Consider the following 240,966-nt stretch of genomic DNA (forward strand, 5'->3'; position numbering starts at 1 on the left):
CAGATGGGGCATTACGAGCAAGCCGCCACCTGACTTCCTGCCCCGCTGACCGCGCATCACAGGACCGGAGGCAGCCCTGCCCGCTGCCAGCCTTCTCACTATGTGTGACATCAGGCAGCCAGACAGCAGGCCAGCCCTTGGGGCACTGCTGTCCTGGTGGCCCGGCCCCGAGTCCTCCCTGCCCTCGCCTGGGATGTCCAGTGCTGGAATGAACCTCCTGTCGGCACCCTCGTCACTCCTTAGGGAGCACACCTCATCTTTTTAAAAACAACCACGGAAATGACAGCTGACACCCAGCCTTTCCAAAGGCTCAGCCCAGGAAAAAACAGAGCCTATCTGACTTAATGCTCTAAGTCTGGAAATGTTCCAGGCTTAACATTTGTTGGCTGAGTCGAAGATGCTGGACTGTATAGAGCTATGTATCATATAAAGTAAATATGAAAACATACTTAATGGCTTTAGAAAGATGAGCAAGAAGCAGAACATTATCAATGGACACCTGAGAGCTGAGATTGTCAGGCAGCAGGCATTTCTTCCTCCAAGTGTTCCTTTTCTTGTTAACAAGTTTCTAAATTGAACAAGTAACACATGCCCATGCTCAAAACACCAACCAGTGGCAAAGTGTACAGATAAAGGGTAATCTGCCTCCACCTCATCCCCCTCGTCTCCAAGTCTTTGTGAACAGCAGAGAACCTGGGGATGACTGTTTCCAGTTTCTCCCCACCTTCCCAGAAGTCAACAGTGAACATTAGAAGACACAGGGCACTTGAGTGGTCGGTCAGCAGGTAGGTTGACAGCTAGATCAGTGGTTCTGTCTCTTCATGCTAATCAGTTCCGTGTAAGTCTGAATTTACGTTTAAATGTGAGTTTGGACAGTGGTATCTTCAAAATAATCCTTCTCAAAATTAAGAGTGATTTACCATATGGCGTTTGCCAAGAGCAGCCGACAGCTTCCATTACATCGATTAAAACTGAAGTTCCTAAGAGTATAAAATGAATGACCTCATAAATAAATTTACAGAAAACTGAACCAGAAAAACCCAATGATCAATCAAGATGTCACATTAACAAATTATTGTGTTATATAAAGTATGACCTCAAAATGTTTTGTTTTGTTTTTGTAATGTATAAGTTTATGTTGGTACTTGTGTATCTCTCTTATCCCCATTAGGTTTTATAGTAATAAAATATTTTTAAATAAAATAGCTTTAAAACAAACTCATAGACACAGTCAACAGTGATTACCAGGCAGAAGGGTGGGGGAGGTGGGAGAGAGTAAAGGGGGGATAAACGGTGATGGGAGGAGACTTGACCTGGGGTGGTGAACACACGGTACAATACACAGATGATGTGTTATAGAACTGTACACCAAAACCTATATAATTTTATTAACTGATGTCACCCCAATAAATTCAATTTAAAAAAATTAATAGAGACAAAAGAAAAAATAGCTTTACACTTTAGTGCCTTTAACAGCACTTTTTCCTGCTTTTTGAATGAAGGGCCCTGAATTTCCATTTTGCACTGGATCCTGCTTTTCCATTTTTTTACCTGCAAAGTATGTCACTGGCCCTGGTTGGAAACTTGGTTGGGCTGTAAAGAGTTGCAGGCTCTCCCCAACGTGCCTGGGCTGAGACAGCAGGGAAGTTCTCAGGAGTTTGCTGTGTCCCCTAGAATATGGGCAAGAAAGACGTGAACTTAGAGCCTGGTGCCTGCTTCTTAAGGGGCAGAGGCTGCAGGAGTCACCAGGTGAGGCTGGAGCCATCTTGAAGGAGCCACCGCCGCCTCCAGTGCTGCAGAAGACAGAGGCTGTGGGTGGGCACGGGCCGGGCGGGGGGTGGGCAGGGAGAGAAGCTGAAAAGGAGCCCCAAGAGGTCACTCACCTCAGACACTAGGCAGGGCGGAGGGGCCGTGAGAGGCCTCTGAGTAGCCACAAACGGGCCCCACGAGAGAGATGGACTTTTGGAGACACTTGGAGAGCTGCCCTAATGGGAAAGTGTGAGGCAGGAAGGAACTACAAGGCCGTCATGGGGAAGACGGCTCCTCTCTCCTGCTGATGCCATGTCCTGGCTCCAACTCAGGAGGGGACGGAGGGAGAAAGAGGAGGTGGGGAAAGAGGGGAAGAAGAACTCAGAGAGGCTGAATTAGCTTTGAGAGGGATGTTTTCCCCTCTCCTGAAGGACTTGAAAAGAGGGGACCTGCCCACACTGCAATTTCTGTAATTATGATTACAGAAAAATAAGCAGTCTCCTTTAGTCCCTCCATTGAGTTCACGTAAGAAATCAGTTACATGTGCACATCCATGCACACATTTTCTAATAGAAATGGACCTTATGCTACCTTATTTCCTCCTATAACAACGTATGTCACCGGCGGTTCTGTGCCAGTACCAGCGGGGCTGTCTTATTCTCTCAGTGACTGCACAGAATTGCATCTGCAGGTGTGTGGCGATTAACGTGACCTGTCTTCTATCCACGGCATTTTGTCCTTCTTCAACCTTTTGCTGTAGGTGTGCTACTTTTCAAATCACAAGAAGATGCATTGACTGTTTTTTACGTACACATCACTGAGAGAAAACAAAAAGGAACCATGTTTCTTGATTCCTTGATTTATTTGTGAAAGATAACAAGGTTAATTTGCATAGTGGGCTCTTCACTATTTCTAGTGCCTCCCCCTGCCCCTGCCCCCGCCCCGGCCTGGCCATGCTGTGGTCATCTACCAGCTGAGGGTAAAAGACACATGTCTTTGGGGCAACAGACACCTGAGCCTGGCAGTCACCACTCCATCAGTGATTAACCTGGTGACCCTGGATACACTGTTTAAGTTTTCTGAGCTTCCATTTCCTTGTCTATGGAATAAAGTTAATAATTCCTACCTGGAAGTGTTATAAAGAATAGAGATGGTCTTTGGAAAATATGGAGCATGTAGTACATACTCAGTAACTGCTTTTATTATTGATGGTTTTGTTTGTGTTCGGATGCATCTGAGTGCAGCAAATTGTTAATTTGGGGGTTGCTTCTCCACGGCTCATCACTCAGTATGCATCTTGGCTACCTTTGGCAATGACACAGTCATGAGGAATACAAATGTATTTTAATATTGAGCTAAGAAAGGATATCAAGGAGGAAGATACAATGTTTAAAGGCAATGTAGTTCAAAGGCAAGGAAAGTATTCTTCTCTATTAATATCAATCATTTGTTCTCAAATTGTGCTTCAAGGATGCCTGGGGCTACCCAAGAATCTCTTGGGGCATCTCTGAAGACAAAGCTATTTTCAAAATAATACCAAGATGTTATTTGCCTTTTTTCCTCCCACTCACAAAGGCACAGTGGGGATTCCTGAAGCCTGCACAGTGTGTGACAGCAACACAGACTGAATGCAAAACCAGCTATGAGAATCCAGCTGTTTTCTATTAAGCCAGACATCGAACAGATTTGAAAAAGTGTAAAACAAAGCCTCTCCTCAAGAGCCATTAATACTGCATAGTTCATGGACACTTGGTGATAATACTAATTAAACTTGGACAACATCATTTTTGAAGAGAGGCAAAAAGAATAATGCTTATGAAAAGCTAATGGAAAGATCATGTTGGTGCGATTTTTTAAGTGATGGTTTCTGTGAGTCAGTCAGTTGGCAAATATTTCATGAGCCCCTGTTACATGGCCAAGCATTGCACTGGACACTGGGAGAAGACACACCAAGACCTTGGACCTTGACCTTCTGGAGCTTGCCTGCTGGATGGAGGAAACAGACAGGGAACACACCATCAAGGAAATGAACAAGGCGGCTTCAGGTTGGGGGAGCGGCACTGATGGGACACACAGGCTCCTGAGACAGGAATGTGGCTCTGAGATCATCAGAAATTATCATGCCTAGCTCAGGAGGACCGAAGTATCTATACTATGTTCATGGATTCCAGTGAAAGGAGAATGGAAAATAACCACCTGCCACTCAAACAGTGAATGCATGAAAGGGTGCAAAACAGGCGATTCCTGTCCTTGGTGCTGGACAAGTCTCCTTCTAAAAAACAGCCCTCCCACCATGCCCTGCGAGTTGCTGAAGCAGGATTCTTTCAAGAGCTCACTGCGAAGAGATCCTATCAGAAATGCCAGCAGAAGTGTTGACGTGCTCTGGATGAAAGTCAGAGGCAGGCGGAACATTCCAGAGAGCGGGGTCAGGCACAGGTTATCTGCAGACAGAGACTGACGGGAAGGCCCACACGCGGGAACAGACCCCTGGGCAGAAAGCAGAGAGGGAAGACACGTCTCGGCCTCTTGGGATCTTTCCTAAAAGCTCCAAAAGAGCCTCTGGAACCAAATTCCCATTAAAAACGAGAAACCCTCCAAGGGGCATCTGCGACCTCAGAGAAATAATGAAACGTCTAAAGCATGCCCACTTCAGACACGCGGCAGTGAAACCTCTCAGCCGAGTTTTGGGAAAACACGTGAGCTCTTTATCCCTCTCACGGACTCCCGATGGATAGGGGAGGTAGGAGATCTCGGAGAGGAGGCACCCACCCAAACGGGCACCCTCAGTTTAGCGGATGAGCCTTGGTAGGTTAGCCTTTCGTCTGTAACAGAGCTTCTTACTCGGGAGCAAGGGGAGTTGCCGCCTTTCTGACAGTGTTCCCGAAACCAAAGGAACACTCCAAATGCCAAACGAGACGTTTTGTTCCAGTTCTTCAGCAACTGACGCATCCCCCGTGACCCCTCGCCACCTCTCGGGGCTTTGGCTACTGCCTCTGCGCAATGTCTTTCTCAATCCCACATCCACCTGCCCCCAGGACATAGATGTCTATCAAACCCCCCCCCCCACCGTTAGCACAGACAGAAGGAAACAAGAATGATCATTTCCACACAAGCAGGAGAGGCATGGGGACAAAAAAACTTTGGTGTTGTCACAGTGGGCCACAGCCCTGACAGTAGCGAGGCACCATTCTCAAGGGCCTTTATCGCAGGGACAAACAAGCACATGATCATACCCAATAAAGCAGGTCCCTACGTGTGTGAGACGATTCCAGGGACTTCAGCAATTACTGGGGACAGCTTTGATGGGAGACACAAGAACTAGTGAGATGTGAGTAACCAGTGGCACAACCGCACTTCATGCCAGAGAAAACCCAGCTTACCCTGGCTGCCAGTCTACATGCTGGCCCGTCCCTCCTGAGTCTCGTGTCTAATAGGCCACCGAGGCCCACAGCCTCCACCTCCACCCCCCAGCTGTCCCTGGAGTTCAAGTCTAGTTATCTCCATCCTGGGCTGATGCACCAGCCTGCCGCCTGGTCTCTACCTCTACTTCCCCGTCCTTCCTCTGCAGCCTCCACCTCTGCTACTGAGTGAGCTTTCAAAGACGCAAGTCTGGCTTTGGGGATCACCCTTGCTTACACGTTCACACAACTCGGGTGTGTTAAGGAAGTGCACACAGCTGAGCCTACAACCAGTTTGGTCTTTCCCTGGTCACCTGTGTACGGCCTGAGAGAGTCTGGGGGCGGGGTGGGGGGGCCAGGGCGGAAGGGAAGGGTGTAGAGCCCTGATCGACCTGAGAGGGCCCGCAGCACAAGTGTTCAGCCAGACATGTTAACATCAGTAGGCACTGGCCAGATGAGAGGCAACTTATAAAAATAACACACACTATTTTTAAAATATTTCACAATACAGTCCTCACCCCTTCCACTTATCGTGCACTGTTTTCCAATTGGTACACAAGACATTTTCAGCGGGGTGCAGTGTCTCCACTATAAACTGGCAGAATTTGTAGTAGGAAGTAGTCGTGAAATGCGGGGGGGCCAATCGCACCTGATGGTAAAGACCAGTAGGCTCACCCAGTCAGTGTTGGTTTTATTAACCTACTGCAGTGAAGGACTGTGTACAGCAGACCAGGGGGTGTTTCCGTAAGAGCCTGGGGGCCGGGGCTTTGTGTACGGTTCGGGCCCACGTCCAGTGAGTCTAAGGAGGGCTGGGGAAGAGAAACAGAAATCAGGTCAGGTCAGATCTGGCCTGGGAGCAGGCGTTTCCTGTCACAAATCTTCGTTTAGGAGGTGGGAGGAGTGGAGTGAGTCTGGGGAAGGTACTGATACGGGAGCATTAGTCACTCAGTGTTAGTCCTTTTGCAGCTGCGGTGCAGCCTTGAGAACAATGCTGCTTTCTGTGGGCCTCACCCTGGGCTTATTTATGCCCGTCCGTCCGGCAGCGGCATCACAGATCAGGCTGATTGCCACCTTCTCGGGTCCCACAGGAAGTTAGTGGGTGTTCGGGGAAGACGGAGCTCTAACTAAACCTGGGGAAGTCCTTGTTAAATGATGTTAGACGAAGGCCATGCTGGGCCCTCTGGCACTTTTAACTTGCTAAAGTGAATTGGGCATTTCCCAGGACACCTGCCATTTACTTTCAACACAGCTGCCCGAGGGAGCCTGTTCCAGTACAAGTCAAAATGTCGGGTGGCTTGGCAGCCCTCCCCTCCTCCCCTAGCATTATCATTCTGACCTCTTTGCCTCCTCCTCCAGCCACCCTGGAAGCGGTAAGAGAGGCCTCTGGGTTTCCCATGTATAGACAGTAAAGAAGAAGACAGTAAAGAAGTTTTGGAAGAACATGTGGGGAGCCTCGGAGGTTCTTCTTCCAAGGTTTGTCGTGTAATCAGCTGTATCTTCTCACTTCAAGGTCCGTCCACCGGCCTGGAACTGAACACTGTAGGTCACTAGATGGCGATGTTCACCAAGAATCGTGGGATTCTTAGCCCAGTCCTGCTCCCTGGAGGCCTTTTCATTCACCTCCTCCCCAGGGGTGAAGGATTCTGAGAAATAAATACACTCTTCATCATTTCTCTGGACTAGTAAGAAACCCAGAGTTGTACAGAACCACCTACCAACTAACCGAACCCTCTATGAGTGTAGGTTAACCCTTTGCTTGGGAACAAAAGATGTTTTGAAATACTAGTAATATCCCTGGCAAATGTAAGAAAAGCTTCAGTCGCCTTTGAAAGCCGCAGGACTCCATAGCCTCCCCTCGCACTTGGCCTGTGGCTGGCCTTCTTAGCACAAGGCTGTCTCCTGCTCTCCACCCCTGGCCTCTCTGTCCCAGTATAGGATGAAGTGCAAGATGCTGATTCTCTTTCTAGCCTTGAGCCACAGCAGTCTGAGAGGCAGCATGGAAGGGTGACGTGGGAGCCCAGTGAAGGGGACTGGGTACAAACTATATCTCCATCACAAACTGCCCTGGACCTTTAGCAACTCCCCAACATCTCTCAAACTAGATGTATGCAGCTCTGTGGCAGGAATAAAATATGCAGAACAGGGCAGATGTACTGAGCATTGAGAAGGTGCATGAGGCTTCAGGCCATGCTTTCTGATTTCCATTTTCAGATATCACCTACAGTTATACGCTGAAATTTAAGTCACAGTGATGGGCTGACCTGCTGAATCCTTTTCTGTAATCTCAGCTGGTCTTTCCATGTCCCATACTCCATGACTGAACCTCTCTCTGTTGTCTCAAATAATAAACAGACCCTTAGCTCAAGCTACGTCTGCAAATGCACACATCGAAAGCTACTGTCTTCACAAGTATTGGCTGATTGGCAAGTATTTATGGAGAACTTATGACCTGCATTGGGGGTTTGTGGAGGATACTGGCCAGCAGTATCCATCCCTGCTGCGGATGCTCGTCGAAACACGAGAAAAACACACACAGGGACAACTGAGTCCTGTGGGGAAATTGGGACGAAACGGCCACTCTCTCTAGTGGAGAACACTCCGAGCCCCTGCCTCAGTAGGTTTTTATTAAGAATACAGACACAGTTTGTGGATTCCAGTCTGGCAGGGAAGATCAAACAAGTAGGTAATTTTCAAAGGTGTTGACAGAACTCCTGCGGGGATTCTAGGCAGAGTTTGGGGTTTTATCACTACAGGACCTAAAAGGCTAGTCTCGTTTCCTGCCCATGCCTTCATATTCTAATTCAATAGCATCCTCCAGCAAGCAGATCTCACAGGATCTTGCATATTCTATGTCCCAGGCCTGATTACCCCGGGGGTCCGCCGACTCTGGTCTGGACTGTACAACCCCTATTATTTCCGCAGACCTGAGTCGGGCAGAGAAGACAAAGGCAGCCAGGAGACTTGGATTTCTCACAACTAAGAACAAGGACTCAGGCTTTGACAAAGCTGAGGGGGCAGGGGTTGATGTCAATCACTCCTTCATTTCCACAGCCCGAGTCTCTTCCCTGAGGCCTCCACATGACCATGCCTGTCTTAGGCAATTCCCCCTGTGGGAAATCTTACCCATCATTGGCTAACTGATCAAGCATTGGAGGCCAGGCACAGAACAGGCAGCGTTCATGCCAGGGAAATCAGTTTTGTCTCCTTAGTGGCTCCTGATTTGGAGGTCTCTCACCCAGCCTAAGTCACAGGGGGTTACAGCTTCCTGAGACCAAGCAGGGCAGGCCCCGACAGGGGTTTAGGAAGATTATTCTGGAAGCAAAAATAAGACAGATGTGGGAAGAAAATGAAGACAAAGACACCAGCTCACTCTTCAATGAAATGTCATTTTCTTGCCCTTGTAAGGAAAAGTACCAGACAAGGAATATTTGAATGGTTGTTGGTTTTGCTCTCTGCCCCTCACCCTCAAATCAATGAGACCAGAAATAGTGGTTCCATCCTTTGCTCATAAGACTCTTCTTTCCCTGAAGCCATGCTCTCCCACAAGGACTATGCTTGTGATTAGAAACGAAAAAGTTCAAAGGTGCCTGCTGCTGGGCCATACCTCTGGCCAGGGACTTCCTGTTTGCCAATCTGATGGGATTATGTATCACCCTACTGTCAACCTCCCCCTCCTACCCTGGAGCTGTCTGGCTGGCCCCTTGAGCTCCCTCACCTGTCCCCAAGCCCCAAGACGTGCCTGTTCTGCACTGCCCCCAGGCCCTCCCTCTCTGTGCTCTTCTCTCCAAGTCCCACCATACTCTTGTCCATTATGGTTTGCCTCTCTTTCAGAATGAGTTCTGAGTGTTGAAAGACATCAGAAAAGCAAAAGGAGATTATTTCCTGTGACCTGATTTTATAAAAATAGATTTCATAAAAAGAAGACGAGGCCAGGAGTGGTGTTTGCTCACCTAGTACTTACTCTAATTATAGACAGTTGGGTGTGATGGGCAGCCAGGGCCTGAGGGTTGCATCAGACAGGATGTCTCATTCCCTGCTTCCCCTGTGAAGGCCCTGCTCGTTCCCCAGTCAACATTTTTAAATCACAACCTGATTGTATGCAAATAGAAGCCTTCCCATTCGCTGAAGTGGGGCTTCTGCAATTTCTTAGGCCAAGGGTGTCTGAGTTGCAGAGCCCAGCTTTACTCTCCCAAGATTTTGCTGACTTGCTGTTTCCCTGGGAAAATGGACATTTTGTCTGGGAAAAGACAGACAGTTAGGAATCTTCTATTGGAAAAAAGAGAAAAAGTCTTGTTCCCATTGCAATAAAGTATTGTGTTCACCGCCCCCTCCTCCGATATCTTTTGCTTCTGTTATTTAGCAGTGAAATTTCTGTTCCAAGAATATGGAAGAATTAAGATGCCATAAATATGCCCAACATTCAAATTAGGAGTTTCCACTCCCGCAGAGGTACTAGAACAAAAACTAGGACTTAAAAAGTAAAACAAAACTCAGCCGGACATTAAGTGAATTCAGCACCTCTGAATTTATTTATAACCTTTTCCTTGGCTTTTTCTGTGAATGGACATCCGGGAACATTTTGTGAGGGTGGAGCCCCTCAAAGAGGCTTCTCCCCTTCAGCAGAGGCCATACCCTGGTGCTCCACGAACCACATCCAGCCAGCTGATGTGTCCAGTTTGGCCACGTGGTGGTGTTTTCCTTTTTTAAATAAGAATTAGTTGTCAACGTTTTAAATTTTTACATAAAACTATAGGTCTACATAAAATAAACATAGATGTATATAAATATATACATTAAATATAGATTTGTAGAAATAGAAATTTACATTAGAACATAGATTTCAGTACTGTCTTGGGAAGAAAAGCAAAGCAGATGAGGCAGCCGGAGACGTTATTTCCACTCGGGTGGTGGTGGATGGAGGACCAGGAGCCCAGCAGGAAACGCAGAGGGCGGATTATTCACAGGAAGGGTGGGGCGGGGAGATGACCTGTTTTCTTCCATATCTACATCTCTAGACCGGAACCTCAATTCCAATGAACATTCAGTTCTGTTCCCTGAACAAGTCTGAAACTAAATGCCTCTTCCTGAACACCTGCCCAAGCACCTGAAAGCAGCACAACAGGCTGCCCCTTTCCTAGCCATGGAATCTGCTTGAGCTCTCCCTTCACCTGCCTGCCACTCCCTCTTCCCCAACGCCACCCTGCCCTGGGGTCTATGCTCTCCAAACTCCACTGAGCACTGAGATAGCTATGGGCCACATGAGCACTTAAAATCCAGCTAGTGTGAGTTGAGATATCCTGCCATTGAAAAAGACACACTGGATTTTAAATACTTATGCAGTAATAATAATTTAAACTAACTGATTAATAATTTTATATTGATTACCTATTAAAATGATATTTTGACATAGTGGGTTAAATTTAAAAGCATTAAATAAATTGATTTAACCATTTCTTTTTACCCTTAAGAAAAGATTTTATTTATTTATTTTTAGAGAGCAAGGAAGAGACTGAGAAAGGGAGGGAGGGGAACATTGATTGGTTGCTCTCAGGGACCTGGTCAGCAACCTAGGTAAGTGCCCTAACCAGGAATGGAACCAGTGACCTTTCATTTGCAGGATGATGCCCAACCCACTAAGCCACACCAGTCAGGACCTTTTTAGCTTTTTTTTTTTAAGATTGTATGTATTTATTTTTACAGAGAGGGGAAGGGAGGGAGAAAGAGAGGGAGAGAAACATCAATGTATGGTTTCCCCTTGCGTGCCCCCTACTGGGGACGTGGCGTGCAATCCTGACTGGGATGTGCCCTGACTGGGAATCAAACTGGTGACCCTTTGTTTGGCAGACCGGCACTCAATCCACTGAGCCACACCAACCAGGGCCCTTTTTACACTTTTTAATGTGACTTCTAGAAAATGTAAAATTACATATGAAGTTCACATTAGTGATTGACATTATCTTGCTATTGGACAGCACTATCTCAAAATATCTCTTGGTGTAGTGGTGCTAATTCTCACTACATGGCAATCATATTACAATATATAAATGTATCAAAGCAACATGTTATATACCTTAAATTTATATGATGTTACATGTCAAATATATTTCAATTAGAAAAGAATCCCAAGTTTGTCCTAACCTATGTGACCCTGCTGCCATCCAATAGCATAGTAGTCTCTCACATTCTTTCACTCCTAGAATTTCATGTTCATCTAGGCTCCTCCTCCCTCCCACTCCCCCCACCCCCCACCCCCACACTTCTAATCTGTTTTGTACACCTTGGCTAAGTTTATCTGCATAAAACACTGCTTTTATCATGAAACACTCCTGTTCAAAAACTAACACCAGCTCCCAATTCTACCCCATAAAGCCCAAACTCCTGGTAATAACAACTTCCACTTTAAAAATCTACTGGGCACTTCCTGTAATTGTCCCAGCAACCTAGCACCTAACATGCCATACCCTTGGTATTCTAAATAGAATAGAAAGGACTGAAGCATTTGCCTGAGCTGGGAGGGAGGAGGAAAGCACCTTTGATCTGAGAGGTCACAAAGATGATGCAGTTAAGGAATCCAGACAGAGCTCTCTTCACTTAGGATGTTGTACAACACCTCACAATCAACTAAAGAGCAACCACACACATTGTGGACCTATGAGATGAACTATTTTTACATCATCTGAGAGAAGAAACTTATATTTGTATTTCAAACCAAAACCAAAAACCCAACCGGAAAGTCTTAGGTCAAAACAGTGCTCTTCTCTCATTCTATGTCCAAATTTATATACGTCACAAAATAGATAAGTTTGAATTATACCAATTTGAAGTGTTGTGATATAACAATAATTAAAACACCATTTTATCTTAAAAGTTGAAAAGCATGAATTAAAAATTTGTCAGGAATTAAATAAACCCAAAGCCAGCAGAGCTAATACAGCAATGATTCATAAACTTTGCCAGTAATTCTACATGGTAACATGTATTTAGCTTGCGAGTAGAGACCCTTTGTCATCTCAAATTACATGTTTTGAATTGTGTATTCTAGACATCATACCTTTTATAAAATACACCTATACACATAAAATCCTATACACATTTTCTTTCTTTTTTTTTCTTTTAGCTACAGAGCAAAAAGGTTTTGTCAAACCCTGTCTAGCAGAGTTGTTTGGCGCATGGATCTTGAAATCAGACAAAACCACATTCTTACTGTTTAGCAGTTCCAGGCTTCAGTTACCACTTCTTTAAATTGGGCATAAGTATCCTTTCCTCACAACGTTTTCTACGAATTCAACGAGTTAATACAGTGTTGGCATGTAGTCATTCTCAACGGTAGTGCAATGGGCAAGATAACTTATCTGCCTGACCTTGGCATCCTCATTTTAGAAACGTTTTTCAAAGCAGCTTGATGACTCTACAAAAGGGTGGGACTTTGGCGTCCAACGCTGTCTACTAAGCTCTGTACGTTTAATAGACGAAGAGTTACACACGACCGAGTATTGGGTGGGGTAGGATCCAGAGCATCTGCCTGTCCCCTTTGCGGGAGCCGCAACGCAGCTGCGACTGAACCCAGCAGGTCCCGCCCCAGCTGCACCCCGTCTCTGGTCTCCTCGCTCCCTTCTGGCCAGCTGCTCTGGCAATGAAAACACCACCACGTGGCCTGCCGCCTCTGCATCACTAGCCTTTGCCCAATGGAGAACCGCGTCTTGGAGTTGGGGGCGGGTTTCAAACGAGGCGGATCCGCCCACAGCCGTTGCCAATTGGTCAAGAGTGCGCCGCGGCAAGGGCTCGTGGCCAATAGCAGCCGGAACCGCGGCAACACCAGGAGGGGCGGGCCGAAGCAAGGAGGGGTGGAGCGAAGCGGAATCGGGGCGGGACTAGGGAGAAGAGGGGCAGGCCACCCGGCCCCTAGAGCCGGCGCCAGCGGGCTGCTGAGGTGGCTGTCGCCCGCTCGGAACTGCGGCTTGCCCGGGTCGAGCCCCCGATGGAGGCCGAGGCCGCGGACGGCCCCGCGGGCGGGGTCGAAGCAGCGCTCAGCTGCTTCTCTTTCAACCAGGACTGCACGTAAGCGGCGGAGTCTGCCTGGCCGGGAAGTGGGGGACAGAAAGTGGCGGCCAGAGGTGGTGTCCTGTCCGAAACTTGTAGCAACAGGCTCTGGCCTGTGCCCCAAGAGGCCGGCAGCGGGATGGCGGCGGCTGCCCCCGTCTGGTTTGGGTCTAGGCATCCATCTCCTCCGCCCTCCTCCTCCTCCCGCAGGGGATTTGGGTGCCCCCAACCCTTCCTTGCTCAGGCCGAGAGCCAGGAGGGGCTGGTCGAGGGTAAACGGGGAAAGTGAGCTAGCAAAGTAGGGCCGAAGGAAGCTAAGGAAGAGGGGCTGGGGGTGGTGACCGAAGTGGGGATCTGGGGAAGGAGGGGCAGAAGCCAAAACAAAGGAGATGGGAGGGGAGAGGCAGGTTGGAAGTTGACCCAAGGCGTGGTAGTTGGGGCCCAGGAAGCTGGGAGTCCAGGAAAACTTTCCCATTTGTCCTTGAGCATCTCAACGTGGCATCTGGGCAGGGCCTCCGACAGAGGCAGCCTATCCCTGCGGGCAGGCCAGCCTCTGTCCCAGCCCCAGCGCTGGCATCTGGTCTGCTTCCTCTGGATGTCAGAAACCTTTCCGTTCATCTCCCCGCGTTTCCACGCAGCCCACTCGGCTAGGCCGAACCCCCCTCTCCGAGCCCATGAGCCCAGTCTTGGCCCCAGGATGCTTTCCCCCAGGAGTATGAACTCCACTCTTGCTTTTTTAGTAGATTTTTAATGTTTCACCCTGATGGTCACGTTTGGACTTTGGCCAGAGAGCTGGGATTCCCTGGGCTGTGTTTCAGGCATCTGGAGGGTTCCGTCCTTTGGACGCAAACGTTTTCCTTCCCTCTTTTCGTGGAATTGTTAGACGCCAGCCCCAGGGACCCTCTGGAATAATCTCTTTGGAATGTACATCCAGTGCATCAGGCAGGGATGACCTCTTCCCGATCTCCCACTTCCTGCTGTACCAGTTTCTGTTGTGTTCCTTGTTTGGAGTCAGCTTCAGGCTTGTGCTTTTGGCCTGTGACTGGGTTATGCTAATATTGAACATGCAGTGGGGTAATTAAGGCCATCACTTACCGTAAGCAACTCTGGCTTCCATTCCCTTTGCGTTTCTGTTTAAATACACCCCGTACCAAACAGTATGCCTTTGTTAAAAAAAAAAAAAAACTATGCATAATCGGGTAATCTGGTTACTGGACATCTTGGTTAGTTAGATGCGTGACTGAAGCTCTCCTCAACCACAACCCACAATAAGAAATATATATTACAACATCACCCAATATCTGTGTACAAATAATATAGCTAAAAAGTGGTTCACAAAATGGTGTTTGCCCTTATGATGGGTGATACCCTCTGGTATCTTCTATTTCCTTTTTTTTAAGCTATTTGTGACTCACTGGCTTGTTTTTAGGATTCACTCACCGTTGAGACCCACAGTTTACAAAAATGACAGTCTAGATAAAATTCTGATGTTTTGTAAGAAACATTTTGCAAGAGGGGATGGCTGTTGAAATGTCTGGGTATTTTCCTTCCCAAATGAACACAGGTTAAGGAAGGGAGTTAGTTTGCTTGTTAGTGAATGTTCTAATGTCTGCTTTGTAGCCTTGTTTATTAGATTATTTTAATCTTTATTCTAGTTCAGCCCAGGCTTTCAGAGCAGTTGGATAAGAGTGTTATTTGCAAAACCGTAGGGTGCTGGGGAAGTTAATTTCCTTAGTCCCTACAGTTCATTCTATTTTCTTGGATGAAGGCTCTGCTGGGCAGCTCTGTCTCACCTATAAATAAAAGTTTTTGTCACAGTCAGTTGTTTTGAGCCACAGAGGGTATGACATTGATTTTTAAAATAAGTCAAGCCCCTTACCGAATACACTTAGGAGTATCAGTGTGACTTTTTTTTAAGCATAGTCTGTGTGTAAGATCTAGTATTTCTGGAGAAGGGGGGTGAGGACCACCCACCTTTACCAGTCTCTCTCACTCTCACATCATGCTCGCCACTGTGCTAGACACTTCGGGTACTTTTTTTTTTCATTTGATTGGTGATGCGTGTTTATCCCAAATACTGTGCCCACGAGAAGTGAGGAGAATTTTCCTACAAAAAAAAAAAAGCTTTGTGGATAAAATAAGGTTTTTGTCTGAATTCCTTGATTCGGAGACTTTTGTAGCCATTGATTAATCATTCAAAATATACACAGTGACCGCACCACCATTTTCTCCTATGTAAAATTCGTCTGTTCCAGGAGCAAGGCAGATGTTTGAAAATTATTTGAAACTTTCAGGTGTATTGGTTAATATTATAAGACTCTGGTTACAACATTCTTTTCATTACTTGCAAGTTTTAGAAACCTCTGTTTACAACTAAGCACGCCTGCATGTGGAAAAGTTTATGTGAAAAGAATTCAGAACAGTAACTACAGAGTACACTTGGAAGGTTTTAAGATGAGGCTGGCTTGTCTTTCCAGTTGCTGCTTGTCATCATTAAGGCTGTAGCTGCAGATGCCAAGGCGACCGCTTCTCCCAAGCCAAGGTCTAACACCAGTTTAGACAGTGGGCAGCCGGGAGGCCTGAGGAACCCGAGCCACTGCCTCCCTGATTACAAGTTGACTGTAGTCACTCATCCCCATGTCCCAAGGAAGAACAAATGATTGGGTAGGAAAATATTCCAGGGGAAATCACGTGACCTTCTCTTTTTTAGGCTAGTGAAACAAGACCCGTGGCATCGGGCTTGTCGCAGGAAGCTGCTTATTTTAGTACATGCTTCTCTGTGCAGAGCAGATCCCGCCTTTCATGTATTTGTTTTACATGAGGAAGGTGGACTCATTTGCAGGTCCACTGAGGACCATGTTAAGGTCCCTTTCGGCTTGGACATCCCATTTTCCCAGGATGGAAGTGCCCAGGGTCAGACTGTCATTCTCAGTGTCTTCTGTGTCAGATTCTGTCCCTCACTTGGGAAGAAGCTGAAGGGGATTCCCAGCTGCTGAACAAAACAGGCTCATGTGCTTTCATCCTGAGGCCAAAAAAGACAAAAACAAAAACAAAAACCTGGGTTCACACTCTGTCGTTATCTATGGATTGAGAAGTGAAAAATTTAAAAAACAAGTTTTTTTTAGCCCCCGTTGTCCCAGATAAGTGTTTAGTTTTTGTTTTGTTGGTTGGTATAAATCAGCATTCTCACCCCTGGCTGCATGTTAGAGCTCTTGAACTAAAACATAAATAAATTGATTAATTAAAAATGCAATGAATGAAAACAGGTCAGGTTTGAGGGAGAAGGGGCAGACAGTCATCAGTATTTTTGTGGTTGTTGTGAATTTCCCAAGTGAGTTTGGCGTCCACCCAGGGATGAGAGCTACTGGTATAAAGTGTCTGGGAATGTTTCATGGAAAAAAAAAAATTAAAGGAAGCATCTATTAAGTTTTGCCTATTAATGACCTATTATGTCAACTAAGAACTTGTATTTCCGTTTCAAGCCAAAAAAAAAAAGGTCATCAAAGGAATAAAAAATGATTTACCTCTTGGTAAAGTACCTCTCAAGCAGCTAGGAGCCCCCTAATTGTGTTGGGAGTGGGAGCAATGGCGGATATCCCTAAACATTCCATTTTTCCTATTTCTGCTCAGCTGGGAAAACATGGTCTCTCGTAGGTTTGACATTTCACTTGAAGACACAGCCCATGGACTGTCTCTCAGCTGTTGCACATTTTTCTCTGTAGTTGTCTTTGACCTTGTCCTTTTACCATGCCCACCCACCTGACAAGGTGTATCTTGCCGGTTAGAAAGTTATCCAATATCCAAGCACCTGAGGATGTATGTTTATCTGTCCCCTGTGAAGCGAGAGGGACAAGGGCTCTGTCTCTAGGCGGGTCTGAGTTGGAACACAATACCTGTTGTCATTCCCAGGCTGCCATTCTCTCCCGCAGATCCCTAGCAATTGGAACCAAAGCCGGGTATAAGCTGTTTTCTTTGAGTTCTGTGGAGCAACTGGACCAAGTCCACGGAAGCAGTAAGTGCATATGTGTGTGTGTGTGTGTGTGTGTGTGTGTGTGTGTGTGAGCGAGACCTCAGGGACATCAGATCTTCCCTCTGGACTTTAACCCCTGGTGCTCCTGAGCTTTCTGCATTTCCCTCCCTTAGCCATCAAACTGGAGTCAGGATCTTTCAGATTGAAATACAAATCATTGTCTCCTCTTGCTTTCAAAAAACCATGACGAAGCACTTAGATGTAGCAATAGCTTAGGTAACATTTTATATTAAGAAATCCTTTGTTTGAAACCATATTGCTGATAACTTTTCATGTACACATATTAACAGTCATCGGTTTTTATAATTGTCACACTAAGAGATCAGTTTGGATTTTTCCCATAATATTGGTGCTGTAGAATATTGGTAACATTCATTCAGTCGTGGAAGTGTGTTCTTTGCTCTAATAAAACAATACTATCCCGTTTACATATTCCTTTTGAAGGTGTTAAAGTACTTCTGGTGACTATTTTTAAAATTCCAGTTTAGGAATGTGACTCTGATTGTCCCAGGGTAAGCAATGGTTCACTCTGTCATAATAAGGAAGAATATACAGTCTTTGGACTTCCTGGAAAGAAAGTGATTTGGCAAATAGTATATTGGGCTCCTAATTTGTTTGTAGGATGTCATTTCTATTATGCCATTTTCATGAATATTTTGCTCTGTTTCTCTCCTGTGCCGCTCCCTACGGGACTTGCCCAAGAGCAAGAAAGGCATGAAAAGAACACTCTCCACTTAACAGGTGCTCAGGAGGCTTATGAATGTACTTTCTTCCAGCATGCAGAAGTACTTCCCCGGTCGTAAGACGAAGTCCAGATTGTTTACAACGGGAAAGGGATTCCAGACAGGGTCCTGGAGTGCAGCACGACGGGGAAGGAGTCCAGACTTTTTGTGTTACTGCCCCCCATGGCGGTCCCCATCTTAGCAGCAGAGACCAAAAGAATCCTGAAAGCAGAGGCTGTGACAGAGTAGTGATTTCTCTGAAACCTCTCAATGAGAAAAGGGTAGATGGAGATTGCCCAAACCCCTCAAATATGTTTCCTAGAGCAAACAGTGGCATCGGAGGGCCCTGGAGTAGGAGCTTGGGAAATCCTGACTTGTGTCTGGTCACTGGTATTTTCTCTAGATATTTGTTAGGGCGTTGGAACTGTTACATTTGGAAATGGTTAAAGCTTCACCATGAGGAAAAATCATTGCAAATGCGTGCTGATGGCGGGTGCCTGGTCGGCAGGACCCAGAGAACGCTGGGCGCCTGGCCTAGTCGGGGGGACACTGAAACCCAGGTACCTTCCACCGCCCTCCCTTCCAGATGAAATCCCGGACGTCTACATCGTGGAGCGCCTCTTCTCCAGCAGCCTGGTGGTGGTGGTCAGCCGCACGAAGCCGCGGCAAATGAACGTCTATCACTTCAAGAAAGGCACCGAGATCTGTAACTACAGCTATTCCAACAACATCTTGTCCATCAGGCTGAACCGGCAGGTAAGTGGGGGAGATCCATCCAGAGCGCAAGGCTTCTGCTCATTGGGACCGAAGAGAGAGATGGATATCTTTCAAGATGAATGTTTCTAGAACAAGCATTAAATTCTAAAGGGGATTTTCACACTCAGGTCTCACTTTAGGAGGCTACTGTAAAGAGAGTCGACTCCATGCGTGTGTTTCAATGGTGGGTCCTCCCTGGTCCTTCTGCCTCTTGTTCTCTCTCAGATGTGGGCCAGTGGCCGGGTGAACCCTCCCCCGGATGCAGGCTGGCTGGACCGCAGGCTCTGAAACTCTCGCCTGAGCTACTGCAGGGACACCTTCAACAGAGGGATGCCTGTGTGGTTCGGGCCCCTAGTGGTGGCACTCGCTGCAGGTTGGTGGCAGTGCCTCTCAGAACAAAGCTCCTGAGGATTAAGCGCAGTCCTCCTGGGTGGTTCTGGAGCCGGTCAGTGAAAGCGCCCAGTGGGCCAGGTCCTCGGTCTCAGGCTTCCACTTCCACCCAGCAAACACTTGAAGATTGTTCTTGTAGTGCTTTCTTTGTTGAAGGAAGGATTATTCTTATCTCAAATATGCCGCACCTCCTCTTGAAAAATATCAGGCCTTGTGAAGTAAGTGTTTGAGTTATTAGCAGACTTTCTGTTGAATTACTAGATCTTAAATCCTGTGAGGACAGCAGGGGTGTATCTGTTTTGTTCACTGTTGTAAGACCTGGTAGAAGAATGCTCCATGAATATCTGTTTCCTGACCGCCTGTTAAATAGACAAACAGATAGATTCTCTGTAGGAGCACGAGGTTCTGTCTGTTCCAGTAAATATTCCCAGAATGATGGAGGTCGTCGCATTCACTGAGGACAATGTTTTCTTCTTTGTACCTAAACTATTAAATGATGATTAATTTTTTTAAAAACAAATAAGACACAGTGCTTTCTTAAGGTATAGTAAGGAACAGATTGTTTCTTGGAGTTGAGCAAATATTTTGAGTGAATATCCAGTTAAGTCTGTATAAGGCAGAGAATAGCCTGAGAAATAGGATATGTGCCGGGGCGGTGGGGGGGGGGGGGGGGTAGTTAAGCAAAGAGAAGCTGGAGTGAAAAAGAATAAAATAAACCCAGGTTCTTAGAAAGGGGGGAAAAGGCAGTTTGAGAGTTTTCAATTTGAAGGATTCCAAGCACAATCCTTGGCTCCAGGGCTCCCTCTGACTTCCATGGGGAGCATGTCAAATCTCGTTGCAGAACTATGTCTTTATCCTTGCATGTAGCGGTAGCCAGTGTAGGAACAGTATCTGTCCCTTCTGGTAGCTGATTGTCTCTTTAAGGCTGATTGTTCAGGCAAATATCCTTTGGAGGTCAGAACCCTCAAGCAGTACCTATGGCATTTATTTGTGTAACTTCTGTCTTACTCGCACTCTGATATTTTCTTTAGCAAATGGGACAAGGCAGGATTATTCTAGTGTCCGAGCTTGTTAACCTTTAGCTGGCACTGTGGTGTAACATTCATTAACACTCACTGCAACACTCACTAGCTTTAAGGCCCCCCCCGCCATCTTCCAAAGGACATTGATGTACCCAGGGCTCCTTGGCTGTTCACGGCCAAGCTAATGGGAACCCACATTGAACAGGTCTCTCTTCCTTTGACATTTCTGCTCCTACGAAGATGATTTGGAACAGGCCTGGGAAATGTTTGGGGTTTGCTTTTGTCTTAAAACATTCAGGTTTGGGTCTCAACAGCTTCTGCTTTAGGAAAGTCCTGCAGCCCCTCCCTGCCACGTGGTGGGGGGCGGGCATCCCTCAAATATACAGAAAGGAAGACTCTTTGGTAATCGTGATATTTTGCATCTTTAGTTGATGTGATTCCCCTGGTGCTTAATTGGGGAAATGTGTTCAGTGGAATAAAGACAGTCAACCAGGGACTTTTCGATGCGCAGCTTTTGCAGGTCTCTGGTCCTCTGCTGTCACCCTCCGTGTGGATGACAGGGGCCCCGCGGAACAGGTGTGGCATCTACAGCCAGCCTCTGAAGCTAAGTCTCCATCTGTGGTGCTGGAGGGCAGACGCTGTAAATATTTTTTAATCGATAAAAGGAATTATTAAATGACAAAACTTAGGAAAGTCGACGAGAGCCAAAGGGATGGGGATGAGCTGCGTCGAAGGCCAGCAGCCCCTGGTTCTGCTGAGACTGAGGAGTTACTGTCAGACCAAGCCAGTGAGCAGGGCCCTGCCCATCCCGGAAGCGTGCTGTCACATGAACCGAAGACAAAGTACCTCCTCTTTCCCTCTGAATGCTCTGTGTTTTCCTGCTGCTTAATTCTTGACTGCAGCCAACATGGGGGCAGCCTGAAATTTGGCCAGAAGGGCCCTAGAGCTTTGGGGAAAAGACGCAGACGAGGTCAGACAAGCTAGCAGTAGGTGCTGATTCTGCAAGTGTTGGGCCCCAGTAGGCTGGGGATTGGGTGCGGGGCTGGAAGGGGCTAGGAGAGAAGATCAGAAACCTAAGAACATAACAAGCATAGAGTAATAAGAGTCCAATCATAGTAAGTGCTGACAAAGGGCAAAGGGATCGGGTCAACCAGAGAATGTGTGTTTTGTGGTGAAACACTAATTTGTCATCAGTTTTGAGACTCAGAATTTTGCTGCTCCTTAGCACCCAGCCACAGACCTGTGGCCACAGTGCCTTAAATAACATTAAGATATTTACATTTTATTTTTCTGCTTGGTTCAAGTGTCAATGTCTGTTGTTCTGAGCTTTGGGGAGTCTTGCTGGGAAACAATAGAGCAGGCTTTTCCTAGGAGGAAAGCCTGCTGCTCTTTTGCAGTGTTTTAGGTGCCTGCCTTTCCAAGTTTTGTTCCCTGGGATGAAAGGGTCTGGCCCGAGAACAGTGGTTCTTAAACACAGGTTGCATCAGAATCACCTGGAGCACTTGCTGAACCACCTCCCAAACCAGAATCTCTGGGGAGAGTCCAGCCCATGGCCCTTGGGTGCTCAGATTCGCATCCAAGTCTGAGAACCACCAGCCTCGAGGGCAGTCGAGTCAGGCATGTGCAGGGGCAGGAGGCAGCTCTTCAAAGTGAGGCCAGAGATCCTGGGCCCCAAATTCCTCCCCAGCAGCTCCCCCAGCACCCGACACCTGTGTACCCGCACTGAGGGGTGCACCCTGTTCCCTTACACGTGCAGCACGTTAGCCCCGTGGCCTGTTCCGCCTGGTGGAGCATACCACCATTGGGGAGAGCCTCCAAACCGGACAGATCTCATTGAAGAGGAAGAGAAGGGTCTCCCGGCCCTGAGGAGGGCGACCCCCAGGGAGAGGAACCGAGCACGCGAGGGGGGCGGCGTGTTCACTCGAGGGCTAAAGGGCTTCTCCATGCTTTCTGCCAGGGATGGGGAAGGTGCACAAAGGTAGATCTGGGGGAGAGTTTAGTGAGATTAAACTCTGACCATTCATTGAAGAGGGGTTAAACAGAAGGTTGGGAGATCCAGGGAGAGCAAAGAAACCCACCTGTGTACAACGGGGAGACTTGTTATGAACATTGAAAGGCAGCAGGAAAACACAGAGCATTTCACCACTCTCATGCAACATAGTACTGGAAGTCCTAGCCACAGCAATCAGACAAGAAGGAGTAAAAGGCATCCAAATTGGAAAGGAAGAAGAAAAGCTGTCATTATTTGCAGATGACATGATACTATATAGAGAGAACCCTAAAGATTCCACCAAAAAACTACTACAACTGATCAATGAGTTCAGTAAAGTAGTAGGATACAAAATAAATATCCAGAACCCAGTTATATTTTTGTACACCAATAGAACTATCAGAAAGGGAAACTAAGAAAACAATCCCATTTATAATTGAATCAAAAAATACCTAGGAATAAATTTAACCAAGGATAAAAGACCTGTACTTAGAAAATTATAAGACACTGAAGAAAGAAATTGAAGAAGATACAAATATGTGGGAGGATATACCATTCCATAGATAGGAAGAATGAACTTTAAAATGTCCATACATTGTATATGTTACCCAAAGCAATCTATAGATTCAGTGCAATTCCTATTAAAATACCAATAATATATTTCACAGACTAGAATGAATATTCCAAAAATGTATATGGAATCACAAAAGGCCCCAAATAGCCATAAACAATCTTGAGAAAGACTAACAAAGTTGGGGGAATAACACGACCTGATATCAAACTATATGTCAGCCCATAGTAATCAAATCAGCACAGCACTGGCATAAAAACAGACATATAGATCAATAGAACAAAACAGAGAACTCAGAAATAAATCCACACCTTTATGGTCAATTAATATTTGACAAAGGAGACAAAGACATACAATGGGGTAAAGATCGTCTATTTAATAAATGGTTTGGGGAAAATTGGGCAGATAGGTACAAAACTAGACCACCTTCTTACACTATACACAAGAGTAAACTCAAAATGAATTAAAGACTTAAATGTTAGACTCAAAACCATAAAAATCCTAGAGGAAAACATAGGTAGTAAAAGCTCGGACATTTCTCATAGCAATATTTTTTCTGATATGTCTCCTCAGGGAAGGGAAACAAGAGAAAAATAAACAAATGGGACATCAAACTAAAAAGATTTCTCAAACCAAAGGAAGCCATCAACAAAATGAAAAGACAGTCCACTGAATGGGAGAACATATTTGTCAATGATACATCTGATAAGGGGTTAATATCCAAAATTTATAAAGAATTTATAAAACACCAAAACAAACAAACACACAATCCAATTAAAAAATGAGCAGAGGACCTGAATAGACACTTCTCCAAAGAGGACATACAGATGGCCTATAGACACATGAAGAGATGCTCATTATCACTAGTCATCAGAGAGATGCAAATTAAAACCACAATGAGATATCACCTCACACCTGTCAGAATGGTGGTCATCCACAAACAGCAAGTGTTGGCGAGGATGTGGAGAAAGGGAACCCTCGTGCACTGTTGGTGGGACTGCAGACTAGTGCAGCAGCCACTGTGGAAAGCAGTATGGTGTTACCTCAAAAAATTAAAAACGGAACTCCCTTTTGACCCAGCAATTCCACTTCTAGGGTCATATCTGAAGAGACCCAAAACACTAATTTGAAAGAATGTACACACCCCTATGTTCATTGCAGCATTATTTACAATAGCCAAGATTTGAAACAACCAAAGTGTCCATCAGTAGATGAATGGATAAAAAAGCTGTGGTACATTTACACAATAGAATACTACTTGGGTGCAAAAAAAGAAGGAAATCTTACCTTTTGCTACAGTGTAGATGGACCTGAGAGCATTAAGCTAGGTGAAATAAGCCAGTCAGAGAAATACAAATACCATATGATTTCACTCATGTGGAATATAATGAACAAAATAACAAACAAAATAGAAAGAGACTCATAGATAGAGAACAGACAGCTGTCCGGGGGGCGGGGGGGGGGTGCAGGGCTGGGTGAAAAAGGTGAAGGGATTAAGCAAAAATTTAAAAAACCACCTCGTAGACACAGACAACAGTGTGGTGATTACCAGAAGGAAAGGAGGGCGGGGGGAGGTGGGAGAGGGTAAAGGGGGGATGAATGGTGATGGGAGGAGACCTGACTTGGGGTGCTGAACACACAACACAATATACAGATGATGTGTTACAGAATTGTACACCAAAACCTATATATTACTATTAACCAATGTCACCCCAATAAATTCAACTTTAAAAAGAGGAGCCTGTCTGATGGACATAGGAACCCAAAAACTTACCCCAAATTGTCCCGAACAGCAAAGGGACTCTCTGGTCAGGAAGTGTTCAGAAATCCCCATTCTAAGGAGAGGGGCAAGTACAAGGAAGGGCGGGAGGGAGGGAAAGAAATCTCAATTTCTACGTGAAATTTCTAAAGTTTTAGTATTTTAAGTTTCTGTTCAGGCGGCTAATGATATACGTGGGGTGTGCACGTATATATACATCATCCTCAAATCCATCATCCAACTTTTTCCTCTCAGGCTTAGTTTGGTTAGGATGTAGAGGAAAGATGAGTGACTTTGATTTGCTCGGTCCCTTTTGGCGGAACCGATCCAGTAGACTGACGAGGCTGTGTGGTTACAGAGGCTGCTGGTGTGCCTGGAGGAGTCCATTTACATTCACAACATTAAGGACATGAAGCTGTTGAAGACCATCCTGGATATCCCTGCAAACCCAACAGGTGAGCTTCCCGAACGAGGTCGGTGCCCCCCTCGCCTCACGACCAGGTGCTCCTTTCACAAGCTGCATGTCCAGCCGTCTTGCGAACCCGAAGCAGTGTTTCTGCTCTGTAAGTCTTCGTGGTGTTTACCTCGAGGCTGTGTTTTAACGGTGGCAGGTTCAAGAATGTTCAGGTCGCATGTCCTGCAAGAAGAGGCTGTGTGGCCACCATGGCTGCCAGACAGAAACTCCTTTCATCTGGGACCCGTTCTCAGCAAACGTGTCAAGGCATTTAAGGTAGATGCGTGGGAGATTTCATGCCTCTGATACTGAAAGGTGTTTACTCCTAATTATTTTCTGTGGTTGCTCAGGACAGTGTAGGTGTAACAATTAAAAGCAGGTTTTGACTTGGTGTGTCTACGTGACTAGGAGAAAGACAAGCCGAACTGTAAAGAATACATTCTATTACACCTGGCTGGTGTGGCTCAGTGGATTGAGTTCTGGCCTGTGAACCAAAGGGTCGCTGGTTCGATTCCCAGTCAGGGGCACATGCCTGGGTTGTGGGCCAGGTCCCCAGTAGTGGGTGCATGAGAGGCAACCACTCCTTGATGTTTCTCTCCCTCTCTTTCTCTCTCCCTTCCCCTCTCTCTAAAAATAAATAAATAAAATCTTTTTACAATTTTTTAAAAAGAATACATTCTATTACACTGCAAAGAAATCTCCACTTGGGTGACCTTCTAGACTCGTGGACTTCACAAACTTCTCAGGATGGAACACTGCTGAATAAGTCTCCCAGCTAGAATGGAAATAGTTTGGATTTGCTAGATTGAAACAACAGATGATAACATTTTAGGAAGTCACTGAGCGAGGAGTAAACGAGAGACAGGTCCTTTACCGGGTGGCAGGGCGGGGAGTCCGTGAGAACAATTTGTGTACCTAATGCTTCAGTTACTACGTGTAAACTGTATTCTCACTTAGGGTCATGAAGGGGATGCTTCCGTTTACTGTAGTGTCCCAACCCTTTGACACTGAATTTCAAGGGCTGCTTGGACCAACCCAAGATACGTAGACTCTGAGCCTCAGTTTCCTTCTCTGTAAAATGGGGTCCTGAGGCCCATCTCACAGGGTCAGCAGAGAATGAAGTGGGGTCACGTTTGTGAAAGCGGCCAGCCCGCACACAGCCTGCCGTGCGGTGCACACGTCTCCTTGCCTCCTCTCCTCCGCCTCATCTCCTCGCCACACGCGGCCCTGTACTGCTGACGTCAGTGCTGAAAAATCTTAGCCTTGACGAAATATTTTTAAAAGAACAAAGCTGTGGAGGCCATTCTAAAGTTCTGTGAAATGGCTTTAAAGCCTATTTCACGAACTGGAGACTGGTAAGTGCAGGAGCCATGGGGGTTAAGGGTGATGTTTTAGGAATGAGAGGCTGAACTCATCTGCAAGAATAATTACTGAAGACATACTGTGTGCCCGGGACCGCACTAGGTCCTGTCAGGTACCTACAGGCCGATCACACACCAGGAACCCCACGTCCAGCCACACTATTCCCAGAGCCCATCTGCTCCGTGTGACACCCAGGGGCAGGAAAGTAGGGGCAGGACCCAGGGCATGATGGGTGCGGGCAGCCGCAGGAAGATGGGCTGTCTGGTCTGGCAGGAGAGATGAGTGGAGTCTGAGCAGAGCTCCCAGAAGCCATGGGCCTGGACTGTGGCAGATTTCGGCAGGGGACAGTCAGGGGGACAGAAAGCTCCAAGGCGTGCGGGGCTCTCTGTATCTTTGAAGAAAGGGCCACCGGGCCCAGTTAGTGGCATCTCTAGTGCAGGGACCCATGGGCTGCCCAGCGGTCGGCTTCCCTCCCCCACCACGCCCTGCACTGTCACACTCGGGCTGCCCAGGCCAGGGGACCGTGCGGGCCTGCCCTCGGGCCGGGCCTGTTTTTCCTGCAAAAGCAAAGTTTTTAATTTTTAGCAAATATAGATGTTTTTCTTAGCTCAAAAACTCATTGGTTACCTTAGTTTTTTCAGTTTAAACAGAGGAAAAAGTTTTTGGAAGTGTGAGGCTATTTTGAAAGAATGTGTATTTGTAAACGAATAATTCTGTCTCAAGAAAAATTAGAAACAATGGTAGGCGTTTTCTCTGTTGCAGAGAAACATTATAAGTAGATTCAGGGACAGATTTAGCATTTCCTTCTGAAAGACCAGGGTTGGGTTGAGAGAACAAAGGTGTGTCTTACTACACCTGAGCCATCCTTCGGAGAGAATGTCCAGGAGTTTTTCAGATCCTGAAATTTATAATTATCATCTCCGCAACCACTGAGTTCCCTTTCTACTTCAGTAAAATGGAGATGACATTTTTCGCCCCCCAGAACCGTGGGGAGGACTAACTGAGGGCCTGGAGTGATGGCCAAGGCGTGTCTGCTCCGCACTCGCAGGCGGCCCGCCAGGCTCACGCGCTGGCCCAGCGCCAGCCAGCAGGCAGCCCGACAGCGGCCAGAGCTGCACTCCAGGGACGTGACCGGCTCCTCACTCAAGAGCCCCCAGCTGCCTCTGCACTGTCAAAACCATGACCATAAAACCCTGAGGCCAGGGGTCTCCTTTATTTGTTCCTGTTCTCTAATATATTTTCTGAACAACAGTAAGGATGGAAACTCTGGCTTTGATTTTGTAAGCCCTTAATGAGTACACAAGGGAGACAGAATCACTTGCCTCACTATCCCGAGCACACAAACTGTGTGTGTGCTTTGCCCGCGTGACCTACAGAGAAGTGATATATACGGAGTTCTCCCGCTGCCTTGTGCCCAGTATCCAACGTGGCTGTAAATTTCCTTCCTCTGTCTCTGTTTGTGCCATGCCTGTTCCTGTTGTGTCAAAGATAGCAGGCTGTTTCCTCTGAAGAGTTAGGCCAGACGGGACGCAAAGCTAATTTCCTGCTAGCGCAGCAGTCTGTGCGCTGAGCAGTGGAGGGCAGAAACTTCCGTGCGGGCTCTGCCAGCTGCGGGACCGGGCGTGCCACGGAGCCCACCGCCTTTCACAGGGGGCGGAGGGGGGGAGGGGCGTTCTGTGCCGCACGTGAGCGTGTGTCGCAGAACAAAGGAGCAGTTTATTGTCCGGTGAGAGCTCTTTGAGGACCGGCCGTGCAGGTGGGGAAACGGCTCTCACCTTTTGCAGAGGCATAGTGCAGTTGCAAGCATGGAGATTCCTTTCTATTTTTGAAAATTGGAGAGCATATTCTGAGCCGTGAATCAGCCCAGAGGGGACGGCATATAATAAATCACTGTTAACTTGCTTTAAGTTTGACATGTCATACTCTGAATACCAAGATGACAATGACTTAGAATCACAGGACTTCCTTCTCGTGCAGCTGCCAGGACCGTTGGTTCTTTGGTGGATAGCAGGGCCGCCTGTCCCAGCTGCAGGAGAGTTACAGCCAAACGACTTCAGTGAAATTGTTGTTGACAATGATTTATGAAAATATGTGTCAAATCTCCAACAAGTCCAAAAGCCACATCAAAACCAAGTTCCTACGGAAGGAAATGTGCTCAAATATTGAGAATAGTGGAAAGTCTCCAGGTTTTAGAATGATGGGTGATTTTTTTTTCTCTTTATGTTCTCTAGACTCTTGAAATTATTTACATTATCACTTTTCTGTTATAAAATAAAATCGAAGAACCCCAGCCAGTGTGGCTCAGTGGTTGGGGCATCGTCCTATAAACCAGGTCGCAGGTTCAGTTCCCAGTCAGGGCACGTGCCTGGGTTGCAGGTTTGGTCCCCAGTAGGGGTGCATACAACAGGCAACCAATTGATGTTTTTCTCTCACACAGATGTTCTCTCCCTCTCCCTCCCTTCCCCTCTCTCTAAAATAACATGTCCTCGGGTAAAAATAAGAAAGTAAATAAAAAATAAAATAATATCAAAGAAAAAGCTCATTTTCTCCCATAAAAGGCTTTGTGTGGCACCTGTGACAGAAACAGAAGGCTCTTCCTGCTTCCCTTGGGGGCTTCGCAAGAACTAAATGGCATTCTTAGAGCTGGTTGGATTTGTCTGAGAATCAGACTCTAGGGAATGGAAGGAACTCATGTTAAACGTTTCTTGGCACCTGTGTTAAGTCTGCGAGGGTCGGTGTGCAGGACCCCGCAGTGACATTCAGATGGCAGAGGTGCGAGCCCAGAGTCCAAGCTCTCCAGGAGGTGGCCGCATGTCAGCGTCCACCTGCCTTAGCCACTCCCCGTTGCCCCTTTCTCGTTAGACTCTAGGGTCATCTCTTCTCCACTAGGTGTTACAGAAAGTTCATGTTAGCTGGAGGAGTGGAAGCCTTCCTTTCTGAGATATTTACCTTTTAGCATGGAACTCTGAAGGGCACCTCAGACCTGCTGGGAGGGGCTTTACCAACAAGACAAGAAATAGCAAGTGGTGTTGAGGACGCTTGTGCCCTGTTGGTGAGAATGTACACTGGTGCAGCCACTAGGAAAAAGAGTCAGAGGTTCCTCAGAAAACTTAAAATAAAATGACCCCAGGATCCAGCTACTCCACATCTGGGACTAAATCCGAAGAAAACGAAATCACGCTCCCAGAGAGAGAGCCGCGCCCCCGTGTCCGTGGCGAGCATTACTCAGGATGGTCAGGATGTGGAAACAGCCCGAGCGTCCCGCGGTGGGGGGATGGGTAAAGAAAACGTGGGATGAGTGCACAGTGGGACACGTTCAGCCATAAGAGAAATGAAATAGTGCCCTGGCAACAACACAGGTGGACCTTGAAGGCATTCTGCTGCGTGAAATATGTCAGACAGAGGACACATATCGCAAATACTGTTATGATCTCTTAGATGTGGAATTTTTAAAAAATGAGATCACAGATACAAAGAACAGATCCATGGTTGCCAGAGGAGGGAAGTAGGGGCTGGGCAGGACGGGCAAAGGCGGTCAGAAGGTACAGACTGCCAGTTGTAAAGCAAGTATATCCTGAGAAGGTCATGGGCAGCATGGTGATTCTATGTCTTGTGTAACTGACAGTTGCTAAGAGATTAAGTCTTTAAAGTTCTGCTCACAAGAAAAAAAAATCTAACTAGGTATGGTGATAGATGTTTACTAGACTTATTTGTGATGAGTACTTCACAATCCATACAAATATTGAATCATTATGTGGTATGCATGAAACTAATGGGTCATGTGTCAGTCATACCTCAATTAAACAAACAAACCAACCTCTGCAAGGCAATTGGAACTATTTGTTCAAACGTTCTGCTCTAAGACCTCCCAGCATCCCCTGCCACAAAAATGGGGCCCTGCCAATATTTTCAGACAGAGGAAGTAAATAAAGACTTGGCATCTTGGAGTGTTAAAGCTGGAAAGAACTCTAGATTACTGAAGTCCCCTCATTTCACAAATAGAAAACAGGCCTGAAAGGGCCACCAGGAACTCAGCCAGTTACGCAGTAGGTGGCAGACCTGGGTCTTGAACTCATGTCCTCAGCCTGGCTCCGCCAGATAGATATTCTTAAAACACTGCCAATTTTTTTTAATAGCTTTGTTGAGATACAACTGACATGCCATTTAAAGTACACAATTCAGCAGCTTTCGTTATATTCAGAGAGTTGTGTGACCACCACCACAATCAATTTTAGAACATTTCATCACCCTCCCCCAAAATGCCATATATCTGAGCCACCCGCTGCCCCATAACTTCAGGCCTGAGCACCCTAATCTACTTTCTGTCTCTCTAGATTTATCTATTCGGGACATTTCCTAGTAGTGGAATCATACAACATGGGATCTTTTGTGACAGCCTTCTTTCACTAAACATATTTTCAATGTTCATCCATACTGTATTATATATCGGTACTTCATTCCTCTCTGGTATCTCATAATCCACCTAAGGATAGACCATGTTTTATCTACCCGTTCATCGGTTGGTGGATGTTTGGGTTCTTTCTACTTTTTGACTGTTATGAATAATGCTTCTGTGAACATTTACATACAGGTTTCCCTGTGGTTGTATGCTTTAATTTCCCTTGGGAGCACACCTAGGAGTGGGGTTCGGGGTGATATGGCGACTCTGTGTTGAGCCTTCGGAGGAACCGCCAGCTGCTTTCCAAGCCCTGCCCCACATTATGCTCCCAGCAGCAGTGATCAGGGTTCCAATTACCCACCTTCTTGATAATAGCTGTCCTAGGGGGTGTGAAGCAGAGTTAATCAAAACCACAATGAGGTTTTGATTAACTCTGCTGTTTTTAAACTCAGAAACCTTCAGTACTTACTGGCCGCATTTACAAGAACTTAATGCTTCGGTCTGGTTCTCAAGCCCTTCTCTGGTCACCACATTTGGTTGGTCTTAACCTCCTTTCTGCTAACCGCCCCTGTGGGGACCCACATGCCAGCCATCCTGATGTCCCGATTGCCCTCCCTCCCCAGTTGCACAAGACCAGTGTTCCTTCTGCTGGGCTAGCTGTTCTTGAAATCGCATTCTGGATCGCAAAGAACCCCGATGAGACGGGCAATTGTGGCTCCCAGGGCAAAACTGGGAAGGTAGGAGTGGTGTCTTGTAAAGCCGGGGCCAAGAGTGACCTTGTGCACAAGGAGGCCACAGGCAGCCAGAGCGTGCAGGTGAGGGAGCCAGGTGCCATCTCGGCCCTCCCACAGCTCCTGGCTGCGTCCTTGGCAAAGCCAGGGCAGGAGATAGGGCCTTGGTTCCAGTTCTCAGCATTTGATTCTTCCCCCCTCTGCTCTCCCCCGCAGCAGATTAGTAGGATGCATTTGAGCCTGATCTGAAGTTTTCCTTGTACTTGTATTATAAGAAACCCATTTAGCATACTAACTAGTAACAAAAATGTCAGTTACCTATTTTATTTAAAAAGATGTTTCTCTTGCCTGGTCTCAGAGTTCCTCTTCTGATCGCACTTTTGGTTCTGGAAATTCCTTGAATTCACATTTATCATCTACACATCTCTCAGTCTAAACCCTTGTTGTGAGAAGCCTGCACTGAAATGCTGTCAGAGTCAACCATAATTGAAAAATAAAAGATTATTTAAAGTAAAAAATGCTATTAGCATTCCCCCAACACACATACACCTCGAACCCCCTTGTAAACAGAAATGGCTTATGTTGGTTTGATGGTTCGACTGGCTGTTTACTCTTCCAGAATATTGTCGAAACATCGTCAGTACAAAATGCCCTTCCTTTCCCTTGTTTCAGCAGCAGACACACCACCTCCACCGCAGGTGCAGTCCTCAGATGAACCTCCACCTCTGGGGCGCCCAGTTCCCTTAGCAAGGCAGGACATTTGGTTCCAAAATGAGCCATTTCTAACTAGGTCCTGTCCCTCCCCATCCCCCATTCCCCTACTTGAAATGACTGGCCGACTGTATTTAATCACCTGCAGGAAAGCTAGCACATTCTGCCCTTTTGCAGTGGGAAGTCTTATTTCAGTTATGAGTAAATTCTCTTGTAGGCCTAGACGGTAATGGAATAGGAGAAGTCGAAGTGGTTTCAGAGCCCCAGCGTAAAATGTGAAGAAAAACATTTTAAGTAATCTAAATCCTGTAGCCAGGGAGAGGACATGCCAGCATCAAACTGGAGGTCTTCCACTGGGAATTTACTGTATTGGATGAGATTAGAATCATCATCAACTGAAAGTCAACACCTGCAGAGCCATTCCCTCCCTCACCAGGAGGGGGCGCTGTAGGCGCACTGTTTTCAGGTGCCCTTTCTGGGTTAGGTTCGCTGGCTTTTCATCAGCTGTTTATTCTCTGCCAGGTCTGTGTGCCCTCTCTATCAACCATTCCAATTCTTACGTGGCCTATCCTGGAAGCCTGACTACAGGCGAGATCGTGCTTTACGATGGACACTCCTTGGTAAGTTGACAGTGACCTGGGAGGGCCCAGCTCACCTGCTTGGCTCTGTGGCCAGTGGCAGGTGATGAGCAGGCACTGTCGCAGTGGAGTGAGGTGCAGGGGTGGAGGCAACACTGGGGGAGTTTGTTCTGGCCACAGTGCTGGGTGTGGAGGAGAAGGTACTGATATTTGCCCCCACGCCATCGGTCAACATAGCCAGGAGGCAGCGTGCCAGGCCAAGGCAGACATCTGCAGCGTCATGGAAACCATGTGCCAGCTGGAGGCCCGCCGCTGGCTTGAAGGTGTCACACCTGCAGTGTGGCACAATCTGTGACAGTGTGCGGCTCTTTCACGTGTCCTGCCCGCTGCGCCCCAAGCTTCACAGGGAGCAGCAGGCTCGCCGTGGGCAGCCCCCTGAAGGTGCACCCACGGAGGGCCTGCGGCTGCAATGTCACTCTGCAGCGAGCACCGTTGCCTGTCCGTCTTCTGGAAGGCAGGAAGAGAGATGGAAATGGAGTGGCCCCGGAAGCAGAGTCTGGACACACCGGGAAATGATCGACAGTTTATATGTAAACGTTCTGCTGGAAAGAGACAGGGAATTCAGCAAGTGAGGGAGAGCGTCTCAGAAGAAAAGAGGAAGGAGAGGGATGTGCACCTCATCTTCCCTCTTTCCCGGCATCAATATGCATTTTTCCTTTTCACTGACAGAAAACAGTCGGCACTGTTGCTGCCCACGAGGGGACGCTGGCTGCCATCGCCTTCAACGCCTCGGGCTCCAAACTGGCCAGCGCTTCTGAAAAGGTGAGTGCACTGGCGTCCTCGCGGGCCCCCCTGCTGGGGGTTTGCTGGACGGCGAGCTGATGAAACTCGCATGCTGACAGGAGGACTGACTGGTTCTGGGCCCGCTTGGAATTCATTTCCCAAGAAGAATCTCTGGCATGCTGTGGTATATCGATGCATCTATTAACTCAACAGACCAAAGGCCTGTGCTGTGCAAGACGCAAGATAAAAACTTGCTGTCTGTTGAGAAGTGTGTGTGCCCATCGTTGCAGACACACGTAGATGCGATGCTGCCTTTCGTCAACGTGGTGTAAACAAAGTGCTAGAATAATCTGGGAATGGGATCAAGGTGAATTTTCAAATGCCATGAAAACCAGGTCTATTTCAACAGGCAGAGATTGACTCTTCTAGAAAGCCAGAGCCACTTGAGCACACACACGCAGAGCCTTGGGCCGGGGTGGGAGGGAGAAGGGAGGCAGACGCCAACCGAGAGTTGCTTGCAGGGCGCAGACACAAAAAAGCCTCCATGCTCAACACGCGCTTCCTCTTCGGAGACGGATGTTCAGAGCCAACGAAACAAGTTCCTTTCTGAAGGGACCTGTCTGTGTGAAGCCATTAATGGTATGAAACGTCCCCCTGCTTTCTTTTCCAGGGCACGGTCATCCGGGTGTTCTCTGTACCTGAGGGGCAAAAGCTCTATGAGTTTCGGAGAGGAATGAAAAGGTGTGTGTTCACTGTAAAACCCAGTTTAAAGTACCCACAGAGGTTCTGCAGTGGACGGCTGGCAGCCATCTAGGGAGAGGCGGGAGGGCGGCTCTGCGCCCCCCTCACTGAGCCCCAGAGCGGGTAGAGCTATACTTTCTCAGGTAACTTTCTAGAGGCCCGCACACTGCTTGGTACACCTGAGAGTGGAGATGCCATTTTAACATAGTTCCGCCACAAGAGTCCTTTTTTTTTTTTTTTGACGTGGTTGGGTGGCCAGCAGAGGAGGAATGTGAGAGCAAGGGAGGCACAATGCAAAAGTAATTCCTGGTCCCCTCTGTGGAATGAGAGTGTGGTGGTCTGGGATGCTTTTGGCTGCAGCATTTGCAGCTAATCGGTGCACAGAGCAGCTGGAAAACTTCCAAGGTGACAGGAGGGAGCAATGCCTGGTTTCTTCTTGCCTGAGACCGTGACCCTTTATGAATCTTTTCAACATTAACTTCTAAGGAAGAACACGATGTTGAAGAGGTTCTAGGATTCCCAGACTCTTCAGGGTACATGTAGCTGTCTTGTAAAGCAGGTTTTGGAACTCTCAGGCCAGAGCCCTCGTTTGTTCCGACTCACTGGTGCACGTGTTGCTGTTTCCTAGGTACGTGACGATCAGCTCCCTGGCTTTCAGTATGGACTCACAGTTCCTCTGTGCCTCCAGCAACACTGAGACTGTGCACATCTTCAAGCTGGAACACCTCACCAATAGGTAAGTATGGCGCCAGATATAAAGTACCCATTCGACTACAGGAGTTGGGCCCCGATTACTCTGCTGTAGTAGCCACTGCTGGCACAGTGATTTCTTCTCCTGAACACCAGACCTTGGCTTTCCTGGTTGGGGCTTCACCAGTGCTGAGTGCACATTGCCCAAGCCTTGCTGGAGAAACGCATGGAGACCCTAAGTCTAGGGACACTCAGCTGGGGGCAGGTAACTTAATCTTTCTGGACTTCCATACAGACCAATCATAAACCTGTCTTCAGCTTGTTGTGAGGATTAAATGAGTTCCTTGACCACATGCGTTGAGTGTAGTACCTGCATATAGTAGGCACTCAGTATCAGCCAGTGTAGCTGTAAATGTAGAAATACAGTCATCACCACTACCCGACCACAGAGCGCTGGCAAACTCGCTCAGTGCCCATGAGCGTGGCTGTGGCAGGACACGGGCAGGCCGGCAGTACAAAGCTGTGTTCAGAGTGCAGGCGGGCCCGTGCATATTCGTTTCCTATTGTTGCTCTAACAAATTAGCACAGACTTAATGGCTTAAAACAGCAAACAAGCAAACATGCATTATCTCACAGTTCTGTAAGTCAGTGGGCCAGGACAGCTGGATGCTCCTCCGCTCAGGGTCTCACGCGGCAGAAACACTGGCGTTGGCCAGCTGCGTTCGCATCTGGAGCTTGAAGTCCTCTTCCAGCTCACGCACGCACGTTGATTCCCTCTTGTGCTTTGGATTTCTCCGACTTTCCCTTCTGCTGTCCTTCTCTGCCTGCAGTCAGGGAGAGCTCTCTGCTTTTAAGGGCTCAGTGATTATATCAGTCCCACCCGGATAATCTCCCCACCTACAGACAGCTGGGCCTTACGATGGCAGTCACTGCTGGCTGTTGTCTCCTCACCGTCGTGTTCCAGGGACCGGGGCGTGGAATCTTGGGGCGCTTCTGAGAAATTCTGCCTGCTGTGATGTGTGAGCATGAATTTACCGTGCTAAGTACGTGCTACACGAGTGCCTGTGTCTTCTCCTGAAGACATTTTACATTCAAAAGCTATAAAAGCGTGACGAAGTCCCCTCCCACCCAGCCATCCTCTGTGGGTGTGTCACCTTGCCCAGCCCTCCTCACGGGGTCAAGATCCCACCTCTAGTAGCATAGCAGATGGCTCACACCTTCCTCGGGGGCTTCAGACACCTCGTGTCTCCTGACACTCCTCTTTAGTGTCATTATAGGAAATTGAAACATGAAGTGTTGGTGATTAGCTCAGACCCACTCAGAAAGCAGGTGGTGGGGCCAGCGATAATGATGCTCGTGCTCGGAGAGCATCTCACAGTTTCCAGAGCATTCGCACACACTGCCTCCCTTGGTTCCCACAGTGTTCCTAGAAGGCAGGCAAGGGAGTAGTCTGAGAACCGAGGAAACGAGTTCGGAGAAGTTCAATGTCTTGCTCAAAGCCAGCCTGTCTCCAGATCCGGGGCCCACGTGTGAGCACCGCATCTCACACCCCCGCCAGGCTTCCAGTGCTCCTCCGGGGTGCAAACCCCACACGTCTCAGATAGATGTCCCACGTGCATCGTCCTGTGCTGGGTTTCACAATGGTCCTGAGAGAGGCCCATCTTCTGAGATTGAAATTTTCCTCACCATGTGGTAGAACTTTCACGAGAAATACACTGTCCCCATAATGAGTGTGACACCATCCCTGGCCTCTGTGGTTTGCATATTCGTGTGGGCCTTTGTTGCTCCAGCCAAGGGCGCCAGCAACCAAACCACTGTGCTGTGGGTTTTTCAGTCCTGGCTCCCACTTCCGTCTGCAGGCTGGTGTCGCCCCCTTCTCCGGAAACCGTGTCCCCCGCTGGTGTTTGGAACACCGGGGGCTGCTCCTTCTCACCTCTCAGACTGCCTGCGGCCTTGCAAATGTCCATCTGTTTATGTGTGTCCCAAAGCCCGCAGTTTGCCCTATAGTTTCTACTCTGCACATTTGTCACAAAACTTGCATCTATATTCTAGACTTCTGCCACTTTCTAACATTCAAGCCCCGTTCTCCTCTGGCAGTGTGTGATTCACTGCCCGTTGTAGCAGGCTGTAGTGCTGGGGTGCGTAGGAACAGTTAAGGTCCCCTTCAGTCCCAAGGCCTGCGAATGAGTGACCCAGCCGCTGCTTTGGTCTCGTCTTTATCTGAGGTTGTTATTGGTGCCTAAGATGGGAAGTTGCCATTGGAACTCGGCTCCCTCTCCAGGCTCTCCTGTTTCTGCCGGTGATCTCAGGTCACCAGGAACAAAGCCCTCCCGTGGTCCCCGACTCCCCCCTCAGCCGCCCATGGCGCGTTAACACACCCCGCATGCATGGCTCACACGCGTCCCCAGCCACTGCCCTCGTCTGCACCTTTAACCTTTCTTGTCTGGGCCAGTTCGTGACTCTTCTCTTTAGCCCTGCTCCTTCCAGGCTCCTCTGACCAGTCCCTCCCATCTCTCCTCAAAGGACTGATCTCAACGTGCTTGTGGGCACATGACGCTCCCCTCAGACACCTTCATTCCCCTTTGGCTTTGGGAATAGAGTCCCAGCTCCTCCAGCTGGTGCTCAAGGCTTTTCCTTGGTGCTCCTTACCTGCTGCCGCAGCCGGGCCAGCCTGACTGTGACTCCCAGGTGCATTGCTCTGCACCCACATCTGAGATGCCCTCCCCTGACCCCCACTCTGGGGCTCTGAGTCAGACCTGCCCAGCCTAGAGGCCCCCACTGCCAGAAACTCTTCAGTCACATCAGCCTCAAAGATGCCATCTTATAAAATAGCATTTGCCATGTGCCAGGTGCTGTGCAATGCAGGCCTGTGCATATGCTACCTGGTTAGTCGTCACGGCTAGGTGGCCGTGGCCATCCCTGTTCTGCAAATGAGGAAAGTGGGAACCGAGAGGTACAGGAGTAGCTACTACCTCTGTGGTCCTGGAGTAGCTACCACCTGTGCCTTTATGTGATGTTAATTGTTCGTGCTTTTTTCTTCTTTTTTTCCCTGCACCGTGAATGTAGGGCCTGGGTATTATTCCTCTTTGTGCACCCCCACCCTGAGCACAAAGCTCCAGGGAGAGCAGTACAGGGACGTTCTGTGATGTGTAAGAGCATCCTCGTAGAATGATAGCAGTATGCCTAGGAGGGCCCTTCCCTTTCGCATGAGAACGTGGAGGCCAGGAGGTCTGTCCAAAAACCATCCAGCCAGAGGCGACAGTGAGAAATAAACCACAGAGCTTCTGAGCCACGCTGCGTGCGCCCACCACACCTGGTGTGCAGACAAGCGACCTCTGAGCAGGTGTGGCCGCCCTGGTCCTTGGCGTGCTGCTCACCGTGCAGAGCAGAGGCAGGCATGCGTGTCCCCATGCCTGTCCCCATGCCTGTCCCCATCCACACGCACGGCTCTCACCAACCGAGCAGTCGCCCCTTTGGCGGAGGCCCCGGCGTGAATCTCATGACTGCAGGAGGGGCACCAGGTCCCTTCCAGTGGTCTCCACCATTAGCAGTTGCCGGGTGCCTGGGTGCTTCGGGGCTGGAATCAGACACCGCCCAAGCCTCCTGCCCGGAGGTTTGCTTCCCACTCAGTCTGGCTCAGAGGCCTTCACACCGAGATCTGGCTGTTCTTCCCTGAAAACCGGAAAGGCTTGAGCTTCCTTTATAGAGTCCAGAGAGCGATGCCATCTCATTCTCCACCCTCCTGACCCCCTTTTAGGAATCTAGAAACCAGACTGATCATCAGATACCGCTTGGTTAATGTAGGAAAGCAGTCACATCGGGAACTCCTTAAGAGCCTCACGATGGCTCCCCTGAAGTACACATAGGCCCTTGCTGCCTGCCCTTCTGGCACCGCCGGAACAGTGCGTCCCAAGCTGTGCTGGGTGGGCAGAACGTCACGCGGAGGCAGTTCCTTCCTCCCGCGCCGAGTGCCGCTCGGAGCCTCTGGGCGTGCGGATCGCGGGGTGGGTGCTGGTGCCCACGGCTCTGCCTCAGCCTCGCCTGTGCATTGCTCCCCCAGTCGACCCGAAGAGCCTTCGACCTGGAGTGGCTACATGGGGAAGATGTTCATGGCCGCTTCCAACTACCTCCCTGCCCAGGTGTCCGACATGATGAATCAGGACAGGGCGTTTGCCACCGGGCGTTTGAGTTTCTCTGGACAGAGGAACATCTGCACCCTCTCAACGTACGTACGGCGCCACCCACTCCCAACAGTGTTGTTACTAATTTATTTGCCCAAAGCACAAACTCCCCAAACGCATGCATAGAAAAAAGGAAAGAGAAGACGGCCAAGAGGGAGAGTGAGCAAAACCAAAACCCACAGACTCCCGTCGGCTGCTGTTCCTGTCTGGTGACGTCTCCTGGGCGGGAGGGGGCAGCTGGACGCTGGCGTGGGAATTTTCAGCTTCAGGTGATGATGATGGTGTCTTGAGAACAATTCTGGTTTTACATCCTTATGTAAAAAGGCACTCATTCCCATGCCTGTGTTCAGACACCTGTGGGGTTAGGAGATGTTTTAGCTAAGAAGTGAAAGAAGTAAAAACATTTTAAAAATGTGATAACGTTAGCCAGCAAAGGTGGCGAGCCAAACTTCCCATTTCTTCCTGTTCTGCCACCGTCGAAGGCAGAGGTGAGACAGACACAATGTCCCGTTCAGGTGAGCTAATGCTTTTGTCGGCAATAGCTTTTCAGAGAGTAATGGTGTGTACACACATCATTTTGCCTCTTCAAAGACGAGAATTAATCCTCAAGGTAGATCACTAGGTCCGAATGCAAAGAAAGAGCCAGAAGCCCAGAATCTGGGGTCAGTGGGCTGAGGGTCTGCTGGTGGCAGAAGCTGGTGACAGTCAGGGTGAGCGAGGCTTTGTCATTTGAAGCTGGTCTGTGACCCGTCCTTGTTGTAACCACAGCGCCTGTTTCCCTTGGCTCGTAGGATCCAGAAACTGCCGAGGCTGTTAGTTGCGTCATCCGATGGACACCTTTATATCTACAACCTGGACCCTCAGGACGGAGGGGAGTGTGTCTTAATGAAGACTCACAGGTGAAGTGACTGGTTTCAAAAAGACAGCCTTTCAAGAGCCGGGTGTGTAGAGCTGTCACCTGGCCGAGCACGATGACACGCTTCGGTGCTCTTGCTGTCCTTCTTGAGCCGCGACCCCGGTGGCGAGCCTCCAGCGGGCCCCTGCTCCGGGTCGGGCTCATTGTCAGGCGTCCTCACCATGCTGTGCGCTCCTGGGAGAGTGCCAGGATGAGCCACCACCAAACAAAAAGTCCTCCTCGGCCCTTCCTCCTCACAGCGGGTGCTCAGAAACATTTACCGAGTTAAATTGAAAAGTTCTCTTCACTGCTGTGACCAAGCACTGCATGACCTCTTCCTGCTGTGCACAGGACACTGAGCTGCTACTGTCCCCTCCCCCACGGAGCATCCCTTGCCTGCCTGTGCCAGGACAAGCAGAGGATTGGTCTCCCTTTATTAAATACATGGAAAATACATGGAAATACACCTGTGAAGGTGCATGGCGGACCCAGGCGATCTCAGGTCGCTGCAGTTCACAGGGCCCCAGCAGGGCACCGAGAGGTCTATCCTGCAAACCCAAGTGGCCAGGTGTGAGCTTCCTAGTGCCTTTCCCCCTGGAGGCATCCTGGATATGTGATGATCTTTTTTCTTTTCTCTCTTAAATGCTGCAATTAGGTTGCTTGGCTCAGGAACAACAGAAGAGAATAAAGAAAATGACCTCAGACCTCCATTACCTCAGTCTTACGCAGCAACTGTAGCCATACCAAGCACATCTTCCGCCTCCACGGTGCCAGGTGAGCAGACGTGGGGGCACGAGTCTAACGGTGACCTCTCCCCCACTTCACTGTTACCCGGGGATGCAGAGGTCACGGGAAGAGCCTGCAAACTCAGGTCCCTAAACCTGGCAGGCGTGGCGGCACATGCCCCTTTCCCTAACAAGGTGAGAATCTGCAAACAGGTGGGAAGCTTCAGGCGCCTGGGTGGAAGGAGGGTGTGCCCAGCCCGCCTGTCTCTCAGAGGCCGAGAGACCATCGATGGTGGGGACTCTGACTGTCCTGAAAGGCGAAAGTGGCCTCCATGGCTTCCCTGGACTCTCCCTTTTCTGAGGCCCTGCCCCGGCGTCTTGGCACAGGAAGAGACCTGTGGCTTCTCTCACGTCTCATTCTTGGTTTCCAGGTTACTCTGAGGACGGCGGGGCGCTCCGAGGAGAGGTTATTCCTGAACACGAGTTTGCGACGGGACCAGTGTGTCTTGACGATGAGAATGAGTTTCCCCCTGTGAGCATTAGGAATCCTTAAAAGAGCGGCTCAGTCTAGACGCTTCGAGGGAAACCTCCACCTCGTGCGCGGGGCGGAGGCACTCTCCCTGTTCGCTAATCTAGAACAACTAATCCTCCTCTGTACTGCTCAGAAAGCCATAGAGTGTGGGCTGTGCTGTGCGCTGCCGATTCTACAGACTAGCCATCAGGGTGCGCGCAACACGACAGCGTTGGAGTAACTGAATACTAATCCAGGGGGTCTCCGTGGCCTCGCTTGCTACCTTTTGGGGCCTCAAATCCTTGACTTTGCTTCTTAGCACTATCTCAGCTGCTCCTAAGGCAGGAACTTTTGCCTGTGTGCACTCTTATTTTTGTGAGGCTCCTAAGGGTGCTTTTGCAAACTGCTTCTGTCTTTGGACTAAAGATGATAGTCTAACAGTCCTGGGCCCATGCTCTGTGGGCACACTCCACCCTCCAGCTCTGGCTGGGCAGACCCCAGCCTCTGCAGCAGCTGCAGGCCCCCGTTCATTAACGGCTGCGCAGAGAGCGCCGCCCCTGGGAAACACCGGCTGGGTTTCCCAGCATCCTGCTTTGGCTGTGCTGGCAGCAAAGGCCCCAGGGTTGGCTGGGCACTGGGCTTGGCTTCTTCCGGCATCTCTGTCTGAACAGAGGATTCTCTCCCTGGGTGGCTGCCACGGCCTCCTTAGCTTCTGATTCTTCAAGCTTCCATGTAGGGCACCATGTGGATGCCCCTGGTGAGCATCAGTTAGAGAACACCCCAGAGGGTCAACCGGAAGTCATGCAGAGACAGAAGCAGTGTTCGGGCTGGGACTTGGAGAGCCACCTGAGTAACCCTCCCGGAGGCAGAGACGTAGCCATGTGGGCTTTGCTTCAGTGCCCAGTAGGTCTTGGTGTGCCCTCTTTTCTCCTGGTCCTTCCTTTGTATCCGTTGAGATTCCTTTTGCCAAAGGACGGAGTGAAGGTCTGGTCCCTTGTGCGTGAGTGGAGTCTCTTGTGGCTGTGTGGGTTCCCACGAGGAATCTCCGCTTGAGATTCACATTCTGGCCCTTAACAGGCATATTGCCAAATGCTTTGCCAACAAGTAAAGTTTATATTTTAGGGGTGGAAAGCAGTAGTTCTTAAAAGTACTGGTTATAAATTCAAAAACATCTGTTGGCTTGCTGGCTCTCAGAGTACCAAGCTTTTTTGCCTTTGGATTCTCAGGCCCCAACTAGCCGTAAAGGGATTTTTTCTGTCACCCACAAGTTGGTGCTTATTTACCTGAAGGTGCATCTTCCAGGGGCCAGAGTATGTCAGATGCAGTTGGGGATAAAAGAGACTATTAGGTTCCATTTCAGTAATTCTGGTAAAAGTCTGTGACTGCTATAAAAGGTTATTATATTCTTAACTAGAATCAGAGCAGGCCTTACAGCCTCTTATATTTATAGAATCTGGGTAGTTCAGATATCGGCGTTCAGGTGGTAGTCTCTTGCCAAAGAAAACCTGCATAAAATTATAGGTATGCTATGTAGAGCATTTGTCTGGAGTTTAAAAAAAAAATCGAAGATGCTTAAGACCTAGCCCCACGGCCTGCTCACCTGCGCACTGCCAGCAAGCTGTGTGCGAGCCAGCTGCCCTGTGTCCCTTGTGGACCAAAGGAGGGAAAGCTGGCTTAAATTCTGGCAGGGGTTGTGTTCACATACAAGGAAGGCTGCCTGCGGTGAGATCACCGAAAGCGGTCCCCTGGAACGACTGTCAGGCCCTGGCAAGTGTTGGGCAGCCTGTGTGCAGAGCCAGTGGTGTGTGTCGCAGAGGCCACCAGACCCCCAGCCTGAGCTCGAGCCTGCGGGTGACAGTGAGGAGAGGGCCAAGCCCCTGACACCGACACGGTAGCAGACAGGTTTCCCCATCTCGGCGTGCAAGGTTCAACTGGGACGTTCTCTCCGCGTGGACCGGCTCGGTCACGCCCTTCCTGGCTGTAAGACTCAACTGCAGATGCTAGGGCAGCTTTCTCTCTGCCTTTGTCCTCCTGTGCCTGGTGTAGAAGTGTCTGTCCAGAATTCATGTCTCTACCTACATTCCTCAGAAATGTCCAGGATTATGAAAGAATCTCGGAGCCTCAACTTGGCTAAAGTCACTTCTGCAGACACGAGTGTGGGTTGACCTGGGTAACCTCCTGAGGGGCTCCAGGGGGCTTTACCTTAAGGGCATGGGTCATCACTAGTGGTCTTTTAAAAAAATACTGACCCTTCCTTGGATATGGTCACTCTGACCTCCTTGGGATTTACTTTGCTCCGACAGCAATGAAAGAAAAGAGAACTGATTGTTTCTGGTACCTTAGGAAGATGCAGAGTTCAGGAGGGTGGGCGACCTTTGTTCCAGTGACAAGCCAACCATGACAAGTGGGCACACCTTCTGACACGAGCCTTACTTGAGTGAGCAAGAGTAGGGGGACCGGGACCGGGGCAGTTACTGACTTTTTAATAGTGATGTAGCGGTCTGTGTTTACAAGATGAGCCTTTTTTAAAGAAATCCACACATACATATGAATACACACACAAATATTTTATATATAGTCAGTGTCTCCTGAAACTGGGCCAAACTCGCCTACACCTAAATAGGACAGGTGAGTTTTCCGTGGTGGAGATGCGCGGCCTCCCCCGCCAGCCCCGCACGGGCACAGATCTGTTCGTGATGCAGCCTGCCTAACAGCCTCTTCCTGGAGAGAGTAAGGCCATTCTGTTTTGATTTCGGTAGATAATCTTGTGCCGTGGAAGTCAGAAGGGCAAAACGAAGCAGTCATGATGAGAAGCACACCTCAGAAATCAGGACACCCCCTATGAGGTGGTCTTGGAGAAAACAAGGAAGGTGGAAGAATGGAGTGCGATTGTGGGCGCAGAATGGGGGGCAGGAATCCCAGGCGCCGCCCACTTAAGCCACAGGACGAGGCTCACTGCTCAGCAAGCCCTCCTCAGCCCTGGCTGCCAGTGGGTACGGGAGACACGGTATACACATCCTGCTATTTAAAATATATTACAGCCATTATGTCAATACTAACTAACCATATTGGTCTATATGGGATTTTATATTAAAAAGGGGCATCCTTTTTAAATGTATGCTGTGTAAAAATGTACTTATAGGAAAGTGTCTTCAAACTGTATTTCTTGTATATTACATACACAGAGGGAGAAACTATTTTAGCCAAGCAAAGTATTGTTTGCAGTGATTGGGATAAATCACTTACTACCTTTGAGTCCCATTTAGGACACTAATAATAAAATCATGGCAATGCAGTTTTGAGGCTCTCAAAATGTATTTCTTTGTGGTTTTAGGAAGCAGGAAGAACTCCTAAGGCCTTTAAAATACAGCCATCTGACCTTTAAAAGGGGGTGGGGGCGGTGGGGAGAGCCATGGACTTATCTGCTTGGAGCCCTGGACACATCTGAGTTTGTCTAGGCAGCATCCAGGCTGCTCGAGGCCCCGCCCCCCACCCCAGGGGTGTCCTAGACAGGGAGGACCTCGGGCCCCAGCCCAGACCCGCCAAGTCAGAACATGTCCTGTCACAAGCTCCCCGGCGGTCTGTGTGCGCATGCAAGATGGAGAAGCGCTGCTCTAGGGGCCAGGTGGAACAAATCTCTGCTAAAATGACCAGTGAAACCAGATGCATTAGGGAAAAAAAGACTAAACCATATTGAGTGCCTGCCTCAAAGGTCAGGTAATAGGCCAGACATTTTCATGTGTCGCCTGGTGGAATCCTCGAAATCAGCTGGCAAGTTAGGTTAAGTAAGGGCCCGAGTCCAAAAGCTGGGGCTTGACCCTGGTCTGACTCGAGCCCGTGTGCTTCCCATCACAGCTCTTCCCAGTTGTCCTCTCAGGCCTTCAGCGCAGCAGGGACAGTGGGGCATGCAAAGTGGTGGCTTCCAAGCAAAATTCTGAGACTCATTTTTAAAGCGTAAATAACTGTAAAGAGGGTAAGACCAAAGTTAGGGTGTGAACTTGCCCATCTCACTCCTGACGTTTCTGCTCGCGGGAACGTCGGTCGGTCTGGGAGGCGGTTCCGCAGCGGCAGGCAATGTGGTGGGGATTACAGCAGGGAGTTGCCGAAGGGTCCTGCGTGTAGTCCGCTTTGGAGATGTGGTCATCGGCAACGTCGCGAAGGACGTCTGCAAGAACCTCTCTGACCCTGGGCAGCACGCTCTGGTATTCGGTGCTGCCCGTTTCCAGAGGCGCGGCCTCTGCACCGTCATCTTCCAGACTAAAAATAAGCGGAGGCTCGTGACGCTGCTCGGGCCCCACACTCCCATCACAGGCTTTGGCTCCACCTGGAGAAAGGGCAACAACGGACCCCTGGTCAAACCCAGCACCAGCCTCATACTGCGGGAGGGAGACCTGCGACGGACTGTGCGTGAGCTCACACACACCAGCACCTGACGGTCCCGATGACTGCGCTCCCTGTCTCAGAAACCACCCTGAGAATCTAAGTGCCCATCCCACGACACTCCTGTTGTCCAGAGTCACGCGGAACTTCCCCTTGGACTTGCCTTCAGAGCCAGCAGAACATTCATTCAAGTATCTTTCATCTCTGCCCTTGGGGAGTAAATGCGTTTGTTTGTTCTTTAAATTGATTTCTTGGGTAGCAAATATATTCGATTTAGTGTACTAAGGCAGGCAGACAAGGCAGCTAATTTCACTTTGGGCTGCAGTTGAGATGCTCGCATGAATTAGAGCCCGGCTGTGAAGGCAGACCCAAAGGGGAGTGGCAGAGGTTTGGAGGGGGGGCAGCATCCTCCGTTCTTAATGATTCGGGTGACTTTCCTTCGTGATGTGTTTGGCTTCTCCACGCAAAGGGGTAGTTAAGGCATCTGACAAAAATGAATATAATACGATTGAATCCACAAAGGACAGCCCTTGGAAACACAGGAGCTCCTAAAGACCTCCTTGGACTCTAGCTCCTCCACAGCCAAACATGAATAAGTTAGAAACTTAAATGCAGCTGCTCAGGGGAAACAGCATTTTCTGGCTCTGAGGTGGGACAGGACTTCTTCCACTGGCCCCACATGCGTTCTCATGAGAGCACAGCTGTGTGAATAGCATGGCCCAGCGACGACTCCTTCCCATGCACTTTAACAACAGGATGACGGCACAACATCAGACGCAGTTCATTAAAAGCACATCCACGGGGGCCAGGGCCGCGCTCCCGAGGACGCAGCTTTCCTTCTGGTCCAGTCTGCACTGGGGCAGAATTTGAAATGTTGCGTGACAACAATGGGGAGATCGCATGCCCTTTCAGACCAGTGCACCATGGTTTTCCCCCTGTGACTGAGATTCAGGTTGTTCAGCAGGGCAGGAAAGTTTATTGCCTGGTTGGGGGTCAAGTTTAGCTCTTCTTCACTGACAATAAAAAGCAGTCACGTGAGGTTTGGCAGTCAGTCAAGCGAACGTTGGGACTGACTCCTCATAAAAATCAAAGACTTCCAATTAAGGGAATAGTAGGGGTGGCTTGCACACAACTAACACCCCTATCAATAACAATTATGCATTCTGGGCAACATATTAAAAAAAATTGAAGGCACTATTTATTTTCTAAATAACCACCACAGGCAGAAACTGAAAGGGATTTGATCCTTGAAGGGAAGAAGCCATGCTGGGTTGGGACTGTGTTAAAGTGTTCTCCCCTGGCAAGGAGCCCCTGCCGCCCGCCCCTGTGCACCCCAGTCTGTGAGCGCACAGAGCAGCTACGCCCCAGGAGGAAGCTGTGGTCTTCGTGACTTGAAGTGTCAGGGCTGCCACAACAGATGAAAGCTGGTGAGCAAAATCCTGGCTAGGAGGGAGCCAGCGAGGGGAAGCGTCCCAATCTGCAAATACATGCCTTTAAAATCCCTGGCTGAGCCCTGAACTCGGCACGCACAGGGGAGCCGAGCTCGAGCAACAGCTGTGAGTCTGAAGAGCTCAGCAGGCATTTCTGTGCTGCCCGCTGCAGGGGAGATGGAGTTGGGAGTGTGAACTCCATGAAGTTAGAAAGGCTTCGTAAACATTTCATATTCTCCACGGATGTCCCCAAAGGTTCATACTAGGAGTAAAAACCATGTCCCAGGATGGAGGCATTCACCTAAAGTTAGGGACCAAAGCTGAAAGAGCCAGTTCTCACAAAGCATAAGGCCAAGCCTACACAAGTTCAAGGGGACCAACTACTAATTAACTTCCCGTAACAACAACAAAAAAATAACACTCCTTAAATTACAGAAGTCAGAATCTCTATGATGGGTCACCCACCATGTCCAGTGTTTTTTTTAAACTACTAAGTAGGAAACTTCCAGTTTCTAGCCCAGCATGTAAGGAACTTAGAAGTTGTGACTCCACCCTAACAACTGAAAATTACTGAACCAACTAAAAAAGCAACCGCTCTTCTTAGACCTGTCAGAGAAGTGAGGTCACAGGGCCACCTGGCACCCCCAAAACTGCAGACACGATGAATAAGCAGCACTACAACACAACAGAACAGACACCCCCCCTCCTGGGGACCAGTGTCCGGGGCGGGGAAACCTCAGCTGTAGCTGATGAATTGCTGGAGACTGAGCTTGCACAGTCTGGGAGTAGAACATGCCACAGGCCCGTTATTTCTGAGATGGAAATTCTAAGAAAGAATCAAAAAGAAATGCTAGTGATCAAAAACCCTGGGACAGAAATAAGAATAAGAGTGCCTTCGATGGCTCATCAGACTGAACCCAGTTGAGAAAAGAATCTCTGAGCTTGAGGATATCTCAAAAGAAGCTTCCAAAATAGAAAAGCAAAGACAAAAAAAAAATGACTGAAAAAAAAAACCAGAACAGAATATCCAAGAACTGTGGGACAACTACAAAAATTATAACAAATGCATAATGGAAATACCAGAAGGGGGAAAAGAGATAAAGGAGCAAAGGAAATTTATGAAATAAGAATTACTGAGATTTCCCCCAAATTAATGTCAGATGCCAAACCTTAAATCAAGGAAGTGCAGAGAACACCAAGCAGGTTAAATGCCCATAAAAGACAATGCCAGCAGAATGAGATGACAAGCCATAGACTGGAAGAAGATAGTTGTAAAAAAAAAAATCTGATAAAGGCCTGTTAAACAAAATATACAAAGAACTCTTAAAAGTCAACTATAGTGGGCTGGAATGGGAGTAAAAGGGAGCAAACTGTACTTGAACAATGATTAAAATAAAATTTTTTAAAAAGTCAACAATAAGAATATTAACAACCTGATTAAAAAGCCTGCAAAAGACCTGAATAGACATCTCTCCAAAGTTGCTATACGATTAGTTAATAAGCCTATGAAAGATCGTTCAACATCATGTCCTTACGTAATTGCCAATTTAAACAACAACGAGAGACCACCACATACCTATGAGAATGGCCAAAATTGAAAACAGTAACAACACCAAATGCTAGCGAATATGCAGAGCAATAAAACATTCACTCACTGCTAGCGGGAGTCTGAAATCGTACAGTCACTTTGGAAGATAGTTTGGTGGTTTCTTACAAAACCAAACAGATTCTTAACATATGATGTAGCAATTGTATTCCTTGGTATTTTCCCAAATGAGTTAAAAATGTATGTCCACGCGAAGATCTGCACATGGATGTTTATAGCATAATGGTCCAAACAATTCACAATGGTGAAAACTTGGAAGCAACCCCGATGTCCGTCGGTGGGTGGACGGATAAATAAGCTGCAGTGCATCCACACAATGGAATGTTATCTAGCACTAAAAACAAATGCTTCAAGCCATGAAAAGCCCTGAAGAAAGCACAAATGCTGCATTAATCAGCATAGGCTGCCATAACAAAACACCATAGAAAGCTACAAATCAATAGCCCTTATGGACATAGATGCTAGAAAATAAAAATTTAAAAAACCCCATCTCAACAAATACTAACACTGAATCCAGCAGAATATTAAAAAAAAAAATTAAACACCATGATCAAGTGGGATTTATTCCTAGCATGCAAGGTTGCCTTAACATACAAAGATCAATGTAATACAATGTATGTTGCCAGCACTGGTGTGGCTCAGTGGGTTAAGCACTGGCCTGTGAACCGAAGAAGGGTCATGGGTTCGATTCCCACTCAAGGCACATGCCTGGGTTGCAGGCCAGTTCCCCAGTCAGGGGCGCATAAGAGGCGACCGATTCATATCTCTCTCTCTCTCTCTCTCTCGCATATTGATGTTTTTTTCCCTCTCTTTTTCCCTTCCTTCCTTTCTCTCTAAAAAATAAAGTCTTTAAGAACCATTTAACAAAATCCAGCATCCTGTCACGATATAAACACTGGACAAACTAGGAATAGAAAGGAACTTCCTCAGTCTGATAAGAGATGTCTTTGGAAACCCCACAGCTAACATCGCACTAACTGGTGAAGAATGACAGCCCCCCACTGAGATCAGGAATAAGATAAAAATGTCCACTCTTAGCACATAAATTCAACATTGTGCTGGAGGTTGAAGCTAGAGAAATCAGACAAAAACAAAAAGTAAAAGGCATCCAGATTGGAAAGGAAAAAGTAAAACTATCTCTATTTGTATAAATGAATCATATAAAGAAAAGTAAATAGATAAAAGTCTCCAATTAAAAAGCAGAGGCTGTCAAACTGGATGAAACAAGAGTCTTCTCTATGCTTTCTACTACAGATTTGTTCTAAGTACAAAGCAGATTAGTTGAACGTACGAGGAAAATAGATATATCACAGAAAGAGTAAGCATAAGAAACAGAGTGGCTACGTTAGCGTCAGGCAAAATATACTCGAGACACATAGTACTAAGACAAACAGGGACATTTCATTTTTAAGGAAGACAAAACGAAAGGGAAATGTGGACAAATCCACATCCTAAATGGATATTATAACACCCCCTCTCTCAATAACTGACAGAACTAGGCAAAAAAATTAGAACACAGATGATTTGAACAACTATCCCCTCCATCTAACTGACACTTAGGAAGCATGATACACAGGAACTACATTATTTGCTTCACTTTCACATAGTATGTTTACCCATGTGGAGCACACACAAGGCCATGCAAGTCTCAGTAAATTTCAAAAGATTAAAACCTTTCAGGGTAATTTTCTAACCACAATAAAGCTAAATTAGAAAGCACAAAAATAAGATAGCTAGAACGGCCCCAAAATCTGGAAATTAGGCAATACATTTCCAAACATGGGTGAGGGAGGAAATTAGGAAACACTTTCACCTAAACGATGATGAAAGCGAGCCTATCAGTACTCGCGGGGTGCAGATGAGGCCGTGTTTAAGGGAAGGGTGAGCTATGCATGCTTCTGTTTGAATGCAAGGACATTTCAACATTAATCACCTATATGTCCACTCTAGGAAACTCAAATAAGGAGAGGAAATTAAACTCAAAATAAGTAAAGGGAGAAATAATAGAAATAAAAGCAGAAATCATGACACAGAAAACAATAAAGGAAATTAACAAAGCCAAAAGCTGGTTTGTTAAAAAGGGTTAGCTAAACAGAAAGTGAGGAAATAATATGCAAGTGTATGCTACTAAATTTGACAACTCAGATGAAACGAACAGATTATTTGAAAAACACAACTTACCCAAGCTGATACAAGAAATACAAAATCTGAATAGCCTTCTATCTTTAAAGAAATTAACTTTATAACCAAGAACTTTTCCTTCAAGAAACCTCCAGGTACAAATGGGTGCACAGGTAAATTTAATCAGACTTGAAAGAAATACCAGTCTTACACAGACTCTTCCAGAAAATAGAGGAAAAGGGAACACTTCCCAACTTACTTTATGAGGTCAGCAAAACCCTGATACCAAACCCTGACATAGACAGTATAAGAAAAAGTACAGATAAAATCTTACCAAATCAAACATATATATATATGGATAGATAGATATAAAACCACAACTAAGTGGGGTCTATGCAGGAATTCCAAGTTGACTTAACATTTAAAAAGTGGTATGATTCAAAGCATTAAGAGGGTACTTACACAAGTATACACATAATAAAAACTTAACAAATTGTACCATTGAGTCCTGAGCCTTTCACTGTGTGTAAAGTTGGCCTTGACTACTTTTTACAACAGAGAGGAACAGTGAGATACCGTAATTCCAGGCCACACAGGCTGGTTGCCTTTTTCAGGCCGCTCCTAGTTCATGACCATAAAATCACAACCCCGTCACAAAAGGACACACATCTTTCTCTAATCGAACGTCGTAGATGTCAGCCCATCCAGCTCAGCCCAAACCAACAGTCAGTGACCGAGGGGCAGGTTTCCAGGGGCTGCGGCCGGGAGGAGTCGGAGCCTGTCCCTGTTTCGTGCTGTTCAGCTTCATCCCATCTGCCAAGACTTCGGCCCCCCCACCCTGGCTCTCCTGGGAGTTCAATGCCTCCTCAGAACAGACGTCCCCTGGGTGTTATCATTCCTGTCTGACTGTGATCACTTCAAACAGTCCTGTGACTTCATAGTAACACTTGCGATTCCAACACTGTGGTGCCGAGGGCTTTCTGGCAGGGTTCTTCTGAAATTAACTCAGCCTGGAGGAACCATACCTCTTAGATAATGTCATGTAAGGACTGTGATCTAGAAACTTTCCATCTGAAAGCATAACAATTATCACACTGGTTTGCGTTTGAGGGTTTGGAGAATCAAAGACTGTTGTGGCATTTTCAATATCCTCCAAGTTATGAACTCATAGAACTTGTTCTGTTTTTCTGCCACATTTACTTTTGGGGTCACTTCTTTACACTCAGGGAAAATAATTTTTGTTCTGTATTATATAATCCTTTGGAAAGCTCCCACATGAAATAACTGAATCAAACTGGAATCCGCAGCAGGTCCCAGATTCTGATGGGGTTAGGGGTTTTGTTTGTTTTTCATTCATTAAAACAAAAAGTTGAAGTTCTTACTGGGTACAAGATACCCTGCCGTGCCCTTCGAGACAACAAAGATTAAACAGCTTACAGAGCTCCGAGTTTAGAGAGCTTACAACTAGGAGAGGAAATAAAACATGGACCTCAGTGACTGGCATGTATGTGAGAGAAGAGTGAAAGTACAGAATACATAGAATGGAGTCACTTTAAACAAGCTGCTCAGATTAACATTGTGAAGGCTGCGGCATGAAGAAACAAGCCTGTTCTTGCTGTCAGTAGCCTGGGAACTGACACTTCTGGAACTCTCCAGTCCTGCATCCACGCCTGGCTATGTATCTGGACACGCATCTCAGTGCTCCAGATAGCGATCACCCCCTGAAGCGCTCACATGCACATCCACCAGACATCTGGCTGACGACTCTCGCGGGTGAATCCTAAGAATGCGGGATGGATAGTTCTCAAGAATGTACTTTTTACTCTAAGAGCTCTTAATTTTTCTTTCTTCTTTGGAACACTTCTTGGTTTTTACCTGTGTTCCCCGGATGCAAACTCGAAGACCCCTAAACAAATCTTTATCACTTATTTCAAACAAAGCCTGCAGTCTCTTTGAGTTTGTTTGCCTTACGGCAGAATGTGATAAACATCGGATTTCTCCAGATCCTACGGAGCTGGGAAGACGAGAGAGAGTTGTATGATGGAGGCCAAGGAAGAGGGCCTTGCTCTCGGAGAAAGTGGAAAAGGAGAGGGACCCAGAGTGGAGGGAGCGTGACTTCAGTTGGTGCAAAGAAGCCACGGGAAGATTTTGAGAATCATTCTAATCCAGTTATCACGTTTCTAAAGCGTACAAGCACATTTAAGATGATCACCGAGTGAACCCACAAGCAGAGGCTTCTGCTGGTTTGCTAAACAGACCTCTCAACTCGCTTCTCTGAAACAGTCTACTGTCAAGTAAATTACACTTACAAATATCTCCAAGCTTCCATTTAATGTTCACCCAAGCTGGCACCTATAGCATAACAGTGAAATGTGTTAAGAAAGAAACAAACAAACAAACAACAAGCCAAAATGGAGTCACTTATGCTAAGCCAGATCACCAATCCAAAGCTCACTAACCTAACTGCAGTTTCAGCCTCTCTCTGGAGTGGAATTTTAAGCCAATCAATCTGGAATTCCCTGACCAATACTAGTGAGATTATCTGCAGGATTAAACTGCTGCCACTTCTTTCCCCCACAAGAAGAAGACTGCCCTAAAAATAATCCTTTCTTTTCATTTGCTCATGACTCCCCTGCCGCACCCTCTGCCTATTAAAAACATTCCATTCTGCACACCACCCCTGCGGAGCACCCTTCCAGTTGCTGCACGGGTTGCTGCCCAGTCCATGAATCACTTAATAAAGCCGATTAGAGCCCCGAATTTACTCAGTTCCATTGTGTTAACAAATGAAATGTTCTTCCAGTGAAAAGAGACTGCACAAATGTGCTAAACCAGCTCTGAGCTTGTCGGAAATTTAAGCACACAGTGGGAAGGCCTTGTTTGCCGCGTGTTGTGGGTGCACAGGGCCTGTGCCGGGCCTCGAGTGCTGGGACTTTCTGTGGGCCCAGGCTTTGGCGGGGAGCACTGTCAGAGGTACTGAGGGCTCTCCAAAGAAGGGCCGCCCACGCTCATTCCCGCACGTCTGAGGGAGAGTCCAGATGGGGCAGGGGCGCCTGCCCAAGTGTGCAGGCCCACGCCTCACCAACTCACCAGTAACGAAGAAGGCCTTGTGACGCTCCAGGCGGACCGTCTGCAGGGCTCCGTACTCTCCAGCCGCCCCACTGTTGGGGTGAAACAGCACCTGAGGAAGGGTGGCAGGGCTTACTAAGAAGAAAACCATGCTAGATGCCCCGGGGAAGCATCACTTCCTTTGTCATGATCCCCTTCTTCCCGCCACCCCCACTGTCCTGGCTCCCCCGCCCTGCCTCCCACAACTCCAGCCCTGCCCCAAACACGGACAGACACAGACCCAGAGTCCACCCCAGCCCATTCCTGGGAGCCTCCACGAAGTGGCTGGAGAAGGCTACTGCTCTGGTGAGACCCCTGGGCCCAGTAGCAGCCACGTGATTTGCAGGGTCCTGTGCAGAGTGAGAATGAGAGGAACGGGTCACGGGCCCAGGAGGCCCGCCCTGCCTGGGCTCCACCCTCCAGGTCAAGATGGGGCCCGGGAACCTGTGTGTTTCACACATTCCCAGGGAGTCTGACGCAGGGGATCCTCACATCTCCTTGCCAAATGGCTTCCTCGGCACCCGGGCGATTTTTTAACCCTCACTTGAGCAAGGATGGCATGAGGAGGAGGCACGAGGGGAGGACCTCTGAGTGTGACTTCTCCAGGAATGGGCGCCGCCTAACCTCTGAACTAAACGGGACGTCCTCGTCTCTGACTCAGTTCCACCCCACTCAGACGGAGGGGCCCCTTCCTCAGCAAGTCGCAGATGGAAGAACCCTACAGAATGGAAACACCTAATTCGGGGTTTCCAAGGGCTGGATTTGGCACAAAATAAGTGACCAGTGTCCTTGCTAGGTTGGTGGGTTTAGGCTGGGAGCGGGAGACCGCCCTGGTATGAATCATGACTGATATATACCGCTGGTAACGCGCTTATGTGATTCACAGTTTCCATGGGGCTAAAACAAAAAAATGAGAAACGTCTGTTGGAGCAGTGAACAGCTGTCCCCCGAGTTTCCCAGCTGCGAGAGGATGCCGAGGGTGGGGCTCCTCGCACACCTGCCTGTTCCGTGCTGTGCTCTCGTGACAGCCTCTGCAGTGCCCAGCCAGCATGATGACAGCGGGCTCCTTCCAAACAGGAAAAGAAGCTGTAACTCAAAACCCTCACTTCTTCCAACCCTGCTTCAGGAAGCCAAGCCACTCACCGCAGGAGGCTGTTTGGTTTCCTTCTGGAGAAGGCAGGAAGTGGGAGACTTGGAAAACCTATTGTCAACTGATCTATAATGCACTCCGACATCCAGAAGATGGGGGTCAAGGTCTGCTGGTGCAGACCATTGACATAGCGTCTCAGTAACAGAAATTCCATAGCGTGGGCTGGAATATTTATGCAACGTTACCAGAGGCAACTTCCACAGTCCAAGAGGAAGCTAATTTGGGGATGGCTCACTCTCAGAACAAGGACGGAGTTTGGAAAACTTGTATATGCCTTTTTCTTTCCTTTGCGCAGACTGATTACAGTGTTCTTGTTTGTAACAACATCAGAAGGAGGTTGGCAAATTCACCATGAATCACAGCTGCAGGTATTTCCTCTGCAGAGGACGCCAGGTCCAAATTTCAAAGACGAAACTGTCTTCTGAAAACACGCTGCCCCTTCTTGGTTGCCTTTCTCACCTGTTTGCCTTCTTGCCCGCTATTCCGTGTTCAAGCACTCGAGCATCGCCTTACCTTCGGTCCCGAAGGCTGGCACCTGTGTCACCTGCCCAGAAGGAGGCCCTCCTACCCCACAGGGTCAGGGTGCACAGCTCCTCTTCCAGGAGCGGGCAGCCCTTCGCCAGCCACGCGGGGCAGTGTCTTCCACCACTAGGGGCCTCCCTAAGAGAAGTGATCGGTGTTCAAGAACTAAAATCCAGCTCTGGTCCCTTCAACGTATGGCCTCCGGGGATACGCCAGGCATTTTGGGACCCACGGCAGCCCCCGACTGGTCTGGGCTGGGCAGCGGCAGGGCCATAAAGCAAGCCTTCCCTTTTTGGACTTGTGCGTAGCAACCTGGGGCTGAGATACGACTTGACCAGTGGGGACCTCATGACCACCCACTTCCATCTGGGAGATGGGTGAGTACAAAGTGGGAATTTGATGGCAGGCTGCAGCCCCCCTCTTGGCCCCCCTCTCTCTTCTGTGGTTGCCCTCTTCACCAAGACACAGCTCGGCCAAGATCAGAAACAGAAGGCTCAGTAAACGCAAGAATATGTAGCATGATGTCAGCTGCTTTTGGCTTTGAACATCACATCACGTGACATCCCTAGCTGCCCAGGAAGTGACTAGTGAGAAGATCATTCAGCAGGAAAGCCAGTAGCCCATTAATTTGCCTTTAAACCTCTTCACAAAGGACCTAAAAGGGTGCCAAAAAGTAAGTGCCTCCAGGTTACTTCATTTGCAAAATAGGGAAGAACCCAACTGCTGAAACATATTTGCATATTGTATCAAAATGACTATCTAGAAGGTACTCTGAGCTTTCCGAAACCAAAATGGTTTCCTTCTAAGCCAAGCCATATCAGAATCCTTTTAAGCCCAGGATATAACTAAGGGTGGCCACAATTAAATTGTGCTTATTTAAAAACGCATGTGTACACATGTATGTACATGTGTGTATACACATATAAATATGTGCGTATATCTATATGATCACTCAGTTTTACCTCTTGGCCTTCCTTAAGCAAATTACAGATGATTTAGTATAGTCTCTTTAGTAGTTGACCAGAAAAGTCCAAGGCCAAATTCAGACCGAGGCCAACAGCTACCTATGTTGTCTTCAATCTCCAAATAATCTTACAGCAAGCGTCTTCGCTCACACTGCCAGAACCCAGTGCTCCGGGAGGCTGGGAGTGGCCCACAGGTGCCTGCACCCACGTGCTTTTGCTCTTGAAGCTCTCGGCAGTAGCTTCTAGCGAGAAGTAACCGTGGGGATTTCCATCTGGGCTTTGGGGTGCGGCCAGTCCAACTCCAGCTGCATTACCACATATCATGCGTTCCCACATACCATGGGTTCCCACGAAAAGCCCAAACGGTGTTGCGGTTTGTGTCTGGTCTTTGTTCCTGATTCCTCAGCCCAACCCCTCTGGGCACTAGACCAGTAACCGCTGAGCCTTGCGGACGGGGCCTCCGCGTGTCTGCAGACTTGAGACAAAGCGAGCGGTCTCCCCTCTGAGAACGGAAGTCGGTGCAGAGGAGCTGGCTTCCACAGGCAACCGACAGCACGACCACAGTCCTTGAAGCACTTCCTGGTGACCCCAATTATTCTATCGGTAGCCGTGGTGACAAACACCCAGGAGCACCTTCACTGACGTCCTGGATACTGACGTCACAGCCTGCAAACTTCCAGCCTGAAGGAGGAAACCATCTTCCTGCTGCTGCTGCTCAGGAGGGGGGCCCGACCGGGGAGGGTCTGCAGCTCTAGAGCATCAGATATTCCGGAGAGAAGCGTCCTTCTCCGGGGGACCTGCCAGGCATCCTCTGGCAACACCTAGAAGCTAATGAGTGTTCAGAAGCACCGACAGCCCTCTCCGGCTTGTGGGGGTGGGCCGAGTGGCAAGGGCAGCTTCAGCCACTGCCCCAGTACATTTGAGCAGCATTTGAGTCATTTCCGTGTGACCTCCTTGATAAGACGTAAATATAAATAGACCCTTTGATGTGTGCGTCCCTAACTGAGGAGGCCTGTGCTCACGGAGCTTTAGAGAGGGGGTTCCAGTTCCTCTGTCCTCCTTCCCTCCTCCCACTTCCTCTTCCCCTTTTGGCGAAAGGAAAGCACGCAGAAATGACGAAGAAAGGTCATCGGGTCTCCCATTTCTTGGCTGTGCTTCAGAGCACCTGAGGAGAGGACACTGGGGTGCCGGGGAGCACAAGCCCCCAGCTAGTGTGGAGGCTGCAAGGCCTCATGCTGGGCTCTCCAGGAGCCGGGGACCTGTCCCTGGCACCCAGAGGTCTCCCACAGGGAATCAGCACCATCGTGCACCCGCCCTCCACCAAATCGTTAGACACAAATCTGGCCTGGCAAACCGGGCTGCTTATGGGGGAAGGAGAGAAAGAGGTTCAGCTCTGAGGAGTCACCCTCGGGGGCTCTGAAACTGGATGTGTGGTGACCACCTGCGTGCACCTCCTGAGGATGGCTCTGTCCACACAAAGGTGAACAGGCCTTGGGCAAGAGGTGGCAGGTCCACCCCCTGAAGGGCCCGAGATGGGTACATAAGTCCTCCACTTACCCTGTGTCCAGTCTTTGAGCGGCCAAAGAGCACCTCAGAGGCATCCAGACCATCGAAGTGTCGGCCCTGGGGCAGGCGGGCCCCAGCCAGGGCCAGCACGGTGGGGAATATGTCCAGCACGCTGCAGGAAGAGTAAGGCAGCCTTGGACCCAGACGGTCCCAGACTCTCTCCCCGGCCATACTGTGGTGAAGACCCGCCGGAACAGGCCCAAACCCAGCCTCCAGTATGCCCCGCCCCCTCCACCTCCCTGTCCTTCCTCCAGGTTCCACCTTGATTTCTGCTCCTACAAGGGGCAGAATGGGCTCCTACAAGGGGGATTCAGCACCAGGCTCCACAGTCAGGGTTGCCTGGGCTCAAATCCCAGTGCCGCCACCTGTCCAGCTCCTCAGGGCTTCAGTTTCCTGTTCTCTAAAATGGGCATAATCATCACAATAAAGGCACGGAGAAGAAGCTGGCACTCAGAAAGCACTCTCTGAACATCCATGTCCTGACTGCTCACAGGGGCACCCCCTGGACCCATCTCAGCGGTTCTGCCTGTCACCAACTAGGCCACAGCCACTCCCTGAGCGGGTACAGTGTGTGACAGGTGTCTGCAAGAGAATGTGGACTTCGTTTTCCTTCCCTGGGTCTCCATGTCACCAATCTCTAGTCTTTGTTCAGAAGCCCGTGATGCGTGACACATTCCTTCTCCTTTACCTTAGCTCTTTGTCCGCATTATAAAACGTAAGTTTATGAAGGAAAAGGAGCAACTCCGGACACGTGCAGGACGAAATAACGCACACACAGGCCACCCCCACGGGCAGCCATGGGTAACACTTGGCTGGATTTTGTTGGTATGACTTTCTTTAACTCGCACGGTACAATCCAACTCGACTCTAGCGCACATCTCTGCCCAGCCTGCTGGAAAGAACTGACCGGCTGCCCTTTCGGCAGAGCTGCTGATCTGGGGGCCAGGCCAGTGAAGAGTCGGAGGGACTTGATGGAGCCCGGAGGGCAGGGCCTCCGTGAGGCTGGACACCCCCAGGCAGGAGGCTGTGGTTGGGCCGGGGCTGGTGCAGCAGCAAACTTCAGACACTTCAGACACTTCATGGGGGGCCTGAAGGGTCTCACCTGCCCCTTTCCCCACTGGGCGTCTGGCAGAGGGAGCGCTTCCCCCCAAAAGGGGCTGCAGGTGGGACCTGCCCCACACCTCCTCCTCCCTCTGCCAGCCTCCTTCTCCTCCCCAGGGCTCTGCCTACAGCCCCAGGCGGAATCTCTCCTCTGACTACAGTACAGAGTGTCTCCAATTTGCCTTCCTTTTTCACAGTCCACGTAGCTGGCGACCTATCTCTCGAGATACGTGCTCCAGGAGCTGGCACCGCACACTGACACAGCGTCGAGGAGTGCAGGGTAAGCATTTGCCAAGTACGGCACAGTCCAGAAACCTGTCCAGAGTCCAAGGTTCCTGCCACAAACCGGGCAGCACGGAGGACTGCAGTGCGGCATGAAAAGGCCCCGGCGTGGTTGGGGCTGGTCGTCTGAGCTTTCTCTAACTCATGCCCCTCGGAGAGGTCTGTGTCCAGATGGGTCACATCAGTGAGCAAGAGGAACAGGGCCTGTGTTAGATTTTGGAAGGCATGGTGCACTTTCTTTTTCCGTCTTATTTTTTCCCCTGTGTCATGAGGCTTGGCCTCCTAATTATACCGCACTAAGTCTAATGTTCTCGGAATCCTGTGTCTCAGAGTTTACCGGGAAGCCTGTCCACCCAGCACACACAGGAGACCTCTGGCCCACAAGAAAAGCGTCAGTGCCTCCGGTGACTCGCCAGTCCCAGCACTGCTTGGCACGCTCGGCTGTCCCCAGCCCTTGTTCATGTGAGGGAAGGAGCCAAGCCCCGGAGGCTCCCCTGCAGGAGGGAGGTCCTCCCAGGAGCACACAGTCCCGGAGCCTCCCCAGGCCGGCCATGACCGTGGGGGAACGCCAGCTCTACAAAGGCTGCCCAACGACCCCAGCTGCTCCAGACTTCAACCCACACCTCAGAATTTGGTCCCCGGAGTCTTACAACCTTGAAAAAAGAGAGAGAAAAAAAATCCAAACCTGACAGTTTCAAAGGTCTGCAGTTCATGATGCTACTCGAGGTGGGGGCTCTGGGCAGGGCCACAGCTGACGGGTGCGGGACCAGCCACCACTGCCTTCTCGAGTCCTTCCCTCCACACAAAATACCAAAAGCACATTTCACAGCCGTGTGGATGTAAACACGCATATATGGAGTATGCACAGAGCCATTTTCTCCAACCTGAAAGTTTTTTTCTTTCTTTCTTCTGGTAAAACTTTCACGTGCTCCCAAAGCCTTATTGGCCCCTGGCACCGGGCCTCCTGAGCCCGACAGAGAAGTGTGCCCTCACATTAGAAGGAAGAAAGCCGCCTTTCCATGGTCCTTTGGTGGTGAGAAGGGCAGCCAGGGGCCTGCCCATGGAAGGAGGGGCTGAGGCTCCTCTGCTCGAGGACATGAAAGGCTGCCATCGGAGTGGGCAAGGGCGCCTTTGCAGGTTCTCTTGCCTGTGTGAAAATATATTCCTCTTTTCTTGCCATGGCTTCCATCAGCCCAAGGCACTGAAGGCTGTTCAGAGGAAGTGTGTGTGTTAGTGTTCTTATCCAAGGAGCTGCCAAGGAACCTGGGTGCAGAGACTGGGTGATAGACAGAAGGATGTGGGAGGGCCCCGCCCCAGCAGACAGGGTGGGGAGGGGCGCTGCAGGGCTGAAGTGGAAGCACCTGGACCTCAGGACCCAAGCTGATGGGAACTGAGGCGCTGCGCTGGGTAGCCCTGGGTTGGAGTGCATCCTAGGGCAAAGGAGCAGGTGGGAAGGGACAGGTTTCCTAGAAAGTGGGGTCATTACATCTGGGGAAAAGGTGGATGTGATCTGAAGGCGAGGGGGGGGGACGGTGAGGGGGCTGCTGGCTGGGGGTGCGTGGGACTGGACGCGGTGAGGGGGCCCGGGGAGGGCAGGACTTCCTCCAGACCATGGAAAAGCGGGAAGAGTCCCTAGGACGTGAGGGGCAGTGTTTTCAGTGTTTAGTTTTAAGGTTCTTCCTGCACTGTAATTCCCTCTCGTTTCCCCTAGGAAAAGCTAGGTACCCGCCCCTTCCTGGCGCAAGCGGCTGCAGAGGTTCGAGGGGCCGCGGCTTCCCCCAGAGCGTCAGCAGAGCCCGACAACGGCAAAGTGGGCACGTTCACCACAGAGCCCGTGCGGCTACCTCCACGTCCCCCCCCCCAACTGCTGCTCCCTGCCCTGTCGGGAAGTGGGGGCGAGGCAGCACTTTCTGGACACGTGGCTTGACCCTGCCCAGGGGTGACACTTCTCCTTGCAGCTCCTATTTCCAGGACACGTTTCTGTAGCTCAAGACTGTACGGAACCCGTCAAATCCTGCTCCACAAGACTGCCTTTCGGGTGTCAGAACAGAGCCGCAAGGCTCCCCAGGGGATTATCTGATCTCCTGGCCAAACAGCAGCTTTAGCTGTTTTTTGAATGGGATTGTTTCGAGTTCATACCAAGCTGGTCGCCCTGTACTTGCCCCAGTAATCTCTGACAGAGAGGTCCATGGCTCTGAGCAGACGGGGGGCTCCCAGCTCGGATGCAGAGCAGACCCTTCCCCTCTTTACACGTAAAGCTCTGGTTCTTGACCAGCCTGAGCCTGTCCCCCCGGGGGATGTGTGGAGCTGCGTGGAAACCTTTTGGTTGTCACAAGTGGGGAGGGGAGGGGTATGACTGGCATCTAGTGGGTAGAGGCCAAGGGTGCTGCTAAACATCCTGCAGTGCTCAGGGCAGCCCCCACGACAGAGAAGGAGCTGGTCCCAAACATCCACAGTGTGAGGTCGAGACGCCTGCCCTCACGTTTCAGGTCCAGACCACGGGCCGGCCTTTCCACATGCGCTGCCCCAGACCCGCCCTCCTGAAGGGAGGCCAGTGCCTCAGCGTCAGGAGCATCTGTCCCGAGAGCAACGCTTGACCTGCAGATGGACACAGCAATAAACATCTGTTGCATGAACAAATCCCCCCACTCTCTGCCTGTGTCACTGGACTTTGGGGTCAGGGCACGTGCAGACCTTCCGTGGATCTCACTCCATCGGACGGTGCACCCCGAGCGTGAGCACGGGTTATCTCTGAAAGGAAACCCACGGCTCCCTTCTCTCCTGCGTCCCCCTTCCAACACAGTCTTTACTTTTCTGTGTCCATGTGAATACTTTTGTCAGCTCATCTGCTCTCCGGTGTTCATAATTCCTCAGGGCCCACAGAGCACAGGCTAAGCGACTCTGGCAGTATCTGGGAAGGCCTACGTCCTCTGAGCTGTGCAGCACTGGAACTGTGACAAGCACTCGGGGTTGGGGGGTGCTGGGTCCCCAAGAGTAGGAAGTCTTGGCATAAGTTTCTCCTTGGCGCTGACCACTAGGACACGGTGGAAAAGGCAGCAGACGTGGGGTGGCCTGTCCTGGCAGTGAGGACGCTCCGCCCAAATATGCATGGATTCACATGGGAAAACAGCAAGAGGGTGGATTCTACAGGGACAAACTGTCCTGCTACAATCCAGGCTGATTTAACACCAGAAAATACCCTGCGAGGGGCAGATATAGTATACTGGCACAATCCCGGTAAAAATCCCAGGGGCCCTCCAGCAAATGTCACCCTGTACCAAGACTCACTTCCTCTGGGCCCCAAACTACCCCCTAAGTCACCTCTGAGTCTCTAGGTGACCAACGAGATGATGCAGCTTTATCATGCTGCCGCGGCTGGCTCTCAGTGTAAACACTGTTCTCAGATGAGAAGCGCGTGCTTGGTTTTCGGTGATGTAACGTGAGAGGCGGCCGGGCTGTTTGTGCGTGTACAGCCCAGCCTGTGAGCACTTGGCCTGCCTGCGTGCACCAAGTCAGCCCCACGAGAGGCAGCCCGCCTGGCCCTCTTCCCGGTCGGCCTGACATGACAAGACTCCAGCCCCTCCCGACTACACGGGGCTGACAGAGTCCCGGGGCCCGCAGGCTGCCAGGGTGGTGCCTTCCCACTCCCTGCTCTGGCCACCAGAGCTGTGCACCCTTCCTTTGCCCTGGGCTTCAGTTCCCCCCTCCCTCACACCAGGTCTGGGGGTGCTAAAAGGGGCCCCGTGAAGCTTGCTTTCTTCTACTGGCTGTGTTCTTTAGGCCAGTACCGATTTGGTAGATGACGGAGAACCTGTGGAAATAGTAGATTTGTCTTCAAGCAGACTGAAACCTCCAAGCACATGAGCAGACGCTGGCTTCTGCTGAGGGTCCGTGCCAGTGAACACAGGGCAGGACCAGGACTGAATGAACAGGAAGTCCCCAGTACAATTACACAGCTACATGGCACTACAGCACAGCTTTCGGAATGGCCCACCCGCAGCCAAGTTCTGTGCCAAGGAGAGGGCCTCCTGGATCTGCTTAATAAGGAGCTATGAGTGATGGGGAGATGTCACACTTCCAGGTGTCCTTCTGATGCAGGAAGCACCCAGCGACCTGCCGCACTGGAGAGGCCTCACTGCGAGAGGCAGGAAGATTGTCCTCGCCTCGGGATTCATTCCCACCTCACCAGCCTGGTGGCGTCACCTTCTCCCTCCCCTACAGGGCAAGTGCACATCACATTCCTTTCTTGGGGCCCTGTGGTTGCCCATGAAATGCTGGCTTCACACAGCCACCCCCAGGACACCCGCCGCCCCCCAAGGATGGAATCATGACAGCTCAAGTGGTCTGTCCCTCCCGTCAGCTTGGGGCAGGGCAGAAGGAGAGGCCGCTGCCCTCTCTGCCGCTGCCTTCTCTTCAGCAGACACACCGCCTCGACCCAGCGCTGACGGCCATAACACCTGCCCAGTCCGCTCTGCACCCAGACGTCAACCCAGGCGGCTGGGAAAGACTCCACCGTGTATCACTTAAACGAGCACACGGGATTGCTGACAGGCAGATCCGAGCCGCCACGATCTGAGCTCGGCACCGAGCACACTCGGGAAAGGCAGGTGCTGGGTGAGGTCTCTTCCCCAGATCTCTAACCACTCAAGCGTCCGTGATTTTTTTTTGTGGTCAATAAACCCCAGCAAGTCCAGGTGGCTTGGGTCTCTTACCTTAACAAGGCAGTGCTGGTGACATTGGTGGGGATTCTGCCAGGCCAGTAAGCCACAGCCGGGACCCGGTGCCCTCCTTCCCAGGTGGTCTGCTTGGCCGGACTGCCCCCTGCGGAAGGAGGGGAGACGGGTGGTTCTTCAACAGTGGCAACTCGGGCCTTCCCTTCATCTCAGAGCTACCTACCATGTGGGACAACAGCCCCGCTCTAAGAGGACTCTCCGAGAGCTTCCGATCCTTACAACAAAGGAGTGGCTTCTTTTAGTAACCCGCTGTGTTGATTCAACTGGTTAGTTATCTTTGAATGCGTACATTTATTTTACTGGACTCAACACATGTAAGTAGTTGCCTCAGTCACTCTTATACAATCCCATCACTGCACTTTCTTCATGACACTTCACACTTCAGATTGTCTGGCTCACGGACTTGCTTCTCGCATGTCTCCACACCATGAGACTTCATCAGTTTTGGGTACCAAGACGCAGGTACTTAACAAATACTTGTTAAATAAATGAATTTGTCTTCCTACTGATCATAATGTAATGTATCTGTTTAGGATGAAAAAACACAATTGTTTGAGAAGAGAGACAGACAAAAGTTCCCCGGCTATTTGATCTGCCCGAAGCCCAACAACTGAGCTGGCATGGGCTCTGTTGTTGTATTTTACTTTGCTTTGCTTCGTTTTTCCTTGAATTAAAGAGTTGTTCTGGTGTTGTGGAGACAGCCTTAGTAATAGCTCCGACCTCTTGCCTCTCAGGGGGAGGCAAGAACAATCTATGTGCAATCTATGAATTTCCACTTTGGTAACTAAAGGAATTCCTTTTGTAACCACTAAGTCTTTTTGTGGCCACCAGGATAATGATGACCAGCGGGCTGGAAGAGATGAGCTCATGTTTTATGGAAACATCCTGAATACACACTGCCTCGAATTAACCATGACCATCCCCACCACTCCCACACACACCCCACCCTCATCCCTGTTGAGCCAAGGATTCCACAAAGTTCGCGTGTAGAGAGCCCTGCCAAAGCAAACGTGTATGTGGCTCACACATACTGTGGTCATGCAACTCCCCAGCCTGGCTGGCGTGGATGTGAAAGCGATGGGGATGAGAAGGGCGGGCAACGAGTCTTCCGCAGCCCTGCACTCACGCTGAACCTTTGATGTCCCTGGCCCGGCACACCACAACGGAAATGCTCAGCATTCTTGCGAGTTTCTCATGACGGGCTCTGGAGTCCCCCCAGTGTTGAAGCGGGAAACGAAACACAGAACAACTCCCCCTCCCATGGACTGCTCATGTTTAGGGGCGAAGGGGCTCTTGAAACCAAGTGGAGCTGTGCAGGCTCAATGGGAAGCTCTTTGCCCGGGGCTCAGAGTTCTCAGATATAGTCTTCCCAGCGAGAGCCACATCTTCCACAAACACATGCAGTGCCCACTCCCAGGTACTGACACACACGGAAAGGAGAATCCAGGACCACAGAAAGCACGAAACGCGCTCCCACGCGGCTTCAGAGGGCTTAAATTATATCACGGCTTAAGGCCAAAGAGCAGGGAGACAGGAGGTGTTCACATTTGCACATGCTAGGGTTCTGCAGATAATTCCACCCCATGAGGGGCATTATGTGGAAGCCGGGGGTGGGGGTAGGGATAGGTGGGTGAAATACAGAACCTGTTTCTTTGCATGTTCATGATGCACAAAATTCAACAGGTGTGCTTGGCCCTGGAGGACAGGTGCTACAAGGTGAAGGCTTCAGTTCCAAGAAATAAGCCGTTAGTTCTGACAGTCAACCAGCAGGCAGGAGTGAGAGCCTGCGTGGCAGCAGGTGAGGGGCACCGGAGTCGGCACCGGATGCGGTCTGTGCCTCCGGGATGTTTCCAGAACAGTCCACTGGCCCCTAATTAATGCATCTGCTAATTGGTCTTTACCACTAGGGGATCTGCTGGTTTGCCACAAGCTTTTGTGTTGCTCCTTTCAGGCAATGGACTTCCCTAAGTTGTGTTTCAGAGAAAAACACTTCAATATGTTTGCCTTATTTCAGCAAAGGGTTGAAAGCTGGAGGGGTTAAAAGAAATTCAGCCAGTTATAAAACGTGCATATGTCAACCAAGTAAACCATCCACAGGGCAAAGATTCAGGACTAAGAGAAACAGAGAAAGAGGTTGGCTGAGTGAAGCCCCGCGGTGCGTCCACTTGAGGGCCCATCCCCCTCTGTGTCGTCAAGACCGGACAGAAAGTGCTGGCTGCACCTTGGGTTCTGGCTCTAACTAACAGACACAGTCGTACATCCCAGCCATGCCCAGAGACCTAGTACTCTAAAGCAACTTATCTGAAAGGTGTCCAGGATGTGGGTAAGCAATTATAAAAATATACATCCCTCGCAGCACGGATACTGTCTTACTCGGAACCCCGGTATCTCAGTGGCTCTGCTGGGGATGGACCAACGAAAAATCTGACCAGCATTCTCTGTGGGTTCCCAGCGTCATGGAGTCTGATTATCTGAATAACAAGGCTCCTTGTGGTTTATCTGCACTAGCAAAGGCTGGATCCCAGGATAGCTGCCTCTGGCCCCCCGGTACTCTTCATTGATTATGTATTCCTAGGAATGGAAACTCATTTCCAGTTAAACGCAATAATAACAGTAACAACATTATCTCTTATTGACTGAGCCCTAGTTAAGCACCAAATTAAGCATTCCTAAGCATAATGCTGAGAGCTTCCCTGAATTATCTCATTTAATCCTTATCATGACCTTTGAGCCAGGTACTTATAAATCCATCTTTCAAATGAAGAAACTGAAGCTCAGAGAGGTTAAGTAATTTGCTCTAGGTCACACAGCTAGCAAATGCTAAGAGCCAGAATTTGAATCCAGGTGTAACTACACAGCCAGCACTCTCACCCATTAAATGTTCTAGGCCGGTAGCACCCACCCACCCCTGAATGCGTATTAGAATCACTAGGAGATCAAAAGAAATAGCCACACCTAGGCCCCTTTCTGAGGACTCGTGATTTGATTGGCCTGGGATGTACTCCTGCTGACTGAAGGTGAAGAACACCCATTCCGGAAGTAGGAGGGCAGGGGCAAGATCAGAGAGTGGGCATGATGTTTTTCAAAACTATAGGTAGCCTAGTGCCCACACCTTTATACTTTTAAGACACAGGATCATAAATACAAACCTAGACGTTATAACAAGAATAATAGATAAGAGGTCCACAGATTAACTTCCTATGCGCTTTCTGATTCCAAGAGCGATTTTTTCAATTTAGATAAACCTTACTATTTCAATCAGCAGTACTGGCACATAAGAAGTGTTAGCTGGATATGGCTTTCTGTTGAGAACGCATTTCAAGGCACTTGTGGTTAGTTATGACTCTAATTAAGGCAGAACCTCTTACTTAAAGCAATAAATATTTAGCCTCAGCAACCAAAATATAAACAGAACCATGATTCATGAACTTGCTTCCTTGTTCTTCCCTGGCTACGGAAGTGAAGTGGCATTCCCTGATGCGCGGAGACAGCGCAAGCCAAGGAAGACTCACTTGGCCCATACTTGGGAATAGCAGTCTCTCCCAGAAAGGACACAAGTGCTGCGTGGCACTGACTCAGAGAGACAGCGCTCACGACCTCTCGGGGTAGCAGAACCACCAGCAGAACCCTGGAGATGCTGATTTAATAAGCCTAGGGTGGGCCTCTGAGTCTAGGTAATCCTGATCTCGGTGGTCTGAGGGCCAGAGTGTGAGAAGTGTACGCAGGTGCGCCTGCAGAGTGTGCAAGTACGCAGGAGGCACCCTTTGGAATCAGGCAGATGTCGGGTCTCGCCTCAGGGCCACCCCTCTTCAGTGCGTGGCCTTGGGCAGAACTCTTAAGCTCCATCAGACTTGGTCCCCTCAGTCATGCAGGGAAGACGTGATGGTGCTTCCTGCATGGGGCTGTGGGGAAAGTCACATTAGAGAATGCGTGTGGAGCTCAAAGCAGGTCCTTTGGCTGGTGCCTGCCGTGGAAGTGCCAAACAAACACCATCCAAACAAACAAACAAACAAAACGTTGCCTACAGATAGAACACAGCAGAAGCTGCAACCTGGCAGCTCACACACGTAGCTTAGCCCTCTGACACTTGGCTCAGCGTGGATGGTTTTGTTGTCATTGTTGTTTTTAATTAACTTTGAATGTCATTAGACTGGACCCCGCCTCTGGCTTCCTGCATCCCTGACACGGCCCACACTGATGAAAGAGGCGTGTTCATTTCTACCACCTGCCTGGCCCACAAAGGCATTTGTATCCGTGACCCGGGTAGAAGAACCGCCTGTTCCGAGGAGTGTGCATTTTATAACCTTCTAAAGCAGCAGGCTTAATTTCTAAATATAAAATGTGCCCTTGCCAAGGATGCCTGTAGCATGCTGGTTTTCTAGAAACAAAAGGCCATCGGGCCAATGACTCTGGCTGGCCTGGTGTGGCCTTAAGTGTGATGAAGGGGACATTTCAAGCCTGGTGGCCAAAGGCCCGGAAGGACACACAATTCAGCTTCCACTGGGTCCCCACCAGCTGGCCCTTTCCCCAACCAGGGGCCAAGAGCCAACATGCCTTGTCCCTTGCTCCCTCACCGCCCCCCACCTCTGACCTCCCTGCACCCCTCCCTGTACCCCACACTGGACAGAAGGCCCAGGATGCAGAGCCTGCTTCCCAGTGGGAAAGGTTATGCAACAACCTGATAGCATCAGATTACAAACAACCAAGGTCTCCTAGAAGCTGAGGATGCCAAATTCAACAGAATGTTTCCTCATCACCAAAGGGGAGGAAAAAACAGTTCTGCTCTTCAAATAAAACACACACACACACACACACACACACACAGTTTCCAGACAGAAGAGCAATCTGTCAGGGACAAACGAGGTGCTACTTCTGTCCTGGGCGGGAAGCAGATCCAGGGTGGGAAAGAGAGCGACGGCTGCTCTGAGCCCAGCCCAAGCGGGCCCGTGGGCTGGGGGTCAGCAGTCAGCGGGCACCTCGTGTCCTCTTTGTTTGGGAGAAGGCAGGGCCCCCTGGGTTGTCCCCCCCACCCCCCAGTTCGGTTTCTCCTCACCCCTGCAGGGTGCAGGCCAAGCCCAGGGGAGCACCCTCACTCCTGCACGGGGTGAGAAGATGACTCCAGGAGACGCTGCCTCATCCCATCAGCTGAGCACGGCAGCTTGGCCAGGAAAGGAAAGGGAAGACGAGGAGGGGGGCTGGGGGGCCTGAGAACAGGACAAGGCGGCATGGGGCCTGACGTGTGGGGCTGGCTGCAGGGTGGAAGAAGCAGGGCTCTGGGTACTGTTTGTCCTACTTCACTGCAAAAACACTCACTGTCTTCTCTCTTTCATCTGCTCCAAAAGCTGGCCCCTTACAGCAGGACGTGCAGGCATCCCACGGACGAGGAACTTGGGTGAGGAGGAGCAGGTGGTCAAGAAGGGCCCCCAGCTAAGCTGACCTGAGCCCTGGGCAAATGGCCTTCCACATGGGGCTCTGCCTGTCTTCCCAGGCAGAGAGGAGGAGGGAGCCTGTGGAATAGTTGACAGAAAGCTGGTCTAGAGAATGGAGACGATGAAGTATTCACTACTAGGCCAAGTTTGCCCCCTGAGAAGAGAAGAAAACAGACCCAGCCCCAGCCCCGCCATGAACTCAGGTGCCGTGCCTGCCGCTCAGATTCCGCACGAAGCCACAACACTTGGGAAAGCTCTTGCCCCAAAGAGTGTTCTCCTAAGATCACTGAAATCCGGCTTCTGGGCCCAGTTTCCCAAGACAGAGGCCCAGAACCCTTGGAAATGTATCCACATATTATTGACATTGCCTGGATGGCCTAGTAGGAAAATCTCCTTAGGGCACCCTTCCCTTTGTTGTCCCCCACTCTGTTTCAGCTGGGAGGGAAGAAATCGAGTCTTGGGGGAGTTGGTGAAGGCCCAGCACAGAGGCTGAGTGCCTCCCAGCCAACAGTCCGGTGGACCCTCCCGGTCACCCAGTGAGACGGGTCTGTCACCCTCATCGCAGAGGAGGAGACGGGCTGAAAGGGAGCAGTGCGCCGCAGGCACCGGCTCCTAAACTCAGGGGACAGTCAAGCCCAACCTGGGCCTCCACAGCCATTCCTTCTTTCCACCCCTGCGGTCTGCCTCCCAGGGGCTTAGGAAGACTCAGACGGTCACAGGGGCTCCACACATTGTCCTCGATTCCCACGGGGTCCAGGGAAGCAGGGCAGGTGTTCCAGACGGCTGAGTCGTCAGTCCCATAGAACAGGGCATGACTGTCCCCAGGACAATCTCGGGGGTGTGGACTGAGCCACTGGGGCCAATCAATGTGACCTCCTTGATCAACGGCCTTGGAAAAGCTCTCCACCTGCTCAGCCTCAGTTTCCTCACTTGGCCAACAGGGCTGCTGGAGTAAAGACCACTGAGGTCTCCTCCGACCCTGGTGTGCTTCGAATGCAGGGGTGTTCCTGGAGACTGTCTCTTGCTTCTCTCATTTATCGCCTTGGGCTCAGGGGAAGCAAGTCCGTCCTTGCTGCCCTCTCCCTCACTGGCATTAGAGGGGTCTTTAAAAACCAGAGCGAGGTGCCAGGAGGAGTGAGAAATGGGGAGGAGGTGTTGAAGGTGCATGGGGTTTTCTCTGGGGACGATGGAAATGTTAGGGTCTTGGCAGAGGTGACAGCGGGCGGCATGACACTGAGTGCGCCCAATGCCACCAAATGGTGCAGGTTAGAGTGGGTAATTCCATGTCACGTGAATCCCACCTCCATTTTCAAAATTGAATAATGTCACTCTCACTCTTAAAACCCTCGCATGATTCCTCGTTTCTTTAGAATAATGGCCGAAGTGTGTGCCTGAAAGAAAAGACTGTCGGACACCGGCCCCGGCCTTGTCTCTCTGCTCCCACGAGCTCTAGGCACAGATGGCTGGGCAGCCCCTACTGTCTGGTCTTCCCACCTCTGCCCAGGCAGCCCCGAGCCCCCTCTCTTGAATGTCCCTGGCCATCTCCTACTCATTCTGCAAACCTAACCACTCAGGGCAGCCTTCCTGTTCCCCATCCCAGTCAGTGAGAGGCGCCTGTGCTCCCTGCCACCATGGAGTTCATGCCCTGTAGCATGATGACCTGCTTATACGTTCCCTCCCAGTACTGTCCAGCAGAATTTTCTGCCACGATGCAAATGTTTCCTATTTGCACTGTCCGGTACGGTAGCCACCAGCTGCAGGTGGCTTCTGAGCTCTCAAAGTGTGGCTAAGGTGGCTAAGGAACACGTGGCCACTGCCCGGTGTGTGGGGCGGTGCAGCTCTAGACTGGCAGTTCTCAAACTTTAACCCACATCACAGTCATCTGAAGGACTTGTTAAGACACAGATTCCTGAGCCTACCCCAGAAAGTCTGGGGTGCAACCCTAGAATTTCTGTGGCTAACGGTTCTCAGGTGGCACTAATGCTGCTGGGCCAGGACCACCCTCGATAACTTCTGGTTCACATCCGAAAGGTCCAGACTTCGATGAGTCTAGAATCAACAGGGTCTAGAAGTGGATATTCTAGACTGGCTGTTCTCCAAGTGTGGTCCCTGGACTGGATGCATCAGTGTCACCTAGGAGCTTACTGGACAGGTAACATCTCCATCGCCATCCCAGAGCCACTGAGAGTCAGAGCAGCATCTTAGCAGGATCCCCGGGGGACTGTCTGCTCATGAGAGTCTGAGAAGCTCTGCTCTAGACTGTCATTCCTTAAAGCCAGGGGCTTCGTGGGTCTTTGTGTTCCCAGCACTCAGTTCCTGGCCCACAGTCCATGCTCAAGAAATGGAAGGAGGGAAGAGAAGGAGGTTGCCCAGGCCCAGCTAGTAAATGTGTTTCTCCTAGGGCTAGGTCCTTGCCTCAAAGAATGGACCCCAGCCACATCCTTAAGCTGGATTCAATATTTCAAAACTGCCTCATATGACAGGGAAGAGGCAAGATGAGGCAGGCCTTCAGGCAGGAGATCAGAGATCAACTTTGGGAGAACAGAGAGCTCCCCACAGAGGAGCCCCTTACTGACAGGCCCTGTCCCCCCATCCTGGCTTTCCAGGCCTTCCAGATTCTTACCCTCCAGAGTTCTGACCCCAGGCTCCCCAGGCTCTCCCACTGAGCTGAAGAGGGCAGCCTGGCCTGAGGGTGTCCCAGGCACTAGAGGAGGGACTGTCACCAGCTAATGCAAATAATCACTCTCAGCTTAACACTGTTTCTCCCTTTTGGCATCTCTGGGGCACACTGGAAGAAGAGTGGTCTTGAGCCACACATTAAATACACCACAACACATAATCACACAAAAAATAATCTTACAATGTTTTAAGCAAATTTATGATTTTGTGTTGGGCCACATTCACAGCCATCCTGGGATGCATGTGGCCCGAGGGCCACAGCTTAGGACACCCCTGCCTAGGCTGCTGTTGCAGGTATTGGACACGGTTCCACCCACCTCCGCTCCTGGGATCTTTCCTGGTCCAGCTCTCCAGCAGCCAGGACTAAATTACAGCATTCTGGAACTGGAGAGAACCACGGAGATCAACGGAGAGAGAAACAGCAGCAACACCAGCCCCAAAAGATAAAGTGTCTGCTCACTGCGCAGAGGACGGGAGGTGGTGCCCTGTTCCCTGGCTCCTCACTCAGCTCCCTGACACCACACAGGGCCACAGTCCTGGCAGCCGCTCGCTTGTAAAGTTCTCCAGGGATCTGAGCCAAGGAATACCAGCTTAAAGACAAATAAGAAGGAATGATCAGCACGTTCATCTTGCCCCCAGCCATGCGGAACACAAAGATTCCAGTCCTAGGAAACTACAAACATTCTGCCAGACTAATATGAAAGGGGCTTTGTGTCATTTGACCCGGACAGCGGGGACCGTAGCTCGGGACTGAGCTGAACAGCAGGAAAACCCAGGCCCAGCAGGTAATGTCACCAAGTCCACCTCCAAATCCCTTGGATACAAGCACCTTCTAAAGAACTTAATTTTTTCAGATATGTATTAACAATACCAGTTAATTGTGGGGGGGGGGACCACATTTAAACCCTCCCTCTGCTACCCATAAGTAATTACTGCTAATCTTTTGTTACCTTTCCTCACCTCTTTTAATTTCCTGAGAATAATTATGCTTATTTTCACATACTAAAATTATCTTTTACGTATTGTTTTGTAACCTGCTTTGTTCACTGAAAAGTATTTAATGTACCTGTTTCCAGATCAATGATATGCAGCATTTCAGGGGGTCCTTAGCATTTCTTCAAACAGATGTATCATAATTTCTTTATCACTCCTCTACTACTGGATGCTTGGGTTATGTCCACTTGTTATTTTAAAAATCTACTGCAATAGCATCATTTTACACACCCCATTGTGTGCTTGGCTATTTATTGCTTCAGGACAAATTCTTAGAGGAGAAACTGAGGCCTCAACAGGCATGTGCCTTTTTCGGGGTTTGGGCCACACCACCGAAACTGTCCCCCAAATGGCTGCTCTCTCAGAAGAGTCAGGGCCTGGTAGGGAAAATTTCCCAGAGCACATGGGTGCTGAGCCAAAGGGCGTTTCAATAGGGAAAGGAGGTGTGGTGTAGTGGGAAGATCACCAGCTTCAGCCTGATAGCAAGCCTGGCCCCCTCCTCACAAACGGTGTGACCACGGGCAGGTTGCTGGCCTCTCTGAGCTTCTCTCTTTCTTCACCTATAAACGGTGATGAACCTACCTACCACGATTGTGAGGTTTAGAGACAATGGATACAGAAACCTTCAGTAGCTGTGCACTAAATATTTACTGAATGAATGAAAGGAATTGATGGTTGGATGAATGGAGGGATGACTTTAAAAAAAAAAGACGGAAAGAAGGGACAGAGAATGAGGACACGCAGCAGGATGAAAGTGAGGGGAAAGCACAGCGGTGGGGAGGGCTGCGGGCGAGCTGGCAGGGGAGGGCTGGCCCCCTGAGGGAGCCCGGGAGAAAAGGAGGGAGGAGGATGCTCCAGGCTGAACAGAAGCCCTCTCCGTCCCAGTCGTTTCTTTTCTGGGACCTGGTGACTGCAGCGGACCTTGTCCCCATTTCACAATCACACCCTAAGGCCTGGCCCTTCCAGAGGCAGAATCCCGTGCCCCCGCCCCCCACAGTGGGACCCGCCACCCGCAGCTGACTCCCTACCTCGGCGAACCTGCCACGACCCAGCGAAGGGACCCACGCTGCCCGCCAGTTCACATTTCTGAGCCCACGGGCCGTTGTCCCCTAAAAAACAAAAGAAACAACAGGTAAAGGTCTGTAGGCTAGTGGACGCTTCTGCTGATTCTCTCTCTCGGGCCCTACGTCCCTGGGCACAGCAGAGACCTGGATAGAAAGAGGGGCTTGTTAAATCAAATACACCCTACCCTTGAAGGGCCGCCCTTCAGATGAAACTCTGTTGGGCTTTCAGAGAGGTGGGCTTTCCTTCCCCCAAGCTAGTCCCGTCTTGAGGCCCTTGCCTTGCAGACTTCTGCCTTCTATATACTTTGAGCAGTCTCATTGCCATCGTCATCAGCCTGGCAGCTACTTATTGAGCACCTGTGATGGGCCCCGTGCTTCACGTACATTATCTCCTGATCCTCCCACATGCTACGGACTGGATTCCGCTGGCAGCTTCATTTTGTAGATGAAGAAACGGAGGCTCAGAGAGATGAACCTTCTCAACAGTAGCACAGAGATTCAGATCCAGGTCTCTATGTGACCCAGAGGCAGTGTTTTAACCACTACCCTCATGCAGACAGGGACCTGAGACCCACAAGGCCTGGCTGGTCCCTCCAAATGGCTCAGTGGTTCAACTCCTCTCCGCCAAAAGATGTGTGACCTGGTGATCTGGTGACCAGTAGCAACCAGAGTCTCCGTGGACTATATAGGTTCACAATATAAAAGTTATTCATTAACAATTAAGAACAATATCCAGATGACCCCGATCAATTCTTAACGGGCCAGCAGGTTACCTGCTCCTTCTGTGCAAACCTCTCTAGGGGCTGAGCCGCGGAGGCCCCAGTGGACAGGTGCTTAGCACTCAAGCCAACAAACACTAGTGGGGGTGTGGGGGCAGAGTGAGCCGTCAGATCTCAGAGAGGTTGGCTGGGTTTTAGTACTTTACCTGTAAACCAGATGAACGTATTTTCTTTTGCTGTGCGGTCCACTGTGTCTTTAATCCGGCCCATCAGGCTGTCCATCTCCCGGAGGCCTGCAGCGTACGGCCCACGGCCCCACGGGTCTGCCGACAGCTGGGTCTCAGGTAAGGGAACATGCATGTGGGCCAGGCCCACGTAGAGCAGGAACGGTCTTCCGCTGGTGCTGGAAGGGAAAAGCCGAGACGTCGCTCTCCAGAAGGCTCTCTGTCTTGTCCACGCCTCTGCCTTGCCTCAGAGAAAACACCCAGAACACCTTCTGCCCTACGTGCATACGGAGTGCTTACTTGTCCAGAACCTTCTTAGAATGTGTGGAGATAAACAGGTTAGCCAATTAAAACCTGAACGTAATTGTAATAACAGTTACTGTCCTTTCAGATTCCCTGAGAGCTCATTAAGTGGGACTCACGTTGTCTAAATTCATTCTCATAATCACCCCCAAGTTCCCTTTTTCAGATGAAGTATCAGAGGCTTAGGGAGACTAAAGAACTTGTCCAAATTCATGCACTAGTAAGTGACAGAGTTTGGGTTCCAGCTTACACCCAGCCGAGAGGAAAGCCCCTGCTCCTAACCGCTGTACGCTGAAGTCCAGTACAAACATATTTTTAAATTTTATCTGCTTTTTGCAGCATCCAGGCCGTCACATCCATTCTCAGACTTGGCCCTGGCTAAAAAATGAATGGATAACTCATGTTGGCCACAAGGAATGCCAAACAAAGCACATCACCACCCAGAGCATCTAGACCGGGTTTTGTTACAGACCCAGGTTGCCCGGCCCTGAAGACTCCTATGGAAAGCATGTTGGGAGCCAGGGTGGGCGCTGTTCCCAAGCTAGGAGCAGGATCAGTGCAGCTGTGGGACCACAACCTGTCCCCTCCTGCTGCCACAAGAACCCTCACGCAGCTCTCTGCCACAGGCCGCACCTGTGGAGTAGTCTCTCAGAGGACACAGTGAGGGTGAGGGTGCAGCTCCGTCAACTTCCCACCAAATGCGGATAGAGGCTGGCTCTTTCTACCCCAGTGCACCTAGAGGTCTGACTTCCAAATTGGCCTCGGTGCTCTCAGCTTACCCTGATTTACATCATCGCCCCACACCAAGTTCTCCAAGTACCCCACCGGCAGCACCACCCCAATTTGAGCCCTGGAGAGTCCCCTGCTTCTGACTCCCAGAGTCTCCCAACTGGGACTGCGCCTGCACTCAGTTCTCTTTCACAGACTTAAAGCCCAGGACGCAAGTCCCAGTCATGGGCTTCTCCTTCCCCATTTTAATCAGCGATTTCTCTTCAACATCTCTAGAGTTGGGCTGTCCAAATGCAGTAGTCATGAGTCCTGTGTGGCTATTTAGATTTCAATTAATGAAAATTAAATGAAACAGAATTCTGTATCTCACTTGCTACAACACAGAAGACAACGCACCAATGGAAATAAGCCAGTCACCAGAGGACAAACGCTGCATGATCTCACTTACATGGTAATACAAAGAGTGGTCAACCTCACAGAGACGGGAAGTGGAGAGGTGGGGGGCCAGGGCCTGGAGGGGAGGGAAAGTGGGAGGCTGGTGTTTGATGGGCACAGAGTTTCGTCTGGGATGGTGGAAAATTTCTGGAGATGGATGGTGGTGATGGGTGTAGAACAATGTGAATGTTCTTACAGCCGCAGAACTGTACGCCTAAAAAGGTGAATTTGTATATGTATTTACCATTACGTCTGTACAAATTCAGCATCTCAGTGGCCCTACCCACATTTCAAATGGGCAGTAGCCACAGGTGGCTACCGGCTGCCATCATGGACAACACAGATAGAGACCTTTTTCACCCTCACGGAGTCCTGCTGGATAGTCCTGGTTTAGAGTGTCTGTTGCCTGCTCTCCCGCATGAGCACATCCTGCTGGGTAAGTGAATGGGAGCTGAATACCAGCCCACAATCCACCGGCCCAGGGGGCGCTCGGACACAGATCAGCGCCCACCCAGAGGGGCGCCTTTTTCTGATTTGCAGGTAGACGCCACACTGCAGGGGCGTGCTGGATACAGCTGGCTCACATTTCAGGAATTTTGCAAGCCAGTTTTAAACATGATTGACGTTTAAAATCAAATTAAATCAGCTTGCAATTAAATAAATTATATCATAAACAAAAATGATACATTCTCGTGGTTTATCATGTCCTGATTATTCTACTACATTTCACTATTGACTATGCTCTCAAGGTTATTTTTCATCTACTGTATCTGTGGGATGGAAATACTGTATAACGGTGTGCCAAACATCTCTTTTCAATGCCATATTCGGTGACAGCACATTGATAGCCTGAAATCAGCCAGGGTGAGAGTATTTGTAAGAGAGAAGTGGACAAATGCTACAAATTAGGGCTTTTTTCTCCAAGTGCCAGGTGTTAAACAAGTACCAGGGGGCTGGGAGGTGCCCATTGCCTACTCTTTATCTGAGCCCTCATCATTATCCCCCCAACTCCACCCATTATCGCCACCCTGATAGCACCCTGGGCCAGAGACTGCAAGGGGCGTGCAACCATCAGGAGGTGGTGTGGACTGATGAGAAGAACAGGCTTTGGAGACCTGTATCCAAATTTCAAGAATTTTTATTTCATGGCTGTCTGACCCTGGGTGATTACCTTAACCTCTGCAGTAACCTTTAGACCATACACTGTGATTTTAAATATCCTTAGCTGCTCCTCATACCTGTGCCCAATACCCTCATCCTTGTCACGACCTTACCCCCAATTAGCTTCAACGCCCAGTCCCAGACCCTGTAAGGAGCAGAGTCCACACCATCTGCTCTCTCCCTTTTTGTCAAGTCAGAGCTCTGCCTGCTGCTTTCAAAACCCAAGGCTCGGATTAGCTTTCAGCGTCAATGCGAGATGAAGGGCCTACATTCAAGGAAAGATCCAAGTAAAACTTTGAAAGGAGTCCTACGGCTGGCCCCGTGCTGAGGGGAGGAGGACCCCACGCCCTAGGGACCCTGGTAGCTTTGACGCACAGGTCCAGATGGAAAGCGATGCAGGGTGGGGAGGGGGACACAGAGGTGGAAGGAGCACAGGCCTGGGGGCCTTTTCTGCTGACTTTCTGAAAATCACGAAGGAACTGGCAGGCCAGTCCTCAAGAAATCAGCGTGCCTGAGGATTGTTTTCCGTTAAGTCAAAACCCAACAGGATTCAGGTGACTTTTCACCTAATAACTGATGAATAAATCAGCAAACTCTTCATCTTTTTCACATGATAAGTAGAGCATTTGTTGACTTGTTTGTCTTTTAACTGATGAATGAACTGGTGAATGAATGAACAGGATCACGCTCTCTTCGGAGCAAGTGCTAAACCATCCCTAGGCCCCTGGTGGCCACCCGTCCCTCTGCAAAGGCTGTGCGGCTTGAGGCTCCGTGAAAGGAGAGGCCGCTCCCCAATAGCCACAAAGCGTCCACCTGTCACGGCCTGAAACAACCTCAGAGCTCCAAGGAGCAGAGAAACACTCAGCCCTCCAGATGGAAGAAGGGTCTTTCCCCTTTTCCTGTCGACCATCTGCACAAAAGTCAGTGTTTCTCAGAAAGCCCTGAGAATCCGGTTTGAGGCAACCTCTGAACCCCCAATCTGGAGATTTAGGCCTGACATAGTTTTTATTATCAAGAAAACAAAAGCGGATCTACTACATTGCTGCCTCTACCCTCCCTGCTGCCCTTCTCTCGAGAAAAGTTCAATGTGGTTGAGCAAGGGGCTGGGTGGGGGTGGTTCTTGCACATTCAAGGAGCTGGAGTGGTCAGTTTCCCTCAGGTGAAGTCCACTTTTAATTCTAGCCTTCAGATCTGTAGGAGAATAAACTACGGTTATTTTAGCCATTAAGTTGGTGGTAAGTTTGTCACAAAAGCAACAAAAAAAAGGAACATACCCAAGAAAGGACTAACAAACTCATCAAATGCTTTGAGTGCCCAAAATACACTGGAGATACACTGCCCTGGAAGGAGAGGACAAGTGAAACGTGCCGACAGCAGAGCATGACCTCAGCAGGAACACAAGGAGGCCCAGGCACTTCACATCCAGGCGTGGGGGCTCCAGGAGGACTGCTTCCCAGGTCTGTTCACAGGAGACAGGTGTGCGTTCATCTCCGCCGGCCAAGGGGAGTGGGCCATCCACGGCTGTGCGAGAGCCGAGCCAGGCCAGGGCACTCGGTGGGCGGGGGCCGGGGGCAGGCACTTGGGCCACAGGACCCCTTACCGTGCGTGCTGGATGAACTGGGTAGCTTTCTCAGCGTACTTCTGCGCCAGGCGGCTCAGGTTCACGGGCTGCTCCACGATGCGCAAGTTTTCATACAGAGGAAGGGCCACGTGAGTGTAACAGTCCCCGTCGGGGCTCCTGTGTGGAAACCACAGACGGTAGAGTATTCATTTCCATGACCTAAGTAGTTATAAAGGAGAACAAAATGCGTTGATGCAGCAGTGGAGATAAATATAAAACACTTAATAGCCTGGCGCCAAATGATTTTTCCAGTCGGCCATTTCCTCCCAGTGTAAAACCAATACGATACCTTCTTCCCTTCTCTTGGAGTGGATGTGTGTGCTCCTCGGACAAGCCCGGGCACTCAATAAAGCTCACCCCCGTGAGCTAGAAACATTATTACTCCCATTTGGCCAGGAGAGAAACTGGGGTCTGAACAGACTACATCACTCCAGCAGAGCCCCACGGCCAATCAGCAGCCCCATCCTGGCTTTCTCCAACGTCCCTGCCAACCGATGACTTGTCCTCGGGATGCAACGCTGGTTGTTGACTTATTTTCCTAAGTCATTAACTTCATGTGGCACAACATCTAACAACAGAACAGATGGCCAGGGACAATTTTAAAATTTCAAGCCATGTTTAGAGAATTTGGAGAAACTTTAGCAACTGGAAAAAAATGGAGGGCAAACCAATACTTCTCTCCCAGAAAAAAACAAACCCAGCCCTCCATCATTCGGATCAAAATCAATCTGACACATGAATGCTCCAACACAGTGGCTGAGGAACGATCTGGCTATGACCTTAGGCAAGTTAGCTAAGCTCTCAGAGCCTGACTTGCCTTATGTGAAGCATGGGGTTGCCTGTGCCCTCTTCCAGAGACATTAGGAGGACTAAATGAGATAATGAATGGTTAGTGCTTTGCACACTGATCACCATTCCAGAAGCTCAGCAGAAACTCAGGCGCTCTGTCCTGGGTGCCACAGAGAACCAGGAGAGACGCTGACAACCATGGAGAAGACTGGGGGTGGAGGGCGACGTGCACAACGAGGGGGCGGTGATGGGAGGCCTCTCTGGTAGAGAAATGGTCCTCGCGGTGCGGTGGAGGACTTGAGAAAAAAACGACCACACCTGTATGCAAACGCACTCATGAGAGCTTAGGAGACAAGGTCAGACTGGGGTAGGTAATCTCCAAGGACCATAATTTTTTTAAAAGAAAAAAGAAGTTATCATCATACTGGGCATGACAATGCTAATCTCAACATTTGTGTTAAATTTTTCAGCTTTTTATGATTTCACTGCAACTCTACCATCATTTACACTCTCACCCCCAGCCGCACCCCAATTCAAGTCTCCTTCCATCACCACTGATCCCTGCTTTACTCTCTGCTCCCCCCACCCCCGTCACCCATCTGATTTAATGTGGACTTAAAGGGGACTGGTTGGCACCTGCCATACCTCAATTAGGCCGCCTGGTGCCCCAGGCAGGGAGGGAGGCGAGCTGTTCTACACCTCACGGCTCACACTGCAGTGAACACATGAATCCCCTGGCATCGTGTTAAAATGCAGGCCTCAGGGTGGGGTCTGAACTTCTGCACTTCTAACAGGTGCCCAGGTGACACCCATGCTGCTGGTCCGGCCACCACAGTTTGAGGAGTAAGGATCAAGAAGAAGACACGGGCTCAGCACTCAGAGACACCCGCACTGAGTCTCCACCCCTCCCTCTTATGGCTCCAGGGTGACCTGGGCAACAAGGTCCACTTCCTCACCTGCAGAACCCAGGCAAGTCCCTGCCCCACTCAGCGGACTACAAATAAGTATAAAGAGTGTCTAGAATGTAACACTTTCTCAATAAGCAGCCATCCCATTATTGTATTATATTAACTATTGTGTTATTAATGAGCCAGCTGAGACTGCTTTTCCCCAAGCAGCTGCAACACCTGCAGCCTTATAAATAACCCCAGTGCACAGAATACATGGTTTGCGTTGCTTCATTACCTGAGTGGCGTTTACTACCTTTTCCTGCTAATTAATGTATTACATGCTATTACTGACTTTTGGAAAACAGCATGAGAAAGAAGAAAAAAATGAAAGCCCCTCAATCCCACAACTGGAGTGAATGACCCGTTGTTACCACCTTGGCATATTTCCTGTGAGCGTCTCTCGACAGACGGGGCTATAAAGGCATAAATACAGCGACAGTTAAGATCACGCTGTTGATGATTTCTTTCCTGCCTTTTTCACTTACTATTATATCGTGAGCATTTCCCTGTGTCACTGAATATGTTTTGAAAACTTCTTGTTTCGTGCCTGCAGGGCATTCCAATGGCAGAATGGCAGAAGGTGTCTTAGCAGGGGTGGGGAGTGGGGTGAAGCGTGTGAGGAGCCCTGCACACTGTCTCTCTCTCTCTGTCCCTCCCAACGTCCAGTGTCTGGCCCAGGTCAGCGGGCCAGGAGCAAAGCCAGCAGGCAGAGAAGGAGGGGAGGAGCCCCACTTGTGAGATTGTAGCGGTACCTGGCTCTGCCCAGCAGAGCTCAACAGTCCAAGTGACCCGGCAAATTCCAATAAGGAAATGTCGTTGCCCTCACCTTTGCTAAAGAGTTTTCTTTCGCTCTTTTTGATGCCTTAACTGTGCCCTGTCAGCCTCTCTCACTTACTCCTCGTGGACCACACCCTCAGGGCTTCTCCTTGCTCTGCATCCCGGGGCGAATTACCTTGATGGTCTGTCACCCCGTGGGCATGCCGGACAAGGGGGGTGGTTGTAGCCTGGGGTATCCATGCAGCCCATGTCGTGGCTGTATGGGATCCCGAAGTAGTAGTCGAAGCCTGGAAGAGAAGCCACTGGTTAGCACCCCCACCTGGCATCTGTTCTAGAAGCCTGCATTCTTACGCCCAGCAGAAAAATTTAATTTTCCACGATTTAATACTGCAGTGCCATGGAGTATGTAATTAAAAGAGGATTTGATGAATATCCTTTTGTAGTATGCAAAGAAAACACTTTGCTGGGTTCCGGCTAGAAGGCCAGATTTGCAAACCATCTTGCGATTAGTTAGCCCAAAGTGGGAGGAAGTAAAGAGAATTATTAAACGCTGACCACCCCCAGTGCAATTACTGACACATTCAGAAAGTATTTGGTGAAAATCTACTACATGCATGACACTTTAAGGGATAAAAGAACAAATTCTGCCCTCAGAAGACTTCTCGTCTGAAGAGAAAATAAGATACACAGACGAAACTGTAGGAGACGGATAACCAGCAAGCCGACAAGAGCAATCAGAGGAAGAAGTTAACCCCAGTTGCTGGGAGGAGGAAGGGACCGGGACAGAAATCTCAGAGTGCTTCTAGAAAGAGATGGCATTCCAGCTAGGACTCAGAAGGCCAGCGGGATTGGGCTTGGGGCGCTGGGGTGAGGTGGGGGTCGGGGGGATGTGAGAGTTAAACTGAGACCTGAAGACGTGGTGTTGACTTTTTTCCTGAGATCCTCCCTCGTCCTGTCTCTTCTCCAACCTGAGCTTTAGTAAGAAGTTCCCGCAGCATTTTCCTCCTCCTTCCCCAGGGCCCACAGGGCCAGGGTCCCTGCTTCGGTGAACCCACTGGATGGGTTTTGCTTCTCACCACACTAGATGTGCCTGGACCTCACAGCAGCCAAAGGTTCCCTAAGGTGGAGGAGTTTCTAGGTCACGGAGAACACTGGGGCTCACGGTGGGGAAGCAAGAACAGGGGACAGGAAAGGTGCTGGGGGAGAGGGATGTGAGATCGAGGGGGGCCCAGGCACCCCAATGCGCCCAAGTGATGCTGCAAATGAAGATATTCTGACTTAAGAGAGATGCCCACGAGAGCAGGAAGGCTTAAACATTATCGAGGTCTTTTTATATGGAGGTCCCTATTTTCTGTTTCCCAAGTAACAAATCCCCCAGAGAATTCTTACCACGGAAGTTGGGGTGATAAGAGCTATGATGCCCAAGATGCCATTTGCCTGTAGGAAAACAAGAGAGAGAATTTCAGAGGAATCCCCATGGGGCTCCCAGCCCCTCTGGGGAGTTGATCACACACTCAGTTCTCCATCAGCGTTGCCCTTTACTGAGGACAAGAGAGGCTGTAAACACAGTGTCAAAGCCAAGCCTTGCTCTGTGGGACCCCGAGGGAGTCCACAGGGAGACAGAAAGCAAGCAAGGATGACTCAGCAGCTACACAGGCACAGGGAAAGGGAAATTCAAGCCACTGCTGGGAGCCCAGAGAAGCCAGCAGGCTGAGCTTCTTCCCCTCCGAGAGGTTTTGGTACCCGCTGTGACCCCACAGAGCCCACTGCACCCTCCACTCGGCCTTCCTGGGCTGGGGCCCTGCATAGGGTGCAGGTGCATGCCCCACCTAGTCTCAGATGCCCGGTTCCTGCCTGGTTTCATCATCTTCTTCTCTGGCCACCGTCAGCAGCCTGCAGACCATGAACAAGAAACTGCCTTCCCACTGCAGTGCAAATGCAGAGACACCCATCAGGCTGCAAATGAGGAAGCTCAGATGCACTGCTGCTCCTCACTCTGTAAACACCCAGGGTTTGGGGTGAGTAACTGGTGATGTATACCAACAGCTCTGATAATACTGGAACTCTCTGACCTGTTGATTCTGCTCTGAGTAAAGACCCCAGCGAAATGACCCACAAGGCAAAGGGGCAAAGAAATGGATATGGCACCGAGATCTAAAGGGTGGGACCCCACCTGGCTGGTGTGGCTCAGTGGATTTAGCACTGGCCTGAGAACCAAAGGGTCGCCGGTTCAATTCCCAATTGGGGCACATGCCTGGGTTGCGATCAGGTCCCCAGTAGGGGGCGCGTGAGAGGCAACCACACATTGATGTTTCTCTCCCTCTCTTTCTTCCTCCCTTCCCTTCTTTCTAAAAACAAATAAAATATTTAAAAAAAAGAGTGGGACCCCCGCTGCAGGGCTGTCTGTCAGCACACCCTCCCTTGCCACCGCACGTACTGTGGCAGGAGGCAGGCCTCCCACCGGATCCAGCTCTTGCAGTCAGAATAACAAGCACAGGCAGCCTGAGGAGCCTGTGAGGACGGCTGGGTTGCCATCTCCCCTGCAGGGAAGACCAGCAATGTGACAAAGCGTGAGAACAAGTTGGGCCAGGCACACCTGTCGACACCTACCAGCTCCAGGCCAGGCAACACTGAACAACTCCTGTCTAAAACTCAGTTTTCTCACCTAGACAAGGGGGAAATCATAATCTCAGAAAGTACTACCATGCCCTGGTGCAAATAAACACTCAGCCTGGCGCAAAACAAATACTAAGGAAGAGGTGCTGACTTAGAAAGAAAAGAAAGCTGTTGGACCCTGCGGCAGACGCTGCTGTTTGCCTGCCCTACACCCGTGAGAGCACTCATCTTACTCGTAGAACTGCGGTCCTGTTAAGGGAGCACTCATCTAACTCACAGAACTGTGGTTCTGCTCAGGGAGCACTCATCTAACTCTTAGAACTGAGTTCTGCTCAGGGAGCTGGAGACCTGTGCCTGAGGCCAAATCAATCATTATAATCCTAACCCCCGTTTCCCAGCCTTCCTTGCAACAAAGGGTGGCCATGTGACCCAGCTCCCACCAATAAGACTTAAGTGCACTTCTGGGACTGAGAAAGGATTTGTTTTCCTGATAAAAGTGAACTGCCCTCCCTCCCTTTTTCCTTTCTTGAAGCCAAAGTATGGTGAATGGTGCTGAAGCGGCTCTACTACAACCCTGAGGCAGCAAACACAAGGACAAAAGCCAACACAGTAAGGACAGCAGAGGAGAAAGATACGATTTCTTTGAGTGGCTGAGCCAGCGAAAGCAATCACTTACCTCTAAGTTTATCAGAATGAGAAGAAAACAGTTCATATCTGGTTTAGCCCACGGTTAAGTCTTTGCAATTACTTACAGCGGAATGCGTTCCTAACTCACACAGCAAGAAATCAGCAACAATGCAAACGTGAGCAGTGAGGCAGCAGCATGTTAGGGCCACACAAACACGAAGCAGCCAGGCCAGGAAATGCGGTGGGAGACGGGGGTCCAGGCTGCGGGGCGCCGGTGTTACCTATCATCCCGGTGACGTAGCCAGCCTGCTGCAACACCTCGGCCAAGGTGGTCTCGTTGAGCGGAAGGCCCCCTACAGAGGTGACCGCAAAGTTGCGTGTGACTCCATTGCGAAGGCCCAGACGGCCAGTGAGCAGCGAAGCCCGGGAGGGTGAGCAGGTGGAGGCGGCTGCGTGGAAATCCACAAACCTGCAGGGAAAAGAAAGCGATCGACATCTCTCCAACCACAGGAAGACGAACCAGGAGAAAAGCCCACTGCCACTCAGTGCTGGGGACTCCAGGGCTGGGAGAAAGCTCAAGCACTGCCCAGTGGCAGGACAGGTAAGGGGAACGAAGTCCAGAGAGGCAATGTGACTGACCCAAGGTCACACAGATAGTTCCCAGTGATGTACGTTGGGAACAAGGAAATTAAGAACTAAATTTAACCTTAATAGACAAGAACCACATTGTAGCTAAAAAGAAATGATAAAAGAGACAAAGTACAGTTAAAGCAAACATCCTGTGTCTAGCAGACACTCTCCCCTGGGTAGGCTAGATAAGTAGTGCTTTGTAGTTTTTAATGAGAAAATAGAAAACTAGCTGGCTAGAGCCAGGAGATTACTAGGTTAATGAACAAACATCCTGCCTTCCCGCCTTATGAAAGAATGCTTGGTTTGAAATTCCCACGTGCGGTCTTTGTAAGCAAATTGCTAACTGCTACGTCTGCTTCTGTATAACGCTTGCTTGCCCGCCCCTATATAAGAACGTAGTTGTAAGCGCTCGGCACGGCTCTCATTTGCAGCTCCTTGTGGGCACTGTGTCGCTGGACACTTTAAGAGTTCGCCCCTGCGCAGGTTAAACTTGGCCAATAAAGTAACATCTTTGATACCCTGAAAGTCTCCGATATTTGTTCTCCAGTTTGCTGGATGCTACAATGTACTCCAACATATTTAATCGATCCTCTTTATCCAAAGATTCCATACTTCCTAAGTTTATCTGTAACCCCCAAATCAATACTTGGTGGCTCTGAAGTGGTTATACAGAGACACATGCAGATCTTTGAAAAAGCTGAGTCACCCAACACGCATGTTCCCAGCTGAGGCCCACTCTCATACTGTAAGCAAGTGTCCTTCTCACTGCCTGTTTACCGTCATGGTTTTCTGCATTTCTGCTCTTTGTGTTGCTGATTTCTCTGTTTAAAATGGCCCTCAAGCACAGTGCTGAAATGCTGGCCATTGTTCTTTATGGAAAAAAACATATACGTGTGTTATATAAGCTTGACTCAGGAATGTGGTAGAGTGCTGTTGGCTGTGAGTTCAATGTTAATGAATCAAAAATGTGTATTAAATAAGGTGCCTTTAAAAAGAAACATAAAACAAGGTTCTGTGCTGATTAGTTGATGAAAATGTGGCCGGAGGCTCACAGCAACCTAACCTTGTATTTCCCCCGGAAGCAGTGGCTCGGTCTTCCCTAACTCAATCCTCACAGAGACTTTATAGTACATAATTACTGCCGGTAACAAGAACCGACTGTATCTACTGCACATTACCATAGGCCCAGCCCTTTTTCAGACACTATGGAGAAACATAAAGAGTCTAGCCATTTTCCTACCCATGATTAAACTTCATGTCACTAACAATGAGGCAACTTGACCTTGTGTGCCTCCTGATGGGATGCAATATGAAGTTTGTAACATCAGAGTTTCTTGCCAAAAACTTTAACCTGAATGTAATCAGACCTCTGGACCTAATTTCCAGGTTACAGAATGTAGCTAACAGGAGAACAAGCTGTTCGACACTACCAGGAAATAATTCACAAGCCAGTCTCTAGAATTCTCAAGACAACTGGTCGATCTCTCTAAAAAGGTCACTATCTGAGGGAAAACTGGATAGAAGGGGGGATACTATACATTAAAAAAGACCAAAGAGACGTAACCAAATGGAATACATGGTCCTTGACTGCATCCCGGTTCAAACAAGCCAACATAACACATCTGGGGCTTAATTATAGGAATTTAATATTGACTGAATATAAATGCTGTTAGGGAATTATTGTTCATTTTCTTGATTATGGCCATGTAGAAAAATGTTTTTCTTCTTCTTCCAGTTTTACTGAGATGTAATTGACATATAACATTGTATCCATTTAAGGTACACAATGTAATGATTTGATACGTGTATACATTGTAAAGTGATCACAGGGAGTTAACATCCAGCCCCTCCCATACAAAATTTTGTTCTTGTGATGAGAACTCTTCAGACCCACTCTCTTAGCAAGTTTTAAATATCCAGTACGGTATTGTTGACTGCAGCCACCCTGCTGAGCACTGCATCCCCTTCCCTCCTGCGCACCCCTCACGTCAGCCTGGGCGCCAGGTTCTACTGATTCTGCCGCCTAAACGGCTCCCGGATCTGTCCCCTCTCTGTCACCCACTGCCACTGTCTTGACAGAGGTACTCAGGAATTAGAGTCAAAATTATTACAAGAGGTTGGTTTTCCTGCCACCCCAACCCCGTGCCCCACATTAATACAGAGGTCTTTCTCCGATGCAAATCTAATCACCCAATTTCTTATTGAAAAACATGGTCTCTCTCTACCTGCTTCCTCAGGCTCATCTGCTTCCCCACTCCTCCAGGCACTGCGCTCCCAACACACAACACCACTCCCATACCCTGTGCAGAGGCACATGCTGTTCCCACCACTGGGAAGGCCTCCCTCATCGTGATTGACAAGTCCCAGCTGTCTTCATGACCTCACTCAAATGTCACCACCTCCACCTCATCTTCCCTGACTCTCCTCTCCCCCAAGCTACCTGTATTCCCTCTGCCCCCCATGCCTGCACAGAATCAGGCCCCCTCTTCTCTCTGTAATTACATTGCCTTTGGCATATCCTCTATAACACGGAACTGTAATTCTTTGTGCTGGTGTTCAGGACAGCATGAAGATGGCCAGATTCTTTGGCAAGCCTCCCAATTGAGAGGTGAGATGTGAGTCCCCTCCCCTTGACTGGCTGACTGTTTTGACCACTAGGATAATGTGGAAGTGACACTGTGCTAGTTTCCGGGCTCTGGCCTTACAGGACTGGCAGCTTCCACCTCTCCCCTTGAAATACTCGGTGAACTGCCACAGGAGAAGCGGGGCTGCCCCGGACCGCCACGTGAGAGACACCGTCTGCAGGTGCTGTGGCCAATGACCCCGTCTAGAGGTCAGGCACGTGAGTGAGGCCACCTGGGACGCCCACCCATCTACTTGCTGAATTCCATGGACTGGCCTTTGTCAATGCAACGTGGAAAAAGAATTGCCCAACCAAGACATGCCTGAATTCCTCACCCACAAAATCGTGAGATGCAATAAAATAGCCGTTGTTTTAAGCTACTAACTTTGGGGGCACTTTTGTAGTTTGTTACTCGGCAGTACACAGCCGGAACGATGTCCCACTCTGTCGTGGAGTGGGCACTGCCCGGTATAATGCCACTGTCCTCCTGGCATCTGCACAACACCACGAGTCTTGCTAAACAGACCTGGGCCTCCGTCCCAGAACATGGCTAATTCCCTCCAACACTTTTCAAGGTGACAAATGGCAAGGAAGGGATAGCACTGGGAGTAGTGACAGTGCACTGTGAGATCCCAGCACTGCCCGTCTGGTTACACTGGCCCCGAAGCCACACTCTGGAAGCAGGCTGTGTGATGTCTTCATCCGACAGAACGAGGACAGGGAAGGTGTGTGTGGCAATATGCACTGTTGCCTTCTCATGTGTGTGCCAGGCCTCCCCCCAGGCCTCAGGGGCATCCGAGCTGACAGCTCTGGCCTCCTACCCCTGCCAGACAATTGGGGCCACATGGAGAGGGCGGGGGTCAGACTCCTGGAACCAAAACCCAGGGCCCTCGCTGTTGCAGGTGGCTGGCAGCCGCTGCCCTTCGAGTTCCAAACCGAGCTCCCCCTCGGGGCTCACACTTTGCTCCCAGGAAAACGCTCGTCCCTACCCAGCCTCTTCTGTTCTTTCCCCTGAGACTGAAGCACAAGGCCCCTCCCACCTCCCACTCCAAAATGTTCCCTGTAATAACTCTCATTACTCTCACAGCTAACGCTTGTAAAGCCCGTCTGTCACCCAGGGACCTCTCGAAGCACTGCCCATGTGTGAAGTCACAAGCAACTGCCGCCTCAGATTCACTCTGCTTTGAACCTGTCGTTCTGGGTGGGCTCCCCCAAGCTTGCTGCGGTCACCTCTCTACCCACCACAGTCGGAGCAACTGCCCAGTTTGCTGGGCCCAGTGCACAATGGAAACGTTCGAGCCTCTGTTCAAAAGTTACCAAGCATTAAAAGCTGGCAACGGAAGAGCATTAAGCGCTATTCACACTGCGGTCTGGAGCTAACGGTGCCCGTCTGTGCTTGCTGCCTCGCTCCCCACTTACAATTCCGATCCCCACTTACAATTCCGATCCCCAGCTCCCCTTTCCCTTGCCACTTCCCATGGGTCCTGCAAAGTAACCTTAAGAACTGTTATCAGCTAACATTAATTCCTGGCTGGAAACCCTCTAATGGGTTCTCATGGCCATGTAAGTAAATCCAAACTCATTATCGTGGTCTACAGGCCCTCCACCAGCACTCTCCGGCCCAGGGGCTGGAACTCACAGTAGGACCACGTGGGTTACGGGTTTACAGAGATCAGGTTCTTCTCAGCCCCAGGGAAGCCAGCTGGGCAACTGGCGGCTCCAGGGCAGTCTTGCCCTGGCTCTCTGTGCCCTGCAAAATCCAGGGAAAGAGACCCCCTTAGGGCAGAATGTGGAGAGGGCCTTTGCAGTGGGGCACCAAGCATCCTGGTTGAAGCCCGTGGCTGTCGACTTCCAACTGCCTTGGTGGAAAGGGGCACGGGTGTCATCGGTTTCCACATGTGATGCCACATGGGAAAGGTGGGGACACACTGACCCAGGTGATTAGACCCCACCCAACACCTCCCCACTCTCCCCCCCAGCCACACTGTCCAGAACTGCTCTTCCTGGAGCACCTCGAGTTAGCTGCCGCCTCGGGCCCTTGCAATGTCCTACCTGGAAAGCTCTGCTCTAGTCTCCACGTGGCTGGCCCCTTTTGTCTTCGGGGTTCTCAGCTCTCCCTTCACCTTAGAAAGGCCTTTCCCGACCTGACCACTGTCCGCCACATCCCTGGCTCTGTCTTGTCCTTGGCCCTCATCATCTCTGACCTCCTCTTGTTCATGGACCTTGTCTCCATGCTTGCTGCCCAGCTCCCTTGTCTAGAAGGGAGCTCCACAAGAGCATGGGTGTCTGCCCATTCCCACCAATGACCCTGGGGTCCTGTTCCAGACCTCTGGAAGGCTGCTCCTCCACAGTCAGCAGTGGGGGTCCTGCACTCTACAGGTGACAGTTCTTCTTGTCTGGTGGGACAGCCTAGCCTGCATGGACACTGGCTTGTTCAGCCGGATTCTCAGCGGTCACCAAGACACTGTCTCTCTAGCAGCTGGTTATGCAGACACTGAGACCAGACTGGACATTCCTTCCCTCACTCGTCTTCCCGCCTCCCAGCAGAGAGACATGCACGTTACCTCTCACCCCAAACCCGTCACCTGTGAGCTGAGGTTTAGTTCGGTCAACCATGGCAGAGGCAGCCACAGGGAGGGAGCCACAGCCTTTTGCATCAGGAAGCTATCAGGATAAGGAAAAATAAGATGAACCCCATGCAAGAAATAGAAAGAAAGTGTTACAGGAGGCCATTGCAGGGAGGCTGCAAGGGTGGACAAACAAGCTGGAGTCAGACCCAGATCCCTGTAGTGTGAGACTGAACAGGTAATGTAACCTAAATCTCAGTATCTCCCTCTGCAAAGTGGGCATAACCATCACCAGGTTATTTCAGGGATTTAACGGGATGATGCACATGAAGCGCTGAGCAGAGCCTGACGTACAGAGTAGATTCTTTTAAAATTCACAGTAGCCAACGTGATTACTGCCATAACTAGCTACTGGGGAGAAAAGGAACATCCCAGGTACAGTAGGGGAGCAGTGAGCAGGTAATGAGTGGCTGGAATTCCAGGGGTGAGTTGCTGTTGATGCTACACGGGCATCAAATTCCCTGCCACACCTATGCTGCAGGTCACCTTGGCCTCGACGTACATGGAACCAAGCTGAGTCCTCCCTCCAAAAGCCTGTGTCCACTCCCTTCCTGGTCACATGGGCTGGAGTCCGTCTTCGAGTGTCTGTGCCAGCTCTTGATGCCATCAACATCAGGATGCCATCAACATGGTCATGGTCCCTCACCTAAATCACTTCTCGGACCTTCTATGATGCCAGGCTAACTCTCTCCAACCCATGAGAGCACACTGATGAGGCGTGCCATCCCTCAACCCCAGGTTTTTGGTGACTTCCAACAGCTTGGCCACCATTACCTCCTCTGCTCTGGTTCACCCTACCTCTCCAGCCTCCTGAGCCACCGCTGCCTGCTCTGGGCTGAATTGGGTCCCCCGAAAGGATATACTACAGTCCAAAACCCCATACCTCAGAATGTGACCTTATCTAGAAATAGGCATTGCAGAGATTAGTAAAGCAGAGGTCATCCTGGAGCAGGGAGAGTCCTTAACCCAATGTAACGGGTGTGCTTGTGCAAGAGACACAGAGAGGATGCCACGTGCAAACACAGACACACGGGGGCAAGGGCTGGAGTTACACTGCCTCGGACTACGTATGGAATGCCCGGGGCTGCTAGCAGCTGGAAGAGGCAAGGAAGGAACTCCACCACAACTTCCGAGGGAATGTAACTCTGCCAACACCTTGATGTTTAACTTCTAGCCTCCAGAATTATGAAAATATATTTCTCACAGCCACTCAGTTTGTGGCCCTTTGTCACAGCAGCTCCAGGGAACTGACACAGCACCCTGTAAAGGCCCAGAGTTCAGCCCAGCAGGACTCTCATTCCCGAAAGATCTCACACCCCGCACGCCGCTCTCCAGCGCAGCAGCTGGACTCCTCCGGGCCTCAGCCCAGAGTGCTTGCCCCTCATCATGCCCTTCCAAACCCCCACCTATCCTTCAAACCCTGCCACTGTCACAGAGCCCTTCCTCACCCCTGGGGAGACAGGTCTTGACTTTGACTTGTAAAGCATGTGAATCTTCGGCAGCCTTTACATGCCTGCACTTAGCCACCCGCCTGACAACATCAGAGCACTCACTGGAGCCGTCATCGGGTGTCTTCCTGGGGTGCCTCTGCCCGTCCTCCCCCTGCTGCTCCACGTGACTCCTGTGCCTGGTCCCTGCCCTGCACTCGCTGGTGTCTCACTCACTTCCACACAACCCTGTGAGCCAGAGAAAGACACGAGAATGCCCATTTCCCAACAGACTTCCAGGGGTGGGCACAGGAACCTGCGTCAGTGGTCACAAATTAGACAGGAAATCGGAATCTGAAGTTTGCCTTGGTGAGTGTGCAGTTTATTAAGGCTAAGGGCATTCAAATGGATCAAAGAAAAAGTCCTACAGTTGCTAAGCTTAAGAGACGTTTGTCCACTGTGGCTTGACTTGGCCGGTGGATCTGGGATGCTCGAAGGCTGTTGATCATCATTTCCTCTCCCCAGTGCCACAGACGGAATGTTTGTGTCCCACAAAATTCGTATGCTGAAATACCAAAGGGATATATCAGGAGGCGGGCCTTTGGGGTCATCAGGTTTAGAGGAGGTCATGACGGCAAAGGTCCCGTCGTGATGGGGTTAGTGACCTTTTAAGTAGAGGAGGAAACCAGAGCTCTGGCTCTCCCCTCCATGTGAGGACACAAGGAGAAGCTGGCCTTCTGCCATCCAGGAAGAAGGCCCTTAGCAGAACCTGACCATGGGCTTCCCAGCCTCCAAAACTAACATAATAAATGTGTATTGTTTGAGCTACCACTCTATTGTATTTGTTGTAGCAGCCGCAGCTAATACACCTGGGCGTTGCAAAACTACGTGGCAATCCTGAGCCCGCCGGCCTGGTTTTCCTGACTGTGCTGAATGTGGTCTCTCCTTGGCCATGTTAGTGCCATCACCCTGGAAACAGCTGCCGCACATTTCTACACTGAGACACAGCTTGGAGTTTCTTCCCAGACTGGAGGTTCTGTGAGGATGGGGCTTGGAGTTGCAACTCCAGCCCCAAGCGGAGTGCCTTGCTGGGATGGAGCTGCTCCAGCAAAATCTGGGGGATGAACAAACAAAACTGGAAGAGAAAGAGGCCCGTGTCATTCGACTGGAAAAAGCACGTTAGCCCACTTACCACATGATCGCTTAAGCCGATGTTTCTAGGGCTCGAATCATTCCCCTCCGTGTGATAAAGTTCATAGCTTAACTCTCAGAAACAATCTCACTTCCTTTATTCCCAAGTTTTTGGAGAGCTCTGACTGTACTCCTCTCAAAAAAAAAAAAACACACAAAAAAACAAAAAACCTAACAACATCCCACGCAGCCCCACGAGCTGACCTGCACGTCACCTTTCCCCTGCGTCCACCTCTGTCTCCATTTGGCAGGGACTAATTAATAAGTAATAAAATGGTCTTGCTATTTGGAAAGCGCCTTTTGTTTTTCCCCAGATCTATCTGGGCAGGCTTGGGCCAGTTCACCAACAGGGGTCCTAATTAAAGTCTGAAAATGCATTGTAAAGCAAAGCTGGAAACACACAGCCAGACATTACAGCAGCCTGTTAACGGGAAAATCAGCTTAAATTAAGACACAGCCAGACGGAAACCAAAGCAACTTGCCATTGCATAAATTACGTGTATTAGACCAGGGAACGTTAGCGCTGGAAACACCACCCCGAGAGCCCTGGGGAGACATAATATTGCAAAGTTAAGCGTGTCCAGCCTTCATTTATAAGGAATTTAAAATAGATGATGGGGCCTTCTGTGGCAACTCTCTAAATTGCTATGTGACTGGAATAAAAACTATCTTTGCTCCATTCATAATTTAAAGGCTTGGAGGTGGCAATGGGTTTTTTAAATCATTCGCTGTGGCCTTTGTGGATAGAGGGACAGAGGTGGGAAGTGAGAACTGGAAAAACGCTAACGTGGGACTGAGACACGCCAGCTCACCTCGGGCCCGATGTTTCCTTCTGTTAAATGGGAAGGCAGCCGAGTCGTCCCTCAGGAGGTTACTAAGCGGGATAACTGTGGTATCCAGGATCCGGGTCCTTTGTAAATGACAAGCAAATGTGGCAGCAAATAGCAAGGTTTGTGTGTTTTGTTTACTCATTCATTCATTCATACATCTACTCACACTCTTGATCTTGAAAAAGAAAAAACAAAGATTCCTAACAGCTGACCCTGGTATGACCCTGGGCAATTTTTTCCTTTCCTCTTCACATCTTCCTAGTGAATATGTGCACGTTCACACTCTAGGAAGGACACACACAAGGTACGTGAAAACGCAATGAACACACAGGCACCTCAGTGCCTCCTAGACCGGACATTTCTCCCCACAGCCACAACCTTGAGCCAAGCCATCCAAGAGGTGCCTTTGACACGCCCCTTGCCCTCCACGCCACCAGAGTGGACCACCCCTAGTAGGCTGGGACAATCCATCTCAAGTGCAGTGGATGACATCAGTGCTCAGGGCGCCCCACTGCCCTCGGGATCCAGTCCAAACACTTGAGTGCGTACACAGTGCCCTTCACCAGCTGCTTGTCTATCAGCTTAGCTTCATGCTCCTCATCCCAGCCACACCCAACCAACAGAATGCAAGCCAGCCCCACAGGAGTGAGGGCTTTTTATTGTTTGCATCACATATATTCCCAGGACCTAAGACAGTACCTGGGGGAGCCTCTAGGAGTACCTGCTGAGTGAATGGGGCACCTTTCAGTTCTGGGTCTTGGTTCATGCTTTTCCCTCTGTCTACAACACTCCTTCCTCCCCCTGCATCTGGCCAACTCCTACTCATCTTTAAGGTCTCAGCACTCAGGTCCTAACAGTCATTGGCTTCCCTCTGGAGAAGTGGCCTTTCTTATTGTCCCACGGCACTATCTTTAACAAGATTTTTACTCTGACCTTTACCACCCAAAGGTGAGAAGCCCAGCATGAAGCTTTCTTCACTCTCGACTGTGACCCATCTGTAAGTAATGTGCTCATTCCGTCCCCTAGGATGTCAGTCAACTCAGGTTATTAAAGGTGGGGCATGTGCAGGAATCCCTGCTCTGACAGCACATCGCCCTTCTGCACTTAAATGCTGGTTTTCTTGTCTTTATTTGTCACCAGACTGTAAGCCCCTGAGGGGCAGAGCTGGCTGGGGTCTCCCAGCCTTAGTCTCACGACCTGCTCTTAGCAGAGATTCATCGGTGAATAAATGTAGTTGGGAGACTTAAAAGGGGAATGAATGATAGCCGCTGGACAGGCTATTTCGAACAGGCAGTTGTGAAGCAAGCCAGCACCAGGGCCTCGCTGGTTAATATTTCAGTTTCTTTTCTCTAAGATTAGCTGCCATCTAGATCATCACGTGCCTGTGTGTCCCCATCTATTAAACAGAGCCACAAGGTTAAAACCTGCAGTGCCATTTCTAAAGACTTCACCTTGGCCCAGGTGGGCATTCCATGATGTCTATGTCCACCTGACCTCCTTACCAAGAGCAAAGATGTAACACTACCCATCCCATGATGCTGAGAGCCTACAAGGAAGAGATAGGCTGGGATCTTCCAAATCACACATCTCAGAGTTAATGACGAAGGTCACAGGACAAGAGACGTCTCCCTGACGAGGGCCCTCAACCCTGAATCTGAATTACCGTGGGGCCTCGGGCAGGGGTTTGGAGAGAAAGCTGGAAGGGGATTACAAGGTGGGGGGAGGGTCTCTCTCCCTAACGTAAGTCTCCTTCGGAAAGTCCTTTCTGCCCTGGCTCTCACGGCCTCCGTCAGACTGCAAGACCGCACCACAGCTCCCTGCAGTTCCGAGTGCCAGCCTGGCTCTCACCTTCCCCTGGTTACTGCGGAATCCCAGGGGCAGCAGGATGGCTGAGGAAGTCCTGAAAGGTAAAGGATGGATGAATTTTTGCAAAAGCCAATGCTGAGAACAGAAATCAAATCAGGTGTTCAGCTGAACAGACAGTTCAAGTCCTTCCTTGCTGAGGCCCTTTCTAGAAACAGCCTCAAGTCCCTGAGAGCGTCTGACCTTCCAGTGTTGAACACTGAGCTTTGATTTCCAGCTAAGCCCCTGCCTGTAACTCTTAGTGATAGCACTGACTTTACACAAAATTAAATTGTTGACAGAGAAGAGGTGAAGCAGGAAGAAAGAGAATTCAAGGTGCAAAGCTAACACATTGCAAGTCAATTCACCCACGTAAATGTATTTACAATATACAGTCAACCTCACGTCTGAGCCAGCCTAGCAGATGATTTGCGTGAGTGGGCAGAATCCGGGCTTTGCTGGCTGGGGCCACTCCTCTGTATCACTGGTCTTCCTTCTCCTCCCTCCAAGACACCTGTGGGCCGTGACTACTCAAGTGCACAAACCCCAGTGTGGACACCCTCAGCCACTGCCTGAATCCAGTCACCCAGACAAGGAGACTTCATGCAAGTTTCTTCGTAACCTGAGGATTTTCAAGGAACATACTGCATGTTCATACCAGTGAACCCAGCACTGGCCTTGCCTGGATGTGCTGCCCACAAGAATCAAACAAGTACTGAATTATCAAGATTATTCACCGGGTTCTCCTAATGATTAAAATGATGTCCATATTTTTCAGGCTGCTTGAAGAGCTGGAAGGGATGCCAGTGAAATGCATCTGCCATCTCCCTTAAAGCACAAGCAATTCATTCCTCCATCCTATGCTGTCATGCAAGTCTTCTAACTGCTTGGAAAGCTTAAGGTGTCGTTGGTTACTAAGTCCCTGGCATTTTCATTAAAATTCCAACACTTTGACTTTCTCAGGTTCTCATATCTTTTTTAAACTCTGAAATGTTCCCCAGCACCGCCCAGCTCAGAGGTGCACGGGACCCTGGCAAAACGACAGCCCACAAGGTCAAGGGCAGAACGTGCTGGTTGGTGGACCTGCCAACAAGCGCAAGAGGACTGCAGCCTCCCTGTGCACACGCGGGCAGTCGCTGACACCAGGGGGCCCCGAACCACAGCACAGACATTTGCTGCTTTGTGGCAGCTTTCACTTTTCCCCACAATGATCTGTCATCATTTTTAACGGGGTGAATCTGCAAACCAGACTACCTGCCCCCACACATTAGAGAGCTGACTGTAACGGTAAAATCTTCGTTTCTCTCTGAGCCTGTTTCCCCCGTGCGATATGCGATGTGGATGCTCTGAGGTACTGAGAATGAGCTCAAGGCCCTGAGGTTTTAGACCACAATCCTATTTATCTCCATGTAAGTGGAGCTGAGGAACCCTGAGAGAGGACACCAAACAGACACTGAAGGTTCTGTTCTCCTCCCAAGGACTCCTTTGTTCTGCAACAAATGATGGCATCGATTACGGTGTGAGTGGTCCACTCATCTGGCAAACTGCATGTATCATGGCCAGGTTAAAACAACAACAACGACGATGACAAAACTAAGTGTGCATGGTGGTGGGACCAAGCAGATTCTGAGAGGGCAGCCAAGTGCTTCGGCCCAGCTTGGGAAGGGGTGGGGGTCAGGGCACAGAGAAGGCCCAGCGAGGGCAGGGGGACATGGAGGAAAGCAGGGCAGCAGGGCCTGTGTCATGGGGGACAATAACAGCTAACAGCCACCAAGCACTGATATGTGCCAGGGACTCTTCTACTGCCTTACATGACTTAACTCATGTCCTCCTCAAAATGATCCATGAAGTAGGCCATTTTTGTCCCATTTTAAAGATGAAAACTGAGGCCCTGGAAAGTTCAGTGTTATGAGCCAAGAGCCTCAGAGCTACTAAGTGACAGAACTGGGCAGACTGGTTCCAGACCCCATGCTGCGGTGAACTCACCTATGCACGTCCAGAAAGTTAGATCCAGGAGTTGAACAAACATGTAAACAAACACGTTTGAGGACCCGCCAAAAGCTAGGCATTGTTTTAAGCACTGGAGGCCATCCTTACCTCTGTCCCTAACCTAGCCTGCAGCATAGCAGGTGCCCAGTAAATGTTTGCTGCTTTGAAGACTAAAGTATACATAGTATAGCTATTTGTGCTGGGTTGAACAGTGCCCCTCCCCCCCCAAGATTTCATGTCTATCCAGAACCTATGAATGTGCCCTCATTTGCAAAGAGGGTCTTTGCAGATGTAATCAAGTTGAGATGTGGTCGCACTGGATTAGGATAGGTCTTAAATCCAATGGCTGGCATCCTTAAAAGAGAGAAGTTTTGAAATGCACACGCAGGGAGAACCATGTAACCCCAGAGGCAGGGAACGGAGTGCCGTCTCTACACACCAAGGCGGGCCAAGGACTGCCGGCAACCACCAGAAGACAGAAGAGAAGGGCACGGAGCAACATGCCCTTAAAGCTTCCAGAAGGAATCAACCTGGCCGACACCTCGATTTAGCATTTCCAGGCTTTGGAACTCAGAGGGGATAAATCTGTGTTGCTTTAAGCCATCCAGTTTGCAGCAATTTGTCGTGTGAGTCCGAGGACACGAAGACACTCATTTAAAAAAAAAAAAAACCACAAAAGATACGTTCTCAGGTCACCCTGTTTGGCACTACGAGAGTTCTCATCTGAAGGTCACGGTTCCCCACTGGCTACGAGTAGGCAGGGGAGAAGCCAGGGAAAGATTAATCCCCAGCCTCACAGGAAGCCCGCCTTCCTGTCAACAAAGCGCAGTGAGAAGCCTCAGGCCAGAGGGCTGTCTGCCGGGCTGTCACAAGGCTCACATGGAGAAAATATTTTCATTCATGGAAGAAGAAAATAGCAGGGCCCCCCAGACTGTGTTTGGATCTGGTCCCTGAGAGGCCCCTTCTGCTCAGGGTGAGAGCATGCAGCTAGGGACAGCTCCGAAAAAGGACAGGACTTCCCAAAAGTCAGTTTAAGTAATGGGGCTGCCGTTTCCCCACTAACCCACTCGACACTGAAAGCAGAAGTTGCTAAGCACTTGGCAACCCATTCCCCTTTGAAGATTTGGTAAATGGTATGGATTAACTCTTTCTCCAGTAAAAATCCCCGTGTGGAAAATTTGGGGGGACATTTCGAGGCATCATGAACTCCTGAAGCCCATTTATCGACGAACAAAGATTTATGAACTGCCTACTATGTGCAAGCACTGTGCTATGGGCTCGGAAGATAAAGGAGGAAGAACAGATAAGGCGTTTCTCCTCCTGAAGCCCAGAGCTAGAATTGAGGTGTATGGATTTCCTGCAGCTGCCATAACAAATCACCACAAACCAGGTGGCTTAAAATGACAGAAACTGATTCTCTCCCAGTTCAGGAGGTGAGCATTCTGAAAGCCAGATGTCTACAAGAGTGGTTCCTTCTGGAAGCTCAGACGGAGAGTCGGTTCCACACCTGTCTCCCAGCTCCCTGTGGTTGCCAGCAAGCCTTGGTATTACTCTCGGCTTGCGGACACCTCCATCTCCACCTCACCTTCTCCTCTGTGTGTCTCCCTGTGTCTTCTCCTCTTCTTATCAGGAAACTAGTCATTGGATTTAGGACCCACCCTAAATCCTATATGGCATCGTCAAAATCCTTCAGCAATTACATTTGCAAAGACCCTCTTATCAAATAAGGTCATGTTCTGAGGTTCTGGGTGAACATGAATTTGGGGGGGATGCTACTGAACCCAAGCCAGGGGGTCAGATGGTTAAACGATCACCATGGAGAGCAGCAAGGGTGACGGGAAAGTAAACCTGAGACGCCAGAGCAGGCTTTCCCGAAGACCTCATACGGAATCGGAACCCGGGAGTGAGTAGAAACTAGCTAAACGGAGAAAGTGGACCGCGTGCCAGGAAGAACTAATCCCATGGGCGAGGCCCAGAGAGAGGAAGGCAACTGACAGCAGCTGCAGGCCAGAGGGGCCGTGCAGAGACCGGTGTGGCGCACGGGCTGGTCCTGTGAGCTGCTGTTTGGAGTTTAGATTTCATCCTTAGGGACACAAAATGACTCTGAATGACTGGAAGCAGAAAAGTGTTTCTACAAAGTCTACCTTGGCTCAGATGCGGAGGATGGACTGGAAACGTGAGTGGCCACAGGCAGGGATCCCAAGGGCCCCTACCTCAGGGAAAAGCTCCAGGATACAAGATGCCCCAGCCTTGTCCTCCCTAGCAAGCCAGAGGGATCCCACTGAGCCATTAGGAGGAGTCCACCCAGGGCAGATGGGATCTGAGCGGGCCAGCCGGGTCAAGGTCAGCCCGAGAAGAAAATCCAGAGGGTTGAAAGCTGACACTAGTACTCTATTTATGTGGGGAGGGGGGCTAAGCATTTGAACAAAAATAATTATGAACACTTCAATCCATTCAGATGCACACTCCTCACCTTTGCAGACCCCGTGGGGTAGGTGTGCCTCGTAAGTGCTGTCTCCTCAGGCACCTTGCCTTCTGTGCCTCCCCGATTCAGGCGTTCAAAGGTCTCCTTCTCCCTTGAGCCCCCAGGCTGGGTTCCAAACCCTCCCAGGAACTCCAGAAATTCCTGATGCAGATTCATGTACTGGGTCCCAATCCTTACTTTCCACTGACCCTGTCTCCACACCAGACAGGAAGTACCTCAAAGGCAAGGCTTTTCATCCCATCCCTAACACACACAGATTCTGAATATTATCAGATGGAAGAACGAATGGATGGATGGATGGATGGACCACCAATTTGTCGTGGATTTCTCTATAAGCCTGTACTGCTTTCACACCAAACTAATCAATCACATAATCAAATCAACATAGGCCCATTAATTGCCCTTTAAATGCTTTATGCCTCCCCCTCCCCCCAAAAGAAGCAGAGTGACACATCCAAAAAGAAAGTGACTTAGCACCCTCAAGACTCACCTCATGCCCTCAGCAGCCATCTTGTCGAGGTTGACAGTGTCCTTTGTTTCTGCCCAGTTGGCTCCCAGGTCACCCCACCCCATGTCATCTGCCAGAACAATCACGAAATTCGGTTTCTGGCCCCTTGTTTCCTCATTGAAGCAAAAATTCACAAGAGGATAAAGACATCCCAAGAAAGTCACCCCCACCAATAAAGCCTTTAGGAAAAGCCAGGCCATGGTGGTATGGGCTGATGGAGGGCTACCACTAGAGACTTCTCGTGGAGTCCCCTTCTGCTCACTTGCACTGCAGGGAGTTCCTGCAGATCAGTGTTTTTGCAAGAAGATATTCCAGCTCACTCACCGTAAAGGTGAACGTGCTGAGGCCCAGTGTCCTGGTGGAGGTGGAGGTGCCTGTAGGGATGGTGGGGGCTATAGAAGTGAGTCCCCCATCTAGAGTCCCAATTCAAGAGTCAGGAAGCCTGCACCCCCAGCTTTGACCTTCCCCACTGCAGCTCCCTAAGATGACTGGCTGTGTGAAGCAATCAGACATCAGTGTCAACAACCGCCCTGTGGCCGATCAGAGAGTGACCCCTCTGTGCTCAGAGATGTCAGAGCCGAAGCACAAGCCTTGCATCTGGTCGGGACTCCAGCTGGTGAGTGCAGGATCAGCGCTCACATCTGCAGAACACCTGGGCGTTCCGGCTGCCGCAGTCAGCCCCCGGTGAGTTTCTGAGTCCCAGGTGGTGGAGGGCTTCATGTTTCTGTAAGATTTCCTGAAAGAACAAAAATTGACAAGAAAACAGAGTGAAAACTGCCAGTGCAGCTGTGTTGTACTCAGTAGCTTAGGAAATAATCACTTTTCCATGCCAACACATGTTTTTCTTGTTATCCGAATATTTAACTGGTTCATCAGTTTCTCCACCTGAGAAACAGTGATGATAACAGGATTTGCAACGAGCCTATCATCGCAAGGGTGGGAGCAACCTCTCTCTCAAACCACTCGCTGTATACACTTGAGGATGCTGAGGCCCAGTGCTCCGGATGGGGCAGGGGCAGGGCCAGTGCCCCACTCCACCACCCACCAGGCTTCCCTGGTTCACAAGAAGGTCTCCCACGGCGACACTGTCAAACCCACTGAGGATGATCCTGACTGAATGACTCCTCCTCACTGAGGAGGAAGGGTGAGAACCCGATCCCAAGATATGAACCTTTCTAACAAGCAGGCTGCAAACAAACATTTCTACACAAAATTCTCAACAAAAACATGGGGGGTAAAGGAAATGTAAAGAAATAAGTTCATGGTAGAATCTAAGTGGAGAGCCTATGGTGGCTCACTGTAGACTCTTTTAATTTTACCGTGTCTTTGACTGTTTCATAATAAAATGGTAAGAACAAATACTTTATTTCTTGATGGAACTGTGTCCTTTTACACCTTGACAATGTAATTTTTAATAAGTAGATCTAAAGACATGCTTGGCCAGTGTCTCTCATGCTTGGATGTACATAGAAATCATCCAGGGATTTTACCAAAATGCAGGCTCAGGAGGTAAGCCTGGCTTCTGGGCTCTGCATGTTTAACACGCTCCCCCGAAAGTCCTGCACTGCTGGTCTCTGCATCACACTTTCCTTACCAAGATGCTCAGAAAAGGAAAACATCTTGATTCTTGTTCTAGGAAAAAACTAACCCAACTGGAGATGACAAACCTAATGGATGCTTAACCGAACCAGAGGTGACTCAGCCCCAGGGGACAAGCCCCAAAGCAATAAATCGGGTTCGGATTTGAAAGACAGGAGTTGAAGGTTATGCTTTCAACACGGGTTACAAATAGGAACCATAAAATAAAATAAAATTATCACCTCAAGTTTACATAAAAGCCCTCAATTTCCCATTAGTAAGGAGAGAAAGGCCTGAAACTGGGGACCAGATCAAAAGCTCAGCAGAACACCCAAACGCTGGAGAAGACTGAAGGAGAACCAGACTGGAACACGCGAAGACGCTGCTAGGGCTGGGCGGTGACGGCTCTACCTCCAGTGGTGACCGCCACCTCGGGGAGGAGTGCACGGCCGGCAAAGCCAGCCCATGGCCAACCCGCATGGATGGGGCGCCTCAAAGGCATGTAAATTCTGGAAGACCCGGACAAACTCAGAAGGATGGGCAGATGCACACTTCACCATAAAAAGCAAGTCCAAGTAAACAGGCATGGTCATCTGGAGGCCAGTGAATCAATTGTTCAGAAATGCAATTTTTTTTCTGTTTTCTAAAAGGAGAGTTATCATTTCAAAGTCAATTAGATTCAACTGGTATTTGTTGATCTTGAGGCCCCGAAGGCTCTTTCCTATCTGGAAGAAAGAGCCTGTGCACGAGGGGGGGCACCTCGCAAACCCTCGCGGGCCTGCTGGGTGATTCCCGGCCTCATTCCACTGGCTCCTGACCATGAGCAACAACCACAGGAAGCTTCTCTTCTTAAAGCGCCTTAGCTCGGAATACTGGAGTGGCCACTAATGCATTTCAGAAAGATTCAACACGGAAAGACTTCAAAAACCCAGTTCACTGAAGAAAGAAGCTAAAATTAAGGTGGAACGTACAGGGTCCGGCAGAAGTAACACCACTGAGTGTGGTGGGTAGGGTAGGTGAATGTTTCACCTAAAATGCCATATGGTACACTTGAGTGTGACATTGTTATGTTACAGAATTACATGCTTATGATTTTTATGTAATAAAGGATTTTTATGTAATAAAAACAGGACATTATTTGTGCCGGACCCTATAAATTGTTTCGCGTAAGAATTCCATAATAAAACATTCCTTTGAGTGTTTTTATTTTTATTTAATTTTTTACAAGATTTTATTTATTTATTTTTAGAGAGGGGAACGGAGGGGGAAAGAGGGAGAGAAACATCAGTATGTGGTTGCCTCTCATGTGCCACCCACTGGGGACCTGGCCTGCAACCCAGACATGTGCCCTGGTTGGAAATTGAACCAGCAACCCTTTGGTTCTCAGGCCCGTGCTCAATCCAATGAGCCACACCAGCCAGGGCCCCTTGAGGATTTTTAAAGTGAATCATTAAGTAGTAATATTTTCATAGAATAGAAATAAACTAATTTATCCAGCACTCCACTGCATTATCCTTCATGCCCACACTTCAAGGGAGACTTTTAATCCTTTCCCCCTTTATTTTTTTTAAAACTACAACAAAAAGGCAAACCAGACAGTCTAAGGATGGACTCCAAGCCACAGACTTTGATTAAGCTCCAGCTGGAAAAAAAAAAAAGATCCAAGCTGACATTATGGGAAACAGCATGGAGGTTCCTCAGAATATTAAAATAGAATGACCATAGGATTCAAAAATCCCACTTCTGAGTATTTAACCAAAGGACATGAAATAATTATCTTGAAGAAATACCTGCACCCTGTGTTTATGGAAGCATTTCTCACAATAGCCAAGATACAAAAACAACCTAAGTGTTCATCAATGGATGAATGAATAAAGAAAATGTGCTGTGTACATAACACATATAAACAATGGAATATTATTCAACCTTTAAGAAGAAAGAAATCCTGTCATTTGCAACAACCTGGATGAACTTAGCGAACATTACGCCAGGTGAAATAAGCCCGGCACAGAAAGGCGAGTGCTGCCTGATGGCCCTTACGAGTGCACTCTGAAGAGCTGAACTCACAGAAGCAGAGGGCAGGACGGTGCTCACCAGGGGTGGGGGTGGGGGAGGAAACCAGGAGTGCTGATCGAAGGCACAAACTTTCAGTTACGCAGGATGAGTAACTTCTGGAAAGCTAATGGACAGCATGGTGACTACAGTTCATAATACTGTATGGCAAACTTGAAATCTGCTCAGAGAGTAGATCTTAAATGTTTCCACCACAAAAAATATAAATGGTAATACATGAGGGGATTGAGGTGCGTGTTAATCAGCTTCATTGTGGTAACCCTTTCATAATCAAAACATCATGGTATACACCATCGATACATACATATTTGTTGACTATACCTCAGTGAAGATGGAGAGGGGGTTCTTTTTAACAGGTCCGAGCTGAGACTCTAAGCTCAGTGCCTTGTCTGGGGTTACTTCCCCAATTTTTTCTCTACCCACCACCTTCCCCCTCTCAGGAAAGAAAGGAGACACTAGCAAGGTACGCTCCTGTGGGCTAAGGAAAAAGGGGGGCATCTTTGGTAAATAAAGCATTCCCCCCTCCTCCCAGTGAGCTGGAAGGTGCTCGACCACCTGATTCCACAAACCCCACAAGGCAGGCCCATCTGTTCCATGGGAGCAGAGCTGACGAGGATAGATCCCTGCTGAGCACAAGTATGAACCACTGCCCTCGTCTCATTGCTCCTCTGGCAGCAGCAGAGTGAACTTGAGCTGCCAAACAGCTTGCAATGATTCCTGTTCTTTTTTATGACCCCTGTCTTAAAGCAGAACTGCTGGGTTTGCTAAAGTTTGGCTCCTCTTCGGATTCCAGGCTTGTTTCTAGATAAAGGTGTTCAGGGAAGTGGCATGAACATGTGGGTTGTTGACCAGAAGGCCTGGGAAGCAAACAGGATGAGGCAACCTGAAGATGTGCTTTGCAGTGTCTGAATACCAGAGCTGGGAGTCCATCACCTCACCACCTGACCCTGGCTCCCTGGGGGAACTCCCTGTGGCCAAGCCCCCTGCTAGAGGGCCTTGAAAACAGCTGAAATAACCAGAAGGTCCAGCCGACCTTTCTGGCTGAGGGCTCTGTTAGTTTTCCAGTGACAAAGCTTCTGATGAGCTGAGGCCAAAAAAGACAAAGGCACTTGGGGAGTGTGCTTTCTGGGTACGGAGCACTATTGTTTTGCCCTCAGATCAGAACCTGGTCACTGTGCCTGCTGGGCCAGGAGTCACGTGCAGGCTGCCAGCAGGAGTCTGGGGCACCAGCTGCCCAAGAGGAGTCTAAAATGGCTCCCCCAGGCATTGCCATCTACCTGCAAATGTCAGCTGAGTGACAGGTCTTGATCTAGGTGCTGTGCATACAGCCTTGAGTGAAACAGGAAACCTGCTGCCCTAGGGGCACTTCCTGGTTGCGGGAAGGGACCGGAAGCGAGTAAACAAATGGGGCAGGGAGAAAATCAAGCAGAAAGAGCATCCGGAGTGTGGGGGTGAGCAGGTGCACAGTGAAAGAGGGGGGTCAGGGCCAACCCCACTGAGAAGGTGATCTTTCTAGAAGGATCTGTAAGAAGCGAAGGGAGGAAACTGTGAGGCAGCAAGCACAAAGGGCTGGTACCTGTGAGGGGCAGCAAAGAAGCCGAGGTAGAAACAGCGGCATGAGAATGGCAAGTGTTAGAGAAAGCCAGGAGGAAGATGGGCTTACTGAGCAGATGGCGAGGCCAGAGGGTTTGAGGCATAGCAGCAAGTTCTGACTACATCCTAACAACAGACCACTGACAGCTCTGCTGAGAGGGAGAGAATGTGTTGCAACAGGACAGGTGAGGGAAGGCTCTGAAGAGTCAGGAGTATGCTGCCTCATCAAGGTGAGATGGTGCTAGCAGCAAGCCAAGTGCCCAGGGCACAAAATTTAAGGGTGCAGCACTCCTTGTCCTTGCATGACCCTTAGAATGAGCTCCTACTTACACTGGGCCTCACCCTATCGCAAGCTCGAGTGGAGTGGAAAATCTCTGCCATGGTAGCCAGGACAAACAGTTGTTAAGGTGATTAATGCCTATGTATAATCGACATCCTCATGGCCCCTAACTGCCCCTGGACCCTAACATGTCATTTTGGGGCTGGCCCAAATCAGAAACATTGCTTTCTAAGAGAGTATCCAGGGGACCTCAGTCCTAGCTCAACAGAAAATGCAAAGAAAATCTTTTTTTCCTGTTCTATTTTTTTTTCTTTCCATTTTACTGACATATGAGGTCTGTCTAGAAGGTATCCAACCATGCAATCTGAAAACCAGAGACATTTATTGAAGATACAAGATGCAAGAATCATTGTACACAGGACAGTGATGCCTCAGTCCCCTTCAAAGTAGGCACCTTGGGACCTCACACAGGTCTCCCAATCACCATCAGCTACCCTGTGGTATTTTCCTGAATCTCATCATGGTCTGAAATCTCTTTTCTTTCAAAGGTGATTTTAGTTTTGGAAAAAGCCAGAAGTCACAGGGCATCAAATCTGGGCCATAGCAGGGCTGGGTGATTTGATGTTTTGCCAAAAAATTCTGCACAAGACATGATGCTTGAGCAGGCATGTTGTCGTGATGAAGCTGCCAATCACTGGTTGCCCATAGCTGCGGCCTTCTGAATCATCCAAATAGTTTTTGCAAAGGAATGTTCAAGCTTAATACAAATTTTGACTCAGATTCATTGCTCTACTTGCTCAGTCATTCTGAATGTGACAGCCACACAGTATACATATTCACTCAATGACATCTACCACCCCCACTGACTAGTACAGTAAAGTAGTCATTGTTCACACATGTGCGTTCTGGTCCACCCTCCTTGGCTGCCAGTTACATCAATGTTGCATAAACCTTTCTCATTTTATTAACAATGGCTGGACTTTTTCCAGACAGACCTAATATAATTGACATATAACACTGTCCAGGACTAAGGGGTACAGTATAATGACTTGACTTACATATAGAGTATCATCTTACATTTAACATGTATCATTTACATATAGGTACAATTAAATTTTGTCTGCCTGATAAGAACATTCAGGACCTACTTTCTTATAAACTTTCAACTATACCCTACGGTAGTGTTAACTATAGCCATCATCTCCTACATTACATGCCCAGTACTTACTTATAACTAGAGCAAAGGAAATTGTTGATCGAATGTCTTCATACTGGCTTGGAGAACAATTCCTCTTAGATCATTAAAATGCTGGCTTGTCTTATTTTTAAATATTTTATTTATTTATTTTTAGAGAGAAAGGGAAGGAGAAAGAGAGGGAGAGAAACATCAATGTGTGTTTGCCTCCGTGCACCCCCTACTGGGGACCTGGCCTGCAACCCAGGCATGTGCCCCAACTGGGAGTGGAACCAGCGACCCTTTGGTTTGCAGGCCAACACTCAATCCACTGAACCACACCAATCAAGGGCTGGGTGTTTTTTTTAAAGCTTGAAGACCTCAGGACAGACCCTGTTGTTAGGAATATCACTTCAGTGAACCCAAGGATGCAGAGAAACTCATCCATAGGGGGCATATGATGTGCTGCCTGCCTTGATGCTGGAATCACCTGTTGGGACTGTCACGAAAGAAAGCCATGTGGCAGGAACCAATTTGGGAAAGCAGAGGTGGCATCATGCCATGCATCTACAAACCCAGTTGCCGTGCAGAAATTATATCTGGGCCCTTGAAATCAGGTCACAAAAACAGAAAGAGCAGATGGGCCTCTGAACATCCTTTCTCTGAAATTCTACTCTCCCCTTGAGGAAAAACTCATGAGAGCTGTGGTCAAGAGGAAAGGGCTCAAGGTCAATTACCTGAAATCCACTCCCTGAAAGCCTGTTTCCCAAGCTTTTAAGAATGTTAGCCCTGACTGCTGTGGCTCAGTGGATTGAGCACTGGACTGCAAACCAAAGGTGGCTGGTTTGATTCCCAGTCAGGGCCCATGCCTAGGCTGCGGGCCAAATCCCCGATATGGGACTCTTGAGAGGCAACCACCCATTGATGTTTCCCTCCCTCTCTCCTTCCCTTCCCCTCTCTCTAAAAATAAATAAACGAAGCTATTTCTTACAAAACAACAAATTTTTAAGAATTTTATACAAAGCAGTACTTACTTTTCATTAAACATTCTATTATGGAAAGTATCAAATACACGAAAGTGGACAAACTCACACATCCTCACCCAATATTGGGACTCAACAAGGATCAACACATGGCCAGCCTGGGTGTTTTCTCCGTCTCCTCCCCTGCTTCTCCCTTCCCTCATCCTCCACGCACACTAAATTATTCTGAAGCAAACCCCAGGTTATCATGTCATTTCATCTGTAAACATTTCTAAATGTTCTCTAAAAGACAAGGATTCTTTTAAAATATAACTACAATTCTATTAATAGTCCCTTTTAAAAATTAACAATAATTTTTATCAAAAATCCAGTCAATGTTTAAAAGTCCTCCCTTGTCTCATCAATGATTATTTTACAGTCGCTTTGTTTTAATCAGGATCCAAACAAAGGCCACCACACACTGCATTTGGTTCATGCGTCTCTTCTCTTTTAATTAGTAAGTTCCTCTTCTCTCATCCCTGCAACATACTTCTAAATAAATTTGATTGTTTGCCCTATGAAATGTTTTAAAATATATTTTATTGATTATGCTATTACAGTTGTCCCATTTTTTTCTCCCCTTTATTTCCTTCCACCCTGCACCCCACCTCCCACCCACATTTCCCCCTGCCTTAGCTCATGTCCATGGGTTGTACATGTAAGTTCTTTAGCTTCTCCATTTCCTATACTATTCTTAACCTCCCCCTGTCTATTTTGTACCTACCGTTTATGCTTCTTATTCCTCGTACCTTTTCCCCCACTCTCCCCTCTCCTCATCCCCACTGATAACCCTCCATGTGATCTCCATTTCTCTGGTTCTGTTCCTGTTCTAGTTGTTTGCTTAGTTTTTGTTTTTGTTTTTGTTTTTTAGGTTCAGTTGTTGAATAGTTGTGAGTTTGTTTTCATTTTACTGTTCCTATTTTTGATCTTCTTTTTCTTAGATAAGTCCCTTTAACATTTCATATAATAAGGGCTGGATAATGATGAACTCCTTTAACTTGACCTTATCTGGGAAGCATTTTATCCATCCTTCCATTCTAAATGATAGCTTTGCTGGATAATCTTGGATGTAAGTCCTTGCCTTTCATGACTTCAAATACTTTTTTCCAGCCCCTTCTTACCTGTAAGATTCCTTTTGAGAAATCAGCTGATTATCTTATGGGAACTCCTTGGTAAGTAACTCTCTCCTTTTCTTTTGCTGCTTTTAAGATTCTCTCATTTTTAATCTTGAGTAAGGTAATTATGATGTGCCTTGGTGTGTGCTTCCTTGGGTCCAACTTCTAACTGGGACTCTCTGAACTTCCTGAACTTCCTGGATATCTATTTTCTTTGCCAGATAGGGGAAGTTCTCCTTTATTATTTTTTCAAATACGTTTCCAACTTCTTGCTCTTCCTCTTCTCCTTCTGGCATTCGGATGTTGGAATGTTTAAAGATGTCCTGGAGGTTCTTAAGCCTCTCATTTTTTTTGAATTCTTGTTTCTTCATTCTGTTCTGGTTGAATGTTTCTTTCTTCCTTCTGATCCAAACCATTGATTTCCTTCCAGTCACTGTTGGTTCCCGTACATTTTCCTTTATTTCACTTTTCATAGCCTTCACTTTTTTCCTCTATTTTGCAACCACACTCAACCATTTTTGTGAGTATCCTGATTATGTGTTTTGAACTGTGCATCTGATAGGTTAGCTAGCTCTTTATCACTTAGTTTTCTTTTTTCTGGAGCTTTGATATGTTCTTTCATTTGGGCCATATTTTTTCATCTCGGCTCACTTGTTACATAGTAAGGGCCGGAGCCCTAGGTGTTCACCAGGGCAGGGCAACCCACATCGCTGCATTGTGACACTGTATGTGGGGGGTGGTCCAAGAGGGAACAGTGCTGCTTGCTCAGCTCTAAGTTGGCTTTTCAGTCACTTCCCTGGGCACCCACAAGCAAATTGGGTCCTTCTGGTGCTGATTCCTGGGTGGGTGGGTTTATGTACATTCTAGGACACTGTTGGTCTCTCCTATGAACTCTCCTGTGAGGCTGGGAGTTTCCCCCACCCCCAACAACCCCCACAGGTGTTTTCAGCCAGAGGTTTTGATGCTTTATGTCCCTGCACTGGGATCCTGGGCTGTGGGGTGTGTTTCACTCCCCACTTGTTCCTCCCAGTTTATCCGCCCACAAATGTGGGACCGTATGGTCTACCAGCCGCTGCCTTGCCTGTCCCGGTCCTTTAGCTGCTGCCTTGCTGCACGTCCTCTTCACCCCAGCTGCCTCTCTCCACCCCTCCTACTGATCTGGATGAATGCTTAACTCCTTGGTTGCCAGACTTACATACAGTTTGGCTTTCTGGCAGTTCTGGTTGTTTTTTTGTTTTTCATTTTTTTGTTGTCCTCCCTTTGGTTGTGCGAGGAGGCACAGTGTATCTACCTATGCCTCCATCTTGGCCAGATGTCCTATAAAATTTAAGTGTTGGTTCTGGCTGATTGCACTCCACATGTCATTTAAAATGTTCCCCATTCCTCTATTTTTCCTGTAAGCTGAGTTGAAAATCTAGAGGTAAGATCAGACTCAGGTTGGATTTTTTTTGTCAGGTCCATCTCACCTCATATCTTCCTCCATGTCTTATCGTTGATCAGTGGTTCATGTGCCAAAGTTTCATTTTTCATGAGAATAGGGAACTTACTCTTAAATGTTACATATGATCTTTTCTGTTTTTGCAGACTTATCCTTTCCCCAGATCTGTTCCACCTCTATAATGAAACTGTTGGATTTTGTTCTGGACTGAATGTTTGTGTGTATTCCTCAAGTACATAAGTTCATTCCTAACCCCCAAAGTAATGGTGTTTGAGATGGGGTCTCTGGGACGTAATCAGGGTTGGATAAGGTCATGAGGGTGAGGCCCTCACGATGGGATTAGTGCCCTTTTAAGAGACAGGAGAAAGCTTGCTCTCTCCAACAGATGGGGACACAGTGAGAAGATGGCTGTCTGAAGGCCAGGAAGAGAGCGCTCACTAGGATCCCAGACACCCAGCACCTTCCTATGAGACAGCCAGCCTCCAGAACCGTGAGAAATTCATGTCTGTTGTTCAGTCCCGCCTATGGCATTTTATCAGCCAGCCTTAGCAGACTAAGACAGATTCCAGATAAGTTTTTATCTGAGAACATCTGAGGGTGAGGCAGGTGCAGACAGAGGGATGAGACCAAGCGGTGGGGAGGAAAATGCTCAACCCGATGAAGCAATGACTTGGAAAATCTGCCTTCTGGGGAACTGATTTTTGGGATGTGTTGGCCTGCCTCCAGAAGAATGTGCGTCTAGGGTTCAGCAGTCGTTCATTAGCTGTGTGACCTCGGATAAGTTACTGAAACACTCTGAACCTCAGTTTCCCCACTCACCCAAAAACCAAAGACAGGGTAAATGTCCTCCACTCCAAACAGAATACGAGAGTGAAATACTCCAACACAAGTGTCTGCTCTCAGCAAGTGCTCAGAAACGTTGGCTATGTTCCACCTCTTGACTATTTTCAGAATGAAGAGACAGCAAATATGAGAACACTTTGAAAAAGTACTATGCAAGCCCAAAGCATTAATAAAATTATTAAAAAAACAAAATAACTGCTGAAATCCGGACTCCCTGCAGCTATGGGCTGAGTCTTTCCCACAGCTATTTGTCAGCATGCTCTGCTTGGGTTCTGAACCCAAAGAAGGTGGGAGCTCCGAACACCATGGGCATAAGCAATTCCAAAGGGAAAGTGAAGAGTCATGCCGGTTTGTAGTTCTAAAGCTCCAAACTGTAGGTCCTCGCCACACAATCCCACAGCTGTCTGTCCCATTTAGGGGAAAACTGGGCAGACTCGGGTAACAGTGGGCATGGTCCTTAGGGTAGGCTGCCTACCAGCAAATCTGGTCTTGGGCAATATAACAGTCAAGTCAAGATGTAGGGTGGGTGTGGTGAAAATCTCCCTTTGTTGAAGAGAATTGAAAGTAGATATTACATTTTAGTATCAGAAACATGCAAAAGAACTATTTGTCCATGATACTGGATGAGGTGTTCCAGGAATATAAAAGTCCACAACTCTACAGTGTAAATTCCTTAAGGGCAAGGGTGTCTGGTTTATACACGGCATAAGCCTGGCTCTGAGCACAGAGGCTGTTCTACCAAAATTTGCCAAATGAGTGCATCTACACGAACCACCGTGGCCAAGGCCTGTTCCACCCCAACCTGAAAGCGCAGCTTCCCCTCATCACTTTCTAAACCTAAGGTGACCTGGCAAGTTCTCCTTTTTCTGAGATTATCAACTTGCAAAATTCACTTGCTGAAATGCTGTTTGAGATAAGCACCACCGCATGTGTCCTGTCTTCTGGCCTAGACAGTCAACACTTTGAGAGGAGGGACCACATCTGCTGGGGTGTGGTATTGTGGCCTGGGAGACGACGGAGTCCATCAGTCCAGCTCATGAGTGGGCTATGATGAGTAGACGCTGCCCGGATAGAGGAGCAATGGGGTGAGACAGAAGGATGGGCGCTTCCTACACCGAGGCCTGCCATCTACCCTTACTAAGCATTCACGCTCACCTAAGGAGACCACAGCGTTCCACCCACCATGGCAGGGCAGGGCCCCGCTTTGCCTCCCATCCACACCACAGTCCTGGAGCATCCTTCTAGCTTCTTTGTGTCATCCCCTGCTCATCTGGAAATGCCGAAGTGTACTACTGCTCCCAAAGAGTTAAAACAGAAACCTCACACTGCGTATCGTTCCAGGGAACAGCAGGACGGGCTGTGCATGTTTAGACAAGACGGGGAGAGCCAGCATCTCCCTTTAGGCAAGAAACATAGCAGGAGAACAGGTTTTTATTCCTGGGGCCTTGAGGAGCGTGACGAGAGGGGCGACACCAGAAACGATCCAAAGAAAGCCTGGTTTAATCCGAGCAAAACCTAGTGGTCCCAAACACAGCACTTTCCAGTAATTTCTAGTTAGGTTTCATGACCCACAACGGTGTCAGAGAAGTTTAATATGACAGTTATTTACCCTAAAAGCAATGTAATTTAAATCACTTGGTTCCGAGAATTTTGAATTGTGTTTTGTTTTGAAGATTTCTGCAACAGGCTCAGGATAGTTTATAGATGCCTCTTCAAGGCAATGTTCTTTTTTTTCTCTCAGGTAGTGAGAGGAAGACAAAGCTGTAATAGAAGCCGCAGGTAAACTCTGCATGCAGAGACGTCTGGGAAAGAGCAGCAGTGTTGAAATCAAGTAACACTTACTCCAGAGTGAAGAGATGCACCCAGAGATACAGCATCAACACTGTGACAAACGGCAACAAGGCGTGATGGAAGTCAGACCGCTGCCTCCCCCGGTGCCAGGGCGGGGAGCCGACCGACCTCCCTGTCCTCAACCCCAGCATCCTCTCTCCCTCCCTGCCTTCCGCTCATGCTGGTCACCCCTCACATCTCCCCTCACATCTCCCCCTTGCCAAGCCCTTCCAAGGTCCTTCCTGCCCTTCTAGGCTTCACTGATCTCCATCCTCCTCGGTCTCCCAGGCAAGAGCTCCAGAGCCTCACTGTGATCCAAGCACAATGCTAAGCTGCTAAACTCCGTAAACAAACGAATCCAGTTAACCAGCCACCCAGGGCTAAGCTCCCCCTGGCCCACGAAGTAGGTATTATCCCTCAATACAGATGCGCAGACTGGAGTTAGAGAGAGAGTGAACGAATTTGCCCAAGGTTACATGGCCAGTGAGGGCAGAACTGGGATTCAAGGTCAAGTTCCAGAGCCCATCCTCATGTGCATCTTACATTTATAGGAGCTTACGTGACAAATTACATAATCCCTACCTGGCCTCCCATGGTTCACTTCAGTGACTCTTAGGCTTATTTCATATCCCTGTGGAGAACTTACCCATGAAGACAGAGAGTGTATCTTTGTCCTCATATTCATATGGACGACACTCAGTGATCTGCAAAGATTTTGCTTGAGTATCCTCTAAAACAGGGTATGAAACTCATTTTCACCGGGGGCCACATCAGCCTCGCAGTTGCCTTCAAAGGGCCAAAATAATTTTAGGACTGTGTGAATGTAACTACTCCTTAACTGTTAAGGAGCTGAAATTACATTTAGCCCTTTGAAGGCAACCACAAGGCTGATGCAGCCCCCGGTGAAAATGAGTTTGGCAACCCTGCTCTAAAAGAATTGGAAAAACAATAAATGCCTTCTGAATCAGTCAGCTCAGGATAACATAATGAAACAACACAGGTTAGGTGGCTTACACAACAGAAATGTATTTTTTCAGTCCTGAGGCTGGAGGTCTGAAATCAGGATGCCAGTGTGGTTCGGTTCTGGTGAGAACACTCTTCCTCGGTTTGCAGACGGCTGTCTTCCTGCTGTATCCTCACGTGACCTCTCCTCAGTGGGTGTGCTCAGAGAGGGACAGAAGTTCTCTCTTCCTCTTCCGATAAAGGCACTAATCTAAGCATGAGGGCCCCACCCTCATGACCTCATCTAACCTTCATTCCTCCCAAAGGCCTCATTCACAAACACCATCACACTGGTGGTTGGACTGATCTGTGAAGTTGGAGATGGAGCCTGCGGGGGGGTGGGGCTTGGCACAAACATTCAGTCCATACCACTCTCAAACAGTTGTAAGTTATCTCCAGTGTTCCACTGTAACTTTAAATAACTGCAAAAGATATCATTTCCATTGTATTTGCAAATGTTATTTTTATAGTAAAATTCTTAAACCACCCTTTTAAATGTATCAAGTATAACATAAACACCAGAGCAATTTGAAAACCTTCATCATTCATTTAGAAATTACATGGGCACATTCCCCGCAGTTCAAAAACTGTATATTATTTTTCTTTTTTCAAAACTGCATTTCCATTCTATCTCAATACACTTTTACATTCAAAAGTATTTAATTACCTTATCCTATTTCTCTGAAATAGATATTGTGAATAAATTGAAATTTAATATTTTATATTTTACTCCAAGTATTTTAAAAATCCTTTCTGAATTGAGTATCACAAGTATTGCTGTAATAATTTATACTAAGACATATATCATAAATTTTGATAACTAAGTACAATTTTATTGAAAATGCATCTTTAACAAGATGGACTGGAGGCGGGTACCTATCGACTTGAAAGGCAATTTCCCTGGCATACTATTTCAACATCCCACCCCCCCTGGAGACTTTTGCAGATGTAACAGGTCACCCTAGTACATTCCTGGCTCTGGTCAAGCAGGGGAAGGTGGGCTGTGCAAGGCTAATAGGGCACCAGGCCTGAGCCACAGTGGGTTCTCAGACAATCAAGTTTTGGAAAGATGATGTTCTGGGCAGTCAAGAACTCCTGCAGAAGGCCCCTCCAGTGCTCCCCCTCTTCATTGGCTGCTCTGAAAACCCAGCCCTCAAAAGCAGGCTTGCTCCCCCTCTGAGCTCCAGACAAGATTCCTTTCAATCTACTTACCCCAAGTTGAAGTTCTCACGGGCTGGTAAAAGCAGCGAGCTTATTTGCAAGCCAGGGTCATATCTGCCTGGCAACCCAACATGAAGACTAGAAGGACTATAAATGTTGACAGAGAACAGGCAGGCCAGCTTTGCACAAAAGAATCTGTTTTCATGCAAATGACCCTAAGTGAGATGCCTAGAAAAGAGAGCAATGGGGATGGTTCTCACAGCCAACTGATTTCCAGAGAAGATGCCGAAGGACTTTTTAAGGGCATCACTACAGCCTTGCCCATTGTCAACGAAGGGACACGACAGAAGAGACTAAGAAGGAAGATGAACCCTTTCCTTAATTTCCAAATTTTTCTGGTTCTGTACTCCCGACTCCAAAGGTTCTTTTGTTCGGCTTCAGAACTAAACAGAGTTAGTTTTGTTTGGGGGTGAGGAGGGTGATCACCATGGCAATGCAGCACTTTCCCTCTCTTGCGTTCCCAGGAGGAGTGAAGGAAGCAGGGGTGTTCTCGCTTGGTCTCACTAGGACTGAAGGATCAAGGTGAAGGTGGCCTCTAACCAGGCAGGCAAAAGTCACTGTTGTATGGCTGGCGAGGCTGGGTTTCCCAGCCAACTCGCTGTTTTCCAGACGCTAGTGGCAACTGTACTCTTCAGATGAACTCTGTTTGCAAAGCGGGCCAGTGTGTGTGTACCAGTGCCGTGCAACCTCGGGCAAATGCCTCCAGTGCTCTGTGCCTCAGCAGTTCTTGCCTATAAAATGGGGGCATCGGCTGCCTGGGTCTGATGATGGGGTTAAAACTAAGTCGAGAACAGAGCAAACCTGTAAAAATTATAATAAAAAGGACAGTGATAATGCATGATTGTTATTATATTGCTACGGTTCTGTCACTCCAACAGCCAGCTGTTTCACGTGGTAAAATACTTAGAACCTTCTCAATCATTCATTCACCTCTAGGGCTTTCAGCCATTTTTCCTCTAATATTTCTAATCCAGAAACAGAAGCACCAAGACCTTTCTTCACCTGCTTAGACTCACTCAGTTCTAACTGCTGGTCTGCACTACCAGGTTCTTAAGCAACACTCAAATATACCAGTACTGTGCCGTATTAAATATGACGTTTCCATACTGAATGAAGTGGCGGGTCCTAATGCGCTGTAAGATCCTAACGGTCAAAGATTACACTATGGTCTGTCCCATTTTGGCACTCAGGGTTTTCATTTTAGTGATTACAATCAGTTTCCACAGATCATTATGCGTGGATTCTTCACAAAACAACCCGGAAAAAAAAATATCGCTTGCAGGGATATTGCAGTCAGCCACAAATAAAAAAAACAGTAAGAACTAATGGGTACTGTGGGCTTGCCATAGGCACTTTGATCTGAACTTTACAGGCATCATAAATGAAACCTTTCCATTCCGAAAGCACCACCATTGTCCCCCTTTCACAGATTGGGAAGTTGACACTCTACGAAGTTTACTTACTCCCGCCCATCTCAGAAGGTTGCAAAGCTAATCAGTGTCCCCTGGCTGTACAGGGCTGGCCCTGACAGAGCACTTGACACCAGCATACCTGTCCCCCATCTAGTCCACATGGGACCTTGGTAACAGCACAGAAAGGCGTTTAACACAGTAGACACGACCCCCAATTCCTGAGGAAGATCAGGCAGCGAGCTAGGTGAGGTTTCTGTCGAAATTCAGATCACCCACTCCTCCCTGTGGCGACCCCTCCATGGGTGCACTCGTAGAACGGGGTCTCTCGAGTTTAACATCAAAACAATATCCGAACTGCAAAAAGAGAGCAGCCCGTGCCAAGTCGGCAGGGGAATGTGGAGAATACGGCCTTTACCTCCGAGCAAGTCCCAAATGGACCGTGGGGACATGGGGTGGACCCTAGAAAATAGTCTGCGTCCCCACCGGCTCCGAAACGCCCGGGGCGGCTTCGTCCAAAGGACCGTTGGTAACTGTTTCCCGTACATTATCTTCGGAATTCACAGTGCTCTTGGGATCAAGCACTTCAGGATAAGGGGCACGTACTCCCCACACGACCCGGTCCCTCTGTTACAAGAAGCTCCCCGTGGGCTAGACAGCCACACACCTGTGTGGACTTCAGCTTCCGCCGGGGGAGGACGGTACGCGTGCGCCCCCGGCAGGAGATGCTGACTCAGCCCCGCTGCTCACATCCTTTCGCTCAACACAGATGCGGCAACTGCGGGGGGGGGGGGCGCGGAGAAGATGGGCACCCTTAGCAGCCCGGCCGCCGCCAGCTCCCCTGGGGCCACTGCGACACTTCTTCCCGCCCTCCCGAAACGGGAACTGTAAGGGTGCACGAGTTAACGAAACTGGGGGAAGTGAGCCCCGGAGGAGGAACTTGGGGACCGCGGCGCCGCGCGCGCGCAGCTCGCACTCAAACTGGAAAGAACCTGTTCTGTCCGCGGAGCCGCTACAGCCGCATGCACCGCGAGGAACTATCCCCAGGGCCCTTCATCCCACACCCCCAAATTCTCAGGATGCGGGTGGGATTGAGGGCGCAGAAAAGGAAGACGGCCAGGGGACCCTGAGCGGTTCCAGCCGGGAGTGCTCGCCGAAAGGGTGCAGACGCCCCCAGACAAGTCCGCTTTCCCCACTTGCAGTGCGGCAGAACCCCGGGGTCTGGTCGGGCCAGGCGCATAAAGCCGCGTTGGGTTCCGGCGACGCGCCCAGGACCCGGGAGGCGTTCGCGGGAGCGGCCCGGCGCGGGACGGCGACGCTGTTACCTTCCGTGACCCCCGGCTTGGCTCAGAACGGGCGCGCGCCCGGTGCGGACCGGGTACACGTGGGCCAGCGCGCGCGCTCCTGGCAGGCCCCCTCCTCCGCGGCGCTCGCGGCGCTCGCAGCACATGGTCGGCGGCGGCGCGCCCCCGAGGCCGGCGGAGACCGGCTGCAGCCGGTATAGGATCAGAGAGAGGCAGCGACACGGGGCTGGGAGACGGGCAGCCGCACGCACTACCCGGGCGCAGGCGGGTGGGGGGGGGGGGGGAGGGTGCGGCCGGGGTGCCCCAGGCACGGGAATAGGTGGGGGGCCTGGGCGGGGCGCTGCGGGCGGGCGCCGGTGACACCCTCCTGAACCAACTTGCGATAGGCTCGGGCCCACGCCCTAAGGAGTTAAACCTTTCTCATGTTACCCAGCGGCTTATAAGGAGGGGAGGCCGAGCCTACGCCTTATTGGGAGCCTTTTGGGGTTTATTCTCTGCCCTTCTAACTTGGTGAGTTGGTTTTATTATTTTACATGTTTCAAACTTTGATTATGGGGTGTGGGTTTTTATTTTAATGTGTTAGGAGCGTTTTTGCCTGGCGGGTTGTGGGAGGCGGAGGAGAGCACTTAACATCTTAACATTTTGGAGAGGTTATTCTGAAAAATGTTCTCTGACAGTTGGGAATACTCGGGGCCACTTGGGATGAAGCGCTCTCGTCAGTGTGGGCAACTGAGAGTTGAATGATCTTGGCCCTGATACAGTTGGGTCCGGAAAATACCTAAAAGCAGGCTTGGCCTTTGAGTGTACCTAGCCCCGGATTAGGTGCTCCAGACCCTGGGGCTAGTCAGGGACGCCAGGCTCAGCGCCTGCACGGATTTTCCGCATGGAGTTGCCTGCGCGTCCCAAGTGCCAAGTGTCAGAGGTACCTTCCCTAGGCTCGCGCGCGCGCGCGCGGGTCGGCCACTGAGGCTGTGCGAGGGAAAGTGGGACTCCATGTATCTCCCACCCAGAGCTCACAACCAGGGCGTCAGAGTGACCCCCCCCCCACCCCCTGGGGCAAAACAGGCATTTCCCTGCAGAGCACAGGTCCTACACCCTCATGGTCAGAGCTGTCAGCGGCTGAAGCCTGGTCCGCTCAACTTACAAGGTTCTCTGAGCTGCCAACTACAGGAAAGCGCCCCTGAAGCCGAGCAGTTCTTGTAGCAAGGGAGGATGGTTTTATAGAGGAAATGAGTTGTTTCCTTCTCGGTTTTTTCTCCTTAAAAAAAAAAAAAAGCCAAAAACTAACTAACTAAACCTCCACCAACGCCAAGTTTGTGAGGTAACAAAAAATGCACCAAACACAGGAGTGTTAGAAAAAGCTCCCCAAAGCCAAACGGGGGGGGGGGGCGATTGCAATTTACCAATCTGGAAGCTAGTTTTGTTTGCACTGGTAGACGCTCCGTGCCAGCTCTTTCTCGAAAGAGATGGTTTCTACCCTGGAGAAGGACATTTCTCAGCAGTCTTACTGGTTTGCAAATTTTAATAAAAAAAGTGATTTGTTTGCAAAAAATACGAAGTGCTTATGCTGAAATCTCTAAGTGACGCATCTCCCAATGTTCCAAGCACGATTAAAAGGCATTTTGGGGGGTCAACAGTACAGTCTGCCTGGTGGATACAGAAGTATCTCTTCTCATAATGAAGGGAAGGGGGGTCAAGGTAGGGAGTTACAGTATGTAAGGAAACAATGCAGCCAAGTGGGAAAGCTCTGTCTGTCTTAATGAGCACCACTAACCCTGAGCTTCCCTTCTGTGGTTTCCAAAGGAGAACTTTCCTCAGTGGAACTCCTGAGGGAAGGCACTTAAATTAGGGGCTCAGATTTCAACATCATGATCTTGTAAAATGGGTGAATTGGTTGTATCCAGTGATTCCAAGCTGCTGAGGCAGCTGTACAGGTTAAGTTTGGGCCGGGGGGCGGGGGGGGGGGGTGCGTTAAATAGAGAATTCAAATGAACTTCACCTAAATGGAGAATGATTTTGACAAACGGGGCCAGAAACAACTTGTAGAAAGCTTACCAGGCTACTATGCCTTTAAGAAGAATGGATATTGGCAATGCATCCACTGCCTAGGCTTTGCTTATATCAGCAGCTACCAGCATTTCTGTCCAAAGCTTGCATTTTGAACTATACTCTGAACTGACCCTGGACTCACACTCTGATGGTCTATAATACCCCAATATTTTATAATCTTCACGCCCCCAGGTCAAACCTTTTCTCAACACAGTGAAATTCCCAAGCTCAGCAGCTCAGCAAGCTTTGGCAGAATACGCATTTATTTAAAGGTTAAGACAACCAAATGCTCATAGGATGTACTGCAAACTGCCGAATGTTTTTTGTTGTCCTTCCTTTGGAAGAGCATTAGGGTGAAGACAAGACAGCAGCTAGGAACCCACATTCAGAACCATAGAGTGTTCAAGAAACCGTCAGCCTGCCCTCTCTAACCCCTGCTTCACAGATGGTGGAATTTAGGAGCCGAGTGATTGCCCCAAGATTGTAAACAACTTTACAAATAATGCCAATGGGCTTCAGAAAGACAAACCCACATGAGGACTTTATGTCAGAGGACCCAACATGGGTTGAAAAAAATTAAAGGGTAGTTTAGAGCAAGCCAGGGTCGAAGCCTATCAGAATTAGAGCTGCTCAGGGCAGAAAGAGATATGAGGTCATCGGAATCTAGTCCATCTGCATTGTTTACCTATTGAGGACACTGACCATCCAGGAGCAAAGTGATTCGCCCAAAACCAGAGTCACTCATTTGCCTCACCAGTTAGACCCCACATAGTAAACTGATACCCTTTTCATCAGATAAGTTTACGTGACCCTAAAACCAAAACGGACAGATACTTCCTTATTCTGGTCTCTATAGGAGCTTCTAGTAACCAAGTTCAAAATTCAGACCTTAGTTTCTTGCTTTATAGAATAGAGTCTGACAGTTTAAGCCAGGTGGCTCGCTTAATGAATTGAAGAAAGGAAAGGAGACCAGTCCAGGAAAGCATTTATTCTGCAACCAGGGACTTCCTCACTTGAGGACTCTGTTTTCTAAGCACAGAGTAGTGCATTGCTCAGGAGCACCCCAAGACTCATAATTTGCTTAGTAAACTTACAAGCACCCACCAGGTGCCACGTGTGCTGCCAGGCAGTTGGTCTGGAAAGAGCTGCTGCTCACCCTGTAAGTGCCGGCCCTATGTGGTCAGACACGCAAAGTATGGAAATTAGTGTCCAGAGTGTTTTGGAAACCAGGTGATCTTCTTATTCTATACTGTGGTCTTATCTTCAGAGCTAAATTTAGCAGGACGTAGGATGCTTTCAGATGATAAAGTCATAAGCTTTAAAGTAGGACTTGGTTCGGCAGGGGGTTCATCTTTGCTTTACGGTATTCTCTGTAATAACAAGAAGATTTCTATCCTCCAAAAACCTAAGAATGCCAGTGAAAGTTACATTTGGGTCTAGTTTCAGGAGCGTAACACATATGCAAAGCAAAATTTTAAAAACCAAAACAAGTTGAATGCGCTGCAGGGACTCGGAAAGGAAACCAGTGGAGCAGTCCAAAAGCTGCTGTCTTCTAACGAGCTGATCGGGTCGCACCAAGGTCCAGCTGCCTTTCACCCGCTTTCCCAAGCACCATCTAGCATGTGCACCTTCTTCCTAGCTCCCTGGTCTCCTTGGGCTGCCAGCTTTGGCCTGAGGAATCAGGTGAGCTATAAAATCAGTGCCAAATACTGAATACTCAGAAATATCAACTGGTAAAGCTAGGTGGAGCCTTAAAGATTCCCCAGAAAACCTGTGACTAAAGACTCGACTAATGAGGAGCTCAGGCCCAGACAGGTGCAGTGACTTTCACAAGGTCACACAGTTAACTGGAGAATCGGGTCACGGACCTCTCTCTACATACAGAAGCCAAGAGAGCTTTTATTTTTGAAGGAAAAAAAAATCGTTTTCTCACAATCTCTATATAAAAGATCCCTCTCACTGGGGGCTGATACAGCAGGGCCCAGGAGGCAGGAGACTCAATTCTGGAACATTTTGGTCAAGTCCCTTCACCTTTCTGGGGCTGTTTTCCCTTTTTTTTTTTTTTTTTCAAAATGAGCTACATTGTCCAGAGATGGACAAGATGAGGTCCAAATTTCCTTCCAGCTCCAACATTCTGTAATTCCAACTCCATTCTGGGGCTACAAGTGAATCCTAATCCCATGGATTGTGCACATGAAAACCACTGTCGGGACAGGAAGAGAAAGAGGGATGGGCACCCCTCCCCAGAACGGCACTGGCGGCCTGACGCTGAGCCTTCTGACGGTGGGCAGGTACACACAGCCTCCTACAGAGAGCGCGGTCCGGTCCTACTCGTGGAGACGCATGCCAACACAAAGACTCTGTCTTCATCCTGCAGTGATTTTAGGCCAAAGAGAGAGATTCGGTTTGTCTCTTTGGGACCTCATCAGTTATATCCCAATATTTTTTTAAACCAAAATGTTTATATTCAGGTTAGTCCTGAGCCCTCTGTTAAGACTCTAAGATCTTATGTGCACCCTTCTAGGTTAGCATGATCATGGCAACATGGCCTTGGAGAGTTCTACTCGTCTGAGTGTGCTGAACCCTGGAAGGATGTGGAGGAACGGTTTTAAATATGCATTTCAGTCTTCACATTTCTTATCATTACCATCAACAAACATTGAAGTCCAAGGAGGCAGGGACCACCTCTGTCTCTTCACTATAGTATTCCCAAGGCCTGGCTTTGGGCCTGGCACTAAGAGGTACTTTTTTGGGGGAGAAAAAAGTTATATGCAAGTACTTGGGGTTGGGGTATAGAGAGGCATAGACCCAGATTTTGTTTTCTGTGAGCTTAAAATTTAATTGACCAAATAAAAGAGACTCATTAAAGTAAATAATACCCAATTATTAAATGGTACCTGTCACATGAAGAAAACCCCTTAGATGGAGTCAGTCAGGGGAAGCATTATGGAAGGTGGATTTTGATGGCACTGGGCCTTAAAGGGGCCAAGTATCCAGGGGGCCCCAGCCTAGGGAAAGGGCCTGGCCACAGGCAAGGTGGTTAGAGCCTGCAGGGCAAGGAGGAGTCCATTTGGGCCAAGGCAGGTGAGTCAAGTCTTAGGACAGGAAGAAATAGGCTTCATAGATAAGTTGGGGTTCAATTTGAAGGACACTGAAAGTCAGACAAATCAGTGGATTTTACTGTTCCAAAAGAGGAAAGCCATTGCAAAACTCAGCAAAAGAAACATTGCAACGATGTAGCATTTCAGATGACTCATCTCAGGGGACACGAGGAACCAGTGCAGAGAACAGTAAAGGAGTGGTGGGCTTCACCGGCCTGGGAGGGGATGGAAGTGGAGGCGTAAGGGCCAAGGACCTGGGTTGTAGGCTGTCCACCCACTTCCCTCCTTTCCTCCTCACCCTCTCTTTAGGGACGGGGTGGAGGGGGCATCTTCTAAATCTTCGGTCTAGTACTGTTGTCACTCCTGCTCCTGCGGCCTCATCCTGGGAATGAATTTTGAAAGTCTGATGAGGAAGTGGTACTGTGAAAAGCTCACCTGCTGAAGGGCTCAGCTCGGATCTTACACCAGTTGCTTTCCAGGATGGGAACCAGCGATGACAACTGCTCTGTAGCTGCTCAGCTAACATCTTGAGCTGTTCAGCTGCCCTTCCCACCTTCCCATTTGCTCTCAGGAATGACACATCAATACGTGTGGAAATGCAAAGGCCTTTGCTGCAAAGAACTTATGCTCCTTAAAGCATCTTATACCCAAATTCATGCAACCAAATACTTGACAGTAACAGGTTAAAAGTGAGCGTTTAATCCTTTCAGAGTAGTAGGCTACTGTGGAAATGGTGCTATCAATAGGGTGAACCATATTAACTTGGGTCAGATTTGCTGCTTTTTAAGATTTATAAATTCAGAATATCAGATCCCGATACCAGAAATTGGCAAGTCTACTGGACAGATGAGGTTGTGTCCTGTATTTTTCAGTTACTCTCCATTTATCAATAAAACCTGCCTTAGCACTTAACAAAACTTAATGGCTACAGAAAGGATACAGACACACCCTAAACACTCACATGTATACAACTGTATAGTTGTAGAGAATTCTTAAACTCAAGGTGGGTTGCAATTAAGACCTTAAGACCATGGATTCATTATTATAGATACTAATTTTTAGTTGGGCTAAAACCACACATTGCTGTTTCGAAGTAGATGTAATTGCAGAGTATTTGAAAGCCAGTGTTCATGTGCTAGAGCCCAATGCAGAAGACTTAAAGGACCTCCCCTTCCAGGGTTAAATACAATATTACCTCTTATTTAGTGGTGTTAAGGTACAAGTCATCTTGTTCGGATATTTGTTGCAGTTTGAATGCAAAGCCTAGTGAGGTCAGGGGTAACTTAAGGTTAAGTTAACTGGCTGACTGGGCCCCACAAGTTGGCAGTGCCTTATTTGGTCACTATATTCTAGAGTAGTACTTGCAGCGTGCATGGAAATTCAATTGCTAATGCACCAACGGGTGATCAATTTGAGTAACTTCCTCATGCCAAACTCCCAGAAGACAATTTGGATTTATAGTCCCATTCCATATAGTTCATAGTTCATGGCAGTCCAGCCACATGGGACCCTGGTCATAATCATAAAGCTGCTGCATGGGAAATGGGATCAGAGGGGTAGCTGGATAATCTGAATGGTCACAGGCATCAAGAACAGAGACAAAGGGTGTGTCGGGCACTTAGTCCTATGGAAGGTGGTGGGTGTGCTGCCAATGTCTGCCTCCTAGCCTGCCCTTTTCTAGGTTTCATTTCTGATAGCCTTCCTTCGGGTCACGTCAATCTTCCTTTACCTGACTTGTCTTCAAGTTCAAGGCCATCACTGATGCTTGGTCTGTTGGCCATTCTCTGTCCTTCAAACTGCATCTAAATACCTTCCCTGATGCCTTAGGTTTGTTTGTTTTTCCCATTTAATTGTCACAGCTTGGAAGTCTTACTTCCAGATTCTGTGGAGGCTCTATTATATGCTTTATTCCCCAAAGACTTTATATTAACTACACGTGATGTAAATATTCATCAAACTAAGAAATGCGGTAAGTTCTTATATCACGTTGGCTAAAGAATGTTAGAATCAGCAACCTTCATGCTCTTATTGGTCTGATTTTTTTAAACTTTTTATTTCAGATTAAGAATGACTGAGAAGAAATCACAGCTTTGTTCCAGAGCCAATGTTTATACGCAAGTGCCTGATGGAGGATGGGGCTGGGCAGTCGCTGTGTCTTTTTTCTTCGTCGAAGTCTTTACCTATGGTGTCATCAAGTCATTCGGTGTCTTCTTCAACGACTTAATGGACAGTTTTGAGGAATCTAATAGCAGGATCTCATGGATAATATCAATATGTGTGTTTACTTTAACATTTACAGGTCAGTATATCTTTTAGCTTAAACCCTATTCATTTTAATTTGCCTAACTACATAATGGTACTGATTGTGTTTGTGATGCGTGTCCTCTATGACCTCTTGGCACTTTCCAGTCTCAAGTAATAGCATGTTCAAGGGGTTGAGGAGCTGAAGGGGAAAAAAAAAGCTTTATTTGCTAACCTTGACTACCTTCAATTTAACACACATGTATTAGACACCTACTGTATGCAGCCTCTTAGGATGCTGTACATTACTTTGAGGATAGCAGTAACCCCCAGTTCTGGGGGATTGTAACTGTTTTTAGAGAAGCAACATCAAAAGTACATGGCCTGCTAGGCCCTGGTTTCACAAAAACATGCTTATGTTGGAAACATGAAAATGTGGCTACATGAAGAAGAAAGACAGCTTTGTGGAGTACCTCCATCAGCCACTTAGAATTATCTGTCCCACCACTCTTCTCCATTTGATGTGCAAAACTGGGAATTCACCATGCTTTCATATCATTTTCATAAAAATCAAGAGAAACTATGCTAGAATTTGACCCTAAATGGAACTTTTTAAAAAGGGATCCAAAGCAGTAAGTATAGGAAATAAAATCATTCGAGCAATCATAGGAAAGCCCATTTTTATTACCGAATAACAAATAGAATGCACATCTAATTTTATAGATGCTCATGGTAACTCAAGATCTTTCATTTACAAATATAGAGATGAGCCCTGGCTGGTGTGGCTCAGAGGACTGAGTGCGGGCCTGTGAACCGAAGGGTTGCTGGTTCGATTCCCACTCAGGGCACATGCCTGGGTTGGGAGCCAGTTCTCTCGTGCGGGGTGCACGAGAGGCAACCATACACTGATGTTTCTCTCCCTCTTTTCCTTCCCATTTCTCTAAAAGTAAATACATACATACATACATAAAAATATTAAGATGAGTTTTATACCATTACTCTGGCTTTCTCTTGAAGGAGCCCAAGGAATATATTGTCCAGTTTAACCGAACAGTAAAATACAGCTGTCCACTGAAAATGCAGGGGTTAAGGACTCCAACCCCCAAACAGTCAGAAATCAATGTATAACTTTTGACTCCCCCCAAACATAACAGGCATCCCTTGGTATTCGTGGGGGATTGGTTCCAGGCCACCCACAGATACCCAAATCCACGGAGGCTCAAGTCCCTTATACAAAATGGCATAGATCAATGCACACAGTCAGACCTCCACATCTGTGGACTACCAAATGCAGACTGAAAATATTGTTATTGATCCATAGTTACTTGAATCTACAGGTGCAAAACCTGAGAATAAGGAGGACCGACTGCATGTTTATTTTTAAAAATTTGAGCGTAAGTGGACCCACACAGTTCAAACCCACAGTGTTCAAGGACCACCTGTAATTCCTGAACTGACTTAAGTAACCATTGCATCAAATGTATTATATCGGGTGCGTCATCTCTCCATCTTCAAGACTTTCCATAAGAGAGAATCTTGTTCAAGCGAATGCTTATGTGTTATATATTAAGCATTGTCTCTCCATGTTCAAGACTTTAGAGAAGAAGCTGTATTAAAGCTCACACACCTCTGGAAGTTAAAAGGTGACGACGCTGTACTCTTTTAATGCAGCGCCGCTCTCCACTGTCCTGAGCAACCGTTTTGGACACCGCCTGGTGGTGATGGCGGGAGGAGTGCTCGTCAGCACGGGGATGGTGGTGGCCTCCTTTTCCCGTGAGGTTTACCACATGTACATCGCAATTGGCATCATCACCGGTAAGTGTTCCTCTCTGCTCCAAAGTTTTCCAGAGACTTAGTTGGAAGGACAGGGAGGGGGAGGGGGGACTCCACCCCAAAGTGGTATTTCTTTCTCTTTCCCTCTTTTCTTTAAAATTAAGTGTCCCAAATCAACGGTTTTGAACAGGGCTGTGTAGACTCCAGGAGATATAAGAATCTGTTCTTGATGCCCAAGAATTTTTGCCTGATTTTTAATATTTGCCAATGAGAAAGAAAACTTCCTTAGTAATAGTTTACCACCAAAAAACATCATTTTCACAAAGTAAGATTTTAATTTCTTTGTCCAGTATTTCCCAAAACAGACTCTGAGGATCCTAAGCTATAGCGGAAGAGAACAGTGTACTGGGCTTATTCTCCAGGGTCTGAGAAAACTTTTTCACCTTAGAAGGAGTCCATACTTGCTGACAGAGAGATACACAGACAGATATAGATAGGGCATGTACGTATGGATACAGGTTGTATGCATACATACAAATACATCTTTTCAGCCAGTGTGTGGTTCTTACTGTTCTTTTTGACTTTCACAGGTTTGGGATACTGCTTTAGCTTTCTCCCCACTGTCACCATTCTATCACAGTATTTTGACAAGAGACGCTCCGTGGTCACTGCAGTCGCTTCCACCGGAGAATGTTTTGCTATGTTTGCTTTTGCACCGGGTAGGTGGATCGCAATAGTCTGCGTGTTCGTGTGAGACAGGGGAAGCCGCTCAGCTAGTCTTGCTGCGCTGACTTGCCCTCCGTCAGCCGCTGGATAACTGAGTCTGTGTGCAGAGCGAACGGGGGTTTCCTTCTCTTCTCCAGCACACTTTGAGGATCTATCCTCCCTCACCCACATGCTGGGGATTCAAACATTTTAATCCTAGTCCAAGTTTACACAGATAGGAAGAATCACAGCACATACGCAGTAATAAAGCTTGAAACATCCATTAACAATTTGGAATTTGCACAGTTACTTCTCTCCTTTGTTAAAACAGCCATTTTCAATGTGCATTTAAATTGTGCTCATAAAGTTGGCTTTATTATCTGTGTGTGTGTGTGTGTGTGTGTGTGTGTGTGTGATCTCACAGTGAAATGTTTATCCCTGGTTTAATCTCAATCTTAAGGTTAACTTATGAACTGCACTAACACAGACAGGTATCTGGAGACCCAGACGCATGTCTCACTGCCACTTCTGATGAATGTGTCAGTGGGTTGCCCTTTGTTCAAAGGAGATCCATGGAAAAGCATTTTGGGGTGGCAGTCATGGTGTCTGAAGCTTTTCGGGTAGTTTGGGAAAATGAAGATATGAGTGCATTAAAATGTACAGGGAGAGAAAATGTTAATTATTGAATTCAAGTAAAGTACAGGCAGGCATTTGGTATCATTCTTTTCACTTTTCTGCTGGTTTCCAATTTTTTTAAATCAAATGGAGGGGACAATCAGTAGCCTGAGTGCTCAAAAAGTAGAAATCGCATTTTGTTGAACTTTGTTCCCTAGCATCAGGTATATCCCTGGCGCCTGACAGGACTTAAGAAATATCAGAGAGAAAAAAATTAGACCCATTATTGCCAAATGTGTATAAAGCACCCAAAATACCCAAGCCTAAAATATTTTACAATTCTAGCGAATCCACATGAATGGGGGGACAACAGATGTGAGCAAGACACAGGCTACAACACTAAGTGGAGCCCCCAGGAATGTAGGGCTTATATTCTGGGTCACCAAGGTACCATCTCTCTCGTACCTGTCAGCGCTCAAGGAATTAGGATGTGGTAAAATGAAGTTCTAATGAACATCATTTCACCTTCTGGGGTGATTCTAAAGGTACTTCAAGATTGTACGGGGCCTGGATTTTCCTGCTGTCACTGGACCTCTAGGCTTCCTTTGGTCTTCCCCCTCCCAACCTCACACTTGGGTGCCAGCCCACCCTCCAGGCTGCCTCTGGTCAGCGGCTGAGGACCCAGCCAGCTGGCAGGAAGGAGGAGGACTCAGGCGCTTAAGGACATTACACAAAGTAGAAACCAGACAACTGTATCATTTCATTCTAAGATAATCACTGAGGTTTTAGATTCTTAGTTTAATTTGTAGTTAATACGTTACTACTAAGGACTGAATGACTGGATATATAATGCTCTAGCTCAGAGGTTGGATATTTTGTTTTGAAAAAGCCAGAGAGTAAATATTTTAGGTATCGTGTCCTAAAAGTCTCGTGCAGAACTACTCAACAGTGCGGTCACATCGCCAGAGCAGCTGGAGATGAGTGTGGCCGTGTTCCAGTCCAGCTTTATTACCAAAAAGAGGCAGAGGATTGGATTTGACCTGCAGGCCCCTGTTTGATGTAGGTCAAAAACTTACTTCACTTCTTTTGCCTCTACCTGGCAAAATGCACCCCCCAAAACTCTTTTGAAGGCCTGAGCTAACAATTTTTGTTTTATATATAATCATTATGGGCATTCTCTCCATATTGATTCCTAAAAGCACCAAAACCTAGAATAAAGGATAAATAGTACAGGTTGACTGCATGCACACTGCTGAGTAAATTGTTTTAAAAAATTAATTCTAAACCTAAGTCCATATTTCTACTCGAGATTTTCTCCTGGGTTTTGAGCCACTGTCTGACCTTACCTTTTTATTTCGGCTTCCCTCCTGCCTCCCCAAGCGTTCACGGCCCTAAAGGAAAACATCGGCTGGAGGTACAGTCTCCTCCTCGTGGGCCTGCTGCAGTTGAACATTGTCATCTGCGGGGCACTGCTGAGACCAATTATAATCAGAGGACCAGGGTCACCGAAAATAACTGGACACGAAAACCCGAAAGAAGTACAGTACATGCTTGAAAATGAGAAAACGCGCACCTCAATAGATTCCATTGACTCAGGAGTAGAACTAACTACCTCACCTAAAAATGTGCCTAGTCACGCTAACGTGGAACTGGAGCCGAAGGCCGACGTTCAGCAGCAGGTCCTGGAGAAGACCAGCCCCAAGCATGGCGACAGTAAAGCCCCCTTATTGGACTTCTCAGTCTTGAAAGAGAAAAGTTTCATTTGTTACGCGTTATTCGGTCTCTTTGCAACATTGGGATTCTTTGCCCCTTCCTTATACATCATTCCCTTGGGCATTAGCCTGGACATCGAAGAGGACCGTGCTGCTTTTCTGTTGTCCACAATGGCGATTGCTGAAGTTTTTGGAAGAATTGGAGCTGGTATGGTCCTCAACAGAGAGCCCATTCGTAAGATCTATATTGAGCTCATCTGCGTCATCTTATTGACTGTCTCTCTATTTGCCTTTACTTTTGCTACTGAATTCTGGGGTTTAATGTCCTGTAGCATATTTTTTGGTGTTATGATTGGAACAGTAGCAGGTACCCACATTCCACTGCTTGCAGAAGATGATGTTGCGGGAATTGAGAAGATGTCTTCTGCCGCTGGAGTCTATGTCTTCCTTCAGAGCATAGCAGCGCTGGCTGGACCACCCCTCGCAGGTAATTTAAGTACACACAATCCAAATCCTTGTCTGCTATACTCTCCCCGCTTTTTTAAAAAATTCAGAGCTAGGCAGGTCTGGACTTGAATCATATTAGTTCAAGATGATGCTGTTTAGGGCAAAGAATATTTTTAAGAAAGACTGGAGAGAGCTTCATAGGTTATAAATGTTATATTATAAAGTAGGCATTGTAATATAGATGATATAATCTATAATGTTTAGTATTCCCTTATTGTGGTAGCTCCCTGTTCAAGTCTAATTTAAAAATACACTGATTTTAATACTTTCGTAGAATTGTAGAACTGGCAGAATTAGAGATGATCTGAGCAACTCGCTTGATTTAAATGTGTGGAAATTGAAGATCAGAGATTGTGAGCCAATAGTAGAATGATAAATCAGTGGCCAAGTCACTCCGCAGCCTGGGCTTCCCCGGCCACTCGTGCCATCCTGCCTTACAGATGCTAGCGGAGGCCCATGGGTTGTGACTCTGGTGTCCTCTGCTGAGAATTCCAGAACCTGGGGACTCAGAAGTCACCTTCCCTTCTTAGGTGTTAGGGGACTGAGCACAGAGCAGCACTCTGCATTCACTCAGCTGATGACTACAGAGTATTTCCTCATAGGAAGGGCACGGCTGTGTTTCACATCGTAGACCTGAAATAGGTCCTTGAAGTTACTATGACTAGAAATCTTACCCCATGTTAAAAGACACCTGAAATGAGCCCAAGCGAAAATAACTGAGCTCTCCCCTGTCTGAGGGGTATTGCCTCTTCAAAGCACGTTTAGGTTCTCTACTAGGACAGATGAGCCCATGCAGACATTTCAGCAACACAGTTTTCTCAGCTGCTAATAAATATGTTGCATGTTTGTCTGATTTAGTTCTTCCCCCCGCCAGTCTAGAAAAGATTCCTACCTTCAACGCTTTTTTCCTTTAGAGAAACAAGATGAAACAAAGAAAGCAGAGAAACCCCTGAATTTGAGGGGAGCCTGGGTGAGAAGGGTTTCTGTCCGTGCTGCTAACATGCGAATGTCCCCTCCCAGGTCTGTTGGTGGACCACAGTAAGATATACAGCAGAGCCTTCTACTCCTGTGCCGCTGGCATGTCCGTGGCCGCGGTGTGCCTCGCGCTTGTGAGACCGTGTAAAAAGGGACTGTGCCAGCGCCCTCATGCAGGTGAAGCAAAGGCAGAGAGTTACCGTGGGAGAGCTTTACAAGACATACCTGAAGACTTTCTTGAAATGGACCTTGGGAAGAATGAGCATAAAGTTCCAGTGAAAACGGAGCCAGTATGATAGGCTTTCATGTAACAGCAGCCACCCTGTTGGCTGGTTGGTGGGAGGCGGGGAGCGGTGTGCTGGGGACACAGTGGTGTCGAGGAGCTAACCGCTCCGCCCACTTTCAAAATGACATTTTGAAGGGAATGTATACATGAGCACCACTACCAACATCCTTTTCTTTGTTTTTACGTTTTTTTCTTTTTGCTTGTTCTCTAAGCCAAAACAAAACAACCAAACATGCTTCCATACGTAAGTCTGGCTGTATTCCGTAGCAATACAGAGATACATAGAAGTACTGTGGTTCACATTCCAGTTGTAAAACAGTGACGTAAATTGGCAAAGCGTTTTTAGGAGCTGTCGCATGTGACAAACTGCTGTCTAGCCCAGGTCACTGAAATGAAATTGGCCACTCAAAAAAAATCTTAAATCAGTTTTAACATTTCTCATTTTCAGAAATATAACAGATTGTTTAAAACCCTTTGAAAAATACTTGAGGTTTACATTGAAAACTTACAGCTTCTTAATATCCAAATACTTAATGGAAATGAAGTACACTTTAAGACCAAACATTTGGCCAATAAATGCAAATTTATATATATAAATTTATATGTATTATATATATTATATATATAAACTTGAAACTCATGAATGTGAAGATTCCCACTTCTTTTTTTATGGCCAGTCATTACCAGAAGTATTTCACACAGAATATACAGAATAGCATTCAAAAATGCATTTCCTGTTGCTTTTAATTATTCAGAAGTATGTGATTGTAGTGTCTTTAATTTAAACCACTATTTATTATTAAGTTATTCTAGGATGAATAAAGTAATCAAAAGAAATATAATCTGGGACATAAGCAGCATTTTTACCTCCCTTCTGCAATCTTTTAAATGCCTCAAAGAATACTACTCTTGTAAGTTACTCCATAAAGACCAAGTTGCAATGATTCTTCAATCTGATTAAAGGCAACATGTGCTATTTATAGGGGGGAAATAATGCAGAGCAAATTGCCTTAGCATTTTAAAATAATGTTTTATCACCTATGAATACTTGAGGATCTTCTTTGATCAGAATTATATTTCATTGAATTGTTGAAGCATTTCTGATCTAAAAAAGAAAACATCTAACTGCTGGAGCATTTCTGTATTTTACATGGGGCAGCAGGGACATTTATTTTACTCTCGTGAGTTACAAGCTGTAATTTACATCTTATATAAACCTTGGCTGCTCTGAGTTGCCAGAGTTTTCAGGTTAACTGGTCATTTTGTTTTTGTTTTTGTTTTTTGCAGTTACACTACATGTATAGTATTTCTCATTTTAGCCATTTTTTGTAGAGGGCAAATGTGAGGATAACAGGTGGGTTCCTTACTCCTACATACTGAATCTCACTACAGGTAACAGTCAATGCTTGCTGCTCCATCCTTATACATCTTTACTGTTAATTTATGACAACTCAGGGGGAAACAATATAACAAGCCTAGTTTGGTTACAGGTACACAAAGCTTGAATATTTCTCTGCACTGAAATGAAAGTGGCATAGTTCATCACCACCTGCTATATTTTGTACAGCGTTTTATCAGCCATAGAAATAGGACAATCTGTAAATACTTGGGGAGGATGGGACAGCAGGAGATGATCAAGTGTCCATCAAATAAAGACACACCTAAAACAAGGTGGATGTAGCAGATCTCTGTCACTGCTGGAGGAGGACTCTGAGCTTGTGGCAGTGTTGCAAACTTACATGACTTCAGCACTTTATAACAATTTTTACTATGAATGTTAAATACAGTTTAATATTTATAACTGATTTCTGAGCTATGTGCTCTATGTCCATTCTGTTAACTGCATGAAAAAAAAATGTATGCCAATTTCAGTTTGTCAATAATCAAGGTTTTAAATGTTTGGAAGAAAATTAAAACAGGATTGCTGATTTGTTCTATACGGACATTCTGGTACTTCTAGATTTGCAATAAATGTGTGGCTTTTTTATTTAAAGAGACTGATTCATTTTTTATTGACTCATCAGCATTCATTGTTTGATCCAATTAAAGTTACAAAAACAGCTACTTCCCTGAAAAAATCTCTTAACTCTACTACAGACACATAAACATTTCCAAGAAATATCTGTTAATTTATTTCTTGGGTGAAAAATACACGAATGAAATAATACCATGGTAGCCACAGAATAATAGCTCAGCCTCTCGACTGTATTAAGTGGAAATAATTAAGACTATTCAGTTCTAGAAGAGTCTTAAGAACTGTTCTAACCCCTAAGCAAATAGCACAGACTCTCCAGGCTGGGTGTCGGTGAACTTTCTCTGTGAAGATCCAGGTAGTAAACATTTAAGGCTCTGGGTGCCATGAGGCTCTGTCACAGCTGTTCCACTCTGCTGTTGCAGTGGGGAAGTAGCCGTAGACGACATATCAGTGAATTATCTTGGCTGTTTCAATCCAAGTTTATTCATGGATACTGAAATTTCATTTTCATAAACTTGATTTATGCGAAATTTACTTTATTCAATGCCATGAACATGTGATAACCATTATTAGTTCACAGGCTGTAGAGAAAAACAGGTAGTGGATTCAGACCGAGATGGCAGGGGAGGTGGAAGCTGCTTTCACCTCCTCCCATGACCACATCAAAACTTCAACTCAGTTATTGAGCAGTCAACCCGGATACCCTGAAGACTAGCTGAGCAGAAGTGTTATAACTAAAGATAAACAGAAGAAGCTACATCAAGTCTGTCAGGAAGGGCAGAGATGGGATCCCGTCTAGCTCTACCCACACGCGGCAATCCAAAGGACTGCCTCCTGGGAGCACGGGCACCTTTCCCTTGCCCCTCCTCTTCCCCCAGGCATGTTCCCTTTACCTTTCTTTCCAAAGGCCCTTCTTTTGCCCCTGTAACTTTCTAAATAAACTTTCTCTTATAGTTTGAAAACAAAAGAATCTGGAGGGATATCAGCTGCAAAGTTCCCCACTGAGGAGTGAAGGGTCTCAGTGCCACACGGGCCTCCACAGCCGGAAGCCCCAGTGCTGAGAAGAGAAAGCTCCCCTTGTGGCTGTGAAAACCAGTGAGGTGGAAGGCTGCTGTGCACAAACCCTCACATGCAGGCACCCTCCCTGGGCTCTAGGGGAGGATGGCGGCTCCGAGGGTGCCAGAGTCACATGGGGAGAGACTAGGTTGTGCGGCTTTGGGGAGAGGGCTGGAAGGACAGCTACGAATGTCCATGTTGACTCCTCTCCCATGCCACCCACAGATGCCATCTTTCCTGGGGCGAGCATTCCCCCCACCCCCCACAGCATTAGCCTTAGGAACCGCACTAACTCCATCCTGAGGACTCCCTGAGGTCTGCCCTACCAAGTTCACATATGGCTGTAGGCTCTGCCAGTAACAACCAGCCTGGGCCTGAACTCTCCTGGGCCTTGTTTTAGAAACTCTCAAAGAATACTGGGCAAGCTTGGGGGATTCCAGAGACACACCGAGAGAAGCTGAGTTGTATGGCTTTAGGTTGAGGGCCATCTTCCCACACACCCAACATGCACCCCCTTTCCTGTGGTAAGCCCGCCCTCCACACTGTCAAATCTTAGCCTGCTTTAGACTGATGAACTCTACTAGCTCCACACTAACAACTCCCTGAGAATCTTGCAAAGGTCCATAGGCCCCAGGCAGGAGGCAGGTGGCAGCTGGCCTCAGGTTACTCTGAGACTTTTGCTCAGTGGCCTCAGACCCAGGACAGGTACCAAGTTTGAATTTTTAGTAACCTGGTGAACACCACACCCCTTACGGTGAATATCTGAAAACATGCTTCATGCAACTTGCATACTGCTCAAGACTCTTTCAGTGGCTGAGGCCAGCAGGCAGCCAGCAGGTGGCAGCGGGTGGCAGCCAAATACAGAGTTAAAAACAATGGTTATAAGGATGTCAAAAAAACTTAGAACTCCAACAGCATTAAGAGGTACAGAAGGAAATAATACAATAACTGAAATGAAAAATAGACTAAATGGAATCAGCAGCAGATTAGACAAAGCAGAGGATCAAATCAGCAATATGTAAGACAAGGTAGCAGAAAATACCCAATTGGAGCACCAAAAAGAAAAAACAATTTTAAAAAATGAGGATATTTTAAGGGACCTCTGGGACAACATCAAGTGTAACAACATCCACATCACAGGGGTACAGGAAGAGGAAGAGAGAGAGCAAAGGATTGAGAACCTATTTGAAAAAATAATGACTGAAAACACTAACTAGATGAAGGAGAAAGACACACATGTTCAGGAAACACAGAGAGTTCCAAACAGCATGAACCCAAAGAGATGCACACCAAGACACATCATAAGTAAAATGCAAAAGGTTAAGGACAAAGAAAAAATCTCTAAAGCAGCAAGAGAATAGTTATGTACAAGGGAGCTCCTGTAAGTCTGTGAGCTGTTTTTTCAACAGAAACTTTGCAGGCCAGTAGGGATTGGCAAGAAATATTCAAAGTGATGAAAAGCAGGGACCTACAGCCAAGATCACTCGACCCAGCAAAGCTATCATTTAGAATCCAGAGACAGATAAAGAGTTTCCCAGACAAGAAAAAGCTAAAGAAGTTTATCACCACCAAACATTACAAGAAATGTTAAAGGGTCTTCTTTAAGAAGAAAAAAAATTTTAAAAATATGAACAGCACTGGCCAGTGTGGCTCAGTTGGTTGGAGCATTGTCCCGTAAACCGAAAAGTCATGGGCTCGATTCCTAGACAGGACACATGCCTAGGTTGCAGATTTGGTCCCCAGTTGGGGCACATACAAGAGGCAACCAATCAATGTTTTTCACATCAATATTTTTCTCCCTCTATCTCTCCCTCCCCCACCTTTAAAAATCAATAAGCATGCCCTTGGGTACGGATTAAAAATACACATATAACAGCAAAATGGCAATAAATACATACCTATAAAGAATTGAATCTAAAAAAAAACAAAGTAAATAAAGAAGCAGAATAAAAACAGACTGAGAAATACAGAGAACATTTTGACAGTTGCCAGATGAGGCGGGCATTGGGGGAATGAGTGAAAAAGGTGAAAGGAGTGAGAAGTTCAGGTTGACAGTTACAAAACAGTCACAGGATGTAAAGTACAGCATGGAGAATACAGTCAGTGATATTGTAATAACTAACTAGATGAAAGTGGGTACTTGAAATAATGGGGAGGTCACTTTATTACATGATTATCTAACCACTATGCTGTACACCTGAAACTAATAAAAATAATGTTGAACGTCACATGTAACTGAAAAATAAAATTTAAAAAAACCCTAAGCAGTGGACTACAGGGTTTGGCATGTGGACTGCAGCTTCTGACCCCGACCACACATGTCTGGAACACTGCAATAGACAGATACCAGCAGTGGCGTGACTCTGGACACTAGCAATCCTGGATGACAGGAAAGGACCACTGGGGTCAAAGATTCTTAGATCATAGATGCCGAAGACAGGAAAGATTAAACAGCTAAGGGCACATGAATTATCAGGTTTCACTTCCCGTGACTAAAGGGATTCTGTTTTAATCTTGTCAGTTAATAATGCTTGAGTATAAATGTAGACAGTATCCCTTCCAAAACGTAAAATTACTTCTGTTCCAAAAATGAATTGCAATCATGTGCACCTTTAAGACAGATGCCACCTGAACTAATATGTTTCCAAAACTTTTAACAAAGTTATCAATGATATACTACAAAAGTGTGTAATGTAGCCTTTGTACATTTATTTACCTTTACTTTATCTTAATACCTGATAATAAAATAGAAAATGGTATTTAAGTAAAGCTTCCCATAGCCCATTTACATTTTCTTCGCCGTATCTCAAATATCCTAAAATTCATAAAGAAATTATCTTGAGTATTTTTAAAAGCTCCCAGATATGAGGCTCACTAATAGGGATCTAGAATTTAGAACCCATTTCTTCACATTTTTAAATGGTTATATAAATGACCAATTTAAAGTCACTTCAGGCATGTTACATGAGTAAAGGTCACTCCTATAAGTGTACATTGTATTGAGAAAATAGACCCTGTCCTTGTCTTTAGATTTGTCTTTAATACAAATGTTAATAGAAGTCAGGGCTACAAACTCAAACAGGTGGGCAAGCCAACGTCTTATATAAGTAAGGAATCTAGTGCCCCCTGGTGTTCCCTTTCAGTATTAACTGTCTCAAGAGTACAGAACAAGATAGTGACAAGAAACTTGCAACTTCGCTTTTCATGTTAAATAACCTCTCATATTCAGATCAAGATTACTTCAGTGACTATGGAGTTCCTAAGGGGAAATTAGATAGCAAAACTGATATCCCAAACCTTTATCTATAAAGGCATTTTAATGTAGCTCATGAAAGATTATTGACAGAAAATACAAACTATGGCCATGCAGCTAGCAATATATTTACTTATATACTTCTCCAGCAACTCAAGAAAAAAAGCAAGCACACTAACTCTCCTCACAACTTATGCCCCCAGAATGCAGTCAAAGCTTTAAATACCTTCTCCACACTGTCAACTCCCACACTAAGTCCAGACTGTGTCACTGAGCTCTGGACTGATACACACCCATGTGACAGCAGGTGGGTGCCATGCCAGCGAGGCATCTCCAATTTAACGAGTCCTCCACAGAACTCTTGATCCTGCTCTCCAAACATGCTCTCCACCAATCCTGTTGGCTCTACCTCCTAAACATATCCAGGACCTGACTGCCTTTGTCAAACTACCAGTAACCCTGATCCAAGCCAGTATCATCTTAGCTGGACTATTACAATCAACTTCTAGCTGGCTTACCTGCTTCCACTCTTGCTATCTATCCAACCACCACACCTTGGCCTTTAGTTTCCAGATGGCAGCCTTATGATATCCTTTCAAAGTACAAGTCAGACATGATCATATTGAAAACCCAATCCTTAACAATGGGCTCTTCCTGTACAACCTGATGGAGGCTATTACATTCCCCCTTGGTACTGCTACTCTAGCTGCACTGGCCTTCCTATTGCTCCTTGATATCACAAGAATTAGGCCCTCCATTTGTGGTTCCCTTTGCCTGGTGCACCCTTCCCCTAATGTGTACATGACATGACACTTCCATTTGGTCCCCTACAAAGGTCACCCTGAGGAGGCATTCCTGACTATCCTATTTGAAATACCAGTTGCTACTCACCCTTTACTCTGACATTAGGTTATAAACGTGTATGTTTACTCATTTTATCTGTCTCCTGGGGACTTGGGATGATGACCCATTTCTGCTGTTGGTATCACTGCACACAGGTTACTTAGCTACTGCAGGTTTGTTTCCCCATCTATGAAATGGACTCCGTAACATTCATATTATTAACACTTTACAATTCTGCTTTTCAAAAATGAAATCACATTTAAAGGAAATACCAAGCCCTTAGCAATAGAAAGGGGGTAAAAAACAACCTGCCATGGAGAATAACAGCAAGATCCAAAAGTGAATCAATACCATCTCCAGAGGCCCTTTCAGGGTTCATACCCTTATACTTAGAATGTCAAGGGTCACTGACCGAGGACCTGCATGACCCTTCCCTTCTCTCCCATTAGTTCTACTTCACAGTTACACCTTTCCATGTGGACTACACAATGGTACTGATCTAGAGCTTAGGCTGTCCAGTACAGTAGCCACGAGTCACATGGAGTGGTGCACCTTACTGTAACAGCTGGAACTGAGCTGCAATGCATGTGTAAAATATAGCCAGAATTCTAAGACTTAGTACAAAAATAGAATGTAAAATATCTCAATAATCTGTATACTCATTGCAATAATATTTCAAACATATTGGATTAAATAAAATATATAATTGAAATTAATTTCCTCTGCTTCCTTTTGCATTTGCTAATGTGGCCACTGGAAAAATTTAAATTACGTACATGGCTCACATTGTGTTGGATGGTTCTGCTCTAGACTATCAGTCAGAACAAAGTGACTAAGATTCGAACTTTTTAGAAAGCACTGTTCACATGTTATACCAAAGATGCGATTCCACTTACTGCTCTGTTGCTTCGCCATACCGATTTTCCAAGGCCTCCCCTGTGCCGCCAACTTGAACGCGGACACGCGGGTGCGGCCAAGTGCTACGCTCCTCGGAAGCACGGGTCCCAGTGCCAGAGGAGGCGGAGTCACAAGCCTGCGCTCTGGGGTTCCTGGGAAAGGACTTCCCTGGGTCAGAAGTAGGAGACCAGCTGGGACGGCGGCTCACGCGGGCGGCTGCTCCAGGGCTTCTGCTCCCAACTCTGGCACAGAACCTACGAGTCCTACGCGGCTTCCTGCGGGGGAAGGGCCAGCGCGCAAGGCGGGCCAGAGGTCCAGGAGCATGTTTGGGTTTTAGCACGCTTGCTCTGAAGAGGGAACAGCTCCGCTCTCGGGCCCTCTTAAGGTTAGGTTTTGAAAGTACTCAGGTCAGGTGAATTTGCGGTTCAGAGAAGCTGGACAGCAATCTTAAGTAGAATCTTTGCTACATTCTTCTATTTAACACTCCCCTCCCCATCAGTAGTCTTGGCGAAATGAAATGTTACCGTTTAAAACTTCCCTGGACCTAAGAGATACTACTAATTCCATGGGCGCCAAAGTGAATAGTGTTTCAGTTTCACGTCTTTGTAAAATAGTGTTTAGACAGTGGGAAATCACCTCTTAAATATCTTGTTCATTAAGCATTTGAGGAACAAAATTTGCATGGATTTTGTTTTTAACAACTACAGGAATTTAAACATAAAATTTAGTTGCAGTAAAAGATTTTTATTTTTAGTCTTAACCCTAAGAAATTGACCCAAAGTACATACAACCCAGTAACTAGTTATACACAGCATTTAAGTGAAGATCACTGAATAAATGCCTGTTACATAAAACTTAAATTCGCCCAACTTTTAACAGGACTAAATGATCTGTCTCTTTAACAGAAGATCTTTTCCCTGGTCTCACAGTGCAGATTAGGGACAAATGGGCAATACATCTTGTCTAAGTAATTGTAACCCACAATATAAATACCTCTGTCAAATCTCAGTTTTTTTAAGTTTGTAACTGCCGGCATACCTCAAGGAAATTAGGGTTTCAGTAGTAGACCATAGCAATACAGGGAATATTGCAATACAGTGAGTGACAGGAATATGTTGGTTTCCCAATGCATATAAAGTCATGTGAACTCTACACTACAGTCTATTATTACTGTGCATCAGCATTATATCTAAAAAAACAATGTACATATCTTAATTAAAACATATTTTATTGCTAAGAAAAAGCTAACCATCCTCTGAGCTTATTGAAGAAAAAATGGCACCAATAGACTTCCTTGACAGAGGTTGCCACAAAGCATCATCCATTAAACAAATGAAATGTGTGGGAAGCACAATGAAGCAAACTGCAGGAACACTGACCTGCGAGACTAGAATTGCATTTACCTTGTAGGAAAAAGAATGAAAACTGAACAAATGAACAATAGTTAAAAGTACGTTATTTGGGGAAAAGACAGTACTGGGGAAACAGAATCCATAACAATTCACAGAAGTCCATGCTCCATGGGTTCCCTTCTCAGTACAGTACAAAATAACCAAGCATTCACTCCCCAACCGATTTAATGCAAACCATCATTTTCTAAATGACTTAGAGGCTTAATCAAGTAGGGGACTGGATGTGAGGGAAATCACTGATTCAGTTATAACACGTTCTTTAAGTCATACTACATGGATAACAAAGGAAAAATTGGGTTTCAAAGTTTGAAAAAAAATTACCTTTAAGTTTCACAAACAAACAGTAACAAGAGGGGAGATGCCAGGGGATAATGGGGGAGAGAGTGAAGAATTTTCGGGAATGACTGTAAAGGACAAAACCAAGGACAAAACCAAGGGGGGGTGGAATCAGGGGAGGGATGTGGGGAGGGCTGGGATGGTGGGGAGAGGTAGGGGGGGAAAGGCAGAAAACTGTACTTGTACTTGAACAATAAAATTTTAAAAAATGGAAAAAATAAATAAAAATGGTAAAAAAAAGAACAGGTTAAGATGGGAAAGGGAGAAATGCTCTCTGCTTACCAGCACCCAGTCCAATGACCATCCTAACATCTCATCACCGTGACCAGCACATGCTGATCGAGCAGAAGCAGTTTGTTCCATCTGAGGTTTTCAGCCTGTTCCCCAGCACGAAAATGAAGCTGATGTTCACGACCATCAGGCCATCCTGGTCCTTCCTGGCACAGCCACAGGTAATGCTATCACATTCTCTCCCCCAGTCAAGTAAGCACTGCAAAGAAGTGAGAGAAATATTATTGCAGGAAAAAAACCAGCAGCTGCTCTAAGCCCACAGGGAAAGCGTAACACTCACAAACATAAGGACCATTATAGCCAATTATTTGCAAGAAGCCTCACAAATGACTGTTGATTAAAGCTGACAATTGCAAGGTAACCTCCATCACCAGCAAAAGGTTGGTGTAGTACAAGTACCAGTCTTATTTTCACTTGCAGGTATTTTAGAAAGGAGATTGCATTGTAAGCTGCTAAAATCAGAAACAAGCTGTTGGTTCTTTCACGTAGAAACTGACAACAAGCAAGAAAAAAACTGGATGTGAGACAGCCCAGAGAGTAGAGAAAGTTCAGAGAACAGGAGAAGGTATGTGAGTGGAGGTGACCTGGCTAGGTCTAACATAGGAGCAGCACCCGGTGATGGTGACGCAGGAAATGTACCTTGACAACATTGTTCTATTAGGTATAGTTCTCAAATCCCACAGACAGTTCAGGTGGAAGCAGAAAAGCCTATGACCTTGGCTGCAGAAAATGCATAATGAGGAGAAAGGTTTTCCAAAGAGCAGTGGTAGGGTAGACCTCAGGAACTGTTAGTAGAACTAACTACAGCAGAAGGCAGCTTGGAGACCACAAGAAAGGCCATCCTCCTAGAGAGGCTAGAGAACAGAAGTCCTCTGGGGCCCAGCAAAGCAGCTTTCTTGATGACCATAGCAGCCTGAAAGGGTAGGTTACTGACTCACACCAGAATCTGGAATTAATATAATGGGGAGGATGTGGGAACAGCCAGGGCTGTGGGTAACTAATAGGACAAAAAACTGGCATAGATCCTGTAAATTTCATTAAGGTATCCATTTAAATTGTTTTTACTGATAAACTCAGTCAAGCAATAGCCACCAAAAGTATACAAAATGACACAAACTCATTTATAACACTACCTTAAGGAGTGTTGATGTAAAGTTGAGAGGAATGAGAACTAAGATCTCTTTAAAAAATAGTCCCTGCTGGATTTTATAAACAACTCACCTTACAGGACCGAAGCAGCAAAACGCTAGTCACTGCAGGAATGTAATAGTCATCAAAAACCGAATAGTCACTTGAAGACTTTTTTCTGGAATGCCTTTGCTTTGCCTTCATAGCTTGAGCTGTAAAAATCACTGCCATACCTGGCAAAGCTGAATATCCCCACACCTACAGAAAAAGGACAAGCAGCAACAGAATGAGAGTTAAGATTCCTGAAGGAAAGACCAAAAGAGAGCCTGCTAGGGCATCGGGTCGGGCGCGCACATCTGTATGCCTGTGTTCAGAGGCCAGTGTGCTTGAGGTTTCCCAAGACAAAGGGAGATTTTGCCCCAGATCCCTATCAAAACCTTCTTCTACTGTGCCATTTGCCCTGCCTGCAAAACTCACTCATCTTGACGTCAAATTTGAAGTTCCAGATGGGTTTTGTTTTCCCACAAAAGAAGTCTTTTCTCAAAGAATAGTCCAAATCGAGCACCCCAGGAGGAATAATGAAAAGGATCACATGAACACTCCGCCCTCATGTGTTTTCTCTTTAAGGACACAATGAACAGACCTCTAGGACCTGTGTCAGTGAAGTGCCTGTCCTCCCCTCATGCCACGCTACCGAGGAAAAGAGCCCTGCCACCGCCCCATGCCTTGGAGACCATGTTTTGACCATGGCTTTAGAGAGAACACAGCACAACTCTTGCTGTGTGGCTGGGGTCAGGTGACCAGAGTAAACCTTCCTGCATCTGACTTCCTGTGTTAGGTCTTAGGCTTGTCTAAACCATCTTCACACACATGGAGGACAGAGAATGATTTTCAGCTCATTCTAAAGGAGATTGCTTTGTAATTTGACTTGTTTATGTTGTCACTTTTATTCATGCCCTTCATTTGTTTATGGAAAGTCATAAGGATTTTTTGTTACAGAAATGATTTCATGGTAAATTTGTTCAATCCAACTAGATTCAAAAAGAATGCTCCTCACCAGACTTTTGGAAAGAAGAGAATAAATCGCTTGGAGTAAGACAATTGTCTCACTGCATGGCAGATCACTCCCGCTGTCTTACTATCGAATATGTCATGCAATATTTAAGATATTTAATTTTTAAAAATAATTAAAGTAGAAACATTTGGGGAAAATGCTTACTGACCTCCTCAAATGCATAGGATAAATTAGCTAGCAAATCGAAATATGTAATTTTTAAGTTTTTTAATGTTTTCATCCTTAGAAGATTAATAATAAAAGGGGACATAAAAGTTTAGCTTATATGAATTTAATTCTGTCCCTAGAAAGTTTGCTCTGACAAGAATCAGGAAGGCAGCAGTGACCCAGTTTCCAAGCAGGTATGTTGATAGGGTCCTGGGGAGGTAAGAAGGGACTGTGAGAATGTATTGAAAAATTGAGGATAAAGGGGTAGGCAGAACAATGAGATTTTATAGTGCCCCAGCCGTCACCTCTGATGAATGAGTTGGAGAGGGAAATATCTAATCAAAAGAAACATTTGTCATAGCGAGGCCAATGTAACATTGGGACGGTCCATATACTTGGTACTCATAAAGAAGAGTCCCTGGTACTTCGTAAAGTCCCTGGTCCTTATTCCTCACCCCCAGAACCCTAGTGGACAACCACTCCCTTTAGTGCACTGACTTTTTCCTCTCAAATGAGTCTCAGATCCTGGGCACGTGTGTAGACAGTAAGTGCAAAATGAAGGTGTGGGGAGAACAGAAGTGAAGAGAAGGCAAAAACGCGAAAATATGGTCTTCTTCTGGATCCATGCAGGGTTCCTAATAAGTCAAAGTTCATTATACTCAAAAGATTTAAGTTCACTTTCTTAAAATAAAATACCAAAGGGTCATAAGACACAGGGTTCCTAATAAGTCAAAGTTCATTATACTCAAAAGATTTAAGTTCACTTTCTTAAAATAAAATACCAAAGGGTCATAAGACACAGGGTAGGAAGCACATACTTATTAAGCAGTCTATAGCTACTCCATCTAAGCAAGATGACTACCAAAAAAGGTGGAAAACAATGAGCAAGATAATCAAGTTAATGACACTTCAAATTTCCTTAATTTATTTAATCTACCTTGTTACTGAATTACTTACATTTCCTACCTGTTATGCTGAATGTCTATATACGAGTATGTGCCAGGCATATATACACACTTTGGATGTATTGGTACTTCTATGTATACTGTCTCAATATGAACCTTGGCAACAGGTATCACTAACTTCAAAGGCATTTAAGATAGTGAATGGCCAACCTGGGAAGAAACCCAGATCACCGGAACTTCTCAGTAACACACGTCCCAATACAGCTGAATGTCGCACCAGAAATACAGTTTTAAGTATGAAAAATATAATCATTTGGAATTTTTCTCCCTATTTCAACATTTAATATTCACAACTTGAGGAAGTGTCTACCACAATGTCAAAAAGGAACACCATCTGTCAAAGAGGCCTATCCGAAGACAAAACACCAGGAGTCTCTTGGGTAAAGATCAACCATTGTTCTTCTCCCAACACAAAAGGCATCTTCAGGTTTCTTCTTCCTTGGGAACTTCAGGATGTACCCTATTTTTTAAAAAGTACATGTGGTAATTATTCTTTACTCAATTCAAACTATAAAAATGTTTAATTCCCTGGCATGTACTTGTATGTTGTGTGTTATCATAACCATTTGTGGTAACCCATAAGAGCATGACCTGATTTCCGATCACTGTCACTTGGGTAATAATAGGGATATTATGAATTGACTCACTAAGGCCACCTGAGAAACACTCATCCTCCCCAATGTGACTCAAAGGTGGCCGAGACCAAACAGAGCACTAATGTGAGGACGGCTGGTTCTGCAACTTAACTGCAGGCCGAGGATACATCTCAGTCCCTGACGAGGGAGGGCCGTCTCCGGGTCGGGTCACCCTGGCGAAGACATCAGTGACTAACCAAAAGCCAGACTCACAATGACAGGTCCCTTCCATTCACAGCCTGTTTTTAGGTAGAGCTTCATTCATCCTTCTGCTGAATGGGCCAAACAGCTGTTCCATCAGAGGCTTTTTAGGTTTTCTAATTATCTAGGCTTTTCCAGCGTAATGATACATATCTGATGGGGAAATTTGAGCCAGTGGCTCTCCTGGTTGGACATCCAAATCCTGGGGGGTCCTGAGGGAGGGAGAAATTCCCAAACCCAGGTCTCTACGGCCAAAGCTCCGATCCCAGCGCGGAACCGTCCTCACTGCCCCCCAAACGGGCTGAAATTCGACTTCTAGTGGACACAGTATCACGCCAGGTGTGCCCTCCTCCTCCTCCTACCTTTAGGAAGGAAGACTCCCGCCCAAGTTTTTACCTCTCAAGGACCTGCACCTCAGGGCCTGGTCGGGAAGGTGTTCTGTGGGGCGCCTTCACCCTAACATTAAAAATAACAGCGTTTTAAAGCCCGATATTACGAAGTCTCCCGGGTCTACTCTGGGTGGAGCCCCTGGAGCAGAACGGGGTCACCTCCGCGGGCTGCGGGCCCGCAATCCCGCCAAGCCAAAACCTGCGCCGTGCGGGCCGCCGGGACAAGTGAGTCACCGGGGCTTGTTGCCTCTGGCAACCGGCACCTGGGGCTCGCCCTCGCGGGCGCCGCCCGCGCCCCGACCGGGGGTGGGGCGGGGTGGGGGATTCCCCGCGGACTCTCGCTTCGTCTTCTTTCCCTGAGGCGCCTCCTCACGCGCCGGCCCCTCCTCCCCGAAGACACCAGGGTGCCCGCTGTTCTCCCTCCTTCCGCTGCGGCTGCACCCCCACACCCTCACCCCTGAACACCACTAGCCACGGTCCCCACCCTCCACGACCCGGGGAGCGCGGCCCAGGAAGCCCCGGCCCGACTATGACGTATACACAGAACCCACCCCAAACCGCCAATGCTCCCAACCCGCTCCAGGGGCGGTCTGGCGGCGCGCGCCCCGCCCCTTTGACAGAGCCACGCCCCAACCCCTAGTGCGGCTAGCTGGTACCGCCCCTTGAGCACGCCACGCCCCCCACCCCTCACCGAGAGGTGTGGTACTTGGCAGGTTTTCTGACCAACAGGGGTCTTGACACCCCCAGGAGGGTCGCCATGGGGCGCGAAACCCACCCCCCACTCAGGTGGACTCCGAAGCCCATGAAAAGCCCAGATGCTAGCCAAAGGGCCCACCCGGTGCGGTCAACAGCGCCGCCACTGCACCCAGTGCTGTAGCAGCCTGCGAGGCATCACTTCCAGTGTTTCATGCTTTGGTATACACGACCCCCAGAGCTGTCTCCCATGTGATAGTGCAACTGTTCCTGGTACAGTTCATGCGTATTTAAACAGTTCTACATGTAGTGCTTCTTGCCAAAAAGAATACTTTGTTTAAATTCACAGGGTTAGAATAGTTTCAGTGCTAGGAAATATCTGAATTGCGTGCACAGTAACATTTGGACTTTTTTGGTGGCCAGTCTCTGTAAATTTAGCAAGTAATTTATGAAATGGCCAAATCATTAATTCCAAGAAGACTGAGGTAAGTTCCCCATGTAAAGAGGAAACTGAGTCTATTTGTTACATGTGTTTAGTAATGTGAACCATAAATATTGCCTGACAAAGCAGAAATCACTAGTTTCCCCATGTTGACTACCACCAAGAAATGTTGAAACACCAAACAGATATGTTATAATTTGGGGCACTTGGGATTTTATTTCCCGATGTGTGTTTCCATCAACATTTATAGTAAAGTCTAGAATATACATGGAGGCAGTAATTTACTTATTTTTAATGGCAGCCTTGATTGGACCATCAGTAAAACTGTAAAGTTCAATCTGAATGCTTTAGTCCATACTTTATAGACTGTATTTTTAAACCATTTGAAGGAGTCCTTATGTCTGTATCATGAAAACCAAATCCTTTTGCAAAACCTCTATGGAGAGGTGAAATTTAGTGAACAAAATGGAGAGGGTGCTCATAGTTTTCACTATGTCAACTTCCCCCTAATCTCCAACAAAGTAATTTAAGTGGCAAGTTTTTTCATGTGCTAGATTTTCTAAGTCTTTCTGGTTATGATTTGGAATAAGATGTGCCTAATTCTCTTACATTGTTCTTAAATCTGAATGTCTTCTTGTTTAATTCTTAAGAAATGTCACAAGTGTCTTTGTTGACCTTGAAGAAATTTACAGTACACAGAGTTGACTTATAAATCAAAGAGCACCACTAATTTGGGCCTTGATTTTTATAGGGAAAAGGCTTCGTCAAATGTTTTTCTGAAAGTCCAAATAATTTAAGGTGTACCTCTGCAACTTTAATATTATTTTTAATAACCTGAATCTGCCAAATATTGTATTAAGTTCAAATCTTCATTTCAATCTCATTGTCTGGAAAGGGCACTTCATGGCTAGAGAGCAGCTTCAACCCGAGAAGACAATGTGGAATGAAAAAAGGTCATTTGTTTTGTTCTGACATTGGCACATACTGATATTTTACAAAGTGCAGATCCTCTGGTAAATCACTCAAGTGAGGTTGTTCAGGAAAATCTTTGTTCAGTTGGTGGCAGTGGTGGGTTTAAAGGAGAAGGAAGGAAGATGATCTTAATGCCAGAAATGAGTAGAAGTACTGATTTAGATTTGACAGAAATCATATGCCCTTTAATTTTTTTGTTAAAAGGAAGGAGTAAATCTCAACTGCCAATGTATACCCAAATACTTATATGTCTGCTTTTGATAAAATGTATTTTCAGCATTAGTATACATACCCACTTATGCCTTATTTATATGAAAAAAAAAGTTACCAAGTTATGTTGTAAAACTCAAATCACTGTTTGAGAAGCCCTCAAATTGGTGCTTTCATTATATAATGACACATTTAGACCAAGGGTGTCAAACTCGTTTTCAATGGGGGTCACATCAGCCTTGTGGTTGCCTTCAAAGGGCTGAATGTAATTTCAGCTCCTTAACACTTAAGGAGTAGTTACACTTATGTAGTCCTAAAATTATTTCGCCTCTTTGAAGGCAACTACAAGGCTGATGTGACCCCCAGTGAAAATGAGTTTGACACCCCTGATTTAGACAAAACCCCAGACCAAGCCATTTGAAACAAGATTCTATCCACTGCTATGGTAGCAATGCTATTTCTGTATATGTAATGAGAAGGCTAAATATCAGTGTTATGTGAATTTCTTGCGTGAATCCATGAAGTCATACCTGTAAAGCTCAAATATTTGTAACAAACTCCCTAATAAATCTAGAGAAAGTCACTCTGTTATCTCTTAATGTCTTTTAGTTTTATTTGAGGCATCAAGACAGAAATTTTGCAAGTGTCTTCTTAGCCTGGAGATCTGACTTAGTGCTGGGTCCCTTTCTCTCTCCCAGCATATCAACAGGTTAAGTTCCATTAGTCAGGATGCAGGCCACGTGCCAACAAGGTTGTGTTGATCAAGGGGCCAATGAGGCCTGGGTTGCTCCATGGCTGCAGAGCTGCCTCACATGGGGGCATGGGTGACCACAAGCTGCTAGGATCTGGCCCCGATGACGTTCATCAAGGAGCTGGGCCTAGCCACAGGGCGCACCAAGTGCACCTTCTGCCAGGAGATGCTCCAGAAAGAGCCTAGACTAGACGTCTGGATGAATAATGCAGGGATCTTCCAGTGCCCTATCTGAAGAATGGAGATGGGTCTGAAATGCAGTTTGGAGTGAACCATCTGGGTCACGTTCTACTCACCAATCTTCTCTTTGGACTACTCAAACATTCAGCTCCCAGCAGGATTGTGGCAGTTTCTTCCAAACTCTATAAATATGGAGACATCCCCTTTGAAGACTTGAGCAGTGAACAAAGCTATGATGAAAGCTTTTGTTATAGTAGGAGCAAACTGGCTACCATCCTTCTTATCAGGGAACTAGCCTGCTGCTTAGACGGCACAAATGGTAGTCAATGCTGTACATCCTGGTGGTGTTTGGACTAATCTTGGGAAGCACATACACGTTCCACTATTGGGCAAATGAGTTTTCAGTTTGGTGTCTTGGGTTTTTTTCCAAACTCCAGTTGAAGGTACCCAGACTTCGATTTATTTAGCCTCTTCACCTGAGGTAGGAGGTGTGTCAAGAAAGTACTTTGGGGATTGTAAAGAGGACGAACTACTGCCTAATGCCATTGATGAGTCTGTTGCAAGAAAACTCTGGGATATCAGTGAAGCAATGGTTGGCATATTAAAATAGGAACAAGAAGTATAAGAGAGCCATTTAAAAAAAATGGACATCACTTATATCTGTGATCAGGAATGGTATGACTTGAGCACTTGCTACTTGAAAACAATTTTGGTTTTACAATAGTATCACTAAGAGGTACATATGGATATTTTGAAGTCATGAAAAGTTGTATTTTGAAGGACATAAAATTTCAGGAAAGATGTCATATACAATAAGCATAATGAATAATGAACAATATAATTATATTTTCAAAATTATAATTAAATAAGCATAGATTACAAATATTAAAGAACTCAGTTACTTAATATAGATACCTTGAGAAGTTTTTTTTATCTTTGAGTTTCATGGCCAAAGTGTTAAGTATTTGTATTACAATGCTGGCTTTTATGTGGAAAAACATGCCTGGTGTGTGTATACAATTCTTACTTGCAATAAATTTACTGATGCAAGAAAAATAAAAGAAACTGAAAGTACCAATGTAAAGACAAATCATATATGTTACATGTTAAAAGATCTCTCCTATAAATATACATTGTATTGATAAATGAGACATTATCCTTGTCACCAAATTTGTTTTTGATATAAGGTTAAGAGAAGTGAGGGTTCCAACAGGTGGCCCAGCCACTATTGCATAGGTAAGGAAACTCTCTCCCCCTTGTGTTCAGTTTCTGTAATGACCCCCTGATGAACAGAACAAGAAAAACTTGGCTTTTCATAGAAGAAAACCTCTCACATCCAGATCAAAATTACTTCAGTGACGATAGACTAAGGGGAAATTAGATAGAAAAACTGATAATCTAAGCCTCTATCTATAAAGGTTTTTTTTTTTAATCCTTACCCAAGGACCTGCCCACTGATTTTTTTAGGGAAAGGGGAAGGGAGGGAGAAAAACATGGATGTAAGAGAGAAACAACTGGCTGCCTCTCCTACAGTCTCGAGAGACTGAACCCACACCCTGGGTATGTGCCCTGACTAGGAATCAAACCCACAACCATTCAGTTTACAGGACGACAATCCAACCAACTGAACCACATTGGCCAGGGTGAATTTTCAAATATAGCTCTTAAAAGATTATTGACAGAAAATACAAACTGTGGCCATGCAGCTAGCAATATATTACTTATATACTTCTCCAGCAACTCAAGAAAAAAAGCAAGCACACTAACTCTCCTCGAAACTTATGCCCCCAGAATGCAGTCAAAGCTTTAAGTACCTTCTCCACACTGTCAACTCCCACACTAAGTCCAGACTGTGTCACTGAGCTCTGGACTGATACACACCCATGTGACAGCAGGTGGGTGCCATGCCAGCGAGGCATCTCCAATTTAACAAGTCCTCCACAGAATTCTTGATCCTGCTCTCCAAACATGCTCCTCCACCAATCCTGTTGGCTCTACCTCCTAAACATATCCAGGACCTGACTGCCTTTGTCAAACAACCAGTAACCCTGATCCAAGCCAGTATCATCTTTAGCTGGACTATTGCAATCAACTTCTAGCTGGCTTACCTGCTTCCACTCTTGCTATCTATCCAACCACCACACCTTGGCCTTTAGTTTCCAGATGGCAGCCTTATGATATCCTTTCAAAGTACAAGTCAGACATGATCATATTGAAAACCCAATCCTTAACAATGGGCTCTTCCTGTACAACCTGATGGAGGCTATTACATTCCCCCTTGGTACTGCTACTCTAGCTGCACTGGCCTTCCTATTGCTCCTTGATATCACAAGAATTAGGCCCTCCATTTGTGGTTCCCTTTGCCTGGTGCACCCTTCCCCTAATGTGTACATGACATGACACTTCCATTTGGTCCCCTACAAAGGTCACCCTGAGGAGGCATTCCTGACTATCCTATTTGAAATACCAGTTGCTACTCACCCTTTACTCTGACATTAGGTTATAAACGTATATGTTTATTCATTTCATTAATCTGTCTCTTCAATGATCACATTAGGGAACCAGTTTTTTGTTCACTGCTGCATATCCAAGGTGTTGAGCAGGCCTGGCACATAGTAGGTGATGCTCCCAAAACACTGTTGAATGAATGAATGAGTTCTTTATTTTTCACTGACTTTTGCTAGAGAAAAAAGTTGATATCTATTCACGATTACAGCTGTGATTACAAGAGTGGCTGGTGCTGCTATGAAGCATTTAGACTGCCTGGGCACAGGACACAAAGCACTGTGCTCAAAGCCTGTTACAGGTCCAATGTCTGAGAGGGGTCTCAAAGTGCCTAGCAATAATGTCCTCTATACACAGGTCAGGTGTAAGGAAGAAAACACAGATCCATCAGAGACTAAACAGTGGGAAGAAATGACCACTAGGGTGGAATGAGAATGCAGGCTCTGAATTTTAACATTTTGCTGGAGCAGCCTTTGTTTTCACTTAACTTATTTCTAGTAGACATTTTTCCATTATACTTTTTTTTTTTAATGCCTCAACTACTGGCAAGTTCTTTCTGGATACTGAACCTCTTTCTTGGTACTAAGGCAAAGTACTCTGATTTTGCTGACCTTGATCAACCCCAGATGGTCTCACTTGAAGACAAAAGAAATGAAAAAAGACTTTAATCTTATAATCCCTTCTATAAACAATCTGTAAAAATACGGCAGGTTTCTGGCTTGTAATACTTTACTTCTTATGAGGTCATGCAGCGCAGTGGAAATACAGCACAGCAAAAATGAAATTAGGAAGACTTGGAATATGGTCCCGTTTCTGCCTCTGGTGTCACTGCACACAGTTTACTAGCTACTGCGGGCTTGTTTCCTCATCTTTGAAATGGACTCAGCAACATTCACATTATTAATACTTTAAAACTTTGATTTCCAAAAATGAAAACACATTAAAGGAAATACCAGGTCCTTGACAACAGAAGAGTGTAAAAACAACCTGCCGCAGAGGTTAACGGCAAGATCCAAAAGTGTTCACACCTTGCAACTTGAATATCAACCCGTACTGCACTGCCAGAGGACCTGCAAAACCTCTTACTTTAGAAAGCTTTTTTTCCCCCTGTTTATTCAATTTCATATGCCTTCCATGTAGACTACAAAATGGTACTAATCTAGAGCTGGGGTTGTCCAGTACAGTAGCCATGAGTCGGGTGGAGCTGCTGAGCACCTGAAATGTGCCCAGTGGGAACTGAGTTGTGCTGTATGTGTAAAAAAACAGCCAGAGTTTGAAGACTTAGTATGAAAATAGAATGTAAAATATCTTAATAATTTGTATATTCATTACCTGTTGAAATGATAGCATAGGATATATTGGATTAAATAAAATATATGACTGAAATATATTCACCTGCTTCTTTTAGCAAATACTAATGAGGCCATTTGAAAAATTTAAATTATGTATGTGGCTCATATTATATTCATTACATTAGATGTTTCTGCTCTAGACTATCAATCAGAACCAAAGAACTGACTAAGATCTAACTCTTGGAAAGCACTGTGTGCGTGCTCTCTCCCTGAGAAGTGTTTCCACTTACTGCTCTGCTGCACTGCCACACAGATTTTCCAAGGCCTCCCCCCCGGGGTATGGCCCACTGAGGGTAAATACATGTGTGCGGCATGGCAGGATGGTGGTCCCTTCAGGGGTACCTGGCGCTGGGGAAGGCGGAGTCACGATCCTCGGCTCTGGAGAGCTGAGGGACTTCCTCGGGACAGAAGCAGGAGGCTGGATTGGAGTGATGGCTTGCAGCTGCCATTCTGAGGTCTGAGGCTCAAGCTCTTGTGCTGGGTCTCTCTGCCAGGGACAGTGATACTGCTTCCTGAGAAAGAAAGGCCAGCTCGCAGGGCCGCCGGAGGTCCCACAGCTGCCTGCACAGATTTTATCATGCTTGCTTTAAAGAGGTAACAACTCAGGCCCTGGGGTCCTAAAGTGTTAGACATTTACAAGTATTCATGTCCGGGGAACTTGCACTTGAACAAGCTGGATAACAACCTAAGTAGAAACCTTGCCACATTCTTCTCTTTAACCCTCCCCCCATCAATAGTCTTGGGGGACTGAAATGTTAACACTTAATCCTGCCCTTGACCTGAGAGATACTACTAATCCCATAGGCACCAAAGTGAACAGCACTTCAGAGTCACCTATTTCTAAAATAGTGTTTAGACAGCAGAAAATTATTAATTCTCTTTACTCTTAAAGATCTTGTTCATTCAGCATGTGCAGAGCAAAATCTGCATGGATTTCTGCTTGTTACTGAGTGAAAAATCATTTTTCTAAAGATATAAAGATAGGACATAAAATTTAGTTGCAGTAATTATATTTTTAAACCTAATCCTAAGAAATTACCCAAAAGTGCATTAACCCAGTACTTATTCACAATACTTAAGTGAATGCCTGTTACATAAAACTTATGTTTGTCCCACTTTTGATTTGTTTGAAAACTGGATGATTTGGTTTTTTAACAGCAGATTGTTTTCCTGATCTTACAATGCAGAGCAGGTACAAATGGGCATTACATCTTGTCCAAGTAATTGTGACCCCACTTTATACACTTCACCAAATTTGACTTTTTAGGTTATAACTAATGCTAACCTACAGGACTAAACCGGCGCTTACTTTGTAGGAAAATGAAAAACAGTGGATGGAGCCCTGGCTGGTGTGGCCCAGTGGATTGAGCACCAGTCAACAAACCAAAGGGTGGCTAGTTTGATTCCCAGTCAAGACACATGGCTGGGTTTTGGGCCAGCTCCCCAGTAGGGGGTGTGCGAGAGGCAACCACACACTGATGTTTCTATCCTTCTCTTTCTCCCTCCCTTCCCCTCTGTCTAAAAATAAATAAATATATTTTTAAATGGATGGATTGAATAATAATTAAAAGTACATTATTTGGGAAAAAGACAGTACTGGGGAAACAGAACCCATAACAGAATTCACAGAAGTCCATGCTCCATGGGTTCTCTTCTCAGTATAGTACAAAATGACCAAGCATTCACTCTCCAATTGGATTTAATGGTAAGCCATCATTTCCTAAATGACTTACAGGCTTAATCAAGTAGGGGACTGGATGTGAGGGAAATCACTGATTCAATTATAAAATGTTCTTTAAATCATACTGCATGAATAACAAACGAAAAATTGGGTTTCAAAGTTTGAAACAAAAATTACCTTTAAGTTTCACCTTCGAGGTTAAGATGGGAAAGGGAGAAATGCTCTCCACTCACTAGCACCTAGTCCATTGATCGCCCTAGCATCTCGTCACCATAACCGGCACATGCTGATCGAGCAGAAGCAGTTTGTTCCATCTGAGGTTTTCAGCCTGTTCCCCAGCACGAAAATGAAGCTGATGTTCACGACCATCAGGCCATCCTGGTCCTTCCTGGCACAGCCACAGGTAATGCTATCACATTCTCTCCCCCAGTCAAGTAAGCACTGCAAAGAAGTGAGAGAGATATTATTGCAGGAAAAAAACCAGCAGCTGCTCTAAGCCCACAGGGAAAGTATAACACTCACAAACATAAGGACCATTATAGCCAATTATTTGCAAGAAGCCTCACAAATGACTGTTGATTAAAGCTGACAATTGCAAGGTAACCTCCATCACCAGCAAAAGGTTGGTGTAGTACAAGTACCAGTCTTATTTTCACTTGTAGGTATTCTAGAAAGGAGAACACATTGTAAGCTGCTAAAATCAGAAACAAGCTGTTTGTTCTCTCAGGTAGAAACTGACAACAAGCAGAGAAAGACTGGATGTGAGGCAGCCCTGAAGGTAGAGAAAGTTCAGAGAACAGGAGAAGGTATGTGAGTGGAGAAGGTGACCTGGTGGGTCTAACGGAGGGAGAGCACCTTTTTTAGAAAACTGAAGCAGGACCTATGGTCAAGATGGAGGCTTAGGTAGACACACTTCACCTCCTCGCTCAGCCACTGAGAGAATTACAACTATTTCTCAAAACAAATAACAATCGGAACCATCAGAAAATCAAGCTGTATGGAAGTCTGACAATCAAGGATTTCAAGAAGCCACATTCATCCAGATAGGAAGGAGGGGCAGAGTCGCAGAGATGGGTGGGGAAGTGTGGAGATGCGGCACGGCACTGGGAGGCGGTGGTGGTGGTGGTGGTGGTGCAACAGGCAGGTCCACATTCACAAGTGGTGGATAAAAACTGGGAGGGATACCATGGAAGCAAGTAAACCCAGCCCCAGACCACACCGCACAGCCTAGGGTTCCAGTGCTGGGAAGATAAATCCCCATAACTTCTGGCTGTAAAAACCAGTGGGGGTTGGGACAGTGGGAAAAACTGCCAGATTTTTAAGAGAGTTTGTTTAAATGGCCTGCATGGACTTAGAACGTATTTAATCCCACCCACTCTGGGATTCAGCACCAGGGTAATAGCTGGAAGGGTGCCAGTTACATGCGGGAAGTGGGTAAAGTGACTGGAAATGGGGAGAGTGCTGGGCAAACCTCCAGATGCCAGACAGCAGCACTGCCCCCCCCCAAGCCCTGCCATTCACACAGAGCCACAGAGTGGAGAAGTGGGTTGCCCAGCCCTTGCAATTACCTAAAGCTCCACCCCACACAATTTACAGGTGCCTTTTAAAGAGTCCAAGTAGTTCTACCTAGTACACAGAAACAAGCACAGGAAGGCTGCCAAATTGAGGACACAAAGAAATATGACCCATAGGAAAGAACAGAACAAAACCCCAGAAAAAAGAACTAAATGAAACAGAGATAACCAACCTACCAGATATAGAGTTCCAAGCACTAGTGATCAGGATGCTCAAAGAACTCATTGGGTATGTCAAAAACATAAGGGCAGAATGAAGGTTACACTAAGTGAAATAAAGAAAAATATACAAGGAACCAACAGTGGAAAGGAGGAAGCCAAAAATTAAACCAATGATTTGTAACACAAGGAAGGAAAAAGCATTCAATCAAAAGAAAAAAGAAAAAAAAAAGATAGGCTTAGGAACCTCTGGGACAACTTTAAATATACCAACACCCGAATCAGAGGGGTGCCAGAAGGAGAAGAGGGAGAGCAAGATATTGAAAATTTATTTGAAAAAATAACGGAAGAAAGCATCCCCAATTTGGCAAAGGAAATAAGACATACAGGTTCAGGAAGCACAGAGTCCCAAACAAGTTGGACCCAAAGAGGACCACACCAAGACACATCATGATTAAAATGCCAAAGGTTATGTCCTGGCTGGTGTGGCTCAGTGGCTTGAGTGTCAGCCTGTGAACCATGTTCACATGTTCAATTCCCAGTCAGGGCACATGCCTGGGTTGTGGGCCAAATCCTCAGTAGGGGGTGCGTGAGAGGCAACCACACATTGATGTTTCTCTCCCTCTCTTTCTCTTTCCCTTCCCCTATCTCTAAAAATAAATAAATCTTTTTAAAAAATAGAATGCCAAAGGTTAAAGATAAAGGGAGAATCTTAAAAGCAGCAATAGAAACACAGGGAGTTACCTACAAAGGAGCTCCCATAAGACTATCACTTGATTTCTCAAAAGAATCCTTGCAGGCAAGAAGGGACTGGCAAGAAGTATTCAGAGTGATGAAAAGCAAGGACTTACAACCTAGATTACTCTATCCAGCAAAGCTATCATTTAGCACAGAAGGGTAGATGAAGTGTTTCTCAGACAAGGTAAAGCTAAAGGAGTTCACCATCACCAAGCCATTATTACATGAAATGTTAAAGGAACTTGTTTAAGAAAAAGATGAAAACTATGAACATTAAAAGGGCAACAAATTCACAACTATCAACAACTGAAGCTTTAAAATAAAACCTAAATAAGCAACCAGAACAGGAATAGAATCATAGGTATAGAGATCATTTGGAGAGTTATCAGCTGGAAGGAAGGAGCAGAGGGAGGGGGGAGGAGGAAAAGGGAGAATGGGGGAAAAGGTACAGGGATTAAGAAGCATAATTGGGCCATGGCTGGTGTGGCTTAGTGGATTGAGCGCCAGCCCATGAACCAAAGGGTTGCAGGTTCAATTCCCAGTCAGGGCATATGCCTGGATTTCAGGCCACATCAACAGTAGGGGGTGCATCAAAGGCAACCACACATTGATGTTTCTCTCCCTCTCTCCCCTCCCTATAAAATAAATAAATAACATCTTTTTTTTAAAAGCAGCATGATTAGTAGGTACAAAATAGTAGGATATCAAGAACAGTATAGGAAATGCAGAAGCCAAAGAACTTATATGCATGACCCATGACATGAGCTAAGGAGGAGATTGCTGGAGGGAAAGGGGTACTAGGCAAAAGGGGAAAAAATTGGGACAACTGTAATAGCATCATCAATGAAATTCATTTTAATAAAAAAGAACTGAAGCAAATCACCCCCTGGAAATTAGAGTTTGAAAATCCTTTCTTGGGACATACACAGCTATGTTTACCCTATTTATTTACTTACTAGTTACTGCTGGTCCTAGCCTTCACAGGAGACATATAAATAAACATATTTGAAGAATGGATATGATGGATATGCTTGCTATCAGAGACCAGGCTAAAAAGACAAAAGAGTTTAGAGTTTTTATCATTCAAAATGAGTTTCATTTCAAGTTCAAGTGTTTTGAAGGTGCTTCTCTTCTGTTACTTTGATAAAGGACAGGATCAGTAAACAGTTTATTCCAGAGAAGTACTTGATCCAAAAGAAAGCATAAGGTACAAGTACTTATTTTAATTACTCCTATATGAAGGTTCTTATTTTTGGGCAACAGCAAGGCATTTTATTATCCACTCTTTCCACTCCTTAAAGGCTTCCACAGGTTTTGGCAAATTCACATTATCCTCACGACTATGTTTTGGAGTGACTCGAGGTGTGTCAGCAGAGTCATCGTCAATCCACCTCACCAGTGCCTTGGAAAGAAGAAAAGAGATTAGTATTTTAACAAAGCATAGCAAAATAGTTTAGGCAAGGGGAAAACACTGGCTTCTAAATCAGATTCTCTAAATTGGTGACTTAGATTAACCCACGAAGATGTTCCACTTGATAAAGATAGATATGAATATGAAAAAAACACTTATGCTGACATACTAAAAGAACATATACCAAAAATATGCAAACTTACGAATTACAAATTACAGTCACAAGTATGCATAGGAGAAAAGATTAAAAAGAAATACACTAATCCTCAGTTTCTGGGGGTAGGAAAATAATTATTTTCTTTTCTCGACTTGCTAAATGTTCCACAAAGCATTATACTGTGATTTTGTTTGATGTGACTGTATGCATACGTAAGTATACACACAGCTAAGGGAAGATGAATGTGTATGAAGACACATTAGACATCTGCTGCAGTCACCTGCATGGTTGTATCCATGAGTAGTTAACTGATGTCTATCGCTGTTTGTGGACATGTGTGGACACACACATTCACACACTGAGATTATGTACTTTGTCTCTTCTTTCTTAAAAATCTTTTCCTCCAATGACTATCATACCTCAGTCCCATATTTGGTGAGGTAAATCATCTCCACATATTTACATAATTTTTAAAAATAAACTTTGCCACACATATCAATATTTATTCTGTTCTGAAACTTCAGGCTCTCTTGCCTTAAATGAATGGCAAATACAGAAACCTCTTCCACCATTTCTCATTGCACTATAACTGTAAGGCACTCAGAGGCAAGTCGAAGTTTTTAAGGATATTTCTTTGTACGTTTTTTTTCTAACCACAGCTTCCGGCTTATCTTTGCACTAATTTCCCCTGATAAATGACAGCTCCAGAGAAGGGCCTAATAGAATATGTAGTTTGCTACCTATATAACCACTTCCCCCTTTTTTACTATACCACCCCAAATTACTTTGTATCTTTCTATAATGTTGAAGCCAATAGCACACTGTAACTTGCGTAAACAGATAGGGCACAGATGTAGGGGGCGCCGGTCAGCCTCTTCCAAGTGGTTGGAGCCTTGCATTAGGCATGCGAGCCACTGGCAGTGTCGAAGTCCAAATATGTGTCCAATCTCGTGGGTTAAAGTCTGCAAGACATTCACATTGAAGCTTTATAGTGCCACCATTATCAACAATCAGTTATGCACCCCTTCTTTTTCTTACTTTTCCAAAAAAACAAATTTATAGGAATCAAACCCCTTATAGTCATCACCTCAACGATCCGCCCAAAGACTTAATCCCTCATTTCCTTAAATGTGTTATTGCTTTCCTCACTATACCTAGCCGCTTACTTACCACTGCATCAGGGACTTTCAATCTTGACACCACTGATACTTTGGGGTCATTGTTTGAAAGAAGGAGGCTATCCTGACCCTGTAGGATAGTCAGCAGCATCCCTGACCTCTAGCTATTAGATGCTAGTAGCATCCACTCCCCAGCTGTGACAACCCAAAATCTCTCCCCGTATTGCCAAATGATCTCTGGGTGGTGAACGGCTGATACGTTATAGACAGTGCTCTAGAGCAGTGAAAAAGTTGTTTAAATTCTGGGGCCCTTTCCCCAGAGATGCAGGGTCAGTAGGTCTGGGACGAGGGGTTTGACCTGCATGTTAACAACCATATGAGGTGATGCTGAGGCAGGGAATGTACATTGAAAACACTGCTCTATGAAGTGTAGTTCTCAAACCCCACAGAGAGTACAGGTGAAAGCAAAAAGCCTATGACCTTGACTGTGGAAAATGCATAAAATGAGGAGAAAGGCTTTCCAAAGAGCAGTGGTGGGACAGACATCAGGAACTGGAGACCACAAAAAAGGCCATCCTCCTAGAGAGGCTAGGGAACAGAAGTTTTTCAGGCCCCAGCAAAGCAGCTTTCTTGATGACCATAGTAGCCTGAAAGGATAGGTTACTGACTCACACCAGAATCTGGAATTAATATAATGGGGAGGATGTGGGAACAGCCAGGGCTGTGGGTAACTAATAGGACAAAAAACTGGCATAGATCCTGTAAATTTCATTAAGGTATCCATTTAAATTGTTTTTACTGATAAACTCAGTCAAGCAATAGCCACCAAAAGTATACAAAATGACACAAACTCATTTATAACACTACCTTAAGGAGTGTTGATGTAAAGTTGAGAGGAATGAGAACTAAGATCTCTTTAAAAATAGCCCTGCTGGATTTTATAAACAACTCACCTTACAGGACCGAAGCAGCAAAACGCTAGTCACTGCAGGAATGTAATAGTCATCAAAAACCGAATAGTCACTTGAAGACTTTTTCTGGAATGCCTTTGCTTTGCCTTCATAGCTTGAGCTGTAAAAATCACTGCCATACCTGGCAAAGCTGAATATCCCCACACCTACAGAAAAAGGACAAGCAGCAACAGAATGAGAGTTAAGATTCCTGAAGGAAAGACCAAAAGAGAGCCTGCTGCTAGGGCATCCGGTTGGGCGCACACATCTGTATGCCTGTGTTCACAGAGGCCAGTGTGCTTGAGGTTTCCCAAGACAAAGGAAGATTTTGCCCCAGATTCCTATCAAAACCTTCTTCTACTGTGCCATTTGCCCTACCTGCAAAACTCACTCATCTTGACGTCAAATTCTTGACAAATTAGAAGTTCCAGACAGGTTTTGTTTTCCCACAAAAGAAGTCTTTTTCTCAAAGAATAGTCCAAATCAAGCACCCCAGGAGGAATAAAGACAAGGATCACATGAACACTCCGCCCTCATGTGTTTTCTCTTTAAGGACACAATGAACAGACCTCTAGGACCTGTGTCAGTGAGGTGCCTGTCCTCCCCTCATGCCACGCTACCGAGGAAAAGAGCCCTGCCACCGCCCCATGCCTTAGAGACCATGTTTTGACCATGGCTTTAGAGAGAACACAGAACCTCTTCCCCTCCCCCCTGCTTTTGAAGCACAGCACAACTCTTGCTGTGTGGCTGGGGTCGGGTGACCAGAATAAACCTCCTTGCAACTGACTTCCTGTGTTAGGTCTTAAGCTTGTCTAAACCATCTTCACACACATGGAGGACAGAGTATGATTTTCAGCTCATTCTAAAGGAGATTGCTTTGTAATTTGACTTGTTTATGTTGTCACTTTTATTCATGCCCTTCATTTGTTTATGGAAAGTCATAAGGATTTTTTGTTACAGAAATGATTTCATGGTAAATTTGTCCAATCCAACTAGATTCAAAAAGAATGCTCCTCAGCCCACTCTTGGAAAGTGTCCACTAGTATTTGAAATTTAGGAAAAGAAAGCATTCTGAAAGTTAAGAAAAACAGAATCTACTCATGTGTCACAAGTAACCTCATCTGGCCAAAGAAGTGTGGGCATATTGCACTACAATCCCTTTAGCAAGAACCACTTTTTCTAATAATCCTATAAATAGATTATTTTCTTTATAATTAAATATTTCTCAATTTAAAAACATGAATCTCTGTAAACTTACAGAATAGTCACTTGTAAGATAGATACTGTCTCACTGCTTAGCAGATCAATGCTGCTAGCTTACTACTACTTCTCATATATGATGCAATATTTAAGAAACTTAAACAAAGTAGAAACATTTTAAAGAAATGCTTTCTGACCTCCTAAAATGCACAAGATAAATTAGCTAGCAATAAATAGTTTTAATTTCTTAAAATGTTTCCATCTCTACCAGGTTAAAAATAAGAGGGGACATAAAAATTTAGCTTATACAACTTTATTTTCTACAGAAAGTGAGCTCATACAGGACTCAGGAAGACAGCAGTTACCCAAGTCTCTAAGAGAATGTATTGATAGGGTCATGGGGAGGTTGGGGGGCTATAAGAATGTAATGGAGAATTGAGAATAAAGGGATAGTGCCCTAGGCCCCTACCTCTGATGATTGTGTGAGACAAAGAGATATCTAATAGAAATATTTGTCAGGAAGAAGCTAAGGTGTCATCCAGACAGTAACTTGGGCACTCATATATTACAGTCCCAAACATTACAGTACAGTTACTCATCATCCTCAGAACAGTAACAGACTGCCCTTAGTTTCCTGGACTTTCCCCCTTCAAACGGATCTTAGACCCTGGGGATCAAGGGTAGAGAAATGAAAGCAAAAATGGATGTATGGGAGAACAGAAGTGAAAACAAAAAGAAAATAAAATAGGCAAAAATATGATTTTCTTCTGGATCCTTCCCCTCCTCCATATTACCATGCAGGGTTCAACACCTACTTAGTCAAAACTCATTATATCCCACATCTAAAATTGAAGTTCACTTTTTAAAATGAAGTATATTCCTTTAAAATAAAACAAGACACAGGTTAAGCATACAGTTATAAAGCAGTCTGTGGTTATTCCATCTATGCATGATGACTACAAAAACAGTTAAAAAACAATTAGCAAAATTTCACTTACATTAATGACAGTTCAAATATCCTCAATTTATTTAATTCAATTTATTACCAAATCACTTAGATTTCCCATATGCTGCTCAGAATGCCTATATATGTGTTAGGCATATATACACTTTTTATGTACCAGCACTTCTATGTAAATTATCTCAAAATGACCTTGTGAAACAGGTATTATTAGCTTCAAGGTCATACAGATAGTAAATGACTGACCTGGGGAGGAACCCAGCTCATCGGAATCGATCAACAACACACCTCCTAATACAGCATGATGTTGCACCAGAAGAATATAGCTTTAAGTATCAAAATTACAACTGGTTGGAATTTTTTCCCTCTTTCAACATCGCCAAAGAGTCTCAAGTTGAAGAAGTTTCTATAAACAATGTCAAAAAGGAATACCATCTGTCAAAGAGGCCTGTCCAAAGACAAAATTCCAGGAGTCTCTTGGGTAAAGGTCAATCATTGTTATTCCCACAATACAGAAGGCATCTTCAGGTTTCTTCTTTTTTAAGAACTTCAGGATGTGCCCTATTCAAAAAGATATGTACATGTGCTTTAAATATATCTCCACATCCTTTACTCAATTACAATTTAAAGTTCTTTAACCCACCTGCATGTATTTGTAGGTTTTGTGTGTTATCATTGACTCTAAAGGAACACTTGGTTGCAGAGACAGGAACCGGTTCTAGGAGTTTTACTGTCAAGCCATAGAAAAATGCTTCACAGTAGCCCTTGAGCCATTTAATATATTCTTCACTGATAACTCTGGTGTTTCCTAGAGATCCTATAATTGAGAAGAAAATTTAAAGACATACTTTAGGATGATTAAAAAGTTCAATCTTTACCTCAGTCTATAATTGTAAATTTGGAATTAGAAACAAACCAACTCTAAATTTGCAAAACACCTTTATCGTTCATTAATGTGAATATGAATTAGAAACAAAATGTCCTCTTTTAAGGCAGTTTGGCTACAAAATTTGCACCATTAGATGAGATCAACAGCCCAAACTATCCCTGGCAACAGCACCACTGTGCAACCAACCCAAATCTAGCATATTAACAATATGTACCGATACACTGTATATAAATACTGTGTTTCTCTGGAGAGGGTGTCTTTCTGGAAGGATCATTGAAAAACTCTTCAAAGTCTTGGGGAGGCTCAGGATGGGAGGTGATCCAATCTGATTGAGAATGCAAGGTAATGGGTTCAAAGAGATCACTGGCTGGTCGGAAGGCTTCATTCATCAAACGCCTTTCTGCAGCACCAAACTTCTCATACTGGGACACAAGCACTGGGTTCTTTGAAATGAGAGCTGCTCTAAGTGTCTGCTCTGAGTGCCGTATTGTTTGCATCTACCAAGAAAACACAGCTAGTCAAATATAAAATGTACATACATGCTGAAGACTTTAATCTATCCACCCCCCAACACGTGTCTCTAATCACGCCCCGCCCCCCCCCCCGCAAATGGACTGACTGACTGCTAATGCCTTGGAGGAGTCACACCCAACTACTGTTTGCTTTCCCCATTTCCAGTCAATTTCTTGGGGAAGGTACCTGAAAAAATGAAAAGAAAATCCTGAGATTCATTCCTCCATCTCTTACGGGCCTTGATCCCATTACAAAAAACTAGTAGTAACCCATAAAATAAAGGTATTGCCTGATTTCCGATCACTGTCACTTGGGTAATAATAGGGATATTATGAATTGACTCACTAAGGCCACCTGAGAAACACTCATCCTCCCCAATGTGACTCAAAGGTGGCCGAGACCAAACAGAGCACTAATGTGAGGACGGCTGGTTCTGCAACTTAACTGCAGGCCGAGGATACATCTCAGTCCCTGACGAGGGAGGGCCGTCTCCGGGTCGGGTCACCCTGGCGAAGACATCAGTGACTAACCAAAAGCCAGACTCACAATGACAGGTCCCTTCCATTCACAGCCTGTTTTTAGGTAGAGCTTCATTCATCCTTCTGCTGAATGGGCCAAACAGCTGTTCCATCAGAGGCTTTTTAGGTTTTCTAATTATCTAGGCTTTTCCAGCGTAATGATACATATCTGATGGGGAAATTTGAGCCAGTGGCTCTCCTGGTTGGACATCCAAATCCTGGGGGGTCCTGAGGGAGGGAGAAATTCCCAAACCCAGGTCTCTACGGCCAAAGCTCCGATCCCAGCGCGGAACCGTCCTCACTGCCCCCCAAACGGGCTGAAATTCGACTTCTAGTGGACACAGTATCACGCCAGGTGTGCCCTCCTCCTCCTCCTACCTTTAGGAAGGAAGACTCCCTGCCCAAGTTTTTACCTCTCAAGGACCTGCACCTCAGGGCCTGGTCGGGAAAGGTGTTCTGTGGGGCGCCTTCACCCTAACATTAAAAATAACAGCGTTTTAAAGCCCGATATTACGAAGTCTCCCGGGTCTACTCTGGGTGGAGCCCCTGGAGCAGAACGGGGTCACCTCCGCGGGCTGCGGGCCCGCAATCCCGCCAAGCCAAAACCTGCGCCGTGCGGGCCGCCGGGACAAGTGAGTCACCGGGGGCTTGTTGCCTCTGGCAACCGGCACCTGGGGCTCGCCCTCGCGGGCGCCGCCCGCGCCCCGACCGGGGGTGGGGCGGGGTGGGGGATTCCCCGCGGACTCTCGCTTCGTCTTCTTTCCCTGAGGCGCCTCCTCACGCGCCGGCCCCTCCTCCCCGAAGACACCAGGGTGCCCGCTGTTCTCCCTCCTTCCGCTGCGGCTGCACCCCCACACCCTCACCCCTGAACACCACTAGCCACGGTCCCCACCCTCCACGACCCGGGGAGCGCGGCCCAGGAAGCCCCGGCCCGGCTGCGACGTATACAAAAAACTACCTTCCCCCCTCCGGGCTTTGATGACGCCCGCGAGCCTGCCTACAACGGCGGCCCCTGCGCGCTTGCGCCTAGAGGCCCGGCGCTTTGCCACGCCCCTTGTGAAACGTCACACTCCGTCACGCCCAGCCTCATTGGGCGCGCCACGTCCTTGCCACGCCCCGAAGCATACAACTGTCCATTGTACAAAGAGTCCAAATTCTAGCAGCAGGCGCTGCCCTTGTGTCCCAGGGCAGAAGAGGGTCGCCAGGGGGCGATGAGGCGCCGCAATCAGCCCCTGAGGTCGCCTTTCTTCCTCTGGCCCTCGCGGGGGCGCCGCTACTAGTCTCTCAAGGGATGCCCTTTGGCCTCAGGACCCAAGGGAAGCTGGAGCGAGGCACCCTTCGCTGGAGGCCCCGTCAGTGGTTCCCCCTGGGGCAGCACCGGCGTCCCGACTTTGCATGACTGTGAATGTGCTTGGTGAGCCGTGGGTTTGAAAAGTGACTAATTTAACCAGCCCGGTCCAAATATAAGTCACCCGTGGCCGGTGGCTGACGCACAGCCTCAGCACGCTCCCTGGTGCCGTCACCCACTGTACTTTCCCTCCTTTATTTGGTTGCTTTATTTGGTTGCAGCGATTGCAACGGCCAGCCGGGGCGCGAGGAAGCGCCAGCCACAACCGCGAAGTGCAGGTGCAGCGCGCAGAGTCGCGGGCAGCGCAGAGGCGGTATCCCAGCCAAAAGCCGCCGGCTGTGTTTCTCCACCCACGACGTGCATCCCTTGGTGTCTCACTGCGTCTGCCAGAGCGTGGCTGTGAAGTAGAACAGGTCCCCAGCGGATATCAAGAAGTGGCCTTGGATAGGCCTCTTAACCATTTGGGGCTTGCGATTCGCATGTGGATGGAAAGGATAGGAGAGAGCTCTCATCCCAAAGGCACTCTTCAGCCCTGGAAAGTTGAGGGTATCAAAGCAGAGGGTCCCCTGACCCACCCCTCTACAGCCCCCTCATGCACCCCAGTGCCCATCAGACATTAGGACATGGATGGTCAGGCTGGCTAATGCCTCTCAGTACTGCCAAGGACAAATCAAGACCTAAGGAGCATCCCCTCTTCCGTCTGGCTGGCCTCCAAACAAGCCCACCCTCCTACATACCCTCCTTCCTCTTAAACTCAGTTCATTGTTCTCCAGTTTTGTCCAATGCTCTCCACTCAGTTCCTCCTAGCAACTTCCTGCAAAGGAACCCCACTAAGCCCTATTCTATTATAAAACCTGTTCCTCAAACCTCCACCTTCTTCCACAGGTTCTCTTCCAAGACCTTCACCTTAAGGACACCCAACCTTTCTCCCTGGTCGTCACTTCCTCCCTCTCAACCTTCACTCAAACGTACTTCCTAAGCCGTTTTTCATTTCCAAGCCATTGTCCTACCACTACAAAGTAACCTCTATTCTTTTGAAGTTCAGGATATTTTACCATACTCCGGTAGTTCTTCATCCAAATTCCTTTTCCCAAGCTCCAAAAAGGAAACACACACACACTCTCTCTCTTAATGACCTCAGCACTTGTCTAATTGTTATCTTCTCCACCCTTAACCACTTGTTGACTCCCCTTGGAGGACCTTGACTAGTAAATGTTTGATCTTTGAAACTCCATTGATTGCCAAATTTGTTCATCCTCCTGGATCTTGAAATCTCAACATTCATTCTCTGAACAGAGTGTTCATATCCACCCTTACCTGAATCCATTCTTCCATGAAATGTATTCATACCATGCCTATTCTCAAAATTGCAAACTGTGGACATCAGTGCAGCAGTCTTGCCATGCCTGAGAAGTAGTAGGCTTTCTTGGAAGTTACGTCTTTTGATTGAATGCCTATCTCCAGATGTCACAGGAGTCAGTGTAGCACAGGAGCTAAAATGATGGTCTGTGTTTGAACCCTAGAACCTTCAGTTGTTAGCATGTGACCTGCATCAGTTATTTAACCTCTCATGAATCCCTTCCCTGGCTTGTACAACAGAAAGAATAATAGGACTGGCCTTAGGGATCAAATGAATAACTTTGGACTCTGTCTTTTAGTTGAATGGCCTGACAGCCTGAGAGGCCTCTTTAGCTGAGTTATCACGTATTTTGGTAAGGCTCCCCTAACCCAACTTCCCTCAAGACAAATCTCCTTTCTCTGCAAAGTTCACTGTCTTGTGTATGTCTGCTGTCATTGTACTTCTCACAATGAGTGTAATCTAGTTCTTAAAATGTCTCCCTTTCTAGGCGGTGAGATGGTTGAGGGCAAAGACTTTCACTCAAGGTGTCTGGAACGTAAAAGATATTCATTCAGTTTTCATTCAGTTAATTGTATTCATTATCAGAAATCCTTTGTTTTGCCTTTAAACTGCTTAAATTCATTTTTTTGCATAAAAAGTTGTGGTTGCTTAAAGATATTATAAAGATACCATATTTCTGCATAAAGTTTTTAAAAATAGTGATGTGTGTTCTTTTAAGGTTTGGGTTTTGGAATTTTGTGTAGGGGTTTTTTGTTGTTGTTTTTTAGAATTGGGAGATCTTTTCCATTACCCAGGATGCCAGGAAAATAGGTGGTTTGGAGAAAAAGTATACATAACCAGGGAAATGGGTAAGGGCTCATAACGCTGAATCCAGGATGGGATTGTAATTAGGTTTTGGGTGTGTTTTTTTTTTTTGCCTATTAACTAATATGCAGTTGCAGAATGAACCACAGACTATCTACATTTCTATGATAACTACAGGTTCTGGTTTTTAGAACTATATGTATATGTCAGCTGTCCAGGGTTAAAAAAGAAAACTTGTAACAAAATTAGAAGGCTACAGAAAGCAGGAAAGAATGCCATATATATAAATGCCAGATGTATATACATATATAATCTGCCAAATATACCTGTATTTCAGTGGCTTTACAAACCCATAGGAAAGAGCAAAGAACAGAAGAGTAAAATGAGCAAAGGACATAAACAGATCATTTGAATGATCCATTAACGTGTTCAATTTTACTACTAATTAAAATTAAAATCATCTAATACTTTTTCTTACCTATTAAATTGATAAAACTACTTGTTTTAAAACAATTTCAAGTGGCATAAATAGTATAAACAATTACTATCAATATATCGTTTTCACCCAGATTCCCCAATTGTTAACATTTGACCTCATTTGCGTTCACTTTCTCCCTCCCCCTCCCTCTCTTTCTCTTTCTCCGTACACATATATATTTCCCCAAAACCATTTGAAAGTTACAGATATGATGTCCCTTCACTCCTACATACTTTAGTGTTTATTTTCTGAAACCCAGACATTTTCATAAATAACCACAGCACAATGGAAACATATCACTATGAACTCATGTTTTAATGGTGCCCCTTCGACCTCCCCAATCCATGTTCTGTACAGTCTCTGAATTTTACTCATCCTGTCATTCTATTAATTAAAGATTCATTTAGATTAATAACCAATCTATTGTCCATTTTCTTAGTTCTTTGGTTTTATTTAAAAATTACTAGATATATGAAAAAGTTCCAAGTACATATTTTTAAAAGCTAAACAGTGCTAAAGGGGCTGTAATGAAAAGTGACGATCCCCACCCAACAGGCCAACCTCCAAGAGGCTTCTGATGTCAGCTCCTCAAGTGTTTCCCTGGGATTTATCTCTGTGTTTCTAAACAAAGCATGTATAGTGAGATTTCCTGATCTGTGGATTTAAGGTTAGTATTTATTGATTTATTGCCATAATGAATCCTCCCACTTCCCACCTCTCATTCCTCTCAGTGTTATTTATATCACATATTTTTCACTGATTTATATTGCTGCTTTTTTTATTGGTGTTCAAGTACACCTGTTTGCATTTTCCCACCACCATTTATATCACATATTTTGATTGACTCTACTGTCAGTGCATATTGACTGTAGATTGACGGTGATTATGCAAACACCGTCCACTAGTACACTGTGACATTACCCTCTTTCTGGTAAGAATTCTTCATTTTCTCCTGGAATTCAAAATCATTCCATTTCTGTTATTTATCTCATTTTTAAATGATAAAAGTTTCATTTGCTTAGTGTCTTATGACCTCCTCTCTTCTTTTTTTAAATTCTTCTCCATCTCTTATACAGACTTGTCAGTAATATTTCCTACCTAGCCCAGGCACATTGGTTGCATTTTTCTCTTTTTCTGGGAAAACTCACACTGGAGCCCTCTGTCCCCCTGCTGCCGTCAGAGCCGGCCCTCTCTGGGCCTGCTGCTGGGCATGGCCCTGGGGCTGCGACAACACGCTCCTCTGTTGGGTCCCCTGTTTCTTCCTCCGTCTGGTGTCTTCTCCTTTCTTGGTTTTCACCTTTGATTGCAGTAGCCCGTCCCCCAGAACCTTTTGGAATACAGGTACATAGAGACAGATATTTTGAAATATTGCATATCTGAAAACAGTTTTATTCTAGCCTCATACTTGACTGAGAGTTTCCCTGAATTGGTGTGGAGTTTTAGGTTGATATTTATTTTCCTTCAAAATTGTGAAGAGTTTGTTTCATTTTCTTCTGACTTCCAATAATGCCAGCTTGATTCCTAATCCTTTGTCTGTTACTTGCTTTTTCTAGGAAGATCTTAGGGTCTTTCTTTTATCCTTAGAGTTCTGAAGAACTCTGGGTTTTTAAGTTTATATATTTTTTAAAGATGTGCCCTAGTCTGAGACTTTTTCCCATTCATTGTGTTGCCCACTCAGTGGGCCCTTGAGACCCTTATCCTTTCATTCTAAGAAATTTTCTTATTATATCTCTTTACAATTTCTTCCCGTCCATTTTTTGCTAGATGTGGGATTTCCCTCTAATTTTCTTATCTTTTTTTCATATTTTTCCATCCACCATTTTGTACTATTTTCTGAAGTTTATATCAACTATCTTCTATCTTTTCTTTTTGAATATTTATTTTAAAACATTGTATTCTTTAATAGCCAAAAGCCCTTTCTTGTTCTGATTGTTTGTTTTGCAACTTTTCTTCTTTCATGGGTAAGATATCTTATCTCTCTGTGGCTATTAATTACACTACTTTTAAAGTTTTTGTTCTGCTATTTCCTCTTTTTTGCTTTTTTTCCCCATGTTAGAACTTTCCACAAACATCTGGTGATCCTTGGCTATCCGTTAAGATTTCATCACGGTGCACAAAAAGCGGGTCGATGGTTCTGTGGGCCTAAAAGTGGCCGATGCACTGGAATCTCTCAGAGGCAGCCAGAGAGTCAGCTCATTCACTGAGGGGAGATTGATTACCCAGTGTCTGAACCTGTGACTGTCCCTTTTTTGTTTTTCCCAAGGAAGGATTATTTCCTGACTGCCAGTGTCCTGGAAGCAGGGTGCAGTAAATAGCCTGGAGTCTCACTAATGAGTGTAGATTCTGAACTTTTAACCCCCCTTTTTTCATCCCCTATACCTTGCTGCCCACAATGACTTTCAAGTGTCACAACCAAGCCATTGTAACATGAGAATACGTTAAGAAGGTTTCAGTCATGCGTCTGCTAGACGAATTCATATCTGCTCACTTTGCCTTTTCTCTAGCCTTTAGCTGATATTTGCTGTTCTGAGGAAATGGTAGTCTGATTGGCCAGGAAGTGGGGACAGGTGGGTACTTTGTGGTCAAGAGTCCCTCAGCGGGAGAGCAGCTCAGAGATTGGGGAGGGTGCTGTGATCTAGAGGCTTAGGGCCTAGGGACCTGGAAGCCACATGGGAGTTGGGAAGATGGAGAAGAAAGTTAGCTTACATGTAAATCGTTCTCAGAGCCAGGGCTACATGCGGACAGCGAGAGTTGACTTGTTTTCTCCCTCCTGCACTGCAGACAGCCTGCCCTCAAAGACCCAGAGCCCAGGTACGGTAGGGCTTAAACAGGGCTGTGCAAGTGAACCCGAGAACCTGTCGCCTGGGAAAGATAGTTTTTAGGGAAAACACGTTCGGCCTTCCAAACAACCACCTTATAAATGATCTTTTGGACCATGTCCTGCTTGCAAACTGGGGCTTGATTTGCCTGTAATGGGCCAGCTCTAGTAGCGCCAAGGGAGAGAGGCCATTAGCAGAAATACGAAACAAGAAATCGTTTAGTCCATTAGGTGAAAAGAGGATTTTTCTGTCTTTTATTATTTATGATTTGTGACTTCAGTTGCTGTTTCCCGGAACAGCTACAGTTTTACTTCAACTTACTGGTTGGTGCAAATAGATGCTTATCATCAATCATGCTATAAATTGCTAAGCAGTCACTCAGGCCTCTGGTGCTGTGGCCTCTTTTGCAGCTCTTTGATGCCTTGTCAGGCGAATGATTTTCTGTGCCGATACTTTCCAAAAGCTACCACAATCTGGGGTGTGTGTGTGTGTGTGTGTGTGTGTATGCCTACATGTACATATGTGCATCTCTATATCTTGCAAATGAATACAATAAACTCAATAAAATGAGCAAAAGCAGACATTTGGTTTTTTTACTTTAAGAATGTCACTCCCTGAAGAGTAGGAATTGGGGTCCTAAGACTCTCCTGCAACATGCAGGAGTACTTGAGGGGGAGCTAAGAAAGTTGGCTTAAGGGGAGGAAGAAAGGGCGAAGCAGCTTCTGAGACCGCTGAGGATGCCGTGACCCCCAGGGTGACTTCCCCAGTCACCGCTGGAGAGCTAGGGGATGACGGTATGGTCTCTCGTGCTGTAGTTATATCTGAAAATTCGAGTTTTTCTTTCACCTTCCCCTTTCTCAGTCTTCAAGAGGGCGGGGGCAGGGAGGACTTGAATGAGACAGGAGCGAAAGAGGAAGTGTCTCGGCACTAACCAAACATAATAGAGCCCACTCAGTCGGTGACCTCTGTGGAAAAACTGAAGCCACCCTCTTCGTGCTTTCAGACTTCCTGGGGGAGGGGACAGCTGCTGCCCAGAAGCAGCAAGCTTCCCTCCTGCCGGGTCTCTGCTGGGAGCTGAGGACAGGTGGCTGCCTGCGTGTGTGGGCTCCTGATGTGCCTGAGGTCGGACAGGCCTTTTTGTCCCTGTGTTTCCCCCAAGGCTCCTTTCTCACAAGCTGGAAACTACTTTTTGCTCACCACACGGAGATGCCCAAGCCGTGTTAAATGCAGGCACCACCTAAGGGGGCTGCCCTAGGACCATGAGCCACTAACACCCTGCCTCCAACTCACCCTCCCAGCTGGTCAGCACCCCCCCACACAGAAGACCTGTGGGGTCCAGCGGGTGCTCACCGAGGGCTGGGATGGAGGGGATGGGGAGATTTGACAGAGAGTGGCCAGTGAGGGAACCAGGTGTGGTACAGAGGAAACAGGAAAGAGAGGGTCACCAGAGATGACACTAAGTGATTAAAACACCTGTATTTCTTGTGCAGCATGAAATATGTTTCTCCATGAGTCAATGTTATGAAGACTATAGTAAGACAGACTTATAAAAGAAAAATCTGGAAGGACAGAAGAGAAGACAAAAGAACAAACTCACTCCTGATCCTTCTGCCCAGAAATAACTTGTGTGAACATTGGCCAAACTTTTATACTTTTTTGTGGGGCACGTTTTTAAACAAAATTGGGATCACACAGGACCTTCAGAATTGCACATATTGATTTTCCCATCTGTTTCATTCCTAGTCCGGAAGGAATAGCCTTCCTATAAGGACGTTTATCACAGCATCATTTACAACCCTGAAGACCTAAAAATGAATGTTCATCATCAGCACTGTCGTTGCATAAAGCTATAACCTCACAATGACACAGTAGGCAGGCTCTGAAGAGACTGATCCCATGCTATATTTATTCACATGGGAGGATGTCACCAAGAGCTTGCTGGACTGTTTTAAAAAGTTTTCAAAACAGTATATACATCATGTGAGCCTATTTATGTAACAACATGGGCGTATGTGTGCGCAAAGAAAGAAGATGTTTGCCAAAACCATCACAATGGTTCTCTCTAGAAGTAGGGCTTTCCGTGCTGTTTACTTTCTTCTTTATAGTTTTTTAGTGATATTTAAAATTTTTTGGCAATGAGCATTTACGAGCTTTCTATTTTCTAAACTTTATTTAAAAATATTATTTAAAGCTATCCTATTGCCATAAAAGATATCTTTTATATAGTGAGTGAAAATGAGAGTCACCAAACCTATACATGATACCATTTGGTCATTTTACATTATTATATGGAAATTTACATATTTTATATATATAACTGCAAGTATAAAAATATATAAATTATAAGTGTCAGCTATAAAATTCACATATATGTATCTATAAAACTAATTTAAAACTTGTAATCTTGTATTTTTAAAATAAGGACTCCGTGTTCTATTTTAAACAATAATGGTATTTCTATCGCAGGAGACAAACACAATGTTTGTGACTGAGTCTTGGAGAAGTACGGACTGGCCAATACAGGACAGTCCAGGCTGAGGGAACAGCACATACCAAAGGCACAAAGTCACAACAAAGTGTGGCATTTGTCAGCGGTATCGCTCCTGGCATCTGACACCCTAGGGCACCACCCCTTCTGAAACTTTCCCTCTTACCTTTCTGGGTCATGTTCTCTCCAGGCTGCTCAGTGGCACCAGTCAGCCAAGCAGGCACTGCGGGCCCCTGAGGCGATGAGATACCAGCAGACAACTGTGGTTCTGCTGGGTGAGGGCTGCGCAGAGATCATGCGAATCAAACCCACCGAGGTCATATTTCAGCGGCTCAGGCCTGGGCACCACAGGATCTGTGGTCACCGGACTCGGGTTCAAGCTGAGACACTAGCAACACCCCTTTGACAGCCAGGCTCAGACAAGACCCTTTACCTTCCTGAACCTCTGTATTTTTACCCACAAAATGGGACAATAAGAACCTCGTAGGGTTCTTAAAAGGAGTAAATAAGACTCAGGAAAATCCCCTTACAATTAACTATTTATTATCAGAAGAAGCTGACTACAGTAATAACAGCAAGGCCAAACCCCAAAGGCAAAAACACAAAGTCCTGACATTTAACCAGGTAGGTTTTTTTTTTTTTTGCTAAAGAAACCAGCGCTCACGACAAGTACTTGTGACATAGCCTCGTGGTTGGATTTGTTGGTCACAAGCTCTGATTATGGAAATAAATGTGCTCTGACAAAATGGCCCATTGATGTGAGTCACTGAGGTGGTTTGACTGTCCAGGCCAGGAGCTCTCCTCAGAATGGTTTTCATTCTAATGAAAAGAGAGCCGTGATTGGCAGTCATTCTCATCCTGCAGGGTTCATTTTCTTTCCGGACAGTCACCAGCTTCTGGAACAGCAGGTGATAAAGAAAACTTGCCAGGGTCTCCTCTTATATCTTTGCAGCCCCGCCTCTTGAATTTTCTCCTATATAAAATCTTTCCTTTTACATACACACCTGTGTTGTCAATTCAGGCTCACCCAGGTAAAATATTTTTAAAGGAAACTCATTCGAGAAAGTTCTGCTTAATGTGGGTGGCCATAAAGTGGTTTCAAAACTCATTAGGCTTTTATCAGCACCCCTGTGTCTAAGAGGGCATGATGACGTTACTTTCCTTCAAGGGTGAAGAGTTCTTCCTCCTTAATATTTAGATTCTTATCTGAAGTCTTCTTGAGCTTATTTTCTGAATTGCCAAGGTCTTTGTTAACACTTAAAACCCCCCTTTGCATGATTTTATGGCATGGCAGTCAGAAGCAGATCCATGGAAGGATGTCCCTAAGATCTTGAACTTTTAAAAAAAGTTTTCAAAACAGTATATATATAGCTTGAGCCTATTTACATAAAAACATAGATGTATTTGTGTGTAAAGATGTTTGCCAAAATGTTAACGAAGGTCAAAAATCAGGGAAAGAAGCCGCTGGTTCGAGACCCACCCAGCTGCACCATTGACTGGGGCATGTGACCTGGGACAAGAAGGCTATATAAACCTCTCCAAGTGTATTTCTTTATCTCTGGAACTGGGATCGAGTTGTTAGAAGGACTGCATCAGATATAGGAAGCACTCAGTAGATGCTACTTATTACGATTCCACACTTAGATCCTGAAGAAACAGCCTCTGCCATTTGCTGTAATAGAGACCCAGACACACAGTGCAGGAGTTGGCGTGAAACACACAGCTTACTGACGCTGGGTGTCACCTGGGGGAGACCCAGCCCAGTGAGAGTGGATCAGGCTCCTGTTACCCCCATCCAGAGAGAATGGGGCAGAATAAAGGCCAGTGCTATTTAATTGTTGACCTCAGAACACACATGTTCCCAGATCGGCACATTCACTCCCAGGAGGCATGGGAAGTCAAATTGAAACACACTCTCCTGGTAAACATGGGGAATTTGTGGGATGACCCCAACGACCTCTGCCACTCAACAGCCTGGTCCAGTCTCTCTCCATGGTGACATTGGAGCTGTCCCAGACCTGCAAGTTTGATGCAGGACACCAAAGAAAATGGCCAAAGTTTGTCTCCTCAACCTTCCCTTTTCTACTGTTGCCCAACCCCCTCCCAACTGGCACATTTTTAAGATATGTTACAAGATAAGCTTTCAAGTGTTTTTGTAAATATGCTTTTCTTACATTATTCAATTCCAATCCAAGGCTTGCTGAAGGGCCCATTCTGACATCCGTATGTGTTAGTTTTATAGTTTAACTCTCCAAGTAGGGTTGCCAGGTGCAATACAGGATATTTGAACATACTTATACTAAAAAATTATTCATTGTTTATCTGAAATTCAAATTAACTGGCCATCCTGTCTTCTTATTTGCTGAAATCTTGTTTCCCTATTTCCAAATTTGTGGAAGTTCTGGTGGGTGATTTGTGGTTGTTCATATAACCTATACACTGTTTTGGAGCAGTAAGAAAGGTCATATTTTTTACATAAATACGCATTCCACACAAACAGCAAATATCTCCCCATACAAGGCACAGTACTGGGAGACTCTGGGAGAGTAAAGGCTGGTAAAACACAAGCCCTGCCCCCAGGGAGCTTGGACTGTAGAACATGCAAGTAACCGCAGCACAGAGCAGAACCTGAGTGCCATGCTGCAGGTACTCCCAGCTCCCCAGGGCCAGAGGTAGAGATTGCACCTGCTTGGAGGGGCTGGATGAAGGAAGGCCCCTCGGAGGTCTGGTACTTAGATGCCTTCTAAAAATATCAGCAGGTGGAAATGGGATAGTCAGCCATTCCTGGCAGAGGGCATGACTTGAACACATGTAAAGTAGAGGGAGAGAAAGAGGCAGACTGGGTGTCTTCTTTGCACAAAGCTTAGAAGATATAAAGAGGCCATGAAGGGGCTAAGGCAGGGAAAGAAGATTAGATGAAATCAATATGCAAACAAAACACAAGCCAAAAAAAGGAACTAGAACCCTGGCTGATGAGGCTCAGAGGATTGTGCACTAGCCTGCGAACCAAAGGGTCACCAGTTCGATTCCCGGTCAGGGCACATGCGTGGATTGCAGGCCAGGTCCCCAGTGTGGGGTGTGTGAGAGGCAACCACACATTGATGTTTCTATCCCTCTTTCTCCCTCCCTTCTTCTCTGTCTAAAGATAAATAAATAAAATCTTAAAAATAAAAAGAAACTGGAGTCATTGAAACTTTTTGCGATTATAATTTCCAAATACTGAAATGTTCCCAAATGCTGTCTTGGGAGAGGAGGTAAGGGGTTATCTTGTCCTTCAAGGAACTGGTTTTATTGCATCTTGAGTAAGTCGTATTCACAAATGGTTGCCATTGCCTTTTAACTCACTCTTGGGTTCAAGCAGAGGGTATGAGAAATAGGCATGTTTGAGCAAAGCAGGCATGTCTGGGTGAAGGTGGCCCCTGGAAGAAAATATGAATACCTCTAGCTCTGCAGATTAGATACAGTCCAGACAAGTTGGCCAAGGAATGAATTCCTGAAAATTGCATACATTTCCCTAGTTTTCAATAAAAACCAGAGTCCTGGGCTTGCAGAGCTCATCTGCCTATTTATTATAAAGACAGTCAGCCATTATAAAGGGTGTTAAGGGGAGGGATCTTCTTCTATCCTTTGAAGAATTAGATCCCTGGAAGGCTAGGACATGCAGACAAGTTTGTTCCAGAGGTGGCACACAAGTATCCACACCTCCTAGTATTCAAGGTATTCACCCTTGAATCTGGGCTGCTTAGAACAATAGAATATGACAGAGGTGACACTGTACCAGCTATAGGCCTATGCTCTAAGAAAGCTTGGTGGCTTCTGCATTTGCACTTTTGGGACCCCTGAGTACCATGTACCTGTCAGACAGGCCATGGGGAGAGGCCTTATGGAGAGGTCCCGTGGGGGAAGAGACCCTGACACTTCATGGGGGTGGCAACACGAACTTGGAAGTTCCACCAAGACCAGCGACCCTGCTGTGCCTTGTCTAAGTTCTGGACCAGCAGATTTGTGAGCAAACATGTTTGCTGTTAAGCCACAAATGTTGAGGTAGTCTGTTACACAGCAATAGTAATTAACCCTCACACTCACGGAAAAGGCCAAATGCCCACAAAAATGTCAGGAATCCTTGCCATCTGGCTGGTCAGGTTTCTCAGGGTCAGAAGAAAGGACATGCCCGATTTAATCACAGGCAGGGGCACTTACTCTTGGGGACCAAACAGGAATCCCCTCAAGTCCCCAGTTTTCTGGATTCGGGTAGGAATGGGTGACAGTCGGGGGGGAATTTCTCAGCTGAGGGACCTGCTTGACTTTGTTCAGCCAAAGCTGTGCTTCTCCAGGAAGGCAATGACAGAGCTGTGTTCAGGGGGCTTTGGGGACATGGGGTCAGATGTGCCTCTATTGGACAGACAGGTGCGCCCCACCTTCCAGGCAAGAGCAAAAACCAAAAGAGACAGGAGTTGGGGGCAGGTGGGGGCGGGGGTGGAGGCGAAAAACCACCTCGTGTAGCAGCAAAGGCAGCTGCCAGGGGCTCCTTCAGTCAGCCCAAGACAGGAAGCAAAAACAAAGGTCTCAGAAGGGCACACAGCGGACAGGGGTGACATTTGGGGCACTGGACTGGTGTGCAGGCTTCCCAGGCAGGGACAGGTGCTAGGCTGTGATGGTTGCATGCCAATGGGGGCAGGAAGGGACAGGAAGCTCTGCACACAGGGGACACCCCCATGAACTTGCAGAGACAGGAGCGCTGGCATCCCAGCTGCAGAGGTGGGCTGCTTGGTGCAGTGGAGGCTTCGGGGATGAGGGCAGGAGAGCAGAAAAGAAATGAGAATGCCAGGCCAAGGCAGCAGACAGACCAGACTGTGACTGAAGGCTGGGCCTGGGTCTGGTTCATTACAGACCACCCTTCCCCCCAGCATCTAACATGTAATAGATGCTCAACAAATATTTGCTGAATGGATGGACTTTGTTTCTAGGTGAAGGGGATACTGAAGTGAACACAGTGAAATGGATGCTGGGGTGACTGGCTGAAGGGGAGACTGGATGAAAAGGACCCTTGAGGCTTCTGCAGTGTCCCCAGGAGAAGAGACAAGGGCAGGGCTGAGGAGGGGACAACAGAGACAGAGATAAGGGTTGGGGAGCATCATGCTCAAGAAGAATTTTACCCAGATGGGCAGCCATGGCAGGAGTGGATCTTGGGGCCCTGGGCTCTAATCCAGCCCTGCCACTAAATCGCCACATGAAATGGGCAAGTCACCCCCTGGCTCTAGGGCTCAGCTCTGAGTCTGTGAGTAAAATGTGTTAGAGGAGAGGTTTCCCTTCTGCTCGGAGGCTTTGCGATTCTGAGTTTGGGTGACTAATCTAAAGCATGGGTGTGGAGGTGTTGGGGAAGGGAAGGAACTGGGAAGGGTCAAAGACAGTTCTGAGGAGGGCTGTGGAGAAAATGATGTGGCTGTGGCCAGAAACAGGAAGTCAGAACGGAGCGCTGGGCTGGGTGGGAAAGATGATGTTTTTGCAGTTAGGGAAGTTTAGAGGGGATGGGGGAGATCTCCAGAGCAAAAAGACACAAAACCACAGCCTCCTGGAATAGTCCTTAGGCGCCCCCAAGTCCTAACCCTTAGAACCTGTGGATATTACCTTATTTGACAAAAAGATCTTGGCAGGTGTGATTAAATTAAGGCCTTGAGATGGGAAGATGGCCCTACATGCCATCATGTGTGTCCCGACAAGAGGGAGGCAAAGGGGAGATTGGACACACAGGAGAGGGCGATGTGAAGACACAGCAGGGACGTGAATGCTGAGTGATGTGCCCACAAGCCAAGGAATGCTGGCAGCCCCAGAAGCTGGAAGAATCAAAGAACACATTCTCCCCTGGAGCTGCCAGAGGGATTGCAGCCAAGCAGTATTGTTTTCAGATATCCGGCCTCCATCACTACGAGAAGAAAGATTTTGGTTGTTTTAAGCCAACTAGGGTTTGTGGTAATTCATGACAGCAGCCACAGGAAGTGAACACTGGCCATCCCCTAAAGCAGAGACTCTTAACTCACAGCCAGGTCACCTCACCGGGGGCCCAGGTGTTATCTCCTACCCCTGAGGAGCCTGTGAGGCAGAAACTTCCGGAAGGAGGAAAATGGGGTGTAGCGAGATTGGATAACCTTCCGAAGGTCACAGAACTGGCCTGTAACAGCTGATTCGTGCTGAGATGGGTGTGACTCCAGTTAATCCTCTTATCCATCTTGCTAGTGTATCTCCCAGGGAAGCACATATTCTTAAAATATGTTACCTTTGCAAGGTTCCAGGTGCCAGTAACGACTCTCTCTGTACCCCAAGTCACAACATTATTATGCATAATAGCCATGCTTCAAAATCCTGACTCAGTCACAGGGTTATAGCAAGTTCATCTTATAAAAGGCTTTTGAGATTTTATCTCCTGTGACCTGCTATGTCACAGGGGAACAAACTAGGACCCTAAGAGGGGTGGCTTGTTCATGGTCTTAAAACTGGTCCACTGATGTTAGAATCAGCATTAAAAGCTAGTTCAGAATGTTCCTACCCAGCACAGAGAGTGTATTTTAGGAGCAAATTAAGCATCTTAAAAATGAAAAAAGACATGCTAGCTTGCTTACATGACCCTTGCTATTTAAGACAGTCCTAAGACCACTCTCCAGAATGAAAGTATAAAGTCAAACACACTTTCCATGCACAAGAACACTGGGCATGTCGGGTATGATACTACCAGAACCAGAGGTGCACAGGGAAGCGTGACTGGGTACTTCCCAGGGTTGGATCAGGGGAGGTCACCTGACCCAAACGGGCCCATCCATTGGCTGACTGAGGCCTAAAGGTTGCTCTCAAATGGGACAAGCTGTTAGATTAATCAGACTAGTTTCCTGTGCTGAATTGGAGAATGTGGAAAGGACTGACACAGAATCAGAGAAATAGAGACAGAGACAGAAAGACAGACATGAGGCACAGCAGCCTGTCCACAGAGCTACCTTGCTCCCTGGAGCTCTCTGGCCTGGGGCTTGCAGATCCAAGCTCCCCATCCTGCAGGAAGCCTCGAGGGTTCTCCAAGCTCCCACAGGGCTCGCAGGGCACAAAGCAGAAGCAAACTTGCACGGTCAGCATGTTTTCTCCCCAACCCTTCTGCTTTGCATCTTTGCACTCAGATGTCTGTGTTTTAAATTCTCATTTTCTGCATTTTAAATTCTCATTTACTTCTAAATATCTCTTCCTGAATTTGTGTTGCTGCCTGTCACACAGTGAGTCCACCTTGGGTGAGTCCCATCTGCAAGGGAGTTCTCCCTCCTGAGTCGGGTCCCGGGAGGGGGTCTTGCTGGACCAGCCTCAGGCAGAGGCCACCCGTGACCCACTGCACATGCTGTGAGAGCCCAATGCGATGGGGGTGGGAACCAGGCAACCTGGGACCCATTTTTCGGTATCAACCTTGCCTGCATTTAAATGGCTTGAAAATGAATATCACACCCGTCATCCACCGAGGAATGTTTAGTTTCTGCCTGAGCACAATGCTAACAACACCACGAAAACTTGTTTTGTGTTTTCCCACAGTAGCAATAGCCTGGAGCCAAACTCTGTTGGTCACTGGTTATTGATTTTTCAAATTTGCTTAAAGACCCTATCAATACAAGGCTGTACACCTCCAACCGTACTCTCTGCCCCCATGCACCAGTATCAACACTTCTTTCCCAAGGAGCTCTTAGCTTAAGTGTCACCTCAGAGTGGCAAGGGTGGTATCTAGCCTGAGAATTTCTCACTCTGGTTTGTGGTTTCTTTGGGGGGAAATTGTCAAGATAAAAAAAAGACAAAACAGAGGAAACAGAAGGATGAGAGGGAAGAAGGAAAACAAAGAAAGCAACGGGATTGAGAAACAGTAAAATGTTTAGAAAGATAAAATAAAAATAAAAAAGATATAAACACAGTCGCTTCCCCCAAATCCTATCCCATGCCTGGCACTGTAGCAGTTTCTGCATCTGACTTACTGTATAGGTGTGACGGATGAGGCTGTCGATGCCCAGAAAGGCTGTTATTTGCCTAAAGCCAAACAGGTTAGTATGTAGAGAAGCCTGGATTTCAATCCAAGTTCATCTTACTTGAAAGCTTGTGTTCTCACTTATCAATCACAGAAGCATCTTGTAGTCATTTCTTAAAGAATCTTACAACATTTTTTTTAAAAAAGGAGCACAGTAATTCTCTAGAAAAGTCGTAATATAAGTGGAAAGTTTGGGTGAAAAAAAATGTAATGAGTTATGCTGGAATTGGCAGTTTGAGCCTCTTATGTTGTTGAGCAAAGAGGCTATTAAAGAAATGGATCGCACAGAGCCCGGAGAGAAAGTGCTGCCCCTGCGGCTCTCTGGCCAAGAGACCACACGGGGACTGCGGCTCAGATGAAAGCATCTTGATGTTGTGGATTCGGCACAACTCAGCCCTGCATACTCCCAGTATGGACCCTGCTCCAGCCGGGGCTTTGAAGCTGTTTTAACACTTACAGTGCCACCCCCATGAGACCGTGACCTCTTTATTTTTTCTTAACTATGAAAAATTTCAAACATACACACAATTTGAAAGAATAGCACAATGAAGAACTAATATTTTGCTATTTGCTTTATCTCTGTGTCTGTCTCTATCTCTCAGGGAGACTTCATGCTGCTACCCCTACTTGTAAGCTCCACTAGGCCGCAGTGCCTTTGCACATGCTGTGCCCTCTGCCCCAACCTATGTTGTATTCACCCTTTCTGTTAGTCTTCCATTACCTTTGTTTCCCCTGCTGGTGAGTGAACTTCCTGGGGTGGTGACAGGAAAGCTGTTTCTCCTCTTTATTGCTAGTGCCTTACGAAAGACTGCTCTATCAAATAAAGACGCTTTCTCATTTCTATTCTGTTCTATCCACCAGGCGTGCAGCTTTACACCCAGGTATATTAAGTCATCTTTGAAGGTCCAGCCCAAATGCCCTCTCCTCCACAAAAGTGTTTCTGACTCTGGATGGAGTCATCGCCTTTCTCTGAAGGCCTGTAGCACTTTATCTAGTCCTCCCGAGTGGAATGTATTACTGTATATCTTGGGTTAATTATTTATGCACCTATGTCTTCTCCCCCACTAGATTGTGAGCATTTTCAATTCAGCTCCGTAAGTGGATAATTTTTTTATCACCAGCCTCCAGCACAGAGGTGACATAATTGACGTTTTGTAAATTCAGTAACGTGCTACAAGTATTTTTGAGCACCTACCTGTATCTAGCAAGCTACTAGACCAGGGGTGTCCAACCTTTTGGCATCTCTGCGCCACACTGAATAAGAGTTGTTTTGGACCACGCATTAAATACAGAAACACTAACGAAAACAAAAAAAAATCCCATAATGTTTTAAGTAAAGCTAGTTTTGCGTTGGGCCACATTCATGGCCATCCTGGGCCACAGGTTGCCCCCCCCCCCCCCGTTAGACTGTGGGCCTAGGGAGGTGAGTGAGACGTTCTACAAACAGGACCTCCGCCTTCCAAGAGGTTACGGTCTGTTCGAAAGCCAGGCTGGGAGATACGCGATTCCACACGGTGGCTGGGATACCAGGCAGACTAGAGGGACGGCCTGGGAGGAAGCACTGAGAGGCTTGTATACTGTGCTGGCTAATACAGAGTTGCTCTTTTGATTTTAAATGTTGATTGATTTGCTTTCTTAATATAAAAATAACAGATGTTCTTCATAAAAAAATTTAGAAAACAGAAAAGTGTAAAGAAGACAAAATGTCTTGTGATTACCATCACTCCAAAAAAAGTTAACATTTTGGTGTGTATTTTTAGTCTTTTTGCAAACTGTACGGGGGTAAGTGAAGGCTCAAATTCTTTTTTCAAAAACAGCATTATCATTTATATAATTCAGACACTGAAAAATTAAGCAATTTGAAGGATGCAATTTGATGGCTTTCAGTGCAGTCGCAGGGTGGTGCACCCATGACTGCAATCTCATCTGAAAGCGGTGTGATCATTTCCCCCAAGGCCCGTGCCCATCAGCACTCCCTCCCCATTCACCCACCGCCGGCCTCAGGCAGCCACTCCAGCTACGATCCATGTCTGTAGCTTTACCTGCTCCGAACATTTCACATACATGGAATCACACATTTGTAAAAAGGAAGACTTTGTGGCCGGCTTCTTTCATTTAGCATAATGTTTTGAGGCTTTATCAATATTGTACCATAAATCAGCCTTCATCATTTTGTATTGCTAAATAATATTCCATTGTGCAAATAAACCACATTTTGTTTATCCATTCACCAGTTAACAATATTTGAGTTGTTTCCACTTTTTGGCTGTTATGAATAATGCTGCCAGGAACATTCATGTACAAAGTTTTGTAGAATGTGTTTCCAATTCTCTGGGGTTTATACCTAGGACTGAAATTGCAGGGCCACATAACAGTTCTGTTTGACATTTTGAGGAATTGCCAAACATTTCCGAAGGGGCTGTGCCACTTTACAATCTCATTGGTTATGGATGAGGTTTCCAATTTCTTCACTTCCTCACCAATACTTATTATTATGCACTTGTTTTTTGGCTGTAGACATCCTGTTAGGTGTGAAGTGGTACTTCACTGCGGTTTTGATTTGCATTCCCCTGATGGTTAATCAAGTTGAGCATCTTTTCTGTTTTTGTAATTGTTGCTGAATTACAGTTGTCCCTATTTCCCCCCCCACCCCCATTTCTCTCCCCTGCCCTACCCACCCCCTCTCGTTGAGCATCTTTTCATGGTCTATGGAAAGCTCAAATCTTTACTTGCATATTGCTACAAGTCTTGGTTACTTGAGGACTGTGCTGAAGACAAGTACTGAGCCATAGTGGATAGAAAGGCCTGAGGCTTTGATAGCCAACTGCCCCTTCTGAGCGCTGCTCACAGACAGTTTTGTAAACAATTATGAGGACATCCTTGGACATGAGCCCTATGGTGCTAGGACACATGAAACAAGCAACAAAAAGGGCCCTCAAATCTAGGTACATAGGAGTAAAACTAAAATCAAGCTTAATCTTACAATGTAGAAATAAAATAATTTTTATTACTCAATGGGTAAAATTATTTACTATCAAATTTTGAGATATCTTCCCCAAACTGAGAATTATTTATTCAATACTAGCAACCCAGAAAACATAAGATCACTTTTTAATTTTTCTGTTCTGTTCTATGGAGCCACAAGCCAGGTGTGGTTCAATTCCCATGAAAACATGGAAGGCCTTTGAGACAGTGGCTTTCTGAGAACACTGGAGAACTTCAGAAGCAAACTCACTAGTATCCTGGAGAAAAAGTCAGCCTCAGAAGGAATCTGATTTGCAGGAATTTGAAAACAAAGTGGGTGTCATCGTTTTTCTACTGTAAGAATAGGTCACATCACCAGTTTTGGCAAGAAGTTCAAGTAGAAAGATATAAATAGACACCAAGTGAAATATACAACTATTTGAAGCAATTGTCATTGGGGCTCATGTTAAAGATACATATAGGGAAACTGACTAAAAACATCAAAGTTATTTACAGTGGTTGTGGTGGAATGGTAAGATTAAGACTTTCAGTTTCAGACAGCATATGGAGAACATGGAGAAAATTCACACTGAAAAAAAAGAAGGTTCTTCTTGGAGAAGGAAAGAGATAATCAAGCAGGATTCAAGTCAATTCTGATAAGGGTTTGGTGACTATTATGGACCAAATGTTTGCCCAGCCCCGTACTTGTATGTTGAAGCCTCACTCCTAATGTGGTGGCTTTTCGAGGTGGGGCGTTTGGGAGGTCATCAGGTCATGAGGGTGGAACCCCATGAATACTTCCCTTTGAAGAGGCCAGCTAGCTCCCCTTCTGCCAAGTGAGGACATGGCACGAAGCCGGCAGTCTGCAGACCACAGGGGCCCCTCGTCAGAACCCTGTCGCACTCACACCCTTCATCTCAGATGTTCAGTCTCCAGAAGGGTGAGAAATAAATTTGTTACAAGCCACCCAGTCTGTGGTACCTTTTATAGCAGGCCCAACAGTGACCCTAAAACAAGTAAACCAGAAACCTCCCATGAGTTTTTGAGGCTCTCAGATCCTGACTTTCATACCTCAGGAAGACAAAGGTGATCTTGAATATTTATAGGTTGATACAGGGAAATTCCCCATGAGAAAGAGTACAGGAAAAAAATAAAATAAAAACCACTGAGGTGAATTAAAAAAACAAACTATTGAATTACCTGTAGTGTCCTCAAAGATATTTATAATTTTCCCCGTAAGTCCCTCCTTTAATTTTTTCCCTCAGGCAAAAGTAAAGATCTTATCATAGGAACGTCATATTATCAACTACAATTCTATATTATGCTATAAACCATTTTTGTTACAAGTTGGAATATTCTAGAAGGCTTTCAAGAACGTGAATATAGCTCTGGCTGGCGTAGCTCAGTGGATTGAGCGTGGGCTGCAAACCAAAGTATCGCAGGTTCGATTCCCAGTCAGGGCACATGCCTGGGTTGCAGGCCATGTCCCCCAGCAACTGCACACTGATGTTTCTCTCTCTCTTTCTCCCTCCCTTCCCTCTCCAAAAATTAAATAAAAAAATAATGTGAATGTAGTCAAGAACATGGAAGTCATCTAGCTCAACCTCCTTGTTTCTCAGATAATCGGTCTAATCAGCCTGCTCCTCAAGCTAGTTGACAGTCAGCTCCGCACTGGGAGGGTAGGGTTCCTGCCACCCCTCCACAGTCTGCTTTCACTCGGACGCCCATCACAGCTCTGTTGGGAGTCTCAGGGAGAGGCTCTGTTGGTTACTCAGGAACAGGCCGGTGTGCCAGACAGGCACTCAGGGCTCTTAGGAACACCATCTGTGTGAGTGACACTGTCAACTCAATTCACAGTCAAGCAGAGGAGCTAAAATGTGCATGTAGATCGCTCAAAGTAAGGTGGAACCTTTCAAGTGCCCTGAGAGGGGACTCAGACGAGACAGTGTTCCAAGGAAGAAAACTGCTCCTGGCCTTGCAGTGTGTAGAGACAGAGAGATGGGGCGGGAGGGCTTGCAGGACGGGTAGGATTTACCCTGAGGCAAGGAGCCAGAGAGAAAAGCTATGGGGGGAAAAGGGGTCATTTGTTTGGAGTGCTTGTTGGGAAGGGAGGTTGATACCCTGTGCCTTAAATGTTGTACAGAGTTTGAGAGTTCCTGTTATTGGCACTTTAGAAAGGATTGTGCTGTACATTAAACTCATCTTAAACTGACGATGCCCATTAATTCTGGGCATCCAGTCCTCACTCTGTACTTCTCTTTTACGATTTATAGCAATTTCCCCCGAATTATAACCTGCTACATACATGCCAGGACTGCCTGTACAGAATTAGCTTTAAATATAATTTCATCAAAGATGGTGAGCCATGGGTGCTGTGATTTTTTTTTAAAAGTAAAGTTTCAAGGAAACCAGCTACTTTAATAAATCCCACAAAATTTTTTAAGAACTGGGATTTTCCACATAGAATAATAGGAAAATTTTTTTAGAAAAACCCCACACTTCTCTCCTAAGGCCAGCAGTGTTTGGCCTTTAGTTTCATCATGTAAACTTGTTCCCTCTCTTCAGCACTTGACAGCAAGCCCAAGTCTAAAGCTGCAGTGTAGTTAATTACAAGAACGATCAACTTTTAAAAACACTTCGTTCCTCGTGTTTTCTATCACGTACCTTTATGGAGAAAAGAAAAATCAACACACTCCTCCACTGAGTATAAATATTCACTGTGGATACAACTCCCCTCAGTGTTCTAACACAGTCGCTTAAACACACAGATGCCTGGCATTGTTAGTTTGTATGGAACACTTGAGCAAGCCTTTTGTCTTGACGTGCTTGGAAAAGGGGACGCTTGTGCGATATAGTTGTGGTGTTGTCACAGATGCGCCTCACTCCCAACTGTTCTGTATTCCAGGTGCCCCACTAATTTGAGGAAAATGTACAGTATGTATTTTAAAACACATGCCCTGGAGGACATGCCAAACTTCCTGTAATCAACACAAAACTCCGGTTTAACCTATAAACTCTTTGAGTTGCCTGCATTCTTGTGACCAAAGTCTTTTCTCTTCCAACAACCTGCTTGGGGGCAGAGGAACAGGTAATTCTGAGAGAACAACCGTGTTCATGATGTGACTGTGCCAAACATACGCTTTACTAGACAATAGTTTGGGTTTTAGTGATTCCTTTAACAATGATGAATATTTTTGTTCCAATGTTAACATAAGAAGACTTCTTGTTTTGTTTTGGGGATTTGAATACTCAAGAGTTTTGAGTCTATTTAAAAGATCTTCCATCTCTAGAAGAAAGCCTTGAATGACCTGGCTCCAATCTGCAGATTTGCAGGTATTTGTAGATTTGTAGATATTTCTAAGTCCAAACTTATCTCAGTTTTTCTTGTGACCAACAGTGAAACTTAATGCTAATGGTGAGGCCTTGGAAAAGAAATTTTATTTGCCAGAAAGACAAGAAGCCAGCCTGTTAGGAGTATGGGCCTTGCCACTGAACAATTAACACACCTACTTTGCAGCTCATCGTGGGGAAAGGCCCTTCCTTCTGCTTTGGGGAAGAAAAGTACATGCTCAGCTTTCAGCCAATGCTAGTTGAGAAAAGGTATAAACATGCCCAAATGTATTTAACAGCTTCTAATTCAGCTGAAGTTGTAAAGGGAAAAGATGAGTGCGTGCCTGATAGGATCTGATGAGAATACTACTTTACCTCTGTGGTCCCCAAACACATAACCCGGTCTAGTCATGAGAAAGGGAAAACAAGACAGGTCCCAAGAGATGGATAATCTAGAAAAGACAGGTATACCTCAGGGGTATCGTGGGTGCAGTTCCAGACCACCACAGTAAAGACAGTGCCATCTTGCTGGTGGAGGGTCTTGCCTTCCATCTGTGAGATGCAGCAAAGATGTGCCTGAACCTGATCAGTACTCCCCTTCCTCAAAACTGCCAAGGTCATCAAAACGAGGAAATTTTGAGAAACTGTCATAGCCGAGGAGCTTGGAGACAGGTCAGATAAATGAAGTATACTATCCTGGACGGGTTCTGGAACAAAAAAGGGACATTGGGGAAAAACTAGACAAATCTGCATAAAGGGTGGGCTTTAGTTAATATTAAAATATCTATGTTGGTTCATGAATTATGACCAGTGTACTATATGAATGCAAGATGTTAATTGGGGAAACTACTATAAACGGAGTGGAGGATAGGGGAGGAGTTCTGGTACATTTACAATTTTCTTCAAGTTGTATAAAATAAAATTTCTTGAAATATAAAATGAGTGGTAAGGGCTGTTTTTTAAATACCGTTCCAAGGACACTAGACATCAACAGCACTACTCCCGCAGGCGGACAAACTATGAGTCCAGAACCACCACAGTACAATTTTAGTAATTTTAAGAGGAGCACAGAGAAAAAAAGAGTGTTTCTCCTTTCCCCATTGCCACATCAAAACGTATTAAAAATCTATGCACTTCCGTGGATGAAGCCCATGTCCCCATCTTTAGTAAGGAAAAGTTTATAGAGTAATATTAAGGCAAAGTTTTGTTGGGAGATCTGCCAAACTAGAGATTTCCGTGCTTTAAGTCACTAGATGAAATTTTTGCTTTCAAATTTTAAACTAAGTGTCTGCTTCACATTTCACATTTAGCAAACAGTTTAAATAACATCATAGTGCTGAAGTTTTAAAAATGTTTATTAAATGTCAGTAATCTTTACAAAGCAAATATAATAGCAAGAGGCAAAAATTTTGCAAAATATGTACAAAAGTAAAAAGCCTTAATGAACTAGCAACTCATAAAACCAAACTGTTCTTTCCACTTCCTTTAGAAATAATTTATTGCCAATCCTGAAGTAAAGCCTAACAGAAAATAATTTACAATATCAGATAATGTGCTTAGTTCCTGGAAAGTTATAAAAAGATATACGTATAAAAAATCCTAAACCACAAATACTTTTATACAGGGCTAATACAAAGCATGTTTTGTTAGGTACAGTATCTATGAGGTTGTTAGAAAATATACTTTTTGATAAGGCTTCTTGTGGTAAATGAGCTCTCCCCAGGGTCTAGGAAAGAAAGCCAGTGAAAACATTTTGCGCTTTTGCTTTCAAGTAAGAGGTAAAAAAAAGAATGGTATATACTTTGTTGCATTGTTACATCATGTTTCCAAAAAACATCGGCTCCTACTTGCCCCCCCCCCACCTTGGCTTTTCCCCCTGGTACCATCAAACAGGCATGCTGGAGAACAAGCGCATCCCTTACTATGGCAAGAGATACAACAAGCTTTCGAAATACAAACCCAAATCAGATACCAAGGAAGTAGCACGTTTCTATCATGACATGCACTGACTGAAAATGTATGCATAGTGAGTCCTAGCGTACTTCAATACAGCTGGAAATTTTCATCATTGACAGATTTGGATAGGTCGCAAAATCTCTATCAACCCAGAAATTACACCCCACCATTAACGCTTTTTGGTCCATATAAGCTCTGGCATTTGAAATCCAATGGTTAGATGTGGATGATACAGGAATGAACATATTTATTTACATGCTAACTATACATTCAAGTACAGACATGAGAATGCTAGCAGTACAAACACTGTATGTAAGATGTTAATAACCACTAATCAGCCTTCTAAGGCTATTATCAACTTGTTGAAAAACCATGAAGTCCAACTTGTTTAAAATTTTTGAGTTCAGACTTACAATTCAATTTCTAGTATAAACTTTTCAAGCCCTAGCCTTGTACCATAAAATAACGGGTATATACTGTATCATTTCCTTTATTTGGAAGGTGGAGACAAACACATACCCACTCACATACGATCCCTCCCTTCCTCATGTTTACTGAAGAAAAAGCCAACCTGTATGCTATCTTAAAAAAATAAAAACCAGTATTAGTCAAGCAGCTCAACACGAGCAGCTCATCTGTGACTAACAGGACTTAACTTGTTGATATGCTGGGAGAGAGAAAGGGATCCAGCACTAAGTCAGATCTCCAGCCTAAGAAGACACTTGCAAAATTTCTGTCCTGATGCCTCAAATAAAACTAAAAGACATTAAGAGGTAACAGTGACTTTCTGTAGATTTATTAGGGAGTTTGTTACAAATACTTGGCTGAGCTTTACAGGCATGATTTCATGGATTCACACAACAAATTGAGTTAACACTGATATTTAGTCTTCTCATTACATAAACAGAAATAACACTGCTACAAATTGCAGTGGAGAGAATCTTGTTTCAAATGGCTTGGTTTGGGGTTTTGTCTAAATATATCATTATATAATGAAAGCACCAATTTGAGGGCTTCTCAAACAGTGATTTGAGTTTCACAACATAACTTGGTAACTTTTTTTTCATATAAATAAGGCATAAGTGGGTATGTGTACTAATGCTGAAAATACATTTTATCAAAAGCAGACATTTAAGTATTTGGGTATACATTGGCAGTTGAGATTTACTCCTTCCTTTTAACAAAAAATTAAAGGGCATATGATTTCTGTCAAATCTAAATCAGTACTTCTACTCATTTCTGGCATTAAGATCATCTTCCTTCCTTCTCCTTTAAACCCACCACTGCCACCAACTGAACAAAGATTTTCCTGAACAACCTCACTTGAGTGATTTACCAGAGGATCTGCACTTTGTAAAACATCAATACGTGCCAATGTCAGAACAAAACAAATGACCTTTTTTCACTCCACATTGCCTTCTTGGGTTGCAGTTGCCCTGTAGCCATGAAGTGCCTTTTCCAGACAATAAGCTTGAAATGAAGGCTCTGGCTGGGGTAGCTCAGTAGATTGAGCATGGGTCTGCGAATGAAAGGGTCACTGGTTCAATTCCCAGTCAGGGCACATGCCTGGGTTGCAGGCCAGGTCCCCAGTAGGGATGCATGAGAAGCAACCACACACTGATGTTTCTTTCCCTTTCCTTTCTGCTTCCTTTCCCCTCTCTCTGAAAATAAAAAAAAATCTTAAAAAAAAGATTGAAAGAAGATTTGAAATCAATACAATATTTGGCAGGCAACAATGATTCAGGTTATTAAAAATAATATTTAAGTGAGAGAGGCACACCTTGAATTCTTTGGACCTTCAGAAAATAGCTAACAAAGCCTTTTCCCTGTATAAAAATCAAGGCCCAAATCAGTGATGTTCTTTGATTTATAAGGCAACTCTGTGTACTATAAATTTCAAGGTCAACGAAGACACTCGTGACATTTCTTACGAATTAAACAAGAAGACATTCAGATTTAAGAACAGAATGTAAGAGAATTAGGCACATCTTATTCAAAATCATAACCCCAAAGTCAGAAAATGTAACAGGTGAAAGAATTTTCCATTTCAATTACTTTTTTAGAGATCAGGAGAAAATGAGCACAGCAAAAACTATGAGCACCCCCTCCATTTTGTTAACTAAATTTCACCTCTCCCTTCATGGAGAGGTTTTTCAAAAGGATTTGGTTTTCATGATACAGACATAACGACACCATCAAATGGTTTAAAAATGCAGTATATGAAGTGTGGACTAATGCATTCAGATTGAACTTCACAGTTCTACTACTATCTAATCAAGCCTGCCATTAAAAATAATTACTGCCTCAAAGTATATTCTAGACTTTGCTATATGAGGATGTTGGCAGAGATACCACACACATTAGGAAAGAAAATCACAAATGCCCAAAATAATACCATATCCATTTGGCGTTTCAACATTTCTTGGTGGTAGTCAACATGGAGAAATGTGATTTCTGCTTTGTCAGGCAATATTTATGGTTCATATCACTAAACATAAATACAACATAAATAGACTCAGTTTCCTCTTTACATGGGGAACTTACCTCAGTCTTTGTGGAATTAATGGTTTGGCCATTCCATAAAACTACTTGCTAAATGTGCAGACTTTCTACCAATAAGTCCAAATGCTACCGTGCACACATTCAGATATTCAGTAACACTGAAATTATTCTAATTCTGTGAGTTTAAACAAGTATTCTTTTGGCAAGAAGCACTAGATGAAAAACTATTCAAACATGCATGAACTATACTATGAACACTTGCACTACCACATGGGAGACAGCTCTGGGGGTCGTGTACACCAAAGCATGAAACACTGAAGTGACTACGGACATCTTGATGGAGGATGAAACTTCAAATGCAAAATCAGGTATGTTAAGAGCAATCCCTGGTTAGCTCACTGAAAAGCCGTAGTCTCATACTAGACAGCAAGACAGACCAAGAGCCACTGTCTTGGAAAGCATGGGTGCCCAATAATGTTGACCCATCTTTCAAGAACTTACTAGCCAAGAAAATACCTGAGAACCTGGTGAGCTATACAGTAAAGTGATGGATATCACAGTCTTAATCACAATTTTCAGGAAAAAGAGAAAAGCTGCCAGACTTTCCAAAACCCTCAGCCTTGTACATCTGTTTCTCTCATCCAATTCTAACACTGCACATAACCTGCAAGTCAGTATCTTCAGTCCCGCAAACCAGCCCCTGCGAAGAGTTTGCTGTGAGTGCACTGTAGTCACAAAGCTACCTCATGGGTATCTTTTCATTTGATAAGTGATGGAGGGAGGTCAGATGCAATCATATTTTGGTGTGAGTATCCTTAAAATATTCAAGCTGTACTTCAATAAAGCTGGAATTTCTTAAACAATGATATAAACATGCGTATACTGTGTTTTTAGTAACAAACCAAGGATGAAAAGGAATCTTAAATAATACGTTTTTGAATAGCCTGACATGAAAATACTGCCATTGCCAAGCTCCAAACGAACAAAAAAAAAAACCTCATAAATGCCACCATCTGAGTCGATGGAAATAGGAGAGCAAAAGAAAGATGTTTGTGATGGTACAACAATGATTTCCTACAGTCAGGGGCACAAATCATCTGAGACAGGATTTACAAGTCTAAGAGTAAAACACGTAACGTTCTGGGAAGGATGTTTTATGGGAAGTTCTGTTAAGCTGCTTGGAATTTTTAGTTACTGCTATGGCCACAATGTCTCACACATCCGGCACTTTTATTATGATATTTAAATATGGAAAGGATAAATTATATTCCACTCGTAACTTTGATCAACACACTATATATGGCACTTGCTTGCCTTTTGCTCCCCCGTACCATTTGTGAACTTTCATTAGCATCACACCAGAAATCTCCGTGTAAACTTTAAAACACTAGAAACCACAGAAACTGAAACAAAAAATGTTGTATACATAAGTAATTAAAAATACATGAAGCCTAAATCTGTGTAAATCTATAGAATATCGTTCCTCAGATCAAAATTTTTCCAACAGACATTTCAAAGCAGGCCATCATCAAGCCAGGCACGGGTGGCGGTGCTCTGTGCTAGGCAGACAGAAGGTGTCTTACTTATTTCAGAACTGAACTTCTTAGCCTCATGCCTACAAATATTTAAGGACACCTTCTCTACTTGGCACTACAGAATTTGGTTTGGAAGTACAAGAATTTAAAGCCTGATATATACCTCGTCTGAGGTTTGGCAGGAAATTACAACTCCGCTCCAATGGAAGCCACAGCGAAACAGATCAAAGCCTGAACTTCAGCAGATACTAGCGATGTTTTATTCAGCAGCTTTCAGCCACAAACCCAAGTCCGCAGAAGGAGGGCTAAGAGTTCCAAGAACTTAAACATAGAATCAAGATTTTTCTAATTCCTGTTGTAAACTATTTTAAAAAACAAAACAAACAGAAAACAATCAAAAAGACACAAAGCTATTAAATCAGCAAGTCTTTTGTACATCACTGTAGCATAAGCTGCTTGAGGTTGTCATGCAGAATAGTATCCTTCACGTCACGGAAAACCAGGCGGATGTTCTCCGTGTTGATAGCAGTGGTGAAGTGATGGTACAAGGGCTTCTGCTGCTGGTCCCGGCGTTTGTTACGGAAACACTCCACCAGGAATTTTTGGACGTCTCTTAAGCAGTGGGGATCCCCTTCAAATTCTAAGAAATAGTCTTTGATGCTTACAATTTGCACTTTCTCCTCAAGCAAATCTGTCTTGTTCAAGAAGAGAATTATGGAGACATTGCTGAAAACCCGGTTATTGACAATTGTTTCAAAAATGTTCAGAGATTCTGTAAGGCGATTGGTCAGTCGGTCTTCCATAAGCACCTGGTCAAATTCACTTGAGGAAACAAGGAAAAGTATTGATGTTACACTGTCGAAGCATTCAAACCAACGTTTTCTTTCTGATCTTTGACCACCTACATCAACCATTTTAAAAGGAACATTTTTAATTTCAAAGTCGTACTCATGAATGCCTTTGGTGGGCCTTCTGGCAAGCAGAATATCTTGCTGTGATGGAATGTAATCCTGCAAAAGAAAAAAATGTTCTACACTGAGTAATCCAGAAATGATTAGAATTTTTAACATACTACTAAGGGGTCTAGTAAATGGATATGCAAACAAAGTTACTTTTTTAAATGACACCTCCCAATAACATTAAAGCACCAATACTATTATTATTATTCCCATTATGAAATGCTAAAATATATTAAAATGTTAGTGTACAAAGACTAGTTCAAAATTCACTACAAATGAGTAGCATCTACTATTTTTTCCCTCCCGCAGTATTACTCAAACTGAGGTCTTACCTACCAGCTGTCCTCACACTCTGGCCCGCCGCTCTTAGCTTCCGCCACAGTGACCTCACTACTCACATACCCACCTGTTGGTTTGAAATGTCAGTTCACAAGAATCACTTCCCAGTCCAAGGTTCTACCTCTCTCTAGCCCATTCTAAACACTCCTTTACCAGCTTTATGACTAAGAACTTCTATACCGATCACTTCACGTTTTTACTGCTGCTATGCTACGTGCCTGGAAAACACCTCCTCTACTATAATTAACTGCGTTTACTTTGGGCCACTTCCTCAGTTTGTTTCCAGGGTGCAGTGTAGCCATGTTCCAGCTATCTCATCTATTGACACAAGGAGTCTTTTACTCTGTCAGCACTTTTGCCTGTGAAATGATGGTGACCATGGCAGGTCTACCTGCCTCTGAGGGACAGTTTACACAAAGATCAAATGAGTCCTCTTTGAACAGGACTGGTTAACTACTAGACCCTGAACAGACAGAAGCTGCTGGTCTCATGAGTCACAGGCTAGCCCCTAACAGTGCACTTCATCACACAGTCGAACTGTTCCTTCTCTTCTCAGGCTAGTATTTTTCCACAACTTTGACATAGCTTTTTGGCAATACTGAAGAGAAAAGCTTTTAATGCTCATTATCAAGGTCAAAATATTTTTAAAAATCAAGGCAAGATTTTAAAACAATGCTGATTGTTATCTGCAATGCTGCATTTTATGCCTTTCCACATAGTATGACTTTGAAATGTCATTTCGAGAATACGTATCTCTTGAAAATAGTGCACTTTAGTTAAGAAAAAAAGTAGGGAGTTCTCAGCAATGTTACAGCTATAATCCACAGCCATTTATTAAGTAACTCTGGGACTCTAATAAATGCGTTGGCATTTCTATGTTTTCTTCTAGCTTTTGTTCACATACCTACCTACTTTACATCAAATGGATTAATGTGATATCATTTACATAAACATTCTTCTACTAGTGGTCATTTCGGATGTTTACAAATTTTTGCTTTAATTAAAAGAAGCTCAGCAATTAAATTATTGTGCGAACACTTTTTATTTTCCTTTAAAACTATTTCCTGAGAGTAAATAAGCAGGGATAAGCTTATGAGGTCAAAGGTTATAAACATTTTAACCCCTTGGACACTTAACGCCCAACTGCTTTCTAGAAAGGTGGTACCAATTTCCAGTGCCTGTGTGCCAGCTGCCTCAGAAACTCGCCAACACTGAGCTGTTCTTTTAAAAAAACTTTTTATTCCATAAAAATAAAACCTTTATTATTACTTTAATTAGAAGCTAACAACCTAGTTCAAATTAGGCTAATTCATACAAGCCATAAAACACAGGACAGCTCAGTGTTGTAATCAAATACTAAATGATCTGGCAGTAACAGTGGTTAGGACTGGCAATTCTAGAGTCAGCTCTTTAATACTAGCTGTATGATCTTGGACAAGTCACTTAACCTCTCTGTCTCAATTTCCTCATTTTTAAAATACGGTAATATTCATAGGGGTGCTATGAGCACTGAATGAGTTAAATGGGTGAAGTGCTTAAGAGCTGTGTCTGGCACATATGTTATGTGTTACTAGTCTGCTGGTTCCTACTGTGTCTGCCACCACCATGGCCACTGCTGTAGAGAGGGAGAGGGAAAGGCTGTGATGCGCAGGTAAACTTCCGCTCAAGTCTCTCCAGTCTCATTTTTAAATGCTCACCATTCATTTACACTTGACAGTCTATTCACAAACACAATGCAGTCAATGAGAAAATTCCCTTTCTTCCTTACCAACTCCTCTAAGTCCAGCCAGTATGTTTTCCTTCCTACTTCCTGTCCCACCAACGATGTCAGCGTTCTTGAGGCCTCTCAAGCACCCTGGTTCTTCTCTATCATCTCCCATCCTACATTAAATCCTGCTGTTCCTTTTCTGATTCTTTCTTATACTTTCCCTTTCCTCCTTATTTCCACTCTCCCATTTTTTTCCTCTCAGGTGCAGAATTACCATCTTTTCACCAGTTTCTCTGTCTTGCATGTCTTGCACTTCTTGGTTCCATCTCTGAGCCCCTCCCAGACGGACCTCTCTGGCAACATGACTTCAGAACTTGCAGGGCAGCTCCTGACTCCATCAGATCCAGACTCTGCCTACTGGCTTTCGTGACCCTCCTTACTCCTTGTTTTCTGGAACTAGCAGACTGTTCTATATTGCCCAGGACCACCACAGAGCCTGACACCAAGACCTACACAAATCTTCTTGTATAATACCATTACCTGCCCACTGACTTGCACTACAGTCCAAGTGCAATGAACAATACATGCATACCCAAGTTCTTGCCTTCTAGAAATCTGTTTTTGAGTTAGAGCCAAGAACTTCACACATCCTTTGTCAGACAGATGTGCCTCCTAAAACTAAACACACCTAGCTGTTTCCATCTCCGCAGGCTGCACCTCCTCTCTCCATATCTAAATCCAACCCATCCTTCACTTACTCTTTTGGGCTAGCTCCAACTTTTCTAGCTGAAACATTTCTCTAGTCTTTGACTAGAACGAGTTTCTTACATACACAGATCAAAGAACAAAACAGCTAACATTGAGCATTTATTACACACTATTCTGAGTGCATTACTGGGTGCTATGGACTGAATTGTGTACACCCCCCTCAAATTCTTATGTTGAAGCCCTAATAATTCACGTGATTATATTTGGTACAAGGCTTTCTGAAAGTAACTAAGATTAAATGAGGTCATATGGGTGAGGTCCTTCTTAATCGGAGTATTTATGGCCTTCTAAGAAGAGTAAAAAATTTTCTCTCTCCCTTTCAATGTGTGTGCGCCGAGCAAAAGCCATGTCAAGCCTGAGAAGGCCATACATTCAGCAAGCCAGGAAGAGATACCTCATCAAGAAAAATCGAATGTATTAGAGAGCACCTTGATCTTGGACTTCAAGCCTCCAGTGCTGTGAGAAACAAACGTCTGTTGTTTAAGGCACCCAGTCAGTGGTATTTTGTTATGGTAGCTTTAGCAGACTAACACACAGGGTTTATTTCATGTAATCATCCCATAACTCTATGAGGACAGTTCTCTTACTATGCTGCCTATGATATTGCTAAAAAATAAATAAAATAAAAACCAAGAGGTTTACAAATGCACAGGGGTATCCAAATCATAGCCCAGAATGGCTGTGAATGCAGCCCAACACAAAATCATAAATTAACTTAAAACATTATGACATTTTTTTGTGATTACGTGTCACAATGTATTTAATGTATGGCCCAAGACAACTCTTCTTCTTCCAGTGTGGACCAGAGACACCAAAAGGTTGGACAGCCCTGGAAGGTCACAGGGCCAGGAACCCAAGTGGTCTGGCTGCAGAACCAATGTCCCTGCCCCACATGCTGTTTCACCCAGCAGAGGGTTGGGGGGCCTGGCAAGAAGTAGAGCTTCAATGGCCTGGTACTTTAGCCAGAGATGCAGAAGCAAATGCAATCCTGTGAATTATCGAATATGCACAGAATGGGTGGCCAATGTATACCACACTCAGATTTATTCTTCCCTCCTTTTTAACTACCAACTAATTATAGCCCTTTTTTCTTTTTATTCCATATGTGGCCTCAGACTTGCTCTCACCGTAAGATACTAAGCAGCTAGTACAAAATTCACTGGAGCTGGCCTGCAGTCATTCATTCAAAAGCCATTCGTTGAGTGCCTCATATGTGTTAGTAACAATTAGGAATCAAGAACTCAACTCTTCACAATCAAGAGATGAGGAGGACCTTGCCCTTATAGAAAGAGGTTGGTGAAAGACCAGTAAACATATAAATAAATAAACCAATTGTAATAAGAGCAATGAAATTTGAAAAAAGCAAGGGTCAATACTGAAAACAAGAAGAAGGGACCTAATTTAAATGGTATGCTCAAAAGGCCTATATGAAAAGGCAAATCAAGAAAAGCAAGTCAGTGTCTGGATTAGAAAACATGAAATAACTTAAAAAATTAGTTTACCTACTAAGGCTTCCCTTAACTTTCTTAAAGGCTTATAATCTGACCAGATGAAAAAGTGACAATGAAATAATCAGTCTTAATAAAAGTTTCACTGATGTGCATGCACTGAGTTAGATAAAGATAGGGATCCCAAATTCTGGAATACCTGTGTATAGGAAGCAGGCAGGAGAAAAACATATTGGTTTAAAGGGCAGATACATGTATTTTAGCAAAACAGATACAAAATAATGGAAAATACAAAAGTCATCCAGCTAGAGCAAAAGAAGGTACTTTCTCACATGTCCTAGATCCCATTAGTATGTTACTTTCCTACTTGTAATGGGATTCACTTTGTGTTTTCCTTCAGTTATGTTTTTAAAGTTAAATATCTCATAGAACCCATGAGATCATATTAAAATTTTTAACAGAAATTTGCTAAGAGGAAGTGAATGAAAATACACTAAATTGAGTAGCTAACAAATGACTCTAGGGCAAAGGCTTCCAAACATTTTCCAGGCAGAAGAAACCTTTCTTCCAAGGACGTTTTCTGCATGAGTTCAACACAGAAAGCAGCCGGCGCAGCTGCTCTGCCCGCAGCAGGCCCAGGGAACCAGTGCCGGCTGGGAGATGTTGGCTGAGGGATACATGACAGGAAAATCACACACTTTCTTTCCAAGGACAACCCCTTCTTCACCAGCATGGAATCCCTTCACCAGGCCTTCAGAATCTAGCCCTCCTACCCTGTACAAAAAAAGAGGTCCTGAACTAGAAAATACCATTTTCTGAAAGGTTTGTAAATCAGTTATCCACTGTGTTGTTTCTGTTTCTGCTTACATAAAACCCAAAAGACAGTGAAGTAGAACATATAATGCGCAATCTCATTTTCAAACATAAACTTCTTTCTCTAAACAATTTTACTTTCATTAAGCAGTGGATAGTGCATTCCTTAAAGAAATGTCAGAGATTTGGACAGTAGAGGGAGAAAAACTGAAGCAGGAGTAGTCAGAATGCTGCCACTAGGAAACAGAAAGAAGCAAGCAGCTTGATATATAATTCTTCTAAATTTCCTAACATCAATATCCTGGCTATTGCTTTCAAATGGCACTAAATACTCAGTTAAAAAACTTACTGGTTCTCCAAGTTTATCCAAGTTATCCAGGAAATATTTTACAGATTCACCCTAAAAGCAAGAAGAAAACAAAGTTATTAAGGCTTAGAAATGGAAGCCTTTGTTACAACAGTTTATATTAAACTGTCTGGTTGTTCACTTAGTCCAAACATAGTTTGCTCCAGACCGAACAGCTATCCCCACTAAAAACGTATAAAATGTCTGCCTCTGCCACAAAGGGCCACAGCCTGGTTAATTTCACAAATGCTTTAATAAGTGATACGCCCAAGTGATCGTCTACTTGCACAGGATTACATGTGCACTTTTGATAACAACTAAAATTTAAGTGGGATTCTTTCTGTCTACATTTTTCTACCTGCAGTTTATATCAATGGTGGTTATCTTCAGAGATGAGAACAAATCTGAGATGAGGTGAGAACACCGTATAAAAAGTCTTCCAGGAACAGAGATCTGCCTGGAGACATAGCTTGCTAAGGCAGATTTTGAATGATGCTGCAGACCTCCCATCTCCAATAAATAGGTCTTCTTTTCCTGAGTGACCAGCCTACTCTCTCTGAGCTCGGATTTCAGTAGGACCTCCAGGTAATTTCAAACATCTAAACTATATGAGAATATATTCCTAAAAGGAAATACTTGAGCAGAGGATACATAAGAGGAATCCATTTGGGGAAAGAAGCCTCTGGGTCTTGGGGTCTCCCAGTGCTCTCTTCCTATTTTCACTTTCCTGTTGGATTTCTACTATCATGCACTTCCCCTGCCTGAAGCTGCCTCCACAAGTTCCTGATGGCAGTGATTCCTTACTGTATTGGGGGAATCACTGGAAGATTTTGCCAACTATCACTTCTGACTGTGGGGGGAGGGAGCAGTTTCTGCAATTCAGGTGATTTCGGGGACCAACCACCCCTTCAGTCACAAGGCCTTAAAGTAGCAGTTCTCAGTTTTTTTTTTTTCATGCTAATCTTCTCCATATCTTCTGATTTTAGTGTAGATGCTGCCAAAGCGAGCACAGTTCTCACAATCTTTGGTCTCAGGATCCCTTTTCACATCTTCAGGATCCCAAAGAGACTTTGTTCATGAAGGTTATAGCTATTGATATTTACCATAGTGAAAAGTGAAACAAATTTTAACAAATATTTATTAATTCATTTTAAAATATCAATAGAAAACCAATTACCTGTGAACATACTTTAGTATATATCTTAATAAAAGACAGTGAGACACACATCTGCTTCTGCATTTGAACTGCTACTTCAGGTTGTTTTGGTTGAAGTCTATGATAAAAACCTAACCTTAAACAGAAATGTTGCTGGAAAAGGGAGAAGTGTTGTAATAATTTAACAGCAAAATATGTCCTGAAGTACTAGCAAACTACTAGAGATTTGTTTTCTAAAATGGCTAAGTCCAATGATTTAAAGTGGCTTCAATACTTTCCATGAATGTTAACTCCTACCTGCAAGGTTGAAATATTTCAGTGAAAAAAAATCAAGAGACAGGAGAGAAAACTAGAAATCTGTTTACCCTTAAATTAATTATAATTGTTAACTCTATTGCCATGCTGGATTGCATCTATTGTCATAAGGTGTTTATCTACCTGTAATGCGCCTTTAATTTTCATCAGTTTTATAATCTCCAAACTAAGCCAGATCAAAGTGTCTTCTAAATACTCATTAAGTAAGTTTCATTCAGCCTGTTTGGAGAAATCTATTCAATAGGAAACTTATTAACTTGCCTTTAAAAGTGAACTGTAAGTTTTTAAAAAATCAATAATTCACATTTGCATACATTAGTAATTTAAGCCCTGCAAATATCTCCGTGAAGCCATATCTAAATAAGGATCCTTTTGGACAACATTTTATGCATAGACTTTGTGTAATACAAGCTTTTCCACCTAGCATTTACTTATATAAGTTTTATAGCAAGAATCAAATACCAAAAAGAAATAAGTTACAAAATGAAAAAAGTTTGGGGTTAAAATTGGTTAATGAATCAAGACTTTTCATTTCGCCCTGTCTGGCGTAGCTCAGTGGATTGAGCACGGGCTGCGAACCAAAGTGTTGCAGGTTTGATTCCCAGTTAGGGCACATGCCTGGGTTGCAGGCCATAACCTCCAGCAACCGCACATTGATGTCTCTCTCTCTCTCTCTCTCTCTCTCTCTCTCTCTCTCTCTCTCTCTCCCCCTCTCCCCCTCTCCCTCCCTCCCTTCCTTCTTTAAAAAATAAATAAATAAAATCTTTTTTAAAAAGTATACATCCGAAACACATATAATAAAAAAAAGACTTTTCATTTCAATCTACGGAAGTGGCTAATAACAAAGGTAAATTAAAGACTCAATTTCCCTTCTTATTTGTCCTTTTTCTATTGTTTCTTCACATATTCACATGAAAATATAAAATACAACATGATATTGTGCTCACACTATTTGAAATCTAAGATTATAAAATCATACTTAATTCAATAAAGACAATAAACATAAACCAGGCCTATTTATATTTAAAGTATTTGTTCATAGCTTTGAAAATGACTCTAAAGTGAAAAGATCTTGAAAACATTCTATTTCAAATATTTGAAATATACCATCTCTATAATGGGTTCCATGTCTTTTTTCTCCCCTTAATTTTAATTTCAAAATAAAATATAATAAAGAGGCTAGCTTACACACAGGGTAGGCATCAAACTCTCCTTGGGGTTCTCAGACCCTGCCATGGAGCAGTTTCACTTCTCCTTTCACTTACTGCCCTTCCAGCATTGCCTGGTCTTCACAAAGGACCTATTTTATTGTTTCTTATCTTTGAGATGACCTACTTTTTGCTTAAAATGTTCCCTATTAATTTTTATTTGGAAAAAGCATTATAAAGTATTAATGTAACTCACAGCACACACTTTTAATACGGGTAACGTCATCATCTTTATCATTAAAGCATACTTAAGGTACTATCGCTCATGCCTTTTTGTCTAGTTCACAAGGAGTGAGACAGCATTTACTTATACTCAGAGAAATATAAGCTATTTCCCTTTGCTCTGTAAACAGGTCAAAATTATGCAGACTCCGAATGAATGCAGAGTTTCAAATTTCTTGCTAACGTTTTCTATGTGTGTCACTTAAAACTTCCAAAAGATCAAAATTAGTTACAACAATATAAACCACCCCAATATTTAAAAACATTTTCTCAGATTAAATATCTATTCAGATTAATCTAAGATAATTTATAATAGCCTAAATCCAATGTCCAAAAGAATACCTGCCTAATCTAGACAATTAATTTTAACTCTTCCTTGCATATAAGCTATAAAAATAAAACTAGTGCACAAAATTAAAAGTGAGAGATTTTTGAAAAGAACTAAGTTATCACTTTATTTTATAAACTGCCCTTTCTTGCCACTGCTCATACATAAATTTCTTTTTACACCAAGTTTTTCAATTAGACTTATCACCAAAATAATTTAACGCTAGATCTTAGTATTCCTATAGTCCCACCAAATTCTGATTTACACATAACACAAAATATACAATGCACTTTAGTAATTCTCCTACTACAGAAGTTATAAAAATAAACTTATTCTATTAAAATGCCTCATCCTATCGCTTCTCAGCCTTTTGGCTAAGATCAAGTGCAGTATCTGTTCTTATCAGTTTAAAATGCTTCATCCTAGAGATATGAGAAAAAACTTAGCCATATGTCTAATAAGCATTTTTGGATACGTATGTATCTTATACTTATGCATGTATATGTAGTACTTGTAAGCTATTCTGTTTTGTTATCTTAAGAAAGTATTAATCACTCTCAAATGTCTTTATGAGAATTATAGCCCTCTCTTTAAAATAATACAGGTTTCAGAGTGGAGGCCAGCATTTCTTTTAAAAATCTTTTTTAATGAAAAATAATTTAAAATTTCTTCCCTTGCCCTGGCCAGTGTGGCTCAGTTGGCTGAAGTGTCATCCTGTAACCGAAAAGCTGTGGGTTCAATCCCTAGTCTAGGCGCATATGATGCATCAGAGCGAGTATGGGAGGCAACCAATCAATGCCTGTCTCTTGCTTTGATGCTTCCCTCTTTCCCCTTCTATCTAAACACAGTGAAGAAATGTCTTCAGGTTAGGAGTAAAAAAAAAATTAAAAACGTCTTCCCTTATAAATACAAATTGCAAATAAATGTAAGGAAGAAGTTTAATATTACAGAGATGGGCTAGCTCTAACATGATACATGACACTGCTCAATCCGGTAACAACATGGTAAGATTTACCCCACATTTGTTGCATGTTACCATTTAGTACCACCACTTTCTGTTCATTAAAAAAATACATATGAGAGAATTTTCCATTTAATTAAAAAAACCACATCCATTTTCTAAAAGAATGCCTTACCAGTTCTCTAAGAAAATCACCTCCTCCAGGAAATGCTAATGTTGCAACAACACTAAATGAACAGGATATAAAATTGTACAGAAAGTACAAAAAAGTTCATCTCAACACCCAATGTACTGAAACACCAGAGGGAAATACACTAACCATCAACAAAGATGTCTTAGGGTGGTGGTATAAATGCCTAACTGGATGATTTTCTACAATGTACATATGTTTTAAAATTTAAACTTTAAAAAAAGCTAATTTGGATTCTGGAGCCAAGAGGTAGTTCTCATAAAACAAAACAATATTCCTACTTTTCAGTTTTCACATAACAACAAAAAGCTCAGTTTTAAGAAATTCCTAAAACCACAATGAGATACCACTTCACACTGGTCAGAATGGCCGTCATAAACAAAGCAACAAACAACAAGTGTTGGAGAGGTTGTGGAGAAAAGGGAACCTTAGTGCACTGTTGGTGGAAATGCAGAATGATACAACCACTATGGAAAACAGTATGAAATTTTCTCAGAAAACTAAAAATGGATCTGCCTTTTGATCCAGCAATTCCACTGCTAGGATTATATCCTAAGAACCTTGAAAACACCAATCCAAAAGAACCTATGCACCCCAATGTTCACAGTAGCACAATTTACAATAGCCAAGTGTTGGAAGCAACCTAGGTGCCCATCAGTAAATGAAAGGATCAAAAACCTATGGTACATTTCACAACGAATTCTATGCGGCAGAAAGAAAGAAGGAGCTCCTATCCTTTGCGACAGCATGGATGGAGCTCAAAAGCATTATGCTAAGTGAAATAAGCCAGGCAGTGAAAGACAAATACCATATGATCTCACCTTTAACAGGAACCTAAACAACAAAACAAACAAACAAACAAACAAACAAGCAAAATATAACCAAAGACACTGAAATAGAGAACAGGCTGATAGTGACCAGAAGGGAGAGGGGAGGGAATTTCAAGGGAAAAGGGGAAGGGTTTACAGGAAGGAGTATAAAGGATACATGGACAATAACAAGGGAGGGGTGGAAACGGGAGGGAGGTGAGGAGGGCTGGGGGGTGGGCTGGGATGGGACTAAAAGGCAGAAAACTGTACTTGAACAACAATCAGAAAGAAAAGAAAAGAAAAGAAAAGAAAAGAAAAGAAAAGAAAAGAAAAGAAAAGAAAAGAAAAGAAAAGAAAAGAAAGGAAAAGAAAAGAAAGGAAAAGAAAAGAAAGGAAAAGAAAAAGGAAAAGAAAAGAAAGGAAAAGAAAAGAAAGGAAAAGAAAAGAGAAAAGTAAAGAAAAGAAAAATTCCACACAGTTAAAATAACTTTTTGAAAAGGGTCAATTATATATAACCCTAACAGCATACAAAGAAATATTCTGTACCAGAACTAGAACCGTTCAGGAATAAACTTTTTTTGATTCTCAAAAAGTAATGAACTCAATTGTTAAAAAGAAAAAAAGTAATAGTTTTCCAAAGATCATACTTCCCAAACAGTTTCAATTTCCCCAATAACACGAGAGGGGCCTGTAAGAGCACTTCATAATACCCAGAAGTCCTTGTGAGTGCACACCAGATGGAAAGTTCTTTATGATGTGCTACAACAAACCTTGAAATCCCTACAACTCAAACATTACACGATAATCATTAAATAACATTAACATTTACTAATTAGTAAAATAATTCTATACCTAAGATCACACAGCAGGTGAGAGGAAAACCCAGAGTGCTTTATTCCCACTTGAGTGTTCAATCCATCATGCCAACTCTCCTGCCAGTGGAGAAGCTCCACACAGCCTACGAAAGCTTTAGTTACCTTCCCTTGCCCACTCGCCAAGCAAACAATCATACCAGAGAGCAAAGCAGTACAACCTAATGAAGGTGAGAAATAGCTCAAAATTTCTATTGGTACATCAGTTCCTTTTCCAAGTCACTATTTGGTTAATTGTGCTACTAAGGGATGCAGGAAAGCATGGTTGGCAGTGAATATCAGATATGGGCTATGGAGTCCTCCTGAACTTTAAAAAGGCTTGAAAAACCACAACTATTAAACCAGGTGGCTGAAAGCACTACAAAAAGAAGTGAGAATGGTCGGCTTGATTTCAAGTGGATCTTTTCTACTTCCTCACCGCTCTTCCCTCTTCAGGCCCTTGTCACCTGGCTTCTTCCTCGCCATGTCTCTGGCCACAATCAGCAAAAACCTCCCTGTTGCCAAAAATCAATGAACATGTCAGTCTTTCTTTACCTTACAAGACCTCTCAGTGGCACGTTTTTCTTCCTTAAAACACTGCCCTAGCTTCCATGGTATTATATCTTCCTGAATTGCTCCTACCTTTTCTGGCCATTTCTGTTAGCATCGCCTCCTCAGAACACTTTCAAAAAGTTGAATGTTCGTTGAGACTCTATCCTCACAGCCCTAGTCTCCCTTTACACCCTTTCTCTGAGTAACTGTAAACATTTACAGATTTTAAATATCACCTGGATACACACAACTCCTAAATTTCCACCTCTAACCCAAAACTCTAATCTGGATTCCAGACTCAAGTATCAATCTGTCTACTTGATTCTACCTTCATGTCTCACAGAGATCTCAACCTAATATGCCCAAATTAGTCTTAATCGTTCCTCTCAAATTCTTTCCTTGCACAGTCTTTACACTTGAGCAAAAAGCACCATCCACCTGCTTGTTAAAACCAGAGACCTGAGTCACTGTTAAAACATGTCTCTCCACCTCATTTCCTACCTAAACTGTCAGACTCCCACTAACTTTCCCTACAAAGAATACCACGAACCCATCGTCTTCTCTACACCTCTATGTCTACCATCCAACTTTGGAACTGCTCCGCATCCAGAATAGGAGAAAGGTTCTCGATCAGTGTTTACTGACTCACTGCTCCCCTCACTTCTCTCCAATTCCCACACTCCAGCAAGCTGTCCCCCCACCTTAGGTCCTGTGCACATGGTACTACTCCTTCTGCCTGTCAAACTCCTCTTCCCCCTCACCTGGCTGCCCCTTTCTCACCCATGGGATCATAATTTAAATGTCCACCTCCTCAAACCATTCTCCTGTTTTGCCACTGTTTCCTTTTCTTTTTCTTCCAAGCATTTATCACCAGTGGGATTATTTGTTGGCCCATGTAATCTAAGTTCCTCCAACTACCATCTAAGATCAATGAGAACAGTGATTACTTAGATTTGGTTCACTAGCAAATACCCAGCCTGCAACAAAGTGCCTACTCATTAATAGGTGTTCCATCACATGTTACTTAATGACTGCTAAAAGCTGTCAGCTGACTGTTATCTGACTTGTCAGAGAATGACTGACCCCATGAAATCTGCTCCCCAAGGCTTCTTGCCCCCACTGCCTTGGACATTCGCTCTTCACTTTTCACACGAGGAGAAAAGAACTCAGATGCCAATGATGAAAACGCACACTCAAAGTCATGCTCTAAACCTTGATACCAGCATATAATACAAAATATAAATACATAGAAAACTATCAGAAGACATAGACCTATCAAAAAATGCATTTCTACAGAATGAAAGTTTGTTTTTTAAAAGAATACCCATTTTTTAAATGGAGCCCTTTTTTCCAAAAGGAAGGAGTCTTATATTAAGGCCAGATACAAAATTCTAAATAATGGTCAGAACCTTAGTTTTTTTTACTAAATTGTAACACCAACCTCAAAACTGGTTGAAACATTTGATCATAATTTAAAAGATCAAGAAAAAATAAGGAAAATATGATTCTCCCTGCCTAGTCCAAAACTGAAATGTATATCATCTAGATGGTAACAATTTTAATCATTTTTGAAGCTATAGCTAATAAAGACAGTTTTACTGCAATGTGGCAAGTAAGTAACAGTTAAAAATAGCAAATCATTTGCATCGAAATATTGTAACTCAATAGGCTAAATCACATTACTCTTTTATAACTATTTCAATAAGAATAAATAGTATTTACAGCTTTGTGAATATATAGCATTCAATTATTTATTAGCTTTTTAAAAAATCTGTAAAAATGACTTTAGAGATCTTACATTTGAGTATCAATTTGTCTCAAGTATATTCATGTATATCTTCTCATTTATTAGGCCTTGTGTAGCATAGAGTTGGCCAGGCAATAACTTGTGAGTAGCAACTCAGAAAATTTAGTATAGTTGCCCACTGCTAGTAGCTCCTGTGAATTTTTCTTTTACTTACTATCAGTAAACGGATACAACCACACTTTACATCATGAAACCTAAATGAAAACCACATGATGATACGACAAATTCTCTGCACTTCTACTGAGACAGTTCATCCTGTTTAACAGAAATACAATTTTAAAAAACATTACCCAAGGAATATGAAAACAGTAACCAGGATATTAAAAAGGAAAGTGAAAGTCTTTCACCCCAATTATTCATTATTCCAGCCCTTTCTCTGTAACATTTCTAGAAGGGTTAAAAGAGAAACATCCTATTAAGATGCTAACTGCAGCTGCTCAGGCTCAAAGACCCCAAAGATACTGTGAAACCACTGCGGGGAGAGCGGGTAGAAAAGTTTTGTTTATTAGCTAACATTGTTTTTAAATGCCAAAGTCAATTACTTTTTTTCTTTAGAACAAATTTGAAATTTGTTTACTTTGCGCCACAAGAAAAAGTAGGAATTCTCTACTGGACTAAGGTTTTAGTTGGTTTTTATACAAAATGGTCAGAAATTCTAAAATCTCATAAAAAGTAATATGAAGTCTTAAAAAATTACTTTGTATTTTATAAATATATGGAATCTTTTTTAACCTTGGAAAAAGAAACCGAAATACCCTCTTTAACCTGAGTACTCACAAAGCCTCTGCCCATTCCAGGCACAGGAGATGGCAGATGGGGTGGAAGGGGCACCACACAGAAAGAGGAGGAGGGAGAAGGAAAGAACAGCAGAGTACCTGCACTTTCACCAAAGGTATCTCACCACACTTCCAGCAGGGCAGGTAAGGATTTGGCTAATTCAACCTACACATCAGACTGAAAATCAAGCAAAGTGACATGAGAAGGCAACAAGAACCAGTGCAGTAATGAAAACCTCAAATCTCTCTTAAGATGTACTACCTTGCCCTGGCTGGTGTAGCTGAATAGATTGAGCGCAGATTGCGAACCAAAGGGTCGCAGGTTTAATTCTCAGCCAGGGCACAGGAAAGGCAACCACACATTGATATTTCTCTCCCTCTCTTTCTCCTTCCCTCTCTCTCAAAAGAAAAAAAAAAAGACGTGCTACCTTTATTACAGATAATATAAGGTCTAATGAGAATGTAAGCCATAGGTCTGCATTATTTAGAAAAAAATTTTTATATTGGTAATAGAGTTCAAAAAGTGGGTCAAATCAAAACTTAATAGTGCTTTATTTATTTTTTTTAAAGCTACATATAATTTATGCATACATGGCTAATGTTAATACGGTTAATATGTATCAGACACTGTGCCAAAGACTTTCACATGGATTATATCTCATACAATCCCTGACAATTAATAATGGTAGGTGCTTGGATCGTCCCTATATTTCAGTTGCAGAAACAGAGATTCAGAGACACCAAGGGACTCGCTCAAACACACACAGTGAGCGGTACAACCAGGACACAAGTTTTGGTTGGCCATTGAGTTCTACTTTATCTATCTCACACACAGTAGAATACCATATCAAATCTTAAGGTTGTCGCATTAAAATCATTTCTGAATATGTTTACAATACGCAAAATAAATCAGTAACTTTGAATACGGTTATTTTCTAATTTGTTTGGAGGATACAAAGTAAAGTTTTCTGAAGCAAAACTGGGTACACAGGTCTTAAGACTGAGACCAAAGCCAATATATCAAGGAAGAGCAATTCTACTCAAGTATCTGGCATCTACTGTATAGCAGTTGGGGATGAAAAGGCACACCCACTACACTGATTTAAAAAAATTTGTATTCATTTTGCCAAAAGAAGAGAGATTAAACTGGAAAGATTAAGACAAACAACCATTATCAGTGCAGCAGATGGGAACTTTAGTCCAGTTCTCAAAACAAAATGATTTCCTTGATCTATTATCAGCCCATTCTAATAACGCTCGGCTAATGTGGATGTAACAAATTCTCTTGAAAAAAAGATATCTTGCAAATATATACACACACATATATATATATATATTTTCCACATAAAAAGAAGTGAATTTATTATGTAGCTAGACAAAATGTACTTTTAAACAAGAAAATAAAAATCACTGTTAATTTTCAGAAATATGCACTTAAAAATTCAGGTAGTTTCTAACTATAACAAAAAATTGCAACAAACTATTATCTGGAATGCTCAACAGCAGTATGAAAACTGTGCCAATTACATGAGGAACACTGAAAAGGAGCTCATAACAATAAAAAGTATTCTGATATCCCCTTCTTCAAAACAAGAGCAAATATATATCAGATATGTGACAATTTCCAAAGGATACTTTATGGCTTCCTTTCAGATAACTGGTTGCCAATAAACTTTTATTTTTTCAGGGTATACTATAAAATATGTCCATAAATAAATAAGTAAATAAATAAATAGAAATTAAAAAACCATGTTCATTGATAAAACATCAGTTGCGGATCAATAGTAGTACATTCAAGGAATGTTTTCAAGGGATGAGGATTCGAACAGCCTTTACCATGATGAAGGGTGGTTAGGATGAACTGTAACACTCTAAGTTAAGAAATCTGCCATTAAGTGGCATTTAAGTTTATGTATATCATAACTATACTATAATCTAAGTTAATACAGTAAAAAAGCAATGGTACAAGGGTATTATGGAACTTCAGAATATAAAAAGAACTGTGAATATCAGTGCAATGCTATGTATTCTTAAGACAACATACATATTTAAAATAACTATACTAGACCTTACAAGGGGATGATAATCTATGAGCATATGGGTGTTGGTCAGAAGAGGCTAGGAATAAAAGAAAAGAATGTTCTAGGAAAATAATATCTGAGTGCTTGCAAAATAGTTTAGTGGCTAGTGCTGTGGGCCAGGACTCAGTCTGGGTTCCAGTGTCCACTCTGTGACCCGCAGCATCAAGGAACCTTTCTGCATAGGAACTTTTTTCATGTGTGAAATGGGGACAGTAACAGATATTCTATTTGTTGTTTTTTTTAAGGATTATATGAGAATGAGTGTGACAGAATTTTAAAAAGCACAAAGGCATTCTGATAAAACATAAGGTATTAAAAAGTGATAATTACCAGCACTTGAATTAATTACTGGAGAAAGAAATCAGCACCTGTTTTAGGCTAATATGACTAGATACTTCAACTTGGTTGCGCTACTGCCTATTTGTGAGAGGTCAACAGGGAATATTCAAGCCAGAGAGTCCTTCACCATTAAGGAAAGCATTTCCTTCAAAGCGAGTTCACAACCCTTACTCCTGGGGTTAGGTCCACATTCTAGTAAAGAACTCTGAAACTAACATCCAGTATTCCTAACAAAATTATTTCCTTGCTTCATCCCTTAGTTTTTTAATAAATGTTTTTCAGAGCAGCCTAACTTACCGTATCACTAGCTCTGTTTAGCAATAAAAGGTGATGCGGACACCCACACAGTATTCTGCAGTCCCCCTTCAGCACAGAGAGCCAGGTATCCCACAGCTAGTCCAGTTTCTACTCTGCCCACCCAGAAATGCAAGATATAAAACATGAACATGCCAATATAACACAACACATCAAGACATATACTTACGTGTGCATGTATACATGTACACAATCTCAGAAAGTTGTATAAGCACATGCTAAAACATCTCTTTGGTTTTAATGTAAATAGTACTACAGCTCTGGCCTTCCAAGGTTTGGAATGACATTTGATCAAATTTACCCACAGGAAAACCTATGTACAATAGAGACCAAAATTTTAAAATCTCTACAACCTCTCATCTTGTATATAATCCTTATCTTACATAGGCTGAAATATTTTACCTTAACCCTAGAATAAGTAGACAATAGGTATTTAGCAACTTAAAGTCAAAGTCCTGTTTTGCTTTTATTCATAGAGAAAATGAACCAAATCCTTCTCCAACAGAAACATAATAGTTTAAACTGAATGTAGTAACTGATTCACTTTAAAGAAAATCCAAATTAGTATTAAAGAATAAACTAATGCTTCTAACTCTGTAATATTTCAAATCTATGCTGCAATGCAAATAAGTATTTACCCCAACCTGAAGTTCTTGGCACTCAGCTCCTTTTCAGCAGCCAATGCATGAAATTAAGTAGTTACTCTGTTACACAGATTGGGGGAAGTGCTGTCTTAATGAACAAACTATCCTGTCAGCTTAAAGTGTAACTATGTCAAGTACAAACTGTACTACTTGAGTAATGAAAATTAAGTCTAACTGAAGGTACAGTGATAACAAAGAAAATAGTTTGGCTTCAGGGACTGCAAAGAAACACTTGGTCATTACAGGAAGTTGTATTAATGCTGACAATGTTAAAGTGATTATGGAAACTAGACGTTCTAGAGTATTCCTCCCAATGTCACACACTTTCCTGTCCTATATAACCAGTTCTACAAATTTTGCTTGCTTTTCTGAGTAATATTTAATGCCCATAAAATTTAACTGGCAGTGATTCCTAGTTATTTTGTTAGTTTTACTATGTATCTTCAGTTGTATCATTTCCCAGCCAACCCTGGACTCCCATCTCTTTAATCATCTAATTTTCCAAATTCCCTAGCTATTGCCACATAAGAGGTTTTTATGAAGAGAGGGTGTCTTCTTAGTGCAGCGGCAGGCTACAGTGAATGTACAGCCAAAGCTGAGCATTACAAACATCTCATTCAGTACTAAAAGAGGCCACTTCTTAAATGGGGATGGACGAAGACTTGACTTGGGGTGGTAAACACACAATACAGTGTACAGATGTTGTACAATAGTGCACCCAAAACCTGTACAATTTTGTCACCCAGTGTTACCCCAATAAATTCAATAAAAAATAATAATACAAATAAAAAAGACCACTTCTTAGGACATAGGTATTATCCTCAGTGTGCTAGTTAAGAACTAGAATAGTGCCTTAAGCTACAACAACAGATTAGATTCCTTTTCCACAGTAAGCCACTTAGCTTACCCATGATGAAACTAACCAGAAAAAGAATGTTTCCCTTTGAGAACTTGGGGAGAAAAAACACTCATGTCTGCCCCCAAAGTTATTACTAACAAATAAATGGACAGCTAAACACCTAAGTTGTGATAAAACTATCCTATCCCTTGTCCCAGAGATTCATTACATGGCAGTCACTCATCTAAAGCAAAAGAGACGTAAAAATCGGCCCTTTTTTTCTTTTGCCTTTCAATTTGCATTAAGTTTAATAATCAATTGTTAGTCAAAACAAAGATGGTTCATTTTATCTGCTAACTCCTTCCATTTCTCTGATGTTTACTTTTTCTATTTAATATTCAAGAATATACATTATCAAACACTGCAAAGAGAAATTATTATTCTATAATACAAGGACCTCCCATCTCCTGTAAAATTAAATTAGCATATGGAAATATTCCTATTTCCTGGAAGAAACTTAATGTGGGATGTTTCTTTTTTTCTAGAATAATGTTGTAATTCAAATGCCTAAAAAAAAAGGAAATGAAATAAATGTCAAGTCCAATGCTAGTGAGAAAGCAAAAGACAAACAAAACACACCAAAGAAGCTTCTTCATCAGAGTGAGAACCAAACACAAACGCAAGTAACTCAAACACATGTGACTAGATGAAGGCTGGAGCACAAGCATACCATCCAGAGCCCAGGGCGGAGAGGCATTCCTGCTGACAGGACTGGAGAAAGCCTTGACCCTAAAGCACACAGGCAATTCACCCAAATTGCCTATGGCTATCTGCTAAAAATACAGATCACTGAGTTCCATCCCAGATTCCTGAAACAGATCCTCCTGTGATGAAGTCTCAGAATGCTTTTTTGTCTTGTATTAAACAATCACTCCAGTGAATCTGACTCAAGGGATCTATAGACTGCATTTATTCACATTAAGATTTGGTGGGAGGGGATACTGGGGGCGGGGGAAAGAGGGAAGGGTTCTCAAGGAACATGTATAAAGGACACATGGACAAAGACAAAGGGGGATAGGATCCAGTGTGGGAGGTGGGGATGACTGGGGTGGGGGGAAAACAGAGACAACTGTACTTGAACAACAATACAAAAAAAGGGGGGGGGGATTTGGATTACCACTGTTCTAAGAAAAGGGTAGGACCTAATGAACAGACTTAAAAAAGGGACTTTGTGAAGAGAGCCATAGAAACAGAACATCAGCATATACAGGAATTGAGGGGTTATAGGGTATGTGCAATGGCGAAATAAAATATTTTGCAGGAATCATAGGTAAGCTAGCTAGAGCCTTGACTGAATACATAAAGAGGCTAAACTCTCTTCTGGAGGCCGTAGAGAATGAGCAAAGCTTTCTTAGCAGCTTACCTGACCATGATTAACTAGGAGTCCAAGCAAGAGGTACAAGGACAATATGTGGATGAAGAAAAGAGGGAATTCATGCAAGAGACATCACAGGTATAGAAAGACAGGACTTGGGGATTGGCTGCCTGTAGAGAAAAGGAGGAAATGAATATGACTTTGAAGAAAATTTTAAATGAGTCAAGTGCCTTCTCAGTGTCCGACACTATGCCAAGCACCTGAGCATCCCAAGAGTATGAGAATCATTAATTCAACATAATAGTTGAACACCAGGTGCCAGGTACCATGAACAATGCTGAGGATATACAGGGGGAAAAAATCCCTGCTCCTCGGGAATTTTAAAATTAGATCTTGCCCTCTTCCTTTTCATTTGTGCCCCCACTTTTTATCAGGAAAACAGTATTTCTAGAACTTGTCTCTCCTTGCCCAATGTCTTCTTTGCTCCTGAAGTATGAGCTAGCTCAAGTCAAGAACATGCAGGTCTTCATCCTGAGTGGTCTTACACATTTGTTCTTAATGGCAAATACTTAGGAATGCTTTCTCAGCAATGATGACAAGATAGTCTTGAATTGAGACATTAAGATGTGAATGTCCAAACTCAAGTGTCAGGGAAGCCCACCACGTTCCATTAAATGGACTTACGGAACTTGCCTACAGAGAACTTTAGAGCACAGTCGTTTCCTCATGCAGTCAATGTGTACTGGATGCCGTTACAGATGGTGTTTTTTCCCTACCTGGAAAGTTGAGTAACATCTTAAAAAAACTTAAGAGTGGAAAGTGTGGTTTGTTAAGAAAATGAATTAAGAAAAAAGGAGAATAAGCAGCACTTAAAAACAGGAGTGAAGGGAGATGAGAAGGGGTTGTGTGGGGGAACTTATGCAAGACTACCAAAACTCATAGAACAAACACTGACCAAAGGACAAAAAGCAACCACAAGTCTGAGAATTGGATGGAGGTCACTTGTTAAGTTAAATTCCTAATTTTCAATATGTAATGCTGCAAGTTACTCAATTTTCACAATAATGTGAGATAAATCTCCACTTTGCATTAATGGACAAGTTAACTTGACAAGAAACACATATCAAAGAAGAGAACTATATAAGACAGCAATAATCAAGTGCTTGGTTATATGATGCAAATGAGAGCCATAATTCAGGGAAAGGAAGATTTAAGTATCAGTTTTATACAAAGTTATTATGAACACTTTTCTAGAACTGTTAATAGCTAAGACTGCTTCTGAGTACAACTGTAATAGCAAAGACTACTGGCTGTACATCATTTTGTAGCCACACCTATAAGTGTGTATCACTTTAATGTCGGTGACCTCATCAAATAACTTTCTATGCAGTTTTACTTGTAACTGTCACTTCATTTTGATCACAGTACAGTACCACATTTTGGATCTGCCTCCAACTGTATACAGTCTAGATTGCTATCATTCCTGGGATCTTTCCTGTCTTTGGTAAGTAAAACCCAGAACACAATCAAAGCATTCACAATTAAATTACAAAACATTTGGTTTTTAAAAATCTATTTTAATTATTATTTTTGTATCTTTAACCTAGATCAGAACCTTTCTCTTCCACCCTCTCTTCAATGCTTTGGAACAAAAAAGTTTTAGGGGGTAGTCTTAAGACAAAGTACAAAAAATAAATACAAAATCTAGGTGCTTCCCATGTGGAACAAGATATCCAAAAAATAACAGATTTTTTTGCTGTTTAAGAAGAAACATTTCAGCCAAGTGAGGGCACTGCAGGAAGATGGCCATTTATGAACCAGGAAGTGGTCCCTCTCTAGATACTGAATATGACAGCACAGCCCCAACCTCTAATACTATAAGAGACGCATTTCTGCTGTCTGTGAGCCTATCATAGTTTATTGCTACAGCCCCAAAAGACTAGGACACCTGCTTAGTTTATCCAGTAAATTTTTTGCTTGGGGAAAAAAAAAAGATCTATTTTGTAAAATGTGCTTAGAGGCCTTAAAAAACACACATGTGAAATAGAATGCAAACATACAAAAAGCACAATGACTGTTAAATATTATCAAGAACTTTACTCTCTTTCTCTATTACTCTGTATCATAAAATGAGTACCTCTAAAGACTAAATAGCACATCTGAACCTAGTTCAGCTACTGAACTCTTAGACCAAGAGTAAAAGGTTTTTTTAAAAGAAGGGTTAATATTATTGCTATAACTGGGAGATAATTATTTTGAAAAGAGCAAAATTAAAAGTGCCTACAAAAATCATTATAATCTTACTTTCAAAAAGGAAAAATTACCAATTAATTATAACAGTTTCACTGAATCTATAGGGTCTACCTTATTTTTATCTTGCTTAGTAAAAAGCTCATCTATATAGCAACCCCAATTTCTGAGGCTAAAATTCTGCAGAGTATATTGTGTAAGTTGGTGAAAAAGGTGTGTCAGACTCAGATAATAAATGCCATTAAAATAGGATCACAACATTTTAAAAGAAAAGTCTCTTACCAGTTGAAATTCTCGACGTCGGTCATATGCATTCTGTATGCCACTGTCTGCCCACAATGCTCTTATAGCAGGAAGATACTGCAAAAAAACTTGAGTCTCCACCATTCCCTGGGCCGCCAAGGGGGAACGGGTGTCAAAGGACATCATCTTGTCTCCATGGCATTGGTTTGAGCTGTCTCCCCAAGGAATGTGAAGCTTCTCTCTCGCATCTACCAGCACCCTCATACCTTTGTTTAAAAAAAAAAAAAGTGTGACAGGCGTTATTATATATTCTCATAGATTCTATTCCAGAATAATTTTCGTAAACTTCTAAACTACTCCAGGCCCATCTCCTCCAAAAATGGAGACCAACATCAAAAGAACATCAGTAACTGCCCAGAGTTTAAAAAACAAAGTTACAATCATAAAATTAGAGCCTTGAAAAGCATACACTATTAAACAATAGCTCCAAAGGATTTTAACATGTTCTAATTTATAAAATAACTTTTGAGGCAGAAGATAGTCACAAGAGAACAAAGACGAGTGAAGAAAACAGAAATCATGTCCAGGCTCAGAAGAAAACGGCTGCAACCAAGATTTTCTGAGCCCCCTCAAAAGACATTTAACAAATGCCAAGTACCAAACATAATGGCCCTGGGCTCTGGCTGGTCCCTAAGCTTCCTGCTTAATCCAACACTAGTTTAGGAACACATTCAAAACTCAAACCACCTGTCTCATACCAAGCTTCAAATCAGTGTAAGTCACAGGATAGCAATAGACTCTTCTAAAAGGAAGACCAAATGCAAAAAAACATATAAAAACAGATTTCAACTCAGAGAGATTAGTCAAGACCACTAATTCTATCACTAAACTATTATCTTTGGTCTATTTTAACAGTCACATGACTATCAAGAACTCATTTGTTTGGATAGTCGAAAAACTGTCTTTGCTGTCAATGTTCTGATCATGCCAACTCAAATGAGGAGATGTCCACTCAAAGACATACTTCAACTCATAATCAATGCTCAAAATAGGTCACACTTCAGACCATCCACAAATTTAAGAAACAAGTGTTTACTTGGCTCTTAATCAGTTAACATGTTGACTGTATTCATTGACATAATCCCTTAAGTTCTGCCGCATCAGGATACAAAAGTACCTTTAATTAAGAACTGGCAAGGCAGAGTCTGCTGCCTTAAAAAAGACCTCAATTACTTTTGTACTAAACATTAAAATACGATAAATACAACTGATTTGTACACTTTAACTGCAGTGGGACTGGGGCTCCGAGCTCGTAATGGTCTGTGAGCCCCCCACCTGGTGCTCTCCTCTGGTCATTACCCCCCACACAACACGCCCCTCCCCCCACCACCACTCCCAGACAGTTTTCCTCTACTCAGTCCCGGGAGAGAAAAGTGACCCAAAGGAGCTGCTTGAGTACTTCCCAAACAAAAAAAAATCCCACTTAAGAAAAAAATGTCTGAAAAGACTTGAAATTTGTTGCAAACTCCTAAATAATTGCTACCCCGGTGAAATAAAGAGCATCTGAATGCACCTTAAGTGCCAGGCTCTGTTTCTCAATTTTGCTCAAATATCTTTTCTAAAGTAGAAAATATCTGACACTAAAAAAAATCAGTGCTGCATAACGCCCAAATGACAAAATAAAAACCATCTTCTCGAATTCTCTGAAATCCCAGAAATACAATTCTTGGGTATTTTTCACTTAAGAATAAAGTATAACTTTGATTTTTTAAAAAATAATGTCAAATAGAGTTTATGATCCAAGCTGACACTGATTCATTAACTACCTATAACGGCTCCACATAACTTTCAAGCCAAGGAGTCTGTATATCAAGGCACGGTTTCATTTATATAATAGAATAGAAGCGAGTTGTGGCACACACAACCCCACCCCCACCCCCCACAGCGGCCTCCAGTTAGGCAGAGAGAGGCAGAGAGGCGCAAAGAGGCAAAGAGAGAGAGAGAGAGGGAGAGGGAGAGGGGGAGAGAGAGAGAGAGAGGGAGAGGGAGAGAGAGAGAGAGAGAAACGTGTTGCACAGTGATTATAGGCAAACATCCTGCCCAGCCGTGGCACCGGGGCGAAAAACCACTGATGCTAATTTTTTTAGACTAACTATAACAGTCTACAGCTCCATGATAAATGCACAGCAAACACACGACACCCTCAAGTTTCATATCCTTGTCCAAAAGGGCCAGGGGCTGTCACCTTTTGCCCTTGACAAGTCTCGGGCAAAAGTCTCCTTACTGCGTTGGTTCCAGAACTCCCTTGCTCAGGAGTCAGCCAAAGCAGGGAGTTGGGAGCAGACCGACCCCATGTGACTCGGGTCACCCACCCGCGGGGTGGGGTTGGGTAGGCACCGCCGGGGCCCGGGGTGGGGAAGGAGGATCTGGGGTTGTCTCGCGGGTCTTCCTGCCCCATCTGGAGGGAAGACAGGCATGTCACCCCGCACCCCGGCATTCCTCACTTCCCTCTCTGAGGGCGGGGTGGGGGACCATCCGTACCTCCCACCGGGGCACCAAGAAGGAAAGAGGGGAGCAGCGGGGTATCCCCTCCCCTAAGGGACGAGGGCAGCAGGACCATATCCCCGGGCGCGCCCCCTTCCCGCCCGCCCGCTGGGCCGGGTCCTCCGCCAGTGACCAAGAGAACGAGGGCGGTGCCCGGCCCCGCGCCCGCCGCCGCCTCCCCGGGCTCCGGCCCTCCGTCCCCCGGCTCCGACCCCCGCCCGGCACCTTTGATCACGTTGCTGTAGATGGTGGGGCGGAACTCCTCGCGCGCGCGCTGGTCGAAGTCCTGCCCGTGGATGATTCGCATCTGCTTCAGGAAGGTGGACTTGCCGCTCTCGCCCGCGCCCAGCAGCAGGATCTTCACGAGCCGCTTCACGTAGGTCTTCTCCCGAGACAGGCATTTGTCGATCTCCTTGGACTTGCGCTGCTGCTCGGCCTCGCTGCTCGTCAGCACGCAGCCGGGGAAGCACACGGACAGCACGGACCGCGACGGCAGGAAGTCCGCCATCTTGCCGCCGCCGCCGCCGCCTCGGCGGGCCCCTCTGGCTCCCTCCACCTCCTCCTCGGGCGGCGGACGACTCCGGCACCAAGGCTCGAGGGCGGGGAGCGCTGCAGCGGCCGGAGCGCGCCGGGGGAGGGAGGGAACAAGCGAACTGACTCGCAGGGCGGGCCGGGCAGGGCGGGCCGGGAAAGCTAAGGAGGGAGGGAAGAAGGGCGGGCCCGGGAGGGGCGGTGGCCCCGAGCGCGCACGCGCGCCCGCTGCTTCCCGGGAACCCGCACGCACGCAGCGGCCCCTGCCCTCCTTTCCGCCCCTTGCGGGCGAGGCACGCTCTTGCTCCGGTGCGCGCGGCCGACTTGGTCAGGTGATCTCCGGTGGGGCAGAGCGCGCGGCTGCGGCTCCTTTCTGTTTCCTTTTAATTGGTTGCGCCAGTTTCCCGGGACCCTGTAGGCCTTTAACCAGACCTCCGACGCGGTTCTTGGACTCTCCGACAGCTCTTGCTCCTCTCTTCCCCAGGTTTCATCCCCGAAGCCTGCTGTCACAGTTTGTGCGCCTTATTAGGAAGCCATTACCTCCAAAGTTATTCAAACAGCGAGCGCGAGCCTGGAAGATTTTGGTACATTTTCTTAAGGTGGTTTTGTTGACATCCTGCTCTCCCAAGCCCTGAAAATAACCAAACGTCATCAATCCACCCACCGAGCTCTTGTTGGCATTTTCAGACCCCTGCAACTCCTCTTACCAACCCCCACCCACACACACACAATGAGAAGAACTGGCTGGAGTTGACGTTAACTGAGATGTGCTAGGAGGCGTTGGCTAATGTCACATTAATGTGGATTCCCTCCGGAACTGCGGCAGGCGAAGCAGAAATCAGTGGACGTTAGCTGCGGCAGGGTGAGGTCATGGTGAAAATCCCCCTAAACTGGACACTGTGATGCAGACTCTTCCCTACAAGGAAGCAGATAAGCAAACAGACCCGAGGACTGGCGCAGGCAAACTTTAGGTTTCCTGCCAGGCTACAGAGGATGTGATCAGCCAAGGGACTTTCTTCTGTCCTAACAGCAGATTCAGGCCAGGACACCTGAAAGGGCTGCTAGGAAACGAGCAACCTGATAGCTGGGCTGGCAGAGACTGCTAGCAAAAACCCCGGAAACCAACTTCTTCATTCTTAGTGTTTAGTTTCAAGTGGAAAAGCCATTTTGGTCTGCCTCTGTTTTTGGCAGTAATGCTCCTTGATTTGGGCTCCTATAGCTCAGAAACTACCTATGTGTTAGGCAGTTGAGGTAAGAGGTCAGCATTCTGAGAAGCTCATGAAACAGGTTTAAATATTTAAAAAATCAATGCTAATCAATTACTGTCTGAGCTGGGTTGACGGCTGAGGATCCTCATGACTCAGTAAATTGGCTGCAATAAACAATGCCTGTAGTAGGATTATCTCCCAGTGTCCTGGCCAAGCTCATAGAGCAGACAGCTTACAATATACTCGTACATAGTGGGGTAGAATCAACTCTGGTATCTGTGGGTTGATAGAGTCAGAATCTCTGGGCTGTACCTTCAGGCAAAATGCTTGGTAAACAGTCTACCCTGGATGGAAGATCTATTGTCTCAACTGGTATTTGGAAGCCTCTGTCTGCCCCAACCGTGGAAGGACTAACCACTGCCCAGGACAGGAGCCTATCGTTGGCTGCCAAATATGGTTTCTACATAGACTCCTGATTCTTGGTGAGAAGCCAGTGAGTTAGGTAGTTAACTGTTTGTTTTTTTTTTATTTCTGAAAGCATGTGCAACATGATGGAGAGCCAAGGATGCCTAGGAGGCAGAAAGGTATTCTTGCCCAGCCAGTTCATGTTGTGACAGGTAGAACAGCAGAGAAAGCTGTCCAAAGCCCTGCCTGTAAGCTTGTGTTGGAACAAGCTTGGCTCAGTGATTCTGAAAAAGAGACCTCTTTGAGCCTGGGGTTTGGCTGCAGGAGTCCAACTGCTTCTAACTGTCTGGTAATTAAGCCACCTTGAAATTGTAAGTGTAAAAATGAGTTAGAGGTTTGGTGGTTTCTCAAAGTTAAACATATAATTGCCATATGACCCAGAAATTCTAGAATTGAAAACAGACATTCAAAGAAAAAATTGTACACCTGTGTTCATGGTAGCATTTTTCAGAATAACCAAAGTGTGAGAACAACCTATCTATCCATCAATGAATGAATGGACACATGTATATAGTACATCCATGCAATGAAATTATTCAGCCACAAAAAGGAATGAAGTACTGACACATGTTACAGCATGGATGAACCCTGAAAACACTATGCTAAGTCAAAGAAGCTATACCCAAAGGCCACATATTGTGAGGTTCCATTTATACAAAATGTCCAAAGTGGACAAACTATAGAAATAGCATATGAATAGTTGCCAGGGACTAGAGAAAGGGAAGAATGGGAAATGACTGCTTAATGGGTATAGGGTTTCCTTTTGGGGTGATGAAAATGTTTAGGAACTAGATAGGGGTGATGGTTGCAGAACACTGGGAATGTACTAAATACTACTGAATTGTTCACTTTAAAATGATCAAATAATTAGATGTGTGACTTTTATCACAATAAAAAAGGGGTAGAGAAAATAATACTTTCCATTAAAAAGTTATTGTTTATCATTTAACGCCGAAGTACCCACAGTGTACCATATTCAGTGAATAAAAGTACGACTGTGTTTATTTTAAAATAACACAATTTAAATTATTTGCACCAGAAGCAACACTCTGGCAGTTGTTTCAGGTTACATTGTAATGATATTAGTGATATTTTAATTTTTAGATACATTTTTCATAACTGAAAAAAAATTCCAAACTTTTTAAGGGAGCAGAGTCTATTGGTTAGAACTGAATCTGATGGGTGTGTATTTCCACTAGACCCAGTTGTTAATTCATTGGAAACATTAGTATTGCTAGACTGTTAATTCAAATGCAAATAAGGGATTCAGAAGCCTGAAGAAGCTGTGATAAAATGATCAAACAATTGCTTAGTTGCAATACCCATTTTTTCTAGAAACGCAAAGCCTAATGCCAGTCTTGCAAGATAAATAATGGTATGACTAAAAAAATGTAGAAATACATTTCCAAATGGCTTTTCTCCTCTTATGTGATCACTTTAGGATGGAGCCAGCCCTTTCCAACAATACTGCCAATTCCTGAAAGCTGCTATTTGTAACTCTTCTGTTGGAACTAAAAGAAAGATAGACTTCCTATCTGATACTCACAGCCTTTTTTCAATTTAAATAAAAATGGCATTACTTAGCCCATTTACCAACCTTTGTGCCAAATAACTTCATGCTGTTTACAAAGTCATTATTGTCCACAAAGGTTAAAATTTTTGTCACCCTAAGGCATATTCAAAGAGTGTGTCAGAGGCTCTAGGAACAATTCCAAAAGAAGAGTTAAGTTTTTTTTGAGTCATGGGGGATATTATTTAAATAAAGTGTGACTACTCACTCCTCAGGATTGGACCACACCATTTAGATATATTTATTTAAAAATCAGTGATATTACTTAGTGGTTAAACCTGGTGTTGATTTCCTAGAAAGGATGATGACCCATCCAGATTCTTGTTATACAATCGTGTTCTGTCTTATTATCAATATAAAATAGGTGGGTTCTATAAAATAGGATGAGCTTTCTTACAGATAAAATAAGCTTGGACTTTTCCTACCTTCCTTTGCCTACAAGAAGAGAAAGGGAACACTCTAGCCTTCCCATATACAAATCCCTTACATTTGCGTATGTTTTAAACACCCCACAGCTCTTGGTCCCACTCTACCTCATTCCCCACCCACAATAGCATGATTAGGAACACCCAGCATTAACCTTACTCCCATCCGCGCTTGCAGAAGCAAAGGGGAACAGAAGTTTAAGTGACACACCCAAAGCCTCACTCAGCTGGACCAGTTACAGAGCCAGGACTAGAAGCTCCCTTTTTTGACTCTGAATCCAGTGCTCTTTCTGCTATTCCCAGTTTGTCATAGTGCCCCAAATGCCTAGGCGTATGAAGTTCAAACTTGAGAAACAAGTAGCTATCTGTACTTACCCATGCAGTAGCATGGAGTCCAGTAGTTCTGTTGGTTGGCTGGTCTGTTTTTCCAGCCCCCTCAGGCTGACTGCCACCTGGAAGTTTACCAGCTCTCGGGGCTGATTCTGGTAAAGTGTTCCATACTTTGAGCTCAGCTTCTGGTGTGTAAAATGTTCCAGGTGGTTGGTGTAGAAATAAGAAAAGAGGAGCCAAGCTTGCAGCAGTATTTACAGGGTGCACGGGCCCCGGACGTCCCCTTAAGTGAGCTAGATATGAAAAGGCCACTGTTTTTGTGATGAAAACTGATGGTTGCCTTACCAGAATAAGCTTCTCATGTGGAAAGTTTTGCATGAAACTAGACATGTGGCATTGCATTGTTGGTGTTTTTTTTTTTTTCGCTTGTTGTTATTAATGGAAAACATGACTTTAATTACTGGTTATATTTTTCTCACCCTCCAAGAAAGATCCAGGAGCTGCTGTTCATCAGCTCTGACCTCACTCGATTTATCCAAAGTCAGAAGCCTGTGCATCTTAAATTCGCCAACATGTATAGGAACTCTCACACCTTACTGCATCACCCCTATACAGGCAATCTATTTATATAACACTGAGCACAAGGCTCTGCCTGTAAATCTGAGATTCTTTCTGAGAAATTCAAAACATCCTGTCATCCCTCTCTTTTATGCTCCCTTACAGAGCTTAAAGATGAGGGATACTTTTTATGTTTCACTGCCTGTAAATGGGCTGCTCCTTGTTGGAAATAGTAACTGTTTTTTTAACATAAGTTCTATTTCTCCAGGGAAGTTTAAGTCTGCAGAGTCTCAATTTATTCTTAGAACCCTCTGCTCCCAACTCAGTGGCAGGAGTTTTCTTCCCTCAGAACACTGGACTGATTAGCAAGCTTGGACCTGCTGCTTCCAGGAACCACACTCTTGGCTAGCTGTCTGGGTAGCGTCACGTGTCACGGCACACAGACCCGGCCTTTGCCTCGGTCCATACACCAGAGTGTGTCCGCTGGTCGAGTCCACCGTAAGTAGTAAAGGGTCACCCGATGGTACTGGGACATGGTCCACGTGGTTTTTGTCAGATTATGCCAGGCTGGCTCCCGGAGCAAATAATGTCATCAACATATCTGTCCCCAGACTTCTGTGTCAGCTGCTAAGGAAATAAAGGACTAAGGATTAGGGCATGAGAGCATTCAGGGAAAGGCAGCTCCTGCTGAGTCAGAATCACAGGATTGGGTGTCTAGAAGATGGGCACTGTCACCAAGGTCCCTCTCTTGCTTTAGTTATTAGCTTTCTGCTGGCCGTGGGAGGGTTGGGCCAGGCCCACACGTGTGATGATGAGAGGAGGAAATGAAAGCAAGAGCAAGCTGCTCTGCAAGTGTCAAGCAAACATTGCATGTGTGATTGTATTCCCTTTCTTTGCTAATAAATAAAACTGGAATAGGAAAAGTTCTCTTAAGTGGTCAGGCCATCCACTTTTTTGTCTAAACCATACAAATGGTATCAGATTGTTTGCTAGTGGTTTTGTTTCCAGAGAGGGACTAAATAGTGGTGTGGGGGCGGAATTCAAGTGAACACATCTTGAGCCTCGCCTTTCATATCTGCAAAATGGGAGTAGTTACCTATAAAGACTTGGCATGAGGACTAAATTGTAGAACAGATGCCCTCAGTGTCTGTCCAAAATGAGAGGTTCAGTTTTAAACTGACAAAAACAAAAAAACCTTTGAAAGTTTCACAGTGTTGTCCCAGCTTGCTCACTCTCCCGTGTCTTTCTGTGGTTTAAATGGATCTGCTCTCTTTCCTGTGCTCAGGTTCCCTCATAGCAGTTGATGTGCTCTCCCCACCCCCAGCCCTTGCAAGATCTGCTTCTGGTCCAAAGAGTCTGATGAGAAAAATCCATGCACTTCAGGGGTGGCCACCAAATCTGAACTCTGGAGGGGTGGGATTTATTTCCCACCAGCACAGGGAACACAAGGAATCTCTTCAGCCAGAGAGCAGAGGTTCAAGTGGGGATGTTGGCACAGTGAATTAGTACCATGGGCTTGTATCTAGTCTGTAAAGTGGGTATAATAATCTTGGTATTTGGAGACAGTTATATAAGGTGACAAAGTAGGCTTTCAGTCAGTACTAACATGTTTCCTTCTGTCAGAATGTATACGCGTACTTGTCCAGTTGGTGAACTGGCACCCGTGTCATCGAGGTCAAGGGTAATGAGGGGATGCCTTAGCCCATATGCCCTGGCTCTCTTCACACCCCCATCAACAGCAACCACTGGACCGCCCTCGGGCCTAGGTGTGGGCACATTAGTGGTACAGTGCCCTGGTCAGGACAGACTCCAGGGAACTGGCTTGGCCTGCTTAAATAAGGAATTTTGGGGTCCCAGGGACCTGGTGCTGGATATGAGGGGGAGCACAGGCTCTGGGAATCCCCCTTGGCCTTGCCCCGTGAGTAGGGACAGCACCAGGGGAAGGCCAGAGCAGGACCCTCTAAAGCATAGCTGAGGGAGGGGTGGTGGTAAGAACTTCTCTGGCCTGGAGCTAAGCACGTGCTGGCTGGGAGGGTATAATGAGGTAACATCTAAATGGACCTCATTTTACATGGAGCCTCAACTAGACCTCAAAAACATCCAAGTTCCTGGACTCTTAAAGTGGGTCCCCATGAGGAAATGCTGAAACACTGCCTTTAAGGCATTTATTAGCCAGTCCTTGGTTGAGGTCTTTTGTGCCCCTCGGGCAGGAGCCTGCTGACGCTCTGGGGTGTCCCTGCCCTTCCCAAGGCCACCCTGGGCAAAAAGTCAGTGAGCACTTTCTAGAATAGCAGACACATAAATGGGTCTGGACCAACTCTTTAGTTATCCATTTACCCTGGATTTCTGCTAAGGGCTGCTGGGAAAGTGAAGAAGTTATTTCTAAAACATTAAAGCCAACTCCCAGAGTAGGTGGAGTTCTGCAGGACTGCCCATGTGTGTATTCCGGAGGGCAGGAGGAGCTAGGTGCTCAGATTTTAAAAGATTAACAAACAGTGTTTGTCTTTTTCCATCTGACTTATTTCACTTAGCATCCCACCCTCAAGATCCATTCATGTTGTCACAAATGGCAATATTTCATCTTTTTATGGCTGAGTAGTACTCCATTGTATGTGTGTTACATCTTCTTTGTTTACCTTCATGCCTTAGCTATTATAAATAATGCTGCGAGGAACATACATATATTTTTATGAATTAGTGTTTTCATATTTTGGGGGTAGCTGCCCAGAAGAATAATTGCTGGGTCATATAATCATTCTATTCTTACTTCTTAAAGAAACCTGCACAGTGTTTTCCATGGTGCACACAACAGAGAATACAGATATCAAATTATCATGTTGTATACCTGAGATCAATATGTCATCAACTGGTGTTACCTCAAAAAATTAATTTAAATAGATTAATTTAAACACCTATTTCCCTAGGTGGTTTTCTCTCTCAGAATTGAGCAATTTGCAGAGACTCTTGGCTAATTTGTTGCAGCAATCAAGGAATTGGAATTTGGGGTGCTAAGTAACTCCTCCAGGGCCAGACATAACTGACCCAATAGATCACAGGTGGCAAACACAAGGCCCGTGGGCCAAATCCGGCCCTCCACCTTGTTTTTTCCGGCCCAACGTCTTGTTTCTACCCAGCGGCAGTGCCAAACTCCTTGCCCCAGTTAAGGAATAGTTACATTTATACAGTCCTAAAATTACATTCAGCCTTTTGAAGGCAACTGTCAGGCTGATGTGGCCCCTGGTGAAAATGAGTTTGACTCCCCTGCAATAGACTCACCCAGGAAGCACAATAAGTTCTGCTGGAAAATCTAAACTAATTTTATACCTACAATTTTGTCTTGGGTCCCCAAAAGATTTGCCCCTCTATGGCCCTATTCTTAATTCAATCTTCACAGATAAAGAAACAAAGAATAGTTGTGGGGGCACTTTTTCAATAGCCAGGAACTAGGAAGTGTTTCTGAAAAACCTTTCTTCTATCCCCCAGCCTAAACTTTTTCATGGAATAATAGCATTTTCTTGGGGAGATGGTACATTTGACAAATTACTCTCTTAGTGGAGTTCATGCCCATCCGAACAGTGCAAGCCATTTTTTTAGTTTGGCTAGCTGTGGTAAGCAACGCCCAGAGTGCTTCCTATTTTCGTTTCCAGGCCATCTTCCCTTATCTCTCACCCCTTGGTTCCCCAGATCCTTTCCTTTCAGGCTCCCCTCTGCTTCCCTGCCCTCCCTCTCACTGTCTTATCCCTCCCTCCCTCCCTTCCTTCCTTCCTTCCTTCCCCTCTCTCCTTCCCCAGGTTGGTCAAGGTACCTGGTCTCTGAGGTCCTATAGCATCCTCACTCCCCACCATCACAGCCCTGGTCACACTAGATTAATTGTCCCCTCCCTCCCCTACTGTGCCAGACTGTGGACCCTTCGAGGCAAGGGCACAGCTAACTTATCTTGTATCTTCAGCATCTAGCATGGCATATGGTAAAGGTTCTCTAAACATATGTCATTTAAATACATATGCACCTTCTGCCTACTTCTAAAGCATTTTCATGCATTTCTGAGGTCCCCTCCAGGACTATGGGGACCTATGCAGTGACTAGACAGGAGATTTTTGGCTTAGCCCCATTTGTCAAAACCAGAATCCTGCATATTGCTACATACTATGCTAACCTAGAAAGGCTAGATAATACCACATAATAGGTTATTAGGTGACTTGAATTAGTGGGAGGTGTGTGCAGGGTAGGCATGATTAGTACATATCATCACATAATGGACATCAGTCAAGCAGCCTCTCACAGTGAGGCAAACAGGACAGTGGAGTTACTAGTGGTGGCAGGAGAAACTAGAACTTGAACCATTCTCAACAGCAATACTTAGTGCTCATTTCTAACAGGTATGAGCTGAAGTCACAAAGAGTATCAGCAAGTGGCAGGCAGGTATGGGTTCAAATCCCAGCTCTGCTAACTCATGTAGCTACTAGTAGTATCCTGGTATAAACCACCTAACCTCTCTGAGCTTCACTTTCCTCATCTGAGAAATGGAGCTAATTATGCCCACACCTCCCTGGGTTGCTGAAAGGAGTAAGTATGATAACATGTAAAGCACCCAGCAAACTGCTCAGGCAAAACAGGTGTCAGATAATAATAATAGCACGTGTTGCTAGGCATTGGTGATTAAAAGTGGTTAATGATTTTGTTATATAAAAATAGAGATTAAGAAAACAAAGTTGCTCATACTAAGTTTTAAATGAACTATCCTGATAATTGCTTCAGGAACTAGAGTCTGGAGCATGGCTGCTTAATAAAACTACTAATATAATGCAAAATGCAAGTCACAGTGTAACTTTTCATTTTCTAGGAGCATATTTTATTTTAGAAAATAAAAAGAAAGTGAAATTGATTTTAACAATATAGTTTATTAAACCCAACATAGCCAAATATATCATTTCAACATGTAATCAACATAAAGATTAATAGATACCTTACATTCTTGTTTGTATGTTGAGTCTTAAAATTCAGTGTGCAGCTTACATTTGCAGGAACCTCAATTCAGATGCTAAATTTTCATTGAAGATAACTTATCTGTATTTATATTTCATAAAATTTACAGCTGAAAAAGCAGATTCACAATATCAAATCATCCCAAATGTACTTAAATGTTTTCCAAAAAACTGAGCCATTGTATCCATCTTTAAATTTAATTTAACTGAAATTAAATAAAATACAAAAATTAAGTTCCTTAGTGTCACTAGCCACATCCCAAGTGATCAATAGCTACTTGGAGCTAGTGGTTATTTCCTGGGCCAACCCATGGGAAGTGGACAGAAGCCTTGAATGACTGGTCACAAGACAAGGAATGCAGAAGGGCATCCAGGCAGGTGGAGAGCCTGAGAGTGGGCATGTGCCTGATGTGTGGCCGGGACAACGACGGAGTCGGTTTGATTAGAGCCAGTCAGTTGAGGCCGAAGAGACATGGTGGAGTCAGGTTGGAAAGGGGTTGAATCCCCAATGATGATGTTGAGATTTTATTCTGTCACTAAACAGAAACCACTGGAATATTTCTGAGCAGGGGAGGGGCGACACAAACAATGCTTTAGGGCCATCACATCTGGCACGGGAGCCCAGGAGGTGCCAGGAGTGGGTGGACAGAGGAAAGGCAGCAGCTGAGAAGAGAGGTTTGGGGATGACTGGTGATTCAGGTGGGTGGTGACAGCTCCTGGCTAGTGTGAGCCAATAGAAACTTCCCGAGGCTTTACAAAGCCAGACTCCATAGGTCTAAGAAAACAAAGAGGCTCTTTAAGTGAGGGCAAGGAAAGGGGCAGAGACGGCAGGAGGATTGAGCCCGCACGCCTGGGAGACGGAGTTCACACCAAACAGTTTAAGGAACCAGGGTGCTTCTGCTGGTCAGGAAGTGACTCGCCTAGGACAGAGCGTTGAAGCCAGGCCCAGGAGACTGTGTTTTTTTTTTTATGGAGTTTTAAAAGCAAATGTATAATTTATATCATCTACTCCACCCTATGAATCACATGGTGATCCCGGACTTTGTCCAGAGTCTCTCGAGATTGTGAAAGTTGCTCCTTAGTTTTAGGGAACTCCTTGAGGTGCTTGTTCTAGGCTGGAGCTGAATTAAGGACTTTTCAGAAGTCACAAGAAAGGTCTAGGCTGCAAGCCCTCTGTTCCCTGGCTACTTTTTTTTTTTTTCATACCCCCAGTATCTTCCCCGGGAAAAGCATTACTTCAGGTCTTGCTGTATTATAAGAGGGAAGGCTCTTCTAGAAAGGAAGCTGCTCACTCCCACCTCCCCACCCTGGCCCGCCCCATTCCTCCTGAATCACTGTAATCTTCAGCCTTGACTTGCAGATGATCCAGGTCAAAAGCAAGCCTGCTGGGGCTGCTGGCACACTGTTAGGGACTGAACTGTGGACTATGAAACAAGCCCAGCACTGCATTGTCAGGATGTTGGGGAGTGCCTGGCTGGGCCGGGCACTGTGTCCATGTTGAGAAATACAAAGAAGAAAGGATTTACAAGGAGTTTACAGTGGGCGAGGCCAACTGGTCAACCAGTCATCACTGTACTAAGTGCTCTGTGCCAGGAGGGGAGTGGGGACAGCTGCCCAGGGCTTTGTGAGTTAGAGCATCTCAACCAGCCTGGGGCCTCATTGAAAGCAGGTGGGTGGTATTTGAGTTAAGCTTTGAAAGAAGAGAAGGGGAAGAGGGGGGTGGGGAGGAGGGCATTCTGGGCTGGAAATAACATCCAGATGAAGACTCGAAGGCATTGTCTCTGAGTTCTTGCTAAATGCTAGGCCCTGCCCGAGGGCTCCTCATCAGTAAGCCTTCTCCCCATCTCCCACACCGGGAGACCGAAGCCCTGAGCGGTCAGCCGCACAAGCCGAGATCGAACGCAAGGGGAGGTGCTGATTCAAACCTGGAAATGCCTGACTTGGCCACCCCCCTCAGCAGCACAGTCCTCGCAGGGCTGCACGTCGTCCAGCGTCATGCCGGGAGCACGTGGGGACCCCACGCTGATCTACAAATGTTGGGTTTTAGTGTTGTCTTGATGTGTGGACCACAGTCCTGTCTGGGGGGGTCATGAGATGCTCCCTGCTGCTGACGAGTCACCGGAAAAGATACTCCCTGTTCCATGCAGGGCAGGAAGGGGGTGCTTCGCGACTGTCACGGCCCTGCGCAGCACCGCAGCAGGAAGCGTTGGGGCCAGAGTGTGCAGAGCGGCCCTCCCCACCCCAATGTGTCTGAGCGGCTGCGAGTCCCCCGGCTGGGTGGGTCTGGACAGGCGCTTCCCCTTGGGCCGGCTAAGCATCAGACACTGGTCTTTCTACGTCAAGCGGGTCTATCTTCAACTGTGCCGATGCTGCAGTTTGTATAAACAGCAGACCTGTGGGCACGCTGAGTAAACACAGACTATCTCCCACTCCAAGGCTTCCTCTGGGGAGGCTCTTCCTCCAACTGGAATACTTGATTCCCACTCTCTTATCAACTGGAGCTTCCTATCCTAATAAAAGGAAGCTATTCAACTCTGTTTCCTGGTATTGCCTTGACCTCACTCAGGCAGGCTTGCTTTGAAGAGACTGTCCCTTAAAGGAGAAGATTTTTCACCGTCAGAAATCCACTATGCGGCCTCAAACCCCCACATCAAACAAGCCTACAGGCATTTTGAAAATGTGTTTAGCCAAAGCCTTCTGCCTTTAATGTTTACTTTCTACTTCAGCTAGTTCAAGTGTATTTTCTTGGCTTTGGACAGGCCCAGGCTCTGTCTATCTATTACCTTATTTCTAGACAGTTTTCCTTCCTAATGTCAGTCTCCCCTTTGCCATCCCTCAAATAGGTCACCTCTTTTAAGTTTTTCCTCATATTACCCTTGCTTCTCTATTGTCTTTATGATTATAAAAGTCCTACTCTCCTCTTTTTCCAAGTACTACAGAAGTAAGGACTCTGATTAAAAAGAAATCGTGAAAGACATCCTTCAAGATTTAGCTTAAAACAACAACAACAACAACAACAAAACCCCACTCCCTGAGTACTTTAACCTTCATTTTTTTTCCCTCATCTGAAATCATAGTCTTTGCCACACAGTTTAGGACTTGGGGCAGCCCACCTCCAGGATGGCTCCCAGGGAGTCTCTGCTGGGATCCCCAGCCTTGTGTAACCCTCCCAAAGTGAACAGGGCGGCCCCGTGTAACTGATGGGTTCCTGTGGCACAGAGTTTCACAATCAAAGACATGTGGCTTCCACCTTTCTCTGCTGGGTTACTCCCCAGAGGGGAACCCGCCTGCGTACGGTGAAGACACTCCAGCAGCCCCAGGACAAGTCCACGTGGGGGAAGAACCGAGGCCCCCGGCCGTGAGAGTGAGCCAGCTAGGAAGCAGACCCTAGTGGAGCCCCAGGCAGCAGCTTGTCTGCATCCTTTTGAGAAATCCTGAGCTAGAACCATGCAGTTGTTAAGTTGCTGCCAAATTTCTGACCCACAAAAAGTATGAGACAATAAATGTTTATTGTTGGAGTAAGCTGCTAAATTTAGAGGTAATTTTACACACAGTAATAGATAAGTGATTCAGAATTTAAACATACAATGGTAATAGTATTAGTTAATATTACTGACTGCTCGGTGAGTACCAGGTACTGCTTAGCACTTTCTACACACTATCTCACTTAGCAGTCTAGTCAACACTAACAATGACGACAGCCATTAACACTGACGACGTGCCAGAAACTGTTCTAAGCGTTCCACACATAGTCCATTCAATCCTGAGAAGTGGCCTTACGCAGTAGGTGCTACGATTAGTACATTTAAGGAAACTGAGACAGGAAGAAGTTGTGTAACCTCTTCAGTCCAGGGCACACAGCTTGGATGTGGCAGAGCGGGACTGGAACCCAGCCCAGCTCTGAAGCCTGTGCCCCGGCCCCTCTTTCTGATGCTGTGCTGTTCTGTGTGGCTCTTGGCTTCCCAACACAGGCAGACTCTCCTCTAGTGTCTGGGTCTTTGCCTCTGATTCTCCACCACGATGCGCATGTACTAAAGGGCTCCATAAATGCTGGCAGGTCTACGGCATTCCTCAGCTTAGCACCTCATCGTTCAACCAATTGATTGTGGCACCAATCACATGTAAATACAGTGAAGCTTTTCCAGGCACGAGCACATCCTTCAGAGCCACCAAGACAACGGCACTGCCTGAAGGAATGCGTTTTTTCGATAGACCCATGACGAGTCTCACTCAACTGGCTTATCCGAACAGGCTGCTAGAAATGTGAGATCAGGACTGTGCCTTGGGGTTTGACCTGCGGGCACTCATGTTCCTTGATCCTCCAGGCTCCTAGTCTGCCCATTCCGGGGTACTTAGCTCCCACCATGGGCCCTGGGGACATTAAAAGTACTTTCCATTTATCAGTCAGACACTCAGAGGAACCTCTGGTATCTATTTCACTTGAAAGCACGGTCATCCAAATTCCACCTAAACACCAGTCCGCTTCGGCTCCTGCCTGCTGGTCTGGGAGTCTGGGCTGTGAGCACCTGGGAGAAAAGAGGGTGTGGACTCGGAGGACCCGTGGAGTGCTGGTTCAGGAGGGTCACTGGCAGGGGGTGCCAGAAGGAGCCCGATGGAATGGTGGCTGACAAACCTCCGCCGAGATAGGTCCCTTTGTGTCACTTTGCCCCAGCATTGACCTGACGACTCAAGAACTGCTTTAAAAATTCATTTTACTAAACATTTGTTGAGCTCCTACTAGGAGCTGAACCCCAGTCTATAAAGAGTATTAATATGACAGGGTCGCATCTAGTAGGGAAGACTGATGAAAGTGGAAGATGCCATTCAGACCACTTGAAAGGCCTGGATGGGGGTGGGGGAGGGCACTTGCTGGGCTCCGGGCTTCCAATGGGAACACTGTGGTCACAGCCACTTCATTGTTATCTGATGGCCTGCTGGTTCTCTTGCAGCTGGAAGCAGATGCCAGGCTGGAGGGAAAGAGCTGCTTTTGCGTTCTGTTCCCAGGGCTTCCTGGAAAGGCAGAAGGAGGAACAGGAGAGCCCTGCTTCTCTCTGCAGAGCTGTGAGTCACCCTTGGGAAACTGTCAGCAGACTCCACCGGGGCATCTCAGAACTTTACTTGGTTGTCTTGACCATGGCGTGAGATCGAGTGTGTCCTGGGGCCTGACATGTGTGAATGGGCACTAAAGCTATGCTAGGCTTGGGGATGCTTCTGGAAACCCCAGACTCTCCCTGGACTTCTGCTACCTTAGGTGACCAGACTCACTGAGTCAGTCCACAGCACTGGAAGCCTGTATGGTACCAGGCCCAGTGCCAGGTGCTGGGGACTTGAATGTACTTAGGATATGTCCTTGGGGTGCCTCGGGTTTACAAATTACCACATGTCACAGACCTCTGGAGTCACTTTTAAAGTACAACTTTATATTGGTGACTGCCAGGACATAGACTCAGTGTTCCCAGCAGAGGCCCAGGAAGAGTCCTCATCCAATTGTCATTCCAGGATGCCAGCCTCACAGCGAGGAGGGGTCAAAGCCACTCTCAGGGTCAGCCTCCCCAACTGCAGGCATTTCCCAGGGCTGCCGTCACCAAGTGCCCCGACTTCAAACAACAGACATGCATTGTCTCAGTTCTGGACGCAACAAGTTCTAAATCCGGGTGTAGGCAGGGCCATGCTCTCTGTGACAGCTGTAGGGAAGAGCCCTTCCTGAGTTCTCCAGGCAAACTCTTCCAGCTTCTGGTGTTTGCCAGAACTCCTTTGCCAGGGGCTTGTACCTCACAGGACCATCCTCCCCCTGTGTGTCTTCATATCATCTTCCTCTGTCCAAATTTTCCCTTTTTATAAGGACACTAATCATATCAGATTAGGGTGTGCCTAACCTCATTTTTAACTTGACTTTTTTCTGTACAGACCCTATTTCCAAATAAGGTTACATTCTGAAGTGCTAGGTGTCAAGACTTGGACATATCTTTTGGGGGATGCAATTCAATGCATATCACCAGTCTCACCAGCCTATTTTTGGCAAGGCCTATATCAACGGGGGAGAGGCACAGAGAAGAGTAGCAGGATTGAAGAAGGTCAAGGAGGAGATAGTAGGACAAAGACCCAGGAGCACACACAGCTGGAGGCGGTGGCCTTGACCAGGAGAAAGGACACCTATCCTCTGGCAGGAGTGAATAAGGATGAGCTGGAGGGGGAGGTGGGAGTCAAGGCCACTGGCTGCTCAGCTGAGCAAACGCCCTGTTGCCTGGGGAGAATGAGAGGGGTGGAGGTTTGATGTGGACTTGAGAAGGGGGCCAAGTGTGAGAGAGCTGCAGAGGGAGTGGGTAGCCTTGGCATTGCACTGCTGGGCTATCACAGTGGGGTTTTCCTCCAATTCTCTCATTCACTCGTGTATGGAATTGCCCCAGGACCTGCGGAATCTGAGGGTGAGTCTGTGGGTGGGAGGGCAAGAGACTGAATATAGGGAGAAAAGCTGGAGCCATGCCTGGGTGGGTGAAAAGAGGCAAAGCGGGGAAGCATGAACCCCAGAGAAGGCTGACGTGTAGCATCTGATTCAGGGACTGTCCAAGGAAGCAAAGAGAACTCAGCTTACTGCTGCCTTCCATGTGGGGGCGGGGCTGGGGGAGAGGCCAGGGCTGCTGAGTGTCAGGGTGGGGTTCTGGGAGGACTGAGGGAAGTTTGCTCAGGAAGGGGGCTCCTGGGGCACTGCAGGTCAGATGGGGGGGGGTGGCAAAGCATGCAGTGCAGGGCGAGAGGTGTGAGGAGGCTGTCCATGCCCCTGGCTGTGCCCCTGGGGACGCCTGCAGTCCAAAGGGGACAAGGAGCCCCTGGGAGCAGTGGGTGTCACGAGCAGGCACAGAACTAGGGCCAACGAAGAGGAAGGAAGCTTGGCTCTGACTGGGGCCTAGGGTCCGGAAGGGGGCTCGGGCTGCAGCAACGGTCAACCACGTGGAGGAGGGGAATGGGACAGAGGGAGATGCAAGAGCCCCAAGCCGGTTCACGTGCCCAGGAAAAAGCAAGTAGTCTGAAAAGCAAGTGGGTGCTGGGGGGTGGGCAGTGGAGGAGAGGGGAGGGCGGCAGTATTTAGACCCAGTGGGAGCACAGAGATGTACTAGTGACGGGGATGGAACCCAAAACTGTCTAAATAAAGAAAGTGAAACGTGTGGATGATAAACAAATCCTTGCAGGTGCCTATGTTTTCATTTCCTCTGCGTATCTCAGATCAGTCATCTTCCTGTGCCCTTTAAGACATCATCGTCAGTATTCCCAGGAAAACCAGAGGCAGAGAGCAGCGGAGTGGGAACTTTGGAAAGTCCCTTGCTTTGGAAAATCTCAGTTGGACAGACACACACGCTCCTGCTTCCCCATCTGTTCGCTTGGGAAGCAGGCGTCTGCTGGCAGCTGAAGGAGGGTCTCAGGTCTCTGACGGTGGCTGAGCCTGCCGCAGGAACACTGGGGATGCCCAAACCCTGAGGGAGGTCGTGGTGGCTGGTGACCCTGAGGGTCATGAGCTGGTGTCCATCTGGGTGAAAGCAGCCCAGGGCAGAGTGTGGACTCTATAGAACAGCCTACCTGGGGTGAAACCCCAGCTCTGCCACTTGCCATTCAAGGTTACATGATCTGGGGTATTCATTTAAAGCCTATTTGACTCAGTTTCCCCATCCGTAAAGTGGGGATCATAAATGTAGGTTCCCCTTGGAGATGTTGTGAAGATTAAGTGAATTGAAAGGTATAAGGACTCAGCATCCTATAGCCACCCAGTAAAGGTGGCTTATCTCCTTCAGCATCATCTGTGGTACCGTGAGGAGCTCTGACAAAGCAGAGACTTCAAGGACAGGGTGGAGGTATCTAGACCAGGCCTGGGTTCCACCAGGTGGAATGAGGGTACCTTCGACCTCCCATCCCTGAGCGGTGCCTTCCACTTTCCCCACTCACAGGCAGGTGCAGCAGGGGCAGTGTGTCGGCGGGGATGGAGGCACCTGTTTCAGATACCTGCCACTGGGAGTTTGGGTTGTAGTGCCTGAACTCAGAGGGACCTCGAACTGAAAGCCACTCGTCTGCCAAGGCCACTCAGGGCACCCTTAAGATCCTACTGAGTGTGAGGTCTCTGATGGCATATCTGATAGAGCCCCCTTCCTCTGCCTGAATTGGATAGACTGAGCATGGAAACAGCCCCTTTTTTTCTGATAGAGGCTAAATTGGAGACCTGAGCTTAGTCTGATAGTTGCACGGGCCTGTGGA

The 240,966-nt window shown here is 45.9% G+C and overlaps 5 protein-coding genes, 1 long non-coding RNA gene and 2 pseudogenes across 18 annotated transcripts; 5 read left to right on the forward strand and 3 right to left on the reverse strand.

Moving 5' to 3' along the window:
* Positions 1-13,036: 13,036 nt before the first annotated feature.
* On the forward strand, positions 13,037-44,483 carry WIPI1 (WD repeat domain, phosphoinositide interacting 1). Its single transcript, XM_045836475.1, has 13 exons — positions 13,037-13,205; positions 17,117-17,199; positions 18,526-18,695; positions 24,786-24,882; positions 32,607-32,704; positions 33,392-33,484; positions 34,116-34,186; positions 34,815-34,922; positions 38,937-39,101; positions 39,849-39,956; positions 40,608-40,726; positions 41,109-41,209; positions 43,948-44,483. The coding sequence occupies exons 1-13, from the start codon at positions 13,126-13,128 to the stop codon at positions 43,993-43,995; spliced, it is 1,341 nt and encodes a 446-aa protein (XP_045692431.1). The 5' UTR covers positions 13,037-13,125; the 3' UTR covers positions 43,996-44,483.
* Positions 43,737-141,429, reverse strand: ARSG (arylsulfatase G). Of its 5 annotated transcripts, none has more exons than XM_045836468.1 (13): positions 119,324-119,460; positions 116,581-117,390; positions 101,403-102,156; positions 85,550-85,737; positions 83,415-83,462; positions 82,201-82,312; positions 79,489-79,626; positions 75,243-75,439; positions 74,282-74,362; positions 64,132-64,240; positions 58,028-58,148; positions 53,816-53,906; positions 43,737-45,512 (listed from the first exon to the last, which is right to left on the reverse strand). In XM_045836468.1, exons 3-13 carry the CDS (start codon positions 101,618-101,620, stop codon positions 45,196-45,198), a joined length of 1,620 nt encoding a protein of 539 aa, XP_045692424.1. In that variant the 5' UTR covers positions 101,621-102,156; positions 116,581-117,390; positions 119,324-119,460; the 3' UTR covers positions 43,737-45,195. The 5 variants fall into 5 exon arrangements, with proteins under 5 accessions (XP_045692424.1, XP_045692427.1, XP_045692426.1 ...); XM_045836471.1 differs by lacking the exon at positions 116,581-117,390 and having other exon boundaries at positions 101,403-101,490; positions 101,745-102,156; positions 119,324-119,434; XM_045836470.1 differs by lacking the exon at positions 119,324-119,460 and adding an exon at positions 118,417-118,759.
* On the forward strand, positions 119,630-135,240 carry SLC16A6 (solute carrier family 16 member 6). 2 transcript variants are annotated; one of them, XM_045836472.1, is made up of 6 exons: positions 119,630-119,812; positions 126,513-126,751; positions 128,365-128,508; positions 129,057-129,185; positions 131,167-131,985; positions 133,026-135,240. In XM_045836472.1, exons 2-6 carry the CDS (start codon positions 126,520-126,522, stop codon positions 133,274-133,276), a joined length of 1,575 nt encoding a protein of 524 aa, XP_045692428.1. In that variant the 5' UTR covers positions 119,630-119,812; positions 126,513-126,519; the 3' UTR covers positions 133,277-135,240. The 2 variants fall into 2 exon arrangements, with proteins under 2 accessions (XP_045692428.1, XP_045692429.1); XM_045836473.1 differs by lacking the exon at positions 119,630-119,812 and having other exon boundaries at positions 126,658-126,751; positions 128,286-128,508.
* A 1,860-nt stretch (positions 141,430-143,289) lies between the features above and the next one.
* Positions 143,290-167,862, reverse strand: AMZ2 (archaelysin family metallopeptidase 2). 8 transcript variants are annotated; one of them, XM_045836426.1, is made up of 11 exons: positions 167,802-167,862; positions 167,257-167,317; positions 166,872-167,012; positions 166,027-166,137; positions 165,567-165,740; positions 165,356-165,484; positions 162,766-162,929; positions 161,480-161,656; positions 160,083-160,528; positions 156,833-157,096; positions 151,036-155,535 (listed from the first exon to the last, which is right to left on the reverse strand). In XM_045836426.1, the coding sequence occupies exons 3-9, from the start codon at positions 166,888-166,890 to the stop codon at positions 160,373-160,375; spliced, it is 930 nt and encodes a 309-aa protein (XP_045692382.1). In that variant the 5' UTR covers positions 166,891-167,012; positions 167,257-167,317; positions 167,802-167,862; the 3' UTR covers positions 151,036-155,535; positions 156,833-157,096; positions 160,083-160,372. The 8 variants fall into 8 exon arrangements, with proteins under 8 accessions (XP_045692378.1, XP_045692382.1, XP_045692380.1 ...); XM_045836424.1 differs by having other exon boundaries at positions 166,027-166,309; XM_045836422.1 differs by lacking the exons at positions 151,036-155,535; positions 166,872-167,012; positions 167,257-167,317; positions 167,802-167,862 and adding exons at positions 143,290-143,528; positions 144,551-144,715; positions 166,512-166,586 and having other exon boundaries at positions 166,027-166,309.
* On the forward strand, positions 151,041-151,727 carry LOC123817039 (annotated as a pseudogene).
* Positions 167,863-191,812: 23,950 nt separating the features above from the next.
* Positions 191,813-223,672, reverse strand: GNA13 (G protein subunit alpha 13). Its single transcript, XM_045835955.1, has 4 exons — positions 222,879-223,672; positions 220,149-220,375; positions 202,853-202,903; positions 191,813-197,478 (listed from the first exon to the last, which is right to left on the reverse strand). The coding sequence occupies exons 1-4, from the start codon at positions 223,159-223,161 to the stop codon at positions 196,906-196,908; spliced, it is 1,134 nt and encodes a 377-aa protein (XP_045691911.1). The 5' UTR covers positions 223,162-223,672; the 3' UTR covers positions 191,813-196,905.
* LOC123817820 lies at positions 206,433-206,605 on the forward strand (annotated as a pseudogene).
* On the forward strand, positions 222,905-225,773 carry LOC123816762. The gene is made up of 2 exons (XR_006785345.1): positions 222,905-223,029; positions 223,669-225,773. It is a non-coding gene; the product is annotated as an uncharacterized LOC123816762 (long non-coding RNA).
* The last annotated feature ends 15,193 nt before the right edge of the window (positions 225,774-240,966 follow it).

The sequence above is a fragment of the Phyllostomus hastatus genome, unplaced genomic scaffold, assembly GCF_019186645.2.
Source record: "Phyllostomus hastatus isolate PE091 unplaced genomic scaffold, TTU_PhHast_1.1 phas_contig_210, whole genome shotgun sequence".
Classification (NCBI taxonomy): domain Eukaryota; kingdom Metazoa; phylum Chordata; class Mammalia; order Chiroptera; family Phyllostomidae; genus Phyllostomus; species Phyllostomus hastatus.

What these genes read in the sequence shown, in the direction of transcription:
- WIPI1 (XM_045836475.1), top strand. Translation starts at nt 13,126, where the DNA reads ATGGAGGCCGAGGCCGCGGACGGCCCCGCGGGCGGGGTCGAAGCAGCG. An exon ending in TGGCCAGCGCTTCTGAAAAG is followed by an intron (nt 33,485 to 34,115) that starts GTGAGTGCACTG and finishes TTTCTTTTCCAG; the next exon opens with GGCACGGTCATCCGGGTGTT. An exon ending in TTCCGCCTCCACGGTGCCAG is followed by an intron (nt 40,727 to 41,108) that starts GTGAGCAGACGT and finishes CTTGGTTTCCAG; the next exon opens with GTTACTCTGAGGACGGCGGG.
- ARSG (XM_045836469.1), bottom strand. Translation starts at nt 101,620, where the DNA reads ATGGCCTGGCTTTTCCTAAAGGCTTTATTGGTGGGGGTGACTTTCTTG. An exon ending in CGGGGTGACAGACCATCAAG is followed by an intron (nt 79,627 to 82,200) that starts GTAATTCGCCCC and finishes GTTTCCACACAG; the next exon opens with GAGCCCCGACGGGGACTGTT. An exon ending in CAGTTCATCCAGCACGCACG is followed by an intron (nt 75,440 to 79,488) that starts GTAAGGGGTCCT and finishes TTTCCCTTCCAG; the next exon opens with CACCAGCGGAAGACCGTTCC.
- SLC16A6 (XM_045836472.1), top strand. Translation starts at nt 126,520, where the DNA reads ATGACTGAGAAGAAATCACAGCTTTGTTCCAGAGCCAATGTTTATACG. An exon ending in GTTTACTTTAACATTTACAG is followed by an intron (nt 126,752 to 128,364) that starts GTCAGTATATCT and finishes CTTTTAATGCAG; the next exon opens with CGCCGCTCTCCACTGTCCTG. An exon ending in CGCAATTGGCATCATCACCG is followed by an intron (nt 128,509 to 129,056) that starts GTAAGTGTTCCT and finishes TGACTTTCACAG; the next exon opens with GTTTGGGATACTGCTTTAGC.
- AMZ2 (XM_045836422.1), bottom strand. Translation starts at nt 166,574, where the DNA reads ATGGGATCAAGGCCCGTAAGAGATGGAGGAATGAATCTCAGGATTTTC. An exon ending in TATTTATATACAGTGTATCG is followed by an intron (nt 165,741 to 166,026) that starts GTACATATTGTT and finishes TCTCAATTATAG; the next exon opens with GATCTCTAGGAAACACCAGA. An exon ending in TGCTGCTTCGGTCCTGTAAG is followed by an intron (nt 161,657 to 162,765) that starts GTGAGTTGTTTA and finishes AATGTCTTGCAG; the next exon opens with ACTTTAACCCACGAGATTGG.
- GNA13 (XM_045835955.1), bottom strand. Translation starts at nt 223,161, where the DNA reads ATGGCGGACTTCCTGCCGTCGCGGTCCGTGCTGTCCGTGTGCTTCCCC. An exon ending in CTACAGCAACGTGATCAAAG is followed by an intron (nt 220,376 to 222,878) that starts GTGCCGGGCGGG and finishes TTTTAAACAAAG; the next exon opens with GTATGAGGGTGCTGGTAGAT. An exon ending in GACGTCGAGAATTTCAACTG is followed by an intron (nt 202,904 to 220,148) that starts GTAAGAGACTTT and finishes TCTTGCTTTTAG; the next exon opens with GGTGAATCTGTAAAATATTT.